General features: G+C 41.2%; 11 protein-coding genes and 2 long non-coding RNA genes across 21 annotated transcripts; 1 reads left to right on the plus strand and 12 right to left on the minus strand.

Annotated features, from left to right (window-relative positions):
* Positions 1-1586: 1586 nt before the first annotated feature.
* LOC141003789 (uncharacterized) lies at positions 1587-5740 on the minus strand. The gene is made up of 3 exons (XR_012179753.1): positions 5676-5740; positions 3754-3952; positions 1587-2665 (listed from the first exon to the last, which is right to left on the minus strand). It is a non-coding gene; the product is annotated as an uncharacterized lncRNA (long non-coding RNA).
* Positions 5741-9462: 3722 nt separating this feature from the next.
* Positions 9463-19840, minus strand: LOC141003722 (uncharacterized). Its single transcript, XM_073475160.1, has 14 exons — positions 19783-19840; positions 17172-17412; positions 16428-16516; positions 14536-14776; positions 14204-14292; positions 13672-13744; positions 13482-13570; positions 13148-13252; positions 12333-12428; positions 12143-12246; positions 11577-11685; positions 11295-11439; positions 11186-11212; positions 9463-10562 (listed from the first exon to the last, which is right to left on the minus strand). Exons 2-14 carry the CDS (start codon positions 17392-17394, stop codon positions 10015-10017), a joined length of 1938 nt encoding a protein of 645 aa, XP_073331261.1. The 5' UTR covers positions 17395-17412; positions 19783-19840; the 3' UTR covers positions 9463-10014.
* A 406-nt stretch (positions 19841-20246) lies between these two features.
* Positions 20247-26619, minus strand: LOC141003724 (uncharacterized). The gene is made up of 5 exons (XM_073475164.1): positions 26514-26619; positions 23410-23567; positions 23046-23261; positions 22632-22889; positions 20247-21469 (listed from the first exon to the last, which is right to left on the minus strand). Exons 2-5 carry the CDS (start codon positions 23552-23554, stop codon positions 21237-21239), a joined length of 852 nt encoding a protein of 283 aa, XP_073331265.1. The 5' UTR covers positions 23555-23567; positions 26514-26619; the 3' UTR covers positions 20247-21236.
* Positions 26620-27199: 580 nt separating this feature from the next.
* Positions 27200-33384, minus strand: LOC141003723 (E3 ubiquitin-protein ligase TRIM21-like). 3 transcript variants are annotated; one of them, XM_073475161.1, is made up of 7 exons: positions 33303-33384; positions 30661-31241; positions 30362-30457; positions 29009-29242; positions 28767-28914; positions 28460-28486; positions 27200-28366 (listed from the first exon to the last, which is right to left on the minus strand). In XM_073475161.1, the coding sequence occupies exons 2-7, from the start codon at positions 31237-31239 to the stop codon at positions 27801-27803; spliced, it is 1650 nt and encodes a 549-aa protein (XP_073331262.1). In that variant the 5' UTR covers positions 31240-31241; positions 33303-33384; the 3' UTR covers positions 27200-27800. The 3 variants fall into 3 exon arrangements, with proteins under 3 accessions (XP_073331262.1, XP_073331263.1, XP_073331264.1); XM_073475162.1 differs by having other exon boundaries at positions 27711-28366; positions 30661-31244; positions 33303-33348; XM_073475163.1 differs by lacking the exon at positions 33303-33384 and adding an exon at positions 32367-32371 and having other exon boundaries at positions 27711-28366; positions 30661-31244.
* Positions 33385-34063: 679 nt separating this feature from the next.
* On the minus strand, positions 34064-38237 carry LOC141003726 (E3 ubiquitin-protein ligase TRIM47-like). 2 transcript variants are annotated; one of them, XM_073475165.1, is made up of 4 exons: positions 38201-38237; positions 36366-36962; positions 35391-35621; positions 34064-35267 (listed from the first exon to the last, which is right to left on the minus strand). In XM_073475165.1, the coding sequence occupies exons 2-4, from the start codon at positions 36891-36893 to the stop codon at positions 35238-35240; spliced, it is 789 nt and encodes a 262-aa protein (XP_073331266.1). In that variant the 5' UTR covers positions 36894-36962; positions 38201-38237; the 3' UTR covers positions 34064-35237. The 2 variants fall into 2 exon arrangements, with proteins under 2 accessions (XP_073331266.1, XP_073331267.1); XM_073475166.1 differs by lacking the exon at positions 38201-38237 and adding an exon at positions 37801-37876.
* Positions 38238-39687: 1450 nt separating this feature from the next.
* On the minus strand, positions 39688-42056 carry LOC141004088 (E3 ubiquitin-protein ligase TRIM39-like). The gene is made up of 6 exons (XM_073475585.1): positions 41478-42056; positions 41304-41399; positions 40985-41218; positions 40470-40617; positions 40347-40373; positions 39688-40253 (listed from the first exon to the last, which is right to left on the minus strand). Exons 1-6 carry the CDS (start codon positions 42054-42056, stop codon positions 39688-39690), a joined length of 1650 nt encoding a protein of 549 aa, XP_073331686.1.
* Positions 42057-43833: 1777 nt separating this feature from the next.
* On the minus strand, positions 43834-60662 carry LOC141004090 (uncharacterized). Its single transcript, XM_073475586.1, has 15 exons — positions 60574-60662; positions 57789-58261; positions 57467-57658; positions 57232-57327; positions 54525-54758; positions 52818-52965; positions 51189-51215; positions 50207-50734; positions 47043-47410; positions 46500-46922; positions 45819-45914; positions 45470-45700; positions 44620-44767; positions 44493-44519; positions 43834-44387 (listed from the first exon to the last, which is right to left on the minus strand). Exons 1-15 carry the CDS (start codon positions 60578-60580, stop codon positions 43834-43836), a joined length of 3552 nt encoding a protein of 1183 aa, XP_073331687.1. The 5' UTR covers positions 60581-60662.
* A 40487-nt stretch (positions 60663-101149) lies between these two features.
* Positions 101150-122854, minus strand: znf219 (zinc finger protein 219). Its single transcript, XM_073475461.1, has 5 exons — positions 122790-122854; positions 112973-113057; positions 110401-112717; positions 110081-110227; positions 101150-107601 (listed from the first exon to the last, which is right to left on the minus strand). The coding sequence occupies exons 3-5, from the start codon at positions 112712-112714 to the stop codon at positions 106403-106405; spliced, it is 3660 nt and encodes a 1219-aa protein (XP_073331562.1). The 5' UTR covers positions 112715-112717; positions 112973-113057; positions 122790-122854; the 3' UTR covers positions 101150-106402.
* An 11638-nt stretch (positions 122855-134492) lies between these two features.
* Positions 134493-178145, minus strand: arhgef40 (Rho guanine nucleotide exchange factor (GEF) 40). Its single transcript, XM_073474402.1, has 27 exons — positions 178016-178145; positions 168061-168150; positions 167062-167169; positions 163839-164124; positions 162268-163429; positions 161761-161999; positions 161461-161655; positions 160453-160567; positions 159714-159807; positions 159498-159584; positions 157925-158041; positions 157149-157247; positions 156881-157032; positions 155168-155306; positions 153819-153938; positions 152865-153056; positions 152267-152773; positions 151334-151710; positions 150700-150949; positions 148845-148934; positions 146496-146702; positions 143524-143703; positions 143201-143378; positions 141440-141547; positions 137538-137647; positions 134761-134804; positions 134493-134599 (listed from the first exon to the last, which is right to left on the minus strand). The coding sequence occupies exons 1-26, from the start codon at positions 178016-178018 to the stop codon at positions 134778-134780; spliced, it is 5232 nt and encodes a 1743-aa protein (XP_073330503.1). The 5' UTR covers positions 178019-178145; the 3' UTR covers positions 134493-134599; positions 134761-134777.
* Positions 178146-184035: 5890 nt separating this feature from the next.
* On the minus strand, positions 184036-190840 carry LOC141003154 (uncharacterized). The gene is made up of 11 exons (XM_073474434.1): positions 190692-190840; positions 188152-188825; positions 187863-188054; positions 187646-187741; positions 186952-187102; positions 186558-186814; positions 186269-186460; positions 186050-186145; positions 185715-185862; positions 185394-185576; positions 184036-185280 (listed from the first exon to the last, which is right to left on the minus strand). The coding sequence occupies exons 2-11, from the start codon at positions 188821-188823 to the stop codon at positions 185237-185239; spliced, it is 2031 nt and encodes a 676-aa protein (XP_073330535.1). The 5' UTR covers positions 188824-188825; positions 190692-190840; the 3' UTR covers positions 184036-185236.
* LOC141003155 (uncharacterized) lies at positions 184794-203536 on the plus strand. The gene is made up of 2 exons (XR_012179675.1): positions 184794-184875; positions 203384-203536. It is a non-coding gene; the product is annotated as an uncharacterized lncRNA (long non-coding RNA).
* Positions 203537-205355: 1819 nt separating this feature from the next.
* On the minus strand, positions 205356-219583 carry LOC141003708 (uncharacterized). Of its 6 annotated transcripts, none has more exons than XM_073475137.1 (25): positions 219308-219583; positions 218508-218580; positions 218374-218430; positions 218256-218300; positions 217742-217801; positions 217597-217662; positions 216745-216804; positions 216587-216646; positions 216149-216205; positions 215996-216061; positions 215470-215529; positions 214052-214126; positions 213889-213951; positions 213731-213799; positions 213351-213410; positions 213193-213258; positions 212314-212385; positions 211181-211261; positions 210993-211046; positions 210794-210823; positions 208698-208775; positions 208550-208589; positions 208173-208218; positions 207541-207955; positions 205356-206133 (listed from the first exon to the last, which is right to left on the minus strand). In XM_073475137.1, the coding sequence occupies exons 2-25, from the start codon at positions 218577-218579 to the stop codon at positions 205654-205656; spliced, it is 2232 nt and encodes a 743-aa protein (XP_073331238.1). In that variant the 5' UTR covers position 218580; positions 219308-219583; the 3' UTR covers positions 205356-205653. The 6 variants fall into 6 exon arrangements, with proteins under 6 accessions (XP_073331238.1, XP_073331237.1, XP_073331236.1 ...); XM_073475136.1 differs by having other exon boundaries at positions 217742-217798; positions 218250-218300; XM_073475135.1 differs by having other exon boundaries at positions 218250-218300.
* A 656-nt stretch (positions 219584-220239) lies between these two features.
* On the minus strand, positions 220240-233753 carry LOC141003255 (uncharacterized). Its single transcript, XM_073474554.1, has 35 exons — positions 233606-233753; positions 233451-233519; positions 232842-232907; positions 232623-232685; positions 232197-232271; positions 231218-231253; positions 231068-231121; positions 229824-230963; positions 229599-229718; positions 229390-229482; positions 229150-229212; positions 228470-228529; positions 228276-228311; positions 228130-228192; positions 227976-228026; positions 227810-227878; positions 227054-227116; positions 226862-226969; positions 226655-226714; positions 226455-226523; positions 226286-226351; positions 226141-226194; positions 225975-226034; positions 225417-225476; positions 225180-225278; positions 224936-225088; positions 224538-224648; positions 224377-224454; positions 224238-224282; positions 224062-224136; positions 222846-222914; positions 222677-222716; positions 222531-222588; positions 221820-222165; positions 220240-221714 (listed from the first exon to the last, which is right to left on the minus strand). Exons 1-35 carry the CDS (start codon positions 233624-233626, stop codon positions 221310-221312), a joined length of 4098 nt encoding a protein of 1365 aa, XP_073330655.1. The 5' UTR covers positions 233627-233753; the 3' UTR covers positions 220240-221309.
* Positions 233754-243735: the final 9982 nt, after the last annotated feature.

Raw genomic sequence — 243735 nt, forward strand, 5'->3', positions numbered from 1 at the left:
GAGGAGCATGTTCATCTTGTCTGGAATGAGAGAAAAAAAAGAGAGTTTTGGAGTTTCGTTAACTCGTTGTTCAAAGTCATTACTGTACTGGGTGCGGTGCAGTCGCCATTTACACCTCGCGACTCACACTGCCTCCACCGATCAGATATTCTCCCGTCAGATAACTTCTACCTCGGTTTGTAACATATCTTCACTCAGCTGACAGTCACAAGGCTGAATGCAAATCTCTTTGCATGAAGCAGCCTTCTTCACACCAGCAGTTCATTTCAATAGATAATAAAACCAGAGTAAAGATCTGACCTCCCACGTCCTCACACACACTCACTCTATCTCTCGCCCTCTTTGTTAACATTATTATTGTAGTTTAGTTTATACGGCTGCCTGACACTTTTTCTCACTATGAAAATAACTAATCTTTATAATATTAGCCTCCGAATGAAGCTTTAAATATATAGGCCTACAGGCTTTTAATATTATGGATATTAAACTGCTACACAGCCGAGGTGTGTGTTTGTGTAGAAATAAAAACTAAAGATTTTTAGCATTTTGGCACTCTCTTTTAGCATTTAGCCCTCAACAAGTTGTAGAGAACTGATGTTGGATGTCTGTAATCAAGTTGTTGTCAGTTTTCCATTTGCAAGTTGACTCAAAACACAAGAAAGAAAATCAGTGAATGTCAGACATTCAGTGTGCCTCAGTTGTGTCAGAATGGCCGTTAGAATGAATTATAAAGTAAACATTCTCAATATCTTCATCTCATTATTTTGAGTTTATTGAACTGTTTTTTTGTGTTTCTCATTCATTTATTTTCTTTAAGTCGCGTTGTTGTTCCTCCATATATGAGATATCATGAGTAAGACTTGGAATATGTCAAGTTTTAAAACTTTTGTCACAATATAAACAACTGTTAATAAGGTTACCCTGATATAAGACTTACAGATAATATGAATCATCAAGTCTAATGAAACAATCAAGTGGCTTTATTTTCATCTTCAGTGTGGACACTGTTAAACTTTATTTATTTCCAGTGTGTTTTATTTATAACTCTTGTATTGTGTCTCTATTTTATATGTTCTTGTCTTTTATTGTGAACCAACTCCTGCTTCAGTAAATGAGTACCCTTTCATGGAGAGCTACTGTGAAGCTGTCAGGCTTCTGTTGATAAGACCGAATGCAAATGCTAAGATAGATGTCAGCCAGGGCTTCTAGTAAGATAATGCAAAAATACTGCACACAATCACCTGCACGTGCACAAAACCACTGCAGAGCTGCAGTTCATCTAGTTCCTACAACAAATACAGAAACAAGACTGAAACACAATATAAAATCAGAGACCTGCAGGTATTATTCAGTGATGATGATGGTGATGGTCAGTAACAACAACAAATGTGATGTCAAACACTGTTTTATTTTATCATGAAAGGAAAAAACAGCAACTCAGAGACACATGTAGAGTAACATGTGAATCACAAAATATGTTTGTTAATAGACATTTTCTTATCACATGTGATAAACAGGAAAAAACATTTGAAGTTCAAATTTGATTTTAATGTTTCAAAGATTGATCAAAGCAGATCTAAGGCATCAATTTGATTGTATACAAAGCAAAATAAGCAGGATTACAATAAAGTTTCAAACAAACATTTTGAGCTAAGCGTACATGTTTTAACATAGTTGTAAATTAGCTTCAGCTTAAAGGTGCAATACATAAGAATTGGCCTCCTTGAATTCATTTCGACTAACAAATAGGGGGCAGCATATCACCAGAAAAACTGCTAACTGTGTTCTTTTAAAGACATTCACAATGTAGCTACTGTTAGCTTGTTAGCTCTGTTAGCACAGGAGCTTTTGACTGCTGGGAGACAATAAGTTTTCTGACCCGGGGCTAGCTGGTTAGCATGCTAACTTTGGTGGATATCTCTTCAACACAATACAGAGACGTCTTTGACACAATGTCAGAACTGTTGTTTCTTCACATTCTGCTGATAATTTTAGTTATTTTTTGAATGTTTAAAACTATAATTCTTACATATTGCACCTTTTTTAAAAAGGAAACCTCGTCACAGTACATGATGTTTGAAATAGGACAACAGAATTCAGGTAAATTAAAAGTACTTTAATCAGTTGTCTCCTTGTTACAATCATGAGGAAAGTCATTTTTCTCTTACAATCATTTCTTACATCATGCTCATCTCGCAACATTTTTTTGAAGGCTAAAGAACAAGATCAATGATCAATATTTTATATATTCTTATAAGCAGAAATCAATTAATCATTTAGCTGAGCTTTAGATGTCAGGGAATTATTAACTTGACAGCTGGAAACAAGGGTGAAGTAACGCAGCAATGATGTGGATCAACTGCAGCTTTGATTTGTTGGACGTTGATTATTGTTTGTCTGATAATGGACAGGGAGGCACCGGTTGTTAACTTTATTACATGCTACAACCACATTCTGTTGGCGAGATGTTACACTTGTAACGTTGCAAGGCCCGTTCACCACTTGGGATTTAACATCATATACAGTCATGCTTGAGTTGCTGATGCACAGGTTACCGCTCACACGCCAGCCACCTTTACGGCAGATCTGCTGAACTGTACTCTGTGAGGCGTCGATGAAGGACTGAACTGGAACTCTGCCACAGAGTCTCTTCTTCTCTAGGTAGCTGTGTAATGAGATCATTGTTTAACTGCATAGTATTGACATTGTTTGTGTCCAACTTTCAGCTGTCACATTGTTACATGATTGTGCTTATAACTATGGGCGTTTTCAAACCTATAGCTATACAATCATAGAAACTGGTGGTATATGTTACAACTATTAAATTGAACATCAGTCGTCAAGAGTGGGCTGGTCCGTCTGGACCACAGAACCAGCCTACTTAAAGTACTGAGAGAGTTGGCCAACTGCCTTGATGGGATGGTGACACGGCCCCCACCACTTAAAGATTCAGAACTGGGCCCCCAAAAGCCCAAGAACCCAAGAACCCTTGTCAATCGTAGGTAGCTTGGATTCAATGATCCAAAGTTGCTCTCTGGTTAAATGTAGCTAACAAGCTGACGGCCCACAGACATGGTCAGGCCTGTTCGACTTCTTTATAAGAAGAGCCAAATAAAGCCAAGTGCCGAGGAGCCGGACTTTTACATTCCTGATGCACTTTTTTATTTTTCTCTACTTTGTTTATCAGTTTTCACGATTGAAAAAGAAATATTATACAAAAGTAAAGAAAAAACTTTGCACGAAAAAAACAAAACAAATAAAATTGAAGTCATGGGAAAACAAAATAATATGTTTGACCCATGACCGTATATGGCTTCCATATGTTTGTGCTAGTTGACAGACATAACTAATGAATGGGCTAATTGATCTACTAACAAAATGATCAAGGGCCAGACTGAGGTTGTTAAAGGGTCGCATTTGGGAAACAGATTTTGAACAACACAGGTTTGAAAAAGCCCTAAATTTCCCAACTGTCCAATATGTGAAACTTTAGTTTTGTATAAATCTACCTGCTGCTGTCATTATTTCCAGCATAGGTTGTTTGAGAACAAGAAATTGGATGTGGCCCACTGATAACACACAGCTGGGGCTGTTTGAACCTGAGTGCTCTTGTGTTGTTATGTTACTACAACATCACACAGATGGTAGTTAAACATAGCACTGAACTGTAGGATTGAGTTCAATTAAACTGCAATAAAGAAACAATTACTGGTTCTTTCTAAAGGAAATAATTGATCAAAACTTTTAACTCACCTTAACCATGAAGCTTTAGAATTCCTGTCCAAGTTATTGTCGTTCAGGATGTGTCTGCGGTTAAATGTTTTGGACGCATTGTTGCTGCTTCTCTGCTGACAGGGCTCCAAAGCAGGTTCAGAGAACAACCATTCTTGCGCCCCGTGAACGAGGGCTACAGCGAAGATGATGGCAGTCAGGAGAACGATGTTCATTTCGTCTAGAGTGAGAAAAGAGATTCAGAGCCGATTAATGCGTCGTTCACAACAACATTAACATTAATAATGTGTTGGTAAAAGTAAAAGTAAAAGTAATTCACTTTAAAAGTGAATTACTGCAAAAACAGGAGTGATAAATAAATCATTATCACACTGGCCTGAAACCTTTTAAGATGACAGTGTTTTTAATTTTTTATATACAGTCTTTGGTCTTTGGCTTTTTTCAAATGACTGGTTTAATCCCGTGTGGTCCCATCAAAAGTGTTATTTCTTCATATCTGTAATACCACTGGTAAATAAGGATTGAAAAACAGGACTGATGATGAGGAAACTTTTCTAATAATTTCAACTGGGTTGCACCAACAATGATATTAATTTAAGGTCAGTTCTCATGCTCAACATAGTCTTACATTATCCACTTTCTGCTGTTTCAGGAGTTTGTTAAGTTACTGCTGGTGATATCCCCTCATTTCCTGAATTTGCAGCTTCATAATAAAACCTTTTACTTAACAAGATAACAGGGAACTTTTATTGTGAAGAATTTATAGAAAATCGAATGTGTTTATCACCGAATTAGCAGAAGTTTGTCAGTGACGATTCTTCAATAATAACGCTGCAGGGAAGAAGAATGCAGTCACAGCCACAGATGAGCTGGCTGCTTTTAAATGTTATCCACTCACAACAAGTGCATCATCAGTTAAAGACACACACGTGGTAATGGAGAATCCCCAGTTTTAGGCTGGGTAGCACCAACAAGGATTAAGTCTTAAGCCTGATTAAGTCATTTTTAACTTTGAATTATTTTGCAGCAAAAGAAAGATTAAATAAAAACCTCAATTAAGTTTTTACTCTTTACCTAGATTGATTTCATGTCTGTTGCACCAAAACTTTAAACTCCAATTTAAACTGTAGTAAAAGTAAAAGTATTTACTTTAAACTAACAGTTGAGGAGGTTTTACTTTTTAAATGGCTGTCTTTCTGAAATAGTATGAGCTAAATAATCATATTTTTCAAATAAAATTAAGGGCCAGAACCTCATCTCAATATAGTCTCAAGATCCCGGTGTGTCAAACGTGGCACTGAAAGAAATGCAGCTGGCTAACTAGTATTTCCATAAACATGTGCTGGCTCAACTTGACTCAGTCTGATGTGATTTGCCTCTCATTAGAACGGAGCTTTCTGTCTGACGGTGTCTCTTTTACTGATAAAGCACTTGTCAGGAGTCGATGATGTTTAAAAGTGAATGCTTTTCCTTCCTGCAGTTTTACTGAACAATCAGTGCTAACAAAGCTCTGCTAATTCGATAAAAACAAAAATAGAAAATGTTGAGGTTTTACCAACTGCCAGTCCTGAAATTGTTTTTATTTACCTATTTATTTTAATTTGGGGGGCATCTCGATATTAATTAAACTCATTTTGGTTTACATCAATAAACTTAGTTTTGCAAAACAGACATTAATTATTAATTGTGCAACAGAGCTTTGCTTAATTTCAAATCTGAATTTATTCATTTCAAACCTAGTTTTGCTAAATTCTGATTAGAAGTAATCTTAAAATAATTGTTGGTGCAACTCAACATTAGTCTATAGTCTAACTCATTGCAGGTTACCACATATTTGAAATAAAAAATAAAGTTAAAATAAATAAAAACAATGGAGTCATTTTTGAATAAAAAGTAAAATATCCAAAAATAAAATTTAGACAGACGCAGAGAGGTTTTCTCACCTTACTCTGTTGCTGTGTCATTCTGGAGCCGATCAAAACCAACTGATGTTGATCTCTGATAGAAGCTTGAAGTGAATTTCCCCTTTATATACCTCCTCTTGTCTCATGGACATCTGATTACAACCAAAGTTAGCAGCCAATTACAATACAGCAAAATTATGTGATGTGTTGACAAAAAAACAACTATTTCTGCTGAATGAGAAAGCGCCCGTTTCTTGGTAGCAAGGTGTGAAACCATGGGGATGGGCTCACACGTGAAAAACACATACGCAGCAAGTCAGACACGATAAGATGCAGCGTCAGGACAAACCAGGGCCGGTTAGGGACATGCAAGATTACCAAATCAGCTGTCCAATGTGAGAAACATGTATGCACTAACGTCTACGAGTTGTTTGCGGTTCAACCAAAGAGAGATGTTTCCTTCACAGATGATTTTATTTATTCATTCATTTCAGGGCCTCTAGGTGTTCTTCTTTCTAAACGTCTCAATCACCTTCCAACCCCTCAGATTTATCTTAACAAGCATATTTTGACACATACTGAAAATATCATGTCAAATATTAATAAAGTCTAGACATTATTTTTTTTAACAAATTATTATATTTATATGTATATAGAGGACCATTTTTAGCAGCCATCACTGCTGTGGTCCAATGGCATTGTGTTAGCTAATCCAAGTTTCTCATGTTAAAAGGCTAATTGATCAGTAGAAAACCCCTGAACTGTCATGGCAGCACAGCTGAAAACTGTCGTGCTGATTAAAGAAGCAATATAATCGGCCTTCCTGAGGCTAGTTGAGTATCTGAGGCTTCAGCATTTGTGGGATTGATTTTTGTCTCTCTTCTGAAACTTGCGAGTCTATTCGTTCTTGTTCTGAAAAAGTCTATCCCATGCAAGAAAAAGCCAACATTATACACTACTCCCCTCCAAGAACAGAGCAAATAGACTCTAACCCATTTCTTTTCAAACATGCAATTAGAATTACCTGTTTTCATACGCACTATTCTGATGTTGGTTTGTTTGTTTATGGTTGGTTTAAAAATAAAAAATTGTATATGTTCGAAATAAAGATTTCAATCAATGTGTCATAGACACAACAACAAACAGACAAAGGGTTAATGTTCCCAACCGAAGGATTAGAAGAAGGGTGGACTGGATTTGTCTCTTTTTTGAGATTTTTGTGCTGGTGTTTTATTCTGAAAATTAATCACATTTTGATGTGATGATTCGATGTCTGACTTCCTGTCTGCTCTGTGCTGAATTGGGCTGAATTGATGCGGCGTGCTCCGGCATCCAGCAAAAATAGAGGCCTTGCGTATCTGCTACGGAAGAGTCTGGACTGCCAGAGCTTCAACAGAGTAGATACGCATGCAGTGCACATTTTAACCCAAAATTTTTACAGCCAGTTACAATGCAGCGAACATGTGTAATGTCCATGTGTTTACAAAAAACAACAATTTCTGTTGAATGAGGAAGTGTACTTTTCTTGGTAGCAAGGTGTGAAATCATGGGGATGGGCTCACACGTGAAAAACACATACACAGCAAGTCAGACATGATAAGATGCAGCGTCAGGACAAACCAGGGCCAGTGTAAGGCCTTCCTGAGGCTAGTTGAGTATCTGAAGCTTCAGCATTTGTGGGTTTGGTTTTAGTCTAAAATGGCCAGAAAAAAAGGACTTTCTTCTGAAACTCGATAGTCTATTCTTGTTCTGAGAAATGAAGGCTATATATCCATGCAAGACATTTTGAAGAAACTGAAGATCTCAAACAACACTGTGCACTACTCCCTGCCAATAGAAAGAGAAGTGGTAACTTAACAGCCTCTGGTTACCACTTATGATACATGATTTTTTTCAACCTTACTAATAACTGATAATTACCTGCTTCTCATGGCCGATACAATAAGATAACAGATAATTTTACAGGTTTATTTTTAAAAAAGTTCATAAATCTTAGTGATTTTCAAAGATTTAGTGAGCAAAGATGAATGATCTTTTCCACAGCTCTAATAGGATTAGTTGTGTTGAAACTCGATGTTTTCCCCTCATCTCTGTACCCTTGTGAAACATGTTTTTGCAAATTGAAATTGTGTTGTCTCCCTCTGAAACTGTACAAAACATCCACACGGGGGAGAGTTCATGTTTGGGTCTCCATAGTCTACACTGCTTGGTGTCAAATGACATCTGGAGCATAAAAACAGTGTGAAAATCAAACAGAAAAAGAAAAAAAAAGGTAAGGAATATAATCCTGTTTATTAAATCAGCATATAACCCTGAGACTGTGATTTACATGATATTGATTTATATGGTTTTGTTATAAATTTGACAGGAGTAGTGTGTGTCATTAAGAAAGTCAAAATTGAGGAACCATGCACGTGACCCTCTGTTGATCATGGTACAGTTTAAGGATATGAAACTGCTGATGGATGTAACCAAGGAGGCCGAGTGGACGCAGGTGGCTGAAAAACTGGGAACGACATCAGTCAAGACAAGACAACTAGGTTAACTGATCAGCAAAAGATCGGCTCATAGCGTGTGTGTTTACCATTTAGCCTCTTATAAGCTGTTGTTCATTGGAAAGGGGATATATCTGTGGCTTCGCTCAGTCGGCTTTAGAGAGAGATCATCGATTGCAACGGGATTGTACTGCAGAGACTGAAAGGACTTTGAAGGATGGACACTTTCGTTCAACGGCTGTTGGCAGGATCCACCCCTGAGTTGAAAAGAAGATAGGGGTTCAGCTGTTGCTAGCAGTGTTACTGGACAAATTCAAACCTCTCAGGGAATCTGTGTTGCAGATTTTGGACATCTTTCGACTGCTTTTTTCTTCTCATCCAGCCTGTTCAACAACCAAGGAGGTTGTGAGTAGAACTGCATATGAGAAGATAAGGAAGGAGTACGGTTGTGTGATTTTGCTGATGTGACATTGTGATAACTGATTGATTTGATTACTGCTGTAAGCTTCTGCATGAATAAATAAAGGAGCTAAACCTTTTAAATAAAGCTTTTTTCAACTAAGCATTGAACCAGACTCCCTTAGCAAATCGTGTCATTTTAAAAGTTGTTGCACAAGGATCAACTTAAGAAACTTTGCAAAATGGCTACAGCAAATTTTAAGTCATTCAAGCATTCCTGTAATCAGCTTTAAGTGCAATCCATTAAGTTGGGCCAGCCTGTCCGCTTTACTGTCTAAAGTGCGTCTTATCTCCCAACAGCTGTTTGAACACACTGTTTCAACCATTTACGCTGAATTTATGAAAGAAGACAATATTTTATTGAGGGGAGAAAGTCCCAAGACTCCCTTTAAAAACTGTTAAACTTTGAGGCTTGTTGCATTAGGAGGAACTGTAGAAACTCTCCATCAGTAAGAGAAGTGGGTTGCTTAAACAGAAAATGATGCTGACAGATAAAGGGAAGAAATAAAAGCTTGAGTTTCATCATTTTATAATCCTGTCATAGAATTGTGAGAGAAGTGAACACGATTCAAAAAGCGAAATTGAGGAACCATAAATCTTTAAGGAGGTCGAGCGGACACAGATGGCGGAGAAATTAGGAAGTAGATGCATAAAAATGAGACAACTATATTGAAAGGTCAGCAAATAATGGGCTCATTGTGGATGTGTTTCCAATTTAGTGTCTTTATAAGCTTTTGTTTGTTATAAAGTTTACATTATATACCAGTAAAACATCTTGTTGATCAGGCAAGATATATTAACTTTGGGGAAATAACTGTGATTAAGCTGAAGCATAACAGAACCGACTGAACATAGAAAACCAGTACAACAACTTTATGGACAAACATTTATGAACTCATTAAATAACAAAACATGAGATAAGACAAGACAATAAAACACTAGAGGGTTTTTCCCCTCCAGCTCCAGTCAGAAGTCAGCATTACAGTAACATGACAACAGAGGTGTCCTCGGCAGATTGCTGCTGCAGTCAGGCTGATAAACAGGTGTGAAGATATATCTTTTTAATCCAAAAAAGTTAAAAAGTAATCTCTGAGCTCTCCTCTCATCAGTAAATGTTTTGTTTTTAAAAAATAGATTTAGAAAACACTCCCCAAATATAAAAAGGAAATGTAAAAATGCCATTATTATTGTTACTAAATCATTAAAAAAGACAACCTAGACCCAGATAATAACATGACACATGAAACAAAAAAAACATGAATTAAATTGATACCCATACAAAAATTTGATATAATATCGCAATAAAAATTTAAGTTTACAGTATATTCTCATTGGGACAAGGCTACTTTCATGTATCCAGTCTATGGATTCAAAAAGCTTCCCTTTGGTTTTCAAATTCTCTCCCCTGGCCTCACCAAAAGTAACTACTTTTGATTTTTCACAGCAGAGATAATGAGAGGTTCTGAGTTTTTCCCTTTTTGATGAAGATGTGGACTGAAATATGGGGAAATCTCACCCCCAAACAAACACTGAGTAAACGAGTAGATGTGAGATTGAGCCGTCACATCGTAGAAGGACACAAGACCTTCATCATAATCCACAAACACTCCCACCTTCTGAGGTTTCCCTTTCAGGGAGAGACTGACGGGTGGAGCTGTCAGGGCTGCGTACTTTTCATCTTCAAAATGTACAGTAACCCAATAACCGTTATCAGGGGTCAGCGAGAGCTCCCCCTTGCGGTTTGCGTGGCGTCTTGCCACACCCAGGTCCCATCCGGTCTTGCGTGTGACTTCCACCTCCCAGTAGGACCTCCCAGACGTCAACCTGTTGAGCCCCAGGATGCTACCGAACATGTCAAACCTCCCTGGATCAACGGGAACTTTCTGGTCCTGATCTCCATCTTTCACTTCCTTTCCATCAGAAGAAAGAACAAGGTATCTGTGTGCAGTGGTTGGGTCCAGCTTTACATCCACTGCAGTTGAACAGAGAATAAATAGAACGATGGAAACAGAACCATGGTGCACAACACAAACAGACCTTTCAGATGACGTCAAATGTCCTCTAAGCTTAATAATGTGGTTATTTAAAAAAAAAAACGATTATACCTTCCTTTGTGATGTCTTTACATTAAAAGGTGCAATATGTAAGAACCAACAACCTGTTGAAGTTATACTCAAAACAAATAGGGGGCAGCATATCACCAGCGTCACCGCTAACTGCTACCAACTGTGCTAGATGCAGTAAGCTAGTTAGTTCAGTTAGCCTTGCAGCTAGCAAGTCCAGACTGGAGAGCTAGGAGGACTGTGAGGACTATTGGTGTTTACACCGCTAGCTCAGAAGCTTTGGACTGGGACGGGCTGTGGCTAGCTGGTAAGCGTGCTAACTTCAGTAGATACATAGACACAACTTCAAAATGGTTCAAATCCTGTTGATAATCCCAGGCAATTTGTGTTATGTTTTCAACAAAAATTCTTACATATTGCAGCTTTAAAGTATCTGTACAATATACAGTTTGATATTGAAGAATCAATTAGAACAATCACCATTTTTTTACTGTTAAAAAAAGTCACATTTTTAGAAATGAGAGAAACACACCTGCAAATGTAGTAACCCTCTTCAGTTCTGTGGGGAAAAAAAAGAAATTATATCATAACACCTGGCTTTATATTAAATACAAAACTTGACAAACTTAAGAAGAACTCACCAACAGAAGACAGTTTTTCCAATTTCTGCTGAATCTGTTCCATCATGTTTGATGTTGTGCTTCTCAGTGTGCCGGGGGAGAATGAACCGTCGACCATTACATTCCTCCAATCTCGAGATTCATCCACACCCTTTAGAGGAGAAACCTGTATCGGAGCGTGTTAGAAGAAGAAGAAACAAGTGGATACACAGAATTGTTTTTTGATATCTCCAACCTGCAATGAATGTAGATACCTTATCAGTGAGTACATTAGTCTGTGCAGAGATCTGATATGGAGCTCACCTGCAAGTCTGGGTTTTGGTCCAGCTCATCAATGGTCTCTCTGAGTTTGTGGATTTCGTTTTGCAGCGTCTGGACCAGATCTTGTGCTTCTCTCTCTACACTGTGTTTCCTAAAAATACCAAACAAGATGTTGGTAAATTTTAATAAATTGTGCGATACCATAACTGCAAACAGTACATTTGTGCAGTGATGGCCGCTAACTGTGTGTGGTGTTATTAAAGGATACAGTCATCCGAAAATTAATATTCAGTATTTAAAAGCCAAAATCATCACCGTAGCTTAACTGCACATCCAGCATTTAAATAATGTCTTTTCCAATCAGGTTGGTATGGTGATAATCATTGATTTATAAAGATCTAGGTAAGCAACTTTATTGAGTAAAAATGACTAACACTATCATTATTGCTTAGCCAACTTAGTTAACGCTCCTTAAGCCTTGAAAGTGCCGCCAATGTGTCAGTTATTATGATACTTTGTTATCCTAGCACCTGAAGTATCACCCTCCATTGTTTCCCCAGTAATCTCCCCAGGAAACTCATAGATAATCTGAGCCGCACATGACCGACCTCTCCCCCAGAGGTTGAAGGGCTTTCCGCCAAGCGACCTCCACGACTCCCATCACCTCTCTGAACACATTGTTGATCTCCTGCCATTCAGCATCCAAGCTGCCCTGAAAGGAGTAACGGACAGTGAGGATTTTAAAGAAAACATTCATCAAAACCAGAATCAAAAACTTAAAAATCTGCTGCAGCTTACTATGTTGGCTGTTACAGATGATCTGACTTCAGTCATCTTTTGTTCTCTCCACTGAATTTTCTGCTGTAAATCAGCCCTCGTCCTGTCTTGCCTTTCCTTGAATAAAAACAAAAATCATTGATTAATATCAGTAAGCACACATCAAGTCAAGGCACAGGCAGCGCCAGCGGCTATGCGAGACTGCAGATAGGTGCGAAATGCTAATGTCAGTATGCTAACATGCTCACAACAGCAAAGCTAACGTGCTTAGTTAATGCTAGCATTTGGGAATTAGATGTTGATGAAGGTTCTCAGTCATCCAGGTCATGGTAAATCTAAGTGCTGTATCGTAGGCAACTGGACTTGTTTCAGGTTCTTGAAGACCGTTCACCTTTCATCTAAGAGGCTTCTTCAGTTCTAACTTACTGGAGGGGAGTTGCAGGCTTTTAAACTCGGTTTGGGAGTGTCCTTACAGAGTCGTTAAGGACATGTGTGAGTTAGGGTCAGGATCATTGCTAACTTAGTCAACGGCAGCCATTTTGGATTTGGGGCTCTCATGAAGTTTTCCTTCATTTTCACAAGGGGTATGGCGGCTAAATTACTTTTTTAACCTTCAAAGATGACAAAACCTCTGCTTCAAATGATCACGGAAGTGCTGGAGCTGATCCAACTATTCGGGTTCTGCAGCAAATTTCATGCCGATCCATTTGTTGTTGAGATACTGAAGTCTGAACCAAAGTGCTGGACTGACTGACAGTAGACTGACACTTCATCCCTTGAGTCACAATGCCAGTTTTAGATAAAAACATGAATCTGTATTATGAGAAGTTTAGCACCTTGAGTAGTCTTTGAGCCTCCCTCTCTTTCTCCTCCTTTTCCTCATTTATTTGGACTACTGTATCCTGAGATGTGGTCGTTGGGATATTCCAGACATGCCCTACCTAAAGGAAGAAAGAAGTCAGTGTTAGCTGGACTTTGGGTTTCCCAACTGGTCAGATACTGTTGCTTTGAGATGGTGGCCGACCCGACCTACCAACCCAAAGCAGTATTTGACGAACTGGGAATAAGACTCAACAATCAACTTTCTTACAAATTGGAGCTTTAACAAAGAGAATTTTAGGATAAAAACTTGATTTGCTCTCCAGCAGAACATTTAAACAAGTCAAGAACCTGTTGTATCTGCTGTGGCCCAGTGTTGAAATCAAGGGCTCGGCAAACTCTTGTGGCAGTTGGATAATACGGCTGTGGAGTTTGAAACACTGCAGAGAAAGAAGATTGGTCACTGTCAAACAAAGCTGCTTCGAATTGTTTCCTCTTGTTATTTCTGTTCTGGTCCTGTTATGAATTTTAAAGAGCATACGTGAATTGTTTGTCTCCCTCACTGCAGGACTTCCTTGGCTGCCGAAGGTCTGCGTCAGTGACATCGGGAAAGGCTGTCAGAGAAAAGGGGAGGACTAGATTTTATGGGTTTTACTCAACAAAGCTTTGCCATCTTGTCCCAGTCACTCAATATTTCCATGACACTTAAGAATACAAATGCATTAACACACAGAGTTGAGCGAGAACTCAGCTGAAATGAGTATCGGAGGTAAGGAAGATGACGAAGTGTGGCACCCTGTTAATATGCAGCCCCTCTTACCACCGGGACTCGAGATGGTCTGAAACTGCCGTTCTGTCTACTAGATCAGTAAGTAATAACACCTACCCTTTTTTCATTTCTAGGTCAAATCAGGATGCTTATGGTTGTTTTTTTCCACCCACATCCAGTTTAAGCTCCGCCCATTCCGAGGACAGATACAGATACATGATTTAGGATGGTTGAATAGATACAGATACTGACATTTGTGTACTCGCTCAAACCAATAGCATGTCTTATTTTTGCTTAAACATACCCCCGTCTTGACGGGAGTGCTGTTAATTGGTGCGTTGTCCTTTCGGAGAGTCTCTTCAAGTATATTTTTCCATGTGTCCTGTTCACCATCTGAAAAGAAGCAAGGAAACATCCTTTATTTCAAGTAGTTGCCGTCTTTTGAAGCTGTAAAACCATTGAGAACCAAGTTATAATCAGTAGTTTCGTAAAATGGGGCAAAATGATTTGTGGTTCAGTGTGCTGGGAAGTTATATCGAGTTAACATCAATACTGGAGTGAAAATGCACTTCATCCCGTCTGTACAACAAGTATCATCTTTGCAAATCAGCACATTTTTGGTTGTGTAATACTCACAAGATTTGACTGAGGGGGTGAAGATATCAATCCGAGGCTCGTGTACTTTGATTGGAGGTCCCATGAAGGTTGGTTTAGGAAAGTAACTGTTGACTCGGGGCTGTTCACTCTCAGGGATCGTCATCCCCTTTGGTGTGCACCCCATCTTCCCCTGGTGAACTCTCAAGCCTTGGTAGGTCGTGACTTTGGACCAGCCACAGCAGCTGCAAACCTGGAGACTCATGTCTGACGTGGCGGTTATCTGCAGGGGTCAGATGCACATTTTTATCCATTTTTAGCAACATATTTAGGAAAGCACATACTCCACAGCAGGCTTTGGGTTAAAGGTGCAATGTCATAAGTTGCTTTCCCTGTGCACATTTAGTCACTTTTTGAGCTAATCATTAGAAAGGTGGGAAGTACACTCTTTTGAATATGAACATACTTTGTTTTGACTCCATGGAAAACATGTTGCAAGGTTTAATCTCCAGGGAAGGAGATTTTACAAGGAAAATAAAACCCAATTATAAGATTTTAAAGTTCACCTTTTCTTCTTAAATCTTGTGTAAAATGCCCATTTGCTGCTATTTAATTCTTTAAGTCATAGTTTCACCTTAATATCAGTGATGATTTATGACAACTGACTGATCTGTTTGCAACATGGATATGTAGGACTCATATTAGACAGTGATTAGTCGCCCTCTAGTGGTATTGAGTACATGGTACAGTATCGACTACTCCCTACTGCAAATTTGAACACACATGATCGAAACTTAAGAAGGAATTCAATTAAATCAGTCAACTTTAACTAATAAATTGTAAGATAAGATGAGATTAGATCAAACATTACTGATCCTGGGACATTTAAGTGACAGTAGCACAGGATGAGGGCCAGAGAGGTACTAGAAGAGGAAATAAACCTTAGAAACCTTAGAAAAAGAATGATAGAAATGATTATAATGTTCATAGTTTAACTTAATCAAGCATAATATGGAAAACTATATATATTAAAACAATACATATGAGTATGTTTAACTGTAGCATATAAGCCTATATGAATATACAAGAACCTAATAAATAGACATGAGATATAGTATAGGAATGATATGACGTCATATAGAAAGACAGTTTGTTATATTAGTGTACAATTGTAGTTCTGTTATATGTGGTAATAATAAAAAACAATATATATATATATATATATATGTATATATATGTGTGTATATATATATATATATATATATAGATATATATACATGTATATATATCTATATATATGTATATCTATGTATATATATATATATATATATACATATATATTGCTTTGCCATCTTGTCCCAGTCACTCAATATTTCCATGACACTTAAGAATACAAATGCATTAACGCACAGAGTTGAGTGAGAACTCAGCTGAAATGAGTATCGGAGGTAAGGAAGATGACGAAGTGTGGCACCCTGTTAATATGCGGCCCCTCTTACCACCGGGACTCGAGATGGTCTGAAACTGCTGTTCTGTCTACTAGATCAGTAAGTAATAACGCCTACCCTTTTTTCATTTCTAGGTCAAATCAGGATGCTTATGGTTGTTTTTTGTTTTGGACAGCAGTCGGGCTGTTTGCGGTAACCAAGTTGCTAACGCTGTCTTTGGGACAGCAGCTCCAACCAATAGGAATGGAGAGGGAAAATTAAAAAGTTGTCTGATTCTGCAAAATACATTTTTAATAGATAACGAATATAGCAACGGCTGATAAACCCAAATAAATTTCAGGTTAGCCAAACTCACTTCCGGTTTAAGCACCACCCATTCTGAGGACAGATACAGATACATGATTTAGGATGGTTGAATAGATACAGATACTGACATTTGTGTACTCGCTCAAACCAATATCATGTCTTATTTTTGCTTAAACATACCTCCGTCTTGACGGGAGTGCTGTTAATTGGTGCGATGTCCTTTTGGAGAGTTTCTTCAAGTATATTTTTCCGTGTGTTCCATTCACCATCTGAAAAGAAGAAAGGGAACATCCTTTATTTCAAGTAGTTGCCGTCTTTTGAAGCTGTAAAACCATTGAGAACCAAGTTATAATCAGTAGTTTCGTAAAATGGGGCAAACTGATTTGTGGTTCAGTGTGCTGGGAAGTTATATCAAGTTAACATCAATACTGGAGTGAAAATGCTGACTAGATTCTTCTTAAAGGGACAACATGCCTCAAAATCGAAAACACATATTTTCTTCTTCCCATTACGGCTATTTAGCCATCCAGATTGTTTTGATATGAGTTGCTGAGTTTTGGAAATATCGACTTTAGAGATGTCTGCCTTCTTTTGAATATAATGAAACCAGATGGCACTCAGCTAGCAAAAAAGTAAATGATAAATGGACTTGCATTTCTACAACACTTGTCACATTCACCCATTCACACACACATGGCGGATGGCGGAGGCTGCCATGCAAGGTGCCAACTGCTCATCAGGAGCAATTTGGGGTTCAGTATCTGGCTTGAGGATACTTCGATATGCAGCCGGGGGAGCCAAGCTAAGAGGAAATATATGTATTTTTGGGTTTGGACTAAACCACTCTTTAAATGCACTTCATCCCATCTGTACAACAAGTATCATCTTTGCAAATCAGCACATTTTTGGTTGTGTAATACTCACAAGATTTGACTGAGGGGGTGAAGATATCAATCCGAGGCTCGTGTACTTTGATTGGAGGTCCCATGAAGGTCGGTTTAGGAAAGTAACTGTTGATTCGGGACTGTTCACTCTCAGGGATCTTCATCCCCTTTGGCGTGCACCCCATCTTCCCCTGGTGAACTCTCAGGCCATGGTAGGTCGTGACTTTGGACCAGCCGCAGCAGCCGCAAACCTGGTGGTTCATGTCTGACGTGGTGGTTATCTGCAGGGGTCAGATGCACATTTTTATCCATTTTTAGCAACATATTTAGGAAAGCACTTACTTCACAGCTAGAGAGGCGACAATTGCTTGTCAGTAAGTTCAGGATTCAGGATTGTGTGTGAAAAGCATCAAATCAGAGTTTTTGGAGCAGAAAGAAATTATTTGCGTCAGTTTCCACAGCAGGATTTGGGTTAAAGGTGCAATGTCATAAGTTGCTTTCCCTGTGCACATTTCGTCACTTTTTGAGCTAATAATTAGAAAGGTGGGAAGTACACTCTTTTGAATATGAACATACTTTGTTTTGACTCCATGGAAAACATGTTGCAAGGTTTAATCTCCAGGGAAGGAGATTTTACAAGGAAACTAAAACCCAATTAAAGATTTTAAAGTTTACTTTTTCTTCTTAAATCTTGTGTAAAATGCCCATTTGCTGCTATTTAATTGTTTAAGTCATAGTTTCACCTTAATATCAGTGATGATTTATGACAACTGACTGATCTGTTTGCAACATGGATACGTAGGACTCATATTAGACAGTGATTAGTCGCCCTCTAGTGGTATTGAGTACATGGTACAGTATCGACGACTCCCTGCTGCAAACTTGAACACACATGATCGAAACTTGAGAAGGAATTAAATGAAATCAGTCAACTTTAACTAATAAATTGTAAGATAAGATGAGATTAGATCAAACATTACTGATCCTGGGACATTTAAGTGACAGTAGCACAGGATGAGGGCCAGAGAGGTACTAGAAGAGGAAATAAATCTTAGAAACCTTAGAAAAAGAATGATAGAAATGATTATAATGTTCATAGTTTAATTTAATCAAGCATAATATGGAAAACTATATATATTAAAACAATACATATGAGTATGTTTAACTGTAGCATATAGGCCTATATGAATATACAAGAACCTAATAAATAGACATGAGATATAGTATAGGAATGATATGACGTCATATAGAAAGACAGTTTGTTATATTATTGTACAATTGTAGTTCTGTTATATGTGGTAATAATAAAAAACAATATATATATATGTATATATATATATATATGTATGTATACATTATAATCATATATATATATATATATGTATACATTATAATCATATATATATATATATATGTATATATATATATATATATATATATGATAAGAATAAGTTTGCCCAAAATGTAAAATGTACCTTCAGTATCAGTAACTTCTTCTTTTGATGGAAAGTCAGGTGAACTCCACAAAATGTTTCTGGATCTTCACAGCAAAACAATGTTGCAGGATTCTCCTAAACAACTGAAGTAGATGAACACCTGTTTTAAAAAGTAAAATAAATATATAGATGAAAAATGGCTCCATACAGCTCCATGTAACCCAAGTCTCATGAAGATCCCAAATCGATTTGACAAAATGTTATTTACACCCGGTCTAAAGTACGTGCATGAGCTGGATGTGTGTCAAATTTGTAGATAACATTTTTTTTAAATCAATTTGGGATTTTGCCAGACGAAATGTATGGAGCCATTTTTTCAGTTGTTTTATTACATTTTAAAACAAGTCCCCAGGAGAAAGCTGCAACGCTGTTTTTACTGTGAAGCTCCAGAAATGTTTTGTGTACTATGAAGCTTCACTCAACTTTCACATCAGCATGTAGATGAGTAGATAATGACTGAATTTTTTTTTTTTGGATGAACTGCTACAAGTACTACTGCTATAAAGTACTACTGTCTGTGTTTGCACTTTGAACTGTCTGATCTAATCATTGATTTTAAGGACACTCAGACTCGGACTGTTTGGACAAGCTTTAACATGAACTCACATGCAGTAGAACAAGTTATGAAAATAACTTTCCAGAGAGGAAACTTTTTTTTTTGTCTAACGGCAGATAAAGAGAAACCTGTTGAAAGTTTGCTTCACACACACACACACACACACACACACACACACACACACACACACACACACACACACACACACTGTATTTAGTACACGCCCTGAAACCTGAGGTTTACCACAGTTACCTCTCTGTCTCTGGAAGTAGATGTATAGTACGATTTGTTTGTACTGTCAATCATTACACTGTTACATAACCTACTACACTACAGGTAACATTGCTGACATGCTCTTATTGATAAAATATTAGTTAAGATAATCAGCTGACCTCATATAACATTTAAACTCTCTAAGAACGGAAAGACTTTCTTTCAAAGGCATAAACGCTTTTTAAAAATATTATCTCCTCCTTCACCAGGGAAATAAATCATCTAACCTGTGTCCTGGTTTTTGTTATGTTGCCTTATAATTGAAGTTTACATCACAAAGAGCCTAAAAATAACAATAAAGTCAGATTAGATCTCCGGCAGCCTACCTGTCGCTGCCTCACCTCAGTGCTCCTCTGTGTGATCTGTCTCTCCTGCACTCTTTTTATCACTACACCCTGAACTGTTTCAGTTTCGTTTCACACAAAATCATCCTGAGCTCTGCCAGTAATTGGTCCACACACACAGTAATTTGATCTTATTGAGCAACCCCTTCCTGATGGAAGATGTCACAGTGTATTGTGTAAAAAAGAGCTCTTTTTTTTATCTTCAATCCCTTGTGAAGAGTAATAATGCAATACTCTTGGTATTGAATACAGTATGTTAAGGAGGCTACCAGAAAAGCGTAATACAGGGCCTAAGATTGTTTATCTGAAGACATTTAATGTTCATGAATAACTTATGAGCTGAAAGTATGGAAGATGAATAGTGCCACTGTAAAATTTTATTTATTGAATTCTATATTTTCCCAGAATTTTGGCATTTGGACCATAAATAAAATTAAAGGAGAGGAAACATTTTTTTTTATTATTTTAAATAGAAGTAATAATTACCAAATAAACAAATGTGATAATGAAAAGATGAGAGAAATAATAAGTAATGAATAATAAAAGATAAATAAAGAAATACATAATGTTTTTTGGACTAAATATGCATGTTAGCTAGTGCATGAATATAGGGGAGTAATAATAGTGCTTGCAGCAGTGCTGGTGAGTAGTAAAACACATGTTATCAATATTATTCCAATAGAGAATAACAACAACAATAATACTAATAGTAATGATAATAGCAAAAGTATCATAAGTCAAACTGAAGGGGAGAGAAAATTAAAATAGAAGCAAAAAATTACCACAACAAACAAATGTAACAATGAAAAGGAAAAAAATAATCGATTCCTATTCTTATTGCATCATCGCCACCACTATTAGTGAATTAAGGAATAATAAAATAAATCAATAAATAGATACTAGATAATAGATTTTTTTTTAAAGGAAGAAATGTTCAGTTCAGTTCAGTTCAGTTCACTGAACAGGAAGAAATGTGTTAACTATTATTGAAATTGTGATTTTTGCAGTGACAATAGGGGGAGAATGAGTTATAGTTAATAAGGTTACATCTGGACCACACTCCCGTTATCTCCACTTTCTCCACATGTTAACATAAATTTAACATACACGTACATCCCATAATTAATGTTCCATACATCAACCTTTGTCAGAACACATATACACAGGAAAGGTTACACAGAAAGGTCACAAAAATACTCTCTATCACATATACTCTGCAACCATAAAGCCGTCACAGGACATAAACCATGTGAGGCCCATAGACACAATGTTTTCACTCTTAACACATCTTCTATACTTTCATATGCAAGAATATCATATCAAAATAGCAAAGGGACATTAGAAAATTTCCCTCGCACATCCAATATAGTTTTGATAAGGGGGTTGAAACTGAGGCGCACAAGCTCTGACAGCTAACTAAACTTTGACCAGTTGCCCTAAATCTCCCTCATGTAAAAGCCAGACCTCCTGACAGTCGTACTCTTAGCCGGCTGATAATATCCTTGGTTCATTTCCCACTGACTCTTCCAGTAGGCCTGCTCGCTCTCTGGGATCCTTATTCTCTTCGGAGTGCATCCCATCTTCCCCTGGTGACTTCTCAGGTCCTGGTAAGTCGTCACTTTGGACCAGCCGCAGTGGCAAGACCGAAGCCTTCTGTCTGAATTGTAGTCTGTTTGAAACATAAATGAAGAGGTGATTTTAATCTTTAGCTGAAAATAAAACTAATAAATAATGTTAGTTTTTGAAGGAACAGTTCAACCAAAAATGAGAATTCAGTCATTATCCGTTCGCCCCTATGCCAATGAAAAGTCTGGTGAAGTTTTATAGTCCGCAAAACCTTTCCGAAACTTCACAGCAAAACAGTGCTGCAGCATTCTGCTAAACATCTTGTTTAAAAACATAAAAAAAAAACAACCAGACCGGTGTAATGAAGTGGTAACCTCCATGGCTGAGAAATGAAGCCGATGCAGAAGTACCAAACACTGCAGTTCCTCGAATGGCCACTTGAGGCTGGTTCCAAAAGCAGTCAATCATTATAATTAAGTTTTGTGTCTGTTTGGCCAAATAAACCCGAAGTCCAAGTTATGTGATTAATGTGTGAAATACATTATGTGGGAAATGCGCTAATCTTTACGTGTGAACGAATATAGCTTGTTAGCCTCAGCTAGCTTGATAGCTCCCAATGTGGTGGGCTTGTTTAACTAACTAGGCTCGCTTCAGCTCCACCCACACTCCTCCTCTTTGCCCATTTTAGATTAGAGTTAGGTGGAGTCAGGCACTGCCAAGATGGCGACAGCTAGTACGCTCCACATTGAGCCTCAGTTAGGCCCTTTAGACACCTATAGGTGATGTCACAGTGGCTCTATATAGTCAGTATGTGTGATCCAAGTCTCTCTAAGCCCTGAGATACTGAATAGATTTGAAGACTTTATTTACACCCTCAACGCACAGTTGAGCTTGTGCATCCACTTCAGACAGGGTGGACGCTAATGCTTTTAGCTTAGCAGCTACACTGAAGATTTTGGTTTGCAAAAAAGGGTGCAAATAATGCTTTACAAATCAATTTGGGATCTCAGGGGTTCATGAGACTTGGGTCACGCAGGATGACCATTTTGTGTTTTTCTTCAAGTTTTTTTTTCATGATTTAAAACAAGTCTCCGTCTACTTCTGTTGTTTAGGTTCTCCTAAACTGCTGCAACGCTGTTTTTCTGTAAAAGTCCAGAAATGTTTTGTCGACTACGAAACTTCACCTGACCCTCTATCTGCAGGGGGCTGAGTAGATAATGACTGAATTTCCTTTTTGTTTGTGGCAATAAGAGGAATGAACATACTGTGTGTGTTTTGATTGTATGGTAATTCCTCATTCTCCTCAATGTAATACTGGTCACGCTCTTCAACCCTCACAGCCGGCTGATAATTTCTTTGCTTCATTTCCCACCAACTCTTCCAGTAGGCCTGATCGCTCTCTGGGATCCTTATTCCCTTCGGAGTGCATCCCATCTTCCCCTGGTGAATTCTCAGGCCTCGGTAAGTCGTCACTTTGTACCAGCCGCAGTGGCAAGACCGAAGCCATCTGTTTGAATTGTAGTCTGTTTGAAACATAATTGAAGAGGTGATTTTAATCTCACACATTTTTGGAAGATTTAAAACCTTTACGTGAAAATAAAACTGAATACTTAAGTTGTTTTTTGGCAATAGGAGGAAAGAACGTAATGTGTAATCAGGCATATTTGTGCAAAACTCACCAATGTAGTCAGAGGTGTAGTCATCCAGACAAGGGTCCTTTTGTTTGTGTGGATATCCACCATTCTCCCTTGGATAATAATGTTGGTCACGCTCTTCAACCCTCACACCCTTCCAAGTGCATCCCTTCTTCCCCTGGTGAGTTCTCAGGCCTTGGTAAGTCGTCACTTTGGACCAGCCGCAGTGGCAATCCCGACGGCGTCTGTCTGAATAGTCATCTGTTTAACACATAATTGAAGAGGTGATCATCCTTTTTTTGGAAGAATTTAAACCTTTAGGCGAAAATAAAACTAAACAATAAAGTTGTTTGTGGCAATAAGAGGAAAAAACGTAATGTGTAATCAGGTATATTTGTGCAAAACCCACCAGTGTAGTCAGAGGTGTAGTCATCTGTTTGATTGTATGGATATCCACTATTCCCCCTCGCGTAGTAATGCTCTTCAACCCTCTCATCCTTCGGTGTGCGAATTGTCACCTTGGCCCAGCCACCACGGTAAACGTAGTGACCCATGTCTGGTGTTTGTCTGTACAAAACACATTACAACACATGTTGCTCTACAGAGAATGCAGCGGTTCTTCATTTTCTCTTGCATCAGGTAGCACGTGCTAGCTGAGGTGAAAAGCTGTACTTCACTTGATCCGTTAAGAGGCAGGTGCTCGTAATAATAAAGTTTGACCATACATACACAAGGTATATCATGCTTCAAAACTACTGCTACTGATCAGGATGGCGTTGCACTACATGGTGTTGCTCACAGTGTGTGTCCATTTCTTATATGTTTGGTTGTGGAAAGAGTGCACTGTTGGACTTAAATTAATGGGTGTTTGCGTGTGTGTATCCGTTCATACCTTCATATTGTATTTATGTATTTATCTGAGTTTTTTTATTATCTGTTCACACTCTTTTAATGTATTTCATGTATTTTATTTTATGAGAGAGTAGTTCACTTGTCTGTATTGGGGGGGAGCTTGCCGAGATAAATTCAGTTATGTTGAGATAGGCGTTGGCAGCTGGACAAACTGCTTTTTCTCTATCATTTCACTCAACCTGGATAATTGGACTGAAATGTAGAAACTGATGGAATATCACAGTTTTGGATTATTGAACAGATTAATCGACAATGTATATAAACGTTCGCTGCAGGCCTACACTGGAGCAGTCCCATTTTTAAAGACTTGCTTTCTTCTTTTGTTTTGGGCTGAATGTCAAAATCCCTCTGGACTGATTGCAGTGGATTCAGATCACCTGTGTGCAGGGTGGGGAGACTGACTCCCTGACTAATTAATGAGTGGAAGCAGCCTGGGGCATTCCCCTCCCAGCCAATCAGAGCTTGACAACAGCCTTTTGGGAAGGCTTAAAGTAAGAGAGGTGGGGAATGGCACCCAGGTTGGACTCTTATGTACTTTTACAGTCCCAATTCACTATTTATTTTTTCTCCACTTTGTTTATTAGATTTCACAATTGAAAAACATTGCAAAACATTTGTTATTTTGTGATTTGGACATAAATAACTTGTGATCTCAAGAAAACGTATAAAATTGAACTCGTTATCACCGGAAAATGGAAGAAATTATATGTTTGAACCCATGACTGTATGGAGCTTCCATATTTTTGTGCTTATTGACAGACATAACTAATGAATGGGCTAATTAACCTACTAACAAAATGAGCAAAGGGCCAGAATGAGGTTGTGAAACAATATGAAACTGCCTGCTCTGATTGTTGTTCTGTCGAGTAACGACTTTTTGAGTCTTGTAGTAAAGTCTTGTGTTAGAGTTTATATTTTTATACAAGCTAATTGTGAAACCTTTTATACTATTTGAGATAATATTATCATGCTAGCACACAGAGATTAATGCTTGCACAATTAAGGCACTGTCCTGCAGAGCAGGCTGCTCTGCATGCAATAACAGGGAGTCTCAGTGCTTGACCCATAATTCACCCACACATATGCGTTGTCTTGCTTCTCTATAAAACTTGTTTTTGTCAGTTAAAATCAGATGCACATACAGGAAACGCACTCTATACAGAGACAGTTGACCTTAAAAAAAGGAAGAAAAAAACAACATAAGGCAGAGTAGAATTTCCTCCCTTAAGGTGCTGTCTCCTGTGACTGGTGGATTCGAGTGCCAAGGGGCTGGGACCAGCCCGTGCACCAACGAAGGGAGAGTTAAGTCTAAACCACGACTACTTCCCAACCCTTTTTGGACCGATAAGATAACAGCACAGTTTCTGATAAGACTCTGTGTAACGCTAAGATAGTCACTCTTTTCTGGGAGGTTGGCTGCAGCAACTGTTGGCAGACAGCTGCTCTCAGACTGCGGTTTTCTGAACAGAAGAGATCCATGTACATGTCTTTTGATTCTCTAATGCTAAAATAAATACTTATACTGGGAAATAGACCTGTCTTTGGATTCTCTTGAAGCAAATAAACGAATGCGCCGACACTTGGATGTTCAGAAGGTTTTCCAAAAAGCAGGAGTCAGAAATCACCAGGGGTCCTCAAAGCTGAGTGCAGTAAAGCTTTTATTGCCGGCAGGAAGAGCTGAGATCATACACAGACAATGTCCATGAATAACTGATCTGATCTAATACATTTGATGTCTTCTTTTAAGCCTAAAAACTGGGCATGGCCTCTTGGTCTTAACCAATCCTTACTCTTCCTAACTTCTGCTGACATGGGTATTTTTCCCCCGACAGTCCCGAGCTTTCGGATGCACCTATCCGTGCCCTGCCATTCCAAACACCAATAGCTTGTACTCTCTGAGTTTGGTTATTTAAAAAAAACAGGTACTTTCCTCAGAATACATCATCAGCTCTTAGTGACTCTGGCCTCAGCTCTTTATAAAAACAAGTTTCCCTCCGAATATATCCCATTAGCTTTGATCATTCTTCGTACTGCATTTTTTTAAAAATAATAAAAGTGTGGTATATTCGGTAACATGATTTCACTCTTACATTCGTGGTTACATTTCACTCCAAGTTAACACAATTCAGTAGTTTAATCATCAGTTCGATCAATAGGTGCATGTTTAACCAACTAATGCAGAGTATTACATGTTTTAACCATTCATTTATGATTCATTCACATTTCGATTAGATTCTTTAACATCTCAGTGCTTATTACCAGTTGTCATTAACCAATAACTACTTACTTATGGTTATATGGTTATATTACACTACAGTTCAGCAAGGACATTTGTTCTGTGTATTCTGATAGAAACAATAGACTATTATTGTGTAGTCCTTTATAAACTGTTGCATGATAAATACCAGATGTTTGCGACTCAGTCAGATATTTAGCTTGTTAGATATCTAGGCCTTTTCCTCGGCCAGCTCTAAAAACCGAAGAGGAGGGAGCGTTCAGGGCTAAGATAGTAGTGTGAACTTTTAACACTGACTTTAAAAGCTTGTAATTTGTACTCGGTGTTAATTAGTATTAAAAAGACCAAGAGAAATGTGTTCTTACCGTGTGGTCTTCCTCTGTGCTCCGTGGAAAAGTTCCTCTCTGCCACTCAGATGTGTTATTTAACTTTTTCTTCTTCAGTTTCACTTCCCCAAAAAATGTGCCCATCCCCCCCTTTCCTCCCGACTGCCCTGAATTACTCACTGCACTGCTCTTGTCAGCATGTTCGTTTATTTGAGAGAAGACATACTACGACGTACCGTTTTGTCATTTATTTAGAATTGTATCATTAAACAAAAGCTTGATCAAGGGAAGACATCGCCGCTGTTGAGAGACTACTAGTTTGAGTTCCTCTGACGACATGCTTTTGCAGATCTAAACATTGGCTCACTCTCTAACCACAGGCTGATACTTGTCACCCCAAGGTCACCATGTGAACACACAAACTTGTTATCTAGACAAATGCATTTGTGTTCTTTCTCATATCCTGGCATGTCTCTCCAACATATTAACCCTGCATACAATAGGGCCCATGCTTGCTTTACACACATCTATCAACAGGATAGTAGGGAAGTACAACTCGTGATAATGCAGTTGAATAGTGCTAGTGATATTTTTAATACAGAATAGTGCAAATTAATATATCTTAACAGTATCAGTTCAGTCCAGACATGTCCTGACCGCAATGCTGTTCAAATGGTGGATTAACAAAGTCACAGACATTTTAGAAAGAAGAAACAAACCAGATGTAATTTGAAGAGATCACTTTTAATTAGATTTTAAAATAAAAAAGTAAAAAAATACAAAATACAAAAGTTACAGCATATTTTGAAAACAATCAGGCTCCATCCTATGCAAACACACACACACACACACACACACTTTTTTTTATACCAAGAGGACATAAACTGATTTTCCCCCATTATCTTTATAACCAGCAACCAAGAGTAGGGTTAAAATCTACCAACTTGCCAAGAAATTAACATTTTACAAATTGCACATCATTCACAGAGCTGCAACAATTAATTGATTAGTTATCTGTTGAATTAATGACTAACGATTTTAATAATCGGTTTGTAAGGAAGCCATGTCTGCCAGTGAAGGAAAAAACATTAATGAAAACTTAGACTTGTTAAAAAAAAATTCCATTTGAAATAAAAGTCATAATGATGAGATAAAGAGCCAAAATGACGAGATAAAAAGTCATAATTACAATGTAAAAGGTCGTAATATGGGATAGAAAGTCAAAATTATGAGAAATGTTGATTTTCTCCCTCCACATCCTGCCAAACACAACTTTTGAACTGCCAAAATTTGATACCCTCTCATCCACAAACTCAAACACATTCTTTATGACATGTCCATGTCCTGCTCGCATTGTTTCACAGCAGAAATAATCAAAGGATCAGTGTTTTTCTCATCTTGTTTTCCATGCGGACTGAAATAAGGGAAGATCTTGGCATTGAACGAACACTCAGTGAACGAGTAGATGTGAGACCGAGCCGTCACATCGTAGAAGGACACAAGACCTTCATCGTAATCCACGAACACGCCAACCTTCTTAGGTTTCTCTTTCAGGGAAAGACGAATTGGTGGAGCTGTCAGGGCTGCGTACTTTTTATCCTCATAATGTACAATAACCCAGTAACCATTATCTGGGTTGAGGGAGAGTGGCCCTTTGCGGTTTGCGTCGTCTCTTGCTACACCAACATCCCATCCGGTCTTGTTGCTGACCTCCACCTCCCAGTAGGACTTCCCAGAGGTCAACTTGTTGAGCCCCAGGACGCTGGCAAACAGATCAAACCTCTCCGGACCATTATCTTCTTCCTTGTCCTCTCCTCCGTCTTTAACTTCCTTACCGTCATCAGAGAGAACAAGGCGTTGGTGCGCAGTGGTTGGATCCAGCTTTACATCCACTGTTGATTACAGGTTGAAATTATTACAAGATCTGAACGCAAAAGTCACTATTTGAAAGACAACATCAGGAAGAAGCAGATTATTTCACATACCAGTAAACTTTGGAACCCTTTGAAGTTCTGTGAAGTGAAGAAAATGGTTTTAGATCAGTTAAGTCAACATTAGCTGTGATGTAATGTTGTCGTACTCAAGTTTTCCACTCAGGGATCAATAAATTGTTTCTGATTCTGAGATACGTCTTGGTCTCAACTTGGTCTCACCCTGCCTTGGTCTTTCTCTCGTCTTGGTCTCAACCCCTCAAAGTCTTGGTCTTGTCTCGGTCTCAATACACTTTGGTCTTGGTCATGACCTGGTCTTGGTTTAGGTTAACTTGACTACAACACTAGACTGAACTCTTACCGATGGAGGTCAGCTTCTCCAGTTCCTGTTGAATTTCTTCCAGCAAAGTGGTTGTGGTTCGTCTCATGGTGCCAAAAGTCAGTGACGTGTCAAACTCTACCTCTGTCCAGTCTTTAACATTGTCCATGTCTTGAAGACTTGGGTAACTCTGAAGTGGGGAAAAAGATAAAGAAATGGTTAAAAAAGGCACCACAGCTCTTTATCTGTCAAAAATCATCTGAAAAGTGGTGCTGTCCTCTCACCTGCAGGAAATGGATGTGATCCTCAAGCGCAGCAATATCATCCAACTCAGAGATGGTCTTCCCAAGCCTGCTGATCTCGGCTTCCAACTCCTCTATGAGGTCCTTTGCCTCTTTCTCCACAGCCTGCCTCCTGTCCTTCAGTGGCTGATGAGCAATTGCATGGGCTCTCTCCACGATGTTAACCACAGCTGCGAATACGGTCTCAATATCCCACCACTCATTCTCCATCTGCTCCTGAAATTGGAAGACAAGCAAGCATTGTCCATTTGGTATTGACCTCCTTTTTTCTGTCTCATTAGGGGCACTCCAACAGATTGCTAGGCTACATATACCTCATCATATGGCTGTGATTCAAGGGAATGCTGTAACCAAAGCTCTCTTCTCTGGAAAATATTGGAATGATCCGGTCCAGACACTGTCTGAAGTTACCTTTTCGAACATATAGACCTTGTTTAAACCAAACAGAGGTAGTCCCTTTTCATTTGGATGAAGGGTGGTACCTCGGTAGAGCATGCAGGAGGAAGAAGAGGGGGAGGAAGACTTATCTGTAAGACTGTGATAATTACAAAGACTACACAGCCAACAATTGGTTAGTGACGTTGTCTTGTTGGACACTCAACAAAACCCATGACTTAAACATTGTAGAGCTGGTCCTGTATATGAGCTTGCTCACAGATCTGATGAACTAGCCTTTCACATGGCTGAAGTTATCGATATGGTCAGATTTATTGTGATTTTCATCTTTCTGTGCAGAGTTGGCAGCCATGTTGTTGTTGGTGACGTATGCTGAGCAACATGTTGTAATTCACTGAGCCGTTTTACACAAAACTAGATGTTATTTTACTTTAATTACGACAAACCGTGACTTTATTGAAAATGATCTTTTAAATTGACAAACATCTTATTTGTAGTTCATGGCACAATTCAAGCGGGATCAAAAAATTATTTGTCTAAGATTTTCCGAAATAAGGTCCCATGGGGACCACCAGAAGTGGCATGACTTCAGTTCTTTGTGTGGAAAAGAGGCACAAAAACAGACTTTTTTGCACAAACCATCTGCAAAGTTGTAGAAAACAATTAGGAAAATAGTGGGAATTTTTTTAAAAACATCGCAAAAACGTCTTCTTCCGATCTTGGTCCGAACCACTGTGGTTCGGACATGAGTATATAGCTTGAAGCCTGGCAGGATGGCTTCTCGAAATCACATGATTTCGTAAATCCATCTCCCTTGCAAGGTAATCGAGAAGTAGCATTATCTCTTTACAGTTGCTCAATTTAACTGCCACACCATTTGGAAGCTTGCCCTGTTAGTTTTGACTTTGACAGACTGGACTGGTCTCTCTTGAAGCTTACCTTGCAGCTCTTAAGAGATGCATTAATCTCATCCACCTGTTTTCTTCTCTTCTTAACTTTCTCTTGCAGCTCTGTCTTGGTGTTTTCCAGCTTAGCCTGTAGTAAACATAAAAAGCAAGTCAGTATCCCAGCTTCAAACAATCTCATTTTCATCCACATGATGTGAGATAATTGACATCTTTATACACATTGATCTTGTTTTTGTGTGTGTTTGCAAATCTAACAATGTTTCCCTTATTTTACAAAAGATTCAAGTAAATATACAACACTGTATGACTAAAATCAAGAAGTTAATTCACCTTCTTCTTCTTCCATGCATCCTCAGTTGAAACAACCTCCTCCTGATCTTCATCCATACAGCTTACACAAATGCATGTCTCCTTCTTCTTGCTGTACAGCTCCAAGGGGCGTCCATGCTCCAGACAGGCCCTCTCATCTAAGTTCTCCACAGGTTCCACCAACTTGTGGCCCTTCAGCCTTCTAGTTGATGAATGATTCTCCAGGTGGGTCGGACAATACGAGGCAAGACACACGAGGCAGGACTTCGTAGCCTTCAGCTTTCGCTCTGTGCAAATGTCACAGGCCACCTCGCCGGGCGCTCCAGTGTACTCATCGTCGTCTTTCTCTTGGGCCTTCATCATCTGTTCAACAATGGTTCTCAGGACGATGTTCACATTTGGAGTTTTGCTTTGATGCTCCTTGCATAGGGGGCACATCCTGACATTTAACCTAAGGCTGCGGTCCAGGCAGTCCTTACAAAAGGAGTGGCCACATCCTGTAGTGACAGGATCCTTAAATGGATCCATGCAGATGGAGCATGTTAGATGCTTCTCCAGCGTGCCGGTCTCTCTGCTGGGTGATACTTGAGCTGAAGCCATATCTGCTGAGAGAGAGAGAGCACCATGAGGTTACTCAGTTAGGAAGTTCGAAGCGCACTGCAGACATGTTTGCCTTTCACTTAAATATTTGTGTAAATGTTCAACAAATAACTGATTTCGTGCAACAACAGCAGCCAAAGTAAACAAGAATAATAGTCAGTGAACTGAATAAGAGACGTTCTAAGAGAGGAGGCGGACCACTCAAAGCATTCTGAATATAAAAGTCAGTTAAGCCAGAGATGGCAAGCCCATCCTCATCAAAAAAATGACATAGGTCGATTGTGAAAACAGCTTATTAAGACTCATATTTACGTTTCTTTTTAGGTGGAAATCAAGTGAACTAGAACAAAGAGCAACAAGTCCTGGAAAAGGTCGGTCGGGTCGGATGGTTGACTTTCATCCAGAAGACTGCTGTTCATATCCAGCGTAAGACCATAAGTCAAGTTCACGTATATGATTTTTAAATTTCAGAACCTTTTCCATTCAGGATTCTGTTCTTTGAGTGAGGAAAAGTTTTCAACTACAGTACAGCCACTATGCCATGTCCAATTTGAAAATTACAAGTAAAGATGAGTGAATTACAGTTTTTCTTGATTGCTTTGATTCAGCAGTCAACTCAAACTCCACATTTTCAAAACAGTTAACACACAGGCCAAAACAGTGGCACTCATGGTCAAAATGACAAATTTTGTTTGCAAAAGGCTCTAACCGCGCCAAAACATTTAAAATATGCAACAAAAGCAAATTTTGCCTTCAAACAACACAACTTGCAAACAAGTGTATGAGCTCTTCCAATCAACCATTACACAGTGGACAACAAAATACAAAAGACAGCACTCTGCTTGTCATTGTAGCCTATTACTGTCATAGCTTTCATGCCAGTGCCATTTGTTGTCAAATTTGCCTTCTTGCAAAGAATTGGATCCAGAATCAGAAATGCTTTGATGCAAATTTTATTGATTCCATTGATTCTTTTTTTCAAACTGTGGCTGAAAACTGAAATACTGTAAATATTACACAAAATACATGTGAACCAAAATAAAATCTATTAGAGTATAAGAAATTAAGAAAATAAAAATAAAATCTATTACAGTAAAGTATAAGAAATAGCCACTATTGATACTCACTCTCATCTGCCTTAGACCTCTTCCATCCATGTTGGCAAAGAACAACATAGACTCTGCACCTTTTAAGGCCTGCAGACTGATTGCTAATTGAAGATTTGTGGGAAGGAGTGTCAAACAGGTGCTTCAGTGATTTCATACTTATGTAGGTAGTTTCTAATAGTTAGGAACAGATGGTTTCTGTTTGGTTACCATAGCTAAAACAATGGAGTTTGGACTGCTTGAATGACATCTGTGTTAACTGTTCTGCAAAAGGGTGGGGAAAATGTGTCAATCCAATGAGAAAGGGTTAACACATTTGCAAGAGGTGTCTTGTGCTCTGCTGAGACAGTGATGATGGAAACCGAGTGGATCCCAGTTTCTTTAAGCAGGTCAAAGCAATCAAGAAAAACTGTAATATCAGCACCCCTGCCTCCACATAAGTGTTTAACCCCTTTTGCATCTTCAAGAGACATTGCTGTTGTACACATGCTGTATCTGGATAGTAATCTAATCATTAAAAGAGACTCCACTGACAGCAGTGCTCAGGACACAGGTTTACAACATGGAAAAATAAATACTCTGAGGTATTGCACCAGCTGGATAATTCAGCCTTGGGCGTGTGTGTGGGTGTGGGTGTGGGTGTGTGTGTGTCTGTGTGTGTGTGTGTGTTATATCCCAATAGCAGAAAGTTACGAAGCGTCGAGACTTAAGGAACAAACACTTCCCCGAATGATCAGATAGATAAAAACCCTGAAACACCACGTTTGATAACAGTGGGGTTTGATTAAGCATACTTTAAAATCAGGTGCTGCACACTATGATAGAAGAGGAACTACTGCTATTAACAGGTGGTCAACAGATTGTAAAAATGATCAAACACTTCATTCCCATTACCCGAAACAGATTCATGAAAAGTAATATGATGAGAAAACACTTAAATGTGGAGTATGATATTACCTTTCAGCGATTGAAATGCTCCTTATCTCACAGGCTTCTGTCTCTCTCTCTCTCTCTCTCTCTCTCTCTCTCTCTCTCTCTCTCTCTCTCTCTCTCTCTCCCTCTCCTCCCACCTAGTGTGTGTCCTTCCTCTGGGCCTTCCTCCCTCTGTTAAGTTTCATTTCTGGTCAAGGGTTCTGCCAGCCACTTCCTTGTAAAAGGCATGTCAGCATGCAAATGCGTAAGCAAATCATCTGTTTGTGCGCTGCAGGGTGTGTTGAATGTTGCGCAAGTTTGCACAGATCCGAGGGTGGAGGGGGGTTTAGATTCATGACTAAAAGTATCGAAACCACTACTGTTCACATAGAAGTCCTGCGTTTTATAGTCTTATCTAAGTATCAAAGGAAAATAACTCATTATGCAGTGAAATGTTCAAAAGGTACAATATCAGCCTCTTAAATGTAGTGGAGTGGAAGTATAAAGTTGCAAGTATAAATACATCAAACTCGTAAATCGTACTTGAGTAAATGTAAATTCTACACTCGCACACGCCACAGATCAAATATTGAACTTGCAAACCGGTTTTATGTGCCAATCTGTCTATTGCTCAATGTTGATGTTTGACCTGCAGACCAAAGGTTTAATTTCCAGGTTTCTCATTTTATTTCCAGGCAACAGTATAACAAAAAAATATATATATATTTATATATATATATATATATATATATATATATATATATATATATATATATATATATATATATATATATATATATATATATATATATATATTGATTTATGTCATTTTTTTCTCAAAAATACACTTCATTTTGTTGTATTATTACAGTGTTTATGGTTTGATATTGTATTCATTCAACCAAAAAAATGACAAGAAAAGACATATCATAAACATTTACACTGAAATACATTGTCCATCCAGGCATAAATTACATTCATACAATATATTCTGTCTGAAGCAATCATCGTCGTTCTTGAGGTTTAGAGTTTTTTTAAATCTGAAAAAATCATCGTTAATCATTTATTTGCACACAATTGAGTTTTAAATAAAAATAAAACTTTAAAACTACTAAATAGTTGCAGTTTAACAGGGGTACAATCAAATAAATCTGTTGATCAACACAACTGTCATCTACCTGTTAAATATAAGGCCACAACCAGCAACCGATTAGCTTAGCTTAGCACTAAGAGAAGTAACGCTGGGAAACTGCTAGTCTAGCTCTGTTCAAAGGTAACAAAACTTTCCTACCAGCACCCGTAAAGCTCACTAATTAACACATTACACCTGGTTTGTTGATGCCGTAGAAAAATATTTGTAAGAGCGACAATTTGTTTATTTCATTTTCAATTCAATTATTGAGCTTTATAGGTGCTTATAGGTAGACTTGTTACATCTTCCTTATATTTGATTGACACATCTAAGGATTTGTAATTTTCTTAATGCCGCACTAACACAGAACAGATATACAGTGATTTCTGTGTATACATGAAAACATGTGCACCCCTGAAAACATTTTGTAGTGCATTTTTTTAATTTGCGTTAATTTGCAAATGTAAACAGCAGCAACAAAGATGGTGACGATAATATGGTCACATCTTTATATCAAAAGTTCGACATTTGGGGAACACTGTCCATCAATTTTGATAGTGTGTGTGTGAGCACCAAGCATCAATGAAGTAAACGGAGTCCACCTGTTCTGTTTGGCCCGCCTGAGTCCTGTTTGTCCATTTCATTTTCCTGTGACCAAAAATCAGCCTGGAGCAGACTTAAAACCAAGCTGGATTAGCATGGCTAACTACCCCCCCCTCCTCTTGCGGTAGTCCAACTGGTCAGGTTGGATGGTCGAAAGATGCCATGGGCAGTGATTGTCTCAAAGTCCCCTGCTCTTAATCCAAAACCGGGCGTTCTTCCCCAATGCAATCCCCTGAAGGTGGTCATCAACAGGATGAAGCAGTGTGTAGAAATCTCTGTTGAGACAAAAGACAGTTGAATGGATCAATGGTTGTTGTGCAGTGTCTTATTTGAAACAAAAATCAATATTCAATATTTTATTTGACAAATACTGACTGAATCTTTCGACCACAACACACCTGTAGGAAGTAGACGCTGTCGTCAGTCTGTAAGAGCTGCTCCAGCTCAGCTTTTCTCGTTTGCAGCTCAGAGATTTCTTCTTCCAAATGCCTGATACGTTCTTTAGTTTGAGCCCATGTTTGTCTTGGATTTTCTCCGTTGAGGTCTACAGGCAGCTTGATTTTCTCAACTTTAATCAGTCTGTCTTGAATGGCTTGCTGCAGTTTTGTCCTCATACGTTTTAGCTTAACCTGTGGAAAAACATTGTGTCAGGAGAAGTTTAGGAAATAAGGGACAAATCTTCAATGCTACTGTTGTATTGTTCTCTCTGTGTTAGAATCCTGAAGCATGTTGCAGTCCCGACCACAACCCATCACTGATGCCAATTTGTTCTTGTATTCCTTTGACAGCTGACGCAAAACAGACCTGCTTTTACTTTCTTCCCACATGCATCCATGCAAGTTTCTCTCCGAGTAATTTATTGTGGATTTCCTCCTCAAAGACATGATATTTGTTTTCTTTTTGGGATGATTGTTGACTTAATTTGGTAAATTTGTGTAAATATGTGATTAAATGAGGACATAAATGAAATACTTTGGTCATGTCAGTGGTTTTTGCTTTTGTTTCTCACAATCAAGACCACATGCTCTCTAAGAGTTGTAGCTTACAGAGAAATGTTGTTTATATCCCCTTTCCACATTCTTTTGTTTTCCCTCCCACTTAATGAAGTGGTCAAACACAATATGACCTAAAGAGAAATTGAATATACGTAAACTTTGCAAACAAAGTACTTGTCATACCCGACCATGTTAGGTTTCTGGAGCAAAACCAGTTATTGGATAATGCTAAACTACTGTTAGCTGTTTAGCTAAACAGGTACAGAGTCCAAAGATAATAAAAATCTGTGTCCATGAAAAGCAATAGGCTTCAGTGTTGCACACAAAATAACTCAACTCTTTAAAGTTTCCTGGTGTGGTGCTTTTATCAGACTTTACCTTCTTTTTTGCAGCTTCCTTGTTGATAGAAATAATGTGATGGCCCCTGTGCTCTGTTTTGGCACACATGGCACAAATGCATGTTTGATCACTCCTACAGAACCTGTTTAACTGCTTCCCATGCAGTCTGCACACAGAGTCCTCCAGGTTCTTCACCACACTGATCAGAAGATGGCGCCCAAGGTCTTCATACCGGTAATGTGGCTCCAGATGAGCTGCACAATACGAGGCCATGCACTCGAGGCAGGACTTGACTGCTCTGCGCTTTGCGGGGCAGAAGTCACAGGGAACCTCTCCAGCTTTAAAAGGCACAGTTGCTTCCTCGTGCGGAGCACCAGCATGTAATGTTTGGTCTGTTTTCAGCTGTGGCCTGGTGGGGAAAAAGGCCTTGCAGAGGGGGCACTGACAGGCCCCATGGATCCTCCAGTACTCTCCTATACAGGCCAGGCAGAAGCAGTGTCCACAGGGGAGGGAGGCAGGGCTGCTGAACTCATCCAGACAGATGCAGCACTGAGGAGGCTCTGACATCAGGTCTGTTTTGGTGTGGTATCCGCATGCATAGATGGTGTTTTCCTTTGGTTGTTTTACATTATATATCTGTACAGAAACCAAAGACTTGAATTAAAATGCATATTAATTACTTTACTCCTTTTTCCTTTGATAGCAGGAACCCGAACCAGCAAGACAAACATTTCTGTCTCAGTGTTATCAAAATATCAAAAATGTAACGCATCAGAGTGATCAATCTTCTCTCTCGAAGGCTAGGGAAAAAAATATACAAAGATCTAATAATAATTGATGGTGATTGTGTTATTAAACAATAACACTGTTAATACACACAGAAGCAGGTTGCAGCTGTTTTCAGAGGTTATACACATCCTTATCAAGGTCCAAAGGTAACACAGGAGGGATAGAGGGTAGATTACACAGTATACGGTGTAATATATGTCAATAAATCAGTCAATATAGAAAACATATAACAATCCTCCATATTTTTTTTTTCCTGTGTTCAGTTTTGAGTCCTAATACAGTGTATTATGTGTAGTGTATTGAGCCACAAAATGTAAAATGTACCTAAAGTCATACTTAAAAGTAAAGATATAATATTGAAATATTGCTTTGGCAAAAGTAAAGGTCACTCATATGAATAGTACTTCAGTAAATGTCTTAAAGTGTCTGATATTTGATGTATTTAAGTAAAAGTAAATTATACATATATTTACATGTTTATACATACTCTGTGTCGACTGATTATCAGATAAATCTATTTAAAATTGCACTGCTTTGGCTCTAATGCAGCATGTAATCTGCAAAGTAACTAGTAACTAAAGTTATCAAATCAATGTAGTGAAGTACAAAGTATAATATTTGCCCCCAGAATGCAGTGGAGTGGAAGTATAAAGAAGCAGACAATGTTCCTCAGAACTGTACTTACTGTAAGTACAGTATGATGACGATGATACTACGTCAGAGGCCATGTGGTCATTTGAAAAATTGCACATCCCTGGGCCAATCAGAATCAAGAATTCACTGTCATGCTGTATTGGTTAAAGATTAATTCAAGATGCCCTGATTATTACTACATTTGTCAGATGTATATTCAATATACAGTAAAGATAGATATTTCTGGTTTTGGATTTCTGTTTTGCCACATGAATCTGAATGTCCAGAGTGACTAATGATGAAAATGACTCATAACTTACAACAGCTGTAAACAACAAAGAGTAAAGTTCTAGTTTAACCATCAGCTCACCGCTTGTCATTTCCATTTGACTAAAAATCTACCACAATAATCAAAACTTTACTTGAAAATACTGAGTGTGAAACTCACATACCTTTCTTGTGCTACTACCAGCTTGTCTCTCTTGAAGCTCTGACAGTGTTGTGTTACTCTCTTATCGTTTGGTACCTCCCCCTTCTGTACAGTTGCGACACACTGTTCATTGCTGGGAAAGAGGACGGCCCTGTTAGACTCTGTCATTTCCTGGATGCTCATAAACCCATACACACCTGATAAAACAGGTGCGTATGAGTTTTTTCAAACAACAACAAATCAGCTCCAGCTCCAAAAAAGGTCAACAAAACCACTCAATTGTAGTACAGCAATAACACAGCACACATGTTAACACCACATTCCACGTTTATTTTAAAGGATAAAGACAATAAATGTCATGACAGAATTGCAAAAATAATTAATAACATACTGTAGTTACACAAACCTTCACCTGATAACGAGCCCTTTGCATTCATTTAAATAACAGCAGCTGTGTGAAAGGGGCAGTGGTAAGAGAGACATTTTGGTGGGTGGTGTCTTTCCAAAACCACAGACACAACACTTGTAGAAATGTAGGGAATGACGTAAACAGTGTTGCTCTGTTTATCATTTGCACAGTAGTGACCTGGCACTGCTTCCAAGGCTGGGGAGCAAATCATTATCTTCATTACAGCTACATTAGTTACAGGCTATGTAAAAAAGAATAGCGATGTAATATTAGAGGTGGAAATCACAAATAACATTGCTCATTCAAAGTACTTTGTAGCTCCGTAGTCATGTCGTTTAATTACTTTTATTGTAAGAAAATCTGTCAGTAAGTGAATGCGTCCTCGTTGATTCCTTTGTGAAGTTCAGCGCTGAATCTGTCTTTAATATTTTACAAAATGAAAGTTAAACTTAACTGACCCTTATTAGCTTTATCATTCGCTCTTATTTCCAAGCCACTGTCATAACAACAAATCTACCTCTTGTTCCAAAATCTTTGTTTTTAGGCAGTTGTATAGACCCTTAACTCTTCAATATCATGAGAGAAATTGGAATAAACTTACTCTAGTAAAGGCTGGTGAGTTTTGCATACTAGGGTTGGGCAATGTCTGAAACACTGGCATATAACGATGTCTGATGTTAGCTGTTTTTAGCCTCAGAAGCTCGAATCAAAGATCTACTGAGGAAGCGCAGCTGAGAAAATGCAAATACCAATGGCACGATTGACAGAAACACACTTACAGCGGCCAGTAGAAAAGAAACACCGCTGCCACCAATTGTCTTGGGTTGACCTAACTGTTTAAATAAGAAAATAATAAACATAAGAGCATTTACCAGCAACAAACTTCATTTATGTTTTTCTCTCATATGTCGCAAATGCCAGACAACACTTGCCTCGCAGCAACTCTGAGGGGACACGCTCTCTCTGATCACAATGTTATGATGGTACAGGGCTCAGTAGTTGATGACTGCCAGTCGTCCGTGATGCTTATAGCCTTTGTGTTTCTGTTACAAAGCCTCTATACTGGTGGACAGCAGCTTCACTGTTTGGTTAGCTGACCGTTACTTTCCCAAAAACTGTTTCAACGCTCCTAACGACCATTTAATAACCAAAGCCTCCGGTTTCTTCATCCAGCCATACAGATAGAAGTATGGGAACACTGGCTCTGTGAAAGACTCTCCTGTGAAAGAGTAAAGGTGCAACTTCCTATCCACATCATAGAAAGAGACTCTGCCCTCATTATAGTCCAGATACACTCCTAGCATTCTTGGCTTAGGACTGAGGTGGAGGACTTTGTAGGGTGGTGAATGAACTTGATAATCAGCTCTCCTCTTTTGTAAAGCGAAGAAGCCGTTTTCTTTTTTCAGGTAGGAGTTTCCTGATCTGGATGCTGATTCTTTGGCAACACCGACATCCCAGTTGGTTCTCAGGCCGACTTTGACTTCCCAGTAGTGACGTCCAGAGGTGAAGCCTTTTGTCCCTAAGATCATGGGACCGTCGAACCTCTTGAAGAGGTTCAAGTCACCAGATAAATAGGGGCTTGCATTTTTGTCGTACTTCAAACGTTGACCCTCTTCAGTCACCACAAGGCAGCAACCAGCAGTGTCTGGGTCAAAGGTGACTGACTCTGAGAAAACAAATTTTAGTTAAAGCTCTCGTCTTTAAAGATAAGTGAAATTAATCAGCCCGAAAAGTTAATTTAATGTATTTTTAATCTCACCTTTATATTGTCTCATCCTGGTCAGCTCTGTAAGAAGTAAAAACACAACACCACAGTTAGAGAAAACATCCCACATAAAGTAGAGACATCTCCACTGATGAAGTGAGTGCAGTAGATATTTACCCTTTCCCGTCAGAGTTTCAAGTTCTGCTTGAAAAGTGGACACGAGATGAGTCATGACTCTCCTCACTGACTGGATACACAGGTCTGAGTAAACCCCGATCTGAGACCAGTTATTGGCGAGTGATGTGGTACGCAGGGCCTGCAAAGTCTGGAATGATTCACAAACACATGATTGTTAGTGGCAAAGGGCTACATTAGTACTGCAGGCCAGTTTTGCTGCTGGCGGTGAAAATCTGACTACTGGCACCATTTTTGGCCTTTGAGCGAATTTAATTTCATTAGCAGCATCTTATTCCTCTTATTTCACATATATTTTGCCCTAATGACCCTCAAATTGATGGGTTCCCACTTATTTACCACATCAAATTGACTACTACTGTGTGCATTGCTGTGATCTATCCTTGTATCTCTCTTCTTTGCATTTAATCTGTAGCTGAGTGAGTTTAACAGTGAGGTAAAGATGCAAAAGGAGGGTAAAGAGTGACAAGTAATGTGCAATGTGTGTGTCGACTAACCAGCAGGAGGTAGAGGTGGTCATCACTTTGCGAAAGCTCCTCCAGCTCGCAGTGCCTCCTCTGAAGTTCGGAGATTTCCTCCTGCAGCTCGTCAATCATCGCTTTGTCTTTCTCTTGTGATTTTCTGAGCTTCTTGTCGATGTTGGATTTTAGTTTAGTTTGTGCCACTTGTACTCGATTCATCAGAGTATTGAAGAGCTTATCACTGTCATCAACCTCTTTCTTAGCTTTGTTCTAGAAAAAATATATATATCAGATGTTCAGTACAGATTTATATTAAAGTGTAAAATACTACACTAAAAAACTTCCAGGTACTCACTTTGCTAATTTCAGAAGCGTCTGTAAATTCTTTTATCTTTTCCATTCTGCCCTCGATCATCATTTTGATCTTTGCCTTCTTGGACTCAATATTTTCCTAAAATATATCAAGAAAAACGTGAGTGAGCCAGTCAATCATTTATTTAACGTTTTATTTAACAAAATAATCTCTTACTTTCTGTTGAGCCCCTTCTTCTTCAACTGGCACCGTCTGATGGTGTTTGTGGTCGGTCTCACTGCACAGCAGACAGATGCACACCTGTTCATCCCTGCAGAAAAGCTCCAGGAGGCGCTCATGCTTCACACAGATCCTCTCCTCCAGGTTCTCCACTGGGTCAATCAGCTTGTGTCTGGCCAGGGAGGGGACTCTTTGGTGAGGCTCCAGGTGGTCTTCGCAGTACGACGTCAGGCACACAAGGCAGGACTTCAAGGCCTTGAACTTTGTTTCTGTGCACACATCACACGTCACCTGCCACGGTAAATCAGCTCTTTCGGGCGTCTCAACTCTCCTCTTCTTTATTTGGACGGAAATCTCCTCGATGACCAGGTTTGTGGAGATCTCAGGCCTCACGTGAAATCTTTTATTACACGTCGGGCAGTGGCATAAATCACTCTGGTCCCAGTGCTCACTGAGGCAGGTCTTGCAGAAGTTGTGACCACAAGGTGTTGTGACCGGGTTGGTGAAGACGTTCAGACAGATCGAACATTGGAAGTGATTATCCGGCAAGGAAGCAAGGACGTTGAATGATGACATTATGAAATCTCTGTGGGAGAAAATAACGTTTATATGGTTATTTTATCCGTTCGATCCCACTTTTAACATCATGTTTTTGACGTTGCACTGAAAAATCTTACAAATACTCAGAAAAAATTGCCAAAAAGTTATATAAAACTTCGAAATCAGGTCTATTTTTAGGTTGTTTACAATGCAAACCTGACCCGCCCGATGAGTCATATTCACTTGAGTCAGCTTGCACTTCTTAATTCTGCATAACATCGTTATAGTTCTGTATTTTAAAAAAGAATGAAAAAAAAACCAGCAACCTACCAAAAAAAAACTAACAAATTAGTTGAAAATTGACTCACCTGTAAATTTTCCAGAGTCCTAAACTGTCTCTCACATGCCGGACAGGCGTAGTTATTGTGGCACAACAAACAATTGAACACTCATCATCTCGAGACAAGCCCTGAGAAGCTGAGGCAGCTCCTCTCACTGCAGTGGGTGCGGTCATGTGACACCATTCAGCTGAAATGAAACTTAAAAGTACTTCCTAAAAGATCATGAAGCCAGAAATAATGACAGCAGTTGAGAGAAGATTTATTGTTATAAATCATGAACACACCTCTATTCAACAGAGAACCTTTGAAGCATCAATCACTCCTAATTAAAAATCAACATGCAATCATGAAAACAGAGCTAAAGACTAAGAATGTCATGCATTTAGGGAAATTCAGTTTTAGAAGCACCCTTGTTTTGTGTTCTTGATGAGGGTTTATAGGGAGAATCTCGTGTCTGTAAGGTAAATATGAATCTACAACCAGCAACAGGCTAGCTTAGCTTAGCTTAGCTTCACATAAGGGCTGAAAACAGGCTGTAGCAGCTATCCCGGCTAATTTTTATCGTGTTTGTTTGATTCATACAAAAAAAGATCTTTTGAACATAACCTCCCTTTACTTTCTGTTCAAATTACAGGACGTTACATAAAATCTGGATACAGTGTCAGAGGCATTCGTTCCTATGAAAGCTGCTCAGTGGGACATGAAGCCAAAATTGCTTGACTCACCGGTTCTAAAATTACCAGATACTCCACATTGTGGGGCCCATAGAGCGTGCACACTAGAGACTTCTGCTGGCCAGCTTCCTGTTTAGCACTCAGCTAACTTGAATGGATAAAAAATGAATGCAGTGTACATGTGACACTGTAATTACACAGTTTGGCCACTACGAAAGTTGGTGTCAAAGCCTTGCACACATTCTGAGGGCTTGGTTCCCCTTGGTTTCAAGTCTTGATGCTATAATAAGCTAATAAAGATAATCAGCCATATAATAATAAGCATAACTATCCATTCAAGTAGGGTTGGGTACCAAGCTCTGTACTTTTTAAGGGTATCAACCAAATCACGTCAGTACAACCAAGTATCAATTCACATTAAATCAATCTTTGCTGAACTGACTGACAGCACGTCTCACTGAGAAAGTAACATATAGAGCGAAAGAGAAAGTGAGACTACGTAACCCCAAAAAAGAAAGTTAACATTAGATAAAGGGAGGCCCATCAAACTCCAGGTACTGGTTAAAATGTGAACGGTACCCAACCCTACAGTACATTCAAGTCTGAAACTTTCATGAGCTGATATGAATACATTAGGTGTACAGTACAATAATTATACGTTGGTTGAGCTACACATAACATAACACAACACATAAAATTCAAGATTTAATCCAAACAGGTACAGCTACAACAAAATACAGTCGTTTTTCACTTTCATAGAGACTTACAGTGCTGTGTGTTTTCTAGTCAAACTTTTCATTAGCTTTGCTTGATCAGGCTTTTCTCATTCACTGGACAAATCACAATGGTATCAGAGGCTTTGTCGCAGCAGTACAAGTAGAAAAAGGGCAAGATCTTCTCCGTGAATGTGTCTTTGAAAGTGTAAATATGGGTCCGAGCCTTCACGTCGTAAAAGGACACTTGCCCCTCCTCGTAGTCCACGTACACACCCACTCGCTTGGGCTTTGGGTCGAGGGGGAGCAGTATTGGAGGGGATGTCGACACTCGGTATCCCTGGCCTTTTTTCATGGCCAGAGCCCAGTAGCCCTGGGTCATGCTGACAGCAATCCTGCCCTTTCTGTTGACCGAAGACCTGGCCACGCCCAGGTACCAGTCGTCCTTGTCCCCAACCTGGACCTCCCAGTAATGTCTACCTGAGGTAAAGCCCTCACGGCCCAGGACGATGACCACTGTGTCAAAGCGCTCAGTGTGGTCTGGGAGGTCCTGCCATGCACCCAGGTGTCTCACCTGACGTCTGTCCTGGGAAAGCTGCAACCAAGGGTTGGCTGAGTCAGGGTCCAGAGTGACGTCCACTGCAGAAACACAATGAAGCACGAATTAACAAATGAAGGATTTATTCTGTTGGGGAGTTTTGAGATTGTGAAGTGAAACCAAATGCAACAAAAGGGAAAGTTTACCTGCGTATTTCAGAATCTTTTTGATCTCTGTGAAAAACAAAAGACAAAACACTGTTACGATACTGTGTCCAGGTTCTGGTGGTGATGCTCTCAATTTAAAATGAAGGGATGTTTGAGGAAATCGTACCACTTTCAGCAAGTTTTTCAATCATTTCATTTAATGTTGCCTCCAGTTTGGACACCGATCTCCTGATCATGCCGACACAGGTGTCAGTGGGAACACTGGTCTCAGACCAGTCTTTGACAGAAGGAGGAGTGCTCAGGGCTGGGAAGTTCTTCAGAGAGACAAGTAATCATCATCAGGAAGTTCTTTTTTATTGAGTCCTCTTTAAACTATTTCTGATTGTAACATCACATAAATTATATTATTTTTTTATTTATTCTATTTAACAAAAAAAAACAGATTGTAAGATGGTTAAAGTGTTTTTAATTGTGCTTTTGAGTTGCATTACACTTCAGAACAGGAAGAGGGCACTGTGGTTGCAGCACAAAAAATGTCAAAGGTCTGTGATGTTCCTGCCAAAGCAGATGGTGCAGGAAAGCCAAAGGACTAGTTAATTTTAGTGAAGAGAAAAAATATGAACATAGTTCTCCTCTTTGCTGTGAAAAACAAGAGGGTGTGTTTTAGTTGAAAACAATCTAAAAATAACTAAAATCACCAAGAAAATGAGGAGAAATAGCAGTTTTGACATTATGACGTCTATGTCTAAACCGCTAGCTGCACAGCTAACTAAGCTAACTAGCGGTTACTTTGGTCATGTGCTGTCCCCCTTTTTGTTTTGAGTATGAATTTGACAGGTGCCCATTTCCTACATATAGCACCTTTTTAATTAGAGAAGCTCTCGCAGAAGTGTTACGACTTGCATGAACAAGAGACAAAATATTAAGATCTACACCATAAATCTCCAAAATAAATAGCAAATGTGTATTTAACTTTAACATGATCCCCAACCATAAATCAAAATGTTCTCTCTGACCTTTAAGAAGTGAATGTGGTCGGTCCGAGCCACGTTCTCCAGGTCCGTGTTCCTCCTCTTCAGCTCGGCGATCTCCTGCTCCAGCTCAGAGACGAAGCCGTCGGCCCACCTCTCCGTCTGCCTCTGCTTCTCCTCGATGGACAGAACCAGCTCGGCCTGAGTCCTCTGGATGGAGCGCACCAGCTCCGAGAAGACCCGCATGCTTTCCTCGATCTCTCTCTGAGCACTGGCCTGAAAACACAGACAAAATGCACAAATCTATGATGCATGATAATCTTTGTGTGAACATAGTTTTTACTGATGGCATTAGCATTTTAAAGTCTATATTTAATCTGACAGGAGGACTCACTCTGTTTAGCTCCAGACACTGTTTGATCTCCTCCACCTTTTTCACTCTGTCCTGGATCATCTGCTGGACGTCTATTTCTGTCCTCTTCAGCTGCGCCTGCACGACACGATTTGACACAAACAAGGCTGATGACATAAACATGATAACTTGAGCTTTACTTTCTCTTTTCTTTTGAGGGACAGAAACATTTGCCATTGCCGACAAAATTTGTTGATATGAATACACATATGCGCCCCGTAGGAAATTACTTTCATGATGATAGATGAAGCATATTATCTGGCTTGGATTAAAACCTAAGACATGTTGTGTACAGCCCTTGAACTAAAGGTTTGCAGAGTGCATATAGATTCAGTTTAGAGGTTCAGTCTTCCTAAGTCAATAGTCTGCTTTCTTTGACAACAAGGCCAACAGCATTATTGTATAACTCAAGAATAACATAATTTATTAAAATGTTTCTATCTATTAAAACATGTTTATCCAAGTGGTTTCTAATCAGACCATAAGCATTTACTCTGGCAGTTGGGTTGATAAGAGACTGAGTAGAAGCTCCGTTAGGATTGAAATATCCGTTGAAATAGGTGTAATTCACTATTTAAATGTTCTTTGACTGTGTGAGAGCTGCTCCACCTCTGACGAAGAGCTAAAAATCAGATATTTGATCTTGGATTTGCTCCCTCTCACCTTTTTGTCCATCCATTCCCTCTCCACGGGGACAGTGTAGTGTGCCCTGTGGTCCGTCTCAGTGCAGAGCACGCACACACACGTCTGATCCTTCTTGCAGAACAGCTCCAGGAGCCTCTCGTGCTTCGGACACATCCTGTCCGCCATGTTGGCGACGGGCTCAATCAGCTTGTGCTTGGTGAACCTGGTCGAGTGAGACTTCAGGTGCTCCTCGCAGTAGGAAGTCAGACACACGAGGCAGGATTTGAGCGCTTTCGGCCTGCCGTCCCCGAGACAGACATCGCAGAGCACCTCCTCCCAGGACAGAGGTAGGAGTGAAGAGGAGAGAGGTGAAGGTGAGGGTTGAGGAGCTGGAGAAGGAGGTATTTGAGGTGATGGTGGGGGTGATGTTTGAGGCAGTGGAGGCGGCTCCTGAGCTGAGGCCTGGGGTGACGGCGGATCAGAGGTCTTGGGTGATGACACAGGCGGGATCAGCGGTGGTAACTCCTCTTGTTTCTCTTTCTTTCTCTTGTCGTCCTCTTGTTTCTGCTTCAGCTCCTCCACAAGCTGCTGCCTCTGATCAGCCTCCAGAAGCCTCTCCTCATCCTCCTTCTTCCTCCTTTCCATTGTCCACTTCTTTTCAGTCCTGTCTTCCTCCTCCCCGCTCACTTTCCCTTCAACGCTCCGAACCCTGATCTCCTTGAACTGCTCTGCGATCTCCCTCAGGACGGTGTTGATGCTGATATCAGGCCTTTTGTGGAAAGACTTCTTACACATAGGACACTGGTACAAGGGGCTGGTTTTCCAGTATCCCAGGATGCAGCTCTGGCAGAAGTTGTGTCCGCAGGGGATGGACACGGGGTTGGTGAAGACGTCGAGACAGATGGAGCAGTGCACCTGCTCTTCAGAAAGGTTCCCAGTGGTGGCCATTCCTGCACGGCGGAGAGGCAGGGTCATTTTCAGCGCAAGAAACCAGCCTCTGAACGGGGCATCAGACCTGCTGTGATATTGAGGTTTGCGAGGGGTTAGATGGCGTGACTTTATTTGGGGTCATGTTCATGCAAATCTACTGAGCGAAGCATGACAGGGCTCATTTATTAAATTCAAGACAAAGATTTGAAAATATTTGGTCATAATAAGTTTTAGTCTTTTTCTTTTTCTTAATTAATAAATGAGCCCCTGTAAGTCTTTAGGCAGAGTGTTGTCAGACTGTGAGCTTATATTTTGTGTTTGTTTTATTCTTTTTTAAGTTTCTTGAGCCTGAGTAAGACCAGATTTGTGATTATTGATATTTCAGAATAAAAAAAAATTGAAGATACATCTGATATTAAATCTTGGTGCTGTATCGTAGCCAACTGGACTTGTTTCAGTTTCTTGAAGACGTTTCACCTCTCTTCCAAGAGGCTTCTTCAGTTCTTACTAATTCTTCCTTCTTATTAGCCGACACAACACTATTAATGACAGGCTAATATCTGCTGCTAATATCAGTTACTACAAATCTAATTCCTGTTGATTCAGGCCTTGAATTTCCTCTGATTTAAAAAAAAAATGACATTTGCATCTTTCCTTGAACTTCATGCTAAATATATCACGCTTGTCTTAATTGGCTTGAACACTGACTGAGCGTTTGTGAAGCTGTTTCACTTTTAACACAGGCGGCTCTCTGCTTGAGGCCTAGGTATTCACGGCAGAGCAGATTAACATCTTTCCAAAAATATTGGTCAGACCAGAGATCTGTCTTGCACTGCTCCCCCACTCCAAACTGAGTTATATTGACACGAAAAACACCCAAAAATAAATTAGAAACTTTCAGCAGTCTTCAGAAGTCTTTTCTTGAGTTTATTTTGAATCTGTACTGAACAGACTGCACCAGAAAAAGTCCTTATCTGAGGTCACAGCTCTTAGGCAGCCAAACAGTAATAGAAAAAAGTACTAACAACACTCCCCTAAGAGACCTACTGGTGCACAGAGAAGCAGATGTGACAGTTATAGAAATGAAAATGCAGGAGAGGACGAGGAGGGATAGAAAAAAGCAGAGATATGGGGGCACTCACCAGAGAGCAGCTGCCTCGAGGCTCCTCTGTACACTGACACATGAGACAGGCTGTAACCACTGCCACCTCCAACCAACTAACACACACACACACCTCGAACCCAAAATATACCCCCCTCCCTCCCTCCCCCCCATCTCTTTTTACCCCAGATACAAATTTATACCCCTCGGCCATGAGCCTCAGAGCTTCAGGAGGAACAGCTTTAAGAGGAGGGGGTCCAAGTCCAGCTTGGATCAAACAGGGAGGGGATATCACAGTTCGATAAAGTTATACAAAACTTTATTTTTGTTCCCCCTGGTGGCCTCCTTGCTACTAGGGGGCTCTGACAGGGGGAAATAATATTTTAAAATAAAATCCAAAACAATCTCTGATCTTAAAGTTTATTTAAATGTTTTTACATTTATTATTTTAAAAAAAAACAAACTCAACTCTAGCTTTAACTTTCTCATATTAAAGAAATGAATAATTAATGAGAATAATTGTAATCATGTGGCATTTAAATCATTTTGTTTAACAATGATCAGAATAGGTGGGTACAGGGGGCCCCCGAAAATTACATACTGCCCGAGTGTCATCTATCCGTTAAATCCGGCCCTGCGTTCAAGAGCCAAACCTTTTGGAACGAGCTTAAAGACAAATCCCTCACTCACCAGCTGAAAAGAAAGTATGTGGCAGTGGGCTTGTGTTATTATTTGTGACTGATCTTTATTGAACAAGTTCAGAAAAAAAAGGTACAAAAGCAAACGTTTGATATAAAAATACAGAGCATGGTTTCATACCTTTGAATAAATCCTATTTCCACATTAAACTGTAAAAAATGCCCATTGCAAAAAATGTTATTCTGACAGTATGTGCAAACATCTCTCATCATCTCCCCCTGTAGCCTAAACACAGTACATTTACATCTGTTTTACTTCATTACTTTAATCTCAAGCCTCATAGATACAGTTAAACAAAGACTTAGATAGCAAGGAAAGTGCCAGAAGTGAAGAATTATTTGAACGCAACTACTTCCTGAACACATCCGACTGAACCACAGGTCAACGTGTCATACAGCAAAACATCTGCCTCGTTTTCTTTATATACAATTTGTACAAAAGAGGATTAGGGCCAATGTAATATAAATTTAATTCTGACTTTTTTCTCATAATTCAGATTAAAATCAAAATGAGTTTAGAGTCATAATTCCGTACCAGTTCGTGATGTTTCCAGTTCAAGGAGTCAATGGCCCTAATCCTCTTCTGTAAATCTGAGATGAGAATATACAGTACAAAAATAACTATTGTCAACTTATGAGGAACCAAAGTGTAAATACATTTCTCTGTAAGTCAATCCTACATATTGGCCCAAACACACTGGAAACACAATGCTTGCTTTCATTTTATTACTTCCAAACAGTCCCTCTGTGGGTCAGCAGCCTTTACTGGACCTGTATGGATCCTGATTTTGATAGAAGGAATGCAATAACATGTCCATGTGATGACAAAGTGTTGTAGTGGGTAGTTTCGGTATGCAAAACTTCATTTTTACTTTAATCTGTTCAAGTTGTTTGAGGTAAAGTGCTTTGCAAACAAGTAAATGTCCTGAAGTCTGATCACTGAGAAGAAAATGTGACATTTTCAGACCAAATAAAGGACTAAATGACCCATTCTTAACCAAACTTTCAGATGTGTTTAACAGGGGTTATAATGAGAGGAGATGCGTTCTTCCCCTCCTGGACGAGACAGGGGCTGAAGATTGGGTACAGGCTCTCGTTAAACGTATGGATGAAGGTGTAGAGATGCAGACGGGCCTTCACATCGTAGAAAGAGACCTGGCCTCCTTCATAATCCATGAAGATTCCCACTTTACTGGGTTGGGACTGCAGCATGAGAGGCAGGCGAGTCGACGTCAAGGCCTTCACCTCCCCGTTCTTCAGCCACAGGCACCAGTATCCCCCATCAGGGCTCAGCTTGATCTCACCCTTGCGGCGGGCCGAGCCGCTTGCCACGCCGAGCGTCCAGGCCGTCTTGCGGGCCGTGTCCACCTCCCAGTAGTGGCGCCCCGAGCTCAGACCCTCTCGGCCCAGGACGAAGAGGGCCGGGCTGAAGCGCTTGGGACTCTCAGAGTGGGAGGTCTTACGCTCTTCGTATCTCACCTGGCGACCGTCTTCGGACACGACCAGGTGCCTCTGGGCTGTTCCAGGATCTAATATCACCTCACCTGGAGAGAGCAAAGCAGAATGAGATACTGGGAGGAGAGTTTCATCTGCATCTGTTCAGCAAATTAATTGGACAGGGCTTCAACTGGAAGTGGATGGTTTTTAAAACTAAGCAGAAGTTGCCTCAAAGTGATACGGGTTGATCAGAAATTGGTATAAGAAAACAGCCGCAGAGATGAGCTTGAGCTTGAGATAAGAGTTTCTTTTATCAACTTCAATGAATAAACTTTGGTAATTTGACACTCTTCAGTTGGCTGCACGCCCTCAGACTGAGCCTGTCTGTGCTCTGAAGATGTGGCACCATCTTGTGGACCATTCGTAGAACAGAACATCATATCAAAGCTTTGTTGCACTGCTCAAGATTGTCAAAAAACTCCTGCGCTCCTCTAAAAATCTCACGCAAGAAAGTCAAGACTCCTGCTGAGCATCAAGCAGACATTATAAAGTCGTACTCACTTGAGTAGTTCTGGACCTTCCGGAGCTCTGAGGGAACGAGAGAGAGAGAGAGAGAGAGAGAGTAAGACATAGACATAGACAGAAAGAAAGACAGAGAGAGAGAGATAGAGAGAGAGAGAGAGACCAAGTGAGCAAATCATTCAGCTACAGAGTCAAAGTCAAAGCAGATGGCACGTGTGGGTGGTAAACATGTCGATCTAATCCAGAGCTGTAAATGCTGCAAACATGTGCTGCTGTCAGTCAGCTCTCTCTCTCTCTCTCCGCTGCTGCCTCTCCAAGTGGATGAACTGTGCCATCAACACCATCTCCATCTGTCCCACCATCTTGTGTGTGTGTGAACGTGTGAGTGTGGTGGAGGGGGTTTGTGGTTGGTGCAATGATGAGTCACTTTTCTATTTCAAAGCTCTCGAACAGTGACCTACATATCACTGTTTTGGATTTTGAACAGGAAGTGTAGACGGTATTGAATAAGAGTGGGTGGATTTTAGTGTAAGTCTGCAGAGTCTGTCCACACACCCAGCACAGCTGCTTAAATGTTGCCGATTTACAACTGATAGTGACGGCAAAGAGCACCGAAAGTTGTTGGGGTATAGCTTAGTTTACTTACTTTTATTTTGAAAGGATACAGAACATGTTGGTGTATCTCATTTCAAAGAGGACTATTTATGAGTAGAAAATTTACAGTGTCACACCGAACAATCCAGTACAATAGCAAAGGAAATATATTAATATATTATTATTATATTAACATTCTAGGTTGTTTTTTTTCATTATTTATGTCATTAAAAGGGTTAGGGTTAGGCTATGACAATGTTTTCACCTTGTTTTTACGGATTAACTGATGTGAAGAGGTAACACAGGCTCATGTTTGATATAAGTGACATCTTCATATTATTATCTTACTGAATACATATATATATATATATCTAATAATGTAAAGACGACGTATTACTGAAAATATTAAATGAAAAATTCTCTATTGACAAATATACCAGTTATTGTTGTTTTTCCATATATTTTTCAAAAATATATGTATGTATTTAATATACTGTACTTAAAATATAAGATAATATATACTAATATATATTCCAAAATAATAAAAGCAAATATATTTTAAGTCATACATTTTTAAATACATACCACGAAAATATTACCATTTTATTATTGAAAAACAACAATTTTATAATTTTCATATATATTCTTAAAGCAAAATGACAATATATTGGCATGTGTTGTCAAATAAATGTGGACACCTACCATATATTAAAATAATATATTTTTTTATATGTCAATGCATGCTTGTTCTGTAGTACTACCTATACAAACCTTATGACATTTAGTTATTGTTGCTTTAACAAAGTACATGCTTGTTCTGTAGTACTACCTATACGAACCTTATGACATTAAGTTATTGTTGCTTTAACAAAATAAAATGTTTCATTCAAATGTTTGCAGCTATAGTCTTGTGGTATTGTTGAATGTGTCTACATAACAACAAGGCGTTTCTTTTATTTTGTCCAGGCCTGTATATCAGTCATAATGTGATAATATTAATATGTGATAAATTCCTGTTTATTTACTTATATTATTAGTGAATCGCTGTGTTTTTGCAGAGTCAGCGTCAGCTACCTTTCCCATACAGCCGTTTGAGCTCCTCCTGGAACTTGTCGATGAGGTTGCTGACGGAGGAGCGGATGGTTCCCAGGTAGAGGTCGGTGTTGATGCTGACCGCCGACCAATCAGTGGGCTCGGGTGGGGGCGCCAGCGTCGCCAGGTTCTGCAAATGGAAATGGAAGAGCAAGATTACGCAAGGTGAGATGAAAAAATTAAAATATAATGACGCCTCGGGGGGAACACAGTCTTTGGAGTGAACAGGCCTCATCGAATGTGACACCGATGGGTCGCTGCAGACAAGTCAGAAACAATTGTACATTCAGCGCTGATTTAAACAGCTCTATGGGGTGAAATAATCTTGACAGAGTGCAGATTTATCTCTGACCATCACAGAACACTTTGTACATTATCACTTTGACAGAAAAATCAAAGAGCACTCATGCGGGACTTTGTCCAGATAAGTGAATTCTTATCAGAAGACTGACAGGCACAGAACCGTGAATGCATCCGTCTGCATGCTCTCAACTTCTGTTCTGGTTTTTTGTGACTATGCGCCTTTGCCTCGCCTCACACCATCCAGAAAAATTCAAAAGCTTCAAAGACGTCTTTCATGAGAGAAAAAAAATCAACATTTTATCTGCGTAAACAGTCCAGGATGAATGCACAAGGGGGATCTTTCATAACAGCTGGCTCTCTTCTTCTTAGAAGCGTTTGATGTCGTGTCACAAATCTCAGAACAACTACAGCTGCTGCAACCATGGAGATAATTGGGTGTTTTATTATTCAGATAATTAATGATGATAGAAGAAGGAGATTTTAAATATATATATATATATATATATATATATATATATATATATATATATATTGTTCCAGCCTGGCTGTTAAAATGATTCTGTTAATGTAGATATCTTTCAGATTTTCATCACTGTGTGTAAGCCTACACTGCTATGTCTCAAGGCCGTAGCATTTTAACTAATTAGCTCCCTTGCTGTGTCCTAAATGCATATTAAGTGTGTTTTGTGTATGTAGGCTACACGCTGGAAACTAATGAAGTCACCCTTGAAATGCCAGCATGCATTTTTAAAATTACAGCTGGAATGTGTTCCTCGTGTAAAATATTGATGATTAATCGTAATGAAAGAATTGGAAGAACGGCATCAAGAGCTGGAGAAAAGTGGGGCACTGTGGAGGAGAGCAAACAGCCGAATGTATATATTTTGAAATTTAAAAAGCACCTTGCATTGTTGCCTGTGGTTAAGAAAGAAAAACTCAGGGTAAACAACAATAATTACTGAAAAATAACGACCCAGTTTTCATTTGAAACGTTAAAATGTTCTTTAAAGGTACATTATGTAAGAATTTTAGGCGAAGACGTCAGATATCTATTGAAGTTAGCATGCTAACCAGTTAGCCCCTTTGCTAGTCTGATAGTAAACAACACCAACACTACCCTGGTGCTCCGAGCTTCCAGTCCGAGCAGAGTCAGCTGATAAACAGCTAGCTGCATGGCTAACTGAGCCAACTAGTTAATGACAGCGACAGTTAGCAGCAGTTAGCGGTTACTCTAGTGATGTAATGCCCCCTAGTTGAAATCAACAGGTGACCAATTCTTACATATTGCACCTTTTAATCGCAGCTAAATATACCATCTGATCATTAAAACATTTGATCTTCACGACTTGAGTTCCCCAGGTTATGTCACTTGAGATCCCGTCCTACCTGCAGGAAGACCACTTTGTCGTGCGTCTGTGCGTAGGCCTCCAGCTCGTTGCTCCTCCTCCTCAGCTGGCTGAGTTCGTTCTCCAGGCCTCGGGCCAGTTCCTGCGCGTGACGCTCGGCGTCGCGTTGCCTCGTGGCGATCACCTCCACCAGCTCCGCCTGACTCTGCTCCACCATGCGCTGCAGCTCCGCATACACCTGCCAGCTCTCCTCCAACTCCCTCTGAGCGCTCGACTGCAAAACGAGAGAGTCCAGACAAAGAGCAAATCAAGAGCAAATCTGTGTTGTTACTTAACTTTTTTTTGTTTACACTTATTATAAATTAAATATTGATTGCATAGTGTAATAGCTGTAGAAAAATGACGCTATCAACGTTTAGATGGTTCCCTATAAGCCTTGATTTCACCATGATTCTCTGTCTGCCGCCAGGCTGGATGTTTCCCAGATAAATCAAGGCTTTAATTACAGCACAATGGAAGTGCACAACCAAAACAGGAAGATCTTTTTTTGTAACAGGGTAACAGTGGAACAGGCAGAGTTGTTGCAAAAGAAAAATAATTTCACTGATGGAGGAGGCAAAGAAGACGAAGAGGAAGAGAGCCAGAAACCGAGGTAAAACAAGAGGGACCAGACGGGCATTCACTCAATGGAAAAAGCTTGTGTTTCCCCTTTTCCTCGAGGACTTGAGAGGGTTCAAAGCCGACATTAAGTTGGAATTCTCTCCACTATTTGAGTTGGCTTGTTGTTTTGGATGTGATACAAATAAACTTGCCTCGAGTCCAACAAAATCAGCCTGTGAAATGCTACAGATGATTGTGTTTTTTTTAACTTTTGTTTACTGAGTGGCTCTCAGCGTGTCTGACTGCTGCTTGTACGACTCGACTAACCGGTTACGTCTGTCTGCAGCCAAGTGAAAGAAACCACAAAAGCTTTTAATCTTAATCTTAAACTAACCCTGCATAGGTTTCCAGACTCCAGCTGTTTTTATTTCACAGCTTACAAGCGAAGTTGAAGTGTAATTCCGGTGTATGAAAAGGTTTGTTTTCTATCTAAAAAATTCCAGTGATGCGTCATTGTCCTTAATCTCCAAGTCTATCAGTTGAACCTGCATACACAGCAACATGCACGTGTGCAGTCGTGTGTGTATGTGTACAAAACACAAATGATCTAGTAACTGAATCCTTACTGTTTTTAAAAATGTAGATAAAAATGTCACAAAGCAGGAAACCATGAGAGCTGCACTGAACCTGGGACGTCTTCCAATGACAATAAGCTTAACTTACAAACTTACAGTTTATTTTAGCGTAGTTGAGTTTAATTTCAAGGGTTGGACAAACTCATTACTCATTGGATTGTCATGGGAAAACAATTCAAAACCGCACTAACATTTTTGTTTTACGGCTTCAATTACAATCCTTTAATTTAAATGAACAAAGGCAGGTAATGTAATGAGGAAGCGGCTAAAAACAGGGTGTTGGAGACTGGAGGTTTACGCCGGTCACACCGGTCGGACGACCACAGACGTGGGTCTGAGCTCTCCGGAGTAAACAAATTGAATTACCTGCCGGCGCTCTTCAAAACCACAGAGCACGAGAAGCATGACAGAGATGTCAGTAACAGAAAGTTACAGGTTATCAAATATGTTGTTGTTTTACTCTGAAATATGGATCAGCGTCCCTCTAGATTTTGAGAAATCCATCATCTTTACAGTTGCCGAACAATGTGAAATGTTCTATGTTTCTTTATTGTATCTCTGGGAGCTTCCTGGCTAAATAAAGACAAGCAAAATTAGAGAAAATAAAAGTGACTGTAAGTGAAATATTATCCCATTATCAGCTGTGTGTCACGTCACAGGGCTCTTGTGCGCTTGCCTGGATCGGAGTGCTGCTTGCAAGTGCAAATAAAGCTTTGAGCTTCAGCACATTAGAGAGGACTGGACAAATATTTAACTTGCAGCACATAATGGGACAACCACAATACAGACGGACAGACAATAAAACACATGACACGCAGCTTTTAAAATCAACTACATGACATTTTGGCACAAAGTACTGATTTCATCTAGAAGACCGATGTGTTCAGCTAAAAGAAGATAACCAAAAAGCTTTCCAATAAAACAAACAATAAAATAAGAATGGTTTGTAAGTGTTTTTCAACCTGAGCCCTGTTTTCCCAGTGACTAGTGAGGACAACAAGTTTTGAAAATGATCCCGTGCTGCAGCCATGAGACATGAAACAGGCTGTAAGGGGCACCAGGTAATTGTACGTCTCACTGAAGTGCTTGTTTTTGCCAGTGACGCACTCGGATTGTTATTCTAAGTGTCAGACAACATTTTTGGAACTGATCCCTACAGAGATAGACAATTATGTGAAAGACAGACAAAACAGAAACAGCTGCTCGCCAAACTCCATTTGCAAAAACAGTCATTTTATCATCATGGAACACACTTCCTTCCAACTTAAAAAAAAAATCGTCTTTCCACTTTTCCTACAATCACATACTCTTGTGTGGTTGGTTTTAACTCTTAACTCACCAAATTAGCAAAGAAAAAGCTGTTTCTTCACTGATTTGATACTTCAAGAGCTGAAAGTCGACACCAAAACTTTCAAACATGCTGTGTTGTCACCCGTGTTTCCTGGACTCTAATAACACACATTCACAGTTCTGACTCCCAACAAGTCTTCTACTAGACTTCAGCCGACTCACCTTGATGACCTTGATGGATTGTTTGATCTCCTCCAGTTTCTTCGCCCTCTCCTTGATCAGATGTTTGAGCTCAGACCTCTTCTTACTCAGATTGCTCTGTGAGAAGAAAATCAAGGTTGTGGCTCACAGAAATCAGTAAAGACACAGTTTAATACCATGAAAATCACATGAAAGCCCTTCAAAAATCAATCGTTGCCATTTGCCTTCTAACATTATTTAACAAACTCAAGCTCACCGTCTTCTTCTTCCACTCGTGGTCGGTGGAGACGATGTCGTGGGACTTGTGCGTGGCCTCGGCACAGGCCGTGCAGATGCAGATGTGGTCCGTGCGGCAGTAGACCTCCAGAAGACGTTCGTGTTTCTTGCAGATCTTGTCCTCCAGGTGGAAGGTGGGTTCAATCAGACGATGAGATATCAGAGACTTCACCTGCAGGGAGGAGGACAGCCATGGATAACAAACTTGGGTCACCACGTGACGGCAGGTAATCTTGCTAAGGAGAAAGAAAACAGATATTTTTATTACCTTGCAATAATCGCCAAAAAGCAGAAAAACTGACCTTTTTATGATGTCTGAGGTGCGTCTCACAGAACGACCCGGGACAGTTCACACAAGACTTGAGCGCCTTTAACTTCCTCCCAATGCAGGCGTCACAGGGAACATCCCCTTGCCGGGCAAATTCCCCGGTGTCCTGCCCTGTGGAGCTCCCCTGGCCTGCGTCCGAGCTCAGGTTCAGCGTGGATCCCCGTGACAAGGACCCACCTCCCTCGGCTCCTCCGGCCATCACCAGCCCCTGGAACTGGGTGGAGATCTCAGCCAGGACCCTGTTGACGCTCATCTCGGGCCTTCTGGAGTAGCTCTTCTTGCACATAGGGCAGACGAACTTCTTGCTGTGGGTCCAGTAGCCCTGCAGGCAGGCCTTGCAGAAGCTGTGGCCGCAGGGCGTGGAGACGGGCTCCACGAACACCTCCAGACAGATGGAGCAGGTGAACTGCTCCTCAGAGAGGACCCGGCTTCCCGGGGAGTTTATGTCTGGAAGAAAGAGGGAGGAGATGGGAGAGACATAATAGAGATAAGATGCACAGGTCTCAGTATTTATATTTCCATATTTCGAATACTTTCTCACGTGATTGTTTATTTCACATCTTAACTAACATTTTTAACATGATAATTAAATAATATTACATGCAAACTGGTCATTTTCACAATTAATTGGCTTTTTTCACATGTGAACTAAATTTTTAACATGTGAAAAGGAAAAATAAAGTCACATGTGGACTGGACACGCTTTTTTCACATGAATGTAAATGTTCACATGTGAATTACAAATGCTCACACGTGACTGGTTTTATTCCACATGTGTGTTTCCACATATCAAGACACACTAAATCAAGACTGCAGGATTTGTTTGGCCGTCGGCATCTCTCGCCACTGTTAACACCTTTTTGTTATGTATCAGTAACTAAGATCACGTGTCACAGGAAGTGAAGTGTGAAATGCTGTGAAACTGCCTTCAGGACAGCAGTTTAGCAGTTCACTTGCAAAAGACGTGATATGAGATTTGACAAAAAAATGCCCTGTTGGCTGTCGGATGGAGGCGAACGGTGACATGGTGTCCCTTTAAACTACTCGGTTACTCATCCTCCAAAAATGCTTACAATATATAGCCGAATACATTTTTAATCAGTCCTGGTGTGAAGAGAAACATTTGTGTTCGATGAGAAAGAAGTAAAAATCTTGACTTGATGTTACAGAGACAAATAGGCTGAGGAGGTGTATCTGTGTCTGTGTTGCCCTCAGCCTAAGATCAGTGTGTGCACAGTTATAATCCAGTGTTGTTCATGTGGCACTTGAGTTCGGCCATGAAGAGTCACAGAGAAGACGAGACGAAGTAATTACTGTAGGTTGTTCAGCATCGCGACGTGAAAAATCTTCCATGACGAGCTGTAAATCTTCAAAATCTAGCTGTGTTTTGGTTAAATTAGAAAGTGAAGAGGTAGTTTATGCTCCAAAAAAGTTACGATACTGTGGTTCTTCTCATCTTGTGTGTTGAGTGTGTTTTACAGAAAACACAAGTATCTTGTCTTATACTGTTTTCAGCTGAATATAGGTCGAGAAGGATTTGCAGCGCACTATTGTTGTAGATACTGAAACAAAGGAAGTGGGAATCGCCCCTCCTGGTGCCCCCATGCTGTGAAAGTCCCCCTCTTGAATGCCCTTATGGGAGATAAAACATGATGAAGTGCTCTCTATGGTGCCCTTCCAGCAGTGAAAACACAGTGAAGTGCCCTCTCTTCACTAAAAATACGTCACGGCTTTCTGCACGCTGGTGCCCTTTTCTATTTTCTTCGCCCTTTGCCCCTCAAACATCCTGAGTCCGCCACTGATGCTCTCCCACATTTTGTTAGCAGAAGTGACCAATAAACATCAACAGCAGTCATGTGAGAGGAAATATTGGGATTCCTGGGTGTGAAGCTCCTGATAATTAACGCATTTTTGTCTGGTCTGTGAATGTAGCCGAGCGTAGGGATCAAGAGAAGAGAGCAAAGACACGGTGACTTCCACTTGTAATCTTAAACTACACTTGTGGAGGTGATAAGTGAGTGTGAACAAACAGAAACACACATTTCCAAATGTTACCAAGACCAAGTGGGAGGTGCAAGATGAGAAAACAACCTTTGCTTCCCCAAATTCCCCAAAAGTGATTTGATATTTAGTACAAGTGAACACAAAACCTTACTTATCACAAGAGCAGGAAGTGTATGTAAGAGTGTCGCTCTGTTCAGCGGTGGGTGAGTAACTATCTGAGGAATGCAGAAACTCAGGACCTTCTACCTGATGGCACCTGCGTCAGGTTTAAAAGAAAACAAAACTCCCACAGCCACTGCTGATAGGCCTTGTGAACTACATGTCACAGAATCAGTATTTATACATGAAAAATGTATATTTTTAGTGATATTTTTGGGATTGAATGTGCTAATGTTAATCAAAGTTATTAGATTTATCAGTCTGTCTTTCTTTATATCCCTTTATTTTCACAGGTTACACAGATTAAACCAGTGTAGCATCATTTCAGGACATTAAGTCAGCTCAAATAACGACAGCAGTTCATTAAAAAAATATCAGATTTTGATCATTTTTATCCCAGACATACAAACAGACACAAGCACTCCACTGTAAGTAAGAGAAGTAAGCTCATTTCACACTGTTTGTTGTTCTTCGACTGAACTTATGGAACCAAAGTTCAACAAAAAGTGTATCCAGCATAAGTTTTAAGGAAACAAAATGTGTCCCACGGTCAAAAGAAGAGGTAATAAAACACATAAAGATAAAGAAGAACTTACTCTGCATGTTTGCCCTCTGACGTGGAGCTGCTCAGGTCCTTCACTTCATGTACTTTGAGTCACAAGCCGACAGGTGCTGCAACTCTTCCTGAAACTTGACGTGGCCCCTCCCACTCTCAGTGTGACACACCCAAACAGCTCCACACATGCCCTCCCATTGTTACCACACACACACACACACATGCACACACACACACACACACACACATTGATTTCCATGGCTGTGTTGTTATATGTAAAACTGCAGTTGTAGGTGAGTTAAAAGTTTTGCTGTGGTTGTATCATCCTAAAACGACAATCACTGTAAATTCTTGCCCTCCAGAAAGTTTTATAGACAATGTGATGAAAGTGCATTGTGGGTAATGTAGTTTTAAAAAGGAAGAAGAATGTGTGGAGTAAAAAAACTGCCCATAATGACTCCAACAGTGTAGGAGTGCAATGTAACATTGGCTTTAAACTACATTTACACCACACACTTTAGTGTTTAAAATAGGTGGAATTAGCCTTTAATCACTTGCTCTGGCACCATCTTCAATGTAACTTCAAGAATAAGTAAAAAGATGTTGAACACCAGGTGTTGATGTTTGTAAGTTGCCAATGGAAGTCTCATATCTCTCACTAAAATGTTATTTTTAGGTGATGGTGTCTTTTATTAGAAAGTACCCACAATGCAACTTTGTCATTGAGTAACATCACTGTAGGCAGTTTATCAGATTACATGCAGCCTCCTCTGGAGCCACAGAAGGCTTGATACTACTTTTTTCCCACATATGCAGTAGTACTCCTCTGAACATGCAACTATTTGATTTTTGTCAGTCTATGTCTGATTACATATTGATAACTGTGATTTCTGTGACCTTTGCTTGATGTGACAAAGTTCTATCACTTCTCTATCTTCATAATTTTCAGAGGAGCTACCTCCTTCTTCTCTTTCGCCAAAAACACAGATCAAATACTGGGGTAGACCCTAACAGTGACTTTGCACTTTGTGAAGGTGAAGGCCTCCAAGTTAAAAAATGAAACCCGTCTCTCCTCGTAATCCACAAACACCCCCGTCCTCTGGGGAGGAGGAGACAGCGTTGCACACAAAATACTGCCCTCCATCCCTGTGACCTACAGTCCACAGGCCGCTCTCTGGAGACGGAGTGATCATCTTCCTTCTCCTTCAAATTGCCGGAAGCGACTCCCAGAACCCTGCTGAATTTGTCTTTTAGCCCAGCAGTGCCTGTGTGGCGACAGCAAAAGTGTTTTTCCGTGAACCTCGTTGGCACCTTTTGCTTCTTTGGAGACTGCCTGACTTCTTTCCCATCTTCAGAGACAATTAGCCAGGGTCCTGCAGTGTCAGAGTCAATATTCAGGACAAGATCCATGAAAACATTCAACTTGAGATGTGAAAAGTGACAAACCTGCACATTTCTGCACTTCCTTAAGCTCTGTGAGGGAGCACAGACCATAATAGACGACGTGATGAATGATGCTTATGATGTGATAAATGATAAATGGCCGAGTGGTTAAATGAATAAAAGATAGCTCCATTTATCAAATCGCCTGTAGTGTTCAAATCGTGACAACATAGTTTATCATCTCGTTTTTTTAAAATTGTGCGTTATCATCAAATAACCGTCCACCCATCAGGCTGTCAATGACAGAGTCTGGAGAGTTGATCGCTTATTCATTAACCTATGGTTTGAGTTTTAACCCTCTTTGTATTGATGCCAGCACACGCGAGTCAAGAGGCAGGGAACGACCCAAACCATGAAATCATCTTCCATCGTCTTCCAGATAATTTCTCATGTGACTTTGCTTCAAACTTACCGATGGCTGACCGAGCTTCGATCTCCATGTTGATGAACTCTCTCGCATTGATCAAAGATGTCCATATTCAACCCAAGAAATCCATTTTGCTAACGGGGAGGCTTGACCAGATCTGCGTTGACAGAAGTGTGTAGGCTTGGTTGAACGGGAAACAGAATCATGGTTGTTTGTTTCTGGCTTTAAAGTTGCTGTCAGCATGCTGAAATGATCATACTTGCTAACATGCTACATGCTAAAGGTGAGACTCTGTATAGGGGAGGGGGAAAATATATTCTGAGAAGCATCATGATCTCTCAAAACCCAGTTCTCGACGTCTTGATGACCTGTAACAGTTACGTAGGACCGGCTGCACGTTCCTTCAGGCTGAGCCGACTGGATGGTGAAACATAACCACTCATTTCTATCACATTAGAGATACAACCTGGCAGATATTGTTGTGAGCGTATCACTTAAACTTTCATCCATCCACATAAAAAAGACAAGATTCGATACTTCCTGCACCGACCTGCATGAGGGCGATGTTGTCTTTCCTCATTAATATTGTTGAGTTTCTGCTCCAAAACTACACAGTGCACCTTTAAGACAACTGTTTTTTCATTACAAGTTTCCTGGAATTGTTTAAATATGCAACTAATGCAACTTCTAACTGATTATCCACTCATTTTCACACCTAAATGTGCATTTTTGACAGTTTCTTTCATTCCTCCAAAAGTCTAAAAGAAGAAATGTTACGGAAGCAAAATAGCTCATAATCATAAAATTGAACAGCGCAGTAAAAAATAATGTTTTCACCTGTAGTCTCTCCCCTTAATGCAGACACCAACATTAAATGTGTAAGAAGCTGCAGCGCTTCATCTCCACCACTAGTGGGCGGCCTTGAGCTGAGGGAACACCAGCTTCTGCCAGCAGACACTTTACATTCATGTTGCATTTTTACCCTACACACAAGGCTGTGGGTTATTCCCTTAAAATAAAAAAGAAACCATTAAACACTGCAGATACTGTCTGATACTTTTGCAGCGTACGTCATGTTACAGATTCTTCTATTTCTGGTCCACAGCTGTGATTTATGAGCCTCAGATCCACCACCCACCGGCCTCTCCAAAAGATTGATTCCTTTGCACTGCAGCGTATTGACAGCATTGATGTCAACGAGACATTAAAGACGGGGTTCGGTTTCTAAAAATGACCACATGTCCGGGGTCTCTGAGACGCTATTGATCCTGCAAATGTCACTGCATCTCTATTCATCATGCAGCACGTTATTGATCGTCTTATATGTCTTCATTCTCCTCAGGTTCTGTCGGAGGTCTTACCTTATTTGCTCCACGTGAAATTTGTTTCAGCATTTTGCAAACTAGTTTAATCAACGCTGAAAAGGTGTCTAGGTGTGTGTGTCGGTGCACGTGTGTGTGCACGTGGACATGCATGCTGTGATATACATTCAGCTGGAGCCCCTACAGCAAAACTCACTGCAGAGATTGTGTCGCATGATGTTATGGAGCTACAATTTCTTGGAGTGGGGGATTCTGCTTTCTCTCCCTGTCGCAGTGTCAGTCAAGGTAAATGTATTCTTCCTCCCCCCCCTCCACCACCTTCCTCTTCCTCTCTTCCCCCCCGTCCACCGGCGACTCCGGCTTCCCCCCAGCTCGTCTTTGTGTCCATTCATCTTTCTCATCTTTTTTCTTTTTGGACTCCCCCCTTTTCTGTTTTATTTTCCATAACCCAATCCAGAGGTTCTCTTGCAGGTTTATAAATAGAAGCTTTACCCTTCTCCTTTTGCTGTCTCTCTCTTTGCTTCCTGTTTTTTTTTCTCTCTCCTTCCCTGCAACCCGAGTCTCTGCTGGAAGCCAGACTGCACTGTGTTTTTCCTGTCTTGAACCCTCCTCCCCTTCCCCCCTTTTTCTTTTCCACACACCTCTCACTCTAAACTCCCCCATGCTTGCACCCCCGTCTCCCTCTTTCATGTCACACACTGAAGTACTCTGACAGACACCCTGCCTGCGAATAAACACAGTTGCACACTCTTTTCTGCAGACAGCAAGCTCGCTCTCCATATAGTTTCCTCTCGTCTCAGCATGTTGCTTCCTCTGCGTTCTCCCCCTCTTCCGATGCTCTCTGGTTTCTTAGAGAGGGTATCACTGCTCTCACCTCCTTGGAGGGGGATACGGTAGCGCTACTGAGCATTACTGATAGTCTGTGCGGATAGTGTCACGCTCTCTATGTTACTGATAACCTCGCTGTGCCCCCGGCAACCGGAGGACAAAAGCCCACAGCTGAAAACGACGCCCTCTGGATCTGATCGTGTGGCATTTTCTCAATGGGGTAATCGTGTTGCATTAGCACCTCTAATAACTCCTGGAGACGAAAGAAAAATCCCAGTTGGGATATTCTCCTTGGACTTTTTAGGGGAAGTGAGCCGGAACTGATCGTCCCATGCCTCCAACTTGAAAAGGTGTTTCTGAACACTCAACCGACCCCACTGCTGCTGTTTCTGAATGCTTATGTAAGAGTATTGGTGCAGATTGAATGATTGATTGTTCCATAGGAGTGTTGGGGCACAGCTGATATGTTAATCAGTGACGTAACACATAAATAACATCAGCATCAATACCATTAACAGCTGATCCAACCATGTAGTGCTTCACTGGCTCTACATCAGTGCACTTACTCATTCACGCTGACTCAGGAGTCTGTCAGGAAATTAATAAATACATTAATTTATTTTTAGCTAAACTGCTTTCTTTTTTGTGGCCAGCAGGTGGTGATTCCACTGGTTTTGAAGACAGAAGTCAAATTGTATGTAAGCTTATGGGAAAATGACCCTAATTCTGACTTGATTTACTACCTCGGTAAACTGTTTTCTGACGAGTTTATGGTCTCAAGCTCTAGTTTCAAGTCTTCTTCAACACCTCACGATGTTCAATCTGTAAATTACATTCCCATTTAGAGAAAAATAGACGATAAAGCAGGGTATGCTTTGAAAAATACCCCTTTAAAAGAGACAACACTTGCAAACAAGGTCAATTATGTCTCTTTATACTATGAATTTTTGATCCACAGTCTATGGCGGCCAATAAGATAAAGTTGGCTAATCATTAGTGGTATCAAATAAGTGTGTTTCCTGAAAAGTTGATATATTCCTTAAGCTTTTCATCACCGTCAGCTCAAAATGTCCCTTAGTCCAGTCCTTTTTATGACCACATACCTTCAAAACTAGGCTAATAATATCACCATTGACCTTGTTTGTACCTGTTTACTGCTAATGAAGTATCAAAGTAATAGAAAGCTAATAAGCTTTCAAGTCTTGTTCAATGTTGACCCATCGTCTTCATGAGACTGAGCCTTAAAGGTCTAAAAAGAGAAAAATTGGAAGATCGGGGGCCCCTGAGAAGAATAATGAACCCATGACTTTCTCCTCTAATTCAACAGAATCATTAAATCACTGCACGACTCCTGCTTCTGTTGATTTTGGCATTAGTCATCACATTTGACGTTTTGTACACAGTAGAGACTGCACCAAATAAAGTAACAAGACTCGGTATAGACTGCACCTTCTTACATTTCTCTCTCCTTTTTGTTTTTATTCCAAACACTGTTTCTTTAAATGTTACAATCCATCACCTCTCGTGCAGCAGAGAGTTTTCCGAGAAAGACAGACATAAATACACATAGAATAGGCAGTCTGCCTTGCAAAGACTGTTGTTGTATGCTAGAGTGAATGTATGCAGCTGTATTACTGTGGAACCAAGCGACAACCTCGAGGACTGAATAATAAAGTACCAAAAACTGCAGTTTCTTGAATGGCCACTTGACGTCGACTCCAAAGGCAAGTCAATCCTCTGAAGAGCCCACGATCAAATGCCCAACTTTACAGCGGAAATAAACATGTTTACAGCCCGTTTGACGGCTGTGGGCAGAGCCTGGAGCTTTTGGAGGAATAAACATACACTAAGCTCCGCCCACACTCCACCTCTTTGCCCATTTTTGATTAGCTGGGAGTTAGGCTGATGGTGTGCCATGGTGAATGGTACCACCTACTTTAAGCTTCATTCTTGCTCTTTAGAAAAGTATGTGTGACGTCACAGTGGCTCTGTCCGCTGTTTTTACAGTTAATGTGTGGAATAAAACAAAATCCATTACATTTCTTGAGGTTGAATTTCCAATTTCTGCTTATGCTCTGGTTACCTTACGGACCAAAATCACTTAGGGGTTAGGGTCAGGAAAACATCACGGTTTGGCTTAAAATACCTGTTTTGTCCACCACAATCATGCATAGAGATTATCCGACTTACCATGAAAAATTACTGGTTGTGGTTGCCCCTGAAACAGCTGGAAATGTTGCGAATCTCCTTATTAAAACATCTGCTTTTGATGCCACAAAAAACTTCGGGAAATGTCCCAAAATGTCCTTAAAAACACTGTCTCCATCCCCTCCACCTCCTGATGTGAAAGTACGCTAATAAGCATTTAATGTGGATGTGATATGCCACGTTTGGTACAAGTGGTCAACCTTGAACGTATCTGTTGTTTGCAGACAACAGTGACATCATAACCCGGCTGATAAAACAATGTTGAAAACGCCGAAACCATCCCAGTGGTTGCATGCGATACAACCACTTTTGTACACTGCTCTAGAAACATTTCTATTTTTATCCAAAGACCCATCGAAAAGCTATATTTTCTCCCCCATCACTCAGAATAAGTGTGACCATCATGTGCTTTCAGTTCCTGTAGCTTCACCGCACAGACTCGAGCAGCTGGTGACAGGCTACAACACTGCAGTGCTTCATTCACATGCAGCACTCAATTTGTGGACCGCTCCGTTCTCTCAGCTCCTGCTGCCTGTTGCAGCATGCTGTGTGTGTGTGTGTGTGTGTGTGTGTCTGGATGAGGAATGTGAATCTCCATGTCCTCCAGTGAATCCTTTCACTGTAATGTCTGTATGACATCCGTATCAGGTAATACCTTTTCATGCATCACGTCTTTTGTTGCCCTGATGATGACTCGCATGTTTTTTAAAAAATGTAATTGAGACATGAAAGCTGGTGCATCTGGGCCAACACAGGATTTCCTTTCCGACCATACTCCGCTCAAACAGCTTGCGCAGCGCTGCCGTTGACAGCAGCAGCATTCGCTTTTCTTTCCTTCCGCCTGCAGATGTGATCTGATCTAATCTGATACCGTCTGATCTGATCTCGTCCGCCCTCATCTTTTGTAATTTGAGCTATTCTCCGCATATGTCTTAATAAAGACGCTGAAATGCAATGAAAGACACAAGGCACGTCTTCTCATCGCCTCATCACGCTCGACATTTTGAGGCTGAAGGTCGTGTGGTTCAGTAAACATATGAAATCCCATATTTAAATCATAACTGACATAACATAAAATACAACCGTAGAAAATAATGATTCTTTTTAGCAGCAGGATTTTCTTTGATCAGTTCAGGCTGAAGGCAGCCAAGAGCTGAGGGATCTCTGTTTTCTTTTCATTATACTTCATCTGAGGAACTTATCCAAACATAACTGAAGGCAGACTCAGTGTGCATGAAACATGCCTCTCTTAAATTATCTTTAAGCTCCATGAACAAGCAGGATGACCTCTGACCCCTTACAGTATGTCTTAACATAAAACACACTCAAAAACCCTCTGGGATAACATGGATTTATTGCAAATCCTTCGTCTGGTCTATAAAGCCTCCGATGCTGATGAGTTTCATTTTACTCACATTATCAGTTACACCCGGAGAAAAACAGCTAATTGACGTAAAATGAGACTTTGAAGTGACTGCAGGCGTCTCGAGCTGTGTTTTGAGACCGTTGACCTTCGACCGTTACGACCTTTGTGAAACTTTATTGATCTTTCACTGGGAAATCGACAAAATGGGAAATTGATCTTCGAGCCTGAAAGTTGATCCTCTACAGGAAGAACTGATTTCCAAGAGAGGGAAACTTTCAATAAGGAATCAATGGAAAGCAGACACCACCGCAGGGTTAGGGTTTAAGATTCCTGCTCACAATCTCAAGTAGAAGTTTCCTGTGCATATATACGATGTCCGATTAGCACTGGACAACATGTTGAACACATCCTCTTGACCTAAACAACTGAAAAGGACACTAATATTCCCCTAATAATCAGAATAAACAGCCAATCAGAATAAAAATGCGTAATGTAAACACCTCAATCTGAAGTCCATGTAGCGTCCGCTAGCTGCATCTACACGGACAATATTTATTTAATCTGATTAAACTAAGTCTGATTAGAGATTCAAACTTAACTGTTTACATGGACGCTAAAAATAGACGTGTTTACATGCCCCAAGCCGTTAATCAGAATATAATTTTTTTGACATGCATGAAGTGTTTCCGCCGCTTATCTGCCAGAAATATAACATTCAGCATTCAGTTTCCGTCTGTCAGAGCTAACGTTAGCTGATGTTCTGACGTTAGCTGTCAAGATTCAGCTTACCATAATGCAGCTGTGCTCTTAAGTAGGAGCAGGAGCCTCAGGCGAGCTATCCTACAACCCCACATCCGCACCGTAGCAAGTCATGTTCGCCATTTGATCATCCCCAAGTCTGTCTGGGTCAGAACCACTTTTGATGTTTTTGACTTTTTAGCTTTGTAACGTTAGAAGCTGCCTTCAAACCTCTCCAGCGGGTCTTGATATGGTTTGAACAACTTGTTGTTTCGAGCCTTTCAACCATCGAGGCGTTCTCTAATTAATCTTCAACAATCTTTAACTCCCTTTAAGGGGCACTATGTAGTTTTGGAGGAGAAATTCAAACTCAGAATTTTAATATTTACAATATTAATGAGGTAATAATACAAACTCGTAAATATTTATTTTTGTTGTTTGTTCTCAGGTCCCCAGAACACTGTTTGAAGCTAGAAAGGTGGCAGGGTCCGCCACATATAAACAAAGTAAAACAGTATGAAAGTGCGTCGTCCTTTAAGGTCAGTTTGTTTATTCAGTCATGAAAACAAAGAGTTTGTTTATTTAGTCTGTGATCTTAGATCTTTCTCTACTGATGAAAATGCCCCCTCCCAAAACTACATACTGAACCTTTAAGACCTTTAAGACCCTTCAGTTAATAAGTTGTATCGGCCACAGGCCAGTTTTGTTTTTGTGCCTCTTGGAAGCGACGCGACCTATGATGTTACCCCACACAAAAGCCTTATGTCACTTTAAGGCAACACAAATCTATTCATGGATGGGACCACTGAAACATGCGAGACCTCTCTGACCCCTGTGGTATGACATGCATATACATTCATGTGTGTCAAGGGGATATGCAAAGACAAAGCGGCCTATTTACCCTGTGCATAATTGAGTGCTCCAAATTCCTAAATTCCAGCAGTGTAATGAAGTAGACGTGTGCTGTCGTGTCACCCACAAGCCTGTTTGAACTGGAACAGCACCCAGAGGGGACTAGATTGAAACCAGCTCCTGCGGGGACCCTCGTAGCATCCCCCGAAGGGTGCCGGTCAGAAGGACATTCTTCGAGAAATTGAGATTACTTTGGCAGCTCCACATCCAGATTGATTTAACCTGTTCTGATTCCTGGAAAATGCATGTGAAATGATCCTAAAAGCCTATCCCAGGCTCGCCCAAAGTAAATTCAGTGCTGTTGTTGAACCACTTGGAGTACAGGCATGGTTTAGGGCTTTTTTGAAAGGTTAAGCTGATTTTTTCCCCCTCAAGCTCTCAGAGGCTCTGTAAGTGCTTCTGGCATTAATCTATAGGAGGTTTAACACACTAAATTATTTATTTATTTTTGCTTTTTTAATGCAAAAATAAGCCTGCAGACGACACAGTGGGTCCGCATCATGTAGTCTTACATGGTCCAAGTTCAAATTTAATAACAATATCACAGAAAATGAACACTTAATATATAGGCACTTGGCAAAAAACTCATGATAGGTCTTTATTTCCTTATTTACACTAACTTTGTACATATGAAATAGTCAAAATCAAGAGTTGAAGTGGAAAAACAGCCTATTCAAAGAGCAAACTTCCAAGTTCAGGGCTCTAAAAACTGATATAAACTATATATTGCTGGATTTGAAATCTCATTGGCTACATGATGCATCAGTCATCTGGAGGCTGGTGCGTAAGCGGCTCAATAGAAAGAAGAGAGAGTGAGTCACTTCTTTACCTGATCACTCATTGGCTGTTGTAGGCTCTAGGCCGGGCATAGAAGCTCATATCTGCTCAAATAAGCTTATTTGTCACCATTTAATAAAATTTTGCATTTTAGACTAAATATGCTACTGAAATTAATCTAGTGGACATTTTGGAATATGAGAAAACCATTTTTGTTGGAGTTTGATGATCTACTGAAACACCTAGACACTTTATCAGTAAGTTGCCGAGAACTTAGTTCATACTAGTTTGTTAGCTTGTTTGTCGATTGTACCTTACTGATATGGTTTTATCTTATAATGATTGTAAAGATGTATGGCGTTTGCCTATTCGCTTAACTGTCGGGCCGCTGACTTTTAAAACTTTAACACCTACAGAGATGGTGCATGTTTATCTGTCCCAATTAGAGCACTTCATTATGACTGTGTGCTGTTTAATGCAGGTAATTTGACAAAACAGACAAAGACAAAGTGTGTAGATTTCAAAGCAATATGCAGCAAATTTTATTTAGTGCAGAAAACACAGTACAGGGAGTGTTCTTGTGCATTCTCACCTTAGCCACCATTTTGGAAAGTCCAACAACACATCATAGACTGAAATGTCAAAATACACAGAGGGAATTTATAGCCTAAAACATACAAATATGGATTTCACATGCCTTCACATCAGGAACACAACAAAACAAGTTTCGGAGGAGTTCACAACAACAACAACGTATAAGGTATCCACATAAATTATAGAAACATAATTGAATTAACCAGCAATAAATAAAGCATCAATCGTCATGGTAGAAGAAATGATGAGGCAGTAAGAAGATTGGTGGGATGTGGGATGGGGCCCTGTAGAGCTTCCTGATTGGCAGATGCCTCCCTGAAAGGACAGTGGTCACTGATTGGCCACGCTGTGAAGGGTGAGCCCACGCCTCGACGCCACATTGTGACCGTACAATCATCTCAAACACAAACTAAAACCCTACTTTGCATGCTTTCTTTTTGTTTACAGCGGGATGCACTGGATTTCTTCTGGGCTGCTTGACTGCTGCACCACAGACAACATAACAGAAGGGATGCACAAGAAGAGATTATCTAAATATACATGTTTTTGTTCTCTAAAGTATGGCTTTGATGTCATTTCTAGGCTGTAAAGCTGCGCCCAAATATCCACTGTTGGCGTACCGCACCGATTACTTTTCACTATCAAGTATATTCTTGTCAAGCATAAGAAGAAGTGGATGTAGATAAACATATACAGGCAGAGGAGAGTATTACGTTAGCAAGCATGGATTTAGGGAGACACTGCACAGACGCCGCAGTGTATAAATGGTATGTACAAAAAAAACCCTGGCCGCTGTTTGCCAAGCTCTTGTCTGCCGTGACGTCAAAAGGTTTTTAAGGAGGATGTGGGGACTTCACTTAAGCCGTCTTGCACAAACTATACGCTGCTTCGCTCCATTCATGATCACAGCAGTGAGACAAGCTCTTTATTCCACCCATCCTTTCCACTCATTCACGGCGGCCATGCTGTGCTCGCCGAACCCCTCGTTTTGTTGCCTTCAGGGGGGGGGGGAGTGAAATGAGGTCAGGCTAACAAAGCAAAGCGAAAACACAACAGCGTTGACAAAGAAAGACGGAAATAAAGAAAAAAAACAGCGTCCTTATGTGATGTAATGCGGTGCGGTTTAGTACGACGGGGGAGCTGAATGTTTCAAATGAAAAACTCTGTTCCAGATATTAGAGAAAATGTAAATCAGGTTGTGATACGATGCTTTGACAAATCTACACGCTGAAGTAGCAGCATCCGTCATGTGATAGCTGTCGCTACGTTCGCAAAGTGCATCCACACAAAATGGCTTATAAGCGGTTAATTAGCTGTTTAAGAGAAGCAACTATTGAGTCGGTAAAGGTATTGGCTGTTGTGATATCGCAAAGAAAGAAGTGATATCCCTGCTTGATAGTAGTAAAAAGTCATACGTGGACAGGATTAGGGGATTCAAACTGTATTTTAGATTTTTGACGACATGCAAACTCATGACTGACCAACTGTGATGGCTTTATCGGCTTCATACTGAATTCATATCAAACTCCTTTCTCCCCTTTGAAAATGACATTTAGGGTTAAGACATTTAATTTGCACCAATCATACGCAACTACAAGTAAGAGTAAAAGAGAAAGATCTTCGTCGGTGCCATAAGAAACATGGCCGCAGACACTCTCGCGAGGTGACCTTTCAATCGCAGGTCACCTTTATCTAACCGGCGGGGTGATCTAACAGCCTCAAATCCACGAGGCTTATCACAAGTCACATTTCACATTGAAATGACCAGCTTGGTGGAGCAACATTGAGCTTCTTTTGCTTCTGACAGGTAGCTATTTATGGCCTCCAGACACAGACTCTGTTTTCAATTACATGGATCTGGAACAGTTCAACTTCCCCTTTCATATGCAGCACCAGCTGTATATTATCAAAGATGTTGCATGTTGTCTTTAAAGAAGCTATATGTAAGAATTTTTGCTTAAAATATTTAAAACGTAACTAAAATCATCAACAGAATGTGAAGAAATAACATATCAACGACGTCTATTTAGGATGTTGCAGAGATATCTACTAAAGTTAGCCTCTACCTCGTATTCCAACCACTCACTCTCGACAAGAAACCACGTTCGGCGGCAAAGAAAGTAGCGATAGAAATAAACGCAAAAACAAGAGTTAACAATCGACGTTGCCTTCAGAGACATTTCTTCTCGCCTGCTAATGTTAGCTATTTAGCGATAGCTTAAAAAGGTAGCTAATTGTATAACATTACCGACAGTGTTGAAATGTTTGCTAAGCTAGTGGTTTGTCGAAAGAAAGACCGATGGAAGGGACTGCACATTTCCTCGTCTGGTACAGTTTCCAGGTGATATGCTGCCCCCTATTTGTTTGGAGTGTAACTTCAACTGGTAGCCAATTCTTACATATAGCTCCTTTAAAAATTTGGAGTTTGTTTTCATGGAGTCAACAGCATCACAGATTGACCAAGTTTGATATTTGATTTGATATTTCACATTAACATTAAAGAATTTGAGGAAAAACTTGATAATAGAAGCTCCTTAAATGTGATTTTCAAAATCTGATTGTCTCATTATCATTGCTTTTTTCATTCAAAATAGTTTTTGCATCGACTGAAACACAATTTGTATGAACTCAAACTATGCAGGTCGATCACAAAGCTTACATATGTATTCTGCTCTGTGGAGTTTAATTTACTTTGGACTGTGGTTCGTAGCAGCACATTGCGTCTCCCATAACTCTTATTTGAATTTACCACATGTCCTCGAGCTTTGTCGGAACACATCACTTATAGTAAGAAGGGTGTTGAAAAAAGTAGGTCTTCACTCAGAGAAATATGCACTACCTGCTGACAGGCATGTAACACTGTTTACTGTAAGTGTACAGTGTGAGTGATGTGGAACAGCCTGACATAAAGGGGGCAGGTGCAGGTACATAAAGGAGGCTGAATCTCAGTGGTGTCCGGTAAGCTTATCTGAGCTAACTTGTTAATCCTATCAGCTCCGGCACAAACGTATCTCCACTGGATAGGCCCACACAGATTTAACATTTTTTACTTGAGGTGTCTATTCAAAATGCCTGCCAAGTCAAATCCGCCTAAATCCGTATTACTAAGTGTACGTCAGGTAATTATTTGAAAAACCGTGTCAAATCCAGTTAAGAGGTGAAAAAAAGGGGTTTGATATCAAACTCAGGTGATGTCATCGACAAATCTTCTCGACACTGTGAAGGAAGGGAACAGTCGGACAATGACAGAAGAGCGAGCGGGCGGCGATTGGCGGCTGGCTTGTGCTGGCTGCGGTTTTTTTTGTGCAACCGCTTCCTGTCCTCGATATAGAAAAGAGGTTACATTCCAATAATAATTCTAGTAATTAGTGAGATTATTATTAAAGCGATGGAGAGTAAGTCTGGCTTTTCAGAAGCAGTTCAGTGTGCTACATACATCGAAGGGGGCGGGGGAAGGGGGGACATGGATGGAGAAGGAGTGGGTGTGTGCATGTGCGTCCCAAAATATGTACAGTTTGTGTATATTGAAGGAATCATTCATTTGTACAGTGTGCTTCATATGTAATGCTGCAAATCTGACAAACAAGAAGAAGTGTTTTGGTTCAATTTTCATTCTCTTAGTTCGGCGTCTTTCTTTCCGTCTCTGTCCGACAGCTGCAGTGTCTCTCTTTCTTTCTGTCTGTCTGATCTAAAGGTGACAGGGCTCAGGTTCACGGCTGGCATCTGCTCCGAATCATTATCAAGTGTTTATTTAAGGATGCAGAGGTTTAAGTTACCTACTGGGGCACTGAGTAACCCAACACCAAGCATGGTCGAGAGCTCTCAGCCACGGACAGACTCTGTGTAGAAGTCCTAAATGTGACTTAAGGCCGGAGAAGCAATGTCATGCCAGCATAGACAAGCATACGTCATTCTATATCGGCGACTTCAGGCCTGGCGTCGATATTATGTATGAAGTGCACATTTAAAACACTTTTACAGGCTTTCAACTCATGGAGCTAACCTTAGCTAGCTACAGTACAGCTAGATAGCCAGTTACATATATATTTTCACCCACCAAAATGGAGGGTCAGCAGCTAGAAACGAGAAGCCAGGTTCAGGTCCTACTCTGATTGAAAGTTGAAGTTGATTGTATAATAAACCGTGAAGGTTTTTGGAGCTAGAAGTGACCATATTTGGACAAGAGGATCTGACTGAGAACAAAAGGACAAGCCCTGATAGCACCTTGTCAATCAAAAGGGTAGCCACGCCCTAAAGCATATTCTCCTTTATCGTCTATTTTACTCAAAATTGTACCATAATTTACCACATTAACATCGTCATGTATTGAAGAAGACTTGAAACTACAGATTGAGACCATAAAATCATTAGGAAACTGTTTACTGAGGTAGTAAACTAAGTAAGAAGTAGGGTCATTTTCTCATAGTCTTCAATACAATCGGATTTCTTTCTGAAACCAGTGGAGTTGCCTCTGCTGGCTACTAGAAAGAATGCAGGTTTACGGCTCTCCTGCATTGGCTTTACTTCAGACCCAGAAGCTCCCTCCACAATCATGGTTTCAATCAAGATTATCTCACATTCCCGGACTTCTCTTCCTGTTCCCAAGCTCTGCCGTTGTTAGTTGTTAATCAAATTAAAACAAACAGTGAGAATTATTTGTTATTACACCCTGTCCTGGGTGAATATCACTGACAGCGGGAGCCACCACTGAAAGCTCTTCAGCTCTAGTAACACATACTTCATTAAAACCACTTGAATACGTGTTTTAAACTGAGTGGGCGTGAGTGTTTGAACAAATCTCCACCAGGTCGTCCGACGCTCATTGATATTAATCAGCATCAGGTATCACCGAGGGGCTGTTGAAGGATGGAGACGCATAAACACATGATGATCACTAATGTGTCAATCATCGGGTGTAATGCGTGAGAGAGGCGCTAACGACTCATGTGAGCATGCCACATATTGATCTCGCCTGCAGCAGATTGCCTCTGACCGCGCGAGTTAGCAGCCAGTTTCCATGACCACCACCTCCGTCACCTGTGAGATCAGACCGGCTGAGGCGATCCAATATCTGGCCTACACGGGAGGCGATACAGAGGTGATTTTACACCTGAGACAGTTACTCGGTGTTATTTTCATCCTTGCAGAGGGAGACAGAGAATGAAAGAAAGCTTGTGACGCCGAAGGAGGCGGAAATAAAAGAACCTGGAAACTGGAGAGTGTGCTTCTCTTCTTTTTGTGCGTTCCTGTTTCATCTACGTTGAAGGACGTGTGCTTGTTCTGTCAGTCAGCAGAGACAAGTGTTTATCTGTTTTTAAGCACTTCCGTCTGCTTGTGTGCATCTGGAGGTTCAGCGAGGACGAGGGATTAAGGGGTTGCATGTCCGGGAGCATCGAGGGACACATGGGTGATATGTAGGGACGTTTGCAAAGGTTAATTTGGTGACGGGAGGTTACAGTATTTCGTCATGCTAGATTATAAATTCCAAATCTCCACCTTTTCTTCTCATCTTTTCCCTCTTTCTTGTCCCTTCCATCTTCCTCATTCTTGATATCAGCCGATCTCTCATGCAAAAAGGCGTTTTATGACACTTTGCATAATATCACAATAAATCCTGAACAATTCAAATCCCCGCTCCATCACCCCCACCCCCAAACCACTCATCTCAATCATTTACTGTATTTCTGTACATCTGCGGAACGTTTTTTCTTTTTTTTTTTCTTTTTTTATCGCATCATTTTCTTTCATAATCAGTCACTCTACTTCTTTTTCTTCTGGAAACGTCTGAACTGGTTCTGGATGGCGAGCGCTGCCTTCTCCGTCTCCGGCGCCTCCAGGTCGATGTCGACCTCCTCCTCCTGTTCCTGAGGCTTCGCTGCCGTTGCCTTCTCTGGATGGGAGGAGGGTAAAGGGTGGAGGTTAATACACAACAGAGTGGACAGGAAGTCAAAAGTCAATCTGTCAATATTCAAGCCTATTAGCAAATCCGAATCAATTTTCTTCTTGACAAAACATAGGATTGTTACAGGTAGTTGAAAGAATCAACAGTGGACAGCACAGGGTGTGAGGAACCTGGTTTGTAGTCTGGTTGAAGGGTCAACAACACAAATGTCTTTACTAGTAGTTGTGCCTGTAACTTAGCCAATGTTTACCAATGTTGAACTCCATGCAAAGCCAAGATGCAAATTTGCTTTGCCATCGGATACTAATGTTGCCCCTTTGCCCGCATCAAATGTGAGCTGGGCTCTAAACCAGCAGTTAGCTGGCTTGGTTGAAGAAGAAGATCCGGTTGTTTTCATTCCTGGGAAGTCAACCTTTTTTTTGGCTTCAAGCGCCACTGAGCAGCTTTCAAAGGAATGAATGGGGCTCCGCCTCTGAAACTGTATCCAGATTTTACTCTTTAGATTTATGATTGTTGCTCTTTCCAATTGCATCTAGAGGCATTTTAGTCTGGACATCAAAATGAACTCAGAGGTTCCAGATTGATCACATTTGGGAATAGGTCTTGTGATACCGGGCTAACAAGAGGTAGCGTCAACAGTTTGAAACTGCTCAAGTCTTACAAAAATTATGACAAACACAAAGAACATAGAGATGATAAAAGCTATAAATGTTCCTAACTGAGGGCTGATGGTCTTTGTGCTTTAAAAACCACACTGCATGTTTGTTCTGTGGCAAAGAGTTATGAGGATGAACAAACAACACATCCTGTGGACGAGTGCAGTCATGTAAAAGAATCTCTTAGATCATGTGTGTGTTATTAAAGACAAAGGGACCTTTGAGGTTATTCTGGGACCATAGATATCACTGTTAATTTCCAGTTATAAGGAACAGCTCTTTCTCGAGTAAAAACAAGTCCATGGAAAATGTTCAGCCACCTAAAAATGTCTTGGTTGACGAGACAAGTTAGTCAAGAAACAAACAGTCAGCAGCTTTCGTGTTCGGAGGAGTGCTGCAAGATTTTAGGTAATAAGTAAGGATTATAATGTTGTTTCATGAAGTATTAAAAAAGACAGATGTGTGGGGAAATAAAAACTGTGTACTCAAATGACAAGCAACCTCATCCTGCGGGCTGATCCAGGCCAGCGGTGCATTGATAGATGGTAAATTCTGCAGTGCTGAAATTGGTTATTGATGAGCAACGTTGCACAAAAGTTAAGCAGCAGCCAATTTTTCCTGCCTGACACACTGCGATTCCTGCCAAAAGACTGCCTTGTCTTGGTTGCTTAGCTCATGGAAAATCAGTGGTCTGACCTCTGTAAAAACAGAATGTCAACTTTCTTGTATTGTGGAGGCACAAAAGGGGGGAGAGCAGGACAGAGAGCGGGGAGGAGGCAGAGATAAACAGAAAAAAGGGTTGAGGAAGAGAAACACTTGCACACGTCTTACAGACAATTCAGCGATGTTTCTGAATCCCAAGATTGCAGATTGACTGGCAACAAATGTAAACTCGACAGCTTTGACTGATGTGTTATTGTACTAATCTCTATAGAGCTCAACACTGAGGTTTCAGAAGTGAAAATCCCATTATATTTTGAATCGAGAACGCTGATTATTAGCCATAATGTTGTGACCATCCAAGATAGAGATTGTGAGATTGTGAAACGATGGTATGAAGCCACAAGTCTGTATGATATCAAACATGATTTATTCTCAAGTGCTACACTATCCACTATCCAAAAGTGTGACAGTGATGCCTCTGATCACCAAAGAGCGACCATTATTTCCCTTGCTGACATTCTGGGGCTTTTTTTCCTTTTAGAGATGAGGAAAAGTGTCCAAAGAGGTTAAAAAAAAACTGCAAGTTGGGCCATGTTGTACCATTGTGGTTGGTCTATGGGATGAGTAGTCCTTCATCCATTCACTCCCGCTTAACCGGGGTTGAATCATGGTGGCGGCAGGCTAAACAAGGTATTCCAGATGTCCTCCTCCCCTGCAACGCTTTCCAGCTTCTCCTGGGGAATCCCGAGGCGTTCCCAGGCCAGATAAGATACAGTACATAATACCTCCAGCAAGTTCTGGGTCTGCCCTGGGGTCTCCTCCCAGTTTGTAATGCCCGGAAAACCTCCAAAGGAAGGCGCCCAGGAGGCATCCGAACCAGATGCCCGAACCACCCTAGCTGGCTCCTTTGGAGGCGAAGGAGCAGCGGCGGAAACTCAACATCAGCTGCTTGTATCTGTGATCTCATTCTTTCGGTCACTACCCACAGCTCATGACCAGAGGTGATGGTAGGAACGTAGATCGACTGGTAAATCGAGAGCTTCGCCCTTCAGCTCAGCTCCCTTTTCACCACGACACCCCTGCACCAAATCGGCTGTTCATTTCACGCTCTACTTTGCCATCAATCATGAACAAGACCTCAAGATACTTAAGCTCCTTAACTCCTTCACTCTTTAAATAATTATGTACCTTTGCCTTCTTTCCATTTTCCAATTTCATATGTTTTGCTCCGAATGAAGTGTTTTATGGTCATGATTCATCTCCTAGTTGGCTGGCTTGCTTCCAGGCTTAAAGCTCTTCATATAAAGACTTTCTGAAATGTCAGTAAATGAATGGGAAATTCACTTTAGAAATGCAATCTTAGAACCCATCAGCTATTATCTGATGATGATTTTAGATTGTTATTAGCTGTTTTAAAATGTATCTGAGATATCTGTTCATACGGAAGTCTTAGCCCAAATATCCATTATCCAGATATCCGCTGGCTACACCAGAAGCCTCAAATCATCGTCTACAGGATCTGAGATTGATAATGAACCAACTAGGACGAGCAAGACTAAGACCTTACCTCTTACCTCTCCTTTTGCATGATTTAATACAAGTGATTATAAAGGCATAATTTAACAACTTGGGACCTTTTCTAAAAACTTCTCTTTGCCTATAAACTAAAGACTCACAGGCGTTCTGTGAGTTTAAGAGAAGATATTAGTACAAATGCTTGAAGACTCAAAAAAGGTTGTTGATGTCTGCTAAAAAAAATGAATGCAACTGTTAAAGGGTTGTTTGAAAAGTTTTCCAAATTTTCTTCAGCTTAGAAAAGGATCAGACCAGAGATTCCCAGGATAGTCAGCTGGGCTTCATTATAAAGGGAGCAGACAAGACTCAGACATACCTTTGTTGTCAGCTGCAGTCGTCTGGCTGCTGTTAGCAGAGTTAGTGGATGCCAGCTGTAGAGGAGAAAGAGCAACATGTAAATATAACTGTACACATTATACTGTCACATTACTGTACAGACTTTTTGAGAACTTCCTGCAAAAGACACTGAAGAGTAAGCAAAAATACTGCACAATCAAGCAACTTCCTGATTCACAAATGAAAGCGTTTTAAGTCATAATTGAATCGTCCAAGTGTCACGATCGTATTAATAAATACTGCAGCTCCTACACACCCACTGTGGACGAATCTGTACTCAGTCCTGTTACAGTATTCTGCCAAATGGTGCAGCCTGAGAGTTTCATGTTTTGCTCAGACACGCTTCCTGGCAGACTTGATGAGAAGCAGAGGACTGTCTACTTGGAACTGTTGAAATGAATGTGAGGGACTCAAAATGACACATTCACTGTTGAATGAGTGCGAGCGCGAGCCAGGTTTTCCTGCTTCCTTTTCACACGCCAGATTCGCCACAAGTTTACCGTCAAGAGTGGGAAAAACAGGCCAAGGCAGGGGGCGAACAATGGCTAGCATCTCTGCCATCTCCAGATGACAAGTGATCTAATTTCAACATCAACAAACAGTTTGTTTTTCAGCCATTTGTTTCACACTTGAATACATTCTTGTCTAGTTTTCCCTCAAATTAGGTAAGTAATGTTATTATCTCCCCGTAATGTCACTTGCTAGCATGTTAGCATTAACATTTCTGACCTATTCATCTCCTCAACGCTGCACATATCAATTTTTACCCATTGTGAATATAAAAAATATTGATCCATGCGATTTAAAAGGTGTCGCTTGCAGTGACGTCTCCAGAGCATTTTAGTTACTTTCAGCTAATTGTTTTGGTTTTAATAGCCCAGAACTTCATTGTTTTGGTTGAGCTATCATCAACTTTGTTTCCCGAAGGTTGTTTCAGCAGAAAACCTGCAGAGAGGCTCTGAGGAACTTCTGTGTTGTGATGCTAGCGAACATCCTTTGGACTGTTGCCGGAAATTCAACGTCCTTCACAAAGAAATCCAGAGTCCAGCAGCAATAAACAACTTAAATCGTCCACACGCTTGTCTAGGCAACGGAGAGAGTACTGAGAAGATCTCAATTTTCACATCATTTTACAATCCTCTCACATATAGCAAATAAAAAAGTGATTAATACATGTAAACTGCTTCAAATTGATACATAGAGCCCCGTTAACAAACCCACTGTAAGCAACCTGCCCGGCACCAAAATGGTAGATGGGAAAAGATAGCAACTAGCCAGCAGACAGGCTAAAAATCTACATATTTCTGTCAGAGGTTGGTGGAGATGAGATCAGAAACAGAACTCTGAATGAAGGATAACGTGGTTCTGTGTCTGCTGGACGTGTGCTGTTTTTTAGACTGCAGCCTGGCACCATTTCTACCTGCCTTCACGTCTCCATTATAGACTAAATGAATGAATAAACTTGTGTTTTTTGGAGTAGAAGATGTGAACCCCAGTTCACACTCTCTCCTCTTGTCTGTTTTTTAACTTTGATCATTTTCTCTTCTACACTTGACTTGTTAAAAATGTTATTTTTAACTCAGACCTCCATTAGCTGTCATACTTCTAACAGCTTCTCTTCGTGTGTTCCTTCTCGTGTCTCTTTCCTTTCCTTTCATTACTTTCTCCTTCCGTCCTTTTTACGCTTTACTTGCGTTCTCGCCACCACACTATTAGTGTTACTCTTGCAGATATGCGAGTCAGCGACACAGGAGAGAGAGCGAAAGAAAAGTGACAGAGACGGACACGGACATAGAGGGGGAGAGAGATTCGGACAGATTCTGCGATTATGCAATATCGTGTCAGAAGCAGGGAAAAACAAAAGGGAGGCGAAGTCTGCGCATGTCCCAAGTGTGTGTTTGCACGCGTATTAATGTGTGAACGAGTTTAGGTGTGTGTATGTGCATCTATCCCTGCTTAACTCTGTCCTTATTGCACTTTATGATCCACGTAGCAAATGACCCATGGATAACACGATCTCCGCCAGAGCGTGAATGAGTTGGTGAAGAGAGGCCTGTCACTCCAGCCCTGCCAATAACTCAGAGTCTATGTGCGTGCACCTATGTCTACAAGCATGCATGAGCGCATGTGTGTGCTGATGTGCCGACGCTGTGCGTGGGAGTATTCTCTGCGCTCTTACAGTCTGTGGGCATGATGTGTGTGATTTATGTGTGTGTGTGCACACGTGCAAGAGGAAACCCAGTGGGTCAACAGCCAATCTGAGGAGGGGGGGCCCCACGTTCGAAAAGCCAGACAGGGGAGAAAACTAATGTTCAGCGACTGCAAGTGTGTACAGTTTGTGTCTGGTAGAGGAAAGAGGGCGACCGTGGTGAGAGGCATAGAGAGAGAGAGAGAGAGAGAGAGAGAGAGAGAGAGGGAGACCAAGAGCCGGGAGAGAAGAAATTCAGATGACAGGCAAGGAGAAAGAGGTAGAGACAAGGCGTTAGAGAACAAGTTGGGACAGAAACAAAAACATGTAATGAGTGAATGTGTCTGAACAACTCAGCGTTTTACTATGTATATCAAGAGTGTAATTTTAAGTCGTTACAGCTCATTGTTATTGGCCTTAAAGTGATAGTTGGGGTGTTTTGATGTGGGCTTGTATGAGGAACTTATCCCTAGTCAGTGTATTACCTGCAGTAGATAACCATCAGCTCTCCCCCTGTGTGGAGAAGCTGCGCCGGCATGAAGCAGAGCATTGTACTGCTAAATCCAAACCAGCACCAAGACACATTTTAGCCACCTTAAACAAGTCCCACCTAAAAAATATGTGTGTGTACGCTATGTTTTGAATGTTTTGAATGTTTTGAGCGCTTTACCATCAAACAGCCTTTCCTTTGGGACTACATTCCCTCAACCGCACAACGTCCATACTCCTACGCACAAGTGCGGGAAAAGGCCATTTCCCCCCTTTTGACACAAAGCGTCAACACAATAAATTGGGATCCCAGAGGTTCACTCGAAAACAAAGTATAATTAAAAAATGGGATTGGGCCTGACCGCTCAAGTAAAGTTGCACTCATGCACAATACTTGCAGGACCCTGAAACCAATGCAGCTAAAAAGAGTCGAGCTACGAATAATTTTATATTTACACCTGTGTCGATATTATTTATGCTTGTTTTTATGCATGTTTTTTATTCTGGTGTTTCAAGTTTAACATCACGAAAAGGGGAACAGCAGAAAGCAGCATGGAGGCCTGTGACAACGATACGGTGGTTACTTTCTGACATCTGTCACTTCCAGCTCTCTTTCAAACTCAGCCCGAACGATATTCAAGTGCTGCTTTGACGGCGAAGGATGGAGAACTATTTACGTGCCAAGGACCCCTAGCATCTCACTGGAAAAGGGGCATCCAGCAATCACATTTACATCACTACCGATTGGAAATGTAGTCGACATATAGCTGGGATTGCTGCAGAGTCATTTGCCAGATGTTAGTGGATATTAGTGTTTTTTTGTCCAGAGAGAAAGGGGTTTCACTGGGGCTGCCAGCCAAAAAATTAAACTGCAGTTTCTCTGGGCTGGTTATTTCAACAGCAATAACATTTTATTCCTGAAATCTTTAGACATATTTGAGGGGGAGAAAGAAAAACAGATCATTACCGCACCACTGCAGTCATGTCGAAACATCAAGGCAACAGACGACAGAAAATGATAATGAAGAGCAAAGGTGCAACAGGAAGCGAGGCGGCGAGAACAAGGGGATGAAACAAAAAAGAAAAAGAGAGAGCCGGAGAGACACGGCGAGGCAGAGAGAGGAGAACGACTGCAGAGAAATGAGTGAGTGTGTCTGCAGCAAGAGGGTGAAACACTGCAGAGAGGCAGAGGGAGGCTGTATGTTTTCGGCATTAGCGCACATCACACAGCGAGAAGTGCAGACGCTTTCAGCCAAGAAGGCATTAAAACAGGCTTTTACTCAGAAAGGATCCTCTCTCCACAGCGAGCCTGATAAGCTGAGAGAGGGAAGGACCGAATTCAGCCTCGAAAAGCACGAGGATAAAAAAATAATCATGGGTGAAGGTGTTGGAGAAAATGGAGAGGAGGTATGAAAAACAAACAGAGAGGGTGACAAATTGAAGGAAATATCTGTATGAATGAGAGGAGACATGTTTTTTTGGCAGCAGATGACAAACAGCGTCAATAAAGCTAATTTGAAGGGAACCTGGGAAAGAAATGCAGATTGTTAAAACCTGATTACATGGCTCAGAATTACATTTTCACCTAATGAACCTATCGGGGCTGTCGGGATACATTTCCATCATCATCTCCTCTAATCCCTCCTCGGCTCTTTATCTCGTAGCGTGTGCTGGGTTTTCTTTTCATTCAGAATACTAGTGAATATATCTGCAGTTAATGACTGCTGCATGAAGGAGTAAGCAGGCATCTAGTCTCAGTGAGATGGGATTGGATGGCAGATGAGTGAAAGTGAGACCGAGAAGTTACAATTCAGCAGAAATCCATCCATATTCTTATTGTTGCAGCATTACTCCCCCTGGACGTTATTGTGTTTCGTATTGCAGGTGTTTTACCAGCTCTTTAAACGCCTCCGGTTGTCTAACTGTTTTATTGTGTTTACGTTTTGCGTACTTTATCCTTCCGTGCTGCAACACCACTTCCTCTTTTGGCAGACTAAATATCTAAACTGAATCAAACTGTTTGTCTGAGTTATCGTCTTCTTAGCCGGGGGCAGGAAAGAAGTAACCATATTTTTAACTTTCCTAAGGCATCTGCCAAAACAGCATCGTGTCACTGGACCTTATCGTGGCCCGCAGTTGTAGCCCAACCATGATGCTTTTAAAAAAAGTTTTAAAAAGAGAGAGCAGTGGTAAAACTATCAGATGGACGTAAAACTGGAATTGCCAGCATTAAGCCAATCATGATCCTGTCATTTCAGTTTCATGTGTTTTCTGTATTTTTGCTGTTGTTTCTGTGCTCCTCCTCAGTCTGCCTTCCCTCCACACCTGCACTGCATCTCCTTCATTAGCCCAGCCCTGTTGCTAGCATTCTTCCACTCATTACCCTCACCTGTGTTTCTCCGCCTCACCCCACCTGCACCTCCTCCTCTCATTAGTGTAGTTTGTATTTAAGTCCAGTCTTAAGTCAAGTCTTTGTCGAGTCATCCGTTCTGTTTCCCTGATCCTGCTGAGTTTCCCTGATCCTTGTGTTGCTGTGATCCCAAATAAAAAAACGTAATCTTTTGCACTTCCTGCTTCTGTCTCCTACATTTGGGTCCACCAAATCGATCGCTGCTGCAGTCAGGTTGATAAACAGGAGTGAAGATAAATCCCAAAAGTTAAAAAGAAATCTTTGAGCTCTCCTCCCGTCAGTAAACTGCTCCTGATCAGAACAGGATCCGATGCGACTCCAGTGGTTTATTCCTCCAGAGGATTTGTTTCTGCACTGCCCTCCCCTCACAACTTGCAGAAAAGCACTGCGACAACTTTTTTTGCTAAAAGTGCAAAATTTTCAACTCACGTGAAGACATGAACGACATGAATTCGGTGCTGATCATTCACCCTGCCTGGCTTGAACAGACTAATTTTATTTGCATTTACTTTGTATGTAATCTAGACATCAAGTACTGGCATTTTTCATCTGTTTGGTTGGACTTCACGTGCTTCATATACATATTTTTGCAAAATTTCAACTTTTTCTTTGGCATTTCTGTCATTTTTATGCCCAATTTAAAAAAAAAAGTGCTTAACAACCTCACCATCCTTCTTGTCCTCACACTGTCTTTACTCTTTCCAGTTAGTGGTCAGCTGACAGTGGCTGTCGGTTAAATTCTCTTTTACAAAAACAAACTAAAACCCCCGTGGCCTTAAAGAAACCGGCGTGCGACAGCTGCGAAGGTCATCAGTCTTGGCGTCCCGGACCTGCTGGGAAATCCTGCATGAAAATAACGTGTAAGAACCACTTTACCCCTCTCCCACACCGCCATTAGTTTTGAAGGGCACTTAACCCCCTTTTGCTCCAGTGAAGCTGCTGTGTGATCGACAGAGGATTAATGTTACCGTGCGGAGCGGCTTCCTGTAAGAAAGTAACTGTTAATGTGAAGTAAAGTATTTCTTATTCGCTTCTAATTGAGCACTTTTTCAAGATGTCTTCTGCTTCTAATGACGCCAAAAATGAGTTTTGTGAATTGGCTGAAATGAATTTAAAAACTGACCTCCGACCTCGATATTCTCATAATCATCTCTCCATCCTTTTGTTCAATCCTTTCTTCTTCCCAATTGTCCTTCCCACTCAATCCTTCTTAATCGCAAATGACTAGCTGGCTTTAACCCCCCCTCCTCCTCTCTTGAGATGTGTCCTCATCACCAACCCCCCTCCCTCCACCGTGTGCTTTTAGTCAGGGATTTCCCTCTTTTACATGTAGTAGTTAGCGGTGTGATTCATGAACAGCGAGCCTCGGAGAAAAAGCTGAGAGAAAAGGGAGAAGAGGGAGGGAGGGAGGGAGGGGAGGGTAAGGATGGGAGACAGAGACAGATTGCAGCATTTAACAGCCTGCCCTGGGGAGCCGCTGAAGGTGATAGAGAGAGAGAAAAGACACATATGGAGGAAGAGGGAGGCAAGAAGATAGAGAGAAAGAGACATGCATTGTAGCAAGAAGGTGATGAAAAAAATAAGCTCGCCGCCTGGCTCGGTGAGGGAGATTGGAACGAACACGGTCTATTCAGAAAAAAGACTCGGCTGGCGTAAATGGAGTCCAGATGGACGCACACGCTCCTACTGTACACACATATACAGAAGCAAGAAACACATGCACACCCCTCCTCCTCCTCCTCCTCGTGCTCCTTCTCACACAACGCGATGCACTTCATTTACAACAAGGTTTTCCTCCAGGGTATACACCTCTCCGAACTGTTTTCCTCACACTTCTGTCACATTTCTTTATCCGTTCCTCGCTGGCCCTTTTTTTTTCCGCCGTTCCCCTGAACTCAACGCCGAGCCTTCACGGAATAATAAATATTAGATTAGTTATATAAGGTCCTAGAGAGCTGCCTGCAATTGTCAGCGGTGATTAAAATCAAAAAAACCCAGCCTACTGTTCCTGTCTGTTGTAGAAAACAAACTCATTCCTGAAGGAGTTGTTTTTGTTTTTGTGTGTGGAGGGGATATGGGGTCATTATTTTGGCGACGGTGCATCATCTCTGTTCGTCTGTCATTTTCACTGATGATTAATTTGTTGGTTATCTTCCTGATTAGCGTATTAATCATTTGGTCTATTAAAAGTCAGAAACTAGTGAAAGATTCTCAGAATTCGAAAAACCCAAAGATATTTATGATGTTTAATATCACAGGAAACGTTAAAATCAAGCAAATATTCACAGTTGAGGAGCCAGAACCAAAGAATTTGAGTGCACTCTGGATGAAAAATGACAAACGGTTGATTATTAACGTGATGAAAATTGACATATAGTTGATAATCAAAGACTAATTGATTAATTAGCTAATTATTTTAGCACCAATCTGCTTGTTAATGGTTTTCCTTATCATCTTAGGTCTTGATTGTAATGGCAACTAATGGTAATGGTGTCCAATGCTATACTATAAGTGCATTTAACCTCTGCAGGAACATGACCTCAATGTCATTTAAGGTAATTAAGAACAAAACAACACAATTATGGTTGCCAAACAACATAGTTCTCTCAAAATATTTATTTTTTCATGTCTAAGGGCGATAAAATTATAGCGTGGCATACGAAGTGTTGACGTCTCGAATGGTGCTAGCTTAAAAAAACCCCCAATTTGCATAATTTTGTACAAAAACGAGTGTGCAGGAGCTTGACAATGGTTCAGCAATGTGTTGGATAAAATGTGAACAAAAAGCATTGTCAAGTAGGAATCAGTACTAGTTAGCTAGGCTAACTAGCTTATAACAAAAGACGTAGTTTGATGATGTTAGCGAAGTAGCGTGGGATCTTTAGAGTTGTTGTCTTCGAATCAGACGTGAAAAGTTCAACAAAGGTCTAGTCGTTTTTAGACATTTTAATGCAGATGAAAAGAGACATAACGTAGCTCAAATCACTAACAGATGATAGCCAACACTATATGGTTAAAAGATAGCCTTGTGTCTATGTTCATAGTCTGAACAGTAATTACATGAACCCTATCAGAAGATCCCTGAGCAGTCTCAGATATCCGTTAACGGTCGCCAGAGGATCGACTCTGAGATGCTACAAAACATGGAAAAATATGCAAAATAGCCGCAGTATCATTATAAAATCAATTTCTGACACAAAAAGTGAGCAGAAATCACAGGTAACTTTTTCAACTACCTCAGTTTAAAGCCAGACAGTTGAGTAATTGGTCAGATATTAGTTCAATCAATCATTTTGAAGTTCTCAATAGCCAACAGGAATGCCTCCATGATGAACATAACATCCTCCAACTACACTCTTATGCAACATCAACGGGACGATAAAGACATTATGAGACGGTTTAGCGCCGTGCATGAGAAAACAATATTTTCTGTCTCAACATAATGATCATATTATAAGGTTGTCTTGGGGAAACTATCTTAAAAGATAAATGAGTACCAGAAAAGTGCTAACTAGCCCTGGGGGGATGCAATAATTACGTGTCAGAACACGGTGACGTACTGGATTCATTACCGATCGCTCCAGAGGGGGATGCGTCATCCGTGGGAGGCGACATTGCTACTTTTTTTTGTGCAGGGAAAAAAGCAACCAGGCTTTCGCTGGGGATTTTTTATTTTTTCTACAACTATCCATCTCTGCCTCCTTTAACATCTTCTCTTACATAACATACACCAAGCGAGGGGGGGTTTCATCCACCTTATAGTTTCCATGAGTGCTTACGTTTTTAGCCTGGGCGGACTCACGCTCTTCTCTCTTTTCATCTCCTCTTCTGTCCTCTTCTGCACTCTACCCTTCAATTTTACACCCACCCAGTTGTTGTTTCCACCTCATCTGCGCTGTGTTCCCCCCTCGCTGTCCTCCTCCGCCTCCGCCTCTTCTCCATCCTTCCTCTGAGGACACTCGTGTAGCGGCCTGTGTTCGGCCGGACGGCCAGATGTGCTGAGTGTGTGCTACTGTACGAGCCGAACATCTGCTCAAAGCTGCTCTTACTGTACATTAAGTGGACCAAGCTGTTAAGCTCTCTGGATGCTCCGTGTAGTCGGGACTCCTGTTCGTTCAGACGGCTGCTTTTACAGCTTAATTACAGATTCTAATAGACTCTGATTGGCTTTAGGTTCTAATGAACTTTAGGTGCTAATGTAATTAGACTTACAGCTGGACTTGGAGCTGTGAAGATAAACAGAACAGACCTATAAATGTTCACAAGATTACATCTTTATCATGCCTACATTGAATTACTCAACGTGCTTTGGGCTCCAAAGCTTGACGACCTCCAAGTCAAGAGCTTAACCTGTGTGGAGCAATACCGTAGGTCCATTTACATTATCTATAATCTCTGTTCGTCAACATGTATTAAATGAACATGATTAAAATTGTGTCAGGCTGTAACATTAAGACTTAATCCTCGAACAATGCAAAAAGACAAGCCTTGGATTTGGTGCACATTTGCCCACCCATGTGTCTCCAGTGACTTTGTGGCCGCTTTCATTTTTAAAACCGTAGCCCATTCCTCCCATCTGTTAAATTCTGCAGCTCAGCGCCCCTCAACCTCTGTTCTCGAGCCGTAACAATCTCTTCATGCTGAAACACGCTGTACCTGCCCACTAAAAATAGCACAATGCCAGTTAATGGCTTTATATAAGTCAGTGGGTGTGGGTCTGCGCGTTGAGAGCAATTCAAAAATAGTTATGATTCCTGGGGGTAGTTGGGGATAATGGCTGGTGTCTTGTGTGAGAGGACTTTCTATAGAGTACATAATAAAGCAGCACTGAGTGAGTGCACCAGAACCTACAGTACAGTAAATATTCTCTTCTGTTATTGAATTTATTTTCAAATGGCTCAGTTTTATCCAACAGTTTTTTTATGTAGCTGACTACAGCGAAAAACACAATTTTATTGAGAAAATGTTATAAAAAGTCTGGCATTTGGTTTAGGGATGGAAGGACGGTCGATAAAGTAATAACTGTTTAAACTGGCAATGGACGAGTTCTTTGCTTTAAAGTATCATTGTGGATTAAATGTTGATGTAATGGCTGTAGAATTATGACACCATAGATTGGTTTCCCAGATACTTCGTTTTCACTTTGCAATTTTCTCTCTCTAAGAAATCTCAAAGGAAAATAAAGCTGACTGGTGATCCGGTCTGGCTGGCAGCCTGGCATCATTTCTATAGCTTCCCTGATGTTTGTTGTATACTTGCAGTTTGGTTAGGTTAAGCCAAAAAGACTATCTGGGTGGGTTTAGGCACAAAAACTACTTAGTTAGGTTTAAGAAAACATTGCGGTTTTGAATTACAAACGCACCAACATTACAAACACAGTAAAACAAACTCAACCTTGACTCAAACACTGGTCTCCTGGATGAAACTCCTGTACTTCTACTCCCTATATGGACTTATTGCTCTTTATACGACTTCTACTCACTTCCTCCTTTGCAGCTGTAATAACTACTACAACCACTAGAGGTCCCTGCCTGACAAAATAACGTAAATATGTGTTGTATTATCAGACCCATGTTTGAAACGACACCATCTCAGTTTTGCGTGTTAGCATGCTAGCATTCGCTCATTATAATGAAACACAAAGTCGGCCTTCAGCTGAGGCTGATGGGAATGTTGTTAGTTTTGCAGGTGTTTAGTCATAAACCAGATGTTTTACAAATTAAGGTTTTGATCTGATGATGGAACAAAAGGAAAGGTGGGATAAAAAGGGGTTCACCAAAATCGATTATGGTTAATCCTGAGGGGAATATGAATGTACAACATTTTCACATTTTTTGAGAAATTTCACTTAAAATCACAAATATTAAACTTATGGTGACACTATAGAGAAAGTCAGGGGGTCACCAAAGTTATGAGGATGAATCCTCTGGGAACCACGAATATCTGTTGGAAGGTTTGAGCCAGTTATTCTGGTAGATGTTGTTATATTTTCTTGGACAAGTGAAAGCTTTAACCTGCTGGTGGTGCTAAATGGAAATTCAAAGGATCAAAGTCATGATGGTTCATCCTCTGGGGAATATGAATATCTGTTAAAACATTTGAGCCAGTCTTTCTGGTAGATTTTGTCATGTTTTCCTAGATAAGTGAAAGCTCTGGCCTGCTGGTGGTGCTAAATGGAAATTAAAAGGATCACGACAGTCACAACGGTTCATCCTCTGGGGAACATGAATAGTTGTTAAGACAATTCATGATGAACCAAAGTGGTACAACCATCCTACAATGCTCGCATGGCTAAAAAACGCAAAGATTTGCGGGATCCAGCTTCGCAAAAGTGAGGACTTGCTGTTTTTCTTGCAGTTTATGTGATAGTGAACAAGATATCTTTTGATTTTTGGCAGAACAAGCAGTTTGAAGACGTCTCTTTGGGCTTTACAAACTTACAAAACGATACTACAAATTAAGACTAATCCCAGTTTACGGAGTATGGATTCATTTTCTACTACTTGTTTTCCTCTTAAAAGACACTAACCGTCCATGTGCCTGTTGAGAGGAACAAGCGCTGCTGGTTAAGGAGTAGGAAAAATTCATCGGCGGCTTTGACATCTTCAAAGTAATTTGCAATTGATATTCAAAGCACGCATCCCCCTTCATCAAACATTCACATATTCACATTTCGGTGTTTGATATCGGATAAACACTCACGGCTTCACCCCCATTGGGAAATGGAAGCAGGTGATTGGGCAGAAGACCAAAGGAGGGGGGACAAGAGCAGTGGTGGTGGGAGAGAAAAACAAGAGGCTAAAAGGCAGAGGAAAGCACATATTTAGGTTTCCTTTAATAGAAAAACACCTCCTCTCCTCGTCGCTTTTTCTCAGCGTGCGCTTGTCTCCGCTCAACTCTCAACGGCGTCTCCTTTTGAAAAACACACACATTTCTTAAGCCACACACACACACACACTGAGCTTAGTGCTGCACTTGCTGTCAGAAAAGGGGGGGGGGGAAGCAGAAAGCCTCTAAAAGCTCAGCAGAAATGTATTTATAGACAGAAATAAAAGGATTTTACCTCCATGAAGGAGTAAGGGGAAAGCCAGTGATTTCCAGACATGCCAGATGCTGTAGCATCTCAGTTGGAGGGGAAGGCGGGGGTGGGAAGGGATAGGGGAGGATGCAGAGAAAGTGGAAGGGACTGACAGATGGAGAGAGACAGATTGACAAAGAGAAACAAGGACCGGCGCTTTCTCAGTTTTACTCGACTAGCTTCAGATTGGCCTCGGAGCCACATCAGACCCTGGTAATTATCCCCTGCCAGCTTGCTTGGAATAGGGTGGCTTTTTGTGAGGGGGTAAGCCTGCTAAGTGATAATTACCAGCATAATGAGAAAGCTACCTTCCTCTCACTTTCTCTGTGTGTGAGTGTGTGTTTGTGCGCTCCGCTGTGCATGAAGGTAGTTGTGGATTACTGCCCTTATTTTTAAAAGTATTAAAAAAATCTTTTTTTTCTTTCCCTAATGCCCGTCCTGCTTTTTGAGAACGAGGGGGGATGAGAGGAAAAATCCAGCTAAACAGATGTCAAAAGTGGAACCGGAGCCAAATATTACATAACGGCCCCAAACTCTGCGTATTCCATTCATATTCCTACAAATTAAAAGCATCGGCTCCCCGCGTTTCCTCCCCCTCTTCCTCTTTTTCGACTTCTTCTACGCCTCACGCTGTGCAGATGTTAGCTCCCGGATGTGCGCACGCAAGTGTTAATACCCTCTCTCGCTCTTCTCTCTCTCTCTCTCTGTCTCGGTGTTGCTAAGGAGAATACAGTCAAGCCTTTAGAGGGAGGAAAAAAAAAAAAGCAAAGGGCGAGGGTGGGGGTTGGGGTGGAGGGGTTGTGGTGTGTGAATAGAAGCTCGTGAAAAGAAAAGAGGAGGAAATGAGGCAGTGGGTGACAAGATTTCAGCTGGAGGAGACAGTCTGTCAAAGCGGTGGGTAGGTGCAGCGCGATAGCTCATCGCCATTACTTCAATGAGGCCGCATGTAGCTCACACACAGGCTGAATTCACTGCGGAGTTATGACACACACCCCCGTCTTCTCCCGTCTTCAAATTAAAAAGAGGAGGAAGTGCATGTTAAAGATAACCTACCGCGGGATGTTCTCGTGGTAATAAACGAGCTATTAAACGTCCACGCTGATTGTGAAACACTTGCGCCTGACAAGATATCATGTATGAGTTAATGTGCCTTAATCACATCCTGTTTGGTCTTCATACGAGTGGACTTTTTTGTGTCTACGTTGTGTAAATTTGTACATGTGTTGGTGTGATGCAGCGCCAGAGGATGTGGGTTTAAAATTGAACAGAAAAACATGAAATGCTTTTTACACTCATCCTTTGGGAGCGTGCCACGGCTGCAGTCTAATGCACGAGGTCACGGGTTCAACATGTATCCGTCCAAATGGACGTGCGTGTGGAAGTGGGACGGCATGGACGGCCGCCAGAGATTACAGGCTGGCGAGAGGGGCCACCATGTTCGCTGTAGGTCCTCCAAGTCAGCGGCTGTACAGTAGAGCGCTGCATTTAGATGGTATTAAAGATTTAACACTTAAGGCCGACGTGGACGTTTTTAAAAGGATGACAGGGACTTCGGTGCTCATGTTGCTTTCCGAATACCACGTGAAGGGTAAGAGTGATGTTAGGAAGTAGCGTCAAAGTTGATTTTTCAACCATTTTCAACATAACTAATCATTGATTTGAATGAATGAATGTTCGTTTTTCCATTAACCGATCACTCGTTTGGTTAAAAATGTCTGAAAATAGTGAAAAATGTCTGTTTTTAGCTTCCAAAGCCCAAGTTTATGTCTTCAAATTACTTTTTTTTCTAATAGACAGCCCAAAAAACAAACAAGTAATTGATTTACTATCAAGTGTCAAGAATAAACAGCAACTCTTCTACAAAATTATGATATTGCAGCTCGTTCTCACTCCCAGTCCGCCAAAAAACTGCAGCCTGGCCCCACGCTTCTTAGTTTGACGCTCTAGCTTCACTTCTTGAAGCGCTCCTCTAGTGCAGTGGTATAAAGAACGAGAAAAAAGTCCAAGTCGGGGTGGTCAGGCACGTAAATGACATAACTTACATTGCGTGAACGATGTAGTTAGGTCACTTATGTTATGTGAGTTACGTCACATTTATGTAAGATTTTCCTAAACTTTACCAAGTATCTTTGATGCCTTGACCTTACCAAACCATGAGAATTTGACGTTAATGACAGTCCAAGTCATAATGTGGTATAATATGTGAAATATTTGTCAGCAGGCTGTATTTTGATGTGTATTTGGACGTTGCATATTATTGCTAATTTGACTGCGGAACCCTTTGCAGCCCTTTTGTCTGACCAAGCTGACCCATATTGACGTTTGTGTCAGGCAGCAACCTCTAGTGGCCATAGAAATTATCACGGCAGCAAAGAAGGAAGTCAGGTGAAGTAGGGCAAAGAGCAAAAAGTAGGTTTAGGGAGGACGTTGGGTTAAACAAGCGCAAGACTTTCATCCAGGAGAGTCCAGACTCTATCTAGTTTGAAACCAAAAGTAAAAGGGGTATGTCAAGTACATACATTTTGTAACTGAACTGATGTAACATATTTATATTAACCCAAACCATGTTTTCCTAAACTTAACCAACTAGTTTTCTTGCTTAAAAGTAACCAAACTCCGACAGTACGATGAAGGCCCGGTACGCCTGTCAGTGGTAAACTTCAACAGTCACATTATTTAGGAAAAGGTGATATATGTCGTTTTGGGAGTCGCTGTTAATTCACCTCAATCAGTCATTCGGGCCCTAAACATGTCGAGATTGTATCACACACTTCCATTAGTAAATGCACTTCTTTCAAACTGAAAGCAATCGAAATTTATGTCAGCCCGCTCTCTCAGGCTTCGGCTCGGGCCGTCCTCCGAGCTCGGGCGTCCACACCGCAGTCATTTGAAGTTATCATCGAGCTGCAGAAGTGACCGGCAGATGTTCCATCTATCATTCCGTGTGTTTACATTTCAAATCCCCCGTGTGCAGGCCGTGGCATCATCTGCTACGTATCAAAAGACACTGACGCTTCCCATCTGCAGCGATAGCGAGGACTGGAACATAACAGAAACACAGCACATGTACAGAGTGAGGAGTCCCATCGGAGCCGTGCTCTACTTCTGCGACTGGGGAGAGGGAATAATCTCTCCGCGGGGAGCTCCGTGACGCTGTTTTTATCGATGTGGAATTGATCGATCGAGCGGCCGCCGCTGCTCCTCCTGACATGACACACTATACCGTACGAGTTAGTGGGTTATATAACGCGGCCGTGCAAACGTAAAGAAACACGATGTCAGCTCGAATGAACATTAAAGGCTGCTCCATCGGGTCAACGTGCAGGTTAAACCTTAAGGATTACAAGTATATCCCTGTTGTAATAACGCACTGGCGGCGAGCTTCGGCACACAACTGAATTAATCCCCCGCAAACCAGACTCAATTCATATTTTAACAGGTTTTTTTCAGTTTTGACGTTTCGAGGAAGAAAAATACAAACTAAATGACAGAATTTTTCCTTCCTGCAGCCACATATCAACACGTTATCGCTTAGTGTCCACCGGCACAGCCTCGTTCACACCCCTCATGAAAAGCTACTTTATTATGCGAGGACAGAAATGGTTTGGGGAGGAGATCCATGCGGGAAATAAACTACTTTACACTAAAGCTCACTGCAGCGGAGAGCTGGATATCGTTAGAAAAATGTGCAGCAAGAGGAGCGAACGACAAACCATCCTTTAAATGTAATAAATGCAGCTTTCTGGACCCTCTGGAACCCACCGGCAAGGCCTCCGAGAGGTCCCCGGACCCTACTTTGGGGAAACCCTCATGCTCCACCAGATGTTCACAGTGCCCACTGGCGATGTGAGCTGGTGTCACTGCTGCTGCTGCTGCTGCTGCTCGCCTCCTCTCATTGCAGCAGTGCTTCTGTCAGACTTGGGACCGAAGCCAAGCAAGAGTCGAGAGCGCTGCGCTAAAACATTCTGTCCTGATGCTTCACCGCACCTTGGTTGCGGGGTTTTTTTTTATGCGGGGAGGGAGGGCAGAGAGATGACAGTATAGGCTCGACTTGCTGGAGTGAAATGACAGGGGTGATTTCATACAGGTGCAGTATGATGGAGATGGAGATGGAGGTGGAGAGGGCTGCAGCGCGCACATGAACGCAAACAACTGCACGTGTAGCCTGCGCCAAATTGTTCCCCCCAAAAAAGCACTGAGCACCAATCATGATTCACGCGTTAAACACCACGCACTGACTCACTCACTCACTCACTCACCTCGCTCATCTTGGAAAACGCGCACGGAGGGAGTTCTGCAGCAAGAAGAAGAAGAAGCAGAAGAAGTGGACTTCACAGTCTTCTCTCCGCGTTCAGCCTCTGTCAGGAGCGTGGAAGCCGTGTGGAGGAGGAGCGCTGCAGTGTGCGGCTGGACGAGGAGCCCGGAGCGGAGAGGAGGGAAACACGGGGATGAGAGCAAGTGTTGATGCCTGTGGAGGCTCCGAGAGGCGCGCAGCGTTCAGACAGTACAGAGATGCTCAGCTCTCCTCCGGTGCTGATGATGGAAGGAAGCGTTAGTGGCTGTAACGGTGCGGTTTATCTCTCTCTCTCTCTCTGTCTCTCTCTCTGTCCCTCTCTCTCTCTCTCTCTCTCTCTCTCTCAGTGTCTCTCTCTCTCTCTTTCTGTCTCGCCCACTCAGTCTCAACCAGTCACCAGGGAGCAGACTATTGCCCTAGTACAAGGATGTAGGCTAATAGGTACATAATAAGAAGGCTAACCCTGGAGCAGTTCACTCTGGATAGTGTTAATTGGCGTTTCACATTTATTTAATTCATTATGTCATTTTAAAATATCCCCTGTCCATCTATTCAGTCCATAATCTGACATGAGTGTGTGTAGTTTTTACAGATTAAAAGACATTCAGGTCTACTTCCGGTCAGCTGGACTTTTACTTTATATCTTTTTCTGAACCTCTCTGTGTTGTTAGATCAAAGTAGAGTGATTTTATTTTCTACAACCCCCTTCAGTGAAGACAGGCGTACTTAACGTGTGATTTCCTGTCACGAGTTTCAAAATAAAACACATTTATCAAACCATGTATGCAGAAATTCATGTTTCGAGGATAAAATCGGTCGAAATTGTTAATAATATTGTCTTTTCTGTTCTTTCAGTGATATAAAATTGCATTTACTTAACTCCGGCTAGTTTTTAATCGCCAAAGAACTATTATCTTGAAAGGAAAATCAACAACATCCGGTTTTTGGTGCTAGCTTCTCTGCTAGCTTTACTCAACTTGGACTGCATTTTTTTTAAGATGGGGCCACACAAAATCAAACTTATTGTCTTAACTTACACAATTAACAGTAGTGTTGTTTAATTAACTGGCGTTTTACATTTATTTAATTCATTATGTCATTTTAAAATATCCCCATCCATCTATTTGGTCCATAGTCTGACATTACTGTGTGTAGTTTTACAAATTAAAAGACATTAAGGTCTACTTCCGGTCAGCTGGACTTACTTTATATCTTTTTCTGAACCTCTCTGCAACAGAGCTCATGTTTTTAGATCAAAGTAGAGTGATTTCATTTTTTTACAACCCCCTTCAGTGAAGACAGGCATACTTAACATGTGATTTCCTGTCACAAGTTTCAAAATAAAACACACTTTAAAAACTACGGATGCAGAAAATCACATTTTGTGGATAAAATCGCTCTAAAATGTTAGTAATACAGTTTGTTTTCTTTCTGATGTATTAACTGCATTTTTATAGACCTGCCACTTTAAAATTTGTAATTCCATAATGTTTGTACTATTATTTTGAAAGGAAATTCAATGACACCCGTTTTTTTGTTTGTTTTTTCCAAAATAAATCACATTAATGAAAACAGCACACAGAAACGTATGTTTTGAGGATTAAATCGCTCTAAAATGTTAATAATTTTGTCTTTTCTACTCTTTCTGTGATATTCAAAAGATTTGCCTCTTTATAATCTCTAAAGCCATAGTGTTTGTACTCTTATTTTGAAAGTACATTCAAAGACATCCAGGGGTTTTTTTTTGCTTGCTTTACTCAGCTTGGACTGCACTCAAATCAAATATGTGTCTTAACTTACACAATTAACAGTAGCGTTGTTTAATTAACTGCCGTTTTCCATTATATAATTTAAAATATCCCCTATACATCTATTTAGTCCATAATCTGACATGAGTGTGTGTAGTTTAACAAATTAAAAGACATTTAAATGTACTTCCGATTATGTGGATTTTCTTTCAAATCTTTTTCTGAACCTCTCTGCAACAGAGCTCATGTTTTTCCATCAAAGTATAGTGATTTTATTTTCTACAACCTGCTTCAGTGAAGACAGGCATAACTAACGCACGACTTCCTGTCAGGAGTTTCAAAATAAATTACATATTTGAAAACATGCGTGCAGAAATTCATATTTCTAGGATAAAATCGATCGCAATTGTCAATAATATTGTCTTTTCTGTTCTTTCTCTGATTTTAATTGCATTTTATAGACCTACCAATTTTGTTTGTCTATAAGGCACTTTTATTATGAAAGAAACATCTATGACATCCGGTTTCTTTTTGCTTGCTTTACTCAGCTTGTACTGCATTTCATGAACCACACAAATCAAAAATGTGTCTTAACTTACTTAATTAATTGGCGTTTTACATGATGTCATTTTAAAATATCCCTTATCCATCATTTTAGTCCATTATCTGACATGAGTGTGTGTAGTTTTATCATTTAAAAGACATTTAGGTCTACTCAAATGTTAATAATAAGAAATATCAATGACATCCGGTTTTGTGCAAGCCTTTCTGCAGACTTTTTTCCAGGTATGGCCACACACATTCAAACATGTGTTCTTAACTTACACATTAACAGTGCTGCTGTTTAATTAATGTAATTAAATCTTATTAGTGTCCACTGATAGTTCATGTAATCTAAAGCAGGAGTTGGTTGACATGTGTCTCCACTAGAGGGCGCCGCTGCATCATGAGATCATGAGATAATGAAGTCCCAGCCTGCTCCTGGTTGGGGATCTCTTGGCTGCTGTAAACTCTCTCCAGGTACAGATAATTAGGAAATAATTAATTAGTTGATGCCTGAAGACCCTTGTTAAACTGCAGTGGTCTTTACAGCTGACATCATTTCTCTTGCAGTTAAGAAGAACAGCTGAGGGACACAGATAGAGCTGCAACGATTAATAGATTATCAGCAACTATTTTGACATTTGATCAGTCAGTTTGAGTCATTTTTGACAGGAAAACAAGTTAAAATGTTCTGATTTTAGCTTCTTAATTGTTAATATTTTTCTGGTTTCTTTACTCCTCTATGACAGTAAACTGAATATCTTCGGGTCGTGGACAAAACAAGACATTTGAGGACATTTTTCACCATTTTCTGACATTTTATACCAAACAACGAATCGATTAATCAAGAAAATAATCAACGAACGTGTCAGGTGGCCTCTAAGCTGTGGACTTTCTGTCAGTTCACAGCAGCTTCATGCACAGGATCCCTTAGTGTCTGTACTAGTTTATGGTTTTGTTGTGTTTAACCTGCAGATTGTTGCTGAAAAGAGAAAAAGCATTACATCGAAAAGACTAAAACTACAGTAATATGCATGGATGGAATATGAGGAGACCCCGACCCGCCTCTAGGAGAACACCCAGATTAAAGAGACAAACGTTGCACTTTATTTTGTGTCTTTTTTTTGTTGTTTTATGTATCTTTGTACACCTCCTGTCTCGTTTTGGCAGTTTTGTGCCTCCCCGTAGTCGTTTTGTGTCTCTTAATGGTACCTTTGTGTCTTTATGTAGGTGTTAGTCGTGACTTTCCCAAAGAAATGTTAACAGTCACAGTCAGATATATGTTCTGGCCCGAGGGCTTGTGCCCAGTAAAGCTGCTCAGTAATCCATCCGTGGTTGTGTCTGGAAGGGCGCATCACATCTAGATCTGTTATCCGGCCGACTTCAAGTTGTCTTCCTTCTTTCTAACATGAACCACTTCACTGTTTTAAACATAAATCTTCTGATTCAGTCCCCAAACTACATCATATTGTAGAAAAGTGGATTTCAACCGACAGTTTCACATCTTTAGAGCTTAAAGGAAAAATTCACCCAAAATTTAAATTCAGTCATTATTTTCTCACCTCCATGCTGATGCAGTCAGCTGAAATCAGCTGAAGTTTCATCATCCACAAAACATTTCTGGAGCTCCACGACAAAACAGCGTTGGGAACTTTCCATCAGCACTGAAGGTGAGTAAATAATGACTGAATTTTCTTGTTGCTTTAAACCTTTTTAGATACACACGTAGACATACTGCAACCAATAGACTGAGTCAAAAGCTGAAATTGCTTCCATTAAAGGGCCAAACCTAAGCCAAACATGTCGGGAACCACTGCTGTAAAATAGGAATGAAATGGTGATTAATAAGCTGAAACTCCTGAATTTCTAACATCACATGAAGCCACAATGTCCAGACGAAAACATGCAACAACTATTCTGTTATTTAGCTACATGAAAACCCACAGGGATTCTCAAACTGAGACTACTGAAAGCCACTAGAGGGCTCCCTTTTCTTAAGGTTGTCACTGATTTTGCACTCGCTTGATTCAGACTGCAGATCATAATGAAACATCCTAAACTTTTCTAGTTTTACATGCAATAAATAAACATTTAGGGTTGAAGTCTGGTGTTATTATGTACATGGTGTGTTGGAATCTGGTGTAGAAAGACATGAAAAACAGAGACCGGGTTTATTTTGTTTGTGTTTATTTATTTCTAATGCGTTTTATTTTTTTTTTTTTTATCTGTTGTCCACAAAGTCATATTAGTCACTACTATGTTAGATCAGTTTTCCCTCACTGCAATGGCAGTAAACTACACAAGAGCCCAAACCCAGCACGGCCCCCTCGCCTCGCAAAAAAGATTTGTCAACACCTTCAAAAACAGTCGTAGCTTTCAGTACTTTATAAGCAGGATCAGCCCGTGTTATACCCAATACACCATAGTGTTGAACTGATCTGATTCACAATCAGGAAATAATAAGGTGCAATTTTCACATACGTTTTGAGAAATCACAAGGTAGCCTCATTGTATTCAGTTTAAAACAGGTGCAAATGTAAAGGGACAGTTTGGCGTTTTTCCCGGCTTAAACCAGAGTCGGACGAACTCAAGGATGCTTTTTCATGTCTTCTTGTGAGTTTTGAAGGTAGTTTGAAATAAGCTCTAAAAAAAGAGGAAATACACCTTTAAGTTTGAGACTATTTTATCCAAAACAAGAGTTTTTATGTCTCTCGTTGGCACGAAAAAAACTGAGATTTGATATAATCTCACTCATTTAAGTGACGTGTGCAGTTATATAAATACATTTTTATCTAACAGACGGTTTAAAGAGATCGACTGTCCATGTTTAGACTAATGTACAGGTGTATTTCACCAGTTTTCAGGGAAACTTTTAGTGATTTACTGTTATAAAAGAGCTAAAAATGTACTTTAAGGGGCACTTTACACATCAAGATCAGTTTACTGGTCATGATTTATGTTACTCAGCTTGATAAAACAGTGGAGCTTTGTCTGAGTGTGAGAAACTATATAAATTGACATTACTGGTTGCAAACTGGTGGTGTCGAATTTAAAAAAGTGTGAGGATATACGGTATCAGCGTCGGCGCATGTCCACGGTGGCATAATTGAACATTCGAGGCTTTCTGAACGGAAGCGTGGAAATGACGGATACTGTGGCACCTTAAGGGAAGGTTTAATAAAAGACCTATTGAGTTGCATTATGGGAAATGTAGGATCCGCAATGTAGGAATTAAACGAAGTCGAAATATCCTTTCGCTAATTTTCTGAACTTCATGGAAATGCACTCGAGTGCTGGAGCGCCCCTTTAATTTGCTTTTTAAACACCCTTTCAGTCCGCTTATGAATACATTCAAAGGCATCCGTGTGTTTGTCGAACTCTTAGTAAGCAGGAAAAAATGGTCATGTTTCTGGTACAATTATTGGCTCAAGTGCTGCTTTCAGAGCAATTTCTGTGCAAGAAATTTGGGAGTGGAGTTTGAGTCAAAGGCTGCCTTTTTTACATTCAAATCTCCGGGGGTTTATTCTGAAAATCTCTCATCGCCCAAGAAAATTCCTGTCATCAGACATCGAGATTGACTGGCAGGCTGTTTTATTCCCGTCTGCCGGCGGGAGGAGTAGAAGGGACCATCACTCAGGTTTGTGCTCTCTTTAAAAAACACAACATCTCTAGTGCTATCTGTACAACATTCAACAACACATTTCTCTTGTTTTTTTTGTTTTTTGTTTTAACCATAATGCCAAAACAATAATAATTATCGTTATAAGAAGAGCATTTTTCCATCTCAACGGCATTGAACGAACACCACACGAACTGAAATAAAAATCTAATAAAGGCCTCAATACCAGATAGTACACGTCACCTTCAAGTGGTGCTAGAGATAGACAGCTTACGGACGAGAGAGGGACATGGAGGGAGAGCAAGCGAGAGAGAGAGGGAGAGAAGGGGGGAGGGAGGGTTGAAGAGAGAGGACAGGTGATTTATTTTGTTTTCTCAGGTTGATATTTAGTGTCACCTCGGACATGTTTTGGCACCTTCATAAGATTAAATATATTTATTAGACTTAGACTTGGGCTTTGGTTTACCAAGGGTTAGTATTAAGACCAAAAGTAGTCTAACCCTACATCTATAATGATTTTTACTCGTCTAGTAAATCAAGGTTAGTCAAGGTTAGGTAGTCCATTCTTTCAAGAGTCTAGCCATGCTAGATTGTAATAAGGCCTAGTGACCTTGTTTAAGGCCGAGCGGGCCCGAAGAGCAGGAAGGAAATCCGGTCTGCAAACAGATTCCCCCGGGAGAGAGAGGTCAGGAGGTAAAGACATGAGAAAAAGATTAGGTAAATGGGCTGAAGTGGTGAAAGAGAGGAGGAAGAGAGGAGAGGAAGGTCAGAGACAGAGAGGAAGAGAGAGAGTGTGTAGATATAGGCTAAGTGCTTTTGGTGAGTTTTACAAAATACACCAGGAAGTGCTTGAAACAGAAGGCACGATGGCATTGACAGTAGTTGTTAAGGAGACACCACTAAGGGACTTTCACTACAAAACTCATAAGGTGCTCTAAAAAAGAACTGAAACACATTAATGCACATTAAGGCGTGGTTGCAATCACAGAATACCCCATCAAGAAGTAGTCTAGGTACATAAATAGTGGTTGTTAACCAGCCAGCCCAGTCACAAGAGTAAAATGTTGCCATTGTGTGTTTCTGCAAACCAGATACATTGAATTTGTAGGTATTTTTCATCAAGACGTTGGGACATTTTCCAGTTGAGTTTGGGACATCTAAATTGTTAGTCTTTGAGGAGACATTAGGTCAATTTCCAGCCGTGTTTGTGGTGTTAAAACTGGGTATTTTTAAGGATGGGTCGGGACAATTTTAAGCCATGTTTCAGCAACAAAATTGGGCATTTTTGACAAAATATCCGGACATTTTTCAGCCATGTTTGCGGCAGAAAAACAGTATATTATTAAGGATACATCAGGATATTTTCCACCCGTGTTTGTGTCATCCAAACTGGATTTTTTAAAAAAGACATCAGGACGTTTTTCTGCCATGTTTGTGGCAGCAAAACTGGGTATGTTTAGGAGGTGTCGGAACAATTTCCAGCTGTATTTGTATGGGAAATTTTCCAGCCCTGTCTCTGGCCACAAACCAGTCGTTTTAAAGGACACAAAGGAAGATTTTCCAGTCATGTTTGTGGCATCAAAACCAGGTATTTTAAGTAAAAATACGAGCTTTTCCTAAGACTAGCCAAGTGGCTTTTGTGCCTAAACCTAGCCATACCTTAGCACAGCATTGTCACAACATAAAACTGCAAATTGAAATGTAAAGAAACAAAGTTTCAATATATTAATGATGTGCAGAAACGTACTGTGTCAACATTTTCTCTGGCAGTTGGGTTGAACCAGCATGAGGGGATATTTCACATCTCACGTTCATATTTTTCTTTTTCATTTTTCCATCAAAACACAACAATTCAGGAAAAGAATTTGATTTTTTTTTCCATTCATAGCAACTGATGTGTGGAAGTTTACACAGAAACGTTCTTTAAATAGGAACTTTCTTTAACAACCAGTCCAATGGTTGGATATTTGATACACTGATCGACTGATTGAACGATTTTCGCTAATCGATGGGGTAAATCTATCGGAACCACAGCTCCACACATTTAAAACGACAACAGAAAGTGACGACTTCCATTGAAAAACGTTTGGTCTATCCATAAAGTCAAAATAAAAACAACTACTTTGGGAACTCAAACCTTGCACAGTGCTCTGTATAGACATTCCGACTAGTCTTAGCTCACAAACATTATAATCAATATTACCTATATTGATAACCTTTTTCTGTAAGCATCTTGAAATGAAAATAAACAAAAGTCTGCTTCTTTTTTTTTTCGTCTTTACAAAAGCTACACATATTCTACTGGGATGTCTATGCATTTGTTAGTGTTTTAATAATTACTCCTACCATTGTCTTTTCTTTTCTTGTAAAAAAAAAAAAGAAGAAGAGAGGGAATCTACTCATCTAAAGGACACCATACCCCGAGAGCTTGTTTGTTTCTCAGATTTAGTCCTGTTTGGCAGGGATACTGCTTTCCTTTTTCGTTCTTTACCTTGTATCTTCTCTTCTATTGAAAAAAAAAAATTAAATTGCTCCTTTTTTTTGACACAGTTGCTAAGTCTCTTTTAAAAAGGTGTGTCAGCTGATTGTGTTCGGGAGCCCTCAGACAGACTCACGCTCCATGTTTTGTTCTTTTCCACGCATTTACGCCGCCTCGGCAACCGAACCTGCATCCGGCACCATTGTAAACACTGAATTTTCGAACTGTTGCCCCTTTGTATCGCTCAGCCTTTGACCTCTTTCATCGCATTATACATTATTTATATCAACTGCTTCTTTTTTTTTGTTGTTGTTTTCTTTACAAACTGAGCCTCAAAGCCGCCTGTGTTAAGGACATCACGCTACAATGCAGCATTTCTTTTACAACTTAACTATTCACAACACCCTAGAACCACTTTTAACAAATATACTGTACTTAAATTGTTTTAAACTGTATATTCAGATAAAATGAATGACCTATCAGAGCCCTGATGCAAAGGAATACCAGAGACTCTCTTGACAACATACATGAACAGGCACTAACTGAAAGAGAAAAAAATGTTACAAACTTTTCTTTCTGTTTTTCTTCAGGACAATCGTCTAGAAACACTTTTCAGACAAACAAGGCAGTGATATATAGTTGAGCGAAAGCACGCGGCCTGCAACAGTCACCCCCATGCCTTACATTAATACCAAAAAGCTTGAGACTTTTCTAGACTAAACTTTCCTCCACATTCGTGTGGGCTGAGGAGGAGCTTGAAGCTTGAGGTTCAAACTGTTCAGTGGTCAGTCAGGAGAGCATCTCTTCACAGCTGGCTTCAACTTGGTCAGTAAAGTAGTAGTCTGCGATATACAGTCCATTATTAGTGTGAAATAAATGCATGTGGAATGATGCAGGATCTGCCCTAGCATTTCTTTCATTTATCAAATAGCAGGTCATCTTAAAAATCATCCGTCTTGGGGTGAAGCTTGAGGAAAAAACTTGAAAAAGTGGCCTACAAAGTCCTGAAAAGATGCACCTATGCTCTTTTGTACAGGAAGTTTATGTTGTGGACGACCACACTGTCAGAACTGAAGTAGATGAATAATGTCGGAGGGAACATAACAGCAGTGATTTTTCTCTCCATAGCTTTCAAAAACCTCAGGAATCAAGTATCCTCTGTCCAGAAACGAAAGTATAAAGGGGCAAATAATAATTGACCTTAAACCCCTTTTCTCTCTGCAAAGCTATCTGCCCCTTCTTCACTTCTTTTTCAAACCTAGTTGAAAGCATCGAACACAACTCTCCAATTGGTGCCATCCAAAATCATCCAATTGGTGCCGTCCGAAATCATTTTAATCTGTTAAGACTCTTTCCTCCTCACCCACCATGTGGTTGGAGCTCAGGGCTGGTGACAGAGCAAGGGACATCCTCAGATCCTGGTCCTGTGAATCCTCCAGACTGCTGTTCTCCAAATTATCTTCCAACTCCTCCTCTTGCTCTTCCTCATCCTCCACCATCTTCCCCTTGAGTGCCAGATCGTCTCTTACATTGTTGGACGCTGAAGCCACGTTGGATTCTGGGTGGGTGAGGATGTTTTCCAGATGTTCTGCTGTATCCTCAGATAGCCCGTTCAGGATCTTGCCCTGAGTTGAGGACCATTCCCCTTTGGATGCCTGGGACTCCGGCTCACTCACATGCCTCCATATTGTCAGAGAGTCGAGGTCGGAGTGATCGGTCCGGGGCTTGGTGGCCTTAGGAGCTCCATCGTCTTCTAAGGTAGTCGGAGGGCCTCTCTTGCGTCGAGACTTACTGGTGTGGTTGACCTGGAGATGCATGGCCATCAGCTCTGATGAGGATGTACGGAAAGGGCAGAATAAACACTGGCTCAGTTTGACCCCTGTTGAACTATCTCCTCCACCATCTGCGCCACTGACACCACCTCCTTCACCGACACTCATGCTCCCATCCTCCTCCATCCCTCCAAGGCCAGGTGAGGTACGACGGGACAGATCCAGGGGTTCAAACCCACCCTCTTGAGTTGAAGGTGCAGACCCTTCCTTGTCACTCAACGGCTGAACCATTCGGCTAGTAGTAAGGGGCTTACGACGGGACACTTTAGGGGCCTTCGGTGGAGGAGACTCTCTGATCCAGCCTCCTTCCATTCCACCTTGGTAAAGGGCCCCCATCACCCCAGACAGATACCTGTATTGGGTCTCCAAGTCCACATCCCTTAGAGCCGCCAAGGCCTTGCGATGCTCCCGCTGGTCTGGGAGCCCCAGGAGCCAGGACTGCTGGCTGGGCCGAGAAGTGGGGCTGTCGGTTGGGCCTCGGTTCACCGGGCAGTGGTTGAGCTGGGAACGACGCTGCTTGGCCAGCCCAGAGGTTCCAGAGGTCAGACTGTTGATAGTGGAGGTGAGACCAGAGGAGGAGGAATTAGAGGAAGCTGCCAAGGCGTTGCGTTGCTCCCTGTGGTGCCGCTGGAGGTGGTACTTCAGTGAGCCTGACTGGGTACCCGCATAGTCACAGTGGGGACATTTGTAGGGTCTCTCACCTGCAGGAAAAAGGATTAGCAAGATAAGATGGGGATGATGGTACTGGACTCTCAACAGGTAGCACCAAACAGTGTGAATGAACCAAGGTCAAAGAGGCTCTGTGGAACGTCTGTGTTGTGCTAGAAGCTGGTTGTTAGTTTAAGTTAGCGGACTCTTGAGGATGTGCATAAAGTCAAGTTCTTTGGACTCTCATGTAAAATCTGACATCCGTAGAGCCTTTAAGCTTAAATGGGAATTCAGATATGTTTAAACTCTGGTCCTAAGTTAATATATGTTTGCGTGTAAATGATTGTTAGCTACAAAAAGTCCAGTTAAATCTTTGAGCTTTTGAATCTGCATTAGCCTGCAACGTAATCCTTCAGGGACAACTTGGACCAGCGAGGTATGTCCACTAAAAGTGCTTCTTTTCTGCCACTGACAGGCTGAGATTGTTATTCTTAGTGTTGTCAACATCAAGGAAAGGATCCCTGCAGAGGTAAACAGCTGCTCTATCACTCTCGCCAAAAATACCGGACCCCATTTACAAAAACAGTAATTTTATCACCGTAAAGCACACTTCACTCAAATTTGACAAGAACAAGATAAAAACTCACCAAAACTGTTGTGATTAAGCTTTCAACTTTTCTAACAATCACCAACTCTGGTTTGGCCGAAATAAACCCTTAATTCACTGTGCTAGATTTGAAAATATTCTCTCCAGCTCTTCTGTCCCTTGCTGCTTTTCTGATGTCTCTTGCTCCTCACCTGATATTTTCACAACTACCTTAGTGATGTATTGGACCAAATTCTGAAACTTGTGTACCTGTCATTTACACACCAAAACATAAGGGCCCAGGTTTAAAAATAGTGGAATTCCCCTTTAAAAGGACCACTGATTTTACATCTTTTAGCTCATTTACTGTAAATCACATAAAATGTATGCTAGTGCTCGCCTGTGATGGATTACACAACAGTTTCAAGAGTCTGCTTATTGATTTTAGTATCATAGTGAAATGAACAGAAGACAATGTTTGCCTGGAAAGTCAGAAAATACATTCAAAGATCTTTAACACGACAGCATTTATTGTATGGTGATTATATGGTGAGTGGGACATGTAGTTACACATTTCAAAGGGAGATGGCAGTATTCCATCAATGATTAAAATGACACTTCTGGGAAAGATGAAGAGGAGGAGGCATCATGCTGGAGGCATATCAACAGCAGGAAATGTATTGCATATGAAAAGCGTAAATGATCTTATTCACAAGAACAAAAAAAACTGAACACAAGAAGAACAGAGCTCTATTGATGAATGCAGATGCACACGCAGAAGTATGAACGATTTGATTTTGTCGTTGAAGCAAAAAATAATAATGGGATGAAAGTCTCGAGGGGCAATAATCTCAAGAGGACAGTAATATCAAGAGAGTATTATTATAATTTGATGCCTTCACTTAAATTACTGACCATGTGGTAATCACTTGATGGCACAGAGAAGCAATAGCGCATGAGAAAAAGAGCTGTACGCTATCATGAATAACATAGCTGTGATGTGATGGGTCCTGTCAGCCATAGATGAGGATTCATAATGGCAATACTAAATAGATTTTATTGAATGCATTCTGGGCACCGTCTTGCTGGAAAGACTTGGACGTGCTCCAGTTACCAGTTGCTGGAGATTGGTGGCATCTCAGAAATGGAAGAGGGGTCTTAATTTTGATCAAATACACCAAGCGAAGGCAAATAATAGAAATGGCAATGACTCATGCTGTGATTATGAATATGGATCATATGGAGTGTGAGTGAGTGCTGTGTGAGTTCCCAATTTCCATTAAAGTCCTACACACTTTTCACCATTCCATATGAGGGGTTTTTAATTTTTGTTTTGTTTCCGTAAGTCTCAGAAAAGCCTGTTAGCTGTTGAAAGCGTCTGATGGAGCTGCTCGACAGTCAGAACAATTGAACAATTATGGGACATAAATTTGAGGGGAACAATTACAGATTGGCTTGCTTCAAAGACAAGGTCAGAGGATATGAAAATGTATGGAGAAATATCATTAAGAATCATATTACTTTATCTTAAAAAGCCTGTCAAACCAATTTAGGCAAATCGAGTTTGAGAAAAAGAGTACTATGTATCTGCAGAAGAAAAATTAAATGTTTTTTGTTTCTTTCTTGGGGATTCAGGCTAGTGAGAGAAGTGAACTTTTTACTGAGAATTTGTTAGTTTTAATCCCTGGAGTGGCTTGATCTTCCTAAAAAAAATGACTGCTAATATACCCTCGAGCAATGCACTTAACCAGGAGTTGCTCCAGTGGAGCAGCTCAGTTGCCTGCAGTCGAGGGCTATGATTAGCGCTGGCCAGCTCTCTGGGGTGAACGTGTAAAAAAGAAAACGGTGTACCGCTGCTACAGCAAGGATGCTCAATGAATCCTTTCCAGGGATTTATAAAGGTTAAAAAAGTAAATGTGGTTTGTTAAACTCACAGCAGTTCTCACCTGTGTGAACTCTCAGGTGTACTTTGAGATGGTGTGAAGAGCGGAAGGCTTTACCACAGTAGGGGCAGTCTTTTATCCCTCTTCCACGCACTCGCTCCCTGGTGGGAACTGAAGGTATGGAGGAGACTGCTGTCAAGCCATTTTCTCCTGTAAGTGGAGGAAAAGGTAAAGATAACAGCTTGTGTGAAGGCCCCCCTGAGAGCTTCTATTTACAACAGAAAAGCAGTATGAAAATAATATACGCTTGTGATAATCACACCATTACATGTGAACAAACAAAACCGACAAGACAATATAGAAAAAAGCGGATGTGATTGTACCTTTGAAGCTTGAGATGACAGAGTGAAACCCTGTAGCTGCCCCCGCTTGTTGTGATCCACCACTGTGCAGTTTTGATTCCTGTCTCATTTCTCCTGTTTGTTGGGATCCACCACCGTGTAGCTGAGATTCCTGTCTCACTTCACCGCTGCCTCCTCTTCCTAGTCCCATTCCTCTACGACTACCACCCCCCTCCTCTTCGCCGCCACCTCCTTTCTGGGGCCTCTGAGTGTGAACGCGGGCATGAACCACCACTTGCTGCAGGCTGCGGAATAGCTTTCCACAGTCTGGGCATTCCCAAGGCCCTCCTGCTCCTGAATCATCTCTTGGATCCAGGCCTCCAAGGTAGGCTCTGACTTGGTCGGCCTCCGTGATCACCGAGCTCCGACCAGGACCTCGCTGGCCTTGCTGCTGGCCTCGCTGCTGGGGCCTCTGCTGCTGCTGCTGAGCTACTGCCAGGCTGCGAGCCACCAGCTGCCACCATGTTGCCTGGTCCCCTCCTTCTGAAACTGATGCAGTCTCACCTGTGCCCCCTCCTCCTCTAGTTGCTCCCCCTCCTCCTGAGCCACCAATGCCGCCACCATTTCCCATCTCTGCTACCTGAGCCACTGCTTGAAGTCTCTCCATGCAGCTGGCCCCGCTGCCATCACTGGGCAATCCCAGGTAGCCCAGGATGGCTGACTTGCTTGAGCCCATCCCCATCCTCCCACCAGTCTCCCTCTCTGATCTTCCATGTCCACCTCTGCCACCTCCTCGCTGGGCCAGAAGGAGGCTTGAGTAGAGCGCATTAAGAGACTGATTACTAGCAGAGCCTTTTGCCTGCTGCTCCGCACCTCCTGGCCCTCCAAGGGCTCCGAGTCCAGCCTTCAACCCAAGCTTATTGAGATGTACTTTCATGTGGTTTTTGAGGAACCAAGGCTCCTTGAAGCCACGGCCGCATACCTGGCACTTATGGTCCAAGGAGTCCTTGTGCTTTCGCATGTGTCCCTTCAGGAACCAGGACTGGGTAAACCGCTGTCCACAAGTTTCACAGCGAAATGCTGGCAGTGCAGGAGATGCAGCAGCAGCAGAGGCTGATGTAATCTGCGGGGTACTTGGGGTCGGGGCTGGGGTATGGGTCGGTGTGGGCACCGGAGTGTCAGGGGTTGCAATGACTGGCCTGGAATTGAAGACCGGTGGCAGAGCAGGTACCTCTGGGGAAGGGTGGCACTCCTGCAAGTGAGATGCCAGACTCTCTTCTTGGCTGGCAGAGAAAGGACAAAGAGTGCATTTATACGGGTTGTGGAGAATGCGAACATGGCGCGCCAACTCCAAAGCCGTGCGGAATTTTCCTTTGCAGGCATGGCAGCGAAACGTGGGCGCGATAGGAGTAGACGCACCCTCCACGATGGTAGCAGAATAGGGAGAGGTCACAGAAACAGGGTCCTCTGTAAGTGGAGGCGTCAAAGGTGTGTTGTCATCCAGTAAAAAGTTTGGGTTCTGGTCTGTCTGTAAGCCGTCATCTAGACCTTTGACCTCACCATCAACATCATCGTCTTCTGTGAGATGCTGGATGAGAGTCCCTGGCAGTAAACACTGGTTTGGGTGTCCTCTGTGATTCTGGGTTAAGTCTTTGTGGTTTTGTTGGATTTTGAGGTGCTGCTTTAGGGGTGCTGAGGGGAGTCCAGTTCGGTATAGGGCCGAAGCTCGGCGGTCTCTGTCCAGACTGTGAGCTCGAGCATGAAGAGACAAAATGCTTTGGAATCGGAATCTCTTCCCACATACATGGCAGGGAAACCTGAGCGCAGGCCCTGACGAGGCCCCTCCAACTCCAGGTGTCGGCCTGGTGACAGTATCCTTCTGGAACAGCTGGAGGTCTAACTCGTCATTGCAGTTTCCACTTTGCCCTGATGTGAGGGCAAGCTCCAGGGCTCCGAACCCGAGGACTGGTGCTGATGGTGTGACCGGTGGAGAGGAGTCCAAACACGGGCTGCATCCAGCATCTTGTCCACCTCCTCCTGGGAACAGCGCCACTGCCGGGGTCGGGGAGGGAGGAACTCCATCCAGTTCTTCCTCGTCATCTTCTTCATCAATATCGTGGTGATTGTTATTTTCCTCGTGGAGGGGGAAGGGAGAGAGGGGGAAATAAGGCGTGGTGTCCAGGCTCTGAGGGGAAGGTTCGGGGCTGTGAATGGGCAGGACAACGGGGCTGTCGGGTAGAGAGAGCAGGGTGTGAGGAGAGGAGGCCTGGGGGCTGTGGTCCAGGGATGGCAGCGTTGGGGGGGACTGGGGCTGCTCACAAGAAAGAGACAACACACACTCTGGCGGAGAATCCATCCTCTATCAGTACAAAACACAGAGAGAAGGAGAGAGGCAGATAGTGAGTGGGCATGATGACTTAAGAGGAGTTACAACTTTAAAAACCAAGAGGAAAGGTTAAATTTGCATGTTGTGCATAATTATCTTTAACTGTAGCATGACCTTGACCGGGTATGGAGAACAGCCAAAAAATAGATATCAGCAAATAGTATTAGTTTGCCTAACTGGCTTATATGTCTGTATGTGTGAATATGTGTGAGAAATATATAGAATTACCAGCAGTGTGTGTGGTGTTATGCCATTCTTTAGTGTCTCGGCTGATGGGGGACACACGACTGTGGCAGCCTCCTCCTTTAATTTTCTGGGGACAAAAAAAAAAAAACCTGATGAGTGAGTTATTTGCAATCAAAAATCTAACATTTATTGTACTTGAAAATTATGTTGTTGCCAGGTTAAAAAAAACACATTTTGGCACATTATCGAAGCTATTATCTAACTAAAGACTTTGGATAAATTAGCAGTATCAGTGTCAATGTAGGCGTAAACGCTTTTGAAATATTGAGCAATGAACTGCAGGTAGCAGATTTTTCCTCAAACAGGATAAAGACCCATTTGCACGGAGACTCTTTGAATGTATTCCATCATAAATGCGAATAGCAGAGAATCAAATGCATACTCATTACGGCGGTGTTTTAACGCATGTAAATGTTAAGTACAAAGCAAATCTTTATTTGATCTTCATTTACTCTTCAGTTTGCGTAGGCGTATGCATGCGCTTCAATGTGTAACAGGTGTGCACCTGTTCCTGCCTCCTGCATGTGTTCACAATGCACTCCGGCATACTGTTAGCACATATGGGATGATTAGCCGGAGTGTGAATGTGCACCGGTGTGTATCTGTCTGTGTGTTTCAGCATGTGTTTAGGAGTTAAGGGCACCACCACAGGACATGGACTGTCCCAAACAGGATGGGCGCGCGATGTTTTGACTTCCCCACACACCCTTCCTGTGCACTCATACAGTAGCAGCTTTTTGCTAAAATCAGGACTGTACACACACATGCGCACACCCACACACATTCTAGTAAAGTATGCATGCACTTATGCAAGCGATATTTGTCAAATCTACTGCCTGGGTGTGGTAGCTTTGACCCAAACGCTGCTTAGTCATGGTAAGTTGTTTAAGTAATGTACAAATGTGAGCTTATTCTACGGTTGTGTCGACTGCACTGCAACCGTCACCCCAGATTACAGAGTCAGCTGAAATGTAAAGTGTGATATACAGCATATTGAGCACACAAGCACTTTGCCAAGCACGCTCACACACCCAAATATTTTGAGTGCACAGCAGTTTGCATCAGTTCGACTGGATTTATGCACATCGGCTGTTTTTTGTCCATCATTTGGTGGAGTTGAGAAGCAGCAGAGGCGCCCACAACAAAACAAAAGGTCATCAATCATTGTGGCAAAACAATGGAACATCTGTGCTCGCAGGTGTGTCGCCCATATTTGTGTGCACGCGGTGGTATGCTCACATATGTGTTTATATGATCTGCTGGATTTGTGTACGTCAATGTGTCTGTGTGTATGTGTCACCGAGCCTGCATGACAAAGAGATTCTCATGTAGCCAGTTGACATTTTAGCTCAGCTATGACTCACAGGGATATCACACCATATCAATCACATAAACACACAACCACAGACACACACGCACTCACACAGAGTCCTTTCTTAATCCACCATTATTGTTCTTTCTCTCTCTCTGTCTTCCTTTCCCTTTTCTGTCTTTCTTTTCTCTCCCTGATTCATACTCTTCCCATCCCCCTCTCATTCTCTCGCTCCCTCCCTCCGTCTATTATTCACTAATTTTCTTTCATTCTCTCCCTCTCTCTTTCTTTCTCTCCTGCAGTGTTGCCAGTTGGCAGAGTGCCAGGGAATGCTGATATCAGCTGGTGGATTGGGCCCTGCCAACATGGCGAAGAGCAAAAATGAGAAAGGAGGCAGACAGAGGGAGAGAAAGAAAGAAAGAGAGAGACAGAGGGAAACATACAGTGCAGTTACAAACTGGGCAGCATTATAAAAAAAAAACACATTGTCAGAAACCATGTGAATGAAAATGATTTAATGTGATTGCCAGCGTGGTGTTGAGGGGAGAAGGGGGAAGAAAAATAGGGTAAAGAGACAGACATGCTGGAACAGAGAAAAGGAGAGAAATCAGAGTGGTGGAGTGGCAGGCCGGGGCATAACATGAGGAGAGGACAACAGATTTAAAAATCATTTGAAAAGTCAACACACACAGTCGTATACGTCCAGACAGACGGAGAGGAGAAGAAAGAAAAAAAAAAGGGACACCGGCTATCTAACTGTATCTGCAGCGGTGTTAAGTCTGATGGCATTATCATATGAATATCACCATCACAATGCATTGTTCTACCGTGACGGTGGCTGTCGCCAGCCACCGGCCCTGTCATGCCAATAAAGACAATTTGGATAGATGGAGAGGAGGAGATACGGTGCAGCAAAGGATGCAGGGAAAGAAGGGGGGTTGGGTGCGAGTGAGGGACAGAAATCAGATTGGAATCAGGTGGAGCAGAAGAACATTAAAACCCAGGTGTAAATGAACCAAGAAAAACCAGCCACCTCTGGAGTCCGGGACACATTTGTCCGCATTACCTACGTAGTCTGAATCTAAATTTAAGTACTTTCCTTCGATCAAAAAGTGCTCGCAAATATATCCTCCAGGTGCTCAACAAGGTGTAAACTATCAGCTTTAAAGGATGTGAATAAAGTGTGAAGACATGCAGCGGTTTTCGCAAAGGAAGGAGAAATGTGATCTTAAAAGTACACCACGGAAATGCATTTTTAATGTCAGGGGCAAATGTGATCCACCTAAATCATACAGTCGATCCTGACGTGAGACGGAGAAACCCAAAAATCCCCCTGCTCTATTCCTCCACTGACTGACTGAAATGTTCAGTGTGAGTGCAGCAGTGTAACAACATAGCAATTCGCACGGTAATGACAGCTTAAAAGCATATCGTTGTTGTGTTAAGCTTTGCCGTGATGTTGTCATTACAGTAATTGCAGTGTAACTTTGTGGGCACTTAGATAGCTGATTTTACCTTCACTCGGAAATTATTTTTTAACGCAGAGGTCAAGATGCCAACTTTCTTTTTTTTAGCCACCGCCCCCCCAAAAGATCTGCATCGATTAAATCCTCGTAACCTCTCCGAAGCTCGTGTCACAAGGTGTGTGTCGAGCAAAAAGGTGGTGGGGGTGGGGGTGGGGGTTGCTGAGTCATACATCACATCCACGATAAATAGTTGCCAAGGGAGTAGGAGAGCAATATGTTCAGACAAGTTTATTTTTGGGGGGTTTTGATGTCATTGTGTAAATATCCACCGAGTGATAGAGTTTTATTGTGAAGGCAGTTAGTGCAGGTTTGTACACGCCACATCGCTGCACATCATAATTGTAAATGTGAGGGTGTGAACACCTTTCACTTAGTGTTTTAACTGTGCGTGTGTGTGTGTGGGCAGGAAGTACTACATCTGCTCAGCCTTGCATTAATGATACGAGTGTGAATGTGTGATATAGTGTCCATCGCCTCCAGCGATGTTTTCCAACCTCTTCGCCCTGTTACGCTTTGTAGCCAAGCAGCATCTACTTCAAGCACTCATCACAGTTTGCATATTTAGGGTCATGAGCTCAGTTATTGATTGTTTCGTCTCAAGTTTTTGGAGTTTTAAGGAGGCTTTAAGGTTTGGGAAGAAGTTTTTCATCTTTTCAAGCTTCTTCATAATCGAAAGACACCTTTGATATATGTAAAAACTGTACGATTCATGCATATCATATAAACATTTCTATAATACGTATCACATTACATTCAGATCACATGAAGAAGGGCTGATTTTCTCATCTAGAGGAGGAGGGATGGTGGTTGTGTGAGGAGCGAGAGACCACTGTTAGAGACCACGTTTCAAATGACAAATCAGGGTATGGTTAACAAGATGCCAGCCACGTCTGTGGCGACAAAACGGGTGTTTTAAACGAGATGTAGGGACAATTTCCGGCAGTGATTGTGGCGACAAGGCTGAGTATTCTGAATGGGATGTCTGGACGATTTCCAGCTATGCTTTCGAGTGATCAAACCGGGTGTTCTTAGCGAGACATCTGAACAATTTCCAACCGTGTTTGTGGCGACAACACCTGGTATTTTAATTCAAAAACATGATCTTTTCCTGACCCTAGACAAGTAGTCTTTGTGCCCAAACCTAACTGGAATTGTAAAGTCTCAACATATCAGTGGTTAGCAGAAGTGTACAATGCCAACTGGGTTGTTATTTCTGGCCTGATCTCCAGGTTGGGAAGCCCTGGACTTCAGGGACAGTGAAGAGAAAAAAACAGGACACAAAAACTACCTTTGTATTGTTTTTATCTGTGCCTGCACGTGTCTTCCTCCATGCACCTAAAAATAGTCATCTCCAAGGTCTCAGGCCTGGGCCCTGGGGCATAAAGTAAAATGTGTATCTGCAGGCTGTGCATGTGTACTTGAGTGAATCCTTACAAGCATATCTTTCTTCCAGCTGTATTACTTGAACCCTCATGTGATGAAGTGTGTGCGCGGCGAGGTGTCCTTTGGGGATAAGTGGGTGTATGAGAGACTGACCACAAAAAAATGTGTATGAAAGAGAGGATGAGCAGTCGGGGGAGGCGGCGAGGGGAGTCCGCTCTCTGTGCGGTACAGTATAATTTGGCCCTGTGGTTTTTATCGCGTGGTCACGTGGCGAACTTCCCCACAGACGGTATTCATTTCCTTTACTTCACCTTTCCCTGAACCCCCCTGCTTCGCTCCAACTTTCTCTCTGGCTCTCCCTCCCCTTCGTCTTCAGCTCGAGCAGTGATAAGGGGGGAAAGTCTCCCACCGTGTCCCCACCACTAACTTTAAAGACGTGACTGGTGGATTCCTTTAAGAGAAAAGCCCTGGTGTGTCATTGGGGCCTGCGAATGGGAGCAATATTTCTATCAAAAGGCTCACGTTTGCCTCGAAAACAAACCTGCAGGCGCTTTTGACGCTGCTGGGAAAGGGTGTCCTTCAAATGGCGACACACTGACATGTGGTTGACCTTTCTAATAGAGAGCCAGATGAAGAGAAAGTTAAAAACGTATGATACTAAGAAGATAAATCCAGCCCTAGACTCTCAATCTGTCCCCAGCTCTTTCTTCTTTTGCGAGATCTGAGGAGGCCACCAGCAACGTTTCATGAAAAAGTGAGAGAAAACATTTTATCTGCTCCTTTCTCCTGGTGCTTCTTCCCATCTAACCTCACCACCTCATTCCTTCTCCTCTCCCTCGACCCTCCATCTCCTCTCAAGCTGTTGCTCTTGCTCTTTCTGAACGATTTCCACCTCCAGCGGAGAACACGAGCCGACACTTCCCCGCAGTTAGGGAGCGTCGAAGAGGGAGGTGAAACGCGGCGGTGCCAGCCAGATCTGAGCGAGCGCATCTGAAACGTTGGAAAACATCACAGCGTCTCGACAGAGAGACGAGACTCTCGCTCCAAGTCGTTGCGGGCCGCGCCGCGTCTAAACCAATGAGCGGAGGCGCCGGCTGACTCGTCTGATTCAGGATTACAAGACTGAGGGGCCTTTAAAAAGAAGAAGAATCAGGTTCGGAGCATGCAAAATGTCATGAGCAAATCACTGTATAAAGGCTTAGCTGTGCGCGCTGAAGATCACCTGAAGCGATTGAGGGAAAAGAAGCAAAGGAAGGGGCGAACGCGCGGGTGAAACAAACGCCTACACGATGCTTTTATTTGCTCATCAAAAATCCAAATGTGTGCGAAAAGCCGTCAATCACACGAGGAAGATCCGGGAAGTATTATCTCGTCGGTGATTCCCACCCCCTCCTATGAAGTGTCCTTGAGCAGGATGCCGATTACCCACAAGCCCCAGGGATGCTGACCCTACGCTCTGACCTCCTTGTGGAATATGTGTATCAGACATGTGAACACCTATAGAAAAAATAGAAACAGTTAACACCGGTTGAGTCTTTACTCACCCTGGGGAAATTTGCAGAGCTTGTGTTCTTTTTCTTAGTAGCGCCCTCGCTTCATACACTCCCAATTACACTTTTTACACAGTCTATGAGAGGGTCGACACTTAAACCGACACTTCTTGATGTAATTCGGGGTGATGCACTTTGCACTCGGGCACCATGACAGATTGTGCACGAGGATGGGAAGTTACTTTGTTTTCTCTGCGAGGGGATGTGAGCCTGAAGGAAGTAGTTGGTGTTGTCGGACCACGTTGGAGTGAGAGGGGAGACAACAGACTTTCCTTGAAGCCGCTCGTAGTGTTGCATGTGTGAAAATTGAAAAAATAAAAACAGCTTTAGATAAGTTTAAAACTGCTTTACTTTCTCGTCTCCACTGACCCGGGAAACGGCTGTGTGCTTAGGGTTAGGGTTCGGGTTAGAGGGGGTACTCGTTCCGAAAGTTACAGAAATCGTCGGTCACAGACAAAATTAGAGATTCCTGGTGCTTTTAACACCTTCATCCTCTCTAAATAACCTTCAGGCTTCCTTTAAGTTTTAAGTTAAGCGAGAGGGGAGACAAAACGGTCAGACTTTTCTAGAAGTCATCTGAATTGTTGCACATATTAAAAGTGCCAAAAATGGTTGTGTAAGGAATGAAATCGGAGCTTTAGACGAGTTTATAAACTGCTTTACTCTCTGACCCGGGAAATGGCTGCGTGTTCAGGGTTAGAGGGGGCACATGTTGTCGGGCCATGTCGGATGTTGGAGTCTGGGGTTAAAAAGCAGGCGTCACAGCGAAGGGGGAGACATTTGAAGTCATTTGAATTGTTGCACATATTAAAAGAGCCAAAAATAGTCGTGTGAGGAATGAATCAGAGCTTTAAACCTGCTTTACTCTCTCGCCTTCACTGACCCGGGAAGTGGCCGTGTGGTCAGGGTTCTTGTCGGATGCAGTTCTGACAAACTGAGAGGATTCCTGATGCTTTAATTCCTTCCCCTCCTCTCTAACTAACTAACTAACCTTTAGGCTTCCTCTGCTCACCATCTCCTGACGATCGCACCCAATGCGTCTCTATCTTTTGCTTGACCCGCTCTTTCAAATCACAGCGGGCCCCCCTCTTCTGCCGGCGCCGTGACCCGCTTTTCGCTCGCAATTCCCTGCCGAAAAATCACGATTTCGATTCCGGTTCTGAACGCTTCACGCAGGTGGGTCGAGGAGGAGGAGTGAAAACATCTACCTGTCCACCCCGCTGTTGTAATCAGTCTGAAGCTGGTCTGCAAGTGGCACAAGTGGCGTACTATTTAAGTAAGACCCTAATGCTCTAAATACACACTAATCCCGAGCAGGCAGCAGAACTCTCAACAGTCTCAAAATGTCACAATGCAGTAGATTCTCCCTAACTGAGGGCAAGCAGGTGCCTCTCCCGCAGCGCACTAATGACCCAATTATATCAATCAGAAGCCTTGATTGGTGCTACACTCCTCTCCCTTTTACTCTCTCTGTCTCTTTCTCCCTCACGTACAACCTCCCCACCCCCACCCACCCCCCAAGAGCCACCTGGATGGGGTGTATGTGCCCCCTCAAGTACAGTACAGTATGTACAAAGATGGGGAGGAGGCGGCATTGATGGTGGCGGAGGAGGATACTACTTGAGCACAACGAGCGGAGAGAGGTCTGAATGAAGCAGAACCATTAGAGTCCTTTTTAACATGGGGGCCAGTGTTTGGTGTTCGTTAGCACGGTGGGCTCCTGATGAGGGACGTGGAATCATGGGAAAGAAGGCAACCTGTAGGTAGTTTGGGAACGGGGGGGGGGGGGGGCGTGATTCCTGTCGTGTTTAAGCTTTTTTTAAAATTAGACGGAGATGCAAGAAATCAAAAGAAAAGATTTCAATAAGAGTGTGAACAGTTTTCAGAATTTACTCCTTAACTCGTGAGGAATTTGTTAAAAAAGAAAAATAAGGTGTAGTTTTTAAGGGAATGTGTGTAAAGATTAAACAGAGTTCAAGGAGCCTCCACAAACATCCCTGTTTATAGGACAAGCCAGCAATGTCAACCTACTTCCAGCATGCACACGCTCTCAAAAGTGTGACATTTCGGCTGGATTTTAAAAATAGGGCATTTCAGGATCCCTAAACATATTCCATTGGTTATAGAAAAGGCGACAGGAGTGTCTTTGGTCAAACCCAGATGACACGTCTGCGCCTTATCTCATGAGGAATTTCCTCCTCGCCCCAGCTATGATGTGCGTCAATAACGTGCAACCATTTTCAGTCGCTCTTTCCCCTCTTCTCTCTCGCGGCCATCTCAATTAGAGGCACATTAATGAAATAAATAACCGACAACAAACAATGCACTAATAAACACCCCCACTAAAATGAGATTAACCCTGCCCGCAGATGGTGTCCGCGCACAATCCCGCGTCCAAAAAAGGAACAAAACGCGATTAAAAAATGATAAACAGTGGGGACGTAGTTTTTTTTTTTTTTTTTTTTTTGGGAAGTCGGGGGGTTGGCGTGTGTGTGTCATGTCAGCCTATCTATCGCTCTCTCCCCTGCTCCATTTTGTTCTTAAATTTTCTATACAAAAGATTAAGGGAGGGGAAAAAGACGAGTGAGCGAGCAGGGAGAGGACGGGAGGAGGAAAAAAAAGAGAAAAGTGCCATCATGGATTTCATCTTGAATCCTCTGCCAATCTCCCGATCATCAGTCCCAAAAAAATAAAGCGACATCTTGTCCACAAAAAAATCCACATTTTGAAACCGGTAACTTCTCCTCCGCCGACAAACGATCCCGGCAACACACACTCACACACACACTCGCACACACACACAGGGCGACATGCCACACTTGCTATGCTACTTTCTGAGCTTTGTAAGACACTGGAGGTGATGTTAGGACAACGAAACGTGCCGTAGTAAACACAGTAGTGAGGGTTAAGCGGTTATATATCAAAATACAACCACTATCGCAGCCTTGTGGGTGCGTTTTTGCGCACAATCCCGCATGAAAGTGGCGGCGCTTATGTGGGAAAACAATGCACTACACAATGCCCTAATGTGTGTCCAACAAAAGAATTAGTCGAGCTAATCGCATCTGGTCACAAATTACGCGATGTAAATCAACTTGCTAACACGCAAAGACGAAATCCACTTTTACGCCTCGGACAATATGTCTTCGGCTTAGCGAGAATCCGTCCCCGTTACGCACCGAGAACTTTGGTGTAAAAAGCGACTTTTTTTAGGGGAAAGGGGGGGTTGGATTTTCTCATGAGAGGTTAAATAAAGAAGAAGAGGTCATTTTTATAGAAAGTACAGTCCCCCACGCGTGGAAAGCGCTGGCAAACACAAGTTGCGTAAAGTTAGGCGGATTTAAAAAAAAAAATACATCTCCGAGCAACTCCGAGTGACTTTTTCGTGCACTTGCAACCATTTTAAAGTCGCGTTGTGGACTCGCACGACTGTTTCACAGATCCATGTGGAGAAACTGCATTTTTTTTTATTTCCTATTTTTTCTATTTGTCATGTCACGGCGCTTCCCGAGGCTCTACATGCAAATGTATCGGCCCGGGGCGCGCACATACACCGGCTCCACATACATGACACACACGTAAAGTGGTCCGGAGCGGCGCGGTTTTAACATGCACACATACATGCAGACATGCGATACATGCTACGTTGCCCGATCACGCACACACTACACACACACACACACACACACACGCTCGCACACACACACATCCAAAAAACTGCGATTGGAAATAGAAAAACACAACAACAACAACAACTATATTGGCCATTATCCCGTGTGTTGCTCGTAAAAAAAGAGAGGAGGTGGGGGGAGAAGAAGAAGAAGAAGAAGAAGGCAACAACAGTCGCAATCAATTCAACAAATTTTTTTTTTTTTTTTTTTTTTTTTTTTTTTTGGAAATGTTTCATCCAAGGTGTTTCACGCCACCGTGCATAAAAGTGTCCATGTAAACAGAGTGGTGGCTAAAAACGCAAGTAGATAAATGAAGATATAGGATATATGTTGAAAGTAAAGACTCAGTGTACTTACGGGAGAGGCGGCGAGGAGATTAATGACACGACACGTCATGATTACGTTTCACTTGAATTAAATACATTACGAGTTGGGAAAAAAATGGAAATCAGGGTTGTATACAAGCATACGCCGTTTCCCCCTCCCTCCTCCCTCCGTTTGGTCACCCTCTCCTCTCTCTCGCTCTCTCCTCCTCCATCTCCCTTTCTTTCTTTTCCCCTTCTCCCTTTCTCTCCCTTTTCTTCTTGCATTTTTTTGCCCATTTGTTGTACAGGAGGAGCGGGGAGTGAATAGAGGGAGGGAGGGAGGGGGGGAGAGAGAGAGAGAGAAGAAAGTGGGAGGGAGAGTGATGTAGGTTGGAAATGTTAATTATAATCTCAGCACGGGCACCATTTTACAACGCTGTCATCTCTTCACATTTGTATCCTAAATATGGCATCTGGGGTGGCGGGTAGCTGACAGTTTGGAGAGACGTTTCTGCTTTTTTTGGTGGTGGTGGTGGAAAGAGAAGAAGAAGGAGAGGATAAGGGGAGGAAAAAAAAAAAGTTTCACACCGACTGAAGTGTGTTTTTAAAAAAAAGTGATGACAGGGGACGAGAGGGAGCTTAAATGTTGTGGTGAGCCACCCCGGAAGCACATGGCCACTTCCAGGATGGGAAAGATACAGAGTGCACATATTTTTTTGGGGTTCCCAACATAAGGTCCGGGGACCAGGAGGAGTCCCCCCCTCAGGAGGTGGAGAAAAAGCAGCAGAGGGGAAAGACGTGCTAACATGACAGTTATCAGTTGATCAGTTTTGGGGAAAATACTCAAAATGACGTAAAAGTGTTCACAGTGAATTGTGCTTTTAGGCGTCGGAAGTAGTTTCTAGCAGGTGCACGTCTCCTCCGACCCACAGCCGAGAATATCCCTCTTCATATGTTTGTCCTGCTGTTAAATGTGCCGTGGTTTGAGGCAGATTTACAATAATATTCACAGGATTTCAGGAGGTTAAAGGCCGAAGAACTCCGAAAGAAATTGTATCACCTTGAAGATATAATATGTTAATAATTCCACGTTTAAAATCTCTAAAAAAAAAAAAAAAAAAAACGACTAGGTTTTGGTTATATATAAATATTTCCAACAGTGTTCGAACCTACAGAAATTCCTGATTTTTCTAAAAGTAACAGTGTTTCATTTGGTCGCTAGTTGCTAAAATGTCTAAACATAAGATGATTTGTCAGGGACTGAGCCTGAAAACTACAACTCCCATGATCCCATGCTACTTCACAACATTATTTCATTATTAAATCATGTTTTTGTTTGTTTTTTGTTGTTGTTTGTTTCCAAATTACTTTGATTGAGAGACCCCCCCCATCGCAGCAGAAATTACATACTGTGCATTTAAAAAAAATGTTTTATGGCTAATGTGTTAGCTCACATTTGCATCGTCATCCCTGACCACCTGATGAATTTGAGTCCAACATTCACTCGCTGTTTAGCTCTTTAGGTGACAAACGAAGAAACGTGTCTCCGTCTTTTATCTCTGTTTTGGTCTCCACCACCTTCTGAGTGAAACATCTGGTTCTCCAGCAGCTAGCTAAATGCTATCCACTATATTTTTTAACCAGATAGTTGCTAACTTTGTCTTTTGGCGGTGTGTTGCTTGTCAGGTAGTGAACTGAAGGTTTATCAGAGCTTTCTTTGCTGAAAACATGGCTAAGAGAACATCACGTGCCGTACTCGTACTTCACTTTAAGTCAGTTTTCGGTGTATGTGCACTGGAGGTTGGACTCTGTTTCCTGTTTTTTTAAAGAGGCAGTATGTAGTTTTGGAGAAGAAATTAAAACACAGAATCTTAATATTTACAATATTAATGAGGTAATAATACAATCTCCTTTCCATAACTGAATAAACCAGCTGTTCTCAGAGGAAAATAAGGTTGAAAAAGATACTGTTTGAAGCTAGAAAGGTGGCAGGGTCCGCCAGATATAAACAAAGTAAAACAGTATGAAGCTGTGTTGTCCTTTTAAGGTCAGTTTGTTTTATTCAGTTTATTCAGTCATGAAAACAAAGAGAGTTTGTTTATTTAGTTTGTTTAGACATAAATCAATCAGTGAAGATCTTTGTCTTCTGATTAAAATGTCATCCCCCAAACTATAGTGATTATTTTCTGCCTCCTTTCCTCCTCTGTGACAGTAAACCAAATTATATTTGGGTCGTGGACAAAATGAGATATTTGAGGACGCCATCTTGGGCTCTGGGAAATACCGATCAACATTTTTCACCGTTTTATAGGCCGTACAACTAATCGATTAACTGAGAAGATAATCAGATTAATTGACAATGAAAATAATGGTGTCGCAAAATCTTGCTTGTACGTCCACATCTTAAACTCAGATTGAAGATGGCCACAGATGAATGTGAAAACAGTTGTCTAGTGTCAAACATACATCATGCTGCACAGTCAAGGTCAAACATCCAAGTGGAGTAACAAGAAGCAAAGGAAGGAGCTCTGGGGTCATGACTATGAGTGACCTCTATCACATTAGAGTCAATATTCCTGTAAACACACTGATGTTTAGTTGAGCTTTACTTAAAGGCACAATCTGCAACTGGTGTTCAGCACTTTGCCTCAAGTGTCAGACTTTAAAGGAGCACCATGCAGGATTTTCCTTAAAAAAATAGAAAATAATGTACTGTATTGACTCAATCCATACAAAAAAATCCCTCTCAATCATCACTTATGACCCACGTCACGCCGAGTGTGTGGCGCTGTCTTTACCTGCCCTGCCTTCTGCTTGTATTTTCTTATTACCTACGCTGTTGGTCAGTTAGTTGGTTTGTGAGCCAGATAACGCAAAAACTACTGAACTGAATTTCACGAAACTTGGATGGAGGATGGGTCTCAGCCCAGAATAGAGCCCCTTCACTTTTAGTGGAGATCCAGATAAGGAGATGGAGCCAGGAATTATTTTTCTCACTTTCTTTAACATTGTGAGATTGGGCTTTTTTTGTGTGTGGACATTTTAGTATATTTCTCAGGGAATAATGGATTTGGATGAAAAAAAAATCAGGTGTATTTAGGTGGCTGGTATCTATGAATGAGTGCAATTTGATGATTGTAGTAAAGGGTATTATTGGGCCTTGACAGAGGTTTGCACTCTACTGAGTGCCATTATTTCTAGGCGTTATAGATTCTGGAGAAAGGTAGTTGATTGTTGAGCCTTACAATGCAAACACTTGGCAGCTCTTAAGACTCATTTATGCTCAACGTTCGATACGGATACCCACAGAGCCTTCTGGCCGTCCTCTGCACGTTTTTTGAAAGCTTACGCATCCGGACCAAAAGAGCAGTCGCTCCGGTAGTGAGTGGGAAGTGTCGCTTGAAACGCATGTAACTGTTATCGTACGTTAAGACAGCATAAATGAGCTGTTTGGCGACGATCAACTATCTTTGTCAGCGCACCAGGAGCTGGAAGCAGTTCTGGAGAAACAGAAAATCGATAAATCCAGCATAGTGCATCTTTAAGCTTCAGCTGATGTGAAGAAGCTCGGCTGTAAGTGACAGATGATGTGAGTGAAACGTTTACTTTACAGAGCTGAAAGAGGAGTTTTCATCACGCCTGTGTCTTTTATCTGATTCCACTGAATACATATCTTGATCTAGATTTGGGACACACAGCCATAATAAACTCGCAGGAAGTTGCATCCTATCATCGTTCATCTGGCAGATTGAGTCATTTTAAAAAAAGTTAGCTCTTGATTTAACTCGAATATTTTCACCAGACCTTCATGTGCTCCTTCCACATCTGCATTTTAAAAGTCTCCAGAGCCGAATTCGTCGACTTCTCCTGTTTTCTCCACGTGAGCGGCGCGCATGAGCGAGCGTTGTTCGGCGCTGTGCTTGTGCGAGGGCAAACGACAACAACACAAAGCAGGGAGTCAGATCTACAGTACGTGGGCCAGGATGCGCGTGGAGTGGCGAAGCCCACGCGCCTCTTCCACCGCCACCTCTCAACCTTTATCAAAGAGTTCCAGAGTGAGATACAGAACATGTTGAACAACAAAAAGCCGGCTGAATAGTCTGTGAACGCTTGATTACAGAAATCTTCACCATTACGTTTTTTCTTTTACTTCACTCTCGCACTTGAGTTGATTCTCTTCTCACATAAGAGGGCTTCGGTATGGATTTCGATCCAACCTCCACCTTTGTGTGCTGGCTCTTTTTTCACCAGCACATAGAAGAAATATCACTTAATTGTAAGTCTGAATGTTCCTCGGCTGAAGGCCTCGGCTTTAACATTTAAATGTGATGTGCCCGAGCACTGTGTGAAGGTAAATGTTGGCTGGGAGAATCAAATGTCTTTGCTGACGCAGAACATATCTCCTGGATCAGCCATTGTAAGCCTGCTATTGTGTGTCTGAGAGTGACTGACTAAGTCTGTGGCATATGTGCGGTGCATGCTTGTCTCGGTGTGTGCGTGTGTGTGTGTGCACGGTAAATCAACGTGTGTGTGTGAGGACGTTTCGCATGTCAGCAGCATCTATATACGTGTTAAAAAGTGCATATATGTGCGCTGCGAGTGTGTGTGTGTGTGTGTGTGTCGGCCTTGTGTGTGTGTGTGCCTCGCTCTCTCCTGTTTGTGTTTGTGTGTGTGCTCACGGTACATATGTGTACGTGTTTGCTGCTGCCACAATGGCATCATCACCCGCCCCTGACGCTTTGATTGTTTTCTCCGCCGCAGCAGAAATGCACCAATTAATATTCAGAGAGTGAGTGAGACAGACGCACGCGACGCACGCACGCACACACACACACACACACACACACACACACAAACAAAACACAAAAAACAAAAAAAAAAGAGAAAACAGCCGTGAGGGAGGGGGGAGGGGGGTGGGGGGGAGACGAGGAGGGAGGTGTGATGGAGAGAGGAGTGAAGGAGAGGGGGGGGGGGGGGGGGCAGAAGAGATGGCACACAGAGAAAGAGAGAGGGGAAGAATTGGGGGAGATGAAATGAAAGATGAGGGGAAGCGTGTGTGTGTGTGTGTGTGTGTGTGTGTGTGTGTGAGATGGAGTGAGATAAGGGTGGAGGAGCGAAAAGATGGAGGGAGGTGGAGGGGGGGTGAAATCTGATAGATGTTTGAGTAAAAACAAGAGAGGGAGAGGAAGAAGCGAGGCTGAGGTGGGGTGAGGAGGAGAGGATCAATATGTACATATTCAGTGAGATATGGTGGGAAATCAATTGAGAGGGGAGGGGAGGAGGAATTGATTCGGGAGGAGGTGGTGGAGGTGAGGCAAGGGGGGGGAGAAGGAGACGACGGAGGAGGAGGAGGTGGAGGAGGAGGAGGAGGAGGAGGAGTGCAGAGGTGGAGTGATATGTGGCTACGGCTGCTGTCCTTTTTGTCGCAGTGTCAGGGTATTGATACTGTAATACACTCCACACACACACACACACACACATACACACACACCCCCACCTCCACCTCCACCCCACACAGACACACCATCACCCCCCCACACACACACACCACCCCCCCCAATCACAATGCTGCCATGACAAAGGCTGTCGCGGCGACGCCTACTGGCACAATGCAGCCACAATACAGAGGGCACTGAAGCATCACACACACACACACACACACACTCAGAGAGAGAGAGAGAGAAAGAGAGAGCAGGCCGGAGAGAGAGAGAGAGAGAAAGGGGTGGAGAAATATAAGGAGGGAGAGGTGGAGATTAAGAGGGAGGGAGGGAGAGAGGAAGATGGATGGATGGATGGAAAAGGGGGGAGAAAGAAGATGGTGATGGTGATGGAGATGGAGAGGAAAAGAGGGAGGGGATTGATGGAGATGGAGATGGAGAGAGAGGAGGGAGGGAAGGAAGGAAGGATGGATGGATGGATGGATGGATGGATGGAGGGAGGTGGAAGAGAGATATGGATAATATTACATGTGTAAAATGCCGGAGGGTGTGTGCCCATAGAAACATGTTTAATAGCTTTTATGATTGCAGGGAAGGTTGTGTGAGGTGCGTTTTTTATTTTTTTACGACAGAGTGATGTATGCAGTGCATGTGTGCAAACAACAAGGTGTTTATGGTGTAATGTGGCTCCATGTTGGATACTTATGTGTTTATATTTATACTGCCTGTGTCTAGACGTTGTGTACGAAGGCGTATCCGTGTGCACAAACATGCATCTATACGTTTTTTTTTTACAATTAATCTGTTGGGATTTTTTTTATGTGATGTTGTTAATGATCAGTGTTGTGTTTAATACATTTAATCCATTTTATGTGGTTATTTTGAAGGATGTTGTTGCTGCCCTGTCAGAATCTTGTATCTCCAAAATGTCAGCCCCATTTTTTGTGCTTATCCAGTTGGTTTTTAAATGTTCGAGTCAATCAAGAAGTAACATTTTCTCAAATCAAGAAAAAACACAGAAAAACTGGAGATAAGTGGTTTTCTTTGGACCTTTTTGACTTTCAATATATTGGTATTTTATCAGTTGTACATCTACTTTATTAATCCGAGATCGCTGCTGTCATATTTTATCTATTTTTGTTATACTGTAAGTAGGACAGGTAGCAACTAAACCTGCCCATAATTGTCACAATCAATTCTTTGAATTATAAAGTGTCAAAAAATGTGAAAAATGCTCATCGCAAGAGCCCAAGATTAGGTCTTTAGTTGTCTTTTGTCTAACAAACAGCCCCAAAAAATCCAAAGACTATAACATGCTGAACTAACCGCAGCCACAGGCTCTTATTCTGTCACTCCCCAAACACCAAACTCAGCACAGCAGGGACTGGGGAGTGATGGTGCTAACTTCCCTTGTAGACAAACGTAGATTTAAAGCCTACAGGTGGATGCTGGGGTGGAGTTTAAACGCTTGTTAAACGCTGAATGAACAGCAGCCATAAAACCAGCGCTATTAACAGTTGCAATAAATGATGGCATAGCTTTCAGGCTCTGATCTTGTCACTCCCCAAACAAGAAGGTCAAAATAACACGTAAAACAAAATCTTCAGTCCAAAACGCAAAGAGTCTTCATTCACTATAGTAAATTACAAAGTAAATCCTTAAATTTACGGAGCTCAAACCAAATGACTAATTGATTAATCGACTAATTGCTGCTGCTGTAAGTGTAAGTCTGGGATATACTGGATGTTCTGCTGCTGAAAAATATTATTTCTACTCAGCAAATGTTCGACAATTTTACTTGAAAAATAGCCAAAACAATTAATCGATTATGAAAATAGTAGGCGACTAATTTTCTTTCAATCGACTTATCGATTAATCAACTAATCATTGCAGTTTCAAGTGTAAGTCTGGGTCATACTGTATGTTCTGCTGCTGAAAAAATATTATTTCTACTCAGCAAATGTTTGACATTTTTCTTGAAAAATGAGTGAAATGATTAATCGATTAGTAAAATAGTTGCCAACAAATTTTCCTTCAATCGACGAATCAATTAATCGACTAATCGCTGCTGGAGTCTGAACTGAAAATGCAATTTCTGATCAAATAAAGTGAAAAAAACACTGCACGTGTGAAAAAGAAACACACAGATCTTGCTTTTAACCTGAAATCGGTGTTCGTACAGGGGGTCATTTTAGTGGCGGACCTGCTCCTCGGTGCCTTAAATCATTTGTGTCAAACTGAAGGCATCAAAAATAAAATAAAAAACACACACTGCCTGCTTTGACCTCCCTTCGCCTAAAATGTCTGCGGCGGCATATTACTGTATCTCCCCTCAACATGCACTCTCATTTACAAAAGAAACGCTTGGCTGGCTGCCTATAAGTCAGTTTATCCGCGTGAGATGACCAACGTCCCTCTTTTTCTTTCTCCCTTTTCCCCCCTCTCACTATCTCATACAGTGTGTGTGTGTGTATGATCTATAGTTCCCTGCCTCCCCCCCCTCCCTCCTCCCTCCCTCCCTCCTCCCCTCCCTCACCCTAACCCTTCTTAATATGATGTAAAAAGCTAATCGCATGCAAATGTCTGTTGTCCCGGTAACCGGGCCTGAAAAATCCCTTTGATGTTTCCCCCGACTCATTCTCTTCACGTTCTCTTTGTTCGCCACAGTCTCGCTGCTTTGTCAACATCCCCCCTTTTACCCCGCTCGCTCTCTCTCCTTCATCCATTCTGCAGCTCTCTCGGCCCGCTCTTAGTTCTCTCCATTAGGAAAAAAAAAAAAAAAAAAAAGTTCTAACTCTACTTTGTGTCTCCCTCTTTCTATAAGCCCCCCCTCTCTCTATTCTTCCTCTCTTTCTCCCCCCCTCCTCTCCCCCTCGTGCTCCTGCTCTCCCCTTGACTGTGCCTCTCTGTCTGTCTGCCCCTTCGCCCTCGCTCATTTCCCATCATTCCCACCTACTGTCTCCTGTCCTTCTCCTCTGTCGCTCCCTTTCTCTCTCCCTCAGTTCTGCCCCTTCCTGTCCCCACCTCCCTCCCTCCCTACCTCCCCCCCTCTACACTCATTGCCTACCCTTTATCTCTCATTCCTCTCCCCTCGCATGCACAGATGGACACACACACACTCTCACAACTGCCCTCCCTCCTTTCAGAGAATTTGATCCCTGGAACTATTTGATATGGCGCTGCACTGTAGTTATCTAATCATTCTGGGTTTTTTTTTTTTATGTGAGGCCCGGTGGAAGCGGCAGCACAGCTGGCTTTCAGAGGCGAGACCCCACTCATTATAGCCTGTTCGAGGTTACGAGGTTACAGGCCTCATTTTGAGGTTAGACCTGCTAAAAAGGTTCAAGCGCAAACCTCTAACCCGCCCGCTCCGCCTCCTCCTCCTCTTGAATCCCCCTTGGAGATGTTTGCATCCAGTTTTTTTTTAATTCAACACAGAGAAAAAAAAAAAAAAGTACAATGATCAAGTAAGCATGACATGCATTTCCAACATTCCACATTCTTTCCAAAAAATGTAAACATCAGGCAGAGTGTGTCGTAGCAAACGGAGCAAGAGGAAAAAGTCTCTATACATTAATACTGCCTTGCCGTGGCGTACAGAAGTGAGGAATACTGCATATGACAATCTATACTGCAGCGAGAATGAAAGATGGTGTTCATTACATTGCTTCCAATATAACGCAATGTACCAAACAGCTAAAGGCTATGAGGTGTACGAGGCTTCTCCAAGCCAACAAATTACATATTGATTCAGAAACGGCTCAATAGCCATTTGCAATTTTTGAATTTGAATGCAGATATGAAGCGAGCTGAAATCTGATAACAGCGACAAACGGCTGCTGCAGACACAAGCTTAACCCAATGGGTTCATGTTGTACCTTAAGCATGATGGTTTGATGGTTTTACTGACTGTTCACAAGCCGTCAAAAGACATGAACTACATCATCAACTGAAATGTTGAATCCTTTTATCTAAGTTCTAAATATAATTTCCTTGTATAACTTTTTGTTATTAGAGTTTGGGTATGGTTAGCATGTTGCATTAGCTTTGAGACATGATATCTTGAAGGAAAGGTTCAACATTTCGGTTTTTCACTTTGTTTTCCTGCCAAGACTTCGATAAGAAGACTGATACCACTCTCATGGACAATATGAAGCTAATGACAACAGTCGGTTAGCTTAGCTTAGCACCAAAGACAGAGGTGCAGTGACCCGACATGCAGGTTTGTCTGGGGCTGTACCGGGTTCAAGCTGGGTGTCCTGAGTTCCAACAGTGTACCAGTTTTCCTGATTTTTTTTATATTAAAATAATAATTATACCATTTAGGTGTAAGTGTGTCAATCAATCAGTGTGTCAATCAAGGCTGTTGTTGACCTATGAGTCATAGGCAATGACATTTGCAGCTATTGCTGTCAGAACCTGTCAGTACGCTAACTGTTAGCTGTCATGCTGAAGAGAAAGTCAGACTTTTCTGTAGAGCTCCAGGAGGGTAACTTTTTCCCCTTCGTAAGCGCTGAAATATTGGTCCTCCATCATGATGAAAACACCTACGTTGCATGCATAACAGATACATGTGCATAAATGTGAGGTACACTTAAGGGTCCCAGTTTGGGGGTTTTGAAAATATGGTCTTCCTAGACAGGGGGAAAACAGCTAGCCTAACTAAATGCAAAAACACAAAGTTTGATTTATGCTTCTGCATTGAATCTACATGCATTTAGATGAATGCCCTGACCCTACACCGTAGCCTACGCTGTAGCCTGATGTGATGATTGATAATGACTGTGATTGGTCTGCATGGTAGCATCACATTTTCAAGCTTCTCCAGTGCTTATCAGCAGGGGCAATACCAGTATAGTTTAGCTATAGTTTCCCCAGTAAACACACTGCACTATTCGGCTGTTGCAATTATACACTAATGACAACATCACTATGTATGCCTAAGATTCTGCCAATTTCTCCACACTGGACCTTTAACACTATCACTGGACATCACAACTGCTCCATCTCAAACATTTTAGGCAACTGGCTTTGAAGATCTCACTGTGACTTCTTCAAACTACGATCTTTAAGCTCAAAATTTCACAGACAGAAGCTGAATGGGACATTCAAGCTAACCATCTTCCTTCGAGCAATTCAAATTTGAGTAAATTAGCTTAATAATTAAGAATAATTGGAAGTAGTTCATGTCTTCTGGCCGCGAGCACAAAACCAGTAAAACCGGTGGAACAGATCCACCTTTCTCCATTTTATGGAGGAAGCAGTCCAATTAGGGAAAGCTCACACAAAATGTAACATACAATGACTTTTTGTACACAAATCAACATTGCACAGACACCCATTTTATACCTTTGGCATTAAGAATATGGCATCTTATATTTAAAGGTATAGGATTAAATTCAGTATCAGTACTCATCAGTACACTTTTTAAGGCACCATGTTGCTGACATAAGTTATACTTTTAAAAGACTAAATACCATTACGCCACTGTTAATATGACATCATTAGCTTCAAAAGACACAGTAACAGAATGTATAGCAGTCGGATATAATTCTGCAAGAGCTTCATCATCAAGGCAATGCTTACTGTAAGTGTCCAGATGTAACCTTGCCTGACGTTGATTAAGCCACTGTACCAGGCTCTAAAATGGCCTCAGTGAGTGTGTGTGAGCATGTGAATAGTGCTCCACTGTCTTATAACAATAAGAATGACTGCATGTGTTGAGGATGTGTGTGTGTGTGCCTCATTTACATAGATGCAATCACACCTAGCCCATGCCACGCATTTTTACACAGGCAAGAGGAGGAAAAAAAAGCCTACAGTACTCCATTCAGCGTTATGAAAATGACAAAGTACATAATACATTCTAAATCTGCAATCCTACGGTGGATTTACGCCCTGTATATCACTTCCTGTTTATTATCAGATGCTGGAGCATGTGATGCGTACAGTCAGCCAGCCAGGCAGTCAGTGGTTCAGACCAAGTGGTTTGGCCTAGCGGGGAGCCGCGGGGCAGACAATGGCCGCACTGTGTGGCTGAAGTGCCTTTGGTGTCAATGACTCTGCCAGCAACTGAGACTGGCAGATCCAAAATGGCGGAGTGCAGAGAGCCCTGCTGGTGCTTGTCATGGTTTAAACAGGGGCAGTTTTGATCCGTTTTTTTGGAGGCAGCTTTCATTCGGGAGGGGCTCATATCAGAGCTGGAGGGGGTGGAGAGCAATGCAGGAAGCTACTGCTCCGGCTAATCTGCAGGCATTTTTTTTGTTTCAAGGAGGTGAAGGGGGCAAGGGGGGGGGGGGGGGGGAAAGGAAGGCCCTTTGGGAGAAGTTCAAATAGAGTCTGAGGGTCCCCCATTTTGTCTTCATGCTCCTCGAAGTCCAGTTGCACAGAGGTGTAGATGAGATGATTGAAAAAAGTCCAGTTTCTGGTTGGAAAAAGTTCAAGAGAGACAAGAAGAAATAAGTTATTAGATTCATTCAAGCACGTGTAAGCAGCGAGTAAAAGGTGTAAAGCGAGGGATGCAGGGATGCGTTTGAAAAGAGCAACAACAGATACGAAAAAGGGCAAAAGAAACATGTTACTTACTCGTATTGAGATGACAGTTACACAGCTGTAGAGGGAGACTGACTCTGAGGGAAAGAGAAAAAAAAGCAAAACAGAAACAGTCACATTTTTTAATTCTGCACCAAAGCGTGTGTGCGTGCCAAGGCGTGCGCGTACGTGGGCGCGAGCGGCAATCCTCCCTCTGTTGTTGAATATGTGCATATCGCTGTCTGCGTGTTTGCCCTATCTGTTTGGGCTGCGTGTGTCCGTCTGTCTGTCAATCTGTTCCCAGCGCAGTCTGTTTGCCAATCTGTCATATTCTGTTTGCTAGATAAGGAGATTGAGAGAATGTGTGTGTGTGTGTTCCTCTGTGTGTGTGTGTGTATGTGTGTGTGCACAGAGCAAATTCATTTAAACCGCGGTGATGGCAGCCAGGTATTGCTGTTTTCTTAAAGCTGAGGAGGTGCACACACACACACACACACACACTCTTTCCTTTGCTAACATATAGAAATGCTTTTGCTGTTTGGAGGATCTTAGACGTTTAAGATGAGTTTTCTATTTTGCACAATAAAACAACAAATCCTGTTTTATGTACGATATACGACACATGAAAAGAGAGACAAGTAGACAGCACTGTAAAAATTGTAAAAACCCAAATGGGCTTTTGAATGCTCCCAGCCTATAAATATCAGGCAAATTACTGTTAACAGATTAGAAAATGACAAATTCCAGGCATCTGAGGTCGAAGACACTGACCATGTGGAAAACCTCTGTTGCATGCCACTATCTCTTCCCTTATTCCTTGTCCACTCCCTATCGAAGGCAGCCAAACATTCTTGAGAAAATACTTGCAGAGGTAGACAATCTACTATCTGTTTTTTTTTCATTACATATTTGCGCCTTCATTAGACGACAATAGTAGACAGATGGAAGGAAATGAGGGAGACGTAAACGATGATGGTGTCTTAACCTCTAACCCACAGGAACGCCCTCTGTTAAGTTATTTCTTTCAGGGGTTGGTTTGGTTCGAGTCGCTTCTGTCCATAAACGGCCCACGCAGGACACTGAAGACAACACAAACAAAAGCACGCAAATTCAAACCGAACCGAAAACGTGGACGTGTGGAAACATAAAACAAACCAAATAAACAGGGGTGACCAAACTTTCCTTGGAGGGTCAAAACTGGAAATTATGGCGGGGCCACAGGCTAAAAGCAGACACCACTTGTACATATTCAAAGGGCATTTCATCTTAAAAAAAAATTATATATAATAAATACAAATAGTAATTTTATTTTTATCCCACTAGAAACATCTGCCAGCCTAAACTAACCGTACAGTAAAAGTTAAAATAACTTTCTTCCATATTGGTCCTGGCCCGCTGCTGTGCTCCTTCTGACTGAGTTGAAGTTGAGTAAAGTTGAAAGTGAAAAACTTTTTTTGTTAATGTGTTTATCCTGCTTTCTTATCTTTCTTATCCTGCTTGTTTTTAGGTTGGTTGCGTTGCAATAACTGTGTTTCAACATCAATGGTTAAAGAATTCCCGTCCCTGCTTCCAATTATGCAACAAAGCCTGTATTCTTGTTCACACTCCAATATCATTCTTCTCTCGCTGCAACATATTGTCAACATATGTCCATACTCAGCTTACTCTCTTGCAGCAATGCCCGCTGCTACACGTCAATCAAAAGAAAATTAGCTGCCAGCTATTTTGATAATAATTTGAAAATAATTGGCAGATTAACTGATAATGAAAGTAATCATTAGCTCAGAGTTTGGTGTTTGGGGAGTGACAAAATCAGAGCCTGAGGCCTATGCTGTTATGTACTGCTTCTGTTGGTGCTGATATTGTGCCCTCTGTTCATAAAGCGCTTCATTAGGCCCAAACCACCACAGCATACACCTGTAGGTGGTGAAGCGTCATTGCCCTACAAGGAAAGTTAGTGTCATCACTCCCCACTCCCTGGTGTGGTCGCTTAGGTGTTTGGGGAGTGACAAAATAAGAGCCTGAAGTTTAAGTCCCCTCCACTACAGCATCCACCTGTAGGCTCTGAATTGTTGCCCTACAAGGGAAGTTGGTATCATCACTCCCCACTCTCTGTGTTTGGTTTTTGGGGAGTGACAGAATCAGAGCCTACTGTTAAAATTTCATGAGCCCCACTCTACCCCAACACTGACCTGTAGGTTCTGCATCTATGTTGGCCTACAAGGGAAGTTACTTTCATCACTCCTCACTCCCTGCTGTGCTGACTTTGATGTTTGGGGAGTGACAGAATTGTTTTTTGAGTGGTCATTTACTGCTATTGTTTCATAAAACCCAACTCCACCCCAGCATCAACCTTTAATCTCAGAATCTACATTGCCCTATAATGTAGGTTAGTACCATCACTCCCCACTCCCTGCTGTGCCGAGGGGTTTGGGGAGTGACAAAATCAGAGCCATGATACCAAATATCAATGCTTTACTTATTCAAAATTCTCAGAATGATCCATTCTATGCGAGTTGGCCGACTGAACTGACACTGGTGACAACCAGCGCATGGTGTGAAGGAATGCAGTACTCATCAGTAGTTTCTACCACGTCTTTGAGCATGTTCAGCATCGCAAACTCCACCCTCATAGTTCCTTGGCCTTTATAAATTCCTATCATGATGTTTTTAGGAAATACAGATTGAGTTTCTTAAAAAAAAGACTTCTGGAAAACCTTCAATCTATATTTATCTGTGGTGATGTCTCGAGCTTTGCCTGCAAATAAAAATGTTTTCATCATCTTTGGAATCAGTGGATTGTGTGTTATGTAGGTACACTGTGACCCTACCTGGGAGTGAATTGTTGATCCGGAGCTTCTCCTGGGGTCCCTCCCAGACGCCGGGGATCCCCCTTCCTTCTGACTGCCGACAGAGGAAGAGTCTGAGCAGCTACTGTGGACTGAGAGACAGAGAAAGTGTGTGGTGAGACAGGTGGTTAAAGGTTAACATGCAGTAAATCTCGCAGGTGTTAAGACGCTCTTTAATATGTGAATTGATGTCAAATAATGATCCTGCATTCAGGAATCTATCGTATCATAATGTTTCCCTGAGATGAAAAATGGGGAGAAACCGGGTATGGGAGACAAAGAAAGAGGAGCCAGAGAGAGGAGGCATTTTTCTCATCCTGTTCAATGAATTTCTGACACTGTGTTCTGTCCCGGAGGACAATTCATGCATTGAAATCCTGAGCTGCTGCACTCAATGAGACACCTGGTGAGCAGTATGTGCATTACACCAGGCTATGAATGGGAAATCACTTTGGCTCCAGGGCAGCAGCGGCCTTTGGAAACTGGATGGGGGGTCTGGAATCTGAAGAATTATGTTTCAGATTGTGTGTTTTTATTTAAATTCTTCTTTCATCGTCTCTCCGTGTGGACCGACCTTGTTTCTTAAAGGGAAACCACACACAGATGTTGTAATATGCTTTTATAAAAGGCCAATTTATGACGAGTGTCCCAGGAGGTATTTTGTGACAAAGATGAGTTTACTTTCCTTCAGCCTGCCTCTTATGGTTCTATCTCAGTTGCTAATTTCCTCATTTTTCAGGTGCTGTTCTGACTATATTCAACAGGGAACTGTTGTGAGCCTGTTGATGATTGTATGTGTAGGTGGAGAGTGTAGTAATGTTGCTGATAGCATTGTGTATTATCCGTGTTTGGTTGATTTTTTATGGACTTCTAGAGAATTGGCAGATTGCTCTTAATTCATATCATTGTTTTAGATTCTCAATATTTGGCCAGCTACAGGAATGTGACTGGGCGATATGATCAAAATCCTGACCAATATCCATATAACATTCTTATTACGTTAGCACAATTTGCTTATATTTTTGTATTTGTTTATATATTTATCAATTAGGATTATATTTATAATATCCACAGTAATCACTATTCTTTTAGCTGTCTACAGTAGTTCTTTCTTAATTTCTTGTTATTTTATTCCTATATTCTTGTTTTATTCTTATGTTCTTGTAATTTTATTCCTATGTTCTGTTTTTTTATTTATTTTTGGTCTTATTTTATTGTTTTATTCTTATATTCTTGTTATTCTATTCCTATATTCTTAAATACTTGCTATTCTATCCCTATATTCTTGTCTTTTGGTCTTATCTCCTTGTTTTGTTCTGATATTCTCGTTATTTTATACCTATATTCTTGTTCTTCTGTCTTATATTCTTGTTTTACTCCCATATTCATGTGATTTTATGTCTTTATCCTTGTTTTTTGGCTGTATAATTTTTTTCTTGTTTATTAGTCTGATATTCTCACTTTTATTTTTATATTCTTGTTATTTTGTTCCAATATTCTTGTGTATATTGTTATTTTGTTTTTTAATATATATAAATTTTAGATTAATTGACAATGAAATATAAAAAGGGGTCACTCATAGTGATTAACTGAGAGAATTATCACTCAAAGTTAGGGTGCTTTCAGCTCTATAAAGTGGGCTCTACAGCTTTCAACTGCTCTGGTTCAGCGTCACTGCTCTCATTAGCTCAGTTTCTCGCCACAACAGTTGTTTTCTGAGAATTAGTTTTAAAACCCTTCTACGTGCTAGGCTACCTGCTACTAGCAGCTAGCTAACAAACGCAGTGCAACATTTAGCAGCTAGTAGCCAGATGTTTTTCTCGGGAGTTGATGGAAGTCCCAAACAGAGCTAAAAGGAGAGTGAATACTGGACATACATTCGGCAAGCGAACAAAAACATGACTTCAGATCAGTGCTAATGTTGCTACGTATAACGTTCAATGGGCAACTGTTTGCAAACACTTCGCCCATATCAAATTCATAAGGTTATAATGAGTCCATGTTGAGTTTACAACTTGTTTCGCTTCCCACTAGCAGCCCCCAAAAAGCCCCTGTATGGTAACTACAGGCAAAATCACACATTAAATAACTAGACTGATGTTCAAAGCAATAACCCATGTGACGTTCCACCATGTTATGCGTTTAATGAGACCAAACTCAGTAACCAGTTTTTGCTATTTTAATTAAAGCTTGATCAGAGTCATTTAACAGGAATTTATGGAGCGATAACACGATAAGGAAACACTATGATGATTATTATCCTGCTGAAAGTCAGTTAACAGTCATGTTTTAATTATCGCCCAGAAATAGATGCAAGAAATGTAAGATAAAGCTGTCTGTAAACATCACACCAGAAGTCTAAGATGGATGTTTTCCTTAAATAGTCATCATTTATGGATACAGTGTAAGATGACAAAGCCACAGTTTGAGCCACAGAGACACAGGACTGAGGGCTGTGATGGGATTTGATCACAGCAGAAGTAAAAAGTGTTTCCACAGTCGAGCTTTTTGACTACACTGCATATTCTCTGCAGGCATGTCACAGCTCCTCAAAATTTCTCAGTGTGAGACAAAAATCAGAAATTCATAGAGTAGCCCGGGGGCGCGAGATTGAAAAAACAAAGAAAAAAAAAAGTACCACATTATTACCTTGTCATATGGGGAGATACACCCAAGACCCGTTTTGTTTTTAGTGTCTGTATCTCAGGGCCACATCACTTTCAGATCAGAAAAGCAGATTTGAACAAACTAGTAATCCAATCTGGTCACATAAAACCGAGTGACTTCCCGAACTGAAACACGCTTTTAGACTTTCTGTGTCTGTAAGGCGAGAGGATGAACTGCCGGGTTTCATATTAAAACTCTATGTCGAACTGTTATCTCTTGTCCGTTGCTCAGGTTTTTCCCAAACACGATCACATTTTCTTTGAGATTAAGTGTTCAGACTTTAATGTTAGTAGATATCAGCTCAGTGTTTGGCCTCAAAGTGGAGTTATGAGGTGGAGAAACTGCAGGTTCAAACACCATTTTAGGTTATTTTGCTTTCTGTTATGTGTCTTCTCTCAGACTAGTGACATTTAAGTGTTTAGTGTCTGTTCTGGACATTTATTCAAATTTGCTAATGCTTAATTATACAGCACAATTTGCATATTTAAACATAAAATATCAGATTGTCTTTATATAAGTCGTCAACTAGGGAGGTTTCATGGTGATATCTATGCGTTTTTTCTCACAGTCTGACCCAGAAATCTCAACTTCAGTCACAGTCACATACACCAAACATTCCAGTTTCATTCCCATACATACTCTGAAGATTTTTGCTGAGGGGTTTGCTCATATATCATTCAGAGCGTGATTTATTCCTAAAAACATGGTGAATGTTTTCTTTTAATGGCATTTTCTGTTTTATGGAGTGATAGAAGTGATCTCAAACAAGAAGTGTGAACCTGGTTAAATCCAATGTTCAGATTTCTGTTCTGGAAATTGATGCAAATTAGTTATATAGACAGAAGCTCTTCTCTCCCACAGAAAACACTGCTCCTCAAACGCCTCGTCAGCAGTCCCGCCTTTAATTCAGTGACTTTGTGACATCACGCTGCGTCAGATTGTCACACATTTGCATAATTTATGCCTAGCGGCTAGTTTGCCACGTATGAATTGATTTAGCCTGAATGCTCTGTTGTTGTTAGCAGTGCTGGCTCTGGCGTGCGTAAGCTGACCAATCAGAGCAGACTGGGTTTTTCTTAAAGACACAGGAGCTAAAAAAACAGACAGAGGAGGAATACACTGCTGCTCTATGAGAAAAATGATGTGTTTTTTTTTTGTATTCTAACCCAAAATAAAATGATGAACCTGAAACTTTGCTGTGACGCTCATGAGCTCACCTCTGTCAAGACTGGAGATGGAGTCCAGCTCGGAGCCCGGAGTTCCTGTCGCGTCCAGCAGCAGCTTACTGGAGATTCCCATGCAGAGAGACTCCTTCAGACACAACTCTGTCAGGGGAAATCATGCAAAACAATTCAATCACATACAGAAGCCACATAACGTACACAACTGCTTTAGGAAGGTGTTCTTTTATGCATCACATTGCTGTATAATGACCGGTGAGGTAAGAACTCGGCCCAAGTGTGAAAACACTGTTTGTTTATTGCTTTGTTACACGGGAACAATGCATTTGAACGCCAAGTAACGGTGCCTGAAATGTGTCAGTCCCTTTATTTCATGCCAGCTGCAGTGCATCTTATCCAGTGTGATAGTGTAACCTAAACCAGCTACAGGAAGCGATCCAGAGACGCAACGAGGTGGATGTGATATGTGATCGCAGGCGGTTCCTCGTGCTTGGGAAGCTTGACATAAACACATTAAGAATCAAACAGCGGATTGGACGGGTGCTGATCATTCTAGTTCTCCACGCACAGGAAAGAAAATTATCATCGTAGATCTAGTTACACAGCGAGGACACAGATTTGTCTTTTACCGGAGGGCAACCTAATTGTGGGTTCATGTGACTTTCCCCTTTTTCAAACGACTCTTAAAAAAGATAAAGCACAAACTAAAAATAACTCTCTGCACAGTGTTTTCCACCATGATTAGTTGTTCGCATAACAATGATCGGATTCAGCATTAAATATGGGAAAGTTCTGGCAGCTAATTATAACCTCCATCACGAAATTCTTCCAGAAATAAACAGGCACTTGAGCCAAAACGTATTATTTTTGGAATACCACCATCTGACCTCACATTAGAAACAGATTAGCTGTGAAACTGATGAAGAGGAACTGGTTGAAACCTACTCCAACTCCATTCAACCATGTAACACAAATTAGATACGAGACCATGACGACAAAAATATAAACATAAAATAGCAAAGTCAACTTATTCATAATTTTGCTGTAACTGACTCGACAACCTACTTGAACGAGCACTGCTGTGCTGCAAAACTGTCAAAAAAGAGATATCGTTTTTTCTTTATTCCGAATCTTCTTCTTCTTTGTCAAAACCTGGCGCCTACTTGACCCACAATGCAACTTGAGCCCCACCAGCTCACTGGGAGATTCAGGTGTGTTAGTTAAGCTTGTAGCTTAACGTAGCCTTGAGACGCTAGCCTCCAGCAGACATGAATTACGTCACATGCGTTTATCAGACTTCGTTCAGCTTCCTTTGGAGACACAAAAGGCTTTACACCAGGGCCGTAAGTGTAATATGTACTGGGGGGACACATCCTGCCAATACGACAGGCAATATCTCGCAATGTTATGCTAACTTCCTGTTACAGCGTTAGCTACCTAGCTAGTATATCTATAATCTCTGCCACTGGATGAAATGAAACAAACGCAAAAGTGCCTCCTTAACACCCCTGTGGTAGGTAAAACTCGATAAAGTGCCCTCTGGGATGAAATGTATCACGTTGGTGCCCCACCACATACAGCTGGTGCCCTTTTTATTTTTGTCGCCCCTGCCCCTCAAACATCCTGAGCCCGCCACTGCTTTCAAGTTGTTTCTTTCTTTTCCCAAAGTTGCAGTAAAATTGGTGCAATTCCCCTTTAATTATTGAAACACAACTCATCTGCGGCTCTGTGCAACTTTTGTGTGGACTGTAAGTTGATTAAAAGTTGAGGCATCTGGGGTCAAAGGTCAGACTGTACCTGTGTTGTTGATGGCGTGTGTCCACAGCAGATGTGCGACGTCGTGAGTCCAGGCCACCCTCTCTTCTTTGTCCTTCGCCTGCAGCGTTATGCAGTCTTTGGTTCGAGCCTGTCGCACCCAAACTTCAAACTTCACTCCCTCCTCGCCCACGCTCTGAGTCAGACCCATCTCGCCCGTCTGCGAGGGGGAAACAGGTGGAAACCTCAGAGTAGTTTGCTTTCAATGTGATCAGTACAAAACGTATATTTTCCTCAAACATCGAGAAAAGAAAAAGCTGACGTGAAACAGAAACAAAGACGGTGTATGTGTTCGGGCTCTGTACCCTGATGCTGTGTTTGTAGCTGTAGGCGACGCGTCCCGGGCCGGGGCTCTTCTGTTTGGTGAAGATGACGATGTGCTGGTAGAGGAAAATGCTCCTCACGCCCGCCCGCTTCCTCCGAGCTCCCCCGCACAGCGTCAGCTCGCCGTGCCGCACCAGCTCGCCTCGCTCCGCCACGGGGATCTGAAATCATGCAAAACAAACACACGCACGTGTTAATATTCGCTGATCTTGGCCTGAGGCCCCGGCTCAGGGCCTCCGTCTGCATGAGATACCGTCTTAATTTCTATCTTTGGTCTTAAATTGTGTTTTAAAACCGCACTTCTTCGCCAGCGGGTTGAAATATTTCACTTATTTTCTCATCTGGTTACATTCAATTGTCTTGAAAAATGGACATAAATAAAGCAAAAGGACAGATTAATATGAAACAAATGAAAAGGGTCAATTTAAAGCACCAATAAAGCAGATTTTGGCCTTTAAACACTTATTTTCTGACCTCTTTTCTATTCCAACCCTCCTCTCCTTCAACTCCTCAAAATTTTTGATTTGCAGTGGCAAGACATGTCAGCTGAAAAGCCGTGTTCTCGAGTCAACAAAGAAAAAGGACAAAGCAGGATGATTATTACAGTGCAGTGCATGGTGACAGACTGAATTCCCTCTTCATGGGGACGCTTTCTTTCTCTTGGATCTTTGCTCTAATTGGCCAGCTGACTCACATCCTTTGTAAAAAAATTTGACTTCATTGTTAATGTCAATTACAGGGTTACTTTGTGGTGTTGCTACAAGAGGCAGATAGAGGTTGATGAAAGTCGAATCTTACGTAACGCTCCTTAAAGACTCCACACTAGACTCGCAACCCGGGGCAACGTAAACGAAACGTCAGGCGAACGTTTCCTCAACCGTAACTGCCAATAAAATCACAAGGACTGATAATTTACCGTCAACCTGTCACAGCGAGCTTTTATTTTTAAACCTGTGGAGATGTGTGGGTCATGATATGAGTGATGCTTCACACACATTACGGACACCCACATCCACACCCACCCACACACACACACACACACACACACACACCTGCACCTACGGTTGTTTCACTTGGAGGGCTTTTGCAGCCCGATTTGAAGTAGCTCAATGGGAGCGTTTGTGCTGCCGGTTAGGAGTGTGTGTGTGTGTGTGTGTGTGTGTGTGTGTGTGTGTGTGTGTGTGTGTGTGTGTGTGTGTGTGTGTGTGTGTGCGCGTGTGCGCGTGAGTGGGAGTCAAACATTTGTCACGACTAGCTCTGAATGATACTGCTGTGTCAGAGAAGCACAATATGGGGCAAGTGGATGTGGTGTTTTCTGGCTTTTGGATAAAGGTTAATGCTGTTTTTAAATCCATAACAAGAGCCAGAGTGGTTCCAGAGGTGTTCCCCTCGTGATCCATCGAGGAAAACACCACTTTTTTCCCCTCACTTCCTTTTCCTTTTATTGGCGTTCTGAGAAAGCAGCAGACCTCCAGGGCTAAAAAAAAAACGAAGCCAACTTAGACGTGACAGAACCGGCAGTTCCTTGTCACTTGAGGCTGTGAATCCTCGTACAGCCCCGTGTTAAAATGGCCAGAAATAAACATGTTTACAACCTCCCCCACCACCAAATCTTTATATAACTCACTTGTGTTTAATTATATTAAAGCTTAAAGTTATGCATAAGTGCGGACTCTGCCATGTAGAGTGACAGCTAGCCACTAGCCGTCTAGCTACCTAGACAATTAGGCATCATTTTGCCAGCCTGAGATCCATTCCAGTTGAAACTGTAGACCATGAACTTGGAAATTCTGACTTCCCATGGGAACTAGAACGCACCATTAAAGGGTAAATTCACCATCATCTTACACATGTCTTGGTGAGTACTACTGCATATGTGAAAAAAAGGTAGTATAAAGCCTTTAGTGGCTCCAGAGGAAGCTGCATGTAATCTTATAAATTGCCTCCAGTGATGTCAATCAGTGGCTAAGTTGCATTGTGGGTAATGTGGGCACCAGGTTTTGAAAAGCAGTCCACTGGTCTTGCATTGCACTCCTACATCACTGTCAGATTCAGTATCAAAGTCAATATAGCAAAACCAAAGATATTTTTGATTCCTTTTTTAAACCTGGCACCTACATTACCCACAATGCAACTTAGCCACTGAGTGACATCACTGGTGGCAGTTTATCAGATTACATGCAGCTTTCTCTGGAGCCAAAAAAGGCCTTATACTACTTTGTTCACATATGCAGTAGTACTCCCCAAGAGCTGTAAACACACTTTAATGTGGAAAATTGGTGGAGTTGCCCTTTAAGTTGAGCCATGTACTGCTACCACACTGAACCTCACAATGGCTCTGCAGAAACCTGTTGGTGGTGTCACAGAGACTACGTCCATGATTTCTACAGTCTATGGCTCTGAGCTAAATTAAAGACAATTTCATAGTTTTACGTTCAGATTTCCATTGAAAAAAACAGTGATTCTAAGGAGCAGAACTGTTCACACCTTTACAACTTTTACCTGGATTTTATGGCCACATACACTCAGAAATTGTTGTCTCTGAATGCAGTAAGATGTTTGATGATGGTAGGTAACAATAAACATGGTCTTCTTGTGGTGAGCAAACCTCATAATGTGTTCCAGTAGTGGGAAAAAAATGGAGAAAATGCAAATGAGGTTCTGTTTACGCACTTTGATTCCAAAAGATTCCCTTTGAGTACATTTTAAACATGGTTGACCTAAAGAGAAGCTGTATTTTTAATATTCAAAATAAAGCCCAATAGATTCCCTTTTTTTTAATTAACAAAAACTATAATAATAATGAACAATAAAAGATACAAAGTTAGGAAAACAATCCCGTCCCTTCCGTCTCTGCCTGACCTCATCAAGAGTTACTTTCTCTCCCTCTAAGAAAAGAAAGTGGGACTTGATTCACAGTTGCAGAGTCATAAACTGGGACAGGCATTCTCACCGGACATCCGACGATGAGGTCACTGGCCCGGAGGTCCTCGCCGTGCCGCTGGGCGTGTCTCAGAATGGAGAGGGCGGAGTCGGAGGCGGGGTTTATCCCTCCCAGCTCCTCCAGGGCCTCGCAGTACTGCTCCAGTCTCTGAGTGGGAGCCTGGAGACAGTGAGGGAAGGACAGAGGGGAGAGGGGGGAGGCCGGGGGGAGTTTGGACTGGGGGGAGGAGAAGGGAGAGGAAATGTTAGACTTGGAGAGGAAATGTGAAAAAAATATGAGAAAAAATGTTTGTGAACACACTATTTCCACTGATTGGCAATATTGCCAGACTCCCTTTAAAAAACTGCATAATTTAAAGGATTTGTTGAGCAAGGATAAACTTTAAAAAGTTTGCGAAACAGCTACGTTAAATTCTGAACCAGTCATGTCTTCCTGTAAATTCGGCATTAAATGCAACACATTAAGTTGTTTCTGTCCTTGTAAAAAGAGTCAGTTTGTTGTTGCATCGCTGCACCAGCCTGTCTGCTCCTCCGTGTCTCAAGTGTGTCTTATCTGCCGACATTTAGCAGCTGTGTGAGCGCACTGTTTCAACTGATGTCACCATTTACATTTAACTTATGGAATGAGACATTTTTTTGACAATAAACAGCCAACAGTAACTAATATGGGCTACGTCTGTGTCCTGTGGAGAAAGTCCCCAGACTCCCTTAAAAAATCACTCAATTTTGTGAGTTGTTGAGTCAGGAGAAACTTTATAAACATAGTAAAAAGCTGTGTACAACAAATTCTTAACTATTTGGGCTCCTTGTAAATTCAGCAGTTAATGCAATACATTAAGTTATTTCTTTCCTTGTAAAAAGTGCTGTGTTTGTTGCGACATCGCTGTCTGCTTCTGTGTCCAAAGTGCGTCTTACGTACCAACAGCAGTTGATTGAACACACTTTTTTAACTGATGTCACCATTTACACTAAATTTATAAAAAGAAGAAAACATTTAATTGGTGTTAAACATGTGAAATTTTACAAATACAGTAAACGCTAACCAATATATCTGACTATTGTCATCCTTGTTGAAAGTCCCCAGACTCCCTTAAAAAATTGCGCAATTTTGAGAGTTGCTGAGTTAGGAGAATCTTAAGAGACTTTGTGAAATGGCATTAATGACAAATTCTTAATCATTATGGCCTTCTTGTAAATTCGGCATATGTTTACTTGAAGTTTTTTCATTCTGGTGTGTCCGTTTGTCCCAGTGACGTACGTGTTTATTTCCTTCTAGAGAGGAAAAGTGAGATCTGATCACAAGTGGTCACATGAGATGTATGTCGAGACGGATGTTAAATACCTGGTGTGAACTGACTGATTTTGAGCTGTCCACTTGTGATCAAATCTCCCAAGATAGATGTTAATGACAGATGTAAAAAGCCTCTATTTACTTGTGTTTTCTGCCTATTTTTGGTGAGGAGCTCTTGAGGTCTGCTGCAATCACAAATTGTTACGTGTGAAACCAGGATAATTATTGTTTGGGTCGTTATATCTCGAAGTAACAGGGAGCCACGCTTGATTTTACACTCAGTAGGTGCTGAAAAACACAAATATAATACAAGAATAAAGACATTTTAATGTGTTTGTGAAAGAAGTAGCCACATGTGCCGCTCCTGTCTTCATCATCATAACAATCATCACCGCCATCCCCATCATCATTCAGCCTGAACACCCGTTTCACGTCCATCACCATCATGATAACCATAAACCCTCCTGCAGCCATAATCCACAATATGTTCAAGCTGTTTTAGAGCTGCTGCAGGACGAGGACACGAGCTCACGCTGCCCCCTGGTGGTGGATTCTCAGAAATGCTCCTTTTATGGAGCACTTGACAACTTGAATGTCGCCTCGGAGATCTTAAGCACTGTGATCTCTCCTTGTAAAATCCTCTCAGTAATCTCACGATGCCGTCGATGTATTAGTTTTAGTTAATTGTAGCTCGCGAGCTCAAATTACTTTCCCTCTAATCCGCCTTTAATTGGCTTTTCTAGTGTACATTAAACATGTAATTAGCTTTACTGTATACAGCTCATTTTTTAATTGCAGCCACTGTCGAATAAAACAACTTTAATTGGCTTGTGCTTGTGATGTGCTCCAAAACTACTCATAGTGGTGTTTGCAACATTGTGATTTAACATTTTTATAAAAAGAAAACAAGCAAAGAAGGATTCTGTGACCCTGACACTCTTATTGTGTGTATAGATTAAGAAGATGATCAGTGAGAAAACTGAGTGCCTTTCTTTAATTGTAAGTATGTTTACATGAGGGAAAACCGGTGAAACTTCTGGATGTGCGCACAAACACGACGAAGCTTACCTTGAAGAAGTCGGCAGCCTGTGTGACAAGAGGAGAGTCCAGCTCCGGTTTGGTCCGGATGTAGTGGGAATACTGCAGAAACTGTTCCCGCTGTGTGTGAGAGGGACAAATGGTGGAAAAAGAAACATAAGTGAGAGAAAGTAGACGTCATTTATGGACAACCAAGACGTCTAAAAGACGTCCTCTGGGGAGCCAGAATGAAAGTTTTTTATACGTCTTTTCTGGACGTTGTATAGACGTTCATATATCGTTTGTCGACTAACTCTGGCTGTCCGTGGACGTCCAGATCATAGCCTGGCCCGACGGACATGATATCAATCTGTTTTGGACGTCCACAGACGTTGCCTGCTCAGTGGGTTTGTTTATTACTGAACTTGTCTGTCACACGCTACATTGTCACACATCACATGCCGTAAACTCTCAACCTCTGGTCTCAACACTGAAATTTATATGAATAAGTTAAAACAGCTGACGTACACATTAATAATTATAATCCAATAATATAAAATGTATTATTCTGAATTATTAATCAGTCCTTATTCTCAGGACTGATCTGCAGTGGATTCAGATCACCTGTGTGCAGACGGGGGAGACTGGCTCCTAATTAATAAATGAGAGCAGCTCGGGGGCATTCACCTCTCAGCCAATCAGGGTGTGACGACGCCCTCTTGTGAGGGCTTAAGTCTGATTGTCAGCCAGAGCCTCTGCTCTGTTCAGGCCCTGCTGAGATTCCTTCGCTGCTCTTGTTGCTTCTCGTTGAGGGAAACCGTTTGCATCCTGCAACCTAGCTGAGTGACCGTCAGCAGTCGCTATTGTGTTGCCTTTCAGAGCCTCCACCCGTCTACACCTTTGTGTTTTTCCTATTTCATTTCATTGGGGACTCAAGAGGCTGTAAAAGAAGTATATTTCAGTTTTATTATCCCCTAAAGAGGCTTTTTTTCACTATTCTCTAAGTGTTTGTGACATTCATGAATATATATATATCTTTCTTTACATTTTTATGTGGTGTGGAGCTGGTTTTCAGGCATTTTCCTGCCACATAAGTACCTCCTCCTCTGAAACTGCTTATCCGAGCTTTTATTGTGATAAATGCTGATCGATCTAAAGTCAAAATCTGTAGCGAGCTGTAGCTTTTTATATCTTAAATATCTGACACTACCTATTTATTACCTGACTCCTGGACAAAATCCCTCTGATGCACAACAAGTGATGCATTTTGTTTCATCCGACAAAACACAGACTGACATTTTATATATGAATTCTTCGGATTTTCTCGATGTTTGAGTCTAAACAAGTCTTTATCGTTGTGTTTCCCAACACACCTTTTTCTGGGAATGAAACATTTTATCTGCATTACCTCCTCAAAAGCCGAGTTAACACTTTAACTCCCCAGTCAAACTACAGGATAGTCTTTCAAAGAAAAACTGTCCTTTTTTTAACATTGCAGGACTTATTTTTACACTTTTGGGACATTAAGAACCCTCTACAATCAAAAATGTTACATCCGTGTACATCAGTGGTATCCAACCTGGGGGTCAGGACCACCCAATCTGAGTGGCCACAAGGTTCTTGAAAGTTGATTTTTACCCAAAATGACATGTAATTCTCAGGTGTTTCTTTATTATTTCCTTTATTTCTTGTTGATACGAGATAGTTTCACCTGTCAGGCCTCTAAAAAGCCTTCACGGGAAATAATCTGAGAAGGGAAAATCAGTTTTAGGTGTAACTTCGTAGACCTGTGATGAGGAGGGGCAGGTGACACAACCCAGAAAAAGGCTGGGAACTGGTTGGTAGCCAGAAATGAAGGCTAAAAGAACATAAAGATTGTTCCACATCTTATTATTCCTTCACTCACATATTTGCTGAAGCAGTCCTGTTGCAACAAGCTCTGCACGAGGGCGCCCTCCATGGCAGGGAGCAGGTTCTGGGAGTGAAAGGTGCTGAGGCTGGCCCAGTTGGGGAAGAGGGCGTCTGCCTTCCCCCTGATGGAGGCCGGCGTGTCCGACAGCTCCAGTAAGGGGAGGTACGTCTCTTCTACGCCCTTCAGGACGGCCACGTACTGCCTCTCTGAGCTCAGCATCCTGCACCAGAGCAGGTACAGCTTACTGCAGGAGGGCAAGAAGACGGATGAGGACATTTGCAAAAAGAGAAACAGACATGTGGGAGGGAGAGGAGAGGAAGGGGTACAGGAGACGGCAGTAAGCAGTGGACAGAGATCAAACAGTTAGTAATGATAAAATTATCTGCGATTGCATGCTGACTGATAAAAATCGCTCTGAAACAGACTTCAGTTGTACTTAAATTATCCCAGAAAGGATGAATCACTTGAGCCTTTCATCTCCGCCTGGCCTCCTCTTAATGTGATTTATTATGTTGCTCTTGTTTTGGAGCGCTCAGCCAACTCTTCTCCGGCTTATCTGCTCACACACACGAGTTCCCACACAGGAAAAAAAAGAAGAGAAGAAGAACAAGAAGCAAAAAAAACCCACCTCTGTGCGGTCGAACCGGCTCTATCCGTCCCCGTCTCCCTCTCGGTCCTCCCAAGCAGCACGTGTTGCCTCGGTGACCCCGTGTGGTCCACCACCTCCTTGCTGCTGACCTCCACCCCTCGAATCAACACCCCTCCTCCTCCTCCACCTCCGCTGCCCCATCCAGGGATGGCTGCAGCCATGCTAGTGGTAATGACTGGGTCAGCTAACGTCCGCCTCCCCAGCCAGGACATGGGGGAGTTACGGCTCGGCCCGGCCACCGGGGACTCGGCAGGTTTTGGGGTGGCCGTGCCTCGCCGGGGAGCCAGGAGAGCCTGGAGGTCAAAGCTTGGGTGGCGCTTCCTGGGTGGCTTGGCGGGGAGTGGAGCATCTGTGGGCTGTAAGGTGAAAAACGTGAGATTAGCAACAGTTTTTTTGGCAACAGAGCGAGCTGTAAACATCAACGGACATGTTATCACGTTGTAGAGGTCGATAATCACTCTTCTTTCAGCTCCGTTTTGGTCTCCACCACCTCCTGAGGGAATTATCTGGCTCATTAGCAGCTAGCTTAGTGCTTCACTATCACCAAAGTATGGCTAAATCTCTTACTGTTTCTGTTATTGTGGTAATTTGAGGACATTTCATAGAGGGCTGCATGCAGGGAGATGATCTTGTTGTCCTTTCTATTTAAAAGACAAGTTGACCTGTAAGCCAATGTCCAAAAAAGGGCGAAACAGTCTGTAAACCCCCTGAGAGAAGGACTTTATTCGTCCCAGTTAAAATATAGATCCTAAATATTTTCCACTGACGGAAATAACATTCATAACATGTAGGTTTTAAAATGGATGAGACCCTGACGGATATACAATCATTTATTTGGAGGAGGAGCATATTTTTCTAATTCGGAAAAGAGAAATAATTTTAGATTCTAGCGGCTATGGAGCACCAACTCACACTCTTCTTTGCAGGATTCAGAAGGTTCTGCAGGAACTTCCCTCCTCCAGCTCCACCAGCTCCTCCTCCTTCCTTCTTATTCCCTTTCTCCTCTCCTATCTTCAGTGTGGAGCAGGTCTGCGGCCTGAACAGCGACGCCAGTGATCCCCAGGACTGCAGCCCGCCCTCGCCTCCTCCGGCTCCCAGTCCCCAGTCGCCCTCCCCCTCAGGACCCATCAGGTCCCACAGGCTGCTGGCAGAGGGCACCTTTGGCTTCCCCTGGCCCTGATTCTGGCTCCTGTCCGACTGGAGGAACCGGGGTTTCACCTGCGCTACGGTCCGCTGGTAGCGCTCCACCGTCTGGGTCCAGAGATCCAGGAGTGCGCCGCCGCCGAGCTCTATGGCTAAGGAACGGGCGTCCTGGAAGCGGGACGGGGGGATGGGAGGGAGGGAGGCGAGAGGGCAGGTGGAAGAGGAGGAAGGAGGGGAGGAGGAGGTGGAGGAGACTGCATCGCACCACTGGGTGGCCTGCGTAGGAGAAAGGGACAGAAGAAATTACCATAATGATCAGAACTTCTATGATCTTGACTTCCTGTGTGGCCTCCTGTGCTTGCGTTACCTCGGTCAGGGTGGACAGCAGCCTCTGTGTGTTGTCCAGGGTGGTCCAGCAGTCAGACAGACAGTGGGACATGTCTCTCAGCTTCTCCCTGACCGGAGGAAGTCGGATCTGGACGTCGCTCAGGCCCGCCCAGTCCAGCTCGCACCAGCCCTCCAAATCACTGAGCACCGACAGAGTCTCACTGTGCAGCTCCTGAAGGAATCAGGGAAGACTGAGGTCAAGACACACTTGTGGAAATAATGAATTGATTAATGGTGACTGCCTCTGCCAAAACTCCTACATTAGGTTGTGTCCACAAGAATGAGACAAACAGCAGAGTGCATTCAAAACACATCTGTTTACATCTTAACTTTTTAATTATTGAGTCCTCGAGCCTTTCAGCAAGTAATCCAGAGTAACATCAGTAGTTTCGGGGTCGTGCAGGGCTAATTAAATCCATAATCCTCAAATTGGGTTGACAGTCTTAGTGGAGAACATTAGAGCGCCTCCGTTAAAGGGAGCCGAAGTGAAACCAAAACTTCTAGGTTCTGATCCAGAAGGTAAAATATCACACAGAGGTCAAATTTGGCCATCGGGAAAACTTTAATTTCGGCCCACGAGAATGTCTTTAGACGTCTGTATCTTAAGTTTAGAAAATCACATGGTCCAAATTTTTATTTTGACCCCTCTCAGGACTCTTCTGACGGCGTACATTTTTGTTTGAAGGAAAACGATATAACTCCGGTAGAACTGGTGCATCTGAAGCGTCTGCATGTCGCTCTTAATGGCGCACACGTAAGGAGTCTTTAAATCCTACATAAGCTGACTTTATTTTCAAGACCCGTGCTGTGATTATGAGCCGAGTCCATTGAAATAGTTCATTCTAATATGATATTTATGCACATATGTTGCTGTACAAGAGATTTAACACATACTGTTCTGTAAAATAAAGAGTAACAAGTGTCAGACACTCACATTGGCCATTTCTCTGAACGTCTTGAATTTCTGCTGTTTGAGCGAGAGCCTGCTGAGGGACAGAGGAGGGTCCTTGTAGTTTTCCAGCTGCGACTGGACTTGCTCAATCTCTTTATCACACTGGGGGATGAGACGGAGAGGGGAGGAGGGGGGAGGAGAGAGGGGTGAGAAGAGGACATTTACTGTACAAAGACTCAAAGAAAAGAAAAAGAGAGATAACGGGAAGTGAAATCCAGCAGCAGAGTGGAGAAATTTACATAAGAGGACGGAAATGTCATTTATGGAGACGCTGGTTGTCACATCATCGATTTTGTTGCATTGGACACTCTGGCATCTATCTTGTTAGGGAGTGGGGTTGAGCACATTTGAGAGAAAACACATGGCAACGGCAAAACACAAGCAAATCAGGGAGTTTCCATCCAAGCTCTGTAGGGACCAGTGGAGAGGAGAGAGGACGGGTGGAGCGCTGCGACGCTGGAAAACTGAGAAGTTGCTTAAAAACTTAGCAGTGTACTTTGAGGTGTTGCCTCAGAAAAGCTTGACGGAAACAATACGGGGCTCACTTGAGATGTTTACATGACACATGGGAATAATTCTGACGTTAGGAAACATTTAATTCAGCTGTTTTTCTGATCCGAGACAAGAAGGGGAAGCTGTTGGCGTCGTACCGGATAAATCCTGTAGATTTATAACGGAACTAGAAACAGGAGCCAGGGTTTATTTAGTCCAGTGAAGACTGCTTGACTGACTCATCAGCCAAAAAAAGCTTCTAGCTTCCGGTTTTTACTTCCTGAATATGACTAGTGCTGTTTCTGTCTTTAGACCTTACACTGTTGTTATGATGTCACAGATATTACAGTTACTTTTCTTAGCTCGCGGAAAGTTTTATAAGTCATGGTCATAAGTCATAACTGTCCTTGTCTGTAGTTTGAGGTGTGATCTCAAACACGTCTCTTTTGTAATGGTGGCCAATGGGACAAATCATTTTGGGCTGCAGGATAACTTTATGCTGCAATACCAAGAGTGGCCACTGGGGAAATTGGAAGAAAGGCTTAGTGGCAGCGCCGTATCCAGGTCTATTATACATTCACGACTGATTTCCTGAAGGCCGCTCTCCAATTTTCTCTTGTAGATATCCAAGGCGACTGGTTTTGTTTCTTCTTCTGTTCTTCTTGGAGGGTTTTTTGGCAGTTGGCAAAAAAATGGTTTTGTTTCTGGTTCACGACAATAACAAGGAAACATGGCAAGTAACAGCCAGTAAATTAACAGCACTGAGCCTGTCTCTGGTTTTAACGACTGCATATTTAAAGCAGATGCTAAATCTCTCGTCTCCGTCCTCCCGCACACACCTTTTCCAGTTTGTCATCCAGCCCCGCCAGTCGTCCCAGAGCTTCCAGGTCGCTCCCTCTCTGGTTGGACACCCGGACGAGCCGATGAAGGGCGTCGTCCACGCTGTCGTAGAGTTTAGAGGTCGCGGCGAGAGCAGCCCTGAGGGGAAAGAAAAGCCCGGATTAGCAAGCGAGAATTTATTTTTCTCCCCAGCTCTAACAAATGTGAGAACTCGTCATGGCCAATAATCACACATTTTGGATGCAGAACAAAAAAGCCTCACAGACCAACTGTCAGGCAGAAAAAGGATTCAAATCAGCAATCAGCCTATACTCGTATTTGGCCTCATTCTCGTACAGACGGAGCCAAAACTCATTACCGGATAAGAAGAACAGCTACAGATACAACAGTCTTTAGATCATCTTTAAGCTGCAGTCAGGCACAAACAAACAAGCTGAGTCGCTCTGTCCTCCATTTGATGTGAAGTTCACATTCCTTCTTCTCTTTCAGCTGGTTTTCATATTCCGGCTGAAAACAAACAACTTTGTTTGCACGATGAGGAGTATTTTTAACCTATAACTCATGGTGACAGAAAAATCCCTCAATCAAACACGAGAGCTGGGAAGTAAAGAGGACATGCAGATCCCTCTCCTGCCCCTCGGGACCGAGGTGTTTTCTGCATGTCTGTCCAATTAGAGGAGTTGTTGCATGTCGTGACATCTTTATATTTAAAATAGCCCAACTTCAATAGGTGTGTGTCTAAAGCAGATTCCAGCAGCATACAGCCTCATTAGCATCATAGGGAGAAGAAGAAGCCTATTATCGCCCAAGTACATGCACACGCACACATTGTTAATGTAAATAATGAGCGTCGACTTCTAAATCTGTCTTGTATTATAACAAGACCATGTGCTGAGTGTTGTTGAGTTTGGTCTCGAACTGTTGAACAAGAAGAGAGTTTGGAAATAATAATATTATTGTTTTGGTATTTTTCTATTATTTACCACTTGCATTTTCCCCTATGTATTTCCACAAACTCATTTATTCCAGTATTTTTACTTTTCTTTATGCATTTCTGCATCATCATGCAAATGTGGGGACTGTTTTAAAGTAAAATGGAAAATTAAATGGGGAAGTAAATAAATAGAGTAAGACAGGGAAAATAAATCAATGTATTTTTATGTGTTTATGAGGGTTTGCTTCTAATTTTTTGTTTCCTTTATGAAAAATGAATTTTTTTCAATCACAATTTCGTTAAATTGAATATTTTTACATGTGAATGGAAATTTGAACATGAGAAAATGTCACACGTGAACTGGACATTTTCACAAGTGTGTATTACCTACATTCAAATGTGACTGGCATCTGACATGTGTTTCTTCACATGTGAATTCCAAATTTTCGCACATTTCCACGTGTGATTGGCTATTTTCACATGTAAACAACCATGTGAAAAGAAAATAATATCACATCTGAACTGGACATTTTCCACACTGGCTGTTTTTCCTTATGAATGAAAATTTCCAGATGAGAAATTTACATTTGAACAGGTGAATAACAATTTCTTTCACACATGGATTTGAATTTCCACATTTAAGAAACAGAATTTCGTTCCTCTGTGTACTGTTCTGCTCTGTATACAGACGGATGACGATAAAGTCTCATCTCTTCTCTTATCTCAAAAGCAAGAAGCAGAAAAAAAATGACAATAAAAGCAACAAAACTCTTGCTACCTGCAGTCTGGTGATTTCTGTGCCAGTCCAGTTGCGCTATTGGTCAGTCCAGCGAGCCAAGCCCCGCCCCTTTGCTGCAGCTCAGTTAACCGTTGGTCGGCCAGGACGCTCACCATGAGCTGCCTGTGTTTGTCGATGCTCAGAGGAACCGCCTGAAAAACAACAATGTGCTGATCAGTGTTTTTATTTATTTATGATATCAATCAACAACCTACACAGGGTGAAATTTCCCCCTGGCTTCTGTCTGACAGGCACATAACTTCTGTACCTTGATGTTGTCTGGCATTGGCTCAGCATCCATGGACTGCAGTGCTTCTCCTAGCAGTGAGAGGGCGCTCTCACAGCGCTCTGTCAGACTCTCCAGGCTCTGTAGGGAAAAAAGTAAGACGGGTGTTTTATTTATCCCATCAAATTAACTTGAAGCAGACAGGTTGGTGTGTGTGACGCTGCATGAAATCCTTTCTTTCTTTCCCTTTTTCCATGAGAGAGGTCAGAGAAAGTGCAGAGGACAAGGACATGTTTTCATCTGTTTGGATAAACCAACATAAACTGTCTGGGGAAAAGCCATTAAGAGTCCTTACGACTCTTCTCAGACCTCGTTTTTCCTCTTGATTCATCCTCCACACCCACTTAATCATGAACCTTTGAAACCATCGACCGCCACCGAACAAACACTCTCTCCAGACAACATCCTCCCATCTGTCCATTCATCTCACACAACTTCGCTTTCTACCACTTCATCACTTTTCGTGGAAATATTTAAAACTATTAACAGCTAAAAAAAAGACTAATGGCTTAAATGTAATTTATATAATAAAATAAATGTTAATTAATTTGCAAAGACATAGATATTAGTCAATCTTAAATGCCTCAAGTGATCATTTCCTGCTCAATTACCCGGTCAGTAAACCCAGACGCTTCAGCTTATAGGATCTACCATAAAAAACAAAAACTATGCAGAATGTAGACATTTATGGGAAAAAAATGGGAGGAAAGGAAAAGGAAATCTGTTAATTGAATTAAAATAGACAAAAAATGACTCACTAGTCTGAAGACCAGCCAGTCTGAGTGACAGTGGGTGAAGTCTCCGTCCATCTCCTTTGGCAGCTGTTGCTTGTCTACATATTGCTGAAGGACTCCCGTCCCTCGCACCATGTGGATCTGGACAGAACAGGAAAGGATCAAAATTAAGAGTAGGAGATGACTGATACTTAATTCCCAAAAGAAGACAACACTTTGTTTACGCTAAGTGTGTCAAATTTAATGAATACGGTGAACGGTGACTAATAAAGGCTACTTCTTTGCCCCTGGTAGAGAAAATCCCCAGACTCCCCTGAAGAATTGCTCAATTTTGTGAGTTGCTGAGTTCGGAGGATCTTAAAAAACTTTGTGAAACACTCCCCATCACAATTTCTTAATTATGTGTGGCTTCTTGTTAAATCGGCATTTAATGCAATACGTTCAGTTATTTCTTTCCTTGTGAAAAGTGTCAGTTTGTCATGGCATCGCCTGTCTGCTCTAAAGTGCGTCTTACCTGCCAACATACAGTATAGCAGCTGTTTGACCACACTGTTTCAACTGATGTCACAATTTACACTAAATTTATAAAGAAGACAACATTTTATTTACAATAAACATGTCAAATTTTTACAAATACAGTAAACATTAACTAATAAAGGCTACTTCTTTGTCAACAGTGGAGAAAGTCCCCAGACTCCCTTACAAAATCACTTATTTTTGTGAGTTGTTGAGTTAGGAAAACTTTATAAACCCTGTGAAATACCGTCAATGACACATTCTTAATCATTCAAGCCTTCTTGTAAATTCGCATATGTTATTTCTTTCTTTCTTTTTCTGTGTACAAACCAGAAGAAGACTCTTCATTTTCTATAATAAATTAAAAAAAGCAGCAAATCCTTAAATATATGAAACTGGGACCAGCAAATTTTGTTCATGTTCTCCCATTACACTTGTGTCACCTCCATTTGCTTATTCATCAGCTGGAATAAAAACAACTGCTACCAAACAACGAAATAGACTGTGTGGCGCAGCTATTAACATAGCTTTTGGCTGGATTTCCCTTTAACATGCAATACTTAAACGCTGCCAGGTTGAAATACAAACCACATGACAAGAAAGAAAATTCTCATGCGTGTGTGAACAGCAGCTCTCTGCTGATCAGTGCAAAGCAATGAGCCGAATTACCGGTAAAATTGGAGTTATTTGCAAACTGTAGGTGCCAAATGTATGGAAATGAGGTTCATTTACATGAGCTCAAGCTAAGAGCATCCGACATTCATCAAATTTCCGCAAGAAGCAGGAACAAAGTGTGGTTCATGAAAAGCTATTTCCTCTTGAACATTTTGCATTTCATATACTGTAGGAGCGGTTGTCCCTGGTGTTATGATAATGGGCAACGAAGGTCTGGGAACTTTCATTCTGCTAATGTTTTCCCACACACTCTATCATTGTGTTTATAAGCTCCATGCGGGTGTTCTACCTGTGTTCTAACATTCACACTTGCAAATAAAAGAAATAAATCTAACCGAAATCGAAGGAAACGAACAACACGATGCTGTGTGTGTGCGTGTAAACGAGATCGAGAAAATGAGATCACCTCTGCTCCCTCCAGATCATGAGAAGGGGGCTCCTGCTGCTCCTCCACCAAAACCAGAACAGACCCGAGACCGCCAGGAACGAACGCCTGAAACACGCACGAAAACATATGTGCACCAGCTACTTTATCACATCTGCAGGCAAATTAAGAGCACACAAGCAAACATTTAGCACATTTGGCGAAACAACCTTTTTTTTTTTTGGTTTTCTGTCTCACCTGGAACAATTTAAGCGCAGAGAGACAGAGAGCGGAGGGTGGAGCGCGTCTGCTGTCCATTAACACCGTGAGACCCTTTTCTTTGGCTGCAGGCCTGATGAGGAGGGATGGAGAGAGCAGATGTAGGTTTAAAACAGGAGCAGTTGTTAGAGAAGAAGAGTCTTATTGTAAAATGAGACAGCAGCACTTTAAAAAAAAATTAATGATGCTACTAATTTCAAGCAATTATAGTGATGTTTAGAAGAAAGTTAAGGGCTCATTTATATTTTACAGACATTTTAACCAAGGCTGTTATGTTCAGGCTAGTTGTGTTAACTGACTTTGAGTGAGTTTGTTATTGTTTTTTCAGCTTCCTGGCACATGCTGCATTTTCTTAGCCCCACCTTATGCTATGCTTGGCAAAGTCAGCAAAAAGCAAGTCAAGTCAAATAAAATTATGAGGCACTTTCGGCTCAACAGGTTTGTAAGTGACTGGTGTAACAGGAAACAAATGACACAAGCTCTAATATAAACAACAGAAAACCAGCCAATCCTAGATTTTAAGATTTACGAGCGAGGAACACGAAACATGAGGTTGAATCATGGACAACAGGAAAACACTTAATGATATGAAAGGGGTTATTGTGACCTGTACAAGCTAAATTTACAAACCCTAATTTCCTGCTGCTATCTCGAAACATAATATTGAGACTATAAAAACGCATTTCTCTCTGATCAGAGTGCAAGACCAAAGCCTTACCGACTGATTCTGTGGTAGCATGCCAGGACTCGGGCCATCTCCTCGTCACAGAAACCCTCCTCGGGTGTATCTGTCTCGGTGACAATCAGAGCACGTCCCAACCTGTCCACTGTACCTGTAAGTATCAGGTTAGGCATTGAGTGATGAAGCTAACAGACTACAATCAAGCTAGTGGAGCTACATTTCTCATAATGTTTGCAGGAAACAAACAGCACGTAACATGATGTTACAGAGTCTGGTGTAAGCTGCGCCATGAGCTCGATTTTTTTAGCATACATGTATTCAAGGTTAGTCAGATTTGCACTATGAAAACTCATGTCAAATTAGCTATTAGCGGTAGCTGTTTGCACTGTAAAACAAAACTTGTGGATTAGTTTTTATATTGACAAAAACTTCTGAACATGAATATTATGAGACAGTCTGAAGTTATAAGGTCTGTCTTTTCTTCTAGAACTTGGAAAGTGGATTAGTCTTTTATGTGCAGTGGACACTACAGATATTGATGTCCCCGAAGAGCATAAGCCAAACTGAATCTTAACAGCTTGTGAACCATGTATGCAAGTCTGAAAAAAGAGGTCCATTTTGGGACATGAAATTTAGTTAATCACACACAATTATGCTAGCAATTAAAGGGCCAGTGTGTAGGATTAATTGGCATCTACCCTCGCACCACACCCTCCACTTGCAAGCGTGTAGGAGAACAAAAAACACAAAAAAAACGAAAGGACCTCTCTCAAAGGCCTTAGTTTGGTTTGTCCGTTGTGGGCTACTGTAGAAACATAGCAGTGCAACATGGTGGACTACGTAGAAGACAACCTGCTCCCTCTGTAAATATAAAAAGCTAATTTTTAGGCTCTCATGTCAGGTGTTTATACACTCAAGAGATAATAGCCCCCCAAAAAAACATCACACATCTACAAGACTAAGTGCAAAGGCTATCGAAGTTATAGAGTCTTGCGCAGAGTGCTAACTAGCATAACAAAAAAATGGTCCTAAAATGAGACTTACCTGTCAACTTAAATTTCCCTGACTGGAGAAGCTCTGTGTCCAGTTCCCTGAGGAGGGGAGGCTCTTTAGATGCAACACCATTCAGCTGGTCAGGACATGTCTCTCCTGACGCTGCCTCCTCCTCAGTAGAGTGGTTAAATAAGGATGTGCCTGATTGGCCATTGCAGACAAGCGGAGATTTGTCTTCTGTCTCTTCTGTTGAGCGATACAAAAGTTAAAGAAAATACTCTAAGGGGTATTTTACGACATTTAGGATCTATGTTCTATGTTCATGCATTTAGATTCAAATTGTCGTCCAACCTGCACTGCTTTTCGTTGTTTCCTCTGTCACTTCATTAGTTGATGGTGGCACTCCATCAGGTTCATCTGCCTGTTGTCTTTGCTCCAATTGGTTGTCCTCTGTGACTGGTGGCTTTGGCAAAGCAGAGCAGGTGGTGGGACTTGGTTGAGCAGCTTTACCCTGCTGCTTTGATCCCTTCTGGTGTCCACGACCACCAGACCTAGCCCTCCCTTTGGCCCCCTTTCCCTTCCTTTTCCTCCTAAAGACAAAGCACAGGAAGGTACTTATGAGGCACGACAGAAAGTTAATAATTGTTATCACTTTAGAACTTACATTGTTTGGACATATCATATCCTTGAGTGTGTAGGTGTCTTTTGTACATTTTTTTAGGTCTACAAGTTCGGACAAACCTCACCTTGTGCACAGAGTTTGCACCCAAGTGTGACTTATCTGTTCTTTCATATGGAAGTGTGAAAATGAAAACAAATATGAAGAAGTGTGGTGTTCCATAAGAAGTAAATCTCTACCTTGGCGCTCTGAACCCTGCGGTTTTCACTTCCTTTCCTCTGGGACACACCCTGTCCTCCGTCTTGCCTTCATCCCGTCCTTCTGTCACCTTTGCGTTAGACAAACTCTTCATTTTAGATCCACTGTTGGTAATCTCTCCACTTTCTAAAACTCCAGTGAACGGTCTCTCTGGTGCGTCTGATGTTGGAGTGGTGGCATCACTGTCTCCACTCAGTGGTTTATCTGTATCCTCGAAAACAGAGTCCGAATGAGATCCGTGATCTGATTGGCCCTCTATAATGTGCCCAACTTTGTGGTTTCTCAAGTCATGGATTTCATTTGTGAACACGCTGTCACCACTCTCTGAGTCTTTCCCTCTATGGTCGTCCCTGCACGGCTGCGTAAGGCCGTTGCTGTCTCTCTCCTTGCCCACGCCGGGCCTCCTCTCTTTGAACGGGCCACCAAAATAAAGCCGGTCGTTCTCCAGGCTCCCCGAGTCCCTGCTTGTTTTATCTCCATCATCAGAGTCGTGGACAGAAGAGGAGTAAGACCGACTCCCTCTGCCAGGATCAGGGACTCCTGGTGGAGGCCGAGGTGGCAAAATGTCACCTTTTGGGGTTACTGCATCTCTTTTGGCACCAAGGACAGCTCGAAAGCTTCCTGACCCTTCGAGTCTCCCATATCCCCAAGCTTTCCCCTTCCGGAGTTTGATGGCTTTACCTCTCCTGCACAGAGGCAAAGTCTTGGTCTTACAAATCCCATGCATCTCCAGGTACCTCTGCCGTGTGTCAACTCCTCCATCAGGGCCCACTCTGGGCTCTAACAGCTCCACATAGTCCCCGTCCAGCTGAGGGTGCCTCGTTGTCCGCCCGAGCCCATCTTCACTGCGTCTTCGACGGGGAAGCGCAGGTGCAGAGTCCAAGCCGTCTGGTGGTAAACCATCATCTTCCTCCTCATCCCAGGACCAGGAGTCTGGTTCTCCAGAGGATGAGCCACCCCAGCCTCCGAGGCTGCTGCCCCCTTCACTGGGCAGGCGGTTGGACATGGAGCCCTCATGGTTGGCCATCAGACCCAGCTCCTCAGAGGGGTCGTGGATGAACTTTGGGTAAACAACCTCCTTCCACGGAAGACGAACCACACCATCACATGTACTGACCAGGCAGGTGTCAAGTCCTCCTCCAACTGTGCAAAGATGAGATAGGGTTACGTCAAGTTCATGTTTATTGAGGGTATACTTCAGGCAAAACGCAATCATCATACTTGAGCTCTGTTGTTAGGATCTTTTCACTGCCCACCACCTGCTGACACCCATATATCTTTCCTTTCTCTTGCTGCCCTTCCACATGCCATCCCTTGGTCATAACCTTGCATCTTCCAGCAGCACATCCTCTTCACAGTCACCTCTTTCTGAAATAGCTATGCAATTTAGGCTTAAACCCAAAGAAAAACCTGCAGAAACCTTTCCCTTACTCTTAACTGAAATTATGTTAAATCCTTGTGGCTTGGCTAGTAATTACGACTCTTTTTTTTTCTTTCAAGAACTTTTTCAAAAACAAAATGTCAACAGACATATGTGGCATCCTTTCCTTACCTTCTCTCTTGTGGCCCCGTTCCTTGTTGATGCTGTGCAGCCACTCAGTGGTGAACACGAGGGGGTGCTGTGACTCGGGTACCAAGATTTCCTGAACAGTGCGCCCCCCAGGGGCCAGACATTTTAGGGCCAGGCGGGGGCAGCGTGTAGAGAAGGGCACCACCTGCAGATAGAAGTCATTACTACGCAGGAGCCTCCAGTCCAGGGTGGAGAGCTGTACAACCACTTTTTCACCTAGACATAGAGGCCAGCCGGAGTGAAGGAACAAGCAGCCCAGGTACTGAGACTGTGATGGCAAGAAGAAAAGAAAAACAAAGTGAGACACAGAACTTTATCTGTATGAACTTAAATCTTGTGAGTCAATTCTTCTATCTGTGCTTTTTTATGACACGTAATGCTCACTGCCCTTTAAAAAAAACTCGCCTGAAGAGTGCCCTGTTGTCGAAAACTATCCTATTAAACGCGCACTCACAATATTGCACTCTCATTCACAAACCACAGCCCACATGAGACAATTGAAGCTTGCCTGCATGGCAGTGTTCAGCTCAGTTATTCAGTGAGTAAAATTTCTAGAACTGATACCACACCAGTCAACAGTATTCAGCTCAACTGGCCAAAAGCCAAAGTCACATACAAATGTCAGACATGTGACTAACACAGTGTTTTCTAAAGTGTAAAACCCCTTAGCTGGCATGACGCAGTGAGAAGGCTCTGGATGGCTGCAGAGAGTTAGCGTGAGTCAGACATGCAGATGACCAACTCTTCACAACAGCCAGCCACTGTTGAATCAGGCCGCTGTTCCATAAGCGGAAAACACATCAAGTAGCTCTGTAAAACCGGGAAAATCAATCTAAATCAAGCATGCTAATCAACATGGGTCTAAATATAGAAAATTTCACAAAGGAATAATAACTCAAAAACTTCTCTCTGCACATTTAGAAATAACATCTCACTCCAAATGCTGTTCCTACCTTAATCAATCCTGTCAGATGTGTATCTCCCTTTTCTCAGTCTGAGGTATAAAACTCATCCAAAAACTCTCTCTGCTGTTCCCAGTCACATCTAATCGACTGACACAGGGCTGCTCCCTCCCCCCTCCGTGCCCTCCAGACTCACGAGACGTGATCAAATTATATTCCTTACTTGACTTCTCCTCCAACTTCCCTTTCCTACCTCTCCGTCCCTTATTCAATTTCTTCCCTTCAAGCCTCTCTCTTGTCTCTAATCTTGGATGTTCTCTCGCTGGAGCAAAGTTTTTTGGGGGGAAACATGTGTCAGGGTGGATATAAGCATTAAAAAGCATGTGTGACTTTTCCTGTCTTTAAAAGTTTTGCCTGTTTTGAGTCAGTCCACATTCTGTAACTCTGTGTCCTGGCCCTCCTCCCACTCCTCCCTCAATGTACCCCAGTGTTTGCTCCCTCTTCCGCACCTAAAATTCCTCAATCAGTCTACTATAGTCTGCAACTTCCAGCATCTTCTCTTTTTTTCAGACACGCACGCATGCATGGTGAATGAAAGCCACGTTCATTCTCTCCTTCGACTCCCACCGCTCCGCTGTTACTCACTCTCTCTTTCTCTCGCAGCAGCAACACACTCGCATATGGAAGGAATTATTGTCATGACTCACAGTCTAACTCCCGTCCCAGGCAACTCCACTGAGCGACAATGAAAACATAGTTTGCGCACAATGCCTGTGCATGTGTGTGTGGGTTTGAGTCTAGGAAAACTGTGTAGGGAAATATGAGACAGTTGTTAGCCTCCAAGCTTGTGCTAAACAGTCTGTGTTGTTTATCTCTCTCTCTCTCTTTCTGCATGTGTGTCTGTGTGTGTGTGTGTGTGTGTTTGTACTTTTTTACATAGTGAGGACCGAGAGTTTTATACCTCAGAGTGAGGACATTTTGGAAAGTGAGGACATTTAGGCCAGTCCTTACAACATTAAAGGGCTGTTTTAAAGTTAAGACTTGGTTTAAGGTTAGGGTAGGGTAGGAAAATCATTATGGCAATAAGGGTCCTCACAAGTATACGAGACAAGAGATTGCCTGGACACACAGCGGAAGTTGCTTGTTTGCGCAGTGTATCCTATATCATACTATCTCCATGCATCTCCTTTGTTTACGTGGGAGTCACACGCTTCTTTTCACCGTAATTCATTCGTCTTTATCAACTCAGCGGAGCTTCCAAAGCAGGAAAGGACCTCTTTTGGTCGCGGGGCAGACAGCAGCTGGTAAATCTCAAATTTCACCAGACACTTTCACTAATTTTTATCGGCCATCTAGAGTTTTAGAGAAGACTCGACCCTCCACGGTGTGGTGAGTAAGAGGTATAGGTCCACACATGTGTCAAATTATCAATGCCTTGAACTTTCCACTTGGTGTCTCCATGTCATCGGGTGCCATGTGTGTAGACTGAAGGCTTAATATTCAGACAGAAGGCACACAAATACAGACTTGACAGTCATGAGCAAAACATTTAAGATTTTATGTTTTCAATTCCCAATAATGATCCAAATGTGAGTACTTGTTGGAAGATTTATGAACTCACTTGCAATTGAGACTTGACTTGAAACTTACTCAACAATGTTAGAGACTTGACGTGTCTTTAAGAACTTGAAACTTGACTTAAGACTCATCTTAACTGACTTGACTTGAGACTTGATTTAACAAGACTTGAGACGTGACTTGGACTTTCCCCCCAAAGACCAAAAAAGTGAAGTGAATCCAAATGAAAACTAATGATGTCACTCAGACTGCCCTTTAGAGCCTAAGACATGACTTGAGAGTTGTAGGAACAAGACTTGTGCTTAGACTTGGACTTGGTCTCATTTGACTTTGGTTTGCCCGAAAAACAGAAAAAAAAACATTGTGAGTTTTATGAAAACCAATGCCTCACTTGGACTTGGCTGAAGACTTTCATTGCTGAGACCTAAAACTCGTCTCAATTGACTTGAGACTTGATATGCGCATGAACCAAAACATGCAGCCTTATAAAGACTTGTGGCCTCGCTCAGACATCCCCTTTGGGTCTTGAGACTTGACTTGGACTGGTTAAAACAGCTCTGCCAACAAACATACTTAACAATGACATGATGACCATTTTCACCAAAGGACTCAAACGGTTAACAGATTTCTCACATTATACTTCTTGCATTCGACAGCTGATTCTGCTTCTGATTATAGAGCAACGTGTGTGTTCTCATCTGCAGTGTTTGCATTATGGAACTCACGCAGGCGTGCTGCTGGAGTTTGTGCAGGAGGTGCTTGGCAGGAACGAAGTAGTCCAGGAGGTACCGAAGACTGTCGTGCTGATAGGTCGACTCCAGGACTGAGAAGACCTGGATGACAAATATGCAAAAAGGGGGGGGAAGAAAAACCTTTAGTGAATTCAGTTGTGTATGGTGCATTAGATGATTAGATGCACAAGATACCAAAGACTTTGCTGTCTGGGGGGAAAAAAATTTCATCTTCAGAATATCAGCTTCTCACGAAATGAGAGCAGCCTTTGTTTTCGGGCGAGATCTCCATGCATTTTTGAGCGTACACAATGGATTCTGAAAGGGTTTCATTTGCTCAAGAGTGGAAGAATTCCCTCAACCCAGACAGCATGTAATCAGAAATTCAAACAAGAAAATCACTGAGGCTGCTTCATTTCATCGGTATTATTTTGTCAAGCAGCGTTTTCCACAGCAAGAAAAACATTTGATTTGAAGCTAATCTGCAACTTGGAACAAAGGACTGATCAAATTCCCATAAGTGGCCTAAGAGAGTGGCCTAGAAGACTTATCTCAAAGGCCTCTTAGTGGATTGGCTTTTAGGGAAACAAAACTAAAAAGCACTATGGTAACTTCGGCACAAGTTTAAGTGGTATATATCAGAGCAAACTCCTACGGTGCACTTGTAATAAACTGCGCAGCTTTGCCTAGCTGACTGCTCATTCTTAAATTAAATGTTATGTGTGCAATTTTTGGCAAAACAAGTTACATCAAGCTTCAGTGTGGAGGAAGAGGGTTTGGCTATAATTGACCAGCTGGCTGGGTTTTGTTTGTGTTGGCTTCCAGCAGCAGTTTATATCTGGGGAAAGCCTTGTTATCTGCACATTACATCGCCCTCCCCGCATACCCTGACATCGCCTTATCATTTAATTGAATCTGCATTATTTATACTCCGCTGTTTATTGCTATAAAGATGAGGACAGCAATAAAGGTGTGTGTGTTCGTGAGATCTACCTGGGAGAGGAGGGGTGGCGCCGTGCTCTCGAAAGGAGGGTAAAGCGATGAGAGCGCCCCCTGCACACAGTCCTCCATTGCCTCCGAACCCTGAGGGAGACAACGATGGGAAGAAAGGGTTAATCCTTAACCGGACACTGAATCAACGCTAATGTCTGTGTTTGTGTTTAACAGCCGGGTTGTCTCGCTTTTTTTTTTTTGCTGACACACACACACGCACACACCGAGACCAATATACACACATATACTACTTTGCACTTCCTGTTGTATGGTCTGGGGAGTGTCAAACATTTCCTCCGAGGGGCCAGTAAATGTATGAACCCCCCAGAACAAAAGAGTCAAACCAACATGTTAACACACACATGGTAACACTGGGCCGGCCTGCGAGGTGGAGGGTGACGGAGCAGTGCACGCAACACATACACTGTTTATTTTGCTACACTGGCTGTTGGCATGGCAACCCGCGACTTTTTTCTCTCTCGTTTCCAGCTCCTCTCTTTCTCTTTCCCTCCCTTCATGCTTTTCCTCTCAAACCTCCCCATCTGCTTCTCTCCCTCTTTTCTGCAGCTTCATCCCCACAGTCCCTCCTCTCTCTCTCTTTTTTTTTTTTTTAACCCAACTTTCTTTGTTTCACCTCCATCCGACTCTCCGCAAATGTCATCTGACAACGATTACATCGGGATTGTCTTCAACAGACGGCATATTGTGTTGAATAACTGCAGCGACCGAGGGGATGGATGGATGGATGGATGGATGGATGGATGGAGAGAAACCCCAGAGCGGGAGAACAGAGTGTACGGAAAAAGAAAAGAGCGGCTAAGTCGAGAGAGGGGCCAGGAGGGAATGAGCTGGTGGTGGCTGCGGGGGTTTATGGAAGAAGACCTAGGTTTCAACTGTATTTGGGAATTATTTTTTGGGTTTGTTTTTGTGTACAGAGGGGGTTTGAGGTTAGCCACACAGAAGGATAGAATGAGTCTTAAAAACAAGAAAGTATTTGAGATGAACTGTAGTTTTTTCTGACACTAACAACTTACGCAACAGACAAAATAAATTCAAACTAAAGTTGAAACATGAAGCTGCACATTCTTTGTTTTTAAAACTGGGCATAAATAACTACAAGGAAACAAAAAGTTTTGCAAAAGAGCAACCTTTATCTGTAACCACAAACAGCTGTTGTAATGCTTTGTTCAAAGTCACCAGACTCCTTTGACAGAAACAGTCATTTCACCACGCAGAACACTGGAGTTACTGGTCTACAGCTGCCTCTGACAGCTATTTTGTGACTTTGGTGTTATACAAGGAATCGACAACGAACACTTTAAAACACCAAATGCACACAAACTAACTAACTCATCAAGGCAGTTGGTAGACCAGCAACTCCTGTTTTCTGCGAGGTAAAATATCTGTTTTTGTGAAAGGAGTCTGGTGGCTAAGACCAAACTAATATAATGGCTGTTTCTGGTTGAACAAATAGGTCTATCTCTGCAGGAATCCTAACCATAATGTTGTCAGACGCTTAGGATAACAATCTGACCGCGTCAGTGGCAAAAACGAGCACACCAATTCCTTATAGTCTTGTGCCTATTAGTCAATTAGATGCCAAAATTGTTTTTTTCACCGAAGTCTGGAGAAAAGTGGCAAACACTTGTAAGGTGGAACAGGAAAAGAAGGCACCGGCCACAAAGGGACTGAAAACCAAGAAGGAGGAAATGTAAGACTTGACTTCTGTAACAAAGCAGGGAACTTAAAAAAGAGCTACAGTCTGTTTGGAGACCTCCTCAGCTGAGGTTGCTCTGGGTCACTCACAGAAGATGTTAGGTTCTGTTTCCGATCCATCCTCTTGGCTGCCAAGCAAATTTTTCAACTGTGACTTCAGCCCGTATGGCACCAACAACACAGTGGCACCACCGGGCTCAGATTCGTGCAGCTGTATTTTTCCATAGTAACAGAGGGTTTTGGACGGGAGCTATACGGCAACTTGGAGAAAAAAAAGCAAATGACAAAACTTGCATAAACGTTGCAAATCACGGCACAAGTTTTCCAGAAGCAGAGCAGCTGTAAAGTCATGTTAGTCCGTTGGCTTCTTAGTAAAGGAGAATGTTAGGGTAGTGTCAAAATCATTCATTATGCTAAAACAAGGCAGAAAAAGCAACAATTTAAAGGTTTACATTAAAATATATTCTCTTATTTTCACAACTTAAGCAAGAATTTAATGACCAAAAGTTATATTAATGACTTTATTGTGGGTGACCATGAGCTATTTTAAGATGCTGTGCTGTAAAGCTGTGTCATGAAATGCACCACCCTGGAACAATACTTTACATAAGGCTTTTATTGCATATGTTAAACTGCACGCTCTATTCTCTGTAACTACTATAACAGAGCGTAAATCTAGCTTCATTTAAAAAAGGGAGGTTTTAAATGTGTCGCAGTAAAGTTTGTGTAAAGACGTGTGCATTATGCGAGGAGGTGTCTCTGTGTGTGGACTATGGTAAACAACAGTCCGTCAGAGAGCATGCTGTAATAGGTGTAGTGGTTGTAAAAGAGCCGTCTGGCTCACTGACAGAACATATTGAGTCTAGTAAAAACACAGCAGGGGTTCAGGGGATTGCACAGCAAGCCAGCAGGAGCTTCCTCTTGGACTAAAGCGCCTTTTAAAAGCATCCCACTAGACTTGAGTTAATTCAGCACAACCACTAAATTAAAGCAAAAACAACAAAAACAACTCTCTGGTATCCTTTAAATGAGACATATTATGTTTTTTTTCCCCCCTTTCCTTCAGTGTTTTATATAGGTTCTTGAACATGCAAAAAATCTGCACCAACAGAAGCTCCACTCTCCCACGGAAAACACTGCCATGAAACGCCTCGTCAGTAGTCCCGCCTTTAATCCTGTGACTTTGCGACATCACACTACGTCACCGTGTCACACATTTGGATAATTTATGCTGAGCGGCTAGTTTGGCATGTAAGAATTGATTTAGCACAACAACTCTGTTGTTGTTAACAATGCTGGGTCAGGCATGTGTGAGCTGACCAATCAGAAGCGACCTAAAGATAGAGGCACTAAAACAGAGCGTTTCAGACGGTATGAGAAAACTGATGTGTTTTAAAGCATGTAAACCTCCTCTAGTAGTAACCCAAAGTAAAATTATGCACCTAAAATGAGCATTATATGTCTCCTTTACATGTCTTTTGGTCTGTTTTCTCAAAGACGCAACACTTTATGTATCATCAGACTGATTGCAAATGCCGATATAAGTCTGTGAGAAGCTCCTGCACTTTTAAGATTCTCTCACAGATGCAATTACATGGGAACAAGTCTGCAATTTGAGCCCAACTGGCTCAATGGAGTCCCCAAGGATCAAATATGTGGCTATTGTGCCAGAGAACACAGTGTAACACTTGTGGAGCTTCATTACTCAAGTGTTGGTACAAACTGGTTTAGAGATTTGTCTTAAAACCATTTTTTTAGCTTCACATTAAGCACTTCTACAATTCAACATTCTTAGTCTCATACTAAGTCTAGCAGCTAGCTAACCCGATGGAGCTTATTTAGTGACAAGCTAGCTAGCCTGCAACAATATTTGGTTTGGATGTGTGATGCACAATTGTATGCCACCAGCACCTTTCCCCCCTCACTGTATTTCCTCAGCACTGACTCTGTGTTTGCACGCCTGTACACTCAACTTTCAACAGGATATACCACTCTGCGAGAATCCAAAGACTGGAATTTCAGTCTGCAGGCACAATCACTCAAATACACGAGGAATGGTGCCTAATAGAGGGAGGAAAAAGATTATAAAACTGATGATTTTCCAACAATTTCCAGTGGAATCTGGGTTGGTTTTTTTTGCAACACAGTCACTCTTCTTTTGCATCTACGTGCACATGAAACAAAGCAGCCCTGATGAAATTAATAAATTAGATTTCCTTTCAGACTCCAACACATGAGACTCTCATGTAAAAAACCTGGTGCCTCTTCTTTCAGTGACTGTAGGTTAAATTCAATTACTTTTCAAATGGACACCTAATGCTAATGCACTCAGGTGTCTTACTTACTGTAAGTCACATATGTTGGCCTAGCTTATATAATGTAATGCACTGGATCTTGGAATAGAGGCCTTGTTTAAAACATGCAGCAGATTTTCGGGGAATATTGCGACTGCCAGAAAATCCAATCCGATCTTTGGAGAACTACCCGTACGCGCATTATCACCAAATAAAACCAAACTAGGAAGATGATGAGGAACAGATTCAGTCAAAGCTTGACGTGGAAACATGAAAGTTCATTAAAGGCTTGCTGAGAATAGCTTTCACCGGAGAAGTGCATGAGCATTCTGATCTTAAGCAAGTTAATATAATTGTTTTTAAGTAAAACACAGGTCTTCACACAGTGAAAGTACTGTTTAGAGTCAAATTGTTGGTTTTTTACCAAAGGATGGGAAAACATCTGCAAGGTAGTACTGATGCCAAATTAGATATTTAATTATTTGAAGTACTGTATTACATAAGAACTTCAATGCGGAGCCATGCTTAACATTGCTGATTTTATGATATTACCAAACGATGTGTCTTTAACTATCTGCAGACAGGAAAGACTAAAGAGAAAATTCTCCTATTTCTTCAGCTAAATCAACCATTTATGAACCCAAATGCAATAGCTTAAAAGGGTTAGGGTTTTTGTCTTGAAGCCCAAAACAAGACTTTTTCTAAACTCATGAAAGGTTGATGTTTTTGGAGATACGTGGTTTTCACAGGATAGTGGCAGATGATATTTATAGAAAGGAAGTATATTCAAATATTAAAATTTAGGGAAGTTATAATGTTCCATACTGATGTTTCAGTTCCTTTTTCTTTCTAACCAATTGAAATGACACGTAAGGATGTTCCCAGGGTCCTATTTTCCAGGGCCCTACTGTATGTTCACAGGGTACTATGTTCCTAGGGTCCTAAGTTTCCCTGTTCTACATGTGCTCTTCCATGGTCCTATGTTCCCAGGATCATATGTTCCCAAAGTCCTATGTTCTTAGGGTCCTAAGTTCCCCAGTTGGATATATGTGCTTTTCCAAGATTGTATGTTCTTAGAGTCCTTTGTTTTTGAGGTCCTATGTTCCCCACTTCTACCCAGCTGCAGGGTTTAAGTTATTTGGAAGGTTAATGGGTGTTGACGAGACATTGAACTGGGGACCATGGGGACGTGGATACCCTCCAAATTACTACATGGGCAGTGAGTGCAAACATAAAATGCTCTAAACTACCAGTCACAGTGTTGCTGGTGACATCTTGCTCACTTGGAACATGTTGTTTTACAATCTGTGGTCACCGGAAAAGTGTGTGTTCATATGACACATGGAGTGACGGTGAGGACAATCAGTGTGCATGAGTGTGTATCCTCCTGTTTGTGTCAAATATGGACACACAGTACGGAATAAGGGCATGTCATTCTTGCGTCAGACTTCCTGTCTTTCTCTGCTGTACGCAGACTGAAACGGAAGAGGCAGCGGTAGTCTTCCAAACAGATGCTTGGCACAGAAATGGCACAAAAAAAATAAAAAAAGATATCAAGAGAAATCTCTGGAAAAAGAGGAAAGAAAAGGCTAATAACGCTGAGAAGAAAGGGATAAAGCAATAAAGTGAGAACTCAAGTAGTTTTGGAGGATATTAGGCACTTGAACCGGGCTTCATGCCAGCTCATTGAAGTGTGCGTGAATTAAGAAACAGACTGAAAAAGAGACTGGAGTGACAGAGAGACAGTGAGAGAACCAGACCAGCCATACAGAGACCGAGGGTCCAGACAGAAAAAGGAAAAGAGAAAAAGAAAAAGGAGGAGGCTGACCGGTGGGAGAGATCGATGGGAAACAAGAGCAGCAGCAACCATGATAGAAACCAGATGTAGACCCCTACAGTACACGAAGGACTGAGAAAGAGGGGGAAGAGAGCTGAAAGGAGCTGGGAGAAGGTGGGGGTGATGGAGGATGACATGATTGGGAGAAAAAATGAGAAAGATGCCGACAGGGAAAGAGGGAAAGGAGAAGAAGAGAGGCAGACAGACAACGGGAAAGGAGGATGAGGAGATAGAGCGAGGAAACGCCTGAAACTGGTTTCCTTTACTTAATCTTCCTGGATAATCTAACCTGACCTTCAGCGGGTCAAACAGCTTGCCGGGACTGTTTTTTTTATGAATTGCTTGGGACTACTTAAGTGCTACAGTCTGTCACTGAATAGAAAGCCAACGTTTCACAGTAGATGAGGTTTCACGCCGCACTTGGCCTCCATTCATTGTCTTTTTAATTTTAATAGTGTGCAAGCTGGAGTATAAATGTGACAGCTGAATATAGCATTTTGTCACATCAATTGATGTTATTCCTACAGCAGTAGTGTGTTGCATTTCCTAGCTAAGTGTTAGCTTCTACAATATGTAGAAACACACCAGATCAGGAGCTGGGTGTGGAGTAAAACTTAGTTTGGACAATTATTTCTATCTATTAAAATACATTTGTACTCACCAAATTAATTGCTAAGATCTGGGAATATGTTGATATTGCAACAATGAATTCCAGCAGTTCAGCCAGACAGGTTGTAAACAAGCTAACGTTTAGCTATAGGCTAACCCACTCACAATATTTCTGGATATAGCCCGACAAAAACTGACATACTATCGGCTTATGAAATTGAAATTGCACACCAGTTAGCTTATTAAGTACAGATACAGTGCACATGGAGCAACATTAGCATTCATCTGGAACAACAAAGGTCATATTCATACTGCTTTTGGCCCAGATTCTGTCTGAGTCATCAACCAAGAGATGTATGTGTGGCTCCTCGAAGCTAAATGTTGCACTTTTTTACTAGCTGGTTGCTAACTGTTTCTCTCTGCTGTTTGGTGATGGGCCAACAAGACAAGGCGCACATCTAAATGACTAGGGAGAGAGACATAACTTCACTTTCAATGGTCACCAGGAGATAAAAACTGCATGTATAGAATCAACAGTCAAATTTGAAAGAAACCGCTAAAAAACTTAAGTGACTTTGCCCCAAAATAAGGTTTGAAATGCCTTTTCTTCCACGACGCATGGTTTCACTACACCATCTTCATTTACAGCTCAATCCAAAGTGCTGAAAAAGAAGCTAAAGACAGCAGTGAGACTAAAGCAAAGTTGTGGGCCTCGAATCCAAAACAATAAGCTAAAAGATCCTACAATGTCATGAGTCTGATGACAATTCTCTGTGGGCTTGTTACTATGAGCGACACCTGTCCTTTAATCCATTGGCTATAAAATATTGATTAAAACAGCTTTAACTCAAGATGTCATAATTTAAAAATTGTATTTACAGGGCAAAATAGATGAAGATCGTGATTAAAAACAAAGAAGCTGCTTGAACCACCAATAAAGATGGCAATGAAACGGCCGTAAGCAGCTCAGTGTGTGTTGAAAAGTAGTCATGCTTTGTCTGCGTGGCTCACGACAATCACAGGAAACTCAGTTAAAGAAAGATTCCTGTGATTGACAACATCGCCAGCCCTGTCTGGATTGTTCTAGCGCTGTTATCACCACCTGCCTGGTACTCCGAGCAGGTTAAAACAAACAGAGAATTGTTTGCTTTGCTTTAACTTTCATCAGACTTTTTTTTTGATTATGAGTCTGTTGTTCCCCGGCCGGACTGGAGGACTGGTACATCCCATTTCAAAATCGGAGCTCCCCAGACAGAGGGAATGGAAATACCCTCTGCCACATATTCTTGGCAAAGCAGTGTGTGTCACTGAACTGTATGACTGTGTGCTGATGCATTTTCACACCTACGTGAGCATGTGTTAGCAGCCGTGTTTGTCCCTGGGCGAGTATGTATGCACGCATTCATTCCTCCTGTGTTAAAGGGTTTTGGACACATGTTGTTTGAAGGACTGAGCTTAAACGGCTCTGTTAAAGGTGCAATATGTAAGAATTTTAGTTGAAAACATTAAAAAGTTATCAGAAGGACTAACAGTTTTGACATAGTTAGGTCTGTTTGTTGTGTTGGAATATACCTACTGAAGTTAGCATGCTAACTAGCGACCCTGAGCTCAGCTACACACATTCTCCCGGTGCTCCGGACTCCAATTCTTGCTAGCTGCACGGCTAACTCATCAAAAAAGCTGGATACAGAGTTGGACATAGCGCCCTGGCCGTCCATTCCCAAGACAGCTGCACAGTGGAGCTTGAAGCCAAAACAGCTCGACCTCCTGGGTGTTAAAAAACCCAGATCTTCCATGTGACCAAGCCGGCTAACTTCCGGTTTACGTCCGGCTAACTTGAATGGGGATAAAATGAGCTTCTGGGAAAAAAGTCTTTTTGGGCCACAACTCTTCACGTGGCGATGTAATTACACTGTTTGGCCACTATGGAAACTGGCTTCAAAGCCTGGCAGTCTTCCAGGGGACTTGGGCTAACTGAGCTAACCAGCTAATGGCAGCTACTGACAACTATGTATTGTGTTGCGGAGCTATCTACTGAAGTTAGCATGCTAACCAGCTAACGACAGCCTGTCCTGGACCTAAGCTCCTGTGCTAGCAGTATTAACACCAACACTTCCCTGCTGCACAACTAACTGAGCTTACTAGCTAACAGCAACTACAGCTGATGGCCAATTCTTACATATTGCCCCTTTAAAGTGTTGAATCCACTCTTTGAGGCATGATTTCTATACTTTTGAGAGTTTTCTGTGACTGTACGTGTTCTCGTGTGTAAATCTGTTGCTGTTTTCCACACAAAACTTTCCCAACTGGTTACAGAGGAAGATGAAACTGTACTGCACATGTTCTTCCTTCCCCTGAAGTCCATGCCATCCCTTGTTCCTCCTTTCTCTCTTTCTCTCTCTGTTTTTTTTCTCCCAGGTCCAATGTGGAAAATGCGGCATCACCGAAACCACCGCCGCTGCCGTCCAAGTCTCCTAAAATAAAAAAGTAACCCTACCCTCCTCTTTTATTCCGCTCTTTCTCTCTGCTTTCCCTCTTCCTCTCCCTGCCAAACTGCTCCACCCTGCCCGACGCACAGAAGCGTGAATACGGTCTAAAATCTCCCCGTGTTCGTTCCTCTCTGTCTTGATTTATCTTCCCGTGTGTGTGCATGTGTTGTTCGCGTGAGTCAACTCTCTGTGTCGCTGCCTCCAGTGTATGTCACTGATCAGGCCATGGGGTGGGTGGGGACGGTAAACAAAATCCCCGGAGATGCAACAGAGAGCTCTTTTGCTCCCGCTGCAAGAAAAACCCACAAAAGTCACCGACGTCACACGACTTAAATCATGCCATTAGAAGTCGCTGACAACTTTGCAAGCTGTTACAACTGTTGGCTTCTCTAATCAAACGCATGCCTTAATGAGAAGTTATGATTAAAGGCGCACTATGTAGTTTTGGAGAAGAAATTTAAAAAGGTTTTTTTTAAAAAGACTAAACAAACTCTCTTTGTTTTCATGCCTGAATAAACTGAATAAACAAACAGACCTTAAAGGACAACACAATTTCAGACTGTTTATATGTGGCGGACCCTGCCACCTTTCTAGCTTCAAACAGTATTCTGGGGACCTCTGAGAACAGCTTGTTTATTCAGCTAATATTAGAGTTTGTATTATTGCCTCATTAATAATTTAAATATTAAAATTCTGAGTTTGAATTTATTCTCCAAAACTACATAGTGCACCTTTAAAAGTCAAATATGTGATGCCGTTTTTTTGGGGGTTTTTTTTGAGTGTCTGAAGCACATGTGGAAGTGACACATCTGTAGCAAAATGTTGCCATATCAGCCTTTCATACGACTTAAAAAAGGGGAACATAAAGTTGCGCACAGAGTCCCTGAAGGGAGTCTGGAAAATGTTCAGTGATACATGTCTCTGCATGTCTCTTCCTCATCAGAATACTTTCAATCATTTTCCACACACAAAACTTGACTCTTCCACAGCTTGAAAAAAGTGGGACTTACCATGACTTCAGTCAGGAATTCCTACATAGTCCTCAGCCCCTTTTCCTGCATTTGCTTCCTCTCCACATTCTCCGCAGAAACTTTCTCCCCTCAGTTATTATCAGCCTCCATCAGCCTCTCCTTCATGCGATTTTCTACCCCCTTCAACTATCTCTTTCTCTCCCAGCGCATGAAAACAGTCCTCTTCTCTTCCTCCAGCCTGGGAATGTCCAAGCTGCATTTTTCTCCCCTCCCCTCTCCGTCTGCCCAGCAGTCCCACGCACTCCCACCTCCCCTCTCCTCCCCTCTGTCCTCTCTCCTCCCTCCCTCTCCCTCCTCTCACCTAACAAGAGCACTACAGTCCCTCTCTGCGCTCAAACTTTCCACTTCGCCCCCCAGAGTAACTTAAATGAATAGACAATGAAAAGCCGTTACCCCACCCAGGCCTAATTGAAAAGTAAAAATAAGAGCTCTGATGTTTTATTGTTGGTGAAATTGCACGTTCTTTATTCTCAGTGGGAGATAATTAAGTCTATTCCCAATCAAGCTTAATTTGATGAGAAGGGTTGGTGGCAATTATTGAAAATACTACAATGAAAACTGCATGTGTTTTGTGTATATGCCCTAAGATTGTTTTACCATTTTTACATGACAGGGTACAAACACGACACACTGTGTTTACAAAGGGTTATTTTTTAGCTGAATGGATTTTACTTCACCAGAACATTTTGAAGCAGTGGTGGACTCAGGATGTTTGAGGGACAGGGGCGAAAAAAATAGGAAGGGCACCAGCAAGCAGAAAAGTCATGACATATTTATAGTGAAGACAGGGCATTGTCTATATAGTTTTCTCCACTGGAAGGGCACCCTAAAGGGCACTGTATTATGTTTTCTCCACTGGAAGGGCACCCTAAAGGGCACTTTATTATGTTTTCTCCACTGGAAGGGCACCCTAAAGGGCACTGTATTATGTTTTCTCCACTGGAAGGGCACCCTAAAGGGCACGTTATTATGTTTTCTCCACTGGAAGGGCACCCTAGAAGGAAATGTATCACGTTTTCTCCACTGAAAAGATGTCCCAAAGGGAAATCGATCAAGTTTCTTTTTACTGAAAGGGCACTTTATCATGTTTTCTCTACCATGAGGGCATCCAAGAGGGCACTTTCGCAGCGTTTTTTTTGAACATGGGGGCACCAAGGGGGGTCGGCCGTACCTGAATCTCCGAAATCCTACACATTGCACCTTTTTAAAGAAGGGTTAAAGGGAAACTCCAGCAACCTAGTTTTGCTCTTCCACATTGTTGGGAGATAATCAAGGGACACATTTGAAAAAGAAAGGTCAATATTGATGCTACAGAGGTCAAGATATCCTGACTTTTATCCACTAGTATGGATCAAAAACGCTCCAAAACCACTGGGTTTTACATTTCACATAAAGCAACTTAATACTATCTGTTGTTGCACTACCTCTAGCTAGTCAATGCCAGTGTCTTTGACATACCATGCCTGAGTTTTTAATGCACGCTTTCTGTTTAAAGTGAGTAGTCTCAGAACCAAAGTGAAGATCATCCTGATGATGTGATCCAGCTTATTTTCCCCCAGAGTCACGTAATAAGGTGTCTGAGCAGGTTAATCCCCCGCAGTCTGATTTAAACCAGGAAATACAGTACATTATTCTATGGGATTAAAAGTGTGTGAGAATACACATTCACATGATGCAGCATCGAAGTTAAAAGTGAAATCTGGGATGTAATGATTCAGTGTTTGAGCTTGTGTGAGCGATTCCCTCGCCAAGTTATGGAGCCCCTTAAAAAACAATGTAATAAAGGTCGTAATTTACTTCCTTCTCTTATGTAAGCAGTGTTAATATCCAGCAGACCTTCAGTGAAGAAATGTTTATATCACGCAGTGGAGACTTACTCTTCCCTGCTAGATAAACATAAAGTCACACTTCAGGCCTTCTAGCGCCGTTACTGCCTCTTTCATCTTCCTTTATTTTTTTATTGGTGCCACACTGGTTGCTATGCCGCTGCTAAATTTAAAAATCTATGGTTTTGTGTTTAGACCACTTTAAAGTGAGTGAAGGAATGGAGTCCCAGTTTTGATCATCCAGCACCCCCTTGTGTTTACTGTGTGGTAGTGGAGTTGCTCTATTAAAGGAGCTCTTCATCAGGTTATTAGTTCACTGTGTACATGGATAAATAAAGGTTGATATAAAAGATGGAGGCAAACATTTGTCTCTTGCTTGAATTTCTTTGTCACTGGATTGTTTAGCAAAATACACGTTTATTTCAGTCTCAGATACATAAAGAACACAGCTGTTTCCAAGTTTGTAGTTGATCAAACACACAATGAATAATGTTTTTTTTTAAAAGAAACAAGTGTAATATATCAAATTCAAATTGCGCTCTGGAGGCGTTTGATCAAACAGTTGTTTTAAAAGTGTTCACAATGTGGTAGACGAGCAGAGTTTCACTTCTGGGTTAAAGACACCTGGCAGGAGGGACAAGAAGAACCTGGTGTGTTCCTCCCTCCTACATCCATTACTTATGTTAAATGACACTCATTAGTGTTGCGATCATACTTACCAGTCACACTTGACAGGAGGAAGTCCCCGGATTGTTCCACACCTAATGTAAAGCAGTTTATAATTTATAGGTGCGTCTCCTGGCTGTGCTGTAAATACCTCCCTCGTGTAATTGTGCTATTCAGAATATTCTGTAAGTGATGTAACCTGAGCATGAAGATCATAAACCACGGGGCAAGATTCCTTCATTTAACTTCCATTTCTTCTTTTTTTTCTGTTTGATTATTCAAAATGAACTCAATTCATCAGTTCAAACATACAGCTTTACTTACACTGCCTACATACGCACTAGCACAATGTGGCTTGATTAATTCTCTCCTACCCCAAGGTCAGTCAGATGATTACGGGAATACATTTGCAGCAGCGTCACATTTTCTGTTGTTTCAATGCAAATGCAGCCACTTTTGATGTGGTGAGCGTTTTCTATTGATAGTTCAGTTCTGCTTTTCACATGTCCAAGGTCTCTCACGCGTTACAAAACAAGCATGAAGTGGTATAATGATAACGTTTAAAGCTATATGTGCCGTGCATCTTACTGAGGGGAAAACAGAACAAATCTAACATAGGGCACTATCTATCTAAAAAATTTTGACATTGTAATGAGTATGACTTATATGAATTTATGATGTTAGGTTAAAGGTTGTATTGTAGAAAGGTGCTGAATAAGAGTATCTCTTTTCCTTGAAAACCTTATAATGATAGTGAATTAATAATTTTACAATGTCGACATACATGATTTACACCCACAGACTTAATTTTGCATCATTTTAAATCTCCTGTTGGTAAGATAGTCGATTTTTGAGTCTCATTCCCAACTCGTCAAATACTGCCTACAATCTAAAAGCGTCTGGGTTGGGGTCGGAGTTGGGAATGAGACTCAAAAATCAACTATTTTACCAACAGGAGTTTTAAGCTTTAATATCAGTTATGTTAAAAATTCAAATTCATTCCAATAATTTTAATGTGCCATGAAAATGTCTTAAAATTGTAATAATTCAAGCATTAAAATAAAGTAGTCCCTCATTGCCATTACTTGAAAGTAAAGCTAAACTTTTATCAACTCAATTTTTCTTTCAATTTGGGTATGAAGGGAAAGGCTGCAAACTTTAGTGTTAAAATGTTTTATTTTGTGTAAATCTGACAACAAATAATTCCCATTTTGATCAGTATAAAACAAGGATGGTGACATATCCATTTTGGCAGTCATCACATTTGACACTGCAAAAACAAAAGACTGTTTAAGTTTCTGAATTTCTCTTTCTGTTGTTTCACTGGTTGTACAAATCTGCATTATGGAGAGGCTGTTGCGCCCTGACAGCGCTGCTCACCAGGAAGGTAAATGTATTTGTTTGTTTTGGCGGGGTCAGTAATGACGTTCAGGAGCTAAGACTACTAGCTTAAAGGGTTTTATCATGAATACCTTCATGAACCACCCAAACTGGTTGGAAAATCCATTTGTAACTAAGAATCCAATATGCAGTCTCAGTAAATAAAGTATTTTGGATGCACTGTTGCAAAGTCAATGCCACCTTTTGCAAGACATCGCCCGAAAATTAATAAACAAATACAACATGGAGACACTGTATGTATTTAAATTACGTATTTTTTAATCTGTGAATAACTTTTTTTAAAAACTCTTTAAATATAAATCTAACAGAACAAGTATTGTTAAAAAGATGAACCTGATTAAAAAAAAAACTTGAAGATAACTTGAAGGTCGTAGAGGATGAGCGAGATGAGATGTCACTTCCGGCGGCCATCTTTGTTTGGCTGAAAGTGTAGCGACACGGGAAAGGGTCAAAACAAACGTCGTCATTTTGCAGCCAAGGGAATATGTTTTCTCTCAGTTGGACAGCGACCGAGGCTTACCGAAAATATCTTCAAAACGAAGGTAAGTGTTGTCAGATTACTTGTTTGGTTTGTATTTACAGCCCGTATTAGAAAAAAATGCTGTGTGACGTGAAGAAGTCGCATAATCGTCTGAGAAGGGCACGAACTTGGACGAGCGCTAATGTCAGCTACAACAGTTAGCTAGCTGCAATTTGTAATCTCGACGTGTATACACAATTTAAATCCCCCACATAAGTAAAGCCCAGTTTTACCTGCAAATTACTAAAATCGTGCCTACTTGGTTTTGACTTAGCAAGTATTAAACCTGTCAGCTGCCTGGGTAGCTGAGTGGGCTAAAGTAGCTTGATTAGCTAGCTAGCTACAGTCTGTGATTCTGATTTGATTTACCCTTAATAGATCCATGCTTCCCATGAATACTGTTATAATTTGCTATATCTTCCATAATTTTGATGACAGACTAGCCATCACAGTGAAATATCAATATACTACTACCAACAACTGCAATGCAACTGCATTAGTTAAATCTGCTTTTTCTGCAGTCTACTTGCATGAGTATAGCTTTGCAGAATAGGGGTAAACATGACATTTTAGTCCAAAAATTAGTCTAATTTTCAAGTAGCTGACATCGAGAGTTGTTGCCTTTTACAAAAAAGATCATAGCCTTGTAGTTTGCAGTCCTATAACCCGGAAATCAGCTAACATTTTTGCTCATCTGCTTCCCTCGTCTCAAAGTCGATGTTTCTTTTGAATGGGTTTTCGGTTAAATGCCTGAAATTTTAATTTTGGTTATCACAGACACATGATATCCAAACGTTTTGTTCTACGACACAAAATACATCGTTAAACGGCTCACAATTTAATTATAAAGTGCTTACACGTCTTAAAAACACTCCATTATGATTGTTGTTTGCTGAATTTAAAGTCTGTTAATGTGAAATTTGATAACACAGATTTTTGGTAATACAAATGTATATGTCAACAGATTTAAAAATACAAATGCAATCTTTAAATGATTGTATCACTTACATTGTAACATGAAGAACACTTGTGTTACTAACTAGAGGTGCAACAATAAATCAATTACTTCTCAACTGTTAAATTCATTCCCAACTACGTATTTTGATTAACAATTGGTTTAAGTAATTTTTCAAGAAGAAAATTATCTGATTTGAACTTCTTAAGTGCAAATATTTTGTGGCTTCTTTAATCCTCTATGACAGTAAATTGAAATAATGTGGGTTGTGGACAAAACAAGAAATTTGAGGATTTATTTTTGGGCTTTGAGAAACAGCAAAACAACTTAATGATTATTTGAGAAAAAGTAATCGATAGATTGATCAACAATTAAAATAATTGTTATTTGCAGTCCTGTAACACATTAAAGCTTTCACTATACTTTTAAGTCGTATCTCTGCCTCATCCCATCAATATTTTAATATCCCACGTGTGATTGTTGATTATATGTTGGCTTCTTGTCAATTCCAATGAACTGATGCTGAAAACATATTTTAGGGGAATTCAAATCAAGAAAGTTACAAATGCCAAAAAGCCCTGCTGCTATAATTTCAGTGTCAGTTTCAATTTATTAATTCCACAAAGATAAGCAGTTTGGATAAAATATTTATTTCAAAAATATGTAATAAAAATGCAGTTGTTACATAATGCAATATGCAAAATCAATTTCACCAATATTTGGTATCATATCATAACATTCAGAAACTGCTCACTTGCATGTGCACTTACTCATAACACGCGCACATGAAAATATCAGCCAGTGAAGGCTTCATTGTTCATATGTACATTCACACCAAAGAGAATAACATCAATATACTTATAACATGATGCAAAAACAATGATTTTCTGACATAATTGTGAGTGACACAAGAGGAGAAAATTATTTTTTGATTGTGAATGTCATAAATAAAAAGGCACATCTAACTATTCTGAAAGGAGACAAAAGAATATCATGGTTAACAAAAAAGTCCTTCATTAGTTCCTCAACTTTTGACAGAAAGTTTCGACATTAATGCACCGTTGTAATTTATCAACTGACCTTTTCCTATCATCGAGGTACCTAATCATGAGGCTTTTACTAACAGTAGTAATGTGGGATTAAGAGGTAACCAGACCTCAAACCCCAAATTTGATATTTGCCTGCTCTTTACGGTTCTATTGTAATTTAACTTGCCATTTGTGTCTTATTGTAGATATGTGTACTTCTAGGGTCGGGTTTTGATGTTTAGCCAGCAATTCAGTAACTTGTAAGACAATAATCCAGCTGTCCTATGGTCAGAAAACAAACAAAAACAGATTACACAAATTGAATTCAAAACTCTTCAAATTGAATTCACTTCTATGTTTCAGAGCCTGTAACAGATGTGAAAGCAGTCTGCAGAAAGGATGTCGAAGAGTGACCCACCTCCACCGGTCCTACTTTCACTGCAGTGAGTTGATACAAAACGAATCCTGATAACTTCGGCTGCACTGTGTTTAGTCAAGCTCCTGTGAGATGTTTAACAGATTATATTCCATCGCACATGTAATGTTTCTCCTGTAATTCTTTGTTAACAGCAGTGGGTGGGAGTCATTTTGGGATCAGTTTAACTTTGGTTGAAGAGAGCTAAAACTAAATACCTATTAGCATTTAGTGGGAAAGGAAGGCTAATTTATGACATTAATTTCTAATTTTTCATTATAGCAGGGTTGGAAAACTTCACACCACTGCTGAATGACTACAGAGGCAACACCGACATATATATAAATAGGGAGGTCACAACTTTCTTGTCTTGACTCATGGGGGTTTCCTCATAGCATGAACAGACCCAGCAAACCGGCAGCGATCAGCATAGCTGTAGGGGAAGACAAGAAAACAGAAATAAGGCATTGCACAAACACATTTAATTTTAAACCTCTTGGATAGCTTGGCTCTGTCGTGGAAAACAACCCCATACTGTATGCTTACCTTGTGTCAGTGATTGCTGGAGTGTAATGGCGTGGCTGGTGGTCATGCTGGGAGCTGAAGTGGTGGTGGCGGCGGCGGTGGTGGTGGTTGTTGAAAGCTGATTGACGATGGTGGCGTTAGGATTGGCCAGGTCTGAAACAGAACTCAATAGTCGGGGGGCTGGGACTCCCAGAGCACCAGTAGCTGAGAGCGCAGGTGAAAGACAAAAAGATCATTTAAAAAAAATGTTTTTAGCACATGTAAAAATTTCAGCACATTATCTAACATGGTGTTTGTGACAGGAGTCTTTTGTAAATGTGTATCTGTGGGATGTTAGCTTACTGCTGTTGAAAGAACCACTGGAGATTGCGACTGTTACAGCTGATGTTCTAGATGATCTAGGAGTTACAGGAGAATCTGGTACGGTGGCAGCAAATGTACACTGGATTCTATTTCCATCGACCCTGCCCCTCACGTTGGTCGCATTCAGCTGGAGAAAAAGGACAAATAACAGATGACAAAGAAGACAATGAGTTTTCAATGTTGTATGATTACAGCCTATCGTCTCAAAATCTGGATATTGTAATGTCGTGACATGTCTTTTCCTGGTTTTAAAGGCTGCATAACAGTAAAGTAAATGTAATTTTCTGAATTTACCAGAGACAAGTGGAACTCACCTGTCTCAGAATCAGCTCGTTATTGTTGAGGACAGCAGAAAAGAATGCCACAGCGCTGTTGTTGTTTGCACAGATGAAGGTTGTGTCGTTGCCACCCTGCAGTGCAAAACCAGAAATGATAAATAAAACCTGTTTAGACATGCGTTTTCAAAACAAATTGTGCGACTGACTCTGGGTTACACTTCATGGTACTTTCATCTGTGCCAGAACTTGACATACCAATGTGCTGTCAATTGACAGGGTGACAGCGATGTAGCCATCTGACTCTCCTGAGAGCCCACAATCAAAATTTTGACCGCTCGTCTGCCTAGCAGAAAGAAAGAAGCATGATCCTGCAACAGCGGGGTTGCATGAAGAAGGCTCAGCTGCACACAGCTGCTCGGTCCCACATCCTGTGTTATTAATAGGTGTCTGCAAGGGAGACGAGAAATATTTCAATAGCATTAATAAAAGAGACCATACTTGATCCTATTCTGTTCTGTTGTATTCCACTATCCCTATCCCTCACCTCAAGATTTTGCACTGCAAAGTTGGGTGTCAGTGGGGGAGCCGTTGTTATCGGTACTACAGTCGTTGCCAGTGCTGTGGTCGTCATGTTTCCTGGTGCTGTGGTCATGTTGTTTCCTGGTGCTGTGGTCATGTTGGTAGGGGAAGCGGTGGTGGTGTTGGTTGTCGAAACCTGATTGACAATGGTGGCGTTAGGATTGGCCAGGTTTACAGCAGGAGTCACTAGTCGGGGTTCTGGGGCTCCCAGAGCACCAGTAGCTGACAGCGCAAGTGAAAGACAAAAAGATTATTTTTTTATTTCTTTTTGGCACGTGTAAAAATTTCAACACATTATCTATCATGGTGTTTGTGACAGGAGTCTTATGTAAATGTGTATCTTTGGGATGTTGGCTTACCGTTGTCGAATGGTCCAGTGGAGATTGTGAGTGCTAAACCTGATGTTCTAGTTGATCTAGAAGTTGCAGCAGCAGAATCTGGTACGGTGGCAGCAAATGTACACTGGATTCTATTTCCATTGACCCTGCCCCTCACGCTGTTCACATTCAGCTGGAGAGAAAGGAGAAATAACAGATGACAAAGAAGACAATGAGTTTTCAATGTTGTATGATTACAGCAGATGTTTCTTTGTCGTGCAGATAGCAAAATAGATTCATGTTTTGCTGTGATATTGCTTGAGCAGCAGGTTCCCAAAGGCTGTATGAGGCATTCTGTGCATACAAATAAAGTGTAGACATAAAAAAAAGGTTTGTAACCACACTAGATTAGCTGTATCTTGAGCTGGCTAATATATGGATATTTTATTGTTATGGTGATGTGAGACCTATCGTCTCAAAATCTGGTTATTGTTATGTCGTGACATTTCTTTTCCTGGTTTTAAAGGCTGCATAACAGTAAAGTTATGTAAGTTTCTGAATTTACCAGACTGTTCTACTTGTTCTTATACTTGCCTTTATCCACTCCGTCATTATATTCACATTACTGATGACGATCAGTAGTGCCAATATTTATTCCTTCAGTATTGGAAAAGTGGGCTACAACAGTCTAATGAATACATCTCCTGACTTATAGTCTGAGACAAGTAGAACTCACCTCTGTCAGAATCAGCTCGTTATTGTTGAGGACAGCAGAAAAGAATGCCACAGCGCTGTTGTTGTTCGCACAGATGTAGGTTGTGTCGTTGCCACCCTACAGTGCAAAACCAGAAATGATAAATAAAACCCGTTTAGACAAATGTCTTCAAAACAAATTGTGACTGATTTTGGGTTAGACTTCATGGTACTTTCATCTGTGCCAGAACTTGACATACCAATGTGCTGTCAGTTGACAGGGTGGCTGCGATGTAGCCATCTGACTCTCCTGAGAGCCCAAACTCAAAATTTTGACCGCTCGTCTGCCTAGCAGAAAGAAAGAAGCATGATCCTGCAACAGCGGGGTTGCATGAAGAAGGCTCAGCTGCACACAGCTGCTCGGTCCCACATCCTGTGTTATTAATAGGTGTCTGCAAGGGAGACGAGAAATATTTCAATAGCATTAATAAAAGAGACCATACTTGATCCTATTCTGTTCTGTTGTATTCCACTATCCCTATCCCTCACCTCAAGATTTTCCACTGTAGTGTTAGGTGTCAGTGGGGGAGCCGCTGTTGTCGGTACTACGGTCGTTGCCGTTGGTGTGGTCATGTTGTTTCCCGGTGGTGTGGTCATGTTGTTTCCTGGTGGTGTGGTCATGTTGTTTCCCGGTGGTGTGGTCATGTTGTTTCCCGGTGGTGTGGTCATGTTGTTTCCTGGTGGTGTGGTCATGTTGTTTCCCGGTGGTGTGGTCATGTTGTTTCCTGGTGGTGTGGTCATGTTGTTTCCTGGTGGTGTGGTCATGTTGTTTCCCGGTGGTCCGGTCATGTTGTTTCCCGGTGGTGTGGTCATGTTTCCTGGTGGTCCGGTCATGTTGTTTCCCGGTGGTGTGGTCATGTTTCCTGGTGGTGTGGTCATGTTGTTTCCTGGTGGTGTGGTCATGTTGTTTCCCGGTGGTGTGGTCATGTTTCCTGGTGGTGTGGTCATGTTGTTTCCTGGTGGTGTGGTCATGTTTCCTGGTGGTGTGGTCATGTTTCCTGGTGGTGTGGTCATGTTGTTTCCTGGTGGTGTGGTCATGTTTCCGGCTGGTGCGGTCATGTTGTTTCCTGCTGGTGTGGTCATGTTGTTTTGAGCGTAGGTGCCCACAGATATCCACGACAGTGTCACGAGCAGGACAGTGAGGACCAGTCTGTTGTCCATAGCTAGAGAAGGTCAGGTAAAATCATGAAGTTAAATAATGTAATAGGACACTTCATCTACATTGAGTTCTGTGGTAACAAAGATTATATCAGATGAGCTCTGAGAAAATATTTAAAGGTGAATTATTGTAGTAAACATAATAGTCAATAAACCTAATCTTTAAGTGATAGTCACAGTACTGTTTTCGTGAACATATCACAAAATCATCTAGTGGGAAGTTACTCTCTTTGGGTGGTTAAAGTGGATGTTACTAAACATGAAGCATATTTAATGATAATGATAGTGACCAGCTAAGCAATGACTGGAAAAATGCCAACTCCCCCTTGTGGCTATTCAAAATAAATCAGGAAATCATTATGGGACTGTATGTTATCGGGTCTCCAGCTTCTTTAGTGTAAGGAATTTTTTAATAAAGAGTCCTTGGCAGGATTTCTCACCAAGTTTTTACATGTTTCACTGGTGTGGCTGCCTTTTTCATTTAGATTCATCATTTAAAGCAACATTATATAGAAGTTGTGTGATTTGGCGCCCCCCCAGTTTCTGAGTGCAACACTACTATGGTAAATACAAATCCCAGGTTTGTAACACTCGTCAGACCAGGTAGGTGCTAACTACACAACTGAAAATGAGTTAGGGATATTGGGATATGGGTGCATATATGCATGTGCATGGATATGCAGTAAAATAGCATTATTTTAGAGGATCAAATATATATATATATATATATATATATATATATATATATATATATATATATATATATATATATATATATACATATATACAAAATACAATTTCAGAAATGTCAAAGAATAAACAATGAAGTGAAACACTAAGATATCCCAATATCGCTCACTAATTTTGAGTTGTGTGCAAACAAAACTTATAACCTCACAACAATGTTATGTCTTGATAACTTGTATCTTGAAGTAAACACGTATGTAATGCTGCAATCCTACACTCTCACTGAAGCACAGCACACACAACAAGTAATTGTGATAATCTCAATTGTTTAAAAGAGTCACAAAAATAAATACACCTCAAATGAGATTGATATAGAAATGTACAAAATAATCCACAGAAAATATGTTCATAGACTAATATTTGCTCAGAAGTAACTGTCTGCACACCCAGTTGGGTGTGTCGCACTTTTGGCGCACTTGATAGTTATTGTGAACAAAAATGTTGCACAATGGATTCCTGAGTATTTTGGTTTTGGACTGTTGGTTTGGTCAAAAGAAGCAATTCGAAGACGTTACTTTGGGAAATTGTGACAAGCTTTTTTCACTATATGTGGACATTTTATAATCTAAGTGATTAATCATAAAAATAATCAGAAAATTATGCGATAATGAAAATAATCGCATAAAAAAATAACCCCAAGTGAAAACCAAATCTCTCTCTCTCTTTTTTTTTAATATGATCCATTGATATATCATTTTGTAGTAAAAAAAAAAAAATATATAACAATATATATAACATATAATCTAACTCACTGTGGTTTGACGAACAGTGTAAACTGAACATTTTTATTCAAACTTATTAACAGGAATTCAATTATAATTTAGGATATAAAATATACAGATAAGATTATATTTATCCGAGTAAAGTTTACTTATCACTAAAAAGCTCACAAATATCAATTAATTAATTGTCGTTGTCATAAATTATGCTTTAGTTCTTTTGTTTTAAGTTTTACAATAGTTGGCATTTAAGAATTACAAAAGAAAACCTTTAAGAAAAGTTAAATACTTGATTTGAGACTATGATTTGAAGAGAAACCCATATTCCATTGTTTACATGCACACCCTCCATGAGTAGTTAATGAATAGACAATAATGTCTAACGTACAGATTGTTTTAGCCTACCTGTAGAGCTTGTCTGCAGTTCCAGTGATGGGTGAAATAGGGATAAGAAGCAAAAAGCAGTGCAGTTCCTTGAAATGAGGATCCTGTCAGGCGTGGCGTACAGGTGGACTGCTTGCAAGTGGGATGTTCTTAACAGGATCCCAGGTAAAGATGTGACACCTGTGTACTCTGTGGCACTATTTAAACTAATGGGTTGAGTCAAGACATCACAGCCAAAAAAAACAAAAAAAAAAACTTCTGACATCATGGATGAGGGTGGAGAATAGGGGCTCAAGGGCGTGTGTGGAAAGCCCAGGAAGCATTTTTGCCATGTCACTGCACATTCAACCCCCCTCTTTGTCTTTGCAATTGTAGTTGCTCAGTGCATTCTTTCTTGACGGTCTCCCAGTGCTGATAAGGTGATAAACATGATGAGAACAAGGAAACAAACACCAGCTTTACCGGACAGCTCTATTTTCTGATTTAACTGGAAGATAGTCCAAGTCATGTAAAACAACAGCTTAGATTTTATTATGACTCTAAAAATGTACGACACAACATTAAGAGTATAAGGCTTTAGAGATGCTTAATGAATATCTAGAAATTTGAGTGGATAGATGGGGCTATCCACTATCTCATTAGATTTCAGTGGTAATCCAGATGTGGGAATCTTGTCATTAGGCAGTGAGTTTGTAGTTTGAAAAGTCCAAATCCTCTTTCAAAGTGTTGGAGATTAATTAACCTGCCCGTTGCATCCCTTTACACCCCATCCTCTCCACACATGCCTCCACCAGTGCGAATATGTTAAAGAAATGTCTTTATGCCGTGAGAGGTAAAGACTTTATTGTGTGCGTCTGTGTGCGTGTCTAACTTGGCACTGGTTGGTATATGAAACCAGTGGTGAGCCCAGTGACACAATGCCAAGAACTGGTTTGTCAGTGACTTCTGTTTGCTTCAGTATCACCATTGTGTTCAGCCGCCTCTTATAAACACGAACGCTCCCTAACAATCAAGCAGGCAAGTTCAGACAACTGTAAACTGTCAGTCTGTAGTAATTATAGTAGTAATTATTCGGTTAGGTATGCACATTGTATAGGAGTGTGATCACAGGAGAGGACTTTGGCGAGATTTTATCAAAAAACTTACACATTTCTTCCTGCAAGTGGCCATGATAGGGACCTAAAATGTTTTTAAAAAAGAGTGTCTAGTGTCACAAACGAATTAATCACAAATAAAACTGAATTGTTTGGCTGAATTAGTGAGATACCTTCTTAATATTCAAAATAGACCCGTAAACTGTCCAGATCTTAAGATGAATAATATTTTCTACGGTATAATGAGGTGCGACCTGGGAAAAAAAGGTGTATTAATTAGGTTTGAAGCTTGTAATACCGGTTAAGATGAGTAGATCAGGGGGATGAGTAGGAACAAGTTCTCCGGTCACATATCTGCAAGCCCCATGCTTGAAAAACCAGGTTAATTGTTTAAATGTTTACCCCACCCTGCCTCCAGGAAAGAGAGCTGCAGGGGTGACACGGCCTGGTACAATCAACAAAAAGCTTATGGGGTTTTGGTGTAATGCAGAAAATAAGCTCTGTGGCAAACACAACTTAATGATACTTTTTGTTAGGCAAAATAATCTACACATATTAATGCCAATTTTATGGTTTTTGAAATGTAAATGATAAAAGCTAATGTTAGGCTATAAACAGTATACATCGTGGACGCATGACTTTAACGTCACCAACATTAAGCATCGTCCTACTGTACACACTTGACTATAAATTGGTCATTCTGCAAAGTCAGAGTTAGAATAGTTTGTAACTAAAGTCGGCCTGTAAAGACGGACTAGTGAGTAGATGAGTCTCCGTGTTCGGCATGATGACGTTGAATGTCACCGACAACCTCTGTAGTCTCAATTAGCCACTTGTTAGCAACCTCCATTTTAAGACACATACATCCTTTTTAATTCAATTTAATTTGATTTAATTTAATTCAGACTTTGAGTTGAGAGAACTGAAAGTGCAAAGATGCTTATTTTTGGGTTTCATTCCAGTGGCATTAGGCCCACGGGATATAGAAAAACAGGAAAAAACATAATTCTGTTGCCCGAGTGTAATTTAGCATTGTGTCATATCACTGATGATCTAATACATCTAATTGTGGGATTTTTGTATTTTCACATCATGTGAGGTATTTTGCTTTATTTATTTCTTGGGCCTTTTCATGGCTTTATTTGACAAAGCGGGTGAAGAGTGACAGGTGACAGGGAGAGAGGGAGGTGACAACGTTCAGCAAAGGGCCACAGGTTGTAATCCAACCTCGCTGACTCTGTTGTCCAACAGAAAAACTCCCTTTGTGAAGAGTTAACAAAATAAAATAACATGAACAGTCACAATGGTCAATTGACACAGCTAATTGATAAATTATATTGATAGAGCAGAATAATGGTGCAGACAAATGTTGCCAATACAATAAACAATGGCATTAACTGTGAGTTATGTGTCATGAAAATCTCTGTGGTGGCCCCGCTGTGTCAAACCTGTTTGGTTGTCATAGCAGTGAAGTATTTCCGTTCATAAGAAACTGACATGGGCTCTTTTAACAATGAAAAACACAAGATTTAAGCCTAACAATAGAATTCTTGCGCAGTATGTTGCACCACAAATACTCCATGTTGATGCTGTGTGTCATAAAGGTGGCGTAATGCTCACAAACCAGTGAAATTGAGAACAAAGTATGTTGTGTGTAGTCATTTCTCATTCAGGTGATTTGAAAGAGGTTGACATTTCTGCTTTACAGTATGTTGATTTTAGTCGGTGAGTGGATTGCTCAGGGTTTTCCCAGCTTTGGGAGTAAACTTTGTTAGTTTTTTAACACAAAATACCCAGATATTTTAAAAGGAGTGGAGCAGTTTTAGGTTTAAAGTTTAAAGGTTTCAGTTTGACTTTTAAACGTGATCGTATAGAGGCTTAGAGATGTGAAGACTAGAAGCTGGCTTTTGGCTGCTGGCATGAGGAAGTGACCTGTGTTCCTATAAGGGTTGAAACTGTTCCTGAAAGTGCTCTGTATAACCGGTCCTCCTTGATGGAAAATGGCGTCACAGGTTGCAGGAGATTGATTGTAGGAACTGATTCATCATCATAATTCACCCCTTCCTATACAAATATAGATCCGGGCCCCATTTCACCCTCGGATTCTCCCGCTACTGCCCCATTATTTTTAGCAATAATATAAATAAAAATAACACCGTCCCCAACAATGTTGTGTGTAGAGGAAATTAATCATTTATTATCCATATTTTTGCATCCATTTCCTCTGAGGAGATTCAAGCACTGTGCTGACATTAAGGCTGCTTTCAGACCAAATCCAGTGCAAATGCGGGACCTCCTGTTCATTTGAATGAAGGTGTTTGGGCCTCGACGGTGCGGACCGCAGGGGGTGCTGGAGGGGAAAAAAAGCAGCCGGTTGAAGCAAAAAAGTTGAAACAGACTACATTTTTGGAGAAACCCAATGTAGGGTTGGGCGGTATCCAAATTTTCATACCGTGATACCTTCTCCACATTTTACCGGGGTATACGGTAATACCCCCCCCCCCCCCCCCCCCCCCCCCGCAACTCGAAAATCATTTGTTGTTGGTAACTCAATATTATAAAAGCCATGACTTAATATATGTATTCAAAAAACATTATGCTTTCAAAATTAAATAAGTGTTCAATACAAAAACCTCAAAACTGCAGCACCACACTGTTGTGTTTTTAACTTCCTTTTTTTCACCTCAGAATGTTTTTTTTTTTTTTAAAATAGCCGATCCTATTCGAATTTATAATCTTCCAATTTAGAGCTACAATTTTAAATAAACGAACACAAATAACATAGGCCTACACTTTGATTAAATAAGCTTTAATTTATTTCCCCAAACCGAAAGGAGCGAATAAAAGAGCGATGCGGCTCCGGAGCTGCGGTTGCCATAAAAATGCCGGCTTGCGCTTATATGTTCAGAAACAGAATAACAAGCATTATATAGGGCTAAGAATATTGAAAAATAACAACAATCCATGTATAACATTAACTTTTATTAACAAATATTTAAAAAGTGCAAATGCAGCAGTGAATAAAATATCAAATAGTATAACGGGCTTAAATCCACTTACAGTGCAGTAAGACACAACACGGACCTATCATCCAGCAGCCTACTTATTGGCCGATCAAATAATAAAAAAGTAACAATAATAACACAGGCAGAATGAAAATTTACAAGGTATCCTGACACTGCAATGGGTGCAGTGTTTGGTTTAGCCTATTTTTAGAACCTATGAAAAAACAAATCAAAAAAATAAATTAAAAGCACAGCTCTGCTCTAGGCTACGTATTAAATAAAAACAGAACAATAAATAACAAGGCATAACCGAAAATGGGAACAATCCTGAGAATGGGAAATGCTGCTTTTTGGTTTATTTTAGTAGTGTACAGTTTGAAAAGTTAAAAGTCCACTGTTGTCGCAGAACACGCTAGCCTACTCCCTGAAAATGGAAAAAACTAACTATAGCAGCATCCTATGCTCCGAGTCCACATCAAGGTTTTTCGCCAGAAAAACCAACATGTTAACTTTCTCCGGCTTCAGCTGGGCACGCAGCGGATTTACTACATGACCCGCGGTGCTGAAAACACGCTCTGACGGAGAGCTTGTCGCACAAATACACAAGTATTTACGGGCTAACCTCGACATCAGAGGGAACCGCTTCGCTCCGTCACTTTTCCACCAAAGAAGCGGGTTTTCATCTCCCTGGGTAACTGGTTCGCGACAATAAGCAATTGTTTCTGCTCCTGCTCGCTCCTCTGGGGTGCCGACTGGACCTGCCGACGCACCAGCTTTTCTCTGAAGGAGGCTACCCAGTGTCATCTTTTTTTTTGGTGGTCTGGGTTGCACTTCCCGCTCCTCCACTCTGCTGGACACTGGGTCTGCTGCTGCCTGGCCCTCCAGTGCCACCATCTCTGCCTCTAACGCGGCTCTTGTTTCAGCCAACGCGGAGTCGTCATCCTCACATCCCCCGCGGTATCGAGGGTCAAGAAAGGTGCATTTGCGCATCAATTTGCGCACTGAATCGCTCTCATACTTTGCCTCCAGCTTGGCAAGAATACCAGTTTTTATTGACTTTGTCAACTGCACATCCTCGTCTGACACAGCCAACACATCATCCTTGCAGAGCTGGAGCATGGGCAGGATAGAGGAGCTGGTCACATAGGTTTCTCCTGACAAAACATCAGTGAAGTCACTGACTGGTTTGAGTGCGTTATGAACAGCCTGCAAAACATCCGTGTCCTGCCAGGTGAGTGATAGGTTGCTCCTTCTGTCGTCGGACAGTACGTGTCTGATTGCCTGGGCCTGTTCGAGGATGCGCTCTACCATCGCTAGTTTAGAGCCCCAGCGAGTTGCGCAGTCCTGCCAATGAAAATAAAAATATAGAATAGATTATATAATTTTCTGTGTTATTCTATTCTCCACCACGATAATCACAATGCTAATAAAATGTGTTTATTTGTCTGTATCAGAGCATGTGAGCGGACGAATTTTGGAAGGAGCGCAGAGCGGGACTTTTTTTTTCTAGGATGATTCGGATGGAGCGCTCCACTTTCGCTCCGTTACCGCTCACATCACGGTCCCGATGCTTGGCCAAACATACCCCGCTCACATGCTCTGGTCTGTATAGACCTATGAAACTGAATGCTTACCGTTATGAGACTATGCTCTGGGAGTCCCAATTCCAATTGCTTTTTATGCAATTCACGCTTTCTGTGCCAGCTGTGTGAGAAGGCCCCGACGATATTACGGCATAGTCCGAGAGCGCGCTCTGTTTTTTGCCTTTGGTCCTGTACTGCATTTGTCACAGCCAAGTTCAGATTGTGACCGAAACAGTTGAGCCAGGGCCACTGCAGGGACCTGATTGCAGCAGCAATGTTGGCTGCGTTGTCTGTGGTGATAGCTGCAAGTTTTTTTTCATCCAGTTGCCAGTCATTAATCGCTTCCCTGAGCGCAACAGCAAGGTTGTCCGCTGTGTGGCTCTCTGGAAAATATGTGGTCTGCAGGCACTTTGATTCAAGTTTCCACTCTGGAGTTATGGTGTGGACTGTCACGGACATATATGGTGTCATGTTCACTGACGACCACATATCTGTTGTTAGTGAATAACTGTCAGTCCCCGACAGCAGCGCTTGAACGTCGTATCGGACTTTATTATATAGGTTTGGAATTGCTGTTTTTGAAAAATATTTCCGACCAGGCAACTCGTACTGCACATCTAGGGTTTTAATCATGTCCTTAAATGACTGTTTTTCCACTGTGTGGAAAGACACCGCCTCTTTTGCCAAGTACCTGGCCACCGCATCTGTGCAAGTTTTCCACCGAAGGCTGTCCCTTTTGTATTTTGATGATTTCTGGAAGGCCCCCATTATTGTTGGTTGCCGGAGAGTGGTTGTGGGCCTTGCTGTTGCTTCATCTTCAGCTGGAGGGGTTGACACCGTTGCACTGGTTGAGCTCGGCGCCAAATTCAGTCTTGAAGCTGTTATTGGATGATTAATCCTGAGATGCGCTCTGAGATTTGAGGTGTTTCCATCTCTTGCAGTTACTGTCTTCTTGCACAGTTTGCACACAGCCTCGTCAACATTCGCAGGTTCCCCTCTATCGTTTGGCCTGAAACCGAAATACTGCCAAATTGGAGAAACTGTATTCTTTTTGGGGACTAACTCGCTTGATGTTCCGCTCGCCATCTTGTCTTCTTTCTCCCTTCTGCGCTGTCACGTGACCATGTCTTCTCTCAATCAACAGTTAATTATTACAGTTGTTGTTATTGTAACTGTTATTACAGTTGCACATTGTAATTAGCTACTATTAAATTGAAAACACAACCACACATAGCCTTTATGGGTGCTGCTGGACAAAAAAAAAAAAAAATCTGCTGCGCATTTTTTTTATTGACGTTTTTTTTTTTATTGACGGTAATGAAAATGATACCGTTGCTATTTTTGGATACCGTGGTATACCTTATTACCTTATTACCGCCCAACCCTAACCCAATGTCACGTTGCGGTGGGCAATCACATCAGCTGGCGATCAGACTAGCAGCATGAATGACTTTATTTGGCCTTGTGCATTAGTTTAAAACACTTTATTTAATCTGTGGATTCACACAAACACTGTCACACAGGCATGCTTAACTTACTAGGGAAGGCATGACCTGCAGATCAGAGGCAGAGTAGAACGGGTCAGTCGCAGGGGCACTAGTCGCATGGCTAAATGGTACAGGGGGAACACAACGGACCTTTCTTTGTGTAGCATGATTTTTGACTAGTAATCATTCAGTTTTGTCTCGTGCCCCAGTTTAAAACCCATTGTAATGACATGCCTCGTATCCTAGTTAAGTGTTATTTTTTTTTAATCTGTCAATGCGGATAAACCATCACTAGTAGGACCAGCATGCTCGCAGCAGAGCAGCTTCTCCTTTTGGCAAACTGATCTGCAAGGTTTAAAGTTCACAACATGCCGTCACACAAACGCACAGTGCACAACCACGAACGCCAAATTCTGCCGGTTCGTTTACACTGTGCTTTCTTACAGCAGCAAGTCTAAATTCAAATATACAAACCAAATATTTACCTACTCCGTCCTTTTTACACTTAACTGCTACAAGGATGGATGTTAATGAGCACTGAATTAGGTGCAGTCCTTCATGTAGACTGCGCCAGAGAGAGACCAGATCCTGTTGAGAACTGGTTTCATATGGTCCAATCTACCGGGATCATATGCATCCAAGCGCATCAATGTCTATAATCAATGCCGGCATGTTTTTCTGATGGTTTCGCATCACAAAACAATAATGTCGGACTCATGCTCCTACGCTGCTTGAAACTTGAAGAAGAAGGAGCCACGGCCGAGAGGAAGAAACGGCCCAAAATGTGGCTTCACGAAGCAAGATGGCAACAGTGCCATGTCTGTAAAATGATAATTTCAAGTAAGGTTGGAAACACGATGCAATATGCTGAACAGCTTTCTAAGCAACACAAGTGTTACTTCTTGGAAAGCCTTGCCTTTAACACACTAGAGCCTTCCCAGCTGAGCTGTATGCCAGAGTAAATATAACTTGTAACAACATAAGCGCCTGGCAGGCTCAGCAAGTTTTTCTTTGACTTAGAAAATCTAAATAAAAAGGAGTGCTGAACAAATATTCTCTTAATTTCTTCCATTTGCGATGATGACATTGGGATACGAAAGAAGAACTGGTTTCTGTTGAGAACCAGTTCCAAATTAAACAGCGGCGCACCAGAGTCCCAAGTGTTCAGACTCAGAAATGATGCAGTTTAGCTGACCACGGCCGACCCTAATGCGTCAAAGCTTTGTTGCCATGGTAATCAGCATCCAAGTCAGTATGCGAAGACGTCAGATGTTGCGTCTGCTACAAAACATTCATATACGAATTTCAATATATTTACAAAATTAATGAGGTAATGATACAAGTGAATAAGTAAGTGAATAAACAAGCTGTTCTTAGAGTAAAATATGGTCCACAGAACACTGTTTGAAGCTAGAAAGGTGGCAGGGTCCGCCACATATAAACAAAGTATAAAGTCAGTTTGTTTAGGCATAAAAAAAAATCAGTCAATGAAGATCTTTCTCTTTCTCTCTCTGATCAAAATATAATTTCCTAAAACTAGAGTGCACTTTTAAAACCCCGTTTCACCCATGCCTGCAATTTACTGAATTCTTTAGTGTTACCTCACTGACACATAATGACAGGTTGTGTGAGGGTGTGAAAGACAAATTAAACAATTGGTGTCACTTGCGCTTCCTAATTAACTTCTAGAACAACTGGTTCCCCATTGTAAATGTGGGTACCTGCCATTATGTGTGCGTGTATGTAAGTTGGAACTGTCTTTGTCAATTAAGATACTTAACAAGCGGCGCTATCATTTGGCTAGAGTGTAGGGGCTTAAAGGGATATTTCCGGTCTTTTGATGTTGGTTGTATGAGGTACTTACCTTTGGTCAGTGTGTTACCTGCAGTAGATGACTGTCAGCTCTCCCCCTGTGTGGAGAAGCAGCATGTAGCACTGACAGGGAAGCGGAGCAATTGACTGCTAAATGGCAAGTGTATGCTGTATTTTGAACATGTTTGGTGCTTTACATTGCCTTCTTTTAGGTGGCTAAAATACACCTTGCTCTTAGTGCTACGCACTGAGCTGACGGTCATCTACTGCAGGTAATACACTGATGATGAGGGATAAGTACCTCACACATGCCCACATCGAAAGACACCATCTATCACTTTCATGTCGTTTGCAGTTTTGGTCAGGTCTCTCATGTAAAGCAGAGACTATCTTTTATTAAATAAAGGTCACATAGATGGATAGAAATCGAAATGCTAAACTGTGAGTTGAAAGGTAGGCCATGGGTATTTAAGGTTAGGGTTCGTTTTAGGTTGAGGATCAGGAGTTATTTACCTTTCACATCACTTACATACCACACACGGGTTGGGCATGATGAATAACTGATAGAAGTCTGTTGCCAGGTTTTGCATAAAAATGTTGTTCGGTTTCAATGAGGCATTCCTTTGATCTGTTGTTGTTAGAATATTTGAAACGGTTTTGTTTTTTAAGGTTCTTGCACTCTTTCTCAAAAGTTTTTAAAGTGTGCCTTATTCTGTCTACTTTCAAGATGGCTGCACTTATTTTCTGGGAAATCGGGATGTCTGTATTTGACACCCTGATAATCATTACTCATTCCACCTTTAATACAAATAACCAACCGGTAGTTAAAAGCGCTGCAGCCATTTCACTGACAGTGTATTGTCAGTGTGACAGTGTAACGGAAGGCTGAGGTTAGTGGCTTGTTTGCCTTCATGAATAAAGAGGCCACAAAAATCCAGCTCCACGTGTTCATCTGCTACACGCTGAGTGACCTCTGAAGACTTGCATTAAAAGCCAATCAGCCGACTTGGCATCTGTTGTTTGTCTTCTCATATGTCACTCTGTCTCTGTCTCATTTTTGTTAAGCACGATAAGTACGTGTCTTAACCACCTATCAACAGCAATTAATCTTGAGAAGCCAATCCAACCGGTGGGTTGGAATGGAATTCACGCATTGACGCAAACGAATGCATCCACAAAACCACAATGTGTTTCGATTGACAGTAAAACACGAGTTCGTCTTTGCAAACAAATTTCGCACATTTATAAATCTGTATTTTTAAAGCCCACATGACTTCTTTGACTCATGTCCTGAGTAAATAAATTATTTCACCACATCCGTGTTCTCAAGAGAAAGAGAGGTGTTTACTTATGCACAGCAAAGCTGGAAAGGAAAGGTTTTGAGCTGTCCCCATCGAATTAGTACCATGGAAAAGGAAAGAAACACCTGGCTACAACTATATTGTAGTCTTTTTAGCTTACATAATCAACAAAAATGTATTTACGGAGCCTCTGTGTTAACGTTTTGTAAAAAGAAAAATATTTTTGTATTCTGTTATCAAAGCATGAAAGAAAGGGATCATTTTCTTAGCCTTAACCTTTAGATTTACTCCTGCTCTTGTTAGATTATGACTTAAAACAAATGTGCATGTTTCTACAAAGTTCACAACTTCTTACTGCAACCACATTTATAGGAAGACTGACTAGAAATTTTTAATATCACTAATTAAAATAAAGATTTAAATAGGACATTTTTGAAATTATGATAAAGTTATTCAAAATATATATATATATCTTTTTAAGATGTCTTACATCGTACACTCTCGTCTCATCAGTACATTTAGGTTAGATTTGGTCATGCAACAACTGAAGTAGTTGGAGTGGGAGAGTGCTAGTTCACGGTTATGTTGTGAAGCTTTCTATTGGCATGAGGGTGAGTAGACAATAACAACATTTTCATTTTTGGGTGCACTTTTTCTTTAAATCCAGACTGAAATCTTTGTTTTTAAGTGCTTTTAACTGAATGTTTTTAAAACACAAGGCCTTGTTGTCATATTTATTATCTTGAATCTTTTTATCTATTTATTTGTATTCTTTTATCATATTTTAAATATTTTATTCATATATGGATTTATTTCTTTTATTCTGCTTTTTTTAATTGTGTCCTTTTGGATTTTTTGTGTTATTAACCAAACCTCTGTTCAGTGTTTCTCACATAATGGGAAGTGTCTGTATTTCAAGGCGTGAGAATGAGACCAAGCAAACAACAAAGTTTGCCTATAAAGTTATAGTGTTGCTTTAATTGTCCATCTTGACGCACACATACAGGCTTGCCTTGCTTTTCTGCTTCTCTGTCCCAGTATGTGTCTGCTTCGTTGACTTTCTTTGTCATCAGTTTGTTTTATGAGGTCAACCAAAACAATGTTTCAAATATTTCCAGCCGTGATGCTGTTTTTTACAGCAGCAGGTGAGCCACCTGTGGACGCTTGTCGCAGCCTATCAAAACGGGAGAAACCAACATGGTGCCGTTCCCGTTTCTGTAGATGGGAAGGTTAGAGCCAGGGCAGACTGTCCACTAGTTAGTCGATCGGGGAATGTGTTGTTCTCTTGGACGAAGATAAAAGTAAAAAATGAGAAAAGTGGTCACTAAATATTCTTGGTTTGCCCGCCACAGCAAAGTCTGTGTGTGGGGAAACTGCTTTGCCTTGCCAAAGGTATGCTTACGTAAAGTGTATATGTAAAAAGACACCTTTGTGTGCTTTATGAACAAAAGCTATTCAAGAAGAGGAAATGGTCAGGTGTTTGGTAAAGAAGTTATTTCAGTGCCAAAAACAAGCTGGAGCAGATTTTTTCTGCGTTACGCATGAGCATCAAGATAAACCTGATAAGGAAAAGGCAGACGGAGCACATGATATTCAAGCTTAGTTTCCAGAGAAGTCAAAATAATAGTCATCTTTCCTTCAAGTACACAGGTAGTGACAAACAAGTTACTCACTACTGAAGATCGAGATTAGATAAGATGTATTGTTTCCTCATAGCTGCATTCCTGGCGCTACCTTTGCTGTGTACCCCTGAAGTTATTCCTGCCTGGTGTTGAGTCAGAAATGGATAAGTTACTGAAGAGCTAAACCTCAGGCAAATAAACCAGATACTAATTGAATCCAGCATTTTTTGAATACTCCGTCACATTTGATGAGATCTGTAGAAATTTTGGCAGTATAGGGGTGTGAAACCCGAGGAAGCGTGACTAGCATCAACATCTTAAACACGTTAAAGTCAAAATACCTCCAGCAGTTGTTTGAGATATTGTGCAGTTTATCTAGTTCTGGTTGAAAGCCTGCACAAGTACAATGCTATTAAACAGTTAATAGTTAGTATTTTTTATTATAGAATGAATTTATTTTTGCTTTTTTAGGTTCACAAAACACTTTCCTTTGTCATAGATGTGTTTTTCAGCAGCTCAAAGCTGGTTGGTTGGTTAACTTCAACCAGCTAACTTCAGTTGATATGTCTGCTGTACATCAAAACTTCAAAACTGTTATTTTGCTCACACTCTGTTGAAAATTTCAGTTAATTTGTGAATGTTTTAAAAATAAATCCGTACACAATGCACATTTTAAACATGCATCATTAGATTTTAAATATCAACACTGCATCAGATGTGTCTGTAAAGTGAAAGCCTCATGTTTTCATTTTCTTTCAGCTTGCATATCGTTTGTATGATTACATCTTTACACTCTTAACATTCTTTAGATGGACATCAACTCCAGTCGGTGTGGTTGTGTCTGTGGTTCTGCTGGATGTGAATGTGACATACTCCAGGACTAAGAAGAAGAGGACTAAGAGAACATCGTATCAATAACATAATAATATGTAAAATTAAAATGTACTATTCTTTCATAAGCAGCCAGACATATTGATGATGGAGTGGAACTACAGCCATTTCTTTAACTATTACACAGCTATACACAAGGTTAGTTTGTATTTGCTTTAATGATTTATAGTCCGACATGGTTCAACAAGCATGAAGGACTGAACTCATGTTGCTTTATGTATCTTAGGATGTGGCAACAGCTTCGCAAATTTCTTTAGGTAAAATAGCGGTGGACGGATTAGGTCTTAAAAATTCTTGATGATCTCACTGACAAGGAGAAGCAGATCAAACTGTTCTCAGCATGATACAACAGTCAAAATATGATTTTATGAAAGCCTAGTAAAGGTCAGTGAAGAAACAGTGTGAGTGTGAGGTCAGAGTAGAGTCGCCATAATCCCTCAGGGGCTAAATGTGCTGTTGCAAGTGGCCATAAAAATGTAATCATCAATCCAGCTATTAGAAAAATGTGTCATCCCTGCAGCACTTTGTTGATCTCTCATGGAATAATTCTCTAACAATGGTATTCGGGACAGCTTTTGTATTTACTGATGGATTTTATGTCGTAGAACAAAACGTGTTATTTGCATGAGTCTGTGTTAGCAACGGACCTTATTTCGGCATCTAACCATACCCTAATCCAAAAATATCCTGACTTCTGCAAAAGTTGGTATCAGATTCGGTGTGGCCCAAAGCAGCTGGAGTTCCCAACCTAGATGATGTTCTCGAAGAGGATGAGGAAATACTCTTTAAAAATAAAGCAACATAACTCCCTTTGGCTGTTAGGGGTGCGGAGGAAATATGATTTAGAAATTTCTGGTTCCTACGTTATTTTTAAGCTAAAACATTTCAAAGTCTATCTCAAACAGTCCCCAATTTGTACATGAATAAATGATTAGTTCTTAGTTAAAGTCCCTCTCTGGCATTAATTAAACCCCTTTAAACAATTACATATTTAAAGTACCAAACTGTTGCTTTGTGTCACTTTCGCTCCGTCATGGCTCAGCGAGAAGACACAGTCAGTGGGAGCACAGAAGGGCAATTCATTCTAAAAAGGCAGTGGCTTTGGAAGATAACGCCTTGATGTCTCTCAGGCAGATGGTTAAAACCTCAGATTAACTCAGTATTTTTTATTTTTGCCCTGAACGAAGATGTTACCCCATCATTGACAGGTAGTGGATAGAAGGGGATTTCCTTGTGGCCAGTATGGACAGCAGGACCAGCTATCGAAGGCCCAGTTCAATTTACGTACGAGTATTGTTTTGAAGAAATGTGAACCTACCCTCCCTGAAATGTACATAATTTTATCCCATGACCCAGTTACACCTGCTCAGGAAATGTAAGGTAAGGTCAGAACCTGTCCTAGGTTGCACTGGGTCGAGGGTATGCTAAATCAATCACTAACTCATCACTTCAGACACATACCATTTTTGTTGGAGTTGCTCAACCCCTTTTTTCCTCCACCTCATTGAAAGACACATTTGTTCGTGAAAAGTCAGGTTCCTTCCTCATTCAGAAGAAGGAGATAAATATAGAAGCTCTGCTTACGAAAAGCTTTTTTGGCTAGCTGCCACAAGTGTCATGCTTTTGAGCTACACAGTTTAACATCGTGTATCATTTACCCGTCAGAAGTTGTAAACAGCCTCTGAAACACAGAGGAGTTCATGTAAAAGGGACTTTCAAAGCCAGACAGGCAGGGTTTTCAACATTTTCTGTCCTCGTGCAGCACTGCCTGATCACAAGGTGATCATGCATCATCCACCTCTGAATCATCGGCTTAAAAAAAAAAAAGTTCTTTCCATGACCAGTTTCAGTTTACTACATTTCACAACTGATACAAAAAGGACAGGCAAGTAAGCAGGAAACTACTTTTTATTAAAGAAAGTGACATTAATTCAACAAATGACAAACGGACAATACAACAATTTTTGGTTTCGTACATTCACTTAAAATGTCTACTTTAAATAATATAAATATGTAAAATATATTTCTAAGAAAAGCTTTAGGAAGAAACAGTAATAATTGATTGATTTAACCAAAAACTACAATCACATTTCTGCTAAAACTAACATTTTGAATGAACCCAAAGTAGTTTTTGTGCTGGTAGGATTGAGACAATGAGGCTTTGGTTTGGTCTTCTAACAGTTATCCTTCATTCTTCAAGCTCGATAAGCTTCTTCAATTCAGACTTCAACAGCTCTTCATCCTCTTCCTCCTCTACCTCCACTTCTATCCCATCCATGGTTTTCTGCAGCTCTTCCTTGATGCGGTTCAGCTCCAGCAGCCCGTCCTGCAGTTCTTTGCAAACTTCTCGGATCTTGGTGGCGAAGTCTGTCTTTGCGCCCTTTTTGAGCTCCATGGAGTCTTTGGCCAGGAAGAAGACATCGAGAGCCAGGAAGAGTCCCGACATAACTCCAGTGGTAACGCTCATCACCTGGGCGGCCTTAGCAGCGCCTCCTGCGACACTGAGGACCTGAACGGTACTAATCAGGCTCTCGGTGTTGATCAGTAAGGCCTTGCCAGCCCGGCCGCCCTCCTTCATGACGTGTTTGACGTTCTGGTTGAGGTGCTTCTTTGAGATGCTGTCAGTGTACTGCTCAAAGTTCCACTCCTCAAGCATCTCCATCCCCGCCTGTCAGGTAAATAAGAGGTAGAAGATTTTACTTTAGGATTCAACCCCATAAGATTTTGAAATTCAAGACTTTTTTCTTTAAAACTGCAGATAAGAAGTATTTTAAATTTACCAAACCTTTTCACACCACATATCAGTAGTCCTGGGCCAACTTAGCCCCTTTTCGCACTGAGATTGTTAACCTGTTGTTAACCTGAGCCCAAGGCTAAACTATTCACACCGCACTTCTTCTAGCTCTGACATTCTTCAAAAACGAGCCATTAGGATTATGCATAATGTACATTTTCAAGAACACACTAATCAGTTATTCATACAGTCTAAAACACTCAAATTTCTTGATCTGGTAGAATTCAAAACTGCACAAACAATGTTTGAAGCAAGGAATAATATGTTACCTAAAAACATACAGGAAATGTTTTCTGAAAGGGAGGGGAGATATTTGCTAAGGGGACAATTAAACTTAAAGGTTCGCCGCACCCGCACAACAAAAAAGAGCTTTTGTATTTCCATTTGTGGCGTTAAATTGTGGAATGGGTTAAGTGTGGAAGCACAGAAAAGCAAAAATTTACGACAGTTAATTAAAAATTAAAAATAAATACAGGGAAATCGTATTTGCAAGATACAGGAATCTGGAAGAGCCTCATTAACTACAAATATATTTGCAGTGTGTATATGTGTATGTATGTATATGTGTATAATAATGATAATTTAACCTTATATATGAGTTAATGGGTAGGACTAGATAAGTTTATACTTCCTCCTACCCCCTTTCGAGCATGTGAAATGTGTGGAGGATCCAACTTCCATCCTTCAGTCTTTTTCTTTACGTTTTTTGTTGTCTATTTGTTTATTATTTACCTGTTCTTGTCTTCCTTTCACTGTTTACATGTTCGGAATAAATAAAGACAAAAAACAAATAAAGACTTAAGCGAACAAGTGCTTAGAAAATAAGCTGAACATTTTAAAGTGCTTTGGAGCAGGGCCAGGAAGCCCTAGGTTAAAGTTAGCCAACTTTGAAATGTGAGTGTCAACGCTTTCTTAGCTAAGAAAGCTAGTTTTTCAACCATGCATCTTCTGTAAGGAACATAAACATGACACAATGATGCACATGTTTTACATCAGTTATGTTTCACCATATTGAAAGTGGTTCAGCTGTAAGAAACATACAGCCCAGTTTTACATAATTGTTACAGGTGATCCTAATGATGAGGATTTGGTTTTACAGTAACAGATTTACTTTTCTGCACTCAAGAGATGATCCCCATGCATCTACAAATCCCCCACCCGACTGCTAGTGTTGTGACACTAGCTAAAATGATCATGATGTTATGTTTCAGCATTAGGTTTTTCAAGCTTTGCATGCAAATGAAACAAAATGGCTGAAAAACCCATCTTCTGTCTTCTCACCTGCAGAAACTCCAGGCACTCCTTGATGTCCTTTATCTCCTCCTGGTAGTCTTGGATCATCTTCTCCACCTTCTTCCGGTCCGTCTTCGAATGGACCGTGTCCGTGATGTTGGCCGAAGCAGATGCCAGCCCACCTGCCGTAGCAACGCCAATGCCCACGGCGGTGACGATGAGCGACGTCCCTGCGGTGAAGGGCGCCAGAATGAGGCCGGTGATGGTGGTGATGGACCCTGCGACACTGGCTACTCCGCCTCCGACACTGGCGGTGACGGTTTTCTTGTGGAACGTGTCAGCTGAGTCGGCCAGAGAGAGCAGCTCCAGGATACGCTGCTGGAGCGAGGCGCCGCGCTGGTTGAAAAAGCGGACAAATAGACGTGCCGCCATGAAGACGCGATCGGCCGCGTCTCCCACCACACTGAGACAATGGAACAAGAAAGAGAAACATTGGATTGGAATGCAACTTTCAGCTCAATAGAAGTATTAAGTAACAGGTAATGTCAACCTTACTTGTAAAGGAAGGGAAGAAAAATCTTTTTATTTTAAAGGCATCAAACTAGAATGTGTTACTCTAAAGCTGCAGCATAAGAAGACCCTGAAAGCAAACGTATAACTTCAGTAAACGTGCTACTTACTCTTCAGCTTCATCATCCTGGTTTGCCTCGTTCCACTCGTCCCAGCCTAACACACAGAAAAGAAACAATTACAGCTACAAGTTTCGTAACGCTTAATGATGATCACTAGTAGATGTTAATAGTTATTTCACTGTTAACAATGAGATGCTTTATAAACCATTAAACAATTGTGTATTGTAAAGTCGCAACTGTTTATAAACCTTTACAATTGCTTAAAAAAAAATGTATAAAGCATTTCATTGTTTACCATGAAATAACTTGTAGCTAGAGTTTAATTAACTCTATAATAACCAACATTCATGAATGGTAAATTTAAAGTGTTGCCAAAATTTCAACAGAAATAAACAAGATCACCAATTAAAAAAGTAAAAAAATACCCTCTACGGATTTCCACCACGCTAAAAGGCCGTCCTCGTCCTGAAAGTGAACAAATTTAAACTCTTTGGAATGATTCTGCATGTACAGGTAAATTAAATTAGGCAACATATGATGTAATATTATAATAGTACATAAAAATAAGCTTACATCTAGAGGGTCCAGGAGTGTTCCTTCACCGGGCACTGGCACTTCAGCCATCTCTAGGGTCTGAACTTCCACTGTTTCCTGGATCAGAAAAATGCAGCAAACTTTTTACAGACAGATTTATGTCAGAGTAGTTAAATGGTACCAATTACATTTGGAAAATTCCTTTCACCTCGCTGCATCCTTTTTTTCGCATTTCAAGATGGCTAATGAACCCAGTGAGTTTTAATGCAGCAAGGACTGCAACTGCAGCAAACTGGCCACTCAAAAGGCATGTGTCAAAATAAAAATGTAAATGCTTGATTACCTTGCAAAAATGTTTTTAAAATTTTTTTTAATATTAATAATCCCCAATTTTTTGCACGTCTTTAAATTGTCCCTGACATTTTATTATACTGGTGTTTTCAACTAAAATTAACATTTTCTTCACTTTGTTTTATTCTTCTATATGCTTATAACTTATCTAAACTTTAGGATTTTAATCCTATGGTCTGTTTTAAGGTGACTTTGTAACAGTCGTTCAGGAATTACAGCCACTGGAAAAATATAAAACATTTTAACGACTTTCTACATAAGAAATTTGGAGAAAAAAAAACAGCAACACAATAGTTGTAATAACGTTGGTAGCAATAAGTAAACCGTTCCAGGAACAGGAGTGATGTCCCGTGTTGACGCTTACCGGCAGTGAAGCCACAGGTGGTTAAAAGAAAAATGCCTCAAGCTAGGAAGAGAATGCTGGCCTCAAACCAACTGGCTATTCAAGACTAACCCTTTTCCAAAAGCAGTTAGTACTTGTTGTTTGTTCATACCTGTCCAATTAATAACCATCATATGGACTGTTGTGTGAGGTGTCTGCTATCTGGTAGTTTACCAAATGTGGTCCGTCTTTTTGATCACCACCACTAATCACTTGTTTCATGATTAAATGATGATTCCATTGTTAAAAATAAATTTCTTTCCCTCTTAGAAGTCACTGTTTTTTGTTTTTACTTCCAAAAGCACCATTCGATGTGAAAAAGACGAAAAGAGTTAAACTGGTTGGCCCGACATTTAAGCTCAGAGCTGCCAGGTGATGAAGGGATGTGCCTGGCAACACAAAACGAAAGAGTCATGGGGAAAAACATGACACAAGCGTCACCTGAAAACCACAAACGGCCGTGCTATGGCGAAGTCACAGGACATAAAATATTCCCACAAAGGGAATAGAAATGCTTTGGGCAAACACGCCCTTTCATGAGATAATATTCCCTGTCTGGTTTATTGAAGCAGCCATGTTGAGCTATGAATGGTTTTATTTGCATAGCTTTATAATTACACTGCAGAATGATTTGCATGAGTGTATGTGTGCTTGAGAGGCACCAACTGTAATCATCGACGTGGAAAAAAGCTATACTGCAGCTCAGCTGTAGTATAATTTAAAGATATTTGGTTTTATTAAAAGGGTAATACATTGATTAAGCCTTTTTTTTTTTTCCCTTTCTCAATATGGCAAAGTTTTCCTCACTAAAATCGAGGGTCTAAGGACGGATTGTAAAGCCCACTGAGGCAAAGTGATTGTGATTTTGGGCTATGTAAATAAAATTGACTTGATTTTGATTTGATTCACCTGTGTCCGTCTATTGGTTTGTCAGCAGGATTACACAAAAACTACCGAACAGATTACCACGAAACTTGGATGGAGGATGAATCTCAGCCCAGAATAGACCCCATTAACTTTTGGTGCAGATCCAGATAAAAGGGACAGTTGCAGGAAGTGTTTCTCACTTTCTCTAATATTGTGGAATAGAGCGTTTTGTGACATTTTCTCAGGGATTTAATGCATTGATCTTGATTAAAAAATATATAATACGGCTGGTATGTATGAGTACAATTTGATGCAGATAAAGGGAACTGGCGGAGGTTCAAGATGATGATTTAAATAGTTTTGTTTTTTAGTGATGCAAAAATTATCATTCCCACTAATCGTGAATCAGTCGTAATATCCATCTAAATAATCGCAGCATTATTATAATTTTTAGTATAATATTCTGCAGCCCCAATTCACTTGTAATATGTGTATTAAAAGGTGCTTTACACATGAAGCTGCCTTACTTACTCACCTGGGGAGATGATGCTGCTGCTGCAGAGTCCTGTGGAGCAAAACATTAACAAATGTTCAAAAAACAAAAACTGAAATATGACTCCATGAAGGAAACATTCCCATTTTAAACTAGAAATAAAAAAAGACAAAATAAATAAGATTAATTGTCATTTGTGTTTTGACACAATACCAGTGGATGGAAACGTGTTCACTGGTACCTTTGATCCGGACCCAAAAAATGCACCGGGCAGAATCCTCTTTATTCTGAAAGTCTAGAGAAGAAATAAACAAATGTTACTCTCACATCTTTACACCCCCCCAGTCAAAAGGAGAAACTGAAGGAGAAATAATAGACTTCAAATTACATTCAAATGAAGTCTGTTTAACAAAAATCTGTTTTACAAACCATCGTTCTTCTCTTCGGGGCCTCTGTTGGTTGGCTCTTCACCTCGCAGCTCGTGTCATCGACATCAGTGTACCAAATGGACTGTGGAGAGATTGAGGATACAGAGGGTTACATGGTTAAAAAACACCTCACGTAAAGCATCAGGGAAAATAAACATGGGCTCTTATGTGGCTGTTAACTATGTGCAGTAGCATTTCATGATTATTGAGGAAGATTTATTAAATACATGTTTGATTCACTGCTGTGATGTTTTCCTAATTCTTCAGCCTTTTATTAAACATTTTGTTTTCGAACTTCAGCAATCCAACTAGGATGAGATTAAATGCATCAGACCGACTGTCTCAAGTTTTGTTGTTTTCTTGTGGTTTTCACGTCGTGTGTTAGAACAATGTAAACCTTACACCATTACACAACCAAGAACAGGAAGAGGCATTGTTCTCTCAGGTAACAGTAGAACAACTGGAATAACCGAAAAGAAAAATGCCGCTGATGGAGGAGGCAGAGAAGGCGAAGAGCGATAGAAACTGAGGTGAAACAAGAGTGAAGTGACGGACGTTTACTCGATTAGGAGCGCCGGTGTTCCTCCTTACCGCTGAGACTCATCAGTAACATAAGCTGCCTACTTATTAATACAATTGGGTGTTTTACTGCCTTTTCATCGGACTGAGATCGGGATTTATAGGTCAAATTGGGATTCTTGCGGTTGTTGTTTTGCTTTTGACAGTAGCCAGGCTGCTAACTAATACGACAGGGAAACAGAAAGTTGAAAAGTTGTTCACACAGCAGGCAAACCAGATTTGTTTCTCAGACAAGAGTGTTGGGACTATTATTTGTAAGTGATCAAACTGGATTTTTGAGTCTAGACATCAACAAAATATTGGCATGGGTCTCTGGGGATGATGTAGGCGTCAGTAAATCTGTACGCTGATGACACATCTTTGAGACGTAAGCATGAGCCATCATCTCACTCTCCAAACAATCACACTGTCGAACCAAGTAGCAGATCTGCTCTGGATGCACTTCTGTCTCTGGACTTGATGTCACATTGCATTTCCTGTGGGGTTTTTTTATATGTCAAAAACAGTTTAGCCTGGCACATCTGAACATAAAGGACAATAAAAACAAATTCTTACATGTCTCTCTATGGTGCTGTCATCCAAGCTTTCAGAGCTGGTGGAGTGCTCTCTTTGAATAGTTTTGTTTTCCTAAAAGAAATAAGAAAAAAAACAATATCGCTGACATGTTATGGCAACGATAAAAAGGGGCACTTGAATGATAATTTACATGACAAGGAATTAAAGGAATAGTTCACTCTAGAACGAAATTCAGTCATTATCGACTCACCCTCATGCTGATGAGAAGTCCGGTGTAGTTTCTTATTCCTCAAAGTGCAACTGGAGACCCGCGGGGGGATGTAAATACCGGTGTGTGTATCTCGAGTCTCGTTCATCTTGTCTGGCGCGGCTTCCGTAGTGCAAACCGCTGTGAGGGAGACTCGTGTGAACGCGGAGTGTGCCTCCAGGCAGATATAGCATAGCGACTGTTTAGGGTAGAAAAATGTACTAAATGACGTCATTTTGAGTAAACTCTGGATGTCGCCACTTCAGGACACTTTGATTGCAGCGGACGAGCAGTATGGAGGAATATTACAAAGTTTTTTGTAGTTTTATGGACCTTTTTGTCTCGGAAGCCATTTAAGCTTGTTATATGGATTTTTGCTGCAGGAGGGAACCCCCGCGGGTCTCCAGCTGCACTTTGAGGAATAAGAAACTACACCGGACTTCTCACCAGCATGAGGGTGAGTCGATAATGACTGAATTTCGTTCTAGAGTGAACTATTCCTTTAAGGAACAGATGAAAAGAAGACATTAAAAATGGGCTCAAGAATCTTCAACGTGGTCTGTGATTAATGGGATATCACCATGCATGTGGATCACCCCTGAAATCATTTTACCCTTTTAAAAACACTAAAGCAAACACCTCCTTCCAAAGAAAAGTGACCTTAACCCCACCTGCGACTTGAATGAGGAAGCTGAATCTGGAACCGAAGAGTCTGTCTGACATTCCTCTTCTGGCATCTATATCAACAAAACAAAAAAAACTAAATATAAAATTCTACTGAAGCTGTCATCTGATCAAACACACAAGAGTTCAATGTTCTGTTCAGTACCTGTGTGTACGACCTGAAGGGGTTTACTTTCTGCATCATCCCTTTGAACACGCCGGGGGTCTAAAACAAATGCAAAAAATTACACAAATACAGAAAAAGGCCGTGAAGTAAGACATGTTTTCATCGTATTCTGATATCTGTGAGGCAGCAGAGGAAAGATACGACTCGAGATGTGGTCAAAACAAAAGTTGTAGGCCTGAAGTTGTTTTCTTTGACACCATCTAGTGGTAGGAGCAAGAACAACACTGGTATAAACACTTACTAGAGCCGTGCACAGATAAGAAAAAGGATGTAAATGCACAGTAACCGGATTACTGGTTTTCCAGCTGATCCAAACACGACCGCATGAGGCTAAACTAAAGCTCGAGTGACGGACCTACCTGCTTCTCCGGCCGGTTGTTATTGTCCTCCAGGCTTCCGCTGCTAGAGGAGAGGTCATCGTGTAGAGGCTGTGTGAACAGTAGCACAGTCGATCAGGAAAGGTTTTTTATCTCCCAAAACATCCGTTCAGTGTCAGCATCAGTATTCGGACCAGTACCTTTGGCTGTGAAGACTTGAATGGGTTGACTTTCTGCATCATTCCCGCCATCATCCCTGGTTGCTGAAGAAGAAATACTTCAGTCCGACTGTTGAAGTCTCAGCATGACAAATTGCTCTGCTGTACGTAGTCTGTGGATCTAAAAGCCTCAGATCGTGTTTACCTGTTTGCCTGTTTGAGGTTCTTTGTCCGTCTCGGATGGATCTGCAGAATCATTTAGAGGATCGCTCTTTGGCACCTATAAGAAATTAGTTTACTGATTTTATCACCACTGTACACCATTAATCCTCGTCTTTTATCGTCCTTTATTGATTCTGTTCTTTTATTTATTTCTATTTTTGCATTATAATTCTCTCTCTTCTGTGATTTTGCCTGTTTTATCACTTTTATTCCTTTGACTTGTAAAGACTCATATGGACTTTTTGTGTTTTTATATTTTCTGTTCTGCCGTCTTGTTTTAAAGAGGTCATATTATGCTCATTCTCAGGTTCATACTTTCATTTGGGGGTCCTAGTTGAATAAGTTTACACACCTTTATAAATAAATGTCAAGCAAGGTAGTGTGATCCAAAATAACGCCACTTACAGCAGTAGCAACTGTACGTCCTGCTGACTGACTGGAGTGTATACATTTTCTAATAAATATACATATTTATATAACGGCTGTTACATTTTGACGCGCATAATTACGGAAGTAAAGGCTCGACTCCAAACCAGGCGTTTCAGGCAGTGCAGGAGTGTGTTCTGCTTTTCCACTTTGCAGACCTTTTACATGCACTAAAATGCTTCATAACACAATAAAGGAAAGGCAAAAACCCCAAAAGCATAATATGACCTCTTTAACTCACCTTAGACAAGGCCTCCTTGTGTTTGCCTCGGTTGAGTGTTTGTTCTGTAACATAGTCTTCCTGAGTTTCCTGCTTTTGCTCGGCTGTAGCATTTTGTAAACTCTGTTTTTAAAAAAGGTGCTATAAAAATAAAGTTATTATTATTTTACATTTTATTCTTGTACTGTAGCATTGAAGGAAGGCTGAGAACAAGAATGTTGTTGTTCACTGTATTAGCGTGTGCTTCAATGTTGTGCTGAAACTCTGACTTTATAACAATTCAGTTACGGAGGAAACAGTTTTGAATTCAAGAGACAAATGGGAAATAAAAAAAGCAGAACTTGTGTTTTTGTTTTTAAACTCTGGTTTAAAATCCTTTTGAGTCCGTTTCAGAAAAGTGTAGTAGTGAAGTGACGTGATGACGTCATCTTGAGTCATTAAAAAGGTGTTACGGATCACATTCAGCCACTTAAAGAAAGGCTGCCATTTTAAAAGTTAAACCTCCTCAAGTGTAAGTTCACAGGGTTACAGTTAAAACTAAACTGTGGTTCACAGAGGGGTTTAACTCTAATCTTTTGTTTTAAAGTTTGATGCAACTTCATTTAAAGTTAATTGGGTTTAAAAATAATCAATCCAGCCTTTTATTGGATCTTTCTGATACTCTGCAGGTCGTTGGTTAAATCATGTTAAAAAGTACATAGAAGTCCGACACAGGTCGTCTTCTATGACTCGCATAGAAACAGTGTTGAAGTTACCTGGGAGGTAGACTTGAACGGGTTGACCTTCTGCATCACTCCTTTCAACACACCAGGGTTCTGAAACACAACACCACCATTGTCTTAAACATTTTTTACTCCTCATGTTTTTCAATTCAAAAGCTGTTATTGGCTTCTTTAAAATTCCAAGTATCCAACTGTATTCAATTAAAGTCAGTTTGTAAGGTCAGGAACAAAGACATCACATACATTTCTATTTCTTATTCTCTCTATATATCATTAGAAATGTTATAAAACACATTTTTTCTATTTTTTATTACATTTTTCTTCAGTGTTTTCTTTTCATAGTTTCTGCATGCCATTTCTTTTTCTATTCTTGAATGAAACAACTGTAACATGAGCCAGTTTCTTCCCTTGGATCAATAGAAGTAGCCCATTGTGAGATGGCAACTCACACTCACTTCTTTTGTTAAGACATTTTCTCGTTTGAAACCAAATTAAACCAATTATAACCCTGAAATAAGGCAACATAACTGCACATATGTTAAATGTGAGTTCCTCTCACCTGTGTGGAGTCTGATCCTCGCTCCAGTGACTCTGACGAAGGAGCTTTGCTGACTGTAGAGGAGGCCTGAACACAGAACCAGAGTTCAAATCATGATTTTACATCAAGTAGTCAGAATCAGAACAGTTACTCTTTAAATTAGTCATGTTTTACCTGTGAGGTGGACTTGAAGGGGTTGACCTTCTGCATAACGCCCATCACCCCGGTCCTCTGATGTTGATACAACACACACACACAACATACACCAAACAGCCATTGTTAATGTATTTTTTAATCTGATTAGGTCCTTGTTTTTTTTCCCCCACACTCACTGAAATTACACAACACAGTCAAACAAATCAAATGGAATCAATGTGTGCCTGAAAATAGTCATAAAATGTCTGTTTGAAGCAACACATTTTGTCAATTATCCTCAGGAAATGACAGCACAGGACTCAACACAGCAGTGCTGCACCTGAGGGGAGTGTTTTTTGTAAGCCTGCATCGATGCCGACACTGTTTGAGGGCTTTATAACCCAAGAAAGTGTAGGGGGAGTGTGTAGGGGCCGGTCTGTAATTGTGGATCAGGGAAACAAATCAGCTGTCACCCACCTGATTAGAGTCAGCGCCTCTTCCCTGCTCCAGTGACTCTGATGATGGAGCTTTAGAGACCTGCAGGAGAAACGCAGCAGACAGGACGTCCTCATTGTCTGACATATCATTACCATCGCTACGTTACCTCTGTAACATGCAGAGAATGTCGTGGCTACCTGGGAGGTGGACTTGAACGGGTTGACCTTCTGCATGACTCCTTTCAGCATTCCTGGGTTCTGAAACACGAGATTCAAATTACTCGTCAACTGTTGCACGCGACGATTTCTAGTTCAAGTCCTCCAGTCTGCAGCTGCGATACTGACTGGAGGCGGTTAACCACCTTGTATAATAAAAATATACATCTGTTTAAAAAATTTCTTCCACAAAACTACATAATGCACCTTTAAATCTCATCTGGATTTTAATCAGAAGAGACTGACTGATGTTTTAATGCCTAAACAAACAGTCTTTGTTTTCATGACTGAATGAAGTGAATAAACAAACCCACCTTAAAGGACAACAAAATTGTTTATATGTGGCGGACCCTGCCACTTTTCTAGCTTCAAACAGTGTTCTGGGGACCTTATTTTCCTCTGAGAACAGCTTGTTTATTCAGTTATGGACTTAGATTTCTTCTCCAAAACTCCATAATGTCCCTTTAATGGTGCTTTTACAGTGCAGCTCAAGGAATAATTCTTGGCTTTTTGCCATTTTATATCAATCGATAATCAGACAAAGCTGAGGAAATTTTTATTTCTGTTGTATGCCAGGTTGATGTAGCAAATCATGGAGCTCGGGTTACAACTTCGGACGATATTCAAGTCTTGCATTTGTTTAATTATGTCATGTTTGTCAGGATAGAGTAAAAGTGATATGGCAAAATAACAAAAACAACTAAATATTCAAAGTACGAGTCAGGTAAGAGATAGCTTGAGTTTTAATAAAAAAGAAACCAAATATAACCCTGATATAAGGCAAAAAACCACTTTTTGTCCTGTGCAGTAACGTTAAATGTGAGTTCCTCTCACCTGTGTGGAGTCTGATCCTCGCTCTAGTGACTCTGATGAAGGAGCTTTGCTGACTGAAGAGGAGGCCTGAACACAGAACCAAAGTCTAATCATGATTTTACGTTCAGTAGTCAGAATTTTAACCTTTAAATTTGTCCTGTTTTACCTGCGAGGTGGACTTGAAGGGGTTGACCTTCTGCATTACTCCCATCACCCCGGTCCTCTGCTGTTGATACAACACACACAGATAAAGAAAGACACGACATACACCAAACAGCCATTGTTGGAAATATACCTGAGGGGTGTACATGAGGCGAGGTACGTTGAGCCTAAAGCCAAAGAGTTTTCTGTGTTGTGACGGTGGCCATCTTTTAACCTGGCTACATGGTAACTCATGCTGCAGACCTTACCTGGTCCGGTGCGGTCGATATTTTTTGCATTTTGTGCTCCTCAATTGGATTTTTTGGCTTCACGTCTGTCTTTTTTCACGGCAGTTTTATTTCTATGCTGACAGTTTGTGAGTTTTAATGTTCTGTCACTTGTTTTAGTGCCAATACAACCTTTTCCAGTACAAATGTTTCTAATGTTGTCTTTTTCAGTTCAGGTTTTTAGCCAAATCGGTCTGATCAAGTGCGTCAAAGTGGTGGAGAAGATTAAAAAGTCTTAACTCGAACTTGTACCTTGGTCTTTGGGTTGAGCTCACTCGTGATCTCACTGTTGTTTTCCTATAAAATATAATTACAGTCAACAAACAGGGTGGCAACTTTTGTTGTTAGGTGTGACCGTGTGAACGCTCACCTGCGAGTCTGTGGTCATATCTGCATCCCGGCTGTGCGTCACGGGATTGTCAAGTTCCTGGTGATAAACGACAGCCTGGTTTTAGAGAACAAATACATGTGAACCTGAAATGACTTCCACTGCCCCTTACATACCTCCCTGCTGGGTCGAGGTGGGACCACTGGAGCTGGAGCTGTCGAGCCTTTATCTCTTCTGAACATATTCATGCTGAGGAAGTGTACATGGTTCAGATATCAGGAAGTGATGAAATAATTCAATACCACCTGCCAGCCACACAGGCCATGCTACTTTTTGTTTTTTGTTTTTTAAAAAAAAACATTTTTAAAGCTGTCATCTGCCAAGGTCATTCTTGCCCTCTTTTTCTGGATAACACTCTAAACCAGATTACATTCAAATATTTCACAATTGAACGTTCACTGTATAAAATTAAAACTTACAAATGTTTTTTAGTGGAAGTTGAGTACTTTTGTGAAAACACACATTTTACTGAAAAATTCGGCTCGTATCAGATCCCTCATACTGCGCATTTCCAGTAGTATTTCTACTTTTATTAGGCCACATCACCTGCTAGCGCACACCCACAGGTTTGAAAGTTCGTGAGCCTGAAATCAATGCAAGCTAATCATAAAAGTTACAATATGTTGGTTAAAGTGATGCTTTGGTGAACGGGATTACGCCGAATTAAAACATGAGCCCAAGTAAGTGGGAATACGTCTCAAAAGTCGCTTTTTATAACGGGAAATTAGCAAACAGGCAACAAATGTTTAAATTGGAAGAATTTTGAACGGAGTTTGGCGCGTGTAGTTCTCAACACAACACAAAGTCACATGATGTTCCGGACAGTAGCGTGCATTGTGTGAGCCTCTACAGAGGAATGTTTGACAACACAAAACGCCGATAACAACACAATGACAAGTGCAGGGTGCCTACCTACCTCAGTGCAGCAACAGTCAACACAAATGGACAGAATAACGCCGGGTTACACGGCAACAACAGCAGATTGACACAGTTTCACGGTCACAGCTCGGTCCTTCACTTCCCCTTCATCCCGCAGAGACGTCGAACCGGTTGAGGCGGACCGCACAGTGCTGGGTTACTGACACCTGCTGCCGCCTGCTCTGATTTCAGGGCGACTTTTTAGTTTTAAGGCGAACAATGAACGAGTATGAATGGGAGAGGGATCCACTCCCTCAGAGGAATGTTTGGGAAAATGACCTCAGTTAGATTACCTGTGTCACCTGGACAGGGGCGTGGCCTCTGTCCTGCAGGAGTTTAGTACTGCAGCCAGTACGAAAAAATCCATGGGCCAAAATAAAACAAAAAAATTAAATAGTGTTCAGAAGCTAATTCAAGTCATTTAGAGCTCCTGTTGAACCATTTCCTCTTGTTATTAACAATACTCAAAATGACTTATATTAGATATTGGGATTGCATGTTCACGGATATGCAATAAAAGTCAATTGAAACTAAGTACAAGTTAAGTTAAACTAAAATTCCTGCACCTTCAACTTTGACATCATGTTTGACAAATGCTTTAAAAAGACCGACATCCCGAAAAAAGAACTTGAAAGTTTCAAAAGTTTTCAGAAATCTGGAAAATTCAAACTACATAATCAGATACAGGCTGATAGTTTTCAAAGTAAAATAACATAATGCAATACATTTTGTTGGTATTTAAATTTCACAATTATATAATGAGATTCTCGTTATTGCAGCTCATATTAGCTTTCATAAAAGAGCCTTTGCAATTCCTTTATATATATATATTCAGATCTCAGAGTAGTTTACATTACATGGTAAACAAAACACTGCTGATTTCTCTTTGACGCAGGGAGGAAGGCTGAAGAGCAAAATCTGCAAACGGGACACATTGACAAACAGTTTTTATTCACAGAATCAGTTCCATTAAAATGTCTGAATATATTAAAGTGGAATATCTATTACAGGTACATTCTGTTCAGGTTAAAATAATGCAGCGACAAAGTACAAACATACAGAAACAGGAATCTTTCTGTATTCAGAATATACTAACATATGAATAGTTAGCTTTGTGTTTGGCTCATCAGAACAGCATCCACACATTTATACGTATGCTGCATGGCGACACCAACAATGTCTCCAAATCTTGTATAAAACACACATATAGCTCACATACATGTGCACACAGAAGCTGTTTTATAAGCACGGATACATCTTCTGTGCAATAACTTTACATGGTGATGTGTGTGGCTTAAAGTGCAGAAATACTTTCACTGCAATAAAACATCAACCAACATAGAAAAAAACATTCCTCGTCATTACCCAGATGTGAATTAGTGTTTGCAAGCGATGTCATAGTGATATAATTAAAAATAAATTACCTTATGTACAACACTCATTGTCACATTTTTCTCTTCAAAGATGAAACACTTCAAATATTATATCTTGACTAGATAATGTGAGCAGAAGAATAACTTTACTGGTGAACATATCACTTTTTAGTCTGCACAGTTTCCTCTTTATGAGTCTCATTGTGGAGTCTACAGACAGTGCCCCTGTTATTAGTTTATGTACAGTGCGTGGATACATTTTAGCTGAAGATCAGTTCAGTGTTGAACTTCAAGCCCTCTGTGACCAAAGTTTCATTTTGATTCACCTTATATTTAAACCTTTTACCCATATAATCTCAATATATACTGTACAGTGCTTACATGAGTGTCTGTTTTCCTGTTATTCTGACCAGTAACATCTTACAATATAATACAAATGCAGCAAGAATAATCGACGGCCCCTTTGACGAAATTACTACAAAATAAAGCCCATTATTAGCTCAACAGAGGTTTTTTTTCCTTCTTCTTGTAACATCTGGAGCCTGTTTTCAGCAAACTGATGTTAAATAAATGTCTGAATCAAACAAACAGTTCCCTCATTTAGCCACTAGAGGGGGCTGGTGTTCCTCACATGCTCCCAGTAGCATCCTGCAGCTCCTCTCTGATGGCGTTGAGCTCCACTATGCCGTCATTGAGCACATTGGCCAGCTCCTTTATCTGACTCACGATCTCCTTCTTGCAGCCCTTCTTCAGCTCCCGGGAGTCCTTGATGAAGTACTTGTCCATGCCTTTGAAGAGTCCTTGGACCGAGACAAGCGCTGCGTCTGTTATGTCGACCGCTCGCATCACCGGCGTGTCCACCAGGCTGATCATCTGGACGGCCCTGCGGATCTCCCAGTCCTCTGAGTAGTGTTGGGTGCCCGACCTGAGGAAGGGATGGCCGCGGAGTTTGTACAAGCCCTGATTGATAAAGTGGAGGATCTTGCCGATGTCGATCAGGTGGACCTCGTAGTCCTGTAGCACTACCTCCACCTGGGGAAGGAGAGGGAAAGAGCACGAGAATGAAAAGGTCAAAGGTTAAGTTCAAGCATGAAATGTGGTCGCGTGTCAAAGTCAAGTGGACACATATTTATTTACCTTCTTCCGGTCGTGCATGTTGTTGACGTTATCCGAGATGGCCGCAGAGGCCGAAGCGATTCCTCCAGCCGTTGCCACGCCAACACCGACAGCGGTGATTACGAGAGAGGCCCCGAAGGTGAAGGGCGCCAGAGCCAAACCGGCGATGGCCGTCACACCGCCCACAGCTGTGGTGGTGCCGCCGGTGATGCCGGCGATCTTGGCCTTGTGGTGGAAATTGCTGATGTCGTCGGCGATGGCGTGGAGCCTGATGATGGCCTGCCAGAGGACCTCGGCCCGCTCGGTGAAGACTTTGTTGAAGACGCGCAGGCCGCGGTGGACCTTGTCCGCCAAGACGGTGAAAGACCTGGGATTCATTTAGGAGAGAAAGGGAGAGTGTGGTGTGAGAAGGCAGCAACCTTAAAATGATGTTCACTGTATTTACACGAGCAGATAATCAGGGAATAGTTTCATCATTTTTCTATCAAAAATGCCGAACGTTAACTGATTCTAGCCACTGAAATGTGAGGATTTGATTCTTTTCTTTGTCATATATGGTGCTAAACTGAAAATCCATTGGTTCCGGGTCATTGGACCCCTGGTTAATGGTCCAATACCAAAGAATATTCAGTTCAGTATCTTATACGACAAAGAAAAGCATCAAACCATCACATCTGAGAAGCTGGAATCAGGTCACTTCTGGCACTTATGCTTGAAAACTGACAGACATACTTGGACTCGTCCTCTTTTATGACTTTGTCCTCATCGTCTGACGGCACCTCATCCCATTCTGAAAAATCAATCGAGCAGCAGGCGTTAATGAAGTATAAAGTTCAAGTTGTCTGAGTTACTAAAAAATACGTGTGATTGTGACTCACGCTCCACAGTGTTCCACCACTCCATCAAACTGTCAGTGTCCTGTGACAGAAGAAAACAGAAAGCATTATGGGTCACACCTGCTATAACAGGAGAAACATTAGGCAGTTGTATAAACAGGAAATGCAGGTGGTGAGGCGTCTGTTTAACCAGTTTTGAAGAGAAACTGACCCCGTCCTCGTAGTCATCCTCCAGACCCTCCAGGGCTCGCTCATCCATCTGAGCAGCCAGCCACTCCGCCTGCGTGAGGGAGGGTTACATATAATCCAGTGAACACACAAATAGGATTTGGCAACATACTTCACCGTTTTCACACAGATTAGTCATCAAAGCCTTTGTATATTTAAGCTCTTGTTGCGCCGGCTGGTGTGTCGTTGTGAGTATGAGCGTTATGCTGCTGAGCCGGTCCGGTCACATGTCAGAGGAATGCGTCCCATCAGGAACACAGAAATCAAGATAAAGTCTTGACAGTGGGAAACGGCAACATTTCATAATGTTCCCAACTGTTAGTTCAGGTAAACAAAGCGCAGCTTGTGTAAAAGATTCAGGATCGTCTTTCAGTGTGCAGCAGTGAATCAGGTGTTCACTTGGGTTTCCTCAGGTTCATGTGAAAGTTTGAGGACACGTGAGAGCGTTCAGTTACACAAACTGGAGGATGAATGACTCCACCAGCCACGTCCGTCCAGAGCAGAGGTGGCAAAACTACACTCATTATTTACTCAAGTAGAAGTGGAAGTACTGATTGAACGTCTTTACTCAAGTACAAGTGATAAAGTAAAGGCTCTGAAATGTTCTCAAAGTATAAAAGTAAAAGGTTTCCCTCTGAAGGACATTTCTGTTTAAATCTAACAGAACATTATGATGTCACAGTGAAGTTGACCTTTTTATACCTTTGCACTGGCAAATAGCATAAAATGATGAAGTTATGACACCTGGTTTCCAAAGGGTCAGAGGTTAAAGTCACTGTGACGACATAATATTCTGCTCTGACTCCACGTGGATGTTTGTGCCGAATTTGAAGACATTCCTTCAAGATATCACGTTTACAAGAATGGGATGGACAACTCCACAAACACAACGCCTCCGGGCCACGGCTCTCGTCAATGTGGAGGCTGAAAAACTGCCACACCAAGTTCAACATTATCTTTAATAACTGCAACATATTCTTGTGATTTTCTATAAAGCTCAATGGTTCACTGGACTTGACTGAAGGTTTGGTTTACGTGGAGGAAGCCTCACAAATACTGAGAACTGGGACATTCATGCAAACCGGATAGAGACGTGTAAAGGATTAAAGACATTCTGTAACTAATCTGTCATAAGAATCGCAGTTTGATGCCAACAATGGTGGATTGTTCAAATATCTTGCACTATTTTCCAAACTTACCCGAGCGGCCTCTGACAGGAAGTCACTGGACGTGGCTCCCGGTGGATCGTCAGACTCCAGATGCATGGATTTATTCTGGCACGACAAAGAGGTGATAAAACGTGAGCAGCGTAAAAACAGCAATAAAAGCAGAATCCCTTGTGTTTTTAGAAGGAAGTGAGACCGCACTGACTCACCTTGGACTTGAGTTTTTTGAGGCCTTTAAGTTTTGATCCCTTCTTCTGTTAAAAAGAAAAAAACAGCATGTATGAGAATCAGATATTAAATAACCCCAAAGTGAAGGAGTGAAAGCGAACGTGAGAGCGTCAAAAATACCGGTTTGCAGATTCCCAGCTCGTCTTCTTCGTAGTCGTACGTCCCGGGACTCGTGACGTCATCGTCAGCAAACACATCCTGACAACAAAAAAAATGCCACAACTAAAATGAATGCCACAGAAAACAATTCAGCTGTATCCTTGTAGCTTGATTAAACGTACCCTGGATGCTTGCTGAGGGATCTGGTGGCTGAATCCGATCACTTCACTTTGTCCGTAGGCGGAGTTGGATTTGCGTGGGACGGGAAGAGGGCCTTTGTGTTTGGATTTTTTCTGACAGAAGAAACAAAAAATATTGTATGTTTCGTAAAGCTTATGATGACATCTAGCTGGAAAAGACTCTTCAAAACAGTGAAGGCTCGACACTTTTATTCACAGAGAGACATTTAACTTGTCGATGCATCTGACAGCACAAGCACTCATGATAATTTTCTCTATTGTTGCTACTCTACTCTGTCAAAATGATCCGTGCCCTGGTTGCTCTTTTCATTGCATCCCACTGTGTTTCCCCAGAAAAGTCCCTGTTACTGGTACCACTGGTTTCAAATAGAAACACATACCGGTTCGCTGTCACCCATCCAATTCAGTTCATCATCGTCCAACTCCTCTGCTGAGAAGCTGCTCTTCTTCTTCTGAAGACTGGGATCACCCAGCATGCCCTCCTTAGAGCTTCGATGGCCAACGTGCCGCATCTTCATCTTTGTTGGCTTCTTCTGTTGATGGAGGAGAAAACGCCCATTAAGTGGGAACAGGTGACAAAGAATTAAAAACAAAAAGAAAAACTGAGTGTTGAAAGAAAGTTACAGGTTTGCAGTCTTCCATTCCATACAGAGCTTCGTCTCCGTTGAATCCAGCAGACGTATGGAGGGCTTTCTGGAAGTGCTCATCATCCATGAAAGCCGCCTGAGCAACACATTCAAAACAGATGGGAGAGTTGGATGCTGCATATTTGTTATTGCTCAAGTAAAGCCAACAAATAACTATAACAATCACATTAAAGTCAAACAACATATACGATAGCAACAAAAGATAAAATAGTACCTTGCTGGTTGACTGAAGACTTTGACTCTTCAGCTCCTCTACATCCTCAAAAGCCTCCTCCTAACAGTGAGAGAAGTATTCCTGTATAACTTGCATGTAGAAAACCATATTGTTCGAAGTCATTTCATGTTATCGAAGTAGATTTTCTACTAAATTAAAAATAATAGTCTTTATATTAAACAAGAGGATGAATTAAGCCACGTTTCTTCCCAATGTACCTGGAACTGATCTCAAGACCCAGGAACTGTTCCTTCAGCCTGTTGTTGTCTGCGCTTCCACTACAGTCTAAAGGCTAATATTACGTATATTCTGCTAATGTATGAAAAGCGATGGCTGTTTTTACGTAGAATTTTTGCACATGACAAGCGATCAGGAAAGTCTGGACAAAGCACAATGAATCAAAGTTAAAAAGTTAAGTAATGTCCCTGGAACTTCAATTAGACCCAAATCCTTGCAGAGTAGAAGTCCGTTTAGTGAAAATCCACATTTAGATGTCATCTTGTGAGATGAAGTTTGTTGTTCACATGTTGAGTAAACTGAACTGAACGCGACTGTTACCTGGTACTTCTTATGAGGTGTGTAGCCGTGAGCCCCGAAAACTTCTTCTTGTGATTTCTCCTGCGGGAAAAACACAAGTCCAAATATGTAACGCCACCTAAACCATCACCGAAAATACATATGAACATAGAACGACCCTACTAAATTCAAATGTATTGGGTCGTACCTTTGAGCCTTTGCGAGGTGTGTATCCGTGTGCTCCCTTCGGCTCATCATGAGTCTGGAGAGAGGAAGTTTTAACACGATGGTCGGACATCGAGGTCTCAACAAATATGCAGTGAAATAGTGAAGGTACAGCAGAGGGTTGTTACCTTTTCTACAGTGATGGCAAATCCTCTGTGTGGCACAAACTTGATTTTCATCTTCTTTTTTTTCTTCTGGAGAGACAAAAGATTCAATTAGCCAAATCAAGAAAATTCACAGTTGTCGCTTTAAATTAAGTCTAAAATATCTAAAAGTCTTAAAGTCATTGCTGTCGACCTCATCGTGCTGGGCTTCCCCTCCGTCCTCCTCCTCCTCACCACCAGTGCTGCCATCCAAAACGGTCCCCTGTTGAGAAATAAAAATCAGTTACTTATCCTGCACCCTTTACTTTCTTTCCAGCACTTTCAATTGTAAAACAAAGAATTTGAGCTACTCAAGATAATCTGATAAATCGTGGTAGACTCCATGAACGTTACCTCTGACCATCGGCGTATCGAGTCCTTCTTGCTCACGCTTTTCTTGCCGATGTCACCATGCTGTTGTGGAATTAAGACAAAGTCATCACGACACTTACTGATGTAAGACGTCATGTGTTTGTTAGTTTTCACACACACAACAAAAGATGGCTGCAATATGTCTGTTTGCTTGGATGAAACCTTAAATGTCCTTCAGCATTAACTCACCTTTGATTCTTGAGGTAAATGTCTGTTCAGGTGTTTCCCGTCTGGCACGAAGGAATTAGTGGATGCTCTTCTGAGCAGCTGGTTGACTTTGGTCTTCAGCAGTTTCTTCTGCAGACAAAAGAAGACATTATTAAACTGCTCATAATTCCAAAACAAGATAATTTACACCAAAACAAACGAAAAAAAACATACTTTGTAGTCCAAATCATTCTGCTCCCCATCTTCATTTTCTCCTGCAGACTCTGAAAAATACTCCTGAAAAACAGGATTTAACCATCATCACACAGTAAACACTCCGGGTTGTTAGGATATCACGTAACAATTATTTTTGTCCCAATTTATTAGAGCAGATTTTACTTCTTGATCAACAGCAAGCAACTGGTGACTTGTTTTTAAATGTTTGTTAAGCTTCGGTCCAGCTGACTGACTTTCTATCATCACAGATGTGGAGTCAAGATAAACACGACTACAGGTTTGTCCTCCATGTCTCAAAGTGATTCAAAACTGATAAGAGTGAGGCTCAAACCTTTGAGATTCTCACACACAAGACAAAGTCGCCTCCTCTATTTACTTCAGTTCACTCCTTTAATAGTGCAATATGTAGAGGAATTTGAAGACTAGGCTTATACTGACACATGCTAATGCTTTTTTTAAAATTCAGGGTTCCCACGCCTTTGTAAAACTTCAATTTTAAGGGTTTTTTCAAGTCCAGTTCCCTCAGTTTCAAGGACCCAACATGACATAGTGCGATAGTGTCATGCGCACGTGACTGTGGCACTTTCTCGAAGCAGGTGGCACATGAAACAATGACACAACTATGGGTGATACACGTGCAGACGGTGGAATGTGGCCTGTTTACTAACAAAATCAAAGGAACTCCCATTTTTATTTCTTTAAACGACCCGTGGGAAACTTGTCTATTTGATCTTGAGACACCTTTGTTGTTACCTTTGATGATTTACGTGTGGTGGGTAGCGTCCTGCTCCTCGCCTCCTTTGTGTCATCGCCAAACTTTTCCTACAACGTGACAATCATCACCGTTACAAAGAACACACAAACACAACACAAAGTGGTGAAACTGTTATTTTGAATTGTATTTTTTTTTTTAATTTACCTTTGATCCTCGTCTGGAGAGAAGGGACATTCTGAACTTTTTGTCCTTTTTCTGTAAAAAAACCCAAATGATGTTAACTATATGCTGGAAAATATATTGATAACTACAACATTATGCCAATTACGGCTGAGGAGTGAGACTGTCACATTTGTACCTTGCTGTGACTCCCAGAGCCGTCCTGATCCTCGCCACTTCCTCCATCAGAGTCCCCCTTCATCTACAAGGAAAGGTTAGCTTTTTTAGCATCTCCTTTAGCTTAAAAACAAACAATGTGAACTAGAGACATAGCTTGTCTCTTACCTTCATTGATTCTCGTCGCAGTCTAAATGTTCCAGACTTGTAGAGAAAATATAAACATGAATCATTAATGGAAACATCTTTGACATTCATTTTGCATTCTGAGCACTGCTGAGAGTTTGAGGTAGTGTGTTAACATATTTAGAGACAACATGATGACTGATGAACTGCAGTAAGATTAAAAAATGTGTCCTCACTGGTTTGAAGTTGGGCTCAAGCTCAGGACTGTCTTCAGGCCAGTCTTCAACACACCTTTCCTATTTAGAAAAGAAAATATTCACAGACAATTTTACCTCTTCTGAAATGTTTTCATAAGAATCCAACATATTTTTGCCTGAATAGCAGCATTGGTAAGGGTGAAGGCCTACTTTTTTCTAACTTTCTTCTAGAAGAAGTGCATTGATTTCTTTTTCCTTGATTGCTATTTTTTGCTAGGTTGTGTCCACTAATCTAAATCGTTAGCCAAAAGTTTGTCATAAAGCTGGAGGATGGACAAATAAATGGACAAATTATTTACCTTATACGTAACAAAAACAAACAGTTTTCTCCAAGTAACTTCATGACATAGTCTGCATGTTAATTAACATCCTTATCAACCAAAAAAACAATATTTGGTAACCTCAGGTCAATATGTCAGTATTCATATTTGTAGTCCAACCATTACTGAATCTCAGAGAAGAGCAAATTTGGTACCATCCAACTTGTTCATACTATTGGTTGTTATGAGCACTATAGTCTCTACGGCCACAATGAGCTCAATGCTGACCATCTTTTTGTGGCTTTTTTTCTCTAATAAATTTGCTGATACAGTAAATACTATGAATTCAATTCCAAATATTATATAAACCCTTTTTTTTTTTTTTACTTAAAAACACACCTGTCCAATAAGCAAGATGTCCTGATAGACGACATGGTCCTCAGCTTCCAATGGTTTACTCTCCTGTAAAGAAAAAATACTTGAAACATGCCGACAGAAAGATAATGTTCTGACCTCAGTGTATCACAATCAATCCATGCATGACCTGTAATTGGAGATATCTGGAGCAATGTCCTCGAATACACCCTTGCCTAAGGTAATCGAGGTAGCTAATTAGGTCAAATTCAACAGCTTGCATACCGGAGTTTTTGGTTTGTGGGGAATAACTGGTTTTGGGAGCGGTCTGAGGGCTGGTTTGGGAAGAGGTTTTGGCACAGTCGGTCCAGTTTCAATCTAAATACAGTCCAAAGGAGACAAGAGGTGAATTAACAGCACGGCAGTTACAGTAGCAAGGAAATTAAACAAGCAGAGAAATAATAATGTTATGCTAAACCGTGTTCATTGCATACAGGTTTTGCTGGCGGGGGTGGCCTTTCTGGTTTTGATGGCTTTTCTGGGGTTGGAGGCTTTTCTTTCCTTGGTGGTCTGGTCCGAGGAAGTGGCTTTGGCGGACGTTTGAAGGTTGACACCTGAAGTGTACATAATACTAATCACAATATATCTCAGAGTACAATATTTAAGCATTTCAAATTAATATAATGGTTGTCCAAATATCAAATGCACTTGTTACATACATGAGTCATTTCAGCTGGAGATCGGCCTGGTGTCATGGACAGATTCCTGGCCCGCCTGAAGGGAGTCGGCTGCAGAATATCATGTTCAGTTCCCTGAGGGGTCGTCAAGATAACATCATGTTGCCAGGTGGAAGACCTTGGCTGGATGGCTGGATGAGAGTCTGATGGCATTGCATTGAAGAGATCTGGTGACGATGACATGTCAAACTTGCTTTCTGACGAACTGTTGAGTGAAGACGTAGAGTTTGTGGCCTTGGAGGCTGTATTGTTGGGGATTATCTCAAACACATCCTTGCTGTTCGTCTTGGAGGGAAGTGGTTGGAAGATGTCTGGAGTCCCATTTGAAAGATCCTGGAATGGGTCAAACTGCTTTGAGGGAGTGGTACCAAACGGGTCATCCAAACTGGAAACGTCTTGGAATAAGTCCCTTGTAATCGGACTTGGGAATGGGTCGACTGTATTTGCAGATGACGATGAAAATACATCCAGATTTTTCTGGAAGGACATGCCAAAAAGGTCCTCTTTCGTAGAGGGATCTTTGGGGAAAATTTCCCCGCTTTTAGTTGGAACTGCTTGAAACAAATCTCCATTGGTTGTGGCAGTACGAAACGGGTTCCCCACTGTAGGCTGTGGAGACCGGAACAGATCATCCTCTTTGTTTGAAGGAGATTTGAACGGGTCTACAAAAATACTGGGAGATTTCTCCAAGAGGTTCACCTCCCTAGGGCGCTCAGCGTTGAGTGAATCCTCTCCTTTAGCAGCTTGGAAAAGATTGACCCCTTCATCTTTAAACAGGTCAGAGCTTTCTGATTGCAGGTTTTCAGAGAAGTTCTGTATTTGAACAGGAACTGGCTTAAATAAGTCTGGTGAGTTCAGAGTCACATCATGAAAATGGCCATTGGCAGATTTGTTTTGGGCCAGTGTTGATGCCTGGAAGCGGCCCTGCACGGGGTTGGGTGTGAGGACCTGGAATAGATCCTTCTGAGGTTCAGAAAATTTGGCTCCATTTTCCACAGTCTTGATTTCAGACTGAAGATCCAGAGGTGAGCTCTGAAATTCAGGTGGAGGGACAAAGATGGTACTGAAGTCGACTTCTGAGCTTTTCCTCCCTGCCTCCTCTTGACTTTTGCTACCCGATTCCTGACAACAGAGCAAAAAGTCATTAGGGATGTGTTCAGTGAAAATGATGGCACTTAAAGTAATGTTGTGATCTGATTTTAAAAAATATAAATCCTTGTATGTACCAAGTAATGTGTATAAAAAGGGTTAGTTCTGGCCAAACCCCCATTGAATCCATTCTGTTAAACAAAGAAAGGGAAAACAGAGTGGTTAGATTTCACTTGGACTGCTGACAGATGGCTCAGACAGAGTGAAGCTGGCATCAAATAACATACCTGAGTACTTGAATGTAGCTGTTCTGGCACTCCATTCTGAAACAATTAGACAATGACAAAGCAGAAATGCTCAGCAGCGATGCTAATATCTGGGATTGTGAGCTATAGTTTTCCCAGTAAACACATCGCACTCTTCAGCCATGCAAACCATAAATAGATAAGTAGCCTTCCACGACAACAGCACACTAAATCCTCTTTCCTGTAGTGATTAGTACAGAGTATCATTCATTCATGAAGATCTAAGTTAGCAACTTTATTGAGTGAGTACTACAAACACTATTGTTGTTGCTAAGCCCACTAAGCTAACGCCTCTAAAGCCTAACCCTAACCTGCCAGTGCTTTAGTTATTATAACACTTCGTTGAGCACCTGAAGTATCACCCATAATCGTTTCCCCAGTGACTTCCCTTGGAAACTTCTGGATAGGAACCACAACTTTCTATCTATGAGGCTGAAATTTGCCATCAAGGTCAAGTATCTGTGACACGTAGATGCCTGTGCATAAGCGGTCAAGGCTCTTGCAATTTTGTGATTGTTGTCTTAAGGACAGCTTGATCTTATATACAATGTAAAATTTTCCAAAATAACTTTGTATTTTGATTTATTTGGCCACAAGACAGTGTAGGTGCCCTGTACGACCCAGAAAATGGATTACAAAGACTCTCAGATAGCATCTTACTACCATCTAATGAATGGAGCAGATGCTGCTGCTTTGTTTTGCTGTTGTTGATTTAAGAATCTAGACTTATTAATAGAAAAGTCTAGTCAGACTACTTGTACGCAATCACGCCTACACATGGCAAGGTTCTCATAATAACATCTGAAAAACAGAAGAAAACAAAAGAAAGGGCGTGGATTTAACCTTCGCCACAGCAGGAGTTAGATGATTATCCTACATCCTCGCAGCTTTCTGAATGCTCAACTAACACTCTCTCGCAAATTGAGTTGTCCCATGTCATTCTGATGATGCTTCTTCTCACCTGTCCTACGTGGAGCTGCCGGTTGTCTGACACATCTGTCGCAGCAGCAGAGAGATCACTGAGGAACTCACCGTCCTGTGGACCATGTAAAAGTTAATGAAGCTAAAAGGAGCAACAAAACATATTTGTGGAGGGATGCGTGGGAATTCAGTTGTCGTGCTTATCACGCATTCCGAGTCGCTGAGGGAGTCATGCGTCAGAAACATAAACACAAGTTTGACATCACTTCCAACTGTTGAAATCATACAGCAAGCACGTCTACGCTTCCTTTTGGGTTTCCAGCAACTAACTATTTGTTTTGGCTGTTACCTCAGTGTTCAAAAAAAGGCGTACAACTCAAGTCAAGTATTGCTTTTTAGCATAGATCCCCAACCTTTGTTTTTGTGAATGCAGAGGTGAAAGCTGATGTTATCAGCAGCCTCTAACCTGTTTGTTTCGAGACTCGGTCGCAGATGATCCACTGGAGTCAGATGTTGATGAAACGAGAGTCTGAGATGAGAAATAAAGAAAACCTTAATAACGTTATCATGCAGGAGGTGAAACTATATGTTCCTTTTTTTAAAAATATTCATCCACAAACTAAAAAACAAGGGTCAAGATTGTAGGAAGGGAAGATACTGTACATTTGTGTGTGTGTGTTCTCACCTTGTATTGATTTTGGAAAGGGCTCTGGGAAACTTTCTTTAGCATACTCTGTAGCGCCACAAGACTCTGGAGAAAATACACACAGAGAGATTGTGAAATCATGTGGCTATTATGTAATTGTGGTGACATTTCACACACCAAAAATCCACCTCCTTGATTTCTAATAAACGGTATTGGCCTTGAAAAAGGTATTTTATATACTTTTAGGCAGTTTAATCTACAGCAATGCATCATATTCTGTATGATCATCATGTGTTTGGGAAATATGTGGTTTTCACTGCACAGGGAGGGAATGAAAAACTGTAATCCGAATAGCAACTAAAGCTGTAAAAAGTGCAATATTTGTCTTGTAAAAATATAAAGCTGTCTCTCAAACTGGACCTAAGTAAATGAAGAAAGAAGCAGAGGAAAACCCTCAATCCTCGCTGTAACAAGTGCAGATTCACTGTGTTATGTAAAAGCATCCATCAGTCAGAGGCATGACAGCGAAGACATTCACTACAGCTAACATCATCACACTCCAGCCTGTTTGCCCTGACAACATACAGTAGATGTCAACCAGCAGCACAGTCACAGTCTACATGTCCTGAAGTGATCAGAAGTACTCACAGGTCGTCTTTCTCCAGATGCTGCTGCAGCTGCACTCTCTCCATTATCATCCGCCTCCACCTCATTCTCCTGACAAACATTAACATGAGATATAAAGCAGAAACACAACACAGCAGACAGCTTCGCATCAATCACACACACAACTCAACACTTACCGTAGCTGTGTCTCCTCTCATAATCTCCGAAGTTGGTTTGATGGTTTATTTTGAAGGAAAAAAAACAAATTATTATTAATATTCCCACGTGTAAATCCACGGATGATAAGGTTTGTTTCGCATTAAGACGAGTCAGTGTGTCCTCAGCTTTGACATAACGCACGCTGGTAATTATCTCCCAGGTTGACGCACCTGTGTCAGGCCTGCAGCGAGGCGTACCTGAACATCCGGAGGTACACATTTCAAAATAAAAGTCTGGCATTAACTGATTAAAATGTGTAGATTTCTTTCTTTCTTTTGTTTTTAATAATGACATTTTATCTTCTTTTAGTCCCCAACACACACGTTAGTTTTAACAATAGATATATTTTTAATTTTTGTTACAGATCCGAGCTTGGTAGATTAATAAACACATACAAAAGTTAAAAAAATGAAAAAATATTAAAACACACATTTGTCATAGAAATATACATTTTAAGCACATGTACACATTTTTCTTAAAGGAGAAGTCCACCCAAAAATGAAAATTTAGACATGTGGACATCATGTGGACATTTCTGGAGCTTCACTAACATTTTTTTTCCTGAACAACTGAAGTAGATTGTTTTGCAAAACTTAAACTGAACTTATCCTTTAAAACTACAGGCATTTATGTCTTCCACTATTATTTTGAAAGCTACTTCCCATCACTTCCCTCTTCTTTCTGACAGTGTAAGCATGACACTGGAATTTGTTGTTAACTTTCCACTGAAAGTCTGTGCTCATCTCAATGCAAACCGACCGGTTGTCCTCGCCCAGCTCACCTGGGCGGTGTGGTCCAGGTGGGTGTGTTGATGTGCTGAAGCTCTGTGTAGACAGATGGGGAAACTCTGCAGTGTTTTCATTATTGAACACCACCTAATTCAGACTGACAGAAGGACTTAAATTGTATTCCTTAATCAGTTCCAGCTAAAAATAAACCGGAAAAAACAGACCACATCCTCACGACGTGCAACAATCAGACATTTCCACTTTGTCTTTAGAATTATGTTTTCCTAAAAAATTTAAATTGCAGATTTTATCAGTGTGATTAACAGGAATTAATTAATTAGATCAACTAAGACTAGTTTTTTTGAGGATTTCTCATTGGATGAAATCACATATTACAATGTAGTTGCAATGAAAATGAGGTTTTGTCAGTTGGGGAGTACAATGAGGCGACGAAAACAGATCTTACTGAAACAACAAAGTACAAAAATTGTGATCCAGATGTCAGGTTTATCTGTCACACCCAGATGAGTGGCCTAGGGACGGCTTAAAAGCACCTGATGTACAGCCTTTTTAAAAACCAACCAGTTATATAACAGGTCAGGATATAGGCAAATGTTGAGTCCTGAATAATAAATCATATTGTTTGTATACAGTGAGAGGAACTTGAAGTTAGTTTCACCCCTATAGGCACATATTGAGATCCTTTGGATCATATTCAGCCTATAAGCCAATCACTGAAGGAGGAGCAGCAGTAGAAAAAGTAACTTGCAAACTGTTTGTTAATGTTTTTTCAGGTTTTGACTTTAGTAAAAAGAAAGTGTTATGACAGTATTTATCCAGCAGATGGCAGAAGCTCTGTAGAGACTGAATGGAAATCATCATCATTTTGTTTCTGGATCAGCAGGTCTGGTAGTTACTTTAAAAAAACTATATTTATATTATATTGACTGAAAATAATATGTTATCAAAATTTGTACAGGACCAACCATGTAATTCACGGCTCAAATCACCAATTTGGTCTGAATTGTTTAATTATTGCTATTTGCCATATTTGAGGAATAATGATACAAGATTTTTTAAAAACAACCAAAAACACCAGGCACATTTAACCTAAAGCACTTTTACCTCATTTAGAGACTGTTAAAAAAAGGTTATACATAATATTTAGTAATTCTAATTCAAAAGGAATAAAGGGAACCTAACATTGAAATAATACAGAGATGTTTACAGTAAGTGTCACATGTCCCCATCGGTCAACCTCAACATGATGGGTTTCCGAGAAGTCATGCCATGTCAAGAAAGTGAAAGACTTCGCTGACTTTTGGTAAACACTCTTCGCACGAGATCTGTTTATGCCTTTCATGTGTGCAGGTTCCGACCTGCAAAGACAGAGATAATGAAAGCGTCTTTTTTGGCTGATATAACTATATCAAAACATATAATCAAATACAAACCTAAGGGCTGATACAGCACAGAATAGAAAGGGATAATGAATTTTAGTCAATGATGGGTTTTAGTCAACTTGAGGTAAGTGCTTTAAGGAAATAAACTTTATCATGTGCATGTGAATGGTTGATTGTCCCTAGTTTTTTTCCTCACTTGCAACTCAGGGCTTCCATTTAGTACCATTTTGCCTCTAATCAATACAATACAATACAATAGGTGTTTGCTGCTGGCCCGAGGTTCACCATTAAATTTTGGCCCTCCAAGAGACAAAGCTTGGGTACCCCTGCCCTAAATGGTCAGCGTTTCAAATTAAACTAGACATAAACATTTTGTCTCAGGTGTGTAAAAATCGCTTAACTTGAGAGAAATTGAAGGGACTTTTGTTTTTGGGGATGTACACTTGCTGTGGAGTTGCTCCTCACCTTAATATTTGAGTGCCCTCTGCATGTACAAGAAGTCACATGGTTTAAAATCAAGGATGGCAGGAAATTCCCCGAGTGCCGTGGCAGGGCAGGGCTGACAAAAAAGAAACTAAAAATATATATAAAAGTGGAATAAAGAAACGCACTGCTGCAGATCATCTCTGACTCACATCACTTCTCTTCTTGTTCACCCTGTTAACAGGTAAGTACACACACGGCTGCTACAACAATATATTAAAGAAGTGAATACAATTAGTTGCTGTAAGCTACATAATGCAATGAATAGTTATGATACCTGTGTTTTGATGCATAATCATGAATATTTGCTTCTTGGAGTAATTAGACTTTTAGTAATGGAATGTAAGTAAGTACTTTAACTCAAGTACTGTACTAAAGTACAATTTTGAGTTTACTGAGTATTTCCAATTTGCTACTTTATACTTCCACTACACTATATTTTGGAGGCAAATATTGTACTTTTACTCAACTTCATTATTTTAATAACTTTAGTTACTAGCTACTTTTGAGATAACATGCTGCATCAGAGCCAAATGAGTGCATGTTTAACTAACTTTATCAATAATTTGATTGACCTGTAGTATACAGAATATGCAAACATGTAAATATACTTGTTCATTTAATATCAGATGCAAGAAAATTACTTTTGATACTAAAGTACAATTAACATCAGATACTTTTAGACTTTCACTCAAGTACTTTTTGTATGAGTAACTTTTACTTATAACAAAGTAATATTTTTACATGATATCTTTATGTTTACTCAAGTATGACTTTTAGGTACTTTTTACAACCCTGATGACTTTAAAGCATAGAGAACCAAAATGTGCTTTTAGATTGTGAATTAGACCTGTTGAATATAATATAATTAATTGAAATGTGTGCTGCAGACACGTGTGTGTGAACAACACATTCATTAGTGAATTCAATTTATTAACTGTATGTGTAAATTGTGCACTGTTTTAAAGACACAATTTCAAAATGTAGTTTTGATTCCATTTCTGTTTTGAACAGATTTGACTGTTTTTTCCACAAAATGGATGAATCTGACATGGATACCAGTGATGAAGAACTGGTTAACAGACTCAGAACTTTACTCACTGCTCACGGTTTGTTGTCCCCCAACAACAATGAAGTGCAACTTCTCAACAAGCTGAGAGGACTGGTTACAAACATCAAATGGAGCCCAGCTGATGTTACAGAGTTGTTTGTTGCTCTTCTGCAGCGATTTGAGTCAACAACAAAAGACAGATCCCATCTCCTGTCATGGCTGTTGGAAATGTTGCACTGTATAGAGACTAATTTCATCACTCCCAGCTGGACAAAAGGAAAGACCCTCATCGACCTGGTTCGAGATGAGACGGTAACAGACGAATACCTCAAGAAATGTTTAGCTGCTGACGCAGAAAAGAAACTGAATGAAATCCTTGATGAAATCCGACAACAAAAGTTAAACCAAGTTGATGAGCAGCTGTTAGATGAAGTGAAAGACATTGTGTCATCAGTTGTTCAAGATCTTAGGTCACACAAGGATGGATCACAGTGGACTGGCTTGAAAAAAGACTTGCTGAAGCTCTGTCAGGCAGTGGAAAAGATTCACTACAGACCACGACTGACACAGATGGTGAGCTGGTGTATTATGGCTCTTTCTAAAACAGGACGGTTAATTCAGGTCGGCACTGGAGAGGGGAAGTCGTGTATCGTGGCAATGTTTGCAGCTTATCGAGCTATGAGAAGAGAAAGTGTAGATATCTTGACTAGTTCATCAGTTCTTGCAGAGAGAGATTTGAGAGACTGGCAACCATTTTACCAGGCTTTGAAAATCAGTGTAGACTGCAACACCAACAAACAAGGCAAAGACCAGTTAAAAAGGGTCTATGAGTGTCAGGTTGTTTATGGTACTGCTGACAAATTTGCTGGAGACTGGCTTTGCCAGCTTTTTGAAAGGGTGGATGTATTTGGGAAAAGACAATTCCAGTGTGCAATTATGGATGAAGTGGACTCCTTGATGCTGGATAAGGGCCATCATGTTGTCTACATTAGTAGTGAAATGCCTGCTTTGCAACATCTCAATCCACTCTTGGCATTCATATGGGCCACTGTTAATCAGTACAGTAAGATTGGCACAGGGACAACTGTGGGGCCAAAATCCCCCTTCCTTCATGTTGTGCTTAAAAACATAACAAAGGGCAATGATATCGATGAGTTCACCATCCTTCAAATGGCAGAGGACACAGGTATTCTGGCAAAAGGTTCAGTCAAGGACCTTAGAAAGAATTTGAGCCTTTTACCTGAAAAGACTGCAAGTGTTACTGTTAACCAGTTGGCTGAGTTCTTTAAGACAGTAGAGAGGAGATTCCCATCCTGCCAGTTTGTTCTGCACTGCATGAATAATGGTTCAGTAGAGGAACTGAACAAAGGGCCACAAATAGAAATGGCTGAAAGACAGAGAGTGCCACTGCTTTTAAGCAATGGAGGCTTCTGTCAGTACATGTACACTAACAGAGAGAGTATGCTGAGTGATGCAGAGGCAGAAATAAAACGTGCTCTGCATTTCACACCTTGTGAAATTAGAAAGGATCGAACAACCTGCTATGTCCCTAGCTTTCTTTCAGAACTGGTCAATTCCAACCTAAAGGTTTGGATTGAAAATGCATTCAAAGCACAAACAATGACCATGGGCGATGAATATATCATTGAGAAACATGGGATAGTGCCTGTTGACTACAGCTCCACAGGTGTTGTTCAAAACTTCAGGATATTGTCAGGTGGGCTACAGCAGTTTCTTGAAATTAAACATCAGTTCAAGCTAAGTGACTTGACAGCCATCACAAACTACATGTCCAATGTTGGCTTGTTTCTAAAGTATGGAAATCAGATCTTTGGAATCTCCGGGACTCTTGGCCAACAAGCAGAAACTGAAACCTTGCAGAAAATCTACGGCGATATCACGGTCTGTCAGATACCTTTATTCAAGCGCAGAAAGCTGTTTGAAGTTGAAGGAGTGATCGTAGATAGTGAAAAGGAATGGATTGAGAAAATATGCCATGTTGTCACTGCAAACACCAGCCACACTCCATATAGGGCTAAAAGAGCTGTGTTAATCATCTGTGAGACCATCAACCGAGCAAAGATCGTCAACCGTGCTCTAAGAGATAAAGTCTTGAACAAAAAGCTTTACATAAGCAACAACATGGACAATTCTGAAGTTTTAAAAGTGCTTCAGCCTGGAGACGTCATCGTAGCAACAAACCTTGCCGGTCGTGGGACAGACCTTCAGGTTTCTGAGGAGGTACAGAAAGCTGGAGGGTTATTCGTTGTGCTGACCTTCCTGTCTGAGAATGCTCGTGTGGAGGAACAAGCATTTGGCCGCACTGCTAGACAAGGATCTCCTGGGTCTGCTCAGCTCATCGTCTGCTCCAGCCATCTACCAGAACCACTGAAATTGCTGGTTATATTGGGCAAACTTCAATCTTTAGTTGAAAATATGACTAAATTCATGCAAGTTTATCAAGATCGATTTGTGGCGCAATTTAGATTATACCACAAATATCACAGAGATGACATATCACAATCTTTACTGTTGACACTGTCACACATTCTGACAAAAACCTCAGATTCAGCAATAAAGACAGCCAAGAAAGCCAGAGATCTCTTTGCAACCCAAAGGCTCACTAGCTTTTCGCAGTGGGACATCCCAAACATAAAGAAGAGGGAAGAGCTCTTTGATGAGTATCTGTGTATACAAGATGAGTTGTACAAAAGCAGTAACAACAGCCCATCACATTCAGATTTGTCTGCACTGAATGAATTCTGGGGTATGTGGCTACTCACATACTTCAGTGAGAAAAAGTCTATCGAGGACTTAAAAACCAAACTAACTAAAGACCTGAGGATGGCCAGAGAAAAACTCGAACAGAGTGAATCACCCTCATCAAACCGAGAAAAACTGAAACAGAGAGAATCACCCTCATCAAACCTGCACCACTACACTGCATTTGGCAACGAGCTGTGCAAAAAGGGACATCTTGCAGAGGGCATCAAGATGTACACTAAAGCCATACAGCAGGACCACGGTTGGGCAGCAATTGCATATTACAACCGTGCTTTTACATCTTTAACCCAACAAGACAAGCATCAGCATCCACACTGCATCAGTCAAGCTCTGGCAGACTTGCAAAATGCACTCAAGTCAGTTGAGCTCTACTGTGACCAAATTGAGGTCACTTGTAGATACTCCAAACAACCAATTAAGGACCCCCGCAGCGATGCCATCACCAGATTTGACAGTCACATGAAAACCAGATACGATGTGTTGTCATTTTTCAAGGCAAACATTAATGAAGCCATACAAAAGGTAGACAGGGCCAGAGAGTTAGGGGGTTATGTTAAAGTGGAAAAGAGTCTAGTCCACTTCATGGTACCACCAGTGCGTTTTCTGGACTTTCTGGTTCTTTCGACCCAAGCAGTGACTCTCATCCGCTCCAGAGACCCTCTGAAGATTCACCAGTTCAACAGTCATTCCTTCTGTGACATTCTCCATGAGCTTAGGAGTCTTGAAACTCTTGGCCTGACTCATGTCTATACTTTAGACACAATGTTCTCTCTGGGTGGCTTTCTCTCAAAGATACATAGGATCATAAATGGAGCTCGTGATTAAATGGCTGGCATTCAGCATTTGAGCAAAATGGTTAATCAAGCAATAGTAAACAATGGTGTGTGAGGAAATATTCCAGGAACTAAGAAACACAGCCTAGATGAGGCTTGCTGTGAGGTTTTAAGTTCATCTTTTTGGTTTTGAAATTCTGTCATCACTGCAGTTCTCGAGGCAATTCCTCATCCTTTCAGAAACCATGTGATCATAACATTAAAGTATCATTACTTTAAAGTAGCATTAAAGTAAGAGGAAGTAAAAGTTTTATGTATTAAGGCAATAATCTTACATTTTCTCTGACAATTGTAACATTATATATATATATTTTTTGTATTATTGTTGTTGGAACAAATCAACAATTGCTATCTATTGCAGTACAGTTTTAAAAGTTGTGTACTCTATTTCATTGTAATTTTTCTTCTTGTCTCTTTACAAAAGCATTCAGTTGACCTTTTCTTCATATTCACTCAAATGACAATGAAGTAATGTTGTGATACTGACACTTCACTAATATTGTATTTATGTTTCACGTTTTGGAAGATACACCTGAAAATGGTGTGTAACATTTTATATTTAGAAAGTTATTGTTACATAACACTATTAGGATCATGGATGTAATTAAGGTTTATTTCCCTAATCATTTATATTTTTGGGAGATATAAAACTATATATATTTTTATTGCAAACACTGTGTAACCTTATATATTTACAAAGTTAGTGTTAATTGACACTTGAAGGATCATTGAAATATAAAAGTTTTTATTCACTGAACATTGATATTTCTGGAGAGATGTAAAAAAATATCTCTTTCATCCAATCTAAAGGTATTTTGTTTCTGTATAATAAAACAAAATCAACTACCTGAAATCTGATGCTTATTGACTGGTCATTTTAATAACATCACTTCACTGTATTTACATATTTAGTTATAATAATCTAATTTTAAGAGATAACTCTCTTTAGACTGTAACATTAACTATTTTCACACAATGTTTAAAGGGACAATGAAATGCTTCTGCTTATTGTTAGTTAGAACCAAAGCAGTTGTAACTTTTAAGGACATTCTTCACATGAACAGTGCTGAACAAAAATATTAGCAGCTCATTACTGCCACTGTGTGGTATAAGGTGTTACTGATGTTTGCCTGCATTGGAGAGTGGAGTCATGTGGGATCTTTATTGTAATTTGTTAAAACGCACTATCATAACGATTTGTAAGATGCATTAAGTATTAAAAAACAGAATTTGTCACTGTTTATTTTAGGTAAGTAAGTAGCTTGTTACAGTTAGGGTGTTATATGTGGAGATATAAACTACATATGTTTTTATAGTAAATGCTTTATATTTACAAAGTTATTGTTACTTAACACTACAGGTCAGGATGTAGGCAAATGTTGAGTCCTGAATAATAAATCATATTGTTTGTATACAGTGAGAGGAACTTGAAGTTAGTTTCAGGCACATATTGAGATCCTTTGGATCATATTCAGCCTATAAGCCAATCACTGAAGGAGGAGCAGCAGTAGAAAAAGTAACTTGCAAACTGTTTGTAAATGTTTTTTCAGGTTTTGACTTTAGTAAAAAGAAAGTGTTGTGACAGTATTTATCCAGCAGATGGCAGAAGCTCTGTAGAGACTGAATGGAAATCAGCATCATTTTGTTTCTGGATCAGCAGGTCTGGTAGTTACTTTAAAAGACTATATTAATATTATATTGACTGAAAATAATATGTTATCAAAATTGCTACAGTACCAACCATGTAATTCACGGCTCAAATCACCAATTTGGTCTGAATTGTTTAATTATTGCTATTTGCCATATTTGAGGAATAATGATAGATAAGTTTTTTTTAAAAACACCAAAAACACCAGGCACATTTAACCTAAAGCACTTTAACCTCATTTAGAGACTGTTAAAAAAAAGGTTATACATAATATTTTAGCAATTCTAATTCAAAAGGAATAAAGGGAACCTGACATTAAAATAATACAGAGACGTTTACAGTAAGTGTCACATGTGCCCATCGTCAACCTCAACATGATGGGGACTTCCCAGAAGTCATACCATGTCAAGAAAGTGAAAGACAGCTCATGGAATAGTTGATGAAGAGGGGAATTCAGTCTACAGACAAAAAACTTTGACACGCTATGTTTATGCATAAACAATCTTCGCATCTATTTGTGGCTTTCATGTGTGCAGGTTCCGCCCTACAAAGACAGAGATAATGAAAGCCTCAAGAAGTTAAGGGTATTACACAGGCCCAATAAAATATTAGAGATACATAAACTGTGAAGATTTGATTCTATGTCTTGTCTGTTTGGGTACCTCTGCCCTAAATGGTCAGCGTTTCACATTAAAACTAGACGTAAACACTTTGACCCAGGTGTGTAAAAATGGCTTAACATAATGGAAATTGACGGGACATTTTTGTTTTTGGGAGGAAGACTTGCTCCTCCTCACGTTAATATTTGATTGCCATCTGCAAGTACAGAAAAGTCAAACGGGTTACAATACTTAAGGTGGTTTCGAAACAAAAGTTTGGTAGGAAATTCCCCTAGTGCCGTTAGTGCAGGGCGGTGCTGCGAAAAAAAAACCTAAACAATCATAGCAAGGGGAAGAAACAAACTGCTGCAGATGATCTCGAACTCACATCGCTTCTCTTCTTTTCATCTTGTTAACAGGTAAGTACACGACTGCTTCAACAATATATTTTATATTAGTTGCTGTAAGCTACATAATGCAATGAATAGTTATGACACCTGTGTTTTGATGCATAATCGTGAATATTTGCTTCTCGGAGTAATTAGACTTTTAGTGATGGAATATAATTAAGTAGATTTA

Source organism: Pagrus major, chromosome 10, assembly GCF_040436345.1.
Source record: "Pagrus major chromosome 10, Pma_NU_1.0".
Taxonomy (NCBI): Eukaryota; Metazoa; Chordata; class Actinopteri; order Spariformes; family Sparidae; genus Pagrus; species Pagrus major.

Excerpts from the sequence above, each read along its gene's own strand:
- LOC141003723 (XM_073475161.1), bottom strand. The coding sequence starts at position 31,239 with ATGGCTTCAGCTCAAGTATCACCCAGCAGAGAGACCGGCACGCTGGAG. Across the intron at positions 28,487-28,766 it reads GGAGAAGCTGACCTCCATCG|AACTTCAAAGGGTTCCAAAG; the intron begins GTAAGAGTTCAG and ends TTCACTTCACAG. Across the intron at positions 28,367-28,459 it reads AAGGGTTCCAAAGTTTACTG|TGGATGTAAAGCTGGATCCA; the intron begins GTATGTGAAATA and ends TGTAATCAACAG.
- LOC141004088 (XM_073475585.1), bottom strand. The coding sequence starts at position 42,056 with ATGTCATCATTCAACGTCCTTGCTTCCTTGCCGGATAATCACTTCCAA. Across the intron at positions 40,618-40,984 it reads ACCACCTCTACCTCCTGCTG|ACTTTGCAGGCCCTGCGTAC; the intron begins GTTAGTCGACAC and ends GAATCATTCCAG. Across the intron at positions 40,374-40,469 it reads TGAAACTCTGACGGGAAAGG|AGCTGACCAGGATGAGACAA; the intron begins GTAAATATCTAC and ends TACTTCTTACAG.
- LOC141003724 (XM_073475164.1), bottom strand. The coding sequence starts at position 23,554 with ATGGGTCACTACGTTTACCGTGGTGGCTGGGCCAAGGTGACAATTCGC. Across the intron at positions 23,262-23,409 it reads CTACACCTCTGACTACACTG|ATGACTATTCAGACAGACGC; the intron begins GTGGGTTTTGCA and ends TGTGTTAAACAG. Across the intron at positions 22,890-23,045 it reads CTACACCTCTGACTACATTG|ACTACAATTCAAACAGATGG; the intron begins GTGAGTTTTGCA and ends TGTTTCAAACAG.
- LOC141003726 (XM_073475165.1), bottom strand. The coding sequence starts at position 36,893 with ATGTCAGAGCCTCCTCAGTGCTGCATCTGTCTGGATGAGTTCAGCAGC. Across the intron at positions 35,622-36,365 it reads AGGAAGCTGCAAAAAAGAAG|GTTAAGCTAAAACGTATGAG; the intron begins GTAAAGTCTGAT and ends GTTTTTCCACAG. Across the intron at positions 35,268-35,390 it reads ACAGCGTCTACTTCCTACAG|AGATTTCTACACACTGCTTC; the intron begins GTGTGTTGTGGT and ends TTGTCTCAACAG.
- LOC141003708 (XM_073475133.1), bottom strand. The coding sequence starts at position 218,579 with ATGAATATGTTCAGAAGAGATAAAGGCTCGACAGCTCCAGCTCCAGTG. Across the intron at positions 213,259-213,350 it reads CCTTCAGGTCGTACACACAG|ATGCCAGAAGAGGAATGTCA; the intron begins GTACTGAACAGA and ends TTGTTGATATAG. Across the intron at positions 211,047-211,180 it reads CCCCGAAGAGAAGAACGATG|ACTTTCAGAATAAAGAGGAT; the intron begins GTTTGTAAAACA and ends TTTCTTCTCTAG.
- arhgef40 (XM_073474402.1), bottom strand. Across the intron at positions 159,585-159,713 it reads CTGCGCTTAAATTGTTCCAG|GCGTTCGTTCCTGGCGGTCT; the intron begins GTGAGACAGAAA and ends TGCGTGTTTCAG. Across the intron at positions 150,950-151,333 it reads GCCGGTTCGACCGCACAGAG|TAAGCTGTACCTGCTCTGGT; the intron begins GTGGGTTTTTTT and ends GCCCTCCTGCAG.
- znf219 (XM_073475461.1), bottom strand. The coding sequence starts at position 112,714 with ATGGATTCTCCGCCAGAGTGTGTGTTGTCTCTTTCTTGTGAGCAGCCC. Across the intron at positions 110,228-110,400 it reads TGTCATCTCAAGCTTCAAAG|GAGAAAATGGCTTGACAGCA; the intron begins GTACAATCACAT and ends CTCCACTTACAG. Across the intron at positions 107,602-110,080 it reads ACACCTGAGAGTTCACACAG|GTGAGAGACCCTACAAATGT; the intron begins GTGAGAACTGCT and ends TTTTTCCTGCAG.
- LOC141003154 (XM_073474434.1), bottom strand. The coding sequence starts at position 188,823 with ATGGACAACAGACTGGTCCTCACTGTCCTGCTCGTGACACTGTCGTGG. Across the intron at positions 187,742-187,862 it reads TGTCAACTGACAGCACATTG|GGTGGCAACGACACAACCTA; the intron begins GTATGTCAAGTT and ends TTTGCACTGTAG. Across the intron at positions 186,146-186,268 it reads TGTCAATTGACAGCACATTG|GGTGGCAACGACACAACCTT; the intron begins GTATGTCAAGTT and ends TTTGCACTGCAG.
- LOC141004090 (XM_073475586.1), bottom strand. Across the intron at positions 57,328-57,466 it reads ACGAGTGGAAGAAGAAGACG|AGCAATCTGAGTAAGAAGAG; the intron begins GTGAGCTTGAGT and ends TTCTTCTCACAG. Across the intron at positions 44,388-44,492 it reads AAAGATTCTGAAATACGCAG|TGGACGTCACTCTGGACCCT; the intron begins GTAAACTTTCCC and ends GTGTTTCTGCAG.
- LOC141003255 (XM_073474554.1), bottom strand. The coding sequence starts at position 233,626 with ATGAGAGGAGACACAGCTACG. Across the intron at positions 228,193-228,275 it reads TGCGACGAGAATCAATGAAG|ATGAAGGGGGACTCTGATGG; the intron begins GTAAGAGACAAG and ends CTTTCCTTGTAG. Across the intron at positions 224,283-224,376 it reads AGCTGGGAATCTGCAAACCG|AAGAAGGGATCAAAACTTAA; the intron begins GTATTTTTGACG and ends TCTTTTTAACAG.
- LOC141003722 (XM_073475160.1), bottom strand. The coding sequence starts at position 17,394 with ATGAACCACCAGGTTTGCGGCTGCTGCGGCTGGTCCAAAGTCACGACC. Across the intron at positions 11,686-12,142 it reads CTTCAACCTCTGGGGGAGAG|GAAACACAGTGTAGAGAGAG; the intron begins GTCGGTCATGTG and ends TGGTATTTTTAG. Across the intron at positions 11,440-11,576 it reads ACCAAAACCCAGACTTGCAG|GTTTCTCCTCTAAAGGGTGT; the intron begins GTGAGCTCCATA and ends GCTCCGATACAG.